Source organism: Rhinopithecus roxellana, chromosome 12, assembly GCF_007565055.1.
Source record: "Rhinopithecus roxellana isolate Shanxi Qingling chromosome 12, ASM756505v1, whole genome shotgun sequence".
NCBI classification, from domain to species: Eukaryota; Metazoa; Chordata; class Mammalia; order Primates; family Cercopithecidae; genus Rhinopithecus; species Rhinopithecus roxellana.
In genome coordinates, this window is record NC_044560.1 from 8,117,083 (window position 1) to 8,358,019 (window position 240,937).

Below are 240,937 nucleotides of genomic sequence, written 5' to 3' on the forward strand. Positions count from 1 at the left end.
CCAGCTCATTGCTATGGGGAAAAGCCGGGGGTGTGGGCAGCAGGGAGATCTTTTTGAATAAAAGAGAACGGGCCGGGCTTGGTGGCTCAAGCCTGTAATCCCAGCACTTTGGGAGGCCGAGACGGGCAGATCATGAGGTCAGGAGATCGAGACCATCCTGGCTAACACGGTGAAACCCCGTCTCTACTAAAAAATACACAAAACTAGCAGGGCGAGGTGGCGGGCGCCTGTAGTCCCAGCTACTCGGGAGGCTGAGGCAGGAGAATGGCGTAAACCCGGGAGGCGGAGCTTGCAGTGAGCTGACATCCGGCCACTGCACTCCAGCCCGGGCGACAGAGCAAGACTCCGTCTCAAAAAAAAAAAAAAAAAGAGAACAAAAAGACAACTAAATGCTGTGTGTGAAGGAAAAAGGACATCAGTGTTTCTCTGGAAACCACTCACTGTGCCCTGCCCTGCAAGGTCCCTCTATGACCCCAACCCTGTTTGCTCCTCTATAAAACGGGGAATGGGCTGCACCATGAAGCCAGAGCAGAGCAGGCAGAACAGGTGGGAAGCTAGAGGGCTCCGGAAGGAGGGAGCTGGAGCCCAGGGTTCAAGGCAAGGGTGGGAGGAGGAAGGGGGTGGGGCTTCATGGTGGAAGGAGGGAGCATGGAGGGGAGTGTGGTTGAGCCAGGCTGGAGGACAGGGACAGGGGTCCGGGATGCGTCCGAGCCAGGCCTTGAAGGAGAGGCGAGTGTAGGTGGCAGGTGCCATGCAGGGTTTCCACGTCCATCCCTGGCGGCTGACAGGGAAAGACTGTGGCATTGACCAGCAAGGAAAGACTGTGACATTGACTGGAGTCATGGCAGCAGCTCCCAAACCCACTCCGAAGCTGGGTAGTGGGGGGTCATGGCGGGACACCCAGGAGAACCATGGGAGCCAGGGCTGCACCCCAAAGCAGCACCCCTGCACCTCCCAGCTCACAGCAGCTTGCAACTCCTAAGGAAGAGTTTTGCTGGGCTGCGGGGCACTCGTCTCACCTGTCACAGTGCACCTCAGTGACCTGTGTGTATATATTGAGCAGATCACTATGGTTTGGGGTTTGGGAAAGTTTTAACATCAGAGCTGTGTCTCCTCCATCACACTGGGGGCTCCTCTATCAGGCTGGGGGAACTGAGGACGGGCTCCTGCTTTCTCATTCCTCACAAGATCCAGGCAAACTCATTCAGGGGACGGTGACATCTGACTAGTGTGGTCACGTTTCTGTGTCAAGGACATTTGTCAAAGCCTTTGGCTCCATGGGTGGCCTTCAACACTAAGCCCAGAACAGACCCAGGCTCCAGACAAACTCAGCTGACCCAGGACTGGGACCACCACGCCCCCCAATCCCACTCGACCAGAGATCCCAGGACCACCATGCCCCCCACCCCCCACTCCACCACAGATCCCAGGACACCATATTCCTCACCCCCCACTCCACCACAGATCCCAGGACCACCATCCCCCACCCCCCACTCCACCACAGATCCCAGGATCACCATTCCCCACCCCCTACTCCACCACAGATCCCAGAATCACCATATCCCTCACCCCCCACTCCACCACAGATCCCAGGATCACCATCCCCCACCCCCCACTCCATCACAGATCCCAGGACCACCATCTTACCACCCCCCACTCCATCACAGATCCCAGGACCACCATATCCCCACCCCCCACTCTACCACAGATCCCCAGACCCCCATGCCCCCGATTCCCCACTCCACCACAGATCCCTGGACCACCAAATCCATCACCCCCCACCACACCACAGATCTCAGGACCACCATATCTCCCACCCCCACTCCACCACAGATCCCAGGACCACCATTCCCCCACTCCTCCACCATGTCCCCCACCCCCCTCCACCACAGATCCCTGGGTAGCAGGTGCCATGCCCTAGCCTTTGGGTGGGTTGTTGGCTGAAGGAGAGCCATTTGCTCCTGTCTCCAGTAGCAGGGACTTGTCCATCCTGGGCAGCCCCCCTCCAAGACAAAGTCGTACCTGTACAGCCTCACTGCTGAGCTGGGCAGGACAGGTGGCTCAGCACCTTTGAGGGATGCTAGGGGCAAGAAAGAGGCTGGGGATCTCTGGGCCAGAACAGGGCAGTGGGTCAGACTCAGAGGCAGGGCTTCTGGGCTCTTTCCTTGTTGTGGAATGAACCATTCAAAAAAAGGGGCCCAAGACTTCAGGCTCTGAAATGAGATAAATCTCTGACATCAGATAAATATCTGAATTAGATTTATCTGATATTGCTGCTCTACTGCTTCCCAGCTTGTGACCTCAGGGAAAATACTTACCGCCTCTGAGTCTCAGCTTCCTCTTCTGTAAAGTGGGAATGACACATCTACTTTGAGGAGCTACTGTAAGAATACAGGTGTCAGATAAGATGAATCACGGAAAGTGAGCCTGGCAGAGTGAGTGCTTGAAATCCCTATCATGACCACCACTACCACCACCATCACCATCATCATCATCACCACCACCACTATCATCAGTACCACCACCATCACCACCACCACTATCATCATCACCACCATCATCACTACCATCATCACCATCACCACCACCACCACCACCACCACCACCACCACCATCACCACCACCACCACCATCACACCATCACCATCACCACCACCACCATCATCACCACTGCCACCACCACCATCACCATCATCATCATCACCACCACTATCATCACCACCACCACTATCATCAGTACCACCACCATCACCACCACCACTATCATCATGACCACCATCATCACCATCACCATCACCACCACCACCACCATCACACCATCACCATCACCACCACCACCATCATCACCACTGCCACCACCACCATCACCATCATCATCATCACCACCACTATCATCACCACCACCACTATCATCAGTACCACCACCATCATCACTACCACCACTATCATCATGACCACCATCATCACCATCACCATCACCATCATCACCACCACCATCACCACCACCACCATCACCACCACCACCATCACCCCATCACCATCACCACCACCACCACCATCATCACCACTACCACCACCACCATCACCATCACCACCACTATCATCACCACCACCACTATCATCAGTACCACCACCATCACCACCACCACTATCATCATGACCACCATCATCACTACCACCACCATCACACCATCACCATCACCACCACCATCATCATCACCACGACACCATCACCATCACCACCACCATCACCACCACCATCATCATCTCCACCACCATCACCACCACCACCATCATCATCTCCACCACCATCATCATTATCATCATCATCCGAAAAGCAGGGAAGGTCCCTGGGGAAAGAAACTGACACGCTGCCTGTCCTGGCTCCACTTAGAGCAGGGGTTAGGTGCTCTGAGACCCACTCACCCTGTCACGGGCAGGGGCAGTACCTTGTCCATCCCAGCACTTGGCACCCAGTCAGTGCTCAGCAAGTGTGTGTTGAGTTGGTTTAATACAAAATACGAACAGAAGGGGCTAATGATCACTAGCGTTGGGGGCAGTTCTCTCAGGGGGCAGGGCTGGGGAAGGCCAAGAATCTGCATCATTGTCTAGCCCCCCAGGTGGCTCTCTTGGAGAAGGAAAGGGAGGCCTCCAAGGGCTTCCAGGAGCACCAAGGGAAGGGCTGGTCTTTTCCAATCCCCTTGTGTTAGAGATAGGCAGGGCCTAGAGAGGGGCAGGTTCACGCGGGGAGCCAGGGCAGCTGTCCACTGCAGCCAGGCCACCTCCTCAAGCCTTCCCTTGTTCTGCTGTCTCCCTCCTCCTGCCTCCCAGCCTCCCCCAGCCACACCCTGCACCTGCAACCCCTCCCAGTTCCCACCACTGGAACACCTGGCACCAGGCCTTTCCCAAGAAATTCCCCTGGTAGCATACACTGGCTGCAAGACACACCTAGGCCCTCAGGGGCTGGCCTCCCTCCAGAACCCTCCACGACAGCCCTCCTCGACCCCTCTGAGATTCAGCTTTCTCCACCTAGGAACCCTTGTCTTGAACACCACCTCCTACAGGAAGTCCTTCCTGATGCCTGCACACCGTCCTCCAACCAGATGTGATTTCTTCTTTCCTTAAAATCCCTTCATCCCAGCCTACTGGAACTCAGACCTACAGCTTCCCTCTGTAGGTTTTCCTCTGACCTCCTCTGGGACACTTGGCTTTGAGTCTCGTGCTGCAGGACTGGGAACAGGTTCAGTGGATGTCTGCTGGTCACGTCCTGTGCCAGGTGCTGTGGGTGGCTCACAGTAACGGTCGTGTGGTGGTTAATGACGGGTCCTGCTGGCTTGTCCAGGTATTGTGCTAAGTGCTTACCAGCCATAATCTCACTCAGTCCTCCTGTATTAGTATCCCCTCTGCAGGGATGAGGAAACTGAGGCCCACAGAGGCTAAGCAATTTGTCCAGGGTACGCAGCATGGCAGATGGCAGAGCCAGTCTGACACCAAAGCTCCCCTGTAAGATCCCATCTCTGTTTTCCAAGCTCATGCCTGGATAAACCAGGTTTCTGCATGGTGGACGGCGGCAACCCAGCCTCTCAAACCACCTCCTGGTCTAGGACCCACCCACCCGCGACTTGCAGAAGGCCACACCCACACGAGCCTCTAGCACTTTCCCAGCCTCCCTTGCAGCTGCATGGTCATGGGACCTAGCTCAGCCAATCAGCTGCACTTGTGCAGATTTGACCCCAGAGCCAGTGATGCAAAGAGGCAGGATCTAGGTAGGGGCAGGTGGCGGTGGTGGCTGTGGGCACAGCCGTGTCCTGTGTTTAGAATACGGCAGCCTGTGTTGACCAGTTCTTTTAACAAGAAGGAAGGGAGGGAGGGACGCTGGGTGGCTGGGGTGGACAGTTGCTGGCATCACTGCCCAGCCACAGGCATTCGCAGGGGCTTCAGGGACGTGCCCTGCCCAACCCCAGGAGGTGAGGTGAGGAGAAGCTCACAGGGGCTTCCGGGAGAGCTGTCCTGAGAAGAGGACTCAGGGACCAGCAAGCCCTGCTTCCTCTGGACCTGCTCGGGACTCTGAGGGACACTGGCCTGGGGACAGAGCCCGCAGACTCCTCAAAGACCCATGCCTCTGCAGGCCTGAGCTGCCTCTAGACTTGCTGACATATGCCCAAGACCACAGTAAGTTCCCCTCACTGTCCAGGCCGCTTTGCACTGGGTCTTCTGCTGCTGTCTGACACATACCTCTCAGCTGCCCCACCCTCTGGCGGTGACACCAATATCTTCTTGTTCCCTGGGACAGAGCCTGAACACTGTCTCAGCGAGGGTACAGTGGGTAAGCTTGGCAGTTAGCCTGCCACCGGCCTGGTGACCTCGGACAAGTCCTTAGAGCTCTCCAGAGCTCAGTTTCCTCACCTGGAGAGTGGGCTCCTGAGGTGACTGTGAAGCCCAGGAGGTCAAATGCGAAGCTCTCAGAGCAGCCCTGCCAGTTCCCGGCTGCTGCTGTTACCAGTAATCGTCTCTATTCTTACAACAATTATTTTTTGTTTTGGTTTGGGTTTTTTTGTTTGTTTTTTTGAGACAGAGTCTCGCTCTGTTGCCCAGGATGGAGTGCAGTGGTACCATCTTGGCTCACTGCAACCTCCACCTACTGGGTTCAATCCTGCCTCAGCCTCCCAAGTAGCTGGGATTACAGGTGAGCACCACCACACCTGGGTAATTTTTATATTTTTAGTAGAGACAGGGTTTTGCCATGTTGGCCAAGCTGGTCTTGAACTCCTGAGCTCAAGTGATCCGTCCACCTTGACCTCCCAAAGTGCTGGGATTACAGGTGTTGAACCAGCACATCTGGCCAACTCTTCGAGGTAGGTATTATGATCTCCATTTTACAGATGAAGAAACTGAGGTTCAGAGATGTGAATTCACGTGCCCAAGGCCACACAATCAGCAAGAGGCAGAACTCCACCTGGAACTCGGTCTGTCTGACTCTCAAAGCCAGTGTCCTCCCACCTAAGCTGCCTCCCTCCTTGGTGTTGGCAAAGAGATGGGCAGGTGGCCTGGAGGATGGACACTGGGGCAGGCGCAGTGGTTCCCAGGCCTGTGTCTCTCTCCTGTAATCCTTCAGAGATCCCTGGGCCAGCCTTTATCTCAGCCAGGGCTTAGCAACTTTTCCTAGAAAGGGCCAAGCAGGAAATGTCTTGGGCTTTGAGGGCCACCTATGGTGTCTGTCGCATAGACACCAGCCCTTTACAAATGTGAAAAACATTCTTCCTTGCTGGCTGTCCAAAAGCAGGCAGGATTTGCCACCCCAGTTTGGTAAGCTCTGCTGGAATTGATCTGCCATTTTCAGGCAGGTCAGCCTCTGGGACACTAAGTTCTTCGTGTCTGTCCCCACAGTCCTGACCAGACATCCCCACAGTCCTGACCATTTCCCAGGTAATGTCCCAGGTAATGTCTGTGTATTTCCCAGGTTGGACTGAGGACCAAGGTGAGGTGGCAAAGGGGATGGTCTTGGATTTGGACTTAAATCCCTGTTTGTCACTTCGGACGGGGTGGCCTCAGTTTCCTTGTCTGGAAGATGCAAATAATAGTGTCGGCCTCATGTGGTGGTTTATAGGATGAAACTCCCTGTAAGCACTTCCCACGGAGCGAGGCACACCTTGGCAGGTAATTGCGGTGTGGGAAGCACCTGGCGGCCCAGCCCTGGTCTGAACAGCACCTACGCCCGCTTCTTGACAAGGCTGTGGGCCTGGTAGTGCCTGATACCATGAGCTTGTGCAAGGCCCTGCCCCTCCTGGGCCTCAGTTTCCCTGTCTGAGGTTGGTTGGACCTGACCGCTGAGGCCCCGCCACCCTTCAGGAGTTAATGGAACGAAAACAGCCATGGGCATGCCAGCTGTTTGTGCTGACAGCTCTCCCAGGCTGGACGCCACCCTGTGTGGTGCTCAGAGCAGCACAACATGGCAGGGAAGGAAGTCCAGCCTGGGCCCATCTGGTTCAAGGCTGCCCTGCCTTCCCTGGCAGGGAGGCAAGCACAGCCCAGGCTCCAAGCCCCACCATCCCAACCCAACGCCAGGCCCCAGGGAGGCAGAGGACTCTCCCCTCTGAGCCGCCGCTGTCCCCAGGTTCCCTTTGGATTCTGAGAAACCTGTCTGTCGTTCTTACCGCAGTCCAGCCCTGCGGCTGGGGTGCCAGCCAGGGTAACCGGGAGCAGGGCAGGGTGGCTCCCGGCCGGGCCCTGGAAGGCTTCTCAGAAGCCTCTGTTCCCACATCAGGGAGATGCGTCTTAGAACCCACAACTCCTTGGCATCTGCTCAGAGCTGGGCACTTTGCAAACACGGTCACATCTATCCTGTGAGGCAAGGCTGCTGACTGCCTTTCACAAGGGGCAGAACTGAGGTTGCTGGGGAAGCAGCTTGCCCAAGGTCGCCCAGCTAGAATTAGAAGCCAGGACTGTCTGACACCAAAGCGCTTGAACTTTCCACCCAGCCCATAGAGTTGGAAATGACCGTTGACATCGTCACCTCCCAAGTGACACATCTGAGGCATGGCCAGTAGACTGGCCTCTGCTTGGATACCTCCAGTGACAGGGGACTCACTACCTCCAAACAGCTCTTGTCACTGTGGGAGTCCTGCTGTCAGCTGTGTTTTCCTTAGATGGAACCAAAGCCACTTCTGTGAAGACCCTTCCTGGGAGTAGGTCCTTCATAACCCCAATGATGCATTTCCAGCACCGCCTCTATGCCAGGCTCTTGGTGAACCCAATGAGGCACATTTGCTTCACACATGAAACCAAAGGCCTGGCCAGGCAAAAGCCTGTTGCACAGCCAGCCCCGAACCCAATCTGGCCCCAGACTCCAACCTCAACCACTTTCATGCCAGCCCTGGCTTCGGGTCCCCATGCAGAGCTGGCAGATGTGGTGGGGCAGAGCAGGGAGCGGCATCAGAGACAGGAGGCAGGAAGGGGCTGGGGAGCCGCCTGGAGCAGCTCCCCTGGGACTCAGCACAGTCCTGTGGAGAGGAAACCCTGCAGAAAGGTGCGGGGCTGAGGCTTCTAGAACCTGCCTTCACTGCTCACAGCACTTCAGGGTCCTCATGGCGCTCGGATTGACCCCTTCACCAGCCCCTCGACGTCCCTGTTCCTGACACTCCAGACCTGTCCTGGCTTCCAGGCGAGGGCCCCTGCTGCTCCGTCGGCCTCTATGTGGGAACCTGTGTCTGGGACTTGTCTCTCCCACTGAAGCAGAGGGGGCTCCCCGAGGTCAGGGCCTGAGCTGGCTTAACTCGGCGCGTCCCATGAGCACCTGTGCCAGGACTGCCAGATTTAGCCAATAAAAATACAGGCTGCCTGGGGAAGCTTGTATTTCAGAGAAATGGTGAGTCGGTTTTTTTTTTAGGATAGTCTGTACTAAAGACTGTAGTCGTTCGGGTCTCTGGCTGAGCCCCCTGTAAACTTGGCACCTGGGCCTAATTCCGGTCCTGTCCCAGCCCACTGGACTCAGGAACCCAGCAAAGCACAGATCCCTCTGCCCGATACCCGCTGTAGGCCCCACCACTGTCAGAGGTTTACATGTATGTGTTGTTTATGTGAAATTCAGATTTAACTTGGCACCTTGAATTTCACCCAGCAGCCCTAACCCAGGCCCCTCCTCTGGGTGAAGCAACCTCATCCTTGAGCCCCGATTCCCTCATTGGAATGGGATTAATAGTACCTGCCTCAGAGAGAGGTGACATGGGACAAGACCGTCGGGTACGGAATCCAGCCCTGCACAGTGGGTTCCAAGTCAGGCCCCCGAGACAGAACCCGGAGCGAGAGAAACGTAAAGGTGGTGGGCCCACGCCCCATGGCCTGGGCCACCCCTGTGATCGCTCTTGAGGTGGCTGGAGCCCTTTTGACTGCCTGGACAGGAGGAGAGGGAGGGACTGGTGGCCCCAGTCACACTGTGCTGTGAAAAGCAGCAGCCCTCCAGCCATCGATTCTGAAGCTGGGCAAGGAAACAGAGTGGCATTGTCCTGTTGTCTGCTGTCACACTCCGCATGTGACCCTGGCCCCTTGAATGAGCAGATTCCCGCCACATGAGGGGGTGGGGGCTGAAGTGCCCATAGCTCCATGCCCAGCATTCAGGCCCCACCAAACAAAAGCCACCTCCTAATTGCCCTGTTTGTCCTGGCACGAGGGCTGACAGGGGTGCCTGCGGAGCTGGTTCCCAGGGCCTTGCACCTTGTCTGCCCAGCCCCGAGTACGGCTCCCAGCCTGCAGCCAGTTAACTCTTGGCTGTGGCTGCCCTGCCTGCCTGCTGGGCACCTGGCCAAACCCTGGCTCCCAGAGCTGTGCCCTCCTGGTGGGAGCTGGGATGATCTAACCCAATCCATGCCCAGGGTCAGGTGAAGAAGCAGGGCTCAGGCTGGCTGGACAGGGAGGCTGCATCTCACTTGCGGGCTGTGCAGCCTTGGATAGGTAAATTTGCTTCTCTGAGCCTAAGGTTCCTCATCTGTAAAACAGGAAGAACAACAGTAACAAGAATTGGAGATCACATGAGGCACGGAGATCCCGCTGGAGTGGGTGCTCAGTAAATACGGCTACGGTGCAGTTCCCAGATCTCTGAAGCCAGGAACAGTCTAACAGGGGGCCCAGCCAGGACCCCTTGTCGGGACCAAGCTGGCTTGTGGACAGAAGGGGTGGATGGGGTGGCATTGGCCAAAGGCGACAGAGGGACCTAAGGAACAGAGTCCAAGGAACAATGAGCCTGAGACCCTGTGCCCTTCACTCCTGCCCATGCCCAGAACACCCCCACCTCCCATCCTGCGTGAGAGTTCGGGGCTCTGGATGACTTCCCCCTGTAAACTTGGCACCTGGGGCTAATTCTGGTCCTGTCCCAGCCCCCTGGACTCAGAAACCCAGCAAAGCACAGATCCCGCTGCCCCGTACCTGCTGTGGGTCCCACCACCATCAGAGGTGGTGACCTTAGATACCTCCCACCATGGCTTCCTCAACCCAGCGCCTCAGAAGCTCATCTCCCTTTTCCTGAGAGGACTGGCCAACCTCTGGCAATGTCCCAGGGGGCTGCCAGAGGGCGGCACCCCATGCCCCTCAGGAGGAAGCCCGCAGCCTGCTGCAGACGCTGGAGGTCATTGGGGCTTGTGGCAGTGGCCAGAGATCGGCACTGACTCAGAGCCCAGAGTAGCCAGAGGAGGTGAGCTGGCGGGATTCTTGTCTTCATAATCCACCTGTCACTTTGACCCTTAAAACAGCACCAGCTCCCCCCGCACTTCAAGCCAGGGACCTCCCGCCCCACGCTTTCCTCCAGGAAGTCATCACACTGCTGGGCGCCCACCTGGAGTGCGGCCAGGCCTCACATGCCCAGGACCCGGTTGGCCTGTGTGCAATGTGGGAAAGTGATGGGGGCCTCATGCAAGTCCGCTCCTGCTCTCCGTGCCCACTGTCCCTAACCCTAGAGTGAAGGGGTCAGAGTTCACCTTCAAGCTCTGATGTCAGGGCAAAGGGGCAGAGCGAAACGCAGTGGATGCCAACCCCGGCCGCCTTGGCCAGGGGCAGCTTCCAAGGCAGATGGCAGCCAGTAGCCCTCCCATCCCAGGCTGGGGCCCTGATGCTCTGGAGGGCGGGTCCCTCTGACACGGCCAGGCGGCAGCGGAAACGGCTCTGCCTCTGCACATGCCTTGCTCAGCTTCTCCAGGCCTGTTAAGGAGGCCAAAGGGGGCAAGTTGGCAACTCACAGAGACCAGGCCAAGCTCCAAGACTGAGCAACAGATAAGGAAGGGGAGGAAGGGAGTAGCCCCCCCAGGGCAGGAAACACGGAGCAGAGAGACAGAAATAAACCACGGAAAGCAAACAGATGTCACCAAAGCAACTGAACTCGTGAGTGCCTGGAAGGCGTGTATACCTGTGTGTGCGTGTCAGGTTGGGCATCTGTCCTGATAAGACAAGGAGAGGGGTGCTGTGGAGCCTAAGGGATCCTCCCCCAGACATTCTGTGATTCCTGGTTTTGTTGGTGGTGCTGCTGTTGTTTTGAGATGGAACCTCGCTCTATCACCCAGGCTGGAGTGCAGTAGCACCATCACGGCTCGCTGCAACCTCTGCCTCCCGGGGTTCAAGCGATTCTCCTGCCTCAGCCTCCCAAGTAGCTGGGATTACAGGCACCCACCCGCCATGCCCAGCTAATTTTTGTATTTTTAGTAAAGATGAGGTTCTGTCACATTGGCCAGGCTGGTCTCAAACTCCTGGCCTCAAGTGATCCGCCCGCCTCGGCCTCCCAAAGTGCTGGGATTAAAAGTGTGAGCCACCATGCCCGGCCATCTGTGATTCCTTGACATACTGATACAGTAACACTGACGGTCACAGCTAAAGCCAGCCGTGCCTGGGCTGTGCCAGGTTCTAGGACTTTCTCCTGTATTTGTTCCTTGAATCCTCACCCGCACAGACGGGTTAGGAAATTTGCTCAAGTCCCATAGCAGGGCTGGTCCCCCTCTGGAGCCCTTGGTCTTGCCTCTACACCATGTGGCCCCTGCCCTCTGAAAGACAGAGGCAGCCCAAATTCAGAGCCCATGCAATGCAACTGTTTAGTTCCAGGACATGTACCTCTCAGCCGCATCCTCAGGTACGGGGCCCTGAGGCTGCCTCCGCTGGCCACGGGGACAGGAGGGAGCAAACTGGGTCACACTCCCTAAGTCAGCCTTCACCCTCTTCCTCCTTCTGGTCCCCGCGCCCCAGCATGAAAAGCAACCAGTCTCCCCAGGCCAGCAACGCTCTCTCTGGAAAGGGGATTTCAGAGCCAAACACATCTGGGTTCTCATCGTGGCTCCACCCTTTGCTGTGTGAGCCTGGGTAGGTCATTAGCCTCTCTGTTTACCTGTGTTTAACTGTGTGGAGAAGGGAATGCCACCTGCTGCCTGGGATGGCTGCAAGGATGGAAGGATGTGCTGCAGGTGAAACACGAGCTTCCTGCAGGCCCGGAGTAAAGGCCGGCCCTCAGCTCCCTTCCTGTTCAGAGGCTACTCTGTTCCCCCTGTTGCATCTGAGCCACCAGCCAGGCTGGGGTCAGCAAGAGGGCCAAGGGCACCAAGAGAAGGTGGGGGATTCGTCCAGGCCTCGCCCCAGGTAAGCATCAGCAGCCAGCTCCAGGAAGCTCAGCCTGGGGATTTACCTTGTCCCTCTCTGCCATTCTCTTGGTGCTGCTGGGAACCACTCAAGCTTGAAAAGGACTTGCGTTCTGGGAGACCAAAGCTAGCTCCAGGCAAAGAAATGGCCCTGCCCTGAGGTGATCTATGACAGGAGGAGGAAGGGGTATGACCCGGAGCAGGAGCCTGGCTGGAGCCCTGACTTGGGCACTCCAGCCTGGGTCTGAGCCAGCTCTGCCTCCAGCATATTCTAGGGCTTCAGTCCAGCCTTGCTGGAGAACAGCGAAGGGCAGGAAATGGTGGGGAAGGGCCCTCATGGGCCCACCTGCTCCAGCCTGTTACTGGAATCAGGTTTGGATTTACTGCCCATCATCCCAGAGTTAGGCATAGCGTTGTGGAGATAGCTGACTATTTCTTGGGAGATCCTGACATAGACCCATCATTCAGCCAACAAATACTCCCCGAGTGTCCTCCATGCACCGAGCACTGTTCCAGGCACTGCAGATGCAGCAGGAAATAAAGGAAAGCTACTAGCAGGACGCAGCTGAGGGAGATGAACAGGCGAGCTGACCACAGCTGCATGAGGCCGGCAGAAAGCACCGAACAGGGCAGGTAGGGGGCAGAGAGGGCCCCGGAGCGCACTGCTCTCCCACACTGGGGCTCAGGGGCATCTCTGAGACCTGAGGAGGGAGGAGAGGAGCCATGCAAACATCTGGGCTAACGGGACAAAGAAAGCCTGTGAGGTGGATGTGTGCCCTGTGCGAGGGACAGCAGGGAGCAAGTGTGTGGAGTGGGGGATGAGAGGGAGTAGGGAGGAGGGAGGCTGGAGAGGATCTGGGAGCCTGGGAGGTAGTTTAGCTGGCCTTCAAAATGTGAAAGTGAAAAGAGAGTTTCAGAGGCAACTGCCTGCAGCGTTTTTTAAGTGACAGTTCTGGGTGCTTGGAGAACGGACTGCAGAGCGGGAGGAAGTGGGAGATCCAGGAGCTGGGTCTGGGTGCAAAGGTGGTGGGAAGTGGCCAGCTCTGGGCTATATTCTGCAGCCTAGAGAGCAGAGTGAGTCTCTTCTGGCTCCTCCCAGCCCCCTAAAGGGACCCAATGCTGACAGCCAAGCACAGACTAAGTGCCCAGCTGAGGTTTGCTAAGTGACCAAAGAGGATGCCCGTTGCAACCAGACACGAGAATCTGGCCATGGGCAGGTTGGAGCCGGGGGTGGACCAACCCAGCCACCCAAGGAGCATGTCAGCCACAGCCTGTCCCCCACGCTGATCTGTCTACACTCCACACTGCCACCTCACACCTGTCCTGGAAGCCCTCATTTCTGACTCTCTCCTCTCCATGAGGACAGAGCCTGTTTGATGCACGCTGTGCCCTCCGCCTCTGTTAAGTCCCTGGCACCGAGGAGACACTTGCTACATCCTGGAAGGAACAAATGAAGTCGCATGACCCAGAGTAATCTTTGGAGTCCCACAGACCCCTCAGCTCCTGACTCCCTTTAGCAGGCGAGTTACCTCCTCTGGAGGCCGCCTCCCCAACGGTAAGGCGGAAATTCCAGCACCTAATGTACAGGGTTGATGCAGGAGTGAAATGCAGAGAACAGAGCACAGCCCCTGGTGTCCCAACAAACACCCCCGGGGAGGGGAGGTGCAGGCAGGGGGCCTCCCTTTTCACCTCTAAGAGCAACAAACTTGGACAGCTGGGCGCCAGGGCGGCTGCTGACTGAGGAATTCCAGAGGCTTCAGCCGTTCTACAAGGAAGGTGTTGACGCTGCCTTCCCAACTTTATAGCTGAACTTGAACTTTATAGGATTAAAAGCGCAGCAATCATTAGGCGTAGGCAGTCCAGAATTAACTCCTCAACAGGGGCTGCCTATTGAGAAAGACAGGGACCCAAGAAACAATGGGCCCAGATGCTGGTGTGGGACAGGAGAGGCTACGTGGCTTTTTCTTCAGTGTCCTTTGATGCTCCTTTCGTGAGACCTGGGCCTGGAGAGGTGTGGCTGTCTCCCCAGACCAGCCCCCACTCCTGCTGGAGCCCAGACCAGCCCCCACTCCTGCTGGAGCCCAGACCAGCCCCACTCCTGCTGGAGCCCAGACCAGCCCCCACTCCTGCTGGAGCCCAGACCAGCCTCCACTCCTGCTGGAGCCCAGACCAGCCTCCACTCCTGCTGGAGCGGGCCAAAAGCACCCCCTGGAACCTGTCGCAGACCTCATGGCTGCTGTGTCAGCAGCCTGTCTGGGGTTATGGCAGAGCCACTAGAAGCATTCCTGTGCAGACATCAGGAAAAGCTCTACCAGTGAAAACAAGATATGTTTGGGCTGGGGCCAACATCCTCTGAGGCCTTTGCAAGAAATAAAAAAATGCAGGGCAGAGAAAAATAAGCAAACACCTTGTAATGAGCCTTAGTGACTCTACCTTTGCAGGCCAGAGCAGCAGGCCTCGGGACGGCTTCTGAAGGCATCAGGTTCACTCTCACTGCCCTGAAGTGTGATGATGGACGTGCTGAGCCTCCCTGAGCCACATGAAGCAGCGAGGCCAGTCTCTGCGCAGCCGACCCCATGCCACCAGCTCACCTGGCTGCTCCCCACGCTCCCTCCTCGCTTCGCTGTCCGGATGAGGCTGCTCCACTTTATTCCTCACAAGGGGGTTATGTAACAGTGAACACAGACTCCTGAACACCTGAATCGGTCTCTCGGAGACCAACAGAAAGTGGGCAGCACAGACACAGAGCGGGAGCCAGCCTGGGGCATTCCCAGTGTGAGGCGGAAGTGTGCCGAGACCAGGGTCTCCATCGTCCTCACCCGGGGCATGGGGGCCTTCCTTCAGACTAAAACAAGTTCACTAACAGTAAGAGGAGCTACTAGTTTCTACATGGCAGGCAGATTAGCTCGTGGAAACCTCAGCACCCTCCCGCCACAAAGATATTCCCATTTGACAGGTGAGGAGACTGTGGACACAGCAGGCAGTGGAGCTGGGATCTGAACAAAGGAGTGAGTGCCTGGCCACGCTTCAACCAGGCTGCTCCCCTCCCTGGAGCCATGCCAGTCCCTCAGAAGCCCGGTGTCCCCAACACAAACACCAAAGTGTGCTCGTGCAAGCCAGCACATGCATGCTCTGGTCTGCCAGGGCTTCCAGCTGGGCCCTTGCCACAAACGCCTTTGTCTCTCCAGCTTAGTCCAGGCACGACACTCATGCCCGCTTGTGGCTGTTCGGTCAGAGGCTCTGGGGAGGGATGTGAAATCCTGGCTGTGGAAGTCTACAGGAGCCCAGAGGCCACCCCCAGTCCCAGATAATCTGGCCTGAGGATTGAGCCACAGAAACTGGACATCCAGACAGAGGAGGCCGACGTCAGTTGGCTGAGTGGCCCACAAAGAAAAAAGGAGACAGGCATGAGCGAGCCCTCCCTCCCACGAGGGGAGCCTTTTCCCGAAGTCTGGGGAGAGGCCCTCGGGAGTCCTGCTACCCACGTGTATAGGGGAGCAGGTCTGAGGTCTCCAGGAGCGGCAGCCACACTGGTCAGGACACAGCTTCGGAGGCACAAACCTGACAACTCCACAGCCCCGGGCTGGGAGCCCTTGGGTGAGCGGCTCTGGCTCATGGGCCCTTTCTTGAAGAGATCAGAAATAAGATACACTGGGTGCCTGGCATGTCGATAGCAGCCACTCTCTTTATCCTGATCCTAAGTCTGCCCCAGGCCCTCTCTTAACATGACAACCCTGGAGAGAAGTCACCAAGGGATTCCGGATTCACAGCAGCATGAGAACGTCAAATGCTCCCCAGGCCTCTGTGGTCCAACAAGACCGTGCCCTACTCCACAAGCCTTCCTTCAGCCGAGGGCTAGGAAAACTCTGGGCTCTACCAGCCTTCCTTCAGCCGAGGGCAAGGAAAGTTCTGGGTTCCACATATCTTTGGGTTCCAGCTCTTAAGGCCAAAAAATTAAGAGCAAGGCATGGGCTTTGTTTTGGGAAAAATCAGAGCCATCAAATGTGGTGCCCCAACTTGCTGGCCAAGAATAGACAGGTTCCACTTAGCACTGACAACAGGCCTGGAGACAGCGATTCTGACATGAGTCTTCCCGGAAATGGCTGTGCATTCAAGGGAAACCATTTGGCCTGCACCACTGAGGAGGAGCTGAAGCAGCAAGCTACACCTTCATTTTCAATGTGTATTAAGTCATTTGTTTATTTCTCAAGATGTGCACACTCAAGTATGAAGTTGGCCGGGACAACTCATGGCTCCTAGGTATGTACAGGCCCTTTGATGGCTTGGGTTACAGACAACTTCATAGCTAGTGCACCACACACACGAGATAAAACAGGAAGCCTAAAAACCCCAAGCCACACCAAGAAAAATGAGAGAAGGGAGGGCGGGGTAACAATGCAGCATCCGCGGAGGGAACTCAACGCACAAGGAGGGAGAACAGAGGGTGGAAGGCAAGCCAGCTTCATCTTCGCTGCTGCAGCTGCTGTGTGGTTCAGGGGACTGAGTTCAACAGGTCCTTCAGGAAGCTCTCTGGATCGGTGATTTCTGATAAAAGACCTGCAAAGCACAGCGGGCAGAGGTGTGTCAGGAGTGGGCATGCAGCCCCCATTCCCCCTGAGTCACGGCTGCTGCATCGAGCAGAGAACACACTGCGGCCGACAAGCTCTGGCCTGGCTGCTCACTGGACAGCAGCATGACCGAGGAGGCAGTCATTGAGCAAAACCCTGTTCCGCAGCAGGAGTCCTGTTCCAGAAGCAGGCACTGCTGCTGGAGGTGAAGTGGAAGAGGCCACACCTGGCTCAGGGACACCCAGGGATGTGCAAATCCACTGACCCCCAGTGTAAAATGGAAGGTGGGTTCTGAAAGGAGAGGGCCTGCAGTCTACCATCTTCTCAAAGGGATCTGGGACCAAAGAAAGCCCTGCCCCTGAGGGCTGGGAGGAGCAGCGCAGGCTGGCAGGACCCCAGCTTCTTCTGAGCTCTCATCTGATGATGGGTCCTGGGCTCCTGAGCAGGTTGTCAAAGCTCAGGAGCTCCATTTCCTCAGCCATCACACGGAGACCGGGAGAAGCCCTGCGGGCCCACCGTGGGGGCTCAATGAGGCCCTTCATGTGCAAGCGCCTCACTCACAGAAAGTGCTCAAGCTGCATGGAGGCCTTGGTGGCCCCACCCCTCTGTCACTGAGCAGGGGACAGGAGACGCCGGAGCCACACGTAAAACAGCCATGGAGCTGCTAGCCCTAAAGGCCCGGCGGCATCCGAACTGAAGTCATCACCCAAGCATCTGGGCTAATGGAAGAGAGAGCGGCTCAGACTATCCCCGTTTGGCTTTGGAAGGTGTTTTTGTTCTCACATTTGAATAGGGTGTGTCTGATGTTCTGAAATTTTCTAACAGCTTAAACAAAGTAATAAAGTGGTGCTGTCAAAACGTGGCCTTGGAGTGGAAGGCACGGAGGCTCGCTGCCCGGCAAGGGCTCTGGCTCTTTCCGGCCGCAGGCCAGGGGTGCTGCCAGCAGCTCAGGGCTGGTGTGGAGCCCGAGCCCAGGGGACCCTCCTTCCCCCACCCACCTCCTCCTCCTCTCACTAGCTCCAAGTTCCACAGTCACAGTGACACAGGCTCATGCAACAGGCACAGGGCCCAGCACTGAGGACTTTAGCAGCCCACCTGGTCCCAGGGCTGCCTTTCTGGGAAGAATACGAGGCATGTGCTAAGGTATGATGCTGGTGAAATGTCTAGGCTGAAACAGAGCCAGTGGGAGCTGTAAAGAGGTGGTGGAGTTCACACACACAGGGAGGTGAGCAGTGCTAGCACAGGCCCACCCAGACGCAGAGGCAGGCACCAAGCCGAAGAAGGCCATCCCAGCACAGAGCTTCCACTGAGACCACTGCAAGGGGCAGCCAATGTGGAGGTACAGAGCTTTTTGGGAAAATCTGTCAGCTGGCTCTGAGCTGGGAAGAAAGAGGAATTCACACTGAGCAACGCTCTGGCCCTTTCGTGGGTCTCATTTCCAGAGGATAACAAGATAGAGAGAGCGTCAGCAGAGGCATTCTCCTACGAGTGGGGTCTGGGGGATTGTTATCCAGGATAACAAGATCGAGAGAGCGTCAGCAGAGGCAATTCTCCTACGAGTGGGGTCTGGGGCATTGTTCTCCAGGATAACAAGACAGAGAGAGCGTCAGCAGAGGCGTTCTCCTACGAGTGGGGTCTGGGGGATTGTTCTCCAGGATAACAAGACAGAGAGAGCGTCAGCAGAGGCGTTCTCCTACGAGTGGGGTCTGGGGGATTGTTCTCCAGGATAACAAGACAGAGAGAGCGTCAGCAGAGGCGTTCTCCTACGAGTGGGGTCTGGGGGATTGTTCTCCAGGATAACAAGACAGAGAGAGCGTCAGCAGAGGCGTTCTCCTACGAGTGGGGTCTGGGGCATTGTTCTCCAGGATAACAAGATAGAGAGAGCGTCAGCAGAGGCATTCTCCTACGAGTGGGGTCTGGGGGATTGTTCTCCAGGATAACAAGACAGAGAGGGCGTCAGCAGAGGCGTTCTCCTACGAGTGGGGTCTGGGGCATTGTTCTCCAGGATAACAAGATAGAGAGAGCGTCAGCAGAGGCAATTCTCCTACGAGTGGGGTCTGGGGCATTGTTCTCCAGGATAACAAGATAGAGAGAGCGTCAGCAGAGGCATTCTCCTATGAGTGGGGTCTGGGGGATTGTTCTCCAGGATAACAAGACAGAGAGAGCATCAGAAGAGGCGTTCTCCTACGAGTGGGGTCTGGGGGATTGTTCTCCAGGATAACAAGACAGAGAGAGCATCAGCAGAGGCGTTCTCCTACGAGTGGGGTCTGGGGGATTGTTCTCCAGGATAACAAGACAGAGAGAGCGTCAGCAGAGGCGTTCTCCCACGAGTGGGGTCTGGGGGATTGTTCTCCAGGATAACAAGACAGAGAGGGCGTCAGCAGAGGCGTTCTCCTACGAGTGGGGTCTGGGGCATTGTTCTCCGGGGATTGTTCTCCAGGATAACAAGACAGAGAGGGCGTCAGCAGAGGCGTTCTCCTACAAGTGGGGTCTGGGGCATTGTTCTCCAGGATAACAAGACAGAGAGAGCGTCAGCAGAGGCGTTCTCCTACGAGTGGGGTCTGGGGGACTGTTCTCCAGGATAACAAGACAGAGAGAGCGTCAGCAGAGGCGTTCTCCTACGAGTGGGGTCTGGGGGACTGTTCTCCAGGATAACAAGACAGAGAGAGCGTCAGCAGAGGCGTTCTCCTACGAGTGGGGTCTGGGGGACTGTTCTCCAGGATAACAAGACAGAGAGAGCGTCAGCAGAGGCGTTCTCCTACGAGTGGGGTCTGGGGGACTGTTCTCCAGGATAACAAGACAGAGAGAGCGTCAGCAGAGGCGTTCTCCTACGAGTGGGGTCTGGGGGACTGTTCTCCAGGATAACAAGACAGAGAGGGCGTCAGCAGAGGCGTTCTCCTACGAGTGGGGTCTGGGGGACTGTTCTCCAGGATAACAAGACAGAGAGGGCGTCAGCAGAGGCGTTCTCCTACGAGTGGGGTCTGGGGGACTGTTCTCCAGGATAACAAGACAGAGAGGGCGTCAGCAGAGGCGTTCTCCTACGAGTGGGGTCTGGGGGACTGTTCTCCAGGATAACAAGACAGAGAGGGCGTCAGCAGAGGCGTTCTCCTACGAGTGGGGTCTGGGGGACTGTTCTCCAGGATAACAAGACAGAGAGAGCGTCAGCAGAGGCGTTCTCCTACGAGTGGGGTCTGGGGGACTGTTCTCCAGGATAACAAGACAGAGAGGGCGTCAGCAGAGGCGTTCTCCTACGAGTGGGGTCTGGGGGACTGTTCTCCAGGATAACAAGACAGAGAGAGCGTCAGCAGAGGCGTTCTCCTACGAGTGGGGTCTGGGGGACTGTTCTCCAGGATAACAAGACAGAGAGAGCGTCAGCAGAGGCGTTCTCCTACGAGTGGGGTCTGGGGATTGTTCTCCAGGATAACAAGACAGAGAGAGCGTCAGCAGAGGCGTTCTCCTACGAGTGGGGTCTGGGGGATTGTTCTCCAGGATAACAAGACAGAGAGAGCGTCAGCAGAGGCGTTCTCCTACGAGTGGGGTCTGGGGGACTGTTCTCCAGGATAACAAGACAGAGAGAGCGTCAGCAGAGGCGTTCTCCTACGAGTGGGGTCTGGGGGACTGTTCTCCAGGATAACAAGACAGAGAGAGCGTCAGCAGAGGCGTTCTCCTACGAGTGGGGTCTGGGGATTGTTCTCCAGGATAACAAGACAGAGAGAGCGTCAGCAGAGGCGTTCTCCTACGAGTGGGGTCTGGGGGATTGTTCTCCAGGATAACAAGACAGAGAGAGCGTCAGCAGAGGCGTTCTCCTACGAGTGGGGTCTGGGGGATTGTTCTCCAGGATAACAAGACAGAGAGAGCGTCAGCAGAGGCGTTCTCCTACGAGTGGGGTTTGGGGATTGTTCTCCAGGATAACAAGACAGAGAGAGCGTCAGCAGAGGCGTTCTCCTACGAGTGGGGTCTGGGGGATTGTTCTCCAGGATAACAAGATAGAGAGGGCGTCAGCAGAGGCGTTCTCCTACGAGTGGGGTCTGGGGGATTGTTCTCCAGGATAACAAGATAGAGAGGGCGTCAGCAGAGGCGTTCTCCTACAAGTGGGGTCTGGGGGATTGTTCTCCAGGATAATAAGATAGAGAGGGCGTCAGCAGAGGCATTTCTCCTACGAGTGGGGTCTGGGGATTGTTCTCCTTTACACTTCACAAAACCCCCACGATGAACACCGGAACAAAGTGAAACAAGTTCACAAAAGAGTTGGCAGGTTTGGTGACCTGTGCTTTGGCTCTGGGGAGCTGACCTTTGTAGGGAGAGTGTTCTGATGGGGGCTGTAATGCCACGGCGCCCACAACCTGACAGGCACTGTCTCTTAACCCTAGGTGGATTTCCCAGGCACGGGCCAAGTCACCTCCCTCTGCTGTCACTTGGTGTTTGGTTATGAAATCCAAAACAATTCTAATGTGCTTGTTTGCAATTAGAATGATAAATTTGTTATACAAAGAATTTCATTTTTACTAGCAGTGGGATAAGGAATTGTCTGACCACAACTCCCACACCCACAGTTCAGAGTGGCCCTGCTCGGTCGCCCATGTCTCCCTCAACTGTGACTTAAGACGCGGGAGGAAGACGAGGCATTGCAATTTGCGTGTTAATTCTCTGAACTGCCGTTAAAAAACAGACTCAAACAGGGACCCTACCACTTTCTAGCTATGTTCCCTTGGCCACTTATTTGATCTTCAGAGCCTCATTTACCCCATCTATAAAATGGGGATAACCAAAGCTCCTGCTTCATATAGGGCTGCCGCGAGGGCTGAGATCATGTACGGTGAACAGACCATGCCTGGGCAAGAGGGAGTGCTCAGTACATGTTAGAGCTGCTGTTCTTATTATTGGTGACTTGCTATGTAGGCATCTTTCCCAGGGCTTTTGTGGCAGCTGACAGGCTGGCTCATACTGCGTTTCCTCTGGTTGTGAAGATAAAGCTACGGCTGGCCCCACTGAGGAAGACACGGGGCTTTGCTGTGGAGGATCTTTCAAAGAGAAAACCTTGACACTAACCGGCCGCATCGAGGAACTCTGAGAAGGTCTCCACTGGCATGAACTCCTCCTGGAAGGTTTTCAGGGCTTTGTCGGCAGCTTCGTAGATGGGCATGTCGTTGTGGCGGATGTACTCAGCGAGAGAGCAGGACCAGCCTCCCTCTGTGTTACTGGTAGGCACCTTCTACGAGAATCAACAGGAGACAGAAAGGTGGGTGACTTACTGCTGCCTCATCTTCCATCTCAAGTCAGTCAGGCCATTTCAACTCCTCAAAGGACGGCCCTCCCAACCTACACCAAAGCATACCAACATACACCCTAGAGCGCGCGTTTTGTCTCCAGGAATAACAAAATTTTACTTCATTCCTCTTAGGGCCCCCTTATCAGGCACTGAACCTACAGGTTCCAAGTGGCTGCATTCCTTCCCCATACACTTCCCATCCACATTCCCTAGAGCAAAGGGACTTGTCGACGTGCTTCCATGAGCTGTTTCATTCCAATGACAAAAGGAACCAACTCAAAAACTCAGATTCCCTCCGGAGAGGACTGTCCTGTTATAAGCTGGCTGCGGTTAAGTCAGACTCACTCAGGGCAACAGAGCTTATCCCAATAGCGTGGCAAGAGCAGCAAAGAGAGACCCAGGAGGGAAGGTCTTCCTGCACAGTCAAGCCTGGAGCAGGCTCAGGAGCAGGTGACAGGAGTGATCTCAGCTACAAATGTGGGCCGGGTGCGGTGGCTCATGCCTGTAATAGCAGCACTTTGTGAGGCCAAGGCAGGTGGATCACTTGAAGTCAGGAGTTTGAGACCAGCCTGACCAACATGGAGAAACCCTGTCTCTACTAAAAATACAAAATTAGCCAGGCATGGTGGCACATGCCTGTAGTCCCAGTTACTTGGAAGGCTGAGGCAGAAGAATCACTTGAACCTGGGAGGCAGAGATTGCAGTGAGCTGAGATCACACCACTGCACTCCAGCCTGGGCAACAAGAGCAAAACTCCGTCTCACAAAACAAAACAAATGTACCTCACAGACACAAGGCTCCAGGCTGCCAGTGTTAATCCCTCCCACAGCTGGGGTTGTTTGTTCTAGGAACAAAGCGCCCCCAGGCCAGCGGAGGAGCAGCCATGTGGATGCTGAGGCAGGGTCAGTGACAGGAGTGCAGACATTTTACATTCTTGCCAAAACCCACTGGGCCTCTGACAGCCTCCTTACCTTAAACATGTTGTAAATGAGATCGACGAGGGCCCAAAAGAGAAGGGAAGAACGGTAAGCGGAATAGTCCTTCACTGCCTTATCTGTCAGCCTGCAAAAGAAAATCCAGTTCCATCACATGAAGTCCCTAGGAGGATACTCACAAGGACAGAGCAAGGCATTCTGGGAGCAAGGAAGAGTCACAGTGGTCTATGCATCTTGGAGTTCCAGGGACTTGCCTTCTGCTTGGAAAAAAGCAGCTGTGGGCAAGAACCTCTGGAGCCCTGGGACCCAGAAGTTTATTGGTTATAAAAATGCTCCATGAAATTCATCTGATTCTCTCAGTGCTCATCTTCCAGATCAGGGTAAAATGGAACCGGGGGAGACATCACCAGGGCAGATGTGGCAAACACAAGGCTACTGACTTAAAGAAAGGCAAAGGATTCCTATGTATCCCTTGTGTTTGGGCCCCCACAAACTCTTGGAATTTGATGGAACCTAATAAATGAGGTAGGAAACAAGGTTCTAATTCAGTCTTTATGCTCCCACTAGGAGAAATTTCTTAAAAGCCAGCAGACCTAAACCAGTCAGACATAGTAACTTGTCAAACATGTGCTGTGTTAAACGGCAGCAAGGTGCTAGGAAGTTGGTGTTAAGCAATGGTAATGTCTAAGATGGAGCATGCAGCCACCCTGACATCACCTAAATCCTGGGATAATCCAAGTTGCTCACCACACCCCGTTGTTTCTAACCAGTATCGTTGCTACTGAATCCAATGATTCAGTTCAGGATTAAAGACCAGCCAGTTCCTTGGAATATGGGGGGTGGCGGCGGGGGCGGGGAATGCCTCTAACAACGTCCACTGCATTCTCAGCAGGCAGTCTTGGTTTGAGGGATGATTACACCAGGTAGAGCCAGTACGAAATACAGAGAGACCAGGCTCCCCTCGGCTGGAACACATCCCATGACTAAAAGGACATATATTAAATGTTTAGTATTAAAATGCATGGGTATATATAAGAATCATAAAAATAAGACAACATAGATGGTATTTATTATAAAAGCTAAAACTATATGGGCCTCAAGTGAAGGGCTGCCTAGCATGAGACAGGCCATCCACACCTGCATTCAATAAATAACTCACAAAAAACTAATAATAATAAATGAGGACAATTCCCTCTCTACTAAAATATGCTTCCTGTGGCCTCCCTCTGCCCCAGTACCTTCCCGAGCCCCCACTTTCTCTCCTGCATACGTGTGACGATGCTGCAGCCTAAAGTCCTAGAAGGTGGACCTGTGGACGAGGACAAGAATCCATTTCTCTGCAGTTCTTTACCCTGGCAGATAAGGTAACAGATCAAGTTCTGACAGATGCCTGAGAACGTCCCAGGTTTCTGCACTTGCAAGTTCCTGGCAGAGGCACTTTTTTTCTGAATGTCAAATGTGCAGAAGAGGCCAGCTTCTGCTGAACTACATTTCTGTGTCTCTGCTACTACTCCTTACCCCATGACTTACAGGACTTAGGACAAAGACTGCCGCCAGTGAGGCTGCCCCAATGCCAGGATGATACCTCTAAATGCCCTTCCAGCCGTGGTCTCTCCCCAATGGGTCTCCTCCCAGTATCGGGCAAACTCACAGTGCCTTTGCTAGTCTGCTTGATGAGTGCCGGGTTCACAGTCCCAGACCATGGCCATGTTTGGCCCTTTGCTGTGGCTGTTCTGCTTTGGTAAGCAGAAATCTTGAGTGACCCTGCCCAACTTAATTATTTAAGGCCAATTAGTAAAGGTGACTAAACTGCTACAGAGAAAACAGCAACTCATGAATGTAGCTCACACTGGATTTCCTAATTAAGCTGTGACCAAATCAGCTTTTCCTTAACTGCCTGGGACAATAATGAATGCTAGTCTCCTAACTGAGAGCAAAACAGCTCCTGTGGGTTCCGATTTCACACCCGCCATGGAGAGACTGTGCCCAATAAATGGCAGCTCTTTTGCATGGATGCAGCATATGGATGCAGGCCAGCCAAGCCTGACTTCTCAACTTAGTATTCTCAAGATCTAACTTTTGATTTCCAGCAGCTAGTTAACTATTAATTCAGGCTCTTGGGAAATACTGGAAAGTGGTATGTTAGGAATGGGGGCAGGGGTTACCTAGGAATCTAACAAGACTTGCCCCTTCCCACTCTCCAGTGACAATTTGGTACAGGCCAGATTCAACAGTACAGCTCCAACCTAGTCTCTCTGGGGGCATGAAGTGCCCACAGAGCAGAAATGCTTGATCAATTAGGGCTAATGGACATAAAGACACTGGGTGTGTCAATGAGGGCACACGCTATTTCCACTTGGCTTGTCTTTATCATGGCCCTAAAAGTTTCCCTCTGTTCCCTGGCTGGCCTACAAATGTGGACATGATCCCATGAATCCTGGGCTAAAGCAGTATCACAAAAATCACAAAACCGATCTTCCAGAAATGAAGCAGAGACACATTTCACTCGAGGGACAGAAGCAAACTGCCAAACCCAAAGCCTGCTCTGTAGCTCCCCACGACAGGCAGAGACTGTGTGGGGCCACTGGCAGCCTGAATGGTACCCATAGAGTCTCCCCTGCGCATAGCAATCCATGTGGGTCCTCAAAGAGATGCTGTGGTGGTTGTTTACAACTGTTTCTCTCGAGACCATTAGACCCAAATCACAGCCCAAGGTCATAAATCAAAGACCACTTCCTTTCTGACATGCTCTTTCTTGGGGAGGTGTCCACATGTATAGGAGAGTGGTCTAGAAGAAGAAAGGTTCACGGACTGTGGGACGCATAGGATAGGAATGTAACCAAGAAGGGAGAGTGAAGACGAGTTTTTAATTATTAGAAAATACCCCATGTGGCCACACTGAAACTTTCCTGGCTTATGCCAATGCCAGCAAGATTTGGAAAACCTGATTACTGTTCTTAGCCCTGGCAGCTCCGATCGTCTCATTGGTTGTATCACCCTGTGCCTGGCTGCCTTCCTCTCTAACATTTTCTACAGTAGGTAAGCCTGCCTCTACCTTTGTAGCAGCTGAACACAAAACCCAGAAATGACCAGGCAACCTCCAGCTACCAGCTTTGACTCCTGACATGACAGACTGAGAAGGGAGAAGGGCTGGTGTCCACTGCCGCAGTCACAAAGCATGCCTCCACCTAGCACATGCGTACCGCTAAGCAGTTTTTCAAAACTGATTATGGGAAATAGTGAGCAGCAGCTTCCTGAAGCAGGTACTGACCTGGTGGCTCCACCTGGAGCCACTGCCCGGGCCTGCGAGGTCACCAGCAGCCTCCGCAAGATTTCCACACGCGTGGCTCTCCACTGCTCAGGGGACAGGATGTGAAGGGCCAGGACTGTGAAATAGTGGGGCCCGTCCACTTCAAAGGCACTCTCCACCCACTTCTCCTTGGGCTGTTCCAGAAAGCCTTGGAGGTTCTTCTCTTCTCGGGAAGTTGCTCGGGTTCTAGAAGAAAACGGGCACGATAAAATAAAAGCAGGGTGGAAGCAGGACCCGGCAGCAAGAGCAGGAAGAATTTGCTCAATTTGTCATTGCCTTGTGACATTTGCTGAACGTTTGGATGACTGAACACTCCTCACCCATCCTTGACTACTCCTCCCACTCCCTCTGACAATCCATGATCCATGCCCTTCTTCCCCTTCCAGGCCCTTCTTTGTAGCATCTTCCCTTCTTCCCTGGCCCCCGCTTCTAGCTCCCACCCCAGCTCTGACACAATTCCAATCAACTACTGGTTTCTGAGCACCATGTATCAGGGACATTCATAATCCCCCCAACATGGAACTGTGCTAGTAACTCCAGAGGCCCAGAAAAGTGAAGTGACTTGCCCAGTCACCAAGCTAGTGAGTAATGGGGCCAAAACATGAATCAAGATTCCCTAGTGGGTCCACAGCCTGACTCCCCCTTGCTCCACATAGTCTTGTTATGTTATGTTTACATGGTTTGCACTAAATTTGCATGTGGTTCCTTTCCTAGGCTCCCTCTTCCGGTTTGTCTTATGATCTAGGTCCTCCCGCCTTTGTGAGAACAGTCTCTCCCAGATGAGCGCGGCTTCTTGTCCTCATGTGTCCTAAGTTGCAATGATGATGATCATGATGACCACAGCAAACTCAGTGCCAGGCACTGCTCGAAGTGCTTTACAGGGATTATTTCACTGGGTATTCACGAGAACGCTATGGGACAGGTGCCACCACTATCCCAATTTTAAAGAAACAGAAAACTGCAGTACGCAGGAGGTAAGGATTCTGCCAAAGTCTCACACCGTGGAAAGAACGGGGCTCTGAAGCCAGGAAGCCTGTCCATCTTAACCCTACCTCCTTCTCCACGCTGAAGCTTTGACATTTGACGGAATCAGCACTGAGAGGTGACTTAGGTCCTTCCTGATGACATGCTTCTGGGTACACTCTCTCCTTGGAATCAGAATGGTGCTCTCATGCCATGAATGCTTGATGCCCTATCCTAACTCCATGGGGCACTGGTGGGGAGAGGTGGGGACAAACACAACACTAGAACCCAAGTTACCAGGTCTATAGTTGGCACTGGCACAGATGCTGGACTCTGGGAAAGCAGGAGGAGAGGGTGCAAGGACACCCTGCCTGCTTCTGCCGCCTGCAGATGGGCATGGATGGGTACACTCAACTTGATCTTCCAGCCCTGTAAGGAATCTGAGGCTTTCGGCTGCTGCAGGACCTGCTCAGGCCTGGTCTGGCTTACACTGGCCATGCTGTGACATACTTGCCTCCATACACATATATTCCACCAAAGGCACTCAGCCCCCCGTGACCAAGCGCCCACCAATGTCAATTGGATAGCTGTCAATTGGGAAGCAGTCTGTGGCCAAGAAGCAAGGCCTCTCTGTGAAGCTTCTGGGTCAGCCTCGGGCTGACCAAAGTAACTGTGAGAGAGCCAATTCCCTTTCCAATGAAGGGGCTTGAGAATTACAAACGTCTGGCTTTTCAGAAATATACTGACACCTAGTTACCCAGGGCTCTGTCCAGGGCCCCAGGAACACTGAGAAGGAGCGACATCTGGACAGTGGGAAGGTCTGTGCTATCAGTGCTGCCGGGTACTGCTCCCGCCAGTCGAAGCAGTTCAGCAGATGATGTAATGCACTGATGTCAACCTGCCCCTGTGTGTTTTAACAATGAAGCCTGTGGTCTCGAGGTCAGCCTTTTATCTCACAAGGAAACGGGAGGGAAGGAAAAAATAACATTGTTGAAGAGAAAGTACCAGAAAAGACAAGAGACGGACTGTCCTGTTGCCTAAACTGTGCTGCAGCTACCCAGGGTGGGCTGTACACAACCTTTCAACAGGGAACTGTAAGCCTCTTGCTAGGAGATGGGGCCTACAAGCATGAAACAGTGAATTAAATGGAAGAACTAAAGGATAGTCAATCTCCTAATTTTTTTTTCTTTGAGACATGGTCTTGCTCTGTCGCACAGGCTGGAGTGCAGTGGTGTGATCACGACTCACTTCAGCCTCAACCTACTTGGCTCAAGCCATCCTCTCACCTCAGCCTCCCGAATAGCTGGAACTACAGGTGTGTGTCTGGCTAATTTAAAACAATTTGTTTTTTAACAAGACAGAGTCTTACTATGTTGCCTAGGCTGGGCTCAGCACCTCGGCCTCCCAAAGTGCTGGAATGACAGGCGTGAGCCACTGTGCCTGACCTAAGTGCTTTTTTAAAATTATATTTCCAGGTACCAACCTAACTGTCCCATAATGTGCATATGGATAAAACTACCAATCTCTTTTTTTTCTGGCTGCCTTCCTTGTCGGTTGACTTTCCCAGACAATCTTGAACATTCCCTTTCCCTTCACACTTGCCAGAAGCATTACCCAGTGTAGAGAAAACAGGGATAACAAATCCAGTTTTCCATTTATGAACTGGGTCTTTAGCTTTGCTGCATCCCCTTGATGGGAAACCCATCACCTGTAACAAACCATATGCCCTTGACTAATGATGTGGGCGCAGCTCTGACCTGTGGCCTCCCCCTATTCAAGAGAACAGTCTGGAAAGAAGAAGTAGCAGTTGCATTGAAGTAGAGGCTTCAGTGGCCTGACTTTTCCCATTTTCTGCTCCCCTATGAGCTGTAGGTCGGTCCAAGGATGTGGTCTTTGGGCTGCCCATAGTGGAAGACAGGGCAGTTTGGGGGAAGGAAGTTCCCTTTATTGCTTTTTCTGTGTGGCCCTAAAAGAACGCAGATGAGGATCCCCACCTCGGCAAAAAGGCTGCCTCAGGCCAGACACTTGCTCTGGAACTAGCAAGAAAGGCTATGAAAAAGCTGAGGGATCTTGGGCAGAGGGATGCAGGGTAGGTGTGCAAGATGCCGCCCCTGGGACACAGGGTACTGACGTGTTCAGGACGTAAAGCACAGTGTGAATGATGTACGGGATCAGGTGGATGTTGCTCTCCCGGCCGCCCCCGCCAGTGTCTGCGCTGAACGACTGCTCCATGGCAAAGCGCAGGAAGAGTAGTTTGATGTCGTGGATGTTGAGCTGGTACGTGGGCTCCCGCTGGCCTGTGCATTCCTGGAGGTAAGTGTTGTGTCTAGAGGGGAAGCAGAACAAACAATGAAATGGAAGTGAGTTCCTGGTGAAAACGCAGTTTGGGAGACAGAGCCTCCTTCCAATACTCCCGGGCCTGACAGCTGCAAAGGTTTGGAAATGGAGACAGGAACAGAAGGGAAAGCTGAGGCCAAGGCTGGGGCCCGCAGGATGACAAGGCCACAGGACATTTTCATTTCTGCAGTGACTGAATGTGACACTCTCCAAGTTTTGATGAGAGCCCACCACTCCTGGGGGCCCATTTCTTAATGGACCAATGTTGTAGGACATACCGTGGCTGCAAGTGAAGTACACTTTGGAGGAAGAAATGTAGAACTCATCCATTCTGACTGACAAAGTGATCTGTCCAGAAGAATGAGCTCTTCAATCTCCAAACAAAGGCATTTTTTTTTCCCCTAGTCAATACACGTTCCCATCCATCTGGGCTGTGCCTCTTAGTAATTGGGTGACCTTGAGCAAGTTGCTCAAACTCTGCATCTCATCTGTACAATGTATACAAGAATACATGCCTGGCCGGGCGCGGGGGCTCATACTTGTAATCACAGCACTTTGAGAGGCCAAGGCAGGTGGATCACCTGAGGTCAGGAGTTCGAGACCAGCCTGGCCAACATGGTAACACCCTGTCTCTACTAAAAACACAAAAATTAGCTGGGTGTGGTGCCAGGCACCTGTAATTCCAGCTACTTGGGAGGCTGAGGCAGGAGAATCATTTTAACCTGGGAGGCGGAGGCTGCAGTGAGCCGAGATCACGCCATTGCACTCCAGCCTCGGTGATAAGAGCAAAACTCTGTCTCAAAACAAAAGAATACAGGTTAAGCATTTCAACATGCTGCCCGCTATCACTGTCAGCTGCCTGTTTTTTTGACAGGCATGGTTTTATCCCTGAGCTTTAAAACAGGACTTGGGGTGGGGCACCACTCCACAAGGCATCAGCAAGACATGAGGACCTCACAGATGCTTTAGCTATTCTTATCTGAGTTTTCAGGACCAGGGAGGCCTCCTAAGGAGCCCAACATCCCCTCTGCCACTAAGCCTCTTTCATTATTTAAACCTCAGAGCCACATGCTGTAGAAGTGAACTCAGAAATTCTGGCCTCAAGGACCAAGTCAGGGTCCCACATCTTATGTCGTAAGATCAGCAAAGGCGTAGTGAAGACCCAGAAATTTCATCTGGTGCCCAGTAAGCTGAGGGTGCTGGTTCCTCCCACCCTGTGGCAGGCTATGTCAGGTCACCCCTTGAGTAAGCTTCCATCCCCCACCCTGTCTGCTCTGGACAGTTCCCCAGTCACCAGACAGACATACATGGATTCCCAAGGAAGTTAACAGGAAATGGTGTCACCAAGGATTGGGTTGATAGCAGGTCTTGTCCCATCCCCTGCAAATCCCCTCCATCCCACCATGAAACATACTCAATACTCACCTTGCCAAGCAAGTGGCAAAAGCTGATTCAGGGACGTGAGGCCCCCAGACTGGAAGGAGCCCATTGCACTTGGTGTTGGCATTCTGCAGGGCGGCACTTTCCCACTCTTCTCGGCCTCGAGCCAACCTGGATAGGGAGGACAGCAGGGACAAGCGACTGCTAGAATTAAGGTGGCAACCAGGCACCTGGGCAGGGGTGGGGGTGGGGGCGTGCCAACACTAAGAAGTCAGTCAGCCCAGGCTCCTGACCCTGCGAAGAGAATTTGCCATTTGTAGCCTCAATGCGGTACATGCTGGCTTTGCTGACTCAGGTAGGCAGGGCTGCTCTCACCAGCCTTTGGCCCAGGCCAAAGCATATTTTCCTATCATTCAAGTAACTGCTTGGGGACCTATATGGTGTCAGGCAGAACACCCTACTCCCCAGACCCTAAGGAGCAGATTTAAAACCACGAGGATGGCAGTCCCACCCACTCCAGGCCCATAGGCAGGCCTACTGAAGGAGCCTTCCCGCAAGAGCCAGGGCCTACCTGACAGCAGCCAGGTGGCAGTCGTAGTGCACAATGTTGAAGTGGGACACGGTGCTGTAGCCCTGCTGTTTCCGGGGCTTATTCTCCATCTCCTCCAAGGCTACCCGCTTCGTGAAGGTATAAATGCCCAGGACCTTCGTGGGCTGCAAAGATGGCAACATAAGGAGAGGAGAGGAGAAACTCCAAGTCAGGCTCAGGGGAAGCAGAGCAGAGGGGAACTGTCGCCCTTCTTGGACAATGCCTTGGGGTTCATGTTGCTCTCACTAGGGAAGTTCAGAAGAGCAGATGAGGCCAGTTCCTCAGTCTGTTGGTGAAGCACTTGGCTGGGCGCAGCCCTAGTGAAATGAGGATTATGGGAGCAACCAGTAAGAAGGGGATGCGGTGCAGATGTAGAGGCAGACACATTAGCAAGCCTCGGCCATCTTTCTTTACTTTGTGCTTCATCTGTCTGAAAATGCAGAAGTGACTTCTCGATATTCCCTTGCTTTTCAAAACCTGCCAGGTAGCTCTGAGGAACCTGCATTATACAGAACTAACAAGCCCTGTGGCTCAGGCACCTGCCCTTCCACAGCCTGTGTTCTGAGCAGTAAGTTCAAGCTGGAGAGAAGAGGCCACCTTTGAGCCTTCAGGAGAGCCAGCAGGTCACTGGCTGCTCTGCTCCTTTCAGGTGGAATCTAGTTTGGATAAGCCAAGAAAGTTCTGATTTTCTCCCCAGTTATTCTGAATGGAGGCAGCATGGTGTGTTTTAAAAAGCCCAGGTCTGGAGTCTGAGAAGCCTAGGCTGGAATTCTGGCTCTGCCATGTGACCTTTGTTTGCTTAACCACAAGTTGAGACTTTTTACAGGTTTAAGTAAAATTATCCAGTTTACACAAAGCTCTGAGCATGAGGCCTCACATACAGGAAGAATCGGATCAGTAGCATTTGTCATGATGACGATGATAAAGATAACAAAGTCTAAAGTTCGGATGAGTTTGCCTTCCTGCCTCTAAAGAGGACAGCTGGTCCTTTTGTTAATCTCCTAAGATGCAGGCCTTGACCTTGCCTAGCTCAGAACAAAATGGCCTGGAGAGGAGGGGGACGCTACCTAGAACAAGGGGCCAGGCTGGGCCCTCAGGACCGACCGCAGCCCAGCAGCTGTACCTGGAACTTATATCCCTCCCTGCAGATGCAGCACGTGAGGCCGGGCTCCTCGATCAGCTCTTCCATCTGCTTCAGGAGTGCCGTCTTGGTCACGACCTGGCCCTTTTCATTTGTCTGTAGGGGAACCCCAGCGGCATGTCAAGGGGGATTTCCATACACCCTCCCCCACCCTAGCTTGGGGATGCTCAGGAACAGAGCTAACCTTCTACCTCCACTAAAAGGACAGGTGCATGAGAAGAAAGCCCTTGAGCTCTCTTCCAAGGAGGATAAAGACCCAGGCCCTTCTGCTATTCTCTCTTCCTACAGGAGCCACTGGTGCAAAGGAAATCACCCAGCTGGAGCCCTGGCAAGGTCCCACCTGCCATCAGAAAAGCCCCCTTTCTTCATGCCAGCATATTTGTGCCAGCAATGCCAAGTCTCAGTTTTCAAGGGCTGTCGCACTGATTCAGTCACTGCTCCCACGTGAGCTTTTCAACTGCTGACCCTCAAGTCTGTGCTTTGGAGAAGGAGCTTGTAGGACTCTGCTTCCTCCAAGGTGGGACAGTTAGAAGAGCACAGAGCCCTTTGTGTCAACCACTTATTAGTGATGTGCCTTGGCCTATTTACTTCACTCTCAGTTTCAGTTACTTTATCTGGAAAATGGGTATAACAATATCTACCTCCTAGAACAACTTGAGGGCTTAAATAAGTCCTCAATAAACAATGGCTCTTATCACCGGTTTACTGTTTTGGTAAACTTCGTAAGTCACTTACTCCGAGTCTCATCTGTATGATAGAACAATAGTAGTCTCACCTCTGAGAGGGCCGACCACACCTAGTTCCTTCCTCCTCCTCTGTCCAGCCTTCTCTTTCCCCATGGCCAACCCCAGGGCTGTCCCATGGCCACCTCCTCACCAAAGTGTGGGCAGAAACATGGGGACTCTGGGAGGTAGCTTTACCGTCATGCCCAGGGTGCCCAGGGCCTTCTGCCTCATCGCCATGGCCATGCGCTTCTTCTCTGCCCGGGTCTCCCTGCGGGCTGCGTCAATCTTCTTGTTTACATCAGGGTGTTCCCGCAGGGCTTCCAGCAGGTTCTCTGCCAGGGTCCCAATGCCCTCATCACTGGACACCTGCTCCAGCTTATGTAGGTTCGGGATGGAGTCAGTTCCAATCAGAACCTGCCAATAAGAGACCAGAGAGACTCATGCCTCCAATTACGTAGACAAACCTTCTTCCCGGGAGCTTAAAGGTTTAGAAACTCAACCACTGTGCACGATCTCATGTCACCTGCTCAACTACAATCAGGTCCTTTGATTCCACACTTTGACAGACAGACAAATGGAAGAGGGTTTGGCTCTGCCACTGCCTCTGACCAGTTCCTATGCTCTAAGCTCAGTATTTCCATCTATAAAATGGGGATAATGCAAGAGTTGCTGTGATGACTGAAAACTAGATAACATATGCAAAGCATCCATCACAGAGGATGTGGAAAGGGGTCAGGAGAAGATTCCCTTATTCTGGTAAGACAAGCAGCAGCACCTGACGAGTCCTAAGTGGTGAACTCACCAGCCAGAGCAGGCGCTGGACGTTCTCATAAGGACCTGCCTAAGTTCTCCACCTGGGAGCCCCTGGGTCCACCAAACCTAGGAGCACAGTTTTCTCAGGCTAGGGATACTAGAGGTGCAATGACTACAAGCAGGTATGGACATTAAAAACTTAAACCACAAAAAAGATATTAACAAGAAACCTCTGTGCCTGAAAAAGCTGGAAGTCACTACATACAGGGCCACGTAATAAACAGGCGTGGAGAACATCAGAAGGCTCAAGGCAGGTGTAGTTGGAAAAAGCGCTCCAGGTGAGCTCACTGAGAAATGTCACCACATCCCTGAAATCCTCACCACCCTGTCACAAGCGACTTGACAGCAATTACTACATATCAGACAATAGGCTGAAAACAACACAGCCAGTAGATCACTCAGCAGCTCATAAATCGGTTCTCACAGTAAGTCTGCTTCCAATTTGTGTCTCAGCAAAATTACCTATTCCCTCATGTCTCATGCTCCTAAATGCTAAGCCCATATTTCATCTCGTACTGAGCTTTTCCAGATTTCCCAAACTCAACATTCTGGCTGTTTACTGTGTGTGCATGCTTACACATGTGTTTTTGGTGCTGGGAAAACAAAGACCTTGCCCTCATTTAACTTACATTCTAGTTATTAATAGGACAGACCATACATTCATAGCATAGTCTAATGAACTCTCCTCCACCTTACTTGCAAACCTCTGATCTTCTCCATCTCAGTGGCACCACCATTCACCTCATCACTCAGTCCAGAAACTGAGCAGGGTTCTTTTTTTTTTTGAGACGGAGTCTCACTCTGTCACCCAGGCTGGAGTGCAGTGGCACAATCTCGGCTCACCGCAAGCTCCGCCTCCCGGGTTCACGCCATTCTCCTGCCTCAGCCTCCTGAGTAGCTGGGACTACAGGCACCACCAACACGCCCAGCTAATCTTTGTATTTTTAATAGAGATGGGGTTTCACCATGTTAGGCAGGATGGTCTCGATCTCCGAGCAGGGTTCTTGATTCATCCAGCTTCTTCACTTCTCATGTTCAGTCACTCTCCAAATCCCATTTATTCTTCCTCCCAGCTCAATCTCTGTTGAATCTATCCATGAGCTAGTTCAGGCCACCATTTCTTTCACTTCAATTACAATACAAGCCTGTCAACTGTTCTTCCTACCTCCAATCTGACCGCCTTTGAATTCAGTCTCTAAAATACGGCCGGGGCACTGCCCTCAAGAGAAAACCCATACTCCTCTTCCGGGAGAAAGAACACACCTTGCCCCTGCTCGGGTCTCCATCCGCAGCTCTCACCATGCCTCACCTCCCACTGCAGCTGCTTTCAATTCTTGGAAGGCTTTAAGCTCTCTTTGGCCTCTGAGCCTTTGTAGGTGCCATGCCCTCTACTTAACACTCCTCTTTCCTTAGGCCCCAGCCCCTTCCACACTGCATCTATCTCACTGTTTAGTTATTACTCTGTATTTGGCTGTATCTTCCACCAGACAGTAAGCTCCCAACAGGCACAGACGGTGACTGTCTCCTCAGTCTAACACAGGACCAGCTACACAATATGTGTTGAAAGAAAAATGAATGGCCATAGCATAAATGCCAAGTATCTAACTAGATAAAGCCTTACTCTAAAGAAAGTAATTTAATTTGGTAACTAAGAATAAGCCTGGAAGGCCAGGTACAATGGCTCGCGCCTGTAATCCCAGCACTTTGGGAGGCTGAGGCGAGTGGATCACCTGAGGTCAGGAGTTGGAGACTAGCCTGGCCAACATGGTGAAACCCCATCTCTACTAAAAATACAAAAAATTGGCCAGGTATGGTGGCAGGTGCCTGTAGTCCTAGCTACTGGGGAGGCTGAGACAGGAGAATCGCTTGAACCCGGGAGGCAGAGGTTGCAGTGAGCCAAGATCGTGCCACTGCACTCCAGCCTGGGTGACAACAGCAAAACTCCATCTCAAGAAAAAAAAAAAAGAAGAAGAAGAAGAAGAATAAGCCTGGAAATCTGCTGACTTTGAGTTCCAAACTCATTGTGTTGCCTTTGGCAAAATCACAACTGTGTTCCTCGATTTATCCATATACAAAATAGAGATGTTACAAGGATATGGAAAACAATACATGTGGAATTCCTATGCAGGAAAAAGTATCTCCACAAATATATACTAATTATGACTCCACTGAGTCGAACAAAAGTTTAGAAAAGGAATTTCAGTGAGACACAGTGAAGAAACTTTCCTGTACTCAAGTTGCCATGTTTTTGGAATGAGTTACCAGAACAGATTACCAAATGAGACAGTGGAACTATTTTCAATGCAGAACACCACAAATAGAAAAAAATGCAATGCTGAGGACTCTCAAAAGTCAACATTAAAAAACAAACAATCCAGTTAGAAATTGGGCAGAAGACATGAACAGACATCTCACTGAAGATAAACAGGGCACATGAAAAGACATTCAACATCATGAACCACTAGGAAAACATGGAACCAGACAGAATCACTGCACATCTACCAAACAGCTCAAACTAAAAATAGTCACCAAATGCTGGCTAAGATGCAGAGAAACTGGAGCAGCCATACATTTTCAGGGAAATGTAAAATGCTGTAGCTACTCTAGAGAACAGTTTGGCAGCTTCTTATAAACAAAATACTTAACTACTATACAACCCAGTAACTGCACTCTTCGGCATTTATCCTAGAAAAATGAAAACTTATATTCACACAAAAACCTGCACACAAGTGTTCATGGCAGCTTTATAAATAACAGCCAAAAACTGGCAACAATTCAGGTGTCCTTTAATGGGTGAACAGTTAAACAAACCTGGATGAACCTCCAGAAAATCATGCTGAGAAAAAAAAGAAGACAATCCTAAAAGGTTACATACTGTACAACTGCATTTCTACAACATTCTTGAAATTACAAAGTTACAGAAATGAAGAACAGATTGGTGGGTGCCAGGGACTTGTGGCAGGGGAGTCGGGGAAGACGGATGTGGCTACGAAAGGCCAGCAAGAGGGACCCTTGTGCTGATGAACTGCCCTGCGTCCTGACGGCACTGATGTCTACATCCTGATTGTGGTGTGTGTTCCGGTTCCACATGTTACCACTGGGGGAGAGTGGGAAAAGGACCCATACAATTTCTCTGTATTGTTTCTTAACAACTGCATGTGAATTTATAATAATCTCCAAATTAAAACTTCAATTTAAAAAAAAACCCAGCCCTGGCCATCTATCCAGGGCATCAGGATAGGATTTGTGAAAGGTTAACGCTCAGCCCTGTGGGGAGAAATCAGGAATGATCTGCGGAGTGGAATGGGTGGGCCTAAGAACAAGGTGTTCAGCTGCTTGAGGCAGAGAAAATAGAGGTGATGGTAATATAAGTGTCCTAGTGACTGTGGCCAGACACTCAAGTGTTTTACTGTCTGGTCAGCCAATCCCTCACAGTTCAACAGCTGCACAGCTGACCCATTGGACAGTGAAGCCCCACTTAAGAATGAGTAAATCACAAATACAACTTACTTGTCTCAGCACACAGAGAGATAAAGCAGATGACTTCTGAGGCTCACTTCTACTCTAGAAGTTTCATATATTAGTGTAAGTCATGTCTCAAGGTGAACTAGGGTGGTTATACTTGCACACCTGTACCCTCACACTGCCTGTCCTGGCTACCCACCTGGGTGGCAGGGTGCTGCATGGCCAGGCCCCGAAGCAGCCTCAGGATAAACGGCAAGGCTGGGCGAGACAAAAACTTTTTCCAGATGTCAGCATCCAAACTGCAAAGCAAAGGAAGCCTTATCAGCAGGTCAGGGAAGCAAAGGCTACCTAGAAACCAGTTGACGACTCTGGCTTGTTTAAACCCCCAGAGAGTGTTTAATCGTGACCCTCTCCGAGTGTCATGAAGAATCACACAGAACCACCCAGCTCAGCTGAAGAGCCAGAAAGAAGTGAGTACTCTAAGTAGAAACCAAAAAGTTGCCATCCTTTTCCCGTTAGCCCCAAGGACTCTGCAGTGGTTGAATGGTCACCCACATAGTTTCCAGAAGGGGTTGGTAGGCCTCAAGGAGGGCAAGGAGCATACGTGAAGCTTTACACCAAGATGCTGATGGAGAAGGAAAAGGAAAGGGCAAAGGGGAGGCAAAGCAGCCCTGCTGCAGGAGGGCTTCATACTTCTTGGCGCTAGGGATGTGCTTTTTCATGTAGTCAAGTGCATTCTGGGTGATCCCCTTCTGGAGAATCAGATCCTTCAGCTGGTGCCCATTGCTATTGTTCTTGATGCCAGCAGCTATTTTACAGAAGCAGTCCAGGAAGACTTTATCATCGCCACTGTGATCTTCATCATACCTAGGAGAAAAGAACAAAGAGTTTGAGGGTATGAAAGGCAGGACAAAACCCAATCATGTCACCCTCTTGGTTAACAACTGTCAACAGCCTAGAGAAGATCAAGGCTACGTTCCCTAATGTGACACAAAGACCTATCTGCCCTGGCTCCTGCGACTCTCCCTGTTACCTGCTATATCTCCCACACTCACAGCTTTCTCTTGCACTCACATAGACGCACACGTGGCTCCATCTCATCATATTCCTATCTCACCAACCACTTTGCCTTCTCTGCCTAGCCAATTGCTACTCTAATATAGTATTAACTATTCACTTCCCAACTAGACTGAGCTCCTTAAAAGCCAGAACAAGGACACAAAAATCTAATAGAAATTCAGGGGATTCTTCCTCATCTCACAGACCTAGTTCAGGGTTTTAGTGGAGACTCTCACTTCACTATATGAAATCCAAGTAACATACTTATCGAAGTTGCAGTACGGTTTGAATCGCTCCACCAAGATCTGCATTTTCTCCACCTCTCCAAAGGAAAGGTACGGGATGATGCGAAGCAGGCCCTGGAGCACACTGGGGTTGGAGCGAACAAAGGTGCTGTTGATCTGGTCCAAGAGCATCACCAGCTGATCCTTGTCACCTGTCAGGAGGAGGTTGCCCTGCAACAGAAAAGAGGGTGGACATGCCATTAATCCAGTCAGGACTGTGGCTGCAGCCAACATCTGAGCCCTAAAAGTCAGCATTTCCATCAGAGTCATCAGGAATACCCCTAGAAGAACTGTGTCTCGGCACTTCTTGGGGAATAACAAACAGTTTCACTTGAGAAATTCGTTCCTAAATTTCCGAGACAGGCCTGTTAATAGTCTCAGGTGGTCAAAATATACCAATACAATTTTCCCTTCCTATAAGAGAATGCAGGCTGCTGGACATTCACATTTAGCTCTAGCCAAATCATTAGCACCAATAAGAATGGAGGAAAATACAGGTATAATAGGTGGAGAGAAATTCTGGGAGTTGGAAACCCGGGTTCTAGGCCTGATTCCACCAGTAACCAACTATGTACCACAGCTGAGGAAATGCCAAGTCCAGGGAAATGAAGTGGGCTGTTCAATTCCTCAATTATGAAATGAAAGGTTGGACTAAAGCCCCTGCCTATCAACGGGGACATGCCACGATTCCATTAATGAGCAGCTTTCGAGTAAAAGACTATCCTTAGCAATTGTGCTTGCTCTGAATCCAAAGATTTCACATTTTAATACAATTATGTCATCATTAGTTGAGTCCTGACATTCCAAAGCTTAAGCAGGATCCGCCATCCTCAAGTAGGCTAAGCCAGACACTAACAGGCCTGTTGTGGGCAATGAGACAGTGCAGGCTCTCAGTGCCTGCAGATGGAGGGGCTGGGCCTCACTCACCTTGTCCTCACTCAGGGGCTCAGCATTGGACTCATCTAGAATGATCTCCATGATGCTAAGCACCTGCTCAGCCACAGCTGCGCCCCCACTGTCCTTGCTTTCTTGTTCAGCTACAAGGGCCTGTAGGAGAAGGAGACCCAGTCACTCCCAGAATAAGACCACAGCCACTTACCACTGATAACTGCTCTCAAGGATGCCCTCATGGCCTTATTCCCCAGAAACCATGTGTGTATGACCATGTATATGAATGTGCGTGTATATGCATCTTCTGAGAGGGAGACAAGCATGTGAGCTTTTGATGGCAGGGAAAACAGGAAGTTCCAGATCTCTTTCTTTGTTGCCCCAAGGAGAGGGGCACTTCTTTCCCATTGGTGTGTAGTCCAGACTGCTTAAGGGACTGCCTTCCTCTTATCTCTGATCTGAACTCAGGAAAGGAGCGAGGCAGCTCTTGGGTGCCATGGCAGCAGCATGGGGGCAGGGGGTGAGCCAGCCAGAGGAGAAGGGCAGCTGAATGACCCAAGCCTCTGCACCAGTCAGTCAGAGAGATGAAGGGCTTGAAGAGGCCGTGAGTCCATTTCATCTGAGCCCAGAACTGAGATGTCTTTCGCACCCAGACTTCCAAGGCCCACACTTCTTCACCTGCAGCCCATGCTCCTTACCAGGTTTAGGGTCCCCAGCATGACGTTCAAGGTGTTCATTTCCAGTTTGACCAGTTGCTGCCGGTTGACTTTCACCTTCACACAGTAACTGAACAATTTCAGTAGCACCTGACAAGAAAAGCCAGTCAAAACCCATGAGGCCACATGAGAGTGTAGGACGTGGGGGCCAGTAGGAAAGGGATGTCTAAGCAGGGTCTACACCATCAGCAGGGGCTTCTCCTGAAATGAAGAGGACAGGAGGGAGAAGTGGCCCCTCAGGGGACACAGTGAGATGGCTGCGCTCTCACATTAGGCTGGTATTCTAAATAGCAGCTGTTTCCAAAGATAGCTCCATTGGCTGGATATATCTCTACCATCTCTAATACAACAGCAGTGACACCAGTTCCTAATGGAAGAGGTGATGTTCTGTTTGTTGTCTTGGGGGAAATCCCAGCAACAATCCAGACCCTAAATTAAGAGTAAAGAGAATGATCCCAAAGCTCATGGCCTGTGAGAGCTCAGAACCACACAGGTCATTTAAAACAAAGGCACAATAATAACAATACTATATATTCTCATAAACCCTGGGGGAGTGGGGGGGTTAGTGAAAATAACAGTATAATATTTGTGGTGCCTCTCTGGAATGCTCTAATCCTTGCTAAGGAGATTAGTTGGATGAATACCCAAATAAAACCCTATAATGCAAGAAAGAAATGAGTTACATTATAAAATCCATTTTAAAAACAACCACTATGATAATGGTTAACACAAGTGCAGTTATTTGGGGAAAGACGGTCAGATGCTGGCTCTATAAAGAGGTATCGGAGAAGGGAAGTGGGCCAGCAGGACGGGAAGAGGCATGCCTAAGAATGTAGTGCTAACTGCCAAGTCCTTCACTGGCTCGCACTGCTCCATGGCACCACGCTGCCCTCTAGGGTAAAATGACACAGTGGCCATAGCTTCTTTCCACAGGGGCCTCTCCCAGTGCAGAAAGGCTGGCCCCCACACCTTGCTGCTCCCAACTCACTGTTAGAAGGTGGCGTCCCTGCTTGAAATCTCTGATCCCTGCGAGTCTGTTAAGCATGCATTCCAGGCCCCCACACTGGGCCATCACACCAGCCATTTTATACACTTCTTCTTCATCTTCTTCTTCATCTAGGGGAGAACGGAAGCCAAGCAACAATGGAGGGTAAGGTGATGATGGGAATAAAATAGGCCAGGATAAAACAGCCCTCTTCCTGGCTGATGGCTGCCAGACCTTTTCCGTATCTCCAATAAAGATACAGCCAATAAAAGGGGTCAATGATGGATGATATTGAACTATCCCACTCTCAGTAGGAGCTTTTTCAAAGTTTCAAGTCAATTAAAATTGCTTACTCAAATGTCAAAGTATGAGCACCAATACCATCAATGGAGTGAGGGGGGAAGAGGGAGTTAAAAATCAATCTGAACTCCAGTTCACTGTTAATTGCATTTTCCTCTAGAAGTTTGCTGGTGTTTTTTTTTTTTTTTTTTTTTTTTGAACCCTCAGTGGTACCTGCATCATGCCACAGACACCTCTATTTTTCCTCAATTGAAGAAACAATCTCCCCACAGTTCTGATGTAGAGGTACAAGAGAGAAGCTCCTGAGAATGCCCCTAAGTCCCAGGGCATGAGCCGCTCATGAGTCCCGAGCCTCAGATCCCATGTGCAGCGCCGTCTGTGATCTACCTGTGGTAGAGTCCAGGGACTCAATGAACTCCTCCGTGGCATCGCCCAGCAGCCCCCGCATACGATAAACAATCCTCATGGGCTCTCCCTGAGCAGAGAAAGTGGAGAAAGGTACTTAGAAACAGGCCCAGACAAATGCAAAGGACTCCATACTTGGTCCTGCTTAAAGCCCCAGCAATGTGGAGAGCCTCTATTTTTCTACAAGGTCTCAACCACAGCATCTAGAATCCAAATGCACAGCAATTCACTTAGGGGAAAGAATGCTAATTTTATTTTGTGTCTACTAGAAGCTAGGCATTGTATGAAACATTTTAAAGACACTATCTCCTTCCACTTCATTAGAACACTATGTAATAATTTAACAAATATTTATTGAATGTTTTACTCTGTTCCAGGTCCTATGCTAATTAAGTACTTTATATGATCCTTTTACAAAAGGTTACACAGCTCGTTCAAGGTTACCAAGCTATAAGCGGAGGTCTAATTCTAAGCTTGGACCTTCCTCAGGAGTAGAAACTCTCTCCTATCAATAGGGACTACTACCCAGGACAAGAAAGGCCATTTAAATCAAAGAGCTTTGACTCAAGCCTCGGGAATCAAAACAGGAAAAGAGAGTACATCAATCTTTGCCTATAGAGATTCGGACGTCTTCATATAACCATACAAGGAGGGGGTTCATCCACAATTCTTTAAGCTAAACCCACAATCTGATAGGAATAAGAATCAAGTCTTTTATAAATGACAAAATTACAGCAACTTCACTAAATTGGAGGATCAGGAAAGTTCACTATATTTCTGGCACTGAGCACATATATTAATATTATTCTCATCTTGCAGACTAGAAATTGGAGCTCAAAGTGACCCTCGATGAAATCCATTGGGGGATTTGGCAGCACACTGATTCAAGCAGCCTGCCTCCAAGTCTATGCTTAGCTTCAGGACAGGAAACCCTGGAGGAAGACAACCTGCCAGAAAGGCCAGTTGCAGAAGTGTTTCTGGCTACGGAAGCCCGAGAATTCCTCAGAGAGAGAACCACCACAGACACTGAACACAGAGCAGGTTCTAGTCAGTAGCTAAAGAGGTAGGCTGCTTCTCAGGGAAATGGAGGGAAGATAGAGAAGGGAAGCTGAAGTCCCAGAACAAAGGCTCTCACAAACTCTGGACTTTGCCAGAAAACGACTTCTAACTGGATTAAGCACATCAATGAGAGCCGCAAATGATTCTCAACTTCTATCTTGCTTCGCCATTCAAGGGAGATACCCTTGTGTAGTCTGTGGGTTCACTACCACCATTTACAAGAGTGCCCACAGAAGCTTGGTCTTAATTTTTTATGTGCATCAGGGATTAAATCCGTATTGTTCTGTTTTGAAGCTAAAATGTCTGTGACAAGATGTATTGGCTGGGACAGTTCTCTGCCTGTCCCTCGGCCAACAGTGCAACACCGACCCAACTGGCAGTAGACCAACAGTCAACAGTGACCAGGATTCCCAGCCCAGTGGGACAAAAGAAAGGAGAGAGGCGGAAATATGTAACAAATTAAAGACCAAAATGTACAAATAGTATACTACCCATTTAGTTTCTCAAACTCTACAGAAGTATTTGGGACCAAGTCTAGAAAAGTTTGCTGTGCATCTCAGCTACACTAGTTTGCTGTAATTAAGTTACTTACCTGATTCATGTACTAAAGACCTCTCCTCCCAATAGAAATAAGAGAAGGAAGAAATGGCAGTGGGAGAGAGAAATGGAGGGGAAGAAAAAGAAACAGGAAGACAGGAAAGGAAGGAATGGAGACTAAGAAAGGAGAGAAAGGTGAAGGGGACCATCTAATACGTCCGTAAGTGGACAAATAGCATCACTCATGATGACCAAAAGGCCCAGAGCGCTGGACTTCCTTCATTTCCCTTTTCTCCTCCTCAAGAACAACTGCCTGTTTGAGCCTCCATTCCCCAATTAGTAAAAGAGAAATGATGCTCCTTGACACAGCTACTGGAAAAATGTTCTACTAAGTGAGCAGGCCCATAAAAGCTGAGAACTAATCTCAGTTGAAAGGTGTCCATATTGAAGGGAACAAGACAGCAAGCATTTCCAGCACAGAGCCTCCTTCAACACCCCCTGGCTTTCAGTCCTTGGGGTTTGACAACTTGCAGAGCCCAGCAAAATGCTTTTGCTTTCCTGAAGATTCATGAAGGTCATTAAATGTCCTTCCATTAGTCAGATGCCTCCAAAGGAAAACAAGATGATTGGTTTTTCTCCACACAACCCCAAACAGGGAAAGTAAAGCCTTAGAGAGCTGCTACAAGCCAGGTAATTGATGACGAACAATGGCTCCTGCTGGTTCAAGTCTGCATAAGTCAAAAAAGTTAAACCACACCTCCAAACAAGAAAGCAGGCACATACCTCATTCGTGGTACACCAGACTTTCTTGTAAACTTCAGCCACAGGAAGGTCCAAACTAATGATTTTATTGTTCACTAGAAGCTGAACAGAAAAGCAGGTGAAACTGTTATTCCAAATAATTGTAAGACAAGTAAAATCTAAGAGCAAAGGGCATCTTATGGCAATGGTTCATAATTTATAACTTTTATACGTCGTGGACCTATCAACTCTCCCACTCTTAAAATATCCACATGTATGTAAAACACACAGAATTTTGTGCAAATTTCAGGGGCTGCAAACATCCCTAACCCACACATGGGCTCCAGCTTAGACACACCCACTGGGGACCTTCTCCTGCAAGTTCAGCACCAGAAAAGGCTTTTCACTATGTAAAAATGTCAGACCCTCAAGGGTCTGCCAGAAAGTAACTGACACAGGGATATAAACCTGCACAGCGGGTAAAACGCCAGTATTTAGGGGTTCAGTAACTCAGACTCACCAAGAAGGCTCTGCCAGAGGCAACAATAATAATAAATACCCACCACCACTACAACCAATAGTCACTAACAATATGCTTACTTCCTGCCAGGCACTGGGCAGAGCCCTTTACAGGTTGTTAACCTTAGCACTAGGTGAGGTAGAAAGGTGGGAATCATTAACCCCAACTTATAGAGCGGGGAAACTGAAGGCCACCTGCCCCAAGTTAATCAGCTACTAGGAAGAAGTACCTGGATTTGGTTAGACTAGGAAGAAGCCCCTAATCTTAAATGTGGGCAGCACTGTCCTATGGTCATTACCTCCATGCCACTGTCATCTTCCAGGAGAGCCACTAAGTCACAGTCCTGGCAAATCTTGTTCTTTATATCCCTCATCAGCGGCCCGATGCCTGGCTCATTGCTGCTATACGGGTTCCCAGGCATCCTGCCCTGTAAGAAGTCTTCTTGTTGGGGATCCTTCTCCAGGGTCACAAAGAACTCAGTGACTTCATTCTCCTCCTGGAGGACAGAGAGAAGGGTGGGTGCATCAGAATGGATGGCAGAGGTGGAGATTTATACTATGCTACCTTGTTCTATGGATGCTCAAAGTAAACACACCAAACTCAGCAAGCCCCCTAAACATTTAAAGATATAAAGGACAGGAAACTCAGAGGTACTTCCAAAATTCTAAACTAACTCAAGTAGTCTAAAATATCAAGCATCTCCCCTGAAACCCTAGGGTGAATTAGGAGATAAAGCCTAACAAAACAAGCAGACAAAGAGTGACATATGAGAGATATATTAATGAAATGGGGGAAGGGGTGCGAGGAGGGACTTTCCTTCCTCCTCCTGCCAGTCTCATGTGATGCTAACCAATTTGGGGCCAGAGGACTTTGTCACTGATGACCCTGAAGTCAAGAAAGGGGCTTCTCTATGGGACATGACACTCAGGTACACACCCCCAATGAGCTCTCATTGCTAGCTCTCATTTCATGATACTAGTGTTCATCCTTCTTCAATAGCAGGCAGGGTTCTCTGTATAATACTGGGCTTCCACACAGCTCAGGCTAGAGAAAAAAACACACGCTGCACATGTGCACAAAATACAGGGCAGCTAAAGAAGGAAGAGAGTAAAAATACCTTTATATTCTAGCTCAATACTGCTTCTTCCACAGCATGTTGGATTGATAAGCTATGGGATTTTGGTAATGGAGGTTAGACCTAGTTTTTAAAAAAAACATGATTCTTTACTTGAATCTAAGAAATAAGACCAAGGAAGGTCATTAAATGCCCCATCGTTAGCAAGAGGAAAATTATGAGGTTGCTTTTCTTTTATGCAGTGGATCTTCTTTCACTAAAGACTAAATGGCCCACAGCTGGTACAATTCCCCATAACTTTAATGAATCACCGACAGGCTTCATGGCAAAGTGGCCCGTGCTGACACTCAAGAGCCATGGGAAGCACCGCACTGCTTACAGGATAAATGATGCTGCAGAGCCTCTCGAAGATGAACACCGGGGTCCGGTAGTCATCCAGATTGTAGCGCTTGGCTGTCTCAATGCACACAGCCATGAAGGCCTTGGTTTCTGATTCTGTACCTGCCAGAAATCAAAGTGGCCAAGTTAGGAAAGAGCCTCTCCCATGGAAGCTGAAATGAGACTTCTACCTGAAGTACCATCACTGACAAATTATTTCTGCCTGGTCAGTCTTTAAATGCCCTACACGGCAATATCAATAGTTCAAATTGGAAATTTGATGCTGATTGATTTTATCCTCAGACCACATTCAGTTTGAAACCCATAACACCCAAGTCCACACACTTCATCATGGTTGGCTGTGTACATGTCTTGCTCTCTCTCAGGATATAACCTCCTCAAGGGGAGGGACTATGCCTTATTTAACTAGCATCTCCTTGCCCAAAACAGGCACTCAGAAAATGTCAAATAATCCTGTGTTCCAGTCAAATCAAAAGGAAGTTATAGTTTTTAGCTTCATTCTAAAAGATTAGGTAGAATGTCCCCTATAAGCAAAAAAAGACACCTTAAAGTAACATGAACATGAGAAAATACGGTCTTTAAAAAATAAGGTCTTGTGAGCACTTCGAGCTCACAAGTTGAAGACCAGCCTAGGCAATGTGGCAAAATGCCATCTCTACAAAAAATACAAAAATTAACTGGGCGTGGTGGCACATGCCTATAATCCCAGCTACTTAGGAGGCTGAGGTGGGAGGATGGTTTGAGCCCAGAAGGCAGAGGTTACAGTGAGCCACGATCACACCACTGTACCCCAGCCTGGGCGACAGAGTGAGACTTCAGCGGAGGGGAAAAAAAAAAAAAAAAAAAAAAGTCCCACTGTTGCATTCCTGGGTGGGTCTGAATTAAAAAAAAAAAAAAAAAACCACGGTAAAGGTCCCTGACAAAGTCACAAACCAGTTCAGTATGGCAGGATGAAAATGGCATCAGAAAGAGTTCCATTTCGGGCAATAAAGCAAACGAGGTTCCCTGACCTACTCCTCACTCTCCACCACTCAAAAACAATCTAAAGTGTTGAATAAAAATGTATCAGTGAACTGCCACACTAACACAGAACAGCCAAAAGCCAAAAACTAAGAGAAATCGGGAAGCCAGGGAGATAAGCAAAACATGAGTCAGTTTTTGCATTGAGCTTTGGTTTCCATTCCCTGCCCAGATTTGAGAGGTGGATAAAGCCCGGAATCCACTGAGGCAAAGAGTCTAGCAGAAAACCCCAACCCCATGCCCCACAAATACAAACATGATACCCCAAAAAGCTACACCCTTGGTGCAGAGATCAGCTATATACTTCCCCCAACCAAATAACTGAGGAAATTGACTTTTCTTAAACATCACCATCAAGTGGCAGGGAAAAATCTCCTCTGAAGACTTGTAATGAGCTGTCCCTTCATAGGGGTTTGTGGCTCAAACCTCTTACTACCTAGGAGGTCTGAAAATCCTGAGGCTCAGAACTGGGACAGCAGTGCCCTGCACTGCCTCAAAGAAGCAGTGCTTTATCTTCTCTGGAGAAACCCATCTTTGGCCCAGTCCTAAAGAATTTCCATAGATAAAGCTAAAAAATATGAGGTCACAGTCAAAACTCATAAAACACAACAAGACTTTAAGGTATCATGAGTAAGAGCCAAAATAACAAACTGCAGAATCAGGCCTGTAAATATCTCAAATTTTAGAATTATCAGACACAAATGTTTAATACGCTTATAGATCATATAAAGGAGGGAAATATGAATTTTTAAAAAAGAGACCTCAGACCTGTAATCCCAGTATTTTGGGAAGTCAAGGCGGGTGGATCATCTGAGACTGGGAGTTTGAGACCAGCCTGACCAACATAGAGAAACCCCATCTGTACTAAAAATACAAAATTAGCTGGGCATGGTGGCACATGCCTGTAATCCCAGCTACTCAGGGAGGCTGAGGCAGGAGAATCGCTTGAACCCGGGAGGCAGAGGTTACAGTGAGCCGTGATCACACCACTGCACTCCAGCCTGGGCAACAAGAACGAAACTCGATCTCAAAAAATAAACAAATAAATAAAAAAGAGACGATAAAATCTAGAACTACAAGAATTCAACAGGTTGATTAAACATTCATACCTAGTGAAGAAAAACTGAATTGAACAAACTGTCAAAAATGCAGCATAAATACACGATGAGATGAACATTATGAAAGAGAGGAGAGATACAGATGACAGAGTGAACATGGAGTTTCACAAGGAAAAGAAAGAGAACACAGCAGAGGGGATTAAAGAGACAATGGCTGAGAATTTCCAGACTGATAAAAAACACCGATCAGAGAGCCTTTGACCCTGTACCACTCTATAAGCTCAACATGAAAAATCCAAAGTGAGCCCAGCTCTAGAATTTAAAATTCCAAGAGCCAACACTTCGTCAAGAAATGAGCCTCTCCTTGAATGCAGGGAAATGTTTGCCAGTCCTCCTCTGGCTCTGTAGAACTGGAGGAAATTGGTCGAATGCACCTCGCCAGCCCCAGAAGGGACAGTGTCTCAGGCTCCAGGCCGCTGGGCAGTGCTACCTGTGGTCATGTCCTCCAGCATCTCCAGCAGCATGTCCTGCGTCTCATCGATCAGCTTGGTCCTCTGAACCACCAGCTTCCGCAAGCACAGGTATCCATTCAGCACAGTACCCACCAAGCGACTTTTAAAGTGTCTTTTGATAGATTCCACCTCAACAAAGGAGGAGAGAAGGCCTGTGGAAACAGGAAAATGTTGCTGTGAGAGCTCTGGATGAGAACATAAGGAAGGTCTGTGTCTCAAAAGATTATGAGCAACTCAAAAAGCAGGGAAAATCTGCCTTTGTGCACGGCAAGTGTTCAACGAGCAGAAACAGTCAATAGCAAACAGGGTATCAAAATCATAAACGTATCAATACAGAAAAAAAATGCAGAGCTTAAATCTGCACTAAGGTCAGTACAAGACAGAAGAGAGTCAACCCCAGTACCCAAGGAACTAAGGGTTGTCCCTAAAACACTAGGATGCCCTAAAGGAAGGTCCAGGAGGCTCTCTTTACCTGTGAGACTTTTAAGGGCATAGCCCTGCTGCAGATCGGTACTCAGGGTAGCCTCCTCCAGGGCCAGCAGACGGGCTATTTCCTAAACAGGATGACAAGTGTAGTCAGTGTGACAGCACTGCCAAGGATACCAGTTACCTCCACCACTGTCCCAGGAGCTTGCAGCACTAGACACTCAGGAGTTATATCTTCTTAATCGAATCCTTGCAGAACTCCTTTCCAGGAGGCCAAGAACAGTTGCAGCGCTGGTAAGGGATTGCTTAAAAACTGTAAACAGTCTAAATGCCCCCAAGAATTTGCTATAGCCATATAATAAATATAATAAAGTCAAAAAAAATTTCCAAACCCTTTCAACAAATATTTCTTCTCAGCAAAAATAAACCAACAAAACACCATGGTAGAGTTTATATCCAGGTACAATGAAGGGGGAATTAGGGAAGGGGCTCTCTTGGGCAATAGGGTAAGATACCTTGGTGATGAGGTTGCCCACATAGGGTAGGACTCCCCGAGCTGCCAAGTAGACTTTCCAGTGCGCGGAAGTGATGAGCTTCTGGTAGAGAGCCAGGTACTCGGCCGCACACTCCCCAGCTATGCTCAGCTCATCCAGGTAACTGCCACCAGGAGGGACAGGGCACTCTAGTCAAGAACTCTAACATTTCAAACGGCTCCAAGGCTCCCCTTTCTCCTCCCAATCTTTCCTATCTTCTGCTGTCTGTCTCTCCTGCTTCCTAGAGGGAGGAACAGCATCCAAGAAAGCTCCAATTCCCACATGGGAATTTCCCACACCTAGGAAGCACTCAGAGCACACCACAGGGAGTGAATGCCACAGAATCTAAGCATTCACATTGTGGCACTGATTGCTATGAGAGAATTAAAGAAGATAATGCATGCCAAGCATTTATGCACTCAATCTCGATAAATATTAGCTGCATGAGATCTCAAATATTAGCTGCTGCTGCTAACACCTTCACCACCACCACCACTACTACTATCACTAATAGTCAGCTTCTTAACACTTTGTTGTTTCTGGGGTCTTCCACAGGGAATGAGGTGTGCCTTTCATTACCCTGATCCATGGATTCCCCTGGGAAAGATGAAAAGGCTCTAGAGGAAGTCTAACCACCCTCCCCATCCCACTCCCAAACAGTACCTGGTAAGTAGGTCCAGGACCTGCTGCTTGCGGCTGGGAATGGTGGCTAGAGCTTCCACAATGGTACAGGCTGCCTGCCGTGCAGCCTGCGTTGCTGGAGTGAAAAGCACCTGCAGGACAGGGGAGAGAAGAGGCCATAGGCTCAGGGGATGCCCTGCCTCACCAGGCCTCCAGCAGGGCAGTCAACTGCCACCCATCTAGGAGAGGTCTTCTGGGCAGCTCTCTAGGAAAATATTAGAGGTAAAAATCACCAGCTAACACAAGACTCCAGTGTTTTAGATGGGGAAGGGGGCTGTGAAAGAGCCCTGCTTCTGCATGGAGACTTCTCCATCAGGAGTTGTGAAGAACACACCTACAATAAGTGAAGTAGGAAAAAGGGATCTTCCTTAGCAAAGATCATTCTTTTTTGGGGACACTTATATGCTGAATACTTTGATTTAATGTAAACCAAATATTTCTTATTTTATATATCAATGGACAAATGCATTACCTAACATAGAATTACTTTAGCTAGAAAGAAGAGGGAGGGGAAGGACAGCAGAAGATATGAGAAGTGGAAGGAGAAAAGGGACTATGGTCAGGGAGGAAAGCAGAAAAGCACAAGGAGCTTGTTGAGATAAGCAGAGGAAATTCTGTTTCGGCCAGCCCACCATGCTAGCCCAACAGCTACAACCAAGAACCTGTACTCACTCCCTATTTGAAAGGAAGCAAGAACAGCAAAGAGAAAGAAGGGATGGCAGCACAGACACATGGTGAAGGGGCAGAAACACACTGCTCAGAGTCTGGGGTCAGGGGCGCAGGGGGTGAAGAGTCCAGAAGTGGTCACTCACTTGTCGCAGCCAGTTGTTATGCCCCAGTTTGAGATCCAAGGGGGAGGTCCTCTTCCCCCGACGGCTCAGGAACTGTTTCCACCTCCACACATACTTCTCAGTCAAATACAGATGGCGGAGCTCGGATTTGCTGGGGGCTTTCCCATTGCCATCTATCCCTGCAAGGCCAAGGTTGCAGGGGTAGGTAAGTAAACAAGAGTGACAGAAGGCAGGGCTGTCAGAGCACAGGCAGGACTTCCCGGCAGCTTGAAGAGAAAGACATACCTCTGATAGGAAGACACTTCTTCCAGGCATCATAGGATGCCTTGGGGTCTCTCTTGAGCCACAGTTGAGCCTGGGCATGGATCTCATTGCAGTATGGCTTCACCGTGGTAAGGGCCTCGACGGGGACATCCTGGAGGAGGCAAGTGGAGCAAGGTGAGGGCGCTCAAGGGCACGCCTGAGCCATAGCCCCAACAGCATGGCACTGGTGCCCCAGGAGGTGACGTGCAAAGGCAAGAAGATCAGGAGGATCAACATGTGTATCTTTTATGCCCAAATATGTGTTCCTGTTAACCATTTTGATCCAATTTAGCAGCAGTATCTCTACACTGAGCTTAAGGTCAATGATTTTTATTGTGCAGCAGAAGCTGTGGCTGGCTTCCTACAGACAATCCTATAGCACATACAGTAATTCCTATCCCATGGCTGATTTGCAGTTTCCCAAGCATAAATCTTCCAAGGGTCACGAGCAGCCTCCAGCATGCAAACTGTCGCTAACTAGAAGCAGCCTGTAGAGAGAGAGAGCGCCACAGACAGACACTCCAGGCCAGTGCATCTCAAGCTGTTTGGCCTCAGAACCCTGTTGTACTCTTGGAAAATTATTAAGGATTCCAGACGGCCGGGCGCGGTGGCTCAAGCCTGTAATCCCAGCACTTTGGGAGGCCGAGACGGGCGGATCGCGAGGTCAGGAGATCGAGACCATCCTGGCTAATACGGTGAAACCCTGTCTCTACTTAAAAATACAAAAAAATAGCCGGGCGACGAGGCGGGCGCCTGTAGTCCCAGCTACTCGGGAGGCTGAGACAGGAGAATGGTGTAAACCCGGGAGGCGGAGCTTGCAGTGAGCTGAGATCCGGCCACTGCACTCCAGCCTGGGCGGCAGAGCAAGACTCCGTCTCAAAAAAAAAAAAAAAAAAAAAAAAAAAAAAAAAAAAGGATTCCAGAGAGTTTTGCTTTACATGGTTGTATCTATTGACATTTCTCATGTTAAAAATTAAAACTGGCTGGGCGTGGTGACTCACGCCTATAATCCCAGCACTTTGGGAGGCCAAGGCAGACAGATGATGCTTTAGTCCAGGAGTTCAAGACCAGCCTGGCTAATATGGTGAAACTCCATTTCGATACAAAACACAAAAAAATTAGCTGGGTATGGTAGTATACACCTGTAGTCCCAGCTACTCAGGGGGCTGAGGCAGGAGGATTGCTTGCAACAGGGAGGAGGCAGGGGTTGCAGTGAGCTGAGATCGTGCCACTGCACTCCAGCCAGGGTGACAGAGTGGGACCCTGTCTCAAAAATAAATACATACATAAATAAAAACAAAAAACTGAGAAATTCTTAAGATATTTGTTAATTCATTTAAAAAGAAGAGTAAATCTATTATTTGTCAACCTAAATTTTATGTTTTCCAAAGCAAAAATAACCTACAGAAAGACGTGGCACTGTTTTACATTTTTGGTAATTGTTTAATGACTGCTTTATAAGACATCTGGATTCTCATATCTGCTTCTATGGTCAAAGTGTCATGACAGGTTGTTTTGGTTGAAGTATATGAAAAACACTTGGCCTCATACAGATATACAGTTGGAAAAGGAAAGAATATTTTAACAGCTTTTTCAACTAGTTATGGATTTTTTTCATTGAGACTATACCAAAACTCAACAAATTCTAGGGTCTGAAAGATTTGCTGTAGTATGGACTCTGAAATCACATCAATAAACTTTTCATAGTTCATTACACTAACCTTCATCTTTTACCTGGCAGGATACTATAACATGCATTGGTCATTTAGAAAACACTGGTTTACACAGTTATGTCGGTTCTTCTTAAAGCCCACTTCATTCATTTTGAGGAAAATATGTGCCAAATACCTAAGCCTGAACAACCACAATTTGCCCATCAGCCATTTTTTTTCAAGCACAAGCGGAGATCCATGGAAAGGCAGCTGGTTTGGCTTGCATCTCACACAAGTGCCTTTTCTCAGCACAACTGCTGTACTTGGGGTGCAGCAGAGGCACTTTCTGTGTACTCATTTTGTCACACTGAGCATTACACAGATTAGTAACCAAGAGTGGAGATTTAATAAAATTAGTTTGTACTGCTTCATCAAGGATATTCTTGATGAAGCCGGGTGGCAGTGAAGAACTGCACGGGGCCACCGCCTTGTCAACCTAAGGCACTGGCCATCTCCCCAGCAGCAAAGATTTTGTACAGTCAGCACAAACATCACAAGATGACAGGGGCAAATAGTGTCTTAGGACAATCATGAAAATAACTTTGTCCTCACAGATCTCTGAAAGTCTTAAGAACACCTCGGAGTCTGTGAGCCAGATTTTAGGAACTGCTGCTCTCACTAAGTTACATGGAGCAACATGTGAACATCCACACCAGGCCTCAGTCCTTACAGGGCAAGTAATTCTGTGAAAAATCTCCCTTTGCCTCACACTGTGGAAACAATGACGGTCATGTAGGGATGGGTGTCCTCTTCTCAACCAAGGGCCGATTTTACTTGCTGGGAATCTGGGGGAAAATAATCCCTCCATCAAAGGGAAGGAAGCAGAGTGCCCAGTGCTGCCTTTTCTGAAGGCAGCTTCAATGTCCACCCTCCCCACATCATAATCCTAGTGCTTAAGCAATCTTCCTGCCATGAGGACTCTGTTGCCCATAAGGGATGGCCCATCAGACAGAACAGGAGTCAGAAGGACCCAAGGCCCAATCCAGGGCAAGTTGGTGGCAGAGCCTTAGGCATGGCCCAAAGAAAGAACTATGGCTGAACAATTCAAAAGCTGATACAAGCAAGTCAATCTCTGGCTCAGCTATAGTTATTTTAGGATAAAAACAAACTTGGTTTCATTTATTCACTTAACAATAATTTACTAAGCAGCTATTACAGATGTTATACCACCCTATATACTAGACATAAAAAGTATTACTAAGATGGTCCAGGCCCTGGATTCAAGGAGCTTACTGCTAGCCTAGTAGAGAACTGACCCTCTAAGGAGCAGCTAACAAAGCAAAGGAAAACATTCTAGGCAAACAAAGCAGGAGACAGCCACAGCTAACATTTGTTAAGGATTAACTTAGGCAGACACTGTTTTGATCTCTTAGTCTGCATTATGTCATTTATTTTTCACAACACTTCAAGATGGGGACTATATTCCCATTTTATAGATGGGGAAACTAAGGAACGACTTGCGCAAGGTCACAATGCTAATAAATGGAAGCGCTGGGATTTGAACTCAGAAAGTCTGCTTCAGAGCCTGGGATTTCTATCACTGCACAGCACTGCATGTGCAAAGGCACAGGGGTAGGAAGGACACAATGCTTTCTGGGGGCTGCAAGTTATCTAACATGACTGGAAAGAGCTCAACCTTCACAGCTAGCCACTTTGCTCTCTGCTTTGCAGTTTCATGTTTATTTTACTTCAACCATCCTTCTCAAAATCCCAACCCATGTCTGCTGAACTCAGGCAAAGGCTGCACGGGAGCCACTCAGGTGAGGTGGGCTCAAGGCAAAGCAGAGACCATGAGGAGGCAGGGCACACTGCCAGGGAATGAGGAGGGCGGCCGCCCTGCCCTTCCCTGTTAGACCCCTGCTTGGCCCAGTACCTTGTTCTTCTTGCTAGTGGGAGCAGGTGGTTTTATCAGCTTCTGCAAGATCCTCAGGCACATGAGGGTAATGTTCTCAACCACCACGGGAGTCTTAATGTTCACAGCCATGAGGAAAAGGCTGAGAGCTAGGGATGGTCAGGAAAGGCAGAGTCACAATCAGGAACACTACACACCTGCTCTGCAGAGGCCACCCAAGCATGTTTCCCTCCTCCCCTCCCATTCCAGCCAGGACTGCACCTTGGAGCCTCCTTTCCTTTCTCTGAAAAGCCCCTAACTCACCACAGCGTAACCGGAGCTCCCAGCAGCTGTCCTCCTTGGAGATAGAATCTGTCAGCAGCAGCATTTCATACTGTAGGCTACTTGCCTAGAAGGCAATGGGAAGAAACATGAGTCAAGAGGGTCAGCTCCGGTCCAGCGACTCTTAACTATTAATACAATTTCTGGTTCTAGGTGGCTCCAACAGAGACAAAGGATAGACGGAGACCCTTGTGCTCCAGGCTCTTCCCTGGGAAAACCATTCTGGAATAATGTTCTGCCCCTTCCCTCCTCCGTCACCGCAGGACCTGGGAGGGGGATGCTGAGGAACACAAGGCGTGTGAGGGGGAGTCAGCGAGGACAGCTGGGCCTGCTAGGCCGGCTCACCAGATCGGGGTTGGCCCAGTGGCCCTTCAGGGCTGTGGAGACCTTGCCAATAATCAGGTCATTCATCTGCTGAGTGGCTTCTGGGTTGTCTCTGTGGAAGCAAAGAGAAATGGAGTCCTGTAATTCACAATCAGCTGTGACACTCCTTTCCACCTGAAGGGGCCCAGAGAAAATGAAATCAATGTCTAAAGCTACCTGGCCCCAAATTTTCTACTTCCTTCCCAGGGGCAAGACTACGGCTTTAGCTTCACAAAACCGTGGTTGGTAATAATAACGGGCCCATCACAGCCGCCTTACCTATGAACAGATGCTAACTGAGGGAAGAGCACCACCTTATGGGACCCATGTCCCAGGCGACAGAGCCCTGTTGTCTGGTGTGACACATCTCCAAAACCTAGATGTCAACTCTTAGTCTTGGTCACAGCTCTTTCCCCGACCTCTCTATCTGCCTGCATGTATGTCATTTTCCAGGAGGCTCTCACATCCTAGTTTATGTCTCTTTGTAGCAATGTTCCCATTATTAATAACAAAAAACAAACCTATCACCTCACTCTTGCTTCCCAAAATACTGAATAAGCCCCAAAGTCCTTACACAGGCCCACAAGACCCTACAGGATCTGGCCCTCGCACCCTCTGACCTGATCCTCCTCCCGAGTCTTCCCTACTGTATCCCTGTCTCCAGCTACATAGGTTCCCTGTGATGCCCTAGCATTCCTGGCACACGCCTGCTCTCAGCTCCCCACTTGCTACTTCCTAGGCATGCAGCCCACTGCTGAGACATTGCTATGGCTGGCTGCCTGCCTTCACACAGGTCTTTGCTCAAGTATCACACCCTCGGGAAAGTCCTCCTTGACTACCTTATCCAAAACAGCACGCCTTCCTGTATTCGGGGTCACCATCCCTGCTTTATTTTTCACACAATCTTATTTCCTGACATTATATTGTGTAATTATTTGTTTATTGCAGTTCTCCCCACCTAGAATATAAGTCACACAAGGATGGAACTTTATTCCATTTACCACTGTATCCCCAGAGTCTAGAACAGTGCCTGGCATTCAGCAGCTGCTCAATAAATAATTGTTAAGTTAGTGAATAAATAATATAGCAAGTACCATTTATCAAGCACCTAACATGTTCCAGAATTTATGCCACACAAAGTAATCCACATAGCTCTGGCTGTAGGATCTGGGACATACTAAGCACTGGACATGCATGAGTTATTTACTGAACTACCTCATCTATCCTCAACCACATGCTTTTAAGGTGGCTATTATTGTCAGGTTTTTGTTTTTGAGACAGAGTCTCACTGTCGCCCAGGCTGGAGTGCAGTGGTGTGATGTCGGCTCACCGCAACCTCCGCCTCCTGGGTTCAAGCAAGTCTCCTGCCTCAGCCTCCCAAGTAGCTGGGGGTACAGATGTGAGCCACCATGCCCAAGCAATTTTTTTTTTTTTTTTGAGATGGTGTCTCACCCTGTCGCCCAGGCTGGAGTGCAATGGCGCAATCTTGGCTCACTGCAACCTCTGCCTTCTGGGTTCAAGCAATTCTTCTGCCTTAGCCTCCTGAGTAGCTGGATTACAGGCATGTGCCACCACATCCAGCTAATTTTTTGTATCTTTAGTAGAGATAGGGATTTTACCATGCTGGCCAGGCTGGTCTCAAACTCCTGACCTGCCTGCCTTGGCCTCCCAAAGTGCTGGGATTACAGGTGTGAGCCATCACATTTGGCCCTATTTTTGTATTTTTCTTTCTTTCTTTTTGAGATGGAGTTTCGCTTGTTGCCCAGGCTGGAGTGCAATGGCGCGATCTTGGCTCACCGCAACCTCCGCCTCCTGGGTTCAAGAGATTCTCCTGTCTCAACCTCCTGAGTAGCTGGGATTATAGGCATGCACCACCACACCCAGCTACTTTTGTATTTTTTGGTAGAGACGGGGGTTTCTCCATGTTGGTCAGGCTGGTCTTGAACTCCCGACCTCAGCTGATCCGCCTGCCTCGGCCTCCTAAAGTGCTGGGATTACAGGTGTGAGCCACAGCACCTGGCCCTATTTTTGTATTTTTAATGGAGACGGGGTTTTACCATGTTGGTCAGGCTGGTCTTGAACTCCTGATCTCAAGTGATCCACCAGCCTCTGCCTGCCAAAGTGCTGGGATTACAGGCAAGAGCCACTGCGCCCAGCCTACTGTCAGTATTTTTCAGATGAGGAAAACACAGGCTCAGAGAAATTAAGGAAACTGTCCAAGGCATATAGTACAAGTTATCAGATACTGAAATTGAGTCTTTCCAGTCCAGAGTCCAAGCTCTTAATCCCCAGGCCCCACTGCTCTGCTCCACTATCTTCTTTCATGTGAGTCTTTCTTGAATTCAAGTGTCTCTCTTCCCTTCCCTCACAAGGACTCAGGGATAGTTTCCTCAAGACACTGTACTGGAACCAAAAAAGCAATTCACTCACCTACACCCTGTGTCTCTTTCCATCTTTCCTGTTATAAGCTATCTAACCTGCTGGGTGGTCAGAAGCACTATTCTGTGCACCCTCTAACGCTCCTGGCATGGCTGCTGCCACCATCCCGAGTGTCAGTAGGAATCACTAGGCCCATAACCATGGTGTGGGTGCTAACCGAGTTAGGAGGCACATGAGCTGGCGGACCTCCTCCCGCATGGCTGCAGCCCCTCGGCGAAGATTATAATCAAAGAGCTCCCGGATAAGGCCCTGGGAGACAAGGATGTGCCTCAAGGCCGGGTTGGTGGCCAGGGCCCGAAGTAGTGTGATACAATGTTCTGTGACAGCCGAGGCGCAGCCGTAGCACTTGGTGGAGGATGTATGGCCACAGCCCAGGACGGATAAGGCACGGTACTGGCTGGCAGTGAATGTGGGCTGCACAGAGGTCCGGGATGATTTAGTGGCTGCTTCCCTCTGCTGTAGGTCATATTCCAACAACTCTTTACGCGAAGCAAAGACTTTCTAAGAACAAAAAGGTAACAATAATGGGAATTAGCAATTAAAATAAGAAGAGGATGTTAATTGGAAAATTAGTTTTGCTTTAGAAAAAACTTTACATGCATTATATAATTTAATCTTCTCAATAACCCAACCGGTTAGATGCTTTATCTCCATTTTACAGAGTAGGAAACTGAAGCATGGAGGCACTCGCTTGACCAAGATAAGTGGCAGGGTCCGAACTTAGACTCAGATGGTAGGCTCATGCTCTTAACTCCCATGTAACAAAGACAAAGGTCAGAAGCTAATACACGTGTAGCAAAGATGGCACTCCAGCAATTTGGGGTTGAGGGGGGAGGTAACTGGATGCTCTCCTTATCTGAGGTACCTCTGTCTATGGCTAGCCTCCCATCTCATGGAGATTAGGTCTGTGACACTGCAACTGACACATGGCCCACCCTGGTTGATTGCAGTTGGTGTGCCCTTACCCTACAGCCCGCAAACATCGCATATCAGAAAAAGAGGGAACAGAATCTTGGCACCAAATTTTTTAAGACCAGTAACCCCTCTACTAAGAGATAGGTTGTTAATGGCTTAAAAAAAAAAAAAAAAAACACCCATATCTATGCTACCTTCCCATCACCAGTATGCTCAGTTATCTAGCATGAACTCAGCATTCTGACCAGCGCCATAAATCACGGTGGGGGAGATGCCGTTTGGTGCAGCTGCCTGCCTGCCTTTTCAGCTGGATTGGGCAGGAACAACACCAAGACTTGGACTGCTGGATAAGAGAGCAGCAGGACTGCTTTGAAAACAATGCCAGTAACACTTGGACAAAATACACCCCAAAGCTGCTCCCCGCTCTCTACCTGGATGATTTTGGAGAGTTCATCAAAAGAGTTCTTGCAGTCTCCACAATACTCCTGAGCCAACTGCAGGATGTACCGATTCACACTGGCGGAAGTGGAGCTGATGCCCCCTGCTGTTCCTGAGTCATCCTGCAACCCCAAGAGGTAAGCTGTCAGGCTTCTCACCTAAGGTGATCTCACCTAGGAGGCAGTCTTCTCATCATGACCCAAGGCCTTCTCCAAATGCCCTTTGCAGCATGGGATTACCTGTGGCTTTTCTGGAGCTGCCTCATTCACTTTGCAGAGCAGGTTTTCCAGCTGTGGCCGATGTCCCATCAGCTGATGATACACTCGATCAGCTTTATCCAAAAGTGTATTGATGTTGGATACAGCCTAGACAAGAAAAGACAGGGACCTGAGTGAAGGCTTTTTAGCTGATGACTTTCCCTGAGTGATCCTCATTGCTAACCATTTACCAGAACATTTCCTATGGGTCAGGCACTGTGTTTCATATACATTATCTCTGTTCTTCACAATAATCCTTCCAGTGAGGTGGGTATATTATTTCTAATAAAAATACAATGCACATCTGTGATACATAATAATACAATGCTGAGAGAAGTAACTTACACTAGGTTACACAAGTATTAAAAGTATGGCTGGAATTAGAATTTCTGTCCTTCTGACTCCAAAGCGAAATGTTCTTCTGTTATCCCTATAGGTGCCCCCTTTCCACTGTTCTTTAATATCTAGAACCTCACCCCTACCCATATCATGCAGGCTGGGAACTAGCACTGGACAAGTTAATATTGAGGGAGGACCAACAGCCTCAATATGAAGCAGTCTGTGGAACAAACGCAGGGCAAAGCATCCAAATCCAAAGTTATTTGTACCTGGAGATACTCTAGTTTCATTACCAATCAACACTTTTCTAAAATCCTATGCAAACCATGTCTTCCAATATAATACATCTAACGCCATTCTTCGCTCCCACCCAAAAGCTGGGTCCTGAAACATGTTGAGTCAAAGAAGGCTTGGACTAGAAAGTAAAGTGCACTGCACTGCACCAGCTCTGCCCAAAGTCCAGATCAAGGCCACAGCCCTGAGTCTAGGCCAAATCTGGCCTCACCTTCTTCCGGTCTTCTTCATTCTCAATGGGATCCACTGCACAGCAAGGTTTGGCATAGAGCATGAAGTCGAAGCGGGCATATTTACAGAAGCCACAGGCATTGCAGAGGAAGGGATCCTTTTCATCATAGTTGATGGATCTAAGTAGCCAAAGCGTTTGGGTCAGTGAGGTGACAAGGTTGGGTGGGGTAGGGGTCACTCTGAGGAGATGGATTGAGCCACACGCCCATACTCTGGTAGCCACTGCAGGGGCTACTGAAGGGGCAATAACAAATGAATGACTTAAGCAGCCAGGTAACAAGAAAGCAAGGCCCAGGGCTAACCTTCTGGGCCTCCCTCCGCCTTAACCCTCCACCCCGCCTCAGGACAGGCACACTCGTGCGCACATGCACATACACACACTCACTCTCTCTTCTTCCTCCTCCCTTTCTACCCTTGAACCCGCTCTATAAACCCGTAATTCTCTAAATGTTCTGAGGGAATCAGACACTGCAATCGCTCACACTGACACCATTATAGGAAAACAACAAGGAATGTGCACGGCCCTGGCCCAGGGGACGACCACTGACTTACCTGCATTTGTGACACTGGTACACATTCTCTCCACAGTTGCCACAGACCCCTGGGTTGGCAGGGACTGAGGCACTACAGCGTGGGCACTGCAGGGTCTCTGTGGAGGCCTGGTAGTTTTCATAGAAGTCTGCAAACTCAATCATCAGATTGGAGGCCACAATGGGCAACGGCAGGTCAATCTTCACCTCTGTCTGCCCAGGGGTCAGCTGAACCTTCTTGGCTTTGTGCCAGCGAGCTGGCCTAGGAAAGACAGACAGCCTTGAGATTTTCTCATCTAACCTTCAGTGGTAACACTCTGATGAGACAAAGAGGAAGACTGTCCCATGTATTTTTCTAAGGCAATTAAGTGGTTACTCTAAGGAAAAGAAATCTGGCATATAACAGGAAGCCAGTTTAAAAAAAGTTTTCCACTACCTTTTCTCTATAAAAAAAGAAAAGAACATACAAGTGCTTTAAGCTGTTATATATGATACCTTTTGAAATTCCAGGAAAACAACAGAAGTATATAACAAGGGAAACCATGACTCCAAAAGCATGCCACACTGAAGCCTGTAAGAGGTGCAATGATGATGCATGCCGCCAAGTTCCCATCCTGACAGCAACCATGGAAAGATAAAGCTAGGCTGTTTTAGAGAGGCAGAGGAAGAAAATCAGGGTCTGAACCAAGTGGTAAGTCGAGTCATAAAGAGGAAGGTATGTAATAATTTTGGGGTGATTATATTCACACAATGAGAGCTAATATTTACTGAGTACTTACTATGTGCTAGGCTCTGTTCTCAGCACCTGACACATACTAACTCATATAATCCTTAAAATAAAACCCTGGAAGTGGGGCCCTACCTCCATTTTATAGTTACAGAAACTGAGGTTAAGCAGCTTCTCCAAGGTCACAGAGCTACATAGCAGAGCTGGGATCTGAACTCAAACAGTCTACCAGCAGCTCTGCTGACTCCACACAGTGAAAAATCAAACCCACCTCCTCTGGAGGGGAATGGGTCATCCTCATGCACAGCATCTACTTTCAGGTCACCAAGGGGAAACTAGGCTTTTCAAGGCGAGAAGAGAAACCTCCCTAGGCAGCCTTCATGGCCACATGTTGCTGTGGTACATGAGCCTTATTCTGCCTCTTGGAGTAACAGCAATACTTCCATCCTGTGTGCAGAACAGCTCTGTAAGTCTTACTATTCAAATAGCATCGACCTGTGTTCTCCATCCAGTAGCAATGCCTGAGAGTTCAACAAAAGGCGACCTGTCTCTGTGAAAGTCAACACTATAACCCATGGGAGTGCCTCTCTTGGCCTATATACGACATTCAGTCACTGGGATACATGGGCTAGGAAGATCCAGTATCAGCAGATATAGAGGAAAGGCACCATGAAGAAATTGAAGAGTGTGTGTACTAAAGAAGCTTCTTGAGAAATAACTTCCTGCCCTATGAGCAAGAGCATAGCTGTCTTCGTCCAAGAAATGACAATTACTTCCCAATACAGAAGGCTTTATCTAAGACTAGAACTTTACATAAGAATAGTTAAAATGGGCCTGAGAAGCCTGGAGGTCCCCTCACTCAGCTTCCCCTCCCTAGGCGGGCTGTTGAGGAGCTTCCAGAGACCCCTATGGCTCCACTGGACTAATTTAGAAATAATCTTTGTCAACATCCTTAGAACTGTTGTTTCACTTTTGCCCTTCAGTCATGAATGGAGTGGCCAAGAGGATGCACTAGGCCTCTAGGGATGTGCTGCCTTACTCCATTCCAGGAACCAAAGGCAGCAAATGAGCTTGAGCCTTACAGACCTGCTGCCCCTCCCGAGGCCTAAAAAGCCCGTACTTGTTTTTCAACTCCACGATGGCCTGCACGGTTCGGTTATTATAATACAGGTTGATGGTCCGCACCATCTTGGTCCGTTTCAGATCCCCGATTTTCACTGTCACTTTGCTGATGGTGTGACTGCCAATGAGCTTCACAACCTGCTGGGTGGTGGTGTACCGCGTGTCCACTTTAATGGAAGACAGCTTGATATACTAAACACAAGAGTTCACAAAACATGGTATTAGTTCAAGACTCATACTGCCTTTTAAAAAATTCATCAATGTAACCCATTCTTCATCCACAAGATGAAGTTTCTATTTAATTTTTTTAAAAGTATTTTGTAGAGATGGGGTCTCACCATCTTGCCCAGGCTGGTCTCAAACTCCTGGGCTCAGGGGATCCTCCCATCTTAGCCTCCCAAAGTGCTGGGATTATAGGCTTGAGCCACTGCACCGAGCCAAGTTTCTATTGAAGGTAATAAATGTGGCAGATAAAAATTCCTACTATCGGTGACCAACCATTAGGAGAGGAACATCTGTGTGATAACGATCCATCTCTGGAAACAAGAATCCCACTGGGCCTATTATAGGCCTCAGGACTGTCCATGTACAGATGTTACTTACACAGAACGGCACTTCCGGATTATTACACACCAGGCAGGGATCACTCTCCAGGTAATAGCCATCAAACTCCACTAAGCCAGACAAAGTGCTAAAGAAGAAACCAGTCTTAGCATGAATAAATTTTCATCTTAGGAAGCACTGAGCTTCACAAAAAAATCATGAGAAAGCCATGACTCAATGTCCCCCAAAGTGAGCCCCACCCTAAAGAGAACTCAAGGACACGGGAGAAATCCCAATAGGATTACGAAGTCACAGGAAAGAAATTTCAACTAACTGACCTTAGATGCTTTCTAATCTTTGATCTATCCTTCAGAGGAATTCTAAAAAGTAGTAAAATTTGACTGAAGAGTCACAATTAAATTTACTAAAAATCACTGAACTATACATTTAAAACAGGTGAATACATAAATGATCTCAATAAAGTTTTTTTTTTTTTTTAAAGAACAGTCACTACTAAACCACAGAAATAATGCACTGTCAATTTAACCAATATCCTCTTATAAAAGTTTTTTTTAAAAAAGGAAGACATTTTCTTTAGATTTGTTTTATCCTATTTAACTTAAACCCTTGAAACTAAAGACCACTTTTTTTTTTTTTTTGAAACAGGGTCTCACTCTGTCACCCAGGCTGGAGTGCGGTGGCTTGGCTCACAGTTCATTGCACCCTTGAACTTCTGGGCCCAAGCCATCCTCCTGCCTTAGCCTCCCTAGCACCTGGGACCACAGGTACATGCCACCAAGCCTGGCTAATTTTTTAAAAATTTTTTGTAGAGATGAAGTCTCACTATGTTGCTCAGGCTATACAGACCTTTCTACATTACTATTCACCAAACCCTGAACACAGCAATGACATTTTGAGTACCTTCTATGTGCAAGACCCTCGGCTACATGGAGGGGATGGGAATCTCAACTAGGCAGATTGACTCTTCTCTCAGGGGCTTGCCAATTCCTATGTAAGAGCCTATCAACATTCAAATAACTCCTCAGAAAGCTGACTGAGCTTCCCATAGGTAGAAAGCAAAATAAAGCTCACTTATAAATGTTCGAGTTGGGGTGGTTGGTAAGAATATGGTTTTGAGTCCGCAGAATCTCCACAGCCTTCTGCGAATACTCCTTCAACTGAAAGAGAATTCAGTAAAGAAACAAGTTAAAGCCCAAGGGGAAGTCTTATTGGAAAAGACTTCTGTCTTCTGCATTCCAGCTGAATACCGCCCTAGACGTACCAGACTTCTCAAGTCAGAATCATACAAAGCTGGGCCTAATCTCAATCATTTAAATGGATTCTATCTCCTTTAGAAGTTTCCACGAGCTTTAGTGATAGGTGATATGCTTTTCCAACCTGATGAAGGAAGATCATTTTTATTCTTATGGAGAAGCCATAAAGGTTAGCTAATTGCAGAAATATTTTCTGGTATGTAATCAGGGCTACCAGCAAAACCAGGAGCACTTGCTTTTCCAACGAACTGTAATGAGTTCTATCTTTTTTCTTTCCCCACTTGACCTTAACCTACTTCCTATGTTAAGTCAGATTTGCTAGTGTATACTGTCTACATCACAGACATATTACAAGCGCTTAACAAGAAATGCAAAACTAGATATATTTAAAAGAGATTTTGTATATGGACTCCCTGAATCTGGGTTGTTCATAATATTCTTAACTCAAGAGAAAAAAGGCTAAATAGGGCAAGTTGCCTCTCTGACCATAAAGCAACTGTTACCTTCTTCTCCGTTTGTGGCGTTTTCAGGGAGAAATATCCTAGTAGGTCCACAAACTGGGCAGCCTTACGACCATAGGCTGGGAGTTCTGGCCAGATGGACCACATCAGATCTAGCAGGAGCTCCTGTTGAGATTTGCTGGAATTTCTGTAGATATAGGACAGCTCATGTTACCAAGCAGCAGAAAACCCTGAGGCACCTGTGTTTATCGCTGAGACCCTGGTATTATTTTTATGAATGTATCTATTTCCCCACAATTATGGGTTTAATTTTGAACAGTTTTGTTTCTCTTTTGACAATCAATCCTCCCAGATGCAGCATAGTCATTTGCTGCCTCTACCCATCACCCAGTGTACCCCAGAGCAGAAACTGAGCTTTCTTGGCCTACAGAGTCAAGCTCGGTCATGTTACAAACCCAGAAACATAGCCTTGAGTAGAAAACAGATCCTCTCCTGCCTATGACATCAGTTTAATGGCTAAAAAGCAGACAATGATGAAGAAATCTCTAAAGCACAAGAGGATTCAGGCTGGCTAACTACTGATTCTGTGACTGTATGTAACCGAAAACCAAAACGGAACTGCATTACGCACCCTGGCCTCACACCCTTGCAGATCTGCCAAACCCAGCCCTGGCCCTACCTGTAGATGTGCAGCGTCAGACAGTGGGCCTGCCAGCGCACCGAGGAAGAATTGGATTCCAACAGGAAACAACGCAGGAACTGGATCAGGGTTTCCTTATCGGCAAATTTGTTCAGCTGGTTCACCAGAGCTGTGCACAGCTGGTCCTCCTGGCTGCCAGAGCTCTCACCTGCAAGATTAGGACAGGACTGAGGGCTGAAGAGTAGGAAGAAGTCCTCTAGGGTCCTAAGGCCTGGGCTACCAAAAGGGGAATGAAGGAATTCTGTCCATTTCTAAAAGTTTCTACTGAATGCTGATATTCTGCAAAACAATTTTGAGTTGTTCACTGGGGTACGAATAGGCCCGCCCCAAATGAGACATATGTGCAGCATTGGGGATGCAGTGGTGAGCACAACTGCCTTCCAGACGAGACATACAATCATTGACACTGAAAAACCACAGGATAAAGTGCTATGTAAGCTGGCACCGAACAAATACAGTGACACTGGAGGAGGAACTTCCTTTCAAGAGCTTCCAATAGGCCTGCACAGAGATGTCCAATCATTAACTAGGGGAATGTGAACCACCACCACTGCTGTCAACCCTGATCACTGATCTCAGGTCTCCAAGGACCATGGAAAGCAGTGCAGCTGACGGTGAGGACCAGCTAAGAGAGCTAACATTTACTGAGCATTTACCAATGTACTCAGTCACATTTCACTTAACTCTGATGGGAGCTCCACAGAGAAGGTGTTATTGTTTCACAGAATAAGAAATTTGGCCTACTAAAAATGTTCAGTATACTTTGACTTTTCTTATTATTGTCATTTGGTATGAGAAGTCATGCTATTTAAGGTGTCACATCAGTACAATTGAAAATGAGACCGAAAGTAGACACTAGAGAACATTTGGGCCTTAGGTCCCCTGTAAATCAGGATTAAAAGACCTTTTACAACAGAACAAACCAGGTGCTCCAAGAGAGATTTACATACATCACTGTGGTCACAATGACAAGAGGGTGACCCTTACCATCTTTCTCCTTTTCTTTTTCTTCTTTCTTGCTCTTTTTAGTGGAAGACTTGGATTGTGTTGTGGCTTGTCCGGAACTGGCAGCCACAGGGGCTGAGGAGGAAGAAGCACTGGAGGATCCCGCAGAGGCTGCCAGTGCAGCGAGCACTTTGCTGCCACACAGAGCACAGGAGAGCAGTTGCAGCAGCACTGGGGACACGCCCTCGTCCACGAGGAAACTGACTTGGAGGAGGAAGTACAGGACGGCTGCAAGCAGAGGAGACAGTGGCTCAGCTCTGAGATGACCCTGACCAGACTCACGAGAACCAAAGCAACGCCCCCTACAGCCGAGACTGTCCTGTTCTCACCAGCTTTCTTTGCCATGTTCTCTCTGCTGGACATTGTGAAGAAGTTATACTTTCTGTGGAAATCTCTGAAAAGTATTATAACTACACACTGACCAGAGGCCCCTGCTCCTTTGAATAAGGGGTTCTCTAGACTCCACCTACTCCTCTTTGGCTTTACTGCCACTACCTGGAGGTCAGAGACTCCTACTTTGTGCTTCCACAGCACCCCAAACTTTGACTACCAGCCCTCACCACTTTTTTAGATTTTTACTTGTCTTCTTTGCTAGGCAGAGTTCTGTCTAGTCTATGTATCTTGTTCATAGCTATATCTCCAGCATCCAGTTCAGGGCTTGGCATACAGTAGGCCTTAATAGTTCCTGAATGAACGAATAACAGCAATCAAAAGGAGCAGCATTCTTACAGTCGTCTTTGATGCAGAATTTCTGCCAGTTGATGGTTCGCTGGGCGGCAATCTCTGCACAGGCTTTCAGGTGCTCCATCTGAAACAGGAACCAACCGTGGGAAAGGAGTAACTCCACCATGCTGCCCAGACAAGCACCACACCTGCTGCCTGGAGCCATCTCCCCAGCTTTGGACTACAAGCTGAACATGATCTTCTGAGCAAGGCAGGTGCTTGCTGGGATGTCTGGTGAACCTGGCACCATGGCCCACACACTGCTACAACCACTCCAGCTCTTACTGAACCTGCCTTTGTTCTACCCCCATCCCCGCGCAAGGTGCTGTTTTCAGGAACCTTTAGACCACTCAAAACGGCAACAGCAAAAGATAAGACTATGACCTAAGAAACTACAATCCAGTTTACTTTTCTTGATATAAACACAATAGCAAGGACACGAGCCAGCTAGATTAAAGACGTTCTTTCTAGGTTGTTCACGTACAAAATATTCAGTTTACTTCTCTAAGTCCAAACAGCTTCTCTTTAGGCAGTAATACATTTTTCCTCTCGAACCTTCATCATTTCTTTAGTATTCAAGGGTAAAAACCAGAGGTGCACAAGGAGGTCAGTTCTGGCTAGGATGTAAGCAAATGGCATTGGTAAGAAGCTCAGGCCACTCACCTCACAGTGGAGGAACTGCTGCCAGGTGGGACGAGAGTGCTGAGGGGGACATCCCAGACCCTGAAGCCAACTACACGTGGTACAGCACCCAGACAGGGGTTATGGATTTACCCTCATCTCAGCCCTAACCATGCCATTGTCAACACAGTTAAAAGTCCTGCGTTATTACCTCCAGCCCTATTACCTACTTGGCTAAGCCTTATCACATGCTCCCTCCCTGCCCTACCAGGTCCCAGCCCTCGTACCAGGCTGATGAGTGTGTCATATTGCAAGGCGGAGCCTGAGCTGGCTGTAACCACACTTGCCCGGAGGAATATCCCCTGCTCTTCTAGCAGCTTCTTGATCCCACGCACATGAGAGTCCAGGGTGTGCAAATCCCGGAGCTGGCGGTACTTCTCTTTGGATCCACAAATGAAGAGCAGAAGTTTGCGGACTTGACGGCGCACAAATGGAGTCTGCTGGATCATTAGGTACTTGAGGAGAAAAACACCATAAAGAGTAAATGACTCTGGGACTGTATGTATATCAACTGTGGCTCTCACAACCCGGGTTTTAATAAACTGTTATTAAAAGCTGGGGAGAGGCTGGGCGCGGGGGCTCACACCTGTAACCCCAGCACTTTGGGAGGCCAAGGTGGGCTGATCACTTGAGGTCAGGAATTTGAGACCAGCCTGGCCAACATGGTGAAACTCCGTCTCTACTAACAATATAAAAATTAGCTGGCCATGGTAGCACTGCCTGTAATCCCAGCTACTAGGGAGGCTGAGGCAGGAGAATTTGTTGAACCCAGGGGGCGGAGGTTGCAGTGAGCCGAGATCGTGCCACTGCACTCCAACCTGGGCCAACAGAGCAAGACTCAGTCTGGAAAAAAAAAAAAGCAGGGGGCTGGGGAGAAACACAAACCAAGCTATTTCCTCTTGACCAAACCAGCCTCTCTTGAACTTAAGTATCCTTTAATGAGACCAGGAGAAAGAAAGGGAGAGAAAGAAATCAGAGGAAAATATCAATATTCATGTATACCTTCCTTGTGCCCTTAGGAATCTACAGGGAAGCTGGCCTCCACTTCAGCCCACCCAAATGGAAACTATCAAGAAAAAAAAAATTCCAAATCTCTTTTTCAAGTAAAAGAGCTAAAGAAAAGTTTGGGTTGGTACAACTACGTAACTCGAAATCCTCATCTGAGGTTTGTTAACAGATTATTCTTCCCAGAGTTAATCTATCTCAGGGTTGCTGTGCTGGTTACTAACGTTATTAAGCTATTGTCTCTCAGTTCCCAACCCACCCACCAACACTGCCCAGTGATGCCCAGGCCAGAATTATGCCAAGTGCACTACTTCTTTGCCAGCTGGCTCCCTCTTAGGTTCTGCCAACAGAGAGGGACGCTGGCAGCAGGAGGAAGAAGGGGCTTGCTTCTTCCCATCTCCCTGCAGTCCTAGCAACAGCCCTGAACCCTGGCAGCCACAATGAGTTCTAATCATCAGCTCCTCTCACTGCTCCCAGAATCACTCGCATCACATCCCCGCAGGGCACCCGCTTCCTGATAACTGCTTCCGGCAGTTACTATCCCTGTGTTACCTCAATGTTTCCTTTTTGCCTTTTTTGTTGTCTAAGAGCATTTACCCAATTTCCCATATTAAAATCTCTCTATTAAGATAACTAGTATACTTTGTTTTCCTGACAGAACCTAAATTATTAAACTTGCCCATTATGAGCACATGTGGGGGAGTTTAACACACAGAATCAGAAGGTAAAGTATGGCTTGCTATTGATACACATCTCCCACAGTTCTACCCACAGTACGTTCCAGCAGGGCAAGACCAAGACCTGCAAGGGAGAAAGGAACTCTGCAAGGGGAAATACCGAGTGAGGATGAGGAAGAAAGGGGCCCACAGAGGTGAATGCAGATGTGTCCTCAGCCCAACAAGCATGCAGCTTGGGACTTTCACTTACCTCAGAGAGAAAGTAAAACCACGAATGGTCAAAGACAGGAGGTGGGATGCGGGAATTGGTGTCAGCAATCTTTTTGATTTGGTATGGAAGCCTCAGTACCATTTCTGTCAGAAGCTGAGTATAGGCCTCAAACACATCGGCAGCATGGCCCTGGGAGAAGAAAACTTGCATGAGAACCTGTGACTGTCGATTTTCCATGACCACACTTAGGAAAACCGCTGGCTCACTAGGCATATTACACGTTGGAGGTGGTAAAAGGTGCCTTTCAGAGCTGGAATCAAGACTGACTGACAGTTTATGCTACAAACTCAGAAGGCCCAGGCTTCTGGGGGCAATTTAATTACATGCAAAGGTTACAGTGGAGACAGACCTCACTTCTAAAAGTCCTAATATTTCACTCTGTGGCTTCTGACACTGGGTTGATTGTACTCTGCTTACATAGATGAGTGCTAGAAAGGCCAAAAAATTGGAAAAAAAAAAAAAAAAGGTAGTAAGGATCTCTGACTTCTATGAGATTATTCTATTCCCTAGAACCAAAATTTCCCATGATAACAAGAAATTGTTAAATAAACCGCCGGGCGCGGTGGCTCAAGCCTGTAATCCCAGCACTTTGGGAGGCCGAGACGGGCGGATCACGAGGTCAGGAGATCGAGACCATCCTGGCTAACACAGTGAAACCCCGTCTCTACTAAAAAATACAAAAAATTAGCCGGGCAAGGCGGCGGACGCCTGTAGTCCCAGCTACTCGGGAGGCTGAGGCAGGAGAATGGCGTGAACCTGGGAAGCAGAGCTTGCAGTGAGCTGAGATCCGCCCACTGCACTCCAGCCTGGGCGACAGAGCAAGACTCCGTCTCAAAAAAAAAAAAAAGAAAGAAATTGTTAAATAAACCAAGGCTGTCAAGATCACTAAACTCAGCCAAGATTCCTGGCTTCATGTAACACAAAAAGGCAGAGGTAAATGAGAGATCTGAGGAAAGTGGAAACAACAGCTATCCTGCAAGTTGTGTGGTCCCATAAAAAGAATCTGTAAGAGTTTGAGGGCACAATGTGCCTCACATATTCAACTCCCAGCTATTCATCGGTTCTGTATCAAGCACTGGAGTTGTAAACAGTAATAAAACATGGTTTCTGCTGAGAGTGTGGAGGGGAAGACAGGTGAGTGAGCGCACAGGGTGCTCCGGGAACCCAGGACAAGGCTCTCTTGAGCAGACTTGATGGCAGGGAGTGTGTTAGGGAAGTTTTCCGTAGGATCCAAAGCTTGTGCTGAGTCTTGAAGATGGGTTAGGACTTCACTAGGCAGGGGAAGAAAGGGGAGCAGAGGGAGAGGAAAGAATTCCAGAAGGGACAGCACGAACAAAGGCAACACGCCACATCTTGGGAAATGCACAGGCTGGCAGGCTGCGTGTAAGGTGTAACAGGTGACAAAGCTAGAGAGTCAAGCAGGTGGCTGGGTCCTCCAGAACTTTTTGGCCTATAAGTCACAGAAAACCACCAAAGAGTCATGAAAAAACAGCAAGACACAGTCAGATCCACACTCTATGCCTATTGTATTCCTCCCCTACTCAAAGCTATTCTGGGTGGGCAGTGAGGAAGACAGTGGTGATAGCAGTTAATATGGACTGGGCATTGATACATGCTAGGCACTGTGCTAAGTCCTTTACAAACAGCACCTCATTCAACACTCACAACAGCCCTATAAAGTAGACACCATCTGCATGCTCGTTTTCCAGCAGTAGAAGCTGAAGGTTAGGGAGGTTAGACAGACAGAACTTCTCCATGCTTCAAGACTGGTAAGTAAGAACACAAGACGGGACTTATCCCAGATTCATCTGATCAGAAGGCCCATCTTCTTAATAATATGTTAAAGGGCCTCTCCGTGGTGACAGCACAGGGAATATCTGACACACACGTCATGACCCACAACTGATGACGTTAGCTTGTACCTTCTCATCTTTTTCTAAACTTAATGTGAAATGAGATAACTGTGATTTCATTCAAATCCTCCAATTTACAAAGAGGCAGGAGCCAGAATCCCACAGAAGGTTGGGAGAAGTGGTCATTTATTCAGTCATGCTGAGATTAACCCCCACCAAGGAATACCGGCTCCTTCCTATGGCTCTTCACCCTCAGCCCCTTGAGCACTCTTCTCTTCACTGCAAGGAAAGAGAAGAGTGCTCTGAACAAAGGACGAGTGTTTCTTTGATGAGGGAAATATCTCACCTTCACATACTGGCGGAGAAAGAATGGGCTCATGTCAGGTGGGGAGGAGGTAGTATGTGGTTTTAGCAACTGGCTGGTAGCCACAGGCTCCTCGTCATTCTGTTGGCTCTTCCAATATTCCAGCAGTGATTTCAGCACGTGCAGGCAGTAGTCCACAGCCCCAGAGCTCAGCAGAGCTGCTGCTGTGGCACTGGAGATGAGGGAAGATGACTGGGAGACAGAGAAAACGCAGAGATGGTAAGAATGGCTTGTAAAACAATGCGAAATTCGGGTGGGTGTTGGGATGGGAAACACACTCACAATAGTCCTGGCTTCTATGGCAGGGAGTGAATCAGGCTCTTGCACTGAAACTTCCCTAAGAAAGTTTGTGAGGTTTTTTGGAACTTTTTTGAACAACCACATGGTAAGACAAAGAAACACACCTGTTCTCACCTCTAACCTTGCTACACACACACGCCGGAGGCCAGGGAGGCAAGATTAGATAACCTTTCCCCCTGGAGGGGATGGGTTCCCTCTTCTACCGTGAGCAACTAGAAAAGAAGCCCAATTCAAGAAGGAGAGAGAAAACTTTCCATTTTAGGCACTTCTGAACAACCCCACCCCACCCCCTATAGAGTCTTCCATAGAACCAGCTTCCAAAGGAGATGGGGGTAAGTGATCACATGCATAAAAAAGTAGGAGAAAAGCTACTGTAAATAAGACCATTAGAAGAGCCTTGCAAATCCCAGTAAACCCCACAGCTCCTAAGCTCATTAAGATTGGATGCAGTTCAGCCTCAATTTCTACCTTCTCTGCTTTGTGCTAATCTCCTTTCACCACACACACATTGCTTTCTCTCTGCTTTATTACCACACCTTATAGCAACATACACTAGGGGAATCCTCTTAGCCACTCTGTGCCTTGCAGAAGAGAGCCCTGCTTTTCAATAATGGAACTGCCAAACCCTTTAACCCCTCCATTGGAGGGACTGTTAGCAAACACCAGGGCTTGGAAGGGATTCAGAAAAAGGTGGAGGTTCTGCTCTTGAAAAGGTGATAGCTTAGAATCTTACTCCCCTCAGGGAACAATGGCTTTATTCTTACAGAGGACCAACACTCCTGCGCTGGCCCTAGCACTACCCAGACAATCCTCTTACCTTTCCCCAAACCCATAAACCCAAAGCAAAAATACCTCACATATGGAAGACTTGGATCCAGATTTGGTGCGGGACATGAAGACACTCAGCAGTCTCATTACTACCAGATGGACTTCATTCAGGGCGCTGCGCTCATTCTTCTTGGAGACATCCTGCAGGCCAAAGCATAAGACCAGAAACCTCTACTTACTTGATGCTTGAGGCATCCTCTGAACAAGATCCCTTCAAGTCAAGCCCATCAGCCCTAAAGTGTTCCTTAGATTGAATCAGACACAAAACAACCCCGAGTATATCCATGGACTATACTTGGGGTACCCAGAGCCCGATACACTTAGGAGGCCATATTAAGATATGAACAACTAATTTAATGTTTTCACCTCACTGAGCACAAAAGGTCCATGAGGGTAAGAACTTCATCTTTGCCCTCAACTATGCTCAGAGTCCAAAACTATGCTCGGGCCAAAGCAGGCCCTGAATACACTTTTGTTGACTCAACAGAACTGGAGCCCTCAGTGGATGGTTACCCCTTGAAATGAGGTGAAGTTGCTCTATGAAACAAATGGGAACCTGAGGAAGTATCTCAGCCAATCCTGTTTCTCACACAGATTGCTTCTCAGATTTTACCTTTTTATCCATACCCAACTCAGCAATAAGCTGGGACAGCAGGTTATCTAAGGCCCCCTTATCTTTCTCATCTTCTCCATCCAGATCTGTAGTGAGCATTAGAATGACCTAGAAGTCAAAGAGAGAAAACACAAAACCCAATTTCCTAAAGAAGAAGAACTCGAAATACAGGATGTTTCAGAAGAAACCCTAATCTTCCTGACATCCCTATCAATCATAACTGTAATCCATTACAGCATTCTAAATTCCCAGTATCCAAAGCTTCAGTATTCAGAGTCAGAAAAGTCAAATTCTGATATATGCCACACTTGACATTACAAAAAATGTTTTGTAAAAAGTTTGCAAAATTGATGGACTAACCTATATTATATCCAAGCAAAGCAGCTTGAGAAAGGGTAGTACATTGAACTAAGAATTAAAGAACAGTTTTGAATCTGAGGAAGACAGCTAGTGAGTAGAAGAACAGCTATTAGCCCACTAATATCAACAAAGAAACTAGAGACTCAGAATCTCAGGAGCGGGCTTTGCACCGGCTCTATCAATAACTACCTGGATGAACTTGCGCATTTAAAAAATTCTCTGACCCTTAGCCTTCTCATTTATAAAATGAAGAGCTGTAATTTGTAGCTCAAAAATCAAATTGCATTATTCTGTGACCTAACACCAAACGAAGGCTTCCAGGTCCTCTGCAATAGAGATGCGGGCATGCTTAAGGATGGTCCAATCATGACCTGACAGAGACCCAGGTGAGCTAAGAGATACCTGCATGTACGGGATGGCCCGGACACCCCCAACATTGCGTAACTGAGGCAGGGTCTGAAGTAATCTCTCCAACAGCATTAGACGGACCATGTGCAGCCTAAAAGGGTGAGGAAAAGATAGAAAACATGAGCTGTACTCCAACAGAAACCAGCTGAATATAGTTCCCTCCCCACTCCAACCCTGCTACCAAGGTCAACAAGAAGCCTAATGCTTAGGAACAATCTCCAGCATTAAAAAAAAAGTTAAGAACTGCCTAATTGGTATGCCAGTCAGCAACACAGAAGGAGAGATCTCACTCTGTTAAAAGAAAGCAAAACTATTCTAAAATACAACTGATGGCACTGAAAAAAATCCTACTACAGGAAAGTTCAAAGTATTTCCCAAGCCTCCAGGCCCTGGTAGTTCTCAGCTTCAAAGTCAAAGCTCCAACTGCAAGATTTATGGCTTTTTTCTAATATGTGGCCCTATTGTGCCTCCAGACATTATTTTCTAGAATTCTTCTATATACAAATTCTGTATCACCCAGCTGCACAGTGACTCAGCCCTTTCTTTTTCACGTTTCCCAAATTCTTATAAAGTCCAGTCACTGCTCTATTCTCTCACACTTTGTCCACCATCTTCCTAATACAATATTCTGTTTCAATGTCACACTCTCCTACTGGACCCATGAGTTTTCCCATATAATCAATTGGCCATTACCTAGCCTTCATCTGCAGATATACAGCTGACCTTCTGTACTAAGTATGTGCCCCTGGATCTCTAGCTAATATGCTGATTCAAGAGGATGATGAAAATTAATTAAGGTCCTGCTGACAATTTGGTTGCTAGTCTCCCCTAATACACAATCTCATACAGATTAAGAATATAGTTGCTGAATAAATCAATGGATTCACTTTCATAATTAGTAAATGGTCCTTGTCTCATTTTTATCTTAGAGATTATTTGTAAGAAACCACATGCCTATTTTTTCTTTAATGTGTGATTTTCACGTGTTACATATCTTAGCAGGTATCCAGAATACTTTCTTTTTCTTTTCTTAAAAAGAAAATTTTTTAAAATACAAAAAAAGACCAAAAAAATTGTTTTAAAGAAAACAGCTGGGCATGGTGGTGTGCCTCTAATCCCAGCAACTCAGGAGACTAAGAACGGAGGATTGGTTGAGCCCAGGAATTCAAAGATGCAGTGAGCTATGATCACACCACTGCATTCCAGCCTGGGCAACAGAGCTAAAGTGAGCTACTGTACCTAGCCCAGAATCTTTTCAAAATAATACAAGTCTGGATGAAAGTACAGGGTCTAGGGTTGGGTGTGGTAGCTCATGTCTATAATCCCAACACTTGGAGGCTGAGGCAGGAGTTCAAGACCAGCCAGGGAAACATAACAAGATCTCATCTCTACAAAAAATTAAAAAATTAGCCAGACGTGGTGCCATGTGCCTATAGTCCTGCCTCAGGAAGATCACTTGATCCCAGGAGTTCAAGGTTACAGTGAGCCATGATCATGCCACTGTACTCCAGCCTGAACAACAGAGCAAGACCCTGTCTCTAAAAAAAGAATGAATGAAACAAAGTATGGGGTCTTACATGAATTATAAATTATTATGATTCCAAAAAGAACTCAAAGGAATGAGCTAACTGTTCTTCAGAATACCATGCATGTGTCTGTTAATAATTAGCCAAGCTAGGTGGGGACTACAAATGATTAAGAATTGTTCAAAGATGGACTAGGTACAAGTGAGGAAAGGTGAGATGATAGCAGCAGTTCAACAGTTTGAACATAAAACATAAGACGGATTTGTTTCGAGATGGATTAATATCTTCAGATTTGGAGACCATACACGCGAATATACACACATGAAGAAAAAGTAAACAAAATGAGCAGAATCTAGACTTGGACCAAGACCACAGCAGAATATTTTCAAACATCATTCATTCATTCATTTTGTTTTCTGAGCCTGGGACACCCTGTTGCCCACGCTGGAGTGCAGTGGCACAATCACAGCTCAGTGCAGTCTTGACTTCCTGGACTCAAGAGATCCTCCCACCTCAGGATCCTGAGTAGCTGGTACCACTGGCACATGCCATCATGTCCGGCTAATTTTTATATTTTTTGTAGAGACAGGGTCTCCCTGTGTTGCCCAGGCTGATCTCAAACTCCTGGGCTCAACAGATCGTCCCACTTCAGCCTCCCAAAGTGCTGGGATTACAGGTATAAGCCACCAGACCCAACCTATTTTCAAACTCTTACACAGTACTCCTGAAACTTTAAAAAAAAAAAAAAAAAAAAGTAAACACAGCACCAAAAACTGCAGTTTCCTTTTCTTTAGTGACTTAAAGTAAAATTCTGTTTTATTTAAAATAATTCATATTTCAACTAAGCAAAGGCTGAAAATAAAACCAAAAAAATTTTAAATAATTCATTAACCAATTATTTAATTAACTTATTCATGAAAAAAGGTTAACTTAAAACCACTATAGAGAATTCCATTGTCAATATGGTTAGGTTACCTAAATTCACCCTCTTCCTAAAAACAAATGAAAATCCTAAGAAGATATAACACCATTTTAGAAGCAGTGATGAGTCTCAAGAGATTTAAAAAAAAATCTACAATCCACCTGGTTCATGCCTGTAATCCCAGCACTTTGGGAGGCCGAGGTGGGCGGATCATCTGAGGTCAAAAGTTCAAGACCAACCTAACCAACATGGAGAAACCCCATCTCTACTAAAAATATAAAATTAGCCGGGCATGGTCATACACGCCTGTAATCCTAGCTACTTGGGAGGCTGAGGGAGGAGAATCGCTTGAACCTGGGAGGCAGAGGTTGCAGTGAGCCAAGATCATGCCAATGCACTCCAGCCTGGGCAACAAGAGTGAAACTACGTCTCAAAAAACAAACAAACAAAAAAAATCTACAATCACCCAGCATGTTCCCAACCATGGTAAAATTAAACTATAAACCAATAACAAAAAGACAACTAGAAAATTCCCAAATATTTAGAAATTTAGTAACATACTTTTAAATATCCCATGGGCCAAAGACTAAATTACAACAGGATTTAGAAAATAATTTGAATTGAACAGCACTGAAAATACATTATCAAAACACAACATTATCAAAATATGTGAGCTGCAGCCAAAGCAAGATTAAGATGGAATTTTAGAAAAAACACGTTGCTTCAAATACGGTTGTTTTGTTTGTTTGTTTGTTTGTTTGAGATGGAGTCTCACTCTGTCACCCAGGCTGGAGTACAGTGGCGTGATCTCGGCTCATAGCAACCTCCGCCTCCCACGTTCAAGCAATTCTCCTATCTCAGCCTCCCAAGTAGCTGTGATTACAGGTGCATGCTACCATGCAAGGCTAATTTTTATATCTTTAGTAGAGACAGGGTTTTGCTTTGTTGGCCAGGCTGGTTTTGAACTCCTGGCCTCAAGTGATCAGCCCACCTCGGCCTCCCAAAATGATGGGATTACAGGCGTGAGCCACCGCATCTGGCCGAATATGTATTTTTAAAGTAGGTTTAAAATACATATGATTAAATGATTTAGGTTTGTATCTCATGAGCCAGAAATAGAACAGGAACAATAGAACAACAACAAAAAAAAATAGTAAAAAAAGGTAAATAGCAAAAGAAAGGAAATAGTAAAAAGCAGGAATAAAATAGAAAGCAGACATACAACAGAAAAAAACCAGAACCAAAAGCCAGTTCTTTCAAATAAAGTTGATAACCCCTAGCAAGACTGACAAAAGAATAAGTCACCATTGTCAGAAATGAAAAAAGGCAAATCACTACAGATTGTCAAGACATTAAAAAGATGAGAAAAAAAAAATGAACAGGTTTATGCCAGTAAAACTGACAACTTTAATAAAATCAACAAATTCCTTTTAAAATACAATATACCAAAACTGAAACCAAAATAAATAAAAATAATTCTCTAGCATTTAAAGAATAAACCTAATTTTAAATCTTCCCTTACATAAAGTCCAGACTCAGATGACTTCACTGGTGAATTTCTCTAAGAATTTATGAAAGAAAGAACACTAATCTTATATAAACTCTTCTAGAGTAAGAGAAAAGGGGATCATGCCCTGACTTATTTTATGATGCCAGAATAATGTGAATATCAATCCCTGACAAAGACATCTCGAAGAAAAATGATAAGCCTAACCTAAAAATTAGCAAATCAGGTCACATGATATAAAGGATAACACATCATGACTACATAGGTTTAATAACAGAAAAATCAATTAATGTAATCTATAACCTTTAATAAAATAAAGAAGAAAAATCGTATAAGTCATTCAATACATGAAACACAAGAAACTGGAAATCTTGAAAAACCCATTTAAGATAAAAATCTCCCAGCAAACTAGGAACAAAATTTCCTTAATCTGATAAATATCCATAAAAAACCCTTGCGCTAACATCACACTTAATGAGAAAGTATTAAACCTTTTCACCCTGAGTTTGGGAATGAGATAATGTTCATCATCACCACTTCTTTCAACATTATACAAGAGGTCCTAGTAATGAAATAAGACAAGAAAAGAAAATTAAAAAGTATGAAGATTGGAATGAAAAAAGTTAAACTGTTATTTGCAGGTGATAAGATTGTGGATGTAGAAAATCCAGAATTTCCAGACCAACAAAATCTGAGATATTGTAAACCAGCAAACCTCCCTAAAGGGAAATCTAAATGTTACAGTTCAGGAAAAAAATGATCCTGGATGGGAGGTCTCAGAGGCATAAAGAAATGTTAGGCACAGAAAATGGTAAACATACGAGTAAAACTTTAACAAACACTGACCATATAAACTATAAAATCCTAACGGCTTTAAGAAGACATTAAAAAAGTTAAAACACACAAAAATGATCATTTATATTGATAAGAAGGAGTAAAGTCTTCTAAGATCCTCATATTATTCAGGAAGAAGGTGCAGCTGTTAGTTAAACTTCATTTTGAATAAGGTAAGTATGCAAGTTAAAATGCATAGTATAACCACTGAAAGATTAAAAACAGAGGAAACAACTTCCAAACCTGCAGAGTTGGAGGAGAAAAGGAAAAAAACAGGAACAAAAAATTAGCAAGTCAACTCAAAAGAAAGCCAACAAGGAAAGAAAAGGACACACATAGAACAAATAAGAAGCACAAAGTAATAGCAGACATCCATTCCAAATCTGTTAGCAATCAACATTAATTATAAATGAACTCAACCATATCAACTAGAAGACAAAAGTAGACTGGATTTTAAATTTTTAAAGTAAATTTTAAAAAAATCATAAAGACCAAGTTAACTGAACATAAGGAAATTAACCTAGAAATCACACTAAGAAAAATGTTAGATTTTTTAAAAACTCTATCAAAATATCATCTATTAACAGAACCAGAGAAATTCATCCAGAGAAGTAAACGGCTTACTAGTTCAAGCATAGGATATAGGGAACGTGGAAGGCACTCTTTGATGCCCCCTTTAAATGTCTCTGATGCCTGACTGCATCAGGCACCATAGTTTTTGCCTGATAGAAATCATTTAGTTCAAAATTCTGGGCCAGGCACAGTGGCTCACACCTGTAATCCCAGCACTTCGGGAGGTGATGAGCGGATCACTTGAGCTCAGGAGTTCTAGATTAGCCTGGGCAACACGGCAAAACACCATCTCTACAAAAAATACAAAAATTGGCCAGGCGTGGTGCCGCACACCTGTAGTCCCAGCTACTCGGGAGGCTGAGGTAGGAGGATCACTTGAGCCTGGGAGGTTGAGGCTGCAGTGAGCTGTGTTCACACCACTGCACTCCAGCCAGGGCGACAAGAGGGGATCCTGTCTCAAAAAAAAAAAAAAAAATTCTGACTTACTATTTTTGCACTAATGTAACAACTGCTGGTCTCAACAAATTCAACAAACATTATATCTTGAGTCTTATTTTTCAGGTTTGTCTTCTATTTCTCTAGTTACCTCTGGGTTAAGAACATAGTCACTTCACCAAACCCAACCACAAAAATGGAGTAGGATTTTATAGATCACTTTCAGTTTCAAAACACTTCACCACTGGTATTTCTAGCCATAAGCATGTATTCGCTATGTCTTATTTCTCCTTCACCTTATGAACATGCTGAACAAGGAGCACTTCTAGAACACCTAATACATATACCTAAATGTTGAGCCTCCAGCGGTGCCATTTGTAAAGAGGATGCCATACATTGAGTGTATGGATATTGATGAAACTGGAAAGATGTGGGTAAGGAAGACATGTTTTTATGACAATCACTTTACAGTCACTAAGATATTCAGAGGAGCCTTAAGAGAAAGACCACTTCCTATTCTCTCTGTAATTGATTTAATATAATTCTAAGACAAAGACAGACCTAGAGCACTTCCTAAGATTTTAAACTGTTTCAGAAGTTTACACCTTTATATTTCAAAAGAAATATACTGTTATCACCACTCTACCTCCTGCAACTGATCAGTCCTACTATTCCTGAAATAGTCTCAGATAGGCAAGCCTCCTAACTGTGGAGGACTAGGTTTTTGACCTGTTGCTAGTGTGGACATCTCCTTCAGCTTCTCCTTCTCCTTCTCCCTCGGAGCCATCTCCCTCCTGGTGCCCAGTGGTGGTGCTGATGGCTCCGGTGCTTGAGCTGACACTTCCTGGTCCAGCCGGCTGCCCCTCAGCTGTAGCATCACCATAAGCACTGCTCCGGCCAGACACTAGAGGGAAATAGTTTAAAAAGCACACATCAACTCCCAAAGCATGAAGGAACCCAGTGCATTCTAAAGCAGCAGCCAATAGATAATAACGGGTAGCGTTAGACAGCAACTGGTAGCATTTTTTTCTTATACATAAAGCTAAGTAAGACCCCACAGCACTGTGTTAAATCACTCTCACAGTAGCCATTAACCCTTCCCCAGTACATAAGACCCACCTATATGAATGATCTTAATCTCAGATGCTAATACATCTCTATCTCATACTTCAGAGGAAACATACACTGACATGGGAATCTATAAATTATCAGCTGCTCTTAATCTCTGTAAAAATTGTATCTGATTGCTACCCACGGACTGATATGGAAGGTCAAACCAAAATGGCTGTCATGTTCCCTCATTCTAGAGTCCCACCTCATCAGCTAGTAGACTGTGGGGCTGGTATGCTATGTGAACACAACAGATCATTAACAATAAGATCACGTAAAAAAACCCTCCCCCAAATAAACAAGGAGCAGAAACCACAGGATAACGAGTTTCAAGGTGACACTATAACTGTTTTAGGCTAATCATGACTTAGAATTATGCACATCATCACAGTTTCAGAGAGGAAAAAAAAAAAGAATTACGCATGTCAATGCTTTTTTTCCATTAACAGATAATTAGTAAATATCTGTAAAATATTTCAATACTAACCCCCTGAGCTTCAGCCACTGAACATTTGAAACTCGAAAGTTGAGGCCAAATGAATCCATAAGACTTTCAGAGAGTCCACAAGACTTTCAATGAGTCTCTTTTCTTTGCAAAAACCAACCCCAGGACCCAAGCAGAGATTCCTGTTGTGTCCCCACCCTCTGCCCAAGGAGACAGGACCCCCCTCCATGGCACATTACCACTGTGCTCGCCAGCCACTGAGTCCACTGCACTGCCCCCGCTCTCCGAGCCCACACTACCACCGTGGTCAGCAGGAGAGGTCCGAAGGGTAGAACCATCTGTTGCTGCTGTGCTGCCCTCGTCGTCTGAGGCTGGAGCTGAGAGAGTAACGAGAGCTGTTACAGGTAAAAAAAAAATAAAAAATAAAAAAATAAAAAATAAAAGCCCTCCTTGGGATGAAAGCATCAAACCACATAGTGCATAGGACACAATGCAGTTTATATATCCTGTCGTCAAAGAAAAAAGGGAGAGATCTGCTTTGCTGGTTAATCGCTAACAGAAACAAACACTATACACAGTGCATTGCAAACAGTACTTAAGACAGGAGTGAAGAAAACCCAGTTCACTGGGCATTTCCTTCGCTGTTTACATTACAGTGCAAGTAGAACGGTGCAGAGATTCAGTAAGAATCTGTGACATGGACGCTGAGTTTTCTAGCTAAAATGCTTCATGGTCACCATTGTTTAGGTGTTACTGACACCTGCTGAGAGATCTGAAACTAGTCATTACCATTCAAAGCATAGAACTCTGAATTTTAAGGAGATTTGTTTTGAAATCAGTCAATTTTTGCTTATGTTAGGAAGTCACTTAGCATGAGCTCTTGAATCAACCCAGTTTTGTTTTTTTTAGCAAGTGGTCCAAAGGGGAGCTCATGGGGAAATTTCACACCTCCTAATCATCCTCATCAGATGCTAATAATGAAGCAAGGAAATTCCCCAGAGACAGCCACAGCATCCAGGATCAGGGCTGAGCTGAGACAGGAGGAAAATGCTGGATGAGATACATGGGGGAGGAAAGCCAAGACAGCCACAGAGCACAGCGGGAACACGACTGGCACAACACAACGGCAACCTCAGAGTCTGAAATGGCAGCAACTAAAGAGACCTGAGAAAAGCAACAAGCCATGGCAGCAGGTGGGGCCAGCCGCTCTCTCCCTTTCTTATCTACCCAGGCTAAAACTTTCAAAAGAAAAGGAAAAAAACGAACACAAGGAAGCATCAGTCTCAAAAACTATAAATCAACCCTTAAATTACTCAGGGGGTGACCAGGTATCTCCATTTGGTCCAACTCTCTATTCAGGAAACATTTTTTTTAATCAGATTAGGGAAAAGATTGAAAATAAAGAGCAGATGAGTTCTGGAGATTTCCTATAGATTTCAATTGTCCACAAAAACCCTCTCTTTCAAGCTCATAGATCCCTGATGGTTGGTCACACGGACCAAGAATTCTGAAGCACCATCTAGCTTCTTGTAGCTCTCCTTTCATTTGCAAATGAAGATTAAAAAAAGTAAAAGGTATGAGTTCTATTTCTTGTCTCTCTTTTAATACTATCTGACAAAGAACGCTGGAAGCTGAAGTGGAAGCCCTGTAGCTGATCAGCCTGCATGCTGCTCTCTCGGCTTTTCCGTGGGGAAGTAGCTGAAGCCAGGCAGCATGCAAAGTGTGAGGAAGCGGAGCTGTGCGCAGCGGGGCCGTGCCACAGCACTACACCCTCCACACCCATCTTTCTAAAGCCAAGGCAGAAGCAGGAAGTCCAGAATGGCCTGTCAAAGCAGCTGCCCATTACACTCTCACAGCAGTGGAGACAAGGCCTGAGGGTCCTGGAGCCCTGAGCCGTGCTCCTTGCTGTGGACAGTTACCTGATGCTGTGGTGTCAGAGAGGGTTCCTGCGTCCAGAGAGGAAGAGCTGGGTGCCTGGCCGGACAGTCCCAGGCTCTGCAGGCCCAGGGCACTGCTGCTGCTGCCTGGGAAACAAGTGGAGAGTGAGCACAACATCCCCTCCAGGTCCCATCCACAGTGCTGCTTTGGCCACGTGCTGCCCTCAAGAGTCTCCAAACACCAGCATGTGACCCCCTCTGGCCTACAGGAAGTTAGCCAACAGCCACTGCTGTCCACCCACCAAGTTCAGTTACAGAGATGGTGGAATGCTTCCTTCAGCTCAGGCAGGACACAGGCTGGAGGAATTTAAGATTCGAGAGGAAACAACCCAAACTGGCAGAAACTATGAGACTGGCGCTCAGACTGAAATTCCCGCCACAGCCCTCTCACTCTCCACCTGTATCTCTGAACAGCTCTCACCCAGATCAACCTCTCCCCAAATCTGGGGACAAGCTAAGTCAGCTGGATATCAGTAACTGCCAAACCCTCTTTTCCTGCGCAAGGCCAATGGGCTGCTTTGTTCCTGGCATGGCCTTCTACCTTGTTGGTCCTGCTGCAGGCTCAGGGCAATGGCTAGTTCAACCATGGTCTCGTCATCTGCATCAGGCGGGATGTCCAGCATGGGGGGGAAGCCCTCTGCGCCTGCCAGCAGGGCCTCCAGGGGAGAGGGGTTGCCATTGTTGACATTTTCAGCTGTCTCCAGGACCATCGACTCAGACTGCAGAGAGAAAGCTCTGTCAGTGTCCCATGGTAAATGGTAACTTTTGGAAGTCCACTGAATAAGAGCTAGAGGAGAGTTTTGAAGCTCCTCCTCCCCTTCTCCTGCTGCCAGAGACTCACCACCATCTCAAAATCTCCATGGTCCACCTCACTCTGTTCCTGGCTTTCCTGACGGATGTGACCACCATTCGGGATCCCTGATGACTGCATTTTCTCATCTGCATCATCATCGTCATCATCATCCTTGTCTCCTGAGTCAAAGAAACCCCAGTCACCTGAAGATGTTTGCTTTCCTCCCTTGGCACATGGTGCGATAAGTCACGTGGCAACAAAAAGCCAAGACAAGCTACCAGCTAGCACCCTGGGCTTTAGCGGGAGAACTCCGGGGTGCTATGCCTGGCCTTGTTCTCTTACTTCTTGGACCTACAGCATCTGGGAAGATGGAGGTGGCTGCGACAGCTTGCCCCCCACAAAAATAAAATGTTTTCCAGCTAGTGAAGCAAACAACCTTGGATTCCAAAGGGATTTCCATAAAGCCGAGAGATCTAAAACCAGTAGGCCTCTCAAGTGCCCACTAACTCTCAGGAGACCTTGGATAAGACAGGAAAAATCATATGATTGGGATCTTTACCTTTTGTCTGTCATGGCAGATTAGAATTTATTTCACTACTTTTTTCTAAAACAACTAGGTCAGTGAGATTTTCACACTATGTAAGTATTATGAGAAGAACCAGAATTGAAGTGTAAAACCACTGACTGGAAACCAAGGACACCACTGCAGGTCCTGCCTGTGCCAGCTTTTGTGTGAAGGTGAGAAGGCCTTCAAATAAGGAAGATGTCCAGGTGAGACTCCTAATTGTCAGAAGAGGATAGAGACCTCATCTTCCACTGAATGGATTGCTAAAGCATGTAAATATGTCCCTTAGAAACATAAACTATCTCCACTCTAGGTTCTTGCTAGAGAAAAGAGCCACAAACTTAGACAAGATAAATGATATGCAAGGAAGACTGTCTGAAAGTTACAAAGTTGTGTACATTCCTCTAGACGTGCACTGTCCACCAGCCACATGTGGCTACTGAGTACTTAAAACATGGCTGTCTACAAGGAGATGTGCCACTAGTGTAAAATACATTCTGGATTCCCAAAATGGTACCAAAACAGGCAAAATATTTCACTAATAAATTTTGTATATTGACAATATGTTGAAATAACATATTTGATATACTGGATTAAATAATCAGTAAATCAATTTTACGTTTTACTCTTTATAATATTGCTTTTAGAAAACTTAAAAGTACGGGCTGGGCAGTGGCTCACGCCTATAATCCTAACACTTTGGGAGGCCGAGGCAGGTGGAACACTTGAGGTCAGGAGTTCGAGACCAGCTAAGCCAACATGGTGAAACTCCATCCCTACTAAAAATACAAAAATTAGCTGGGTGTGGTGGCACACGCCTGTAATCCCAGCTACTTGGGAGGCAGAGATTGGAGTGAGCCGAGATTGTACCATTGTACTCTAGCACTCTAGCCTGGATGATACAGTGAGACTCTGTCTCAAAAAAAAAAAAGAAAAGAAAAGAAAATTTAAAGGTACATAGTGACTTTCATTTGAAATTTACTTCTAAATCAAGCCAAGTAACCAGAATTATATAATTCTGTTATTCAGACACCTTTTAGAATTGCTTTTACTGAATCGCAAAATGTTATGCCCTTGACTGTGTCCAAGTGTATCATGAGGGAAACTCCTGTGAAATTTGCTATCCAACTTATTGTAGTTAAGTCCACTAAGGATTCTGCCCCTTTGGCAACAAAACGGACATTTAATGAAGAGTTTCTATCGCAAGAAAAATTACATTTTTGTTTTGTCTTTGGTCACTGTGATTTTATTTTTGCTATGGCTCTTAGGAAACTTTCAGCCACTTCACAAGGTCCTGCCTGGTTGTTAGGTGAGCCATGTCCTCTGATCTTTATTTTTATTCTACTTACCATATACATTTTGATGTGCCACCTTAAATTCTTTATGGGGTGAGGTAGCATTAGAAAAAAGGTAGATACATAAACAAAAGTCTCCAGGACCTTGGTCAACATGCGCAGCACGTCTAATGCTACTGTACCTCCCTCTCTCCCCTCCTCCCAAATACAGGCTTGAGCCTAAACCCAGACCTCACATTACCCATTGGAGTGTTGCTTCGAGGGGAGGAGGGTAAAGTCACATGTCTCCGTTTGTTCCTGGGCCTTAGGACTCGAATTAGAGCTTGTTTACAAGAGAAGCTCACAGCAGGATCCTGAGGTTTAAAAGGAAACTGTCACGCTTTGGTCTCGTATTATTCATGAAACTCTCTAAACACTTTCCTTTCTTGGTCACTCACTCCCACACATGTGGATACCTCTCTACTCTCACCTGCAACCCAGCAGACCAAGTTTAGCAGGTTAAGTTAATCCCCGCTTCCTGACCTGGCACACAGAAGAGCCATTCACTAACTTCCTGTCTCTCAGTCCTGGGGATAGACTGGCAGGTCATTCGCTCCTGAGGCCATTTTGGCCCCTTACAAATGGTTTTGGCTTTTTATCAGATGATCAGGCCCCCAGTGCGCATCTTAGCTCTGTGCTAAAATCAGTAGTTTTAACACTAAGCTTCTGTGAAAGGGTCACTGGAAATAGAAATCTTGATGTACTACTTTCATTCATGCCCTCATTTAAGTCACAATTCACTGAGTTACCTAGCACTTACTATGTAGCAAGCAGCAGGCCAGTCCCTGGTGATTCAGCACTGAACAAGAGAGACTAAGCCCATCCCCTTTCCAAATCTTTCTCTTCCATGGAGTAAGATCTTAAGGCTTTTATTGATATTCGGAACTTCTTTCCCTTCAGCTTCCTTTAAATCTATTTTATTTCATTAGTTTAGCAAGCTAAAAACAATTTTCCAGACATTCCCTGGCTGCTGACAGCTCTCTGGGATTGTAATGCTACGTACAGGACACAAGAGCATCTGCATGTAGATCTTGGATGCTGTGTTAATACAATCCAGCTCACAAGTGCAGTAGCCATGGATGATGTCCACCAGAGCATTGACAGTAGCTTCAATATGAGTTAGGCCTAAAGGAGACACAAACATCAGTTGAAAATCTGGAGCAAAAAGCTCTAACTACTTGAGAGTCTGTGACAAAAGTGTAACTTTTTATCTCCACATAAAAGGTCATGCAAACAAAATGACAAACACTCACACACACACTCACTCACACACAGTAGCCTGTCAGTATTATTTGTGATTTGTTTCATTAACAGTTTCCTAATCTCCCAAATTGTCCTCAAAAGCCTTTCCAGATATCTTGAGTCACAGAAATAAGTAGCTGTCCACTCTCTCTGGATATCAAAAGATAAGGCAAGGAAATACGAAGAGGAAGGAGATACTAAATGTCCCCTAATATCCTCCAACCTCAGGTGATGATAAAACATGACCTCGACATGCCTTTAAGGTTTACCCACCCAAGTGTCCTCCAAACATGAATGAGCACCAGGATCATCCTACTTTTCTATATTGCTATTCAGACCCTTACCCTTCAATCTGAATTTTCAATAGTATAAGAAGTTAGAGACCAAAAGAAATATAATAGTCCTCAAGATACTTTTGCCTTTTGAGCTGGCTTTAAGCCAAGTTGTCAAAGATTTTTTCAAACAATGATAAACCACTGAGGAGACACACACACACACACAGTGCCTCTTTATGTAAAATATTCAACTCCAATGAAAAGATATGGTACAAGAAAATCCCACTCTGCCACACTGCTAAATTCCTCAGGAACATTGCATTTATCTCACAGACTTCTACTTCTCAATTATGAATTCTGGAAGAAACGGATTATGGAGAATGAAGGCTAATGGCTAATAGTCATGGCTGTTCAAAGACAGAACTTACATCAGACTTCATTACCAAGATTCAAATATCCCTTTTAACATACCTGGAAGGCAGGCAGGTGCCAAGAAGGCATTCTTGGGTTTAGATGCATGGAGTTTCCAGAAGTGGTTCACAAGCTGGGTGATGAAACTACAGCAATCTCCTTCCAACTGCTTCTGCGGTTCTTTCCCCTCATCCATTCCTTCTAAGCAGGAGAAAGAAAATTATCAACGATGGTAAATCTGAGGTGGAATTTAATTTGTTTTAAGGTTAACTCAGGTCAAGGAAGCTTGCCTGGGGAGGGAGTTTCAAGTGGGGCCCCAATCAATATGCCAACTATCCCTAGACTCCAGCAGGCACATCTAGGAAAAAAACAGTCTGGGAAAGGAATATCGCAGAAAACATTGTATGTTAGAATTAAGTAGAAGGGGGAGCATTTAGGATGTTTACAGCAGATTCAAAGATCTCAGTTCCAACTGTTCAACTTCTAAAACCTAGAGGAACATATGAACATTCTAGAGACTTCTCTAGAATAATTCTGGGATTCTAGTATTAAAAGGAGGAACAGGATGATGATGGAGCATGTAAATAACAGAGAATTGTAAAGGCAGCATCAACTCAATTTGACAATGACAAAACAGGTTTGCTACCCAGCCAACAGAAAAGGAGATGAGGAAACAGCACTAAGCACTGAGAAAGCGGCTACACATATTAATAATAGCACTGGCAAAAGAACGGCATGAAAGCGAAAGATACGCCACAGTTGCTTCAAAGCAACCAGGGCCCAACCAAGCTTAGCTTTTCCCTGAAGCTCCTAAGAGGTAGTAACTTCAGAGACAGATTATATCTGATGTCTAGAACACTACATAAACTCAAGGATAATCAAATGGATAAGCAGTGGAAAAAGAATGTGTTTAAAATGGTACAATCTCGATGTCAAAAGGCCCTACAAGGTATAAAGACCAAGAAGCAAAATCCCTATCTCTGAGCATGCAGTCAGTCAGAGGCCAGTAAGAGCAGTAAGGATGAGAGGGTAAATAGGCATATGAAGCAGATCTCAGGACCACGGCCATAGGGGCCAAGTTCACCTGTTTCCATCTGGGGCAGCTTTGACTCCGTAAAGTGGACAAGGTTGTTGGGGCGCATGATGGCAATGGAGCGAGCTGTGATCACTAGCCTCTGGAACACCTCGGGGTCCAAATCCTTGCCTTCCTTGCTGGATGTGTTGAGACACTGTACAGCTTTGCTCAGCAAGGCCTGATCCTATAAAACAACAGGGGCACAGAGGGTCAGCCATAAGCAAGAGCTGGGTACAAAAGCAAAGAGCAGAGAAAAGCTGGCAGATCACCAGGATTATTACCTCCTCTCAAGAGAACAGGCCAATGAACACCAATCACCTACAACAAATCTTCAAAGCAGCCCCATATAGTTAAGTTTCTTAGTACATAAAATATTAATGTCATCAAAAAATTAAAAACCCTGCAGTATCAAAGTATGATGGGAAAATTCAAATCTACTCAGTTCTCCAGAACTGCTGGATTTCTTTCTCCTACAACAGAAGAGTCATTTCCTAGCAAATTCATATTACCCAAGGACAGCGTTTCCAAAATCACCTTTCATTGAGAGGCTCAGCAGGTTAAACTCACATTTTTCAGTTCCCTGGGTTGGAGGCACAGAAGCTAACCAAAGCTCTGGGTTGATGGTTCCTCTCAGAGCCCTTCTTCCTCAGGGGTCTGAAATGTCATCTTTTTCATCTACAGAAATTGGCCCTATTTGTCTCCTTTGGCAATGCCTTTCTTTTATAAGTGATACCCTCTTTCCCCAGATTTTCCCATCAGAGGCACTCCAACAACTATGCAACACTTGTCTCACCAACAAGTACAGTGCACCTCTCATGTTGCGCCACAGCCGAGGGAGTGCAAACACTAGCAGTCTATCTCCTGAGGGACTCCCTCACCTCACCCTTTTCCAGTGAGAAGGCTACCCACACTCAATGTCCCTCCCTCTCTTTCTTAAGTCTTGTTGATCCTGTTAGTGTGACAGAAAAATAAGTACAAACCAGGGGCCCAGTCACTGGCTTATCCTCAGTTTTGAGTGGCACTTGAGAATTTCTCAGGACAAACTCTGTAAAATGTAGGTCTAATCTGAATGCTATCCTCTCTCTACCTTACTTTGCTGTGCTGTTGCTTTACAATGAAAAGCTAACTTATTTGATTCCCTGTCAGCACTGCAATTTCCTTTCCTACACAGGCATCCCTGAGAGAGAACGGTTACCTTGTGGCTGTGGTAGGCCGAGCGGCTGGTGTGCAGGCTGGCCAGAAGGCTCTTGGACTGCTGCTGGACACTGGCAGGTGCTGGCAGAGACAATAGCAAAGTGGCCAGCTCCTGAGCGGCATTCTTGTTTCTCTCCTGAGGCAAAAGACAGCAAGGTTATCACTAACCCCACCAACTCAAGGCAGAATGAACTATCTACACTCTGCCTGCCCTTCCTTCCTTCTAGGCCACCAGGGCTAGGTTATGCTCCATGGACTGCAAAGAGAAAAAAAAATTCAGAAATTATAATCCTCCTTCCTACCAGATGAAGAAATGGAATCCAAGCTCATGATTCCCAGAACAGTGTTCTTGTACCAACACGCATCCTATTCTATGACACACGCTCACTATGGGCCCTAAAAGTAGGACATGAGGCCTTAAGCTGAAGACTTCTCTGGAGCTTCTTAGCAAACCAAGATTATGCTACTATAAATGTTCTTTAGCTGCGAGGCCTCAGGGCCTCAGACAACTCCATTGACTTCCTGCCTCTTCAGAAAGCTTCCATGTGCTTTGAAAAAGTGACTTGCCTTCTCGATGATTGGGCCAACGGCAAAGCAGCTTTCCAGGGCTTCTAAAGAACTCACAACCAGCCTGGGGAGACAGAAAACCTGGCTTGAGTACAACACCGTTCTCTCCGCCTTGCGCTTTAGCCTAAGCAAACTATAGTCATGAGGACCTTGGGGACAGCTAATGAATGCCAAATACAAAATCAAAGCACAATAAGACCTGCCACAGGCACCATGCATATCGTTTCCTATGTTACAGGCCAGGAGAAACCTGGCTCCTGCTCGGAGATCAACCTGAGGCCATGTTCATAATCCGTAACTCAAAGACAGGGCTTTTCTTCCTCAAAGAGGATAAATGTGCTTCCTTCTGCTGCCTGTGGCAGGGATCACTGAGATGGGCTTAACAGTCTTGATGCAATGGGACCCGAAGCTCAGGTGCCCAGAGATCAGTGGGCAAAAGGATACAAAAAGGGAAAGGTAAAAATCATCTTCTTATATTGGAAAGTTTAAAGTTATATATGCACAAAGGCATTTCCTATGAGTCCCTAAGTATGGGGGAGAGAACAAACTATTTTTTAGGTGCATGCCAATTGCCAACATTCAAGGGGTAAATACAAAGCATCTTTAGAAAACTGAGGGATTTCCCCTTAGGAAAGAATAGGAAACCCAACTACTACTATTAAAGGGTACCAAGTAACATGCTCCCCAGGGTTTACTCCTTTCAATTTAATGTGGCACAGTAAAAAGAACAACATCCTGACAGCTGAAGCTCTGGACAGAGAAAGAAACGTATTCAGAAGGTAACTGGAAAGAAAGGGGTTAAGGGGTAGAGGAAGGCAATAAAGAACTAGGGAACAGGAACCTGAGGCATAAAACAAATTTGGATAGAAGGAGCTCTCTAGTGGGTTATCAGCTAGTAGGACTTTGCTGTTAATCCCTCTACCCCGAACCCCCTTTTCATCCACTTAGAAAGGGAGCAGAGAGGACTAGGGTAAGGAAGAGAGAGTTGAGAGAGTGCCTGACATGGCCAACACCAAGAGTGCACTTACGATCCTCCATGTACTCCATTTTTACACAGGGACAGCTCTGTAGCCATGCAATGACCAGAACAGAAAGAAGCAGGAGGACTCTTCAACAGAAGCAGAATCAATGCAAAGCCACGCCATTGGTTACACTGCTCTCTGACACACACTCACTCGTGCAGAGAAAAGAAAGAGGGCATACTAACCGGTCCAGCTTGGTTAGGGACTCAGTTTCAGAACTTGGGGGAGAAGCAAAGAAAAAAAAAAGGAAAAAAATGTGAAGCTCAGAGAAACCTGGAAACACATCCTAAGCAACCATGTATGGATAGGGTATCGGGGAAAAAGAAAGAGAAAGGAAGGGAGGGAGGAGGCTGCTGGTGGGAGGCAGTGATTCCAAGCAAGGTTATTCTTGTGACTTACAATGTAAGAAACTCAAAATCTTACATCATGAATTATAGTATTTCATCTACCATGGCAAACCAGCAGCTACCTAGCACAAAGAAGCCAAGCACAATTCTTAAGAATGCCACTGTAGGGAGACTTAAGGAAACTCTGGACTCTGCTACAAGAGGCAGCAGACAGCCTCTTTGCTGGCAATGTTATTACCACAGAAGTAGCTACTGCAGAGAAAGATGATGAAAAGATGATGAGCTCAGAATGGAAGGGAGGATGTTTTCCTATCATTTCAGCAAGCCTGGATCCTAATCTAGAATACTGGCTTAAGCATCATCTAGCCTGTGGCCTCTGGCTACTCTAAAGGGTACCTGAGCATTAAGAGAAGGGACAGAACTTCTGCCCAGGGAGAGACTCTGGTGTCACCTGACTCTAAGCACATTTTTCAGGCTTTGTCTGCACACTAAAGAGACACTGAATGTGGGTGAGTTGTATGAAAACTTGAAAAAATCCCAGGCTAGCCTTGAGATGGTTACTAGAAGCTGGCTCTCTCAAGACACAGCAGTGAGTGGAAGGTTCTGCAGTGAGTGGAAGATGTAAAAACTGAAGCCACCCCCTGCCAGCACTGGTACCTCTCCAGGACAGTTCCACTGGTCGTAGTGGGGGCAGCTGAGTCACCATCTCCAGTGCCGTTGCTCTGGTTCAGATTTGAAGGACAGATGTTGCTGACAGAGGCAGAAGGGAATTCTTCTGGAGGCTCATCAGGCCAGCCAAACTGCTCCTTAGTCTTGCCATAAATTTTTACAGCATCTATCATGGTGACACCTGCTGGATCCACCGAGGCCCCAACTGCAATAAGCAAGAGAGGACTTTAGGAAGCACATTCTCTAAAGAGCCACCCCTCCAAATCAAAGACCAGAACAGCTGGAGCAAAGAAGTAAATCACGTCAATTTTACAGACATAGAGAAACTTTATCTTCTGAGATATTCACAGCACTTTAATCATGTATAGATGCTGAATACATGCGGAAAAAGTTCCAGGGACTGAAAGCCGATTGATTACGTCTCCTACTCAGAAGAGTCCCTAACCATCACTGTAAGGGTCCTCTTCTGCTTCAGAGTATTGTATCCCCTACCCCTCACTCCCAAGTGTCTCTACACACTTTCTTTGTTCAAAGTACAGATCACGACCATTCTCACTAACAGCAACTGTATCTAGGAGAAAGAGTATCAGACCATGGCCAATAATTGACAGAGAAATGCAGTCTTGAGTAAGGCTCAAGGATTTGTATTCTGAGGGTTGTTTTCAGTGGCATAGCAAGCCATTGCTAACCATCTCTCAGCCACGTGGACCTGAGGTCTTCCTCTGTGCTTTAAGAAAGCCTTGCAATTTCATGTCAATCTGCCTCCTCTCATCCTAAACACAGAAGTAGCCCCATTAGTGAGGCAGACACAACACTACAGAAATGAATACTTAACAAAGTGCAGCCCTATCTTTACTGCTACCATGCTCCAGTGTACTCCTTTCCTGCCACCTTGTCTCTTTAATATTTCAAATGAAGCTCAAAGTTTCCTGACAAAGGGACAGAAAAATCAGTGGAGTGGAGAGATCCCAGAATATTGGAGAGTCACAGACCAGTGGCTGCCAATTTCGCAGACACAATGAGGACAGAGTCTGCACCAGGGGTTGGTGACTCACTGAAGAGGTTCAGCTTCTTATCAGCCTGCAGCGCTTCTTCTCTGGTGAAGGGGAAGTCAAACCAGCGTGAACGACTCAGGTTGAGCTGCATAGTTCTGCCGAAGATCTCGATATAAGATGGGGCCCGTTCTATTGCTTGAGTCCCAATCTGGATCCGCATGCCTGTCATCACCATAGTGCTATTGTTGTTACTTATCTCAATGGTGAAGCCTCCAGGCTGTAGGGAGACAAGGCACACATCAAGAAACTAACGGAAGTTCTTAAGTCTGAACTAAGACTCCTTCTTCTCTGACATTGTCTCAACATGGAAGCTCATTAAATCTTATCCTTTTAACTCCCCGGTAATGACTTCCTTGTTTCTAAAAATGGGAAAATAGGAAAAGAGAGCAGATTCTCTTCAATGTCAGGCTTCCTTCACCCCAGCATTAACAACCTCTTTGGTGTCCTCTACACAGTAATCCTGCTGGTACCGGTGGAAACCCAACCCAACCTGTACAAGTCCTTTGCCAAGTGAGTGAGAATATCCATTTTTCTAAGGAACTATTTAACTAGAACCGAGGGTTGTGACTGGGAGTATATACTCCATACTTGCATTCTAAAAGGAGATGTATTCCCAAAGCATATTGTTCATGAATCCTTTTACCCAGGGACTGATCCCAGTTCAGTGCCATTCTCACCTTGGTGTTGGCCACATACATGCCAGTGGAATTCAGCCGGTGTTTTATCTGTTGTGCATTATAGACCTGCAGGAGGTCATTACCACCAAACTCCACATCTGTCAGCTGCTGGTTGTGTTCAAAAAAGTCAATGGGGAAAGTCACCTGGCTAGACGTGCGGGTTGCTGCAGAGAATGATACCAGATCATCAGAGAGTCTCTCCCACCTCTGACCCGACGCCACTGGTAAAGACTCCTCCCAGACAGAGCCCACACTCACACTCTAATCTAAACAAACTCTGGATTATAACATTTGCATCAGCATAATGCCTACACGTGGTTAGCTCTTCAATGGTTGTTATCCCTAACTATGACATGTCCTAGCAATACAAAGAAATCTGGCATTGGTATTGGGTGTACAGTTAGTAACAATAGGTTCTCCTGTAACCGGGTTATTTAAAATAAACAACAGAAACTACTTCTTTATAGGAGAATGTAAATGAATAAACCAAAATTCTTTTGAAATGTACTCTAGAGCAAATTTAAGGTAATGTGATGATCCCTGTAATGGTCTTTGCTTAGCTGGATTCGCTCACTGCTAAACTCAAGCTTTCACTTTCCTGAAGAGTCCTCAGTCAGTCAAGTGCTAGACCACCAGCTCAGAGACCTGTGGTGGGCTCTTCACTACTCAGTGGGAAATTAACCAACTGAAGAGATCTGTACTTCAATCAGTTCCATTCTTCAGGGAAGTCATTCTCCCTAAACCTAGAGAGAACAATCTCTCAAATAAGGTCCAGGACAAAACTCGTTACTAGGCACCAAAGAACCGCTGGCCTGAAACAGGTAGCCAATGGGTGCTTGCCATTTAGAACCGTGACTCTGCTTTTGGGAAATTAGCTAGCACATACCTCTAACTTTACAAAATGTGCAAGTAGGACAGTCACCATTTCTTCACAGATATTTGCAACAGTCTATTCTGAGTCACTGCCTAGAAGACCACCATTCCTACTCCCCCACAAGTCATCCGAGAAGGAGCCTTACTGATTGTAGCTGTTTTGCGTTTTCGAACAGGCTTCATGATGCTGATGACACTACTGGGCTGCAGGGATGGCTGCAGCCAGTAGGAGGTGTTCTCCACGTTGGCCATGTAAATGCGCAGGCTGCCGTCCTCACACAGCAGAATCATTGTTGTCCGCTGCTGCTCATTGCAGGCCATATGCCTAATGGCAACCATGTCTTGGATCTAGGAGGAGAGGACAAAGGAGGGTCGTAGTTCCCACACCTACAGATCAGCATCCACACAGAAAAAGAGGCAGAGATGCAACTGGTTTCACGGTCAGTTAAGGGGCTGTACAGAAGGGTGGCAAAGAAAAGGCATCTAGGAGAAAAAGAACTGAAAATCTTTTATGGGCCTCCACTGAAAGAGCTGGGGAAGTGAAATGAATAAACAAATATAAAAAGAGACCAGGTTCACAGCAAAGTAATGAATGGGAAAATCTGGCACTGACCTTTGCTTTAGCAGGAAGAGTCTTAATCTCCTGGATAAGAAAAGTGTCTGGTTTCACCATAACTACCAGCGGCACCCCTGTAGTTTGCTGGACACAGCACACCAAGCCAGGGTGGTTCATCACCTCAGACCACTGGCAAAGAGCAGGAGAAGTCTTACTGCCACCATTGGAACTGCAGACAACAAAACTGACCACAGTTAAAGTGTCAATCACCATTTAATAGTTCTTTTCTTGACCTAAAAACCATCTTCTAACCGGCTACGTGACTCCAAAGCAATATCCTTGGCCAGGGACTCAGATTATCCACAGGTCAGTTTTATTCCAAGTCATGCACACATGCTCATACACCGCAATGTGTGCTTCCGGCAGGGCAGTCCTCATTTGGAATCTCCACTGTGAGGTTCCATGTCTGAAGAACAGGTGGCCCTATGTGCCTAGAGGCTGTCAACTTTAGTGAGCCATAGAGCTGCCTAAGGCTAATGACCCAATGTCCTGTCAGGATCTCCAAAAACATCGAGTTAGTGTGAACTGGTATCCATTTTATTTCATCCCAAACCAGGTAATTCCCAAAGAAAGGCCTGAGAGAAAGTGCTACAATGGGTCATCAATGGCAGATAAGAAATAAGGGATGATACCTTAAGCCTATTCTTCCTCCTCCCTAAGTGAAACTCTCACTACCTTACACACCCCTCTATTATCTGCAAACTTGGTGAAAGTCTCTTCCTCCCCCAAATCCAACCATGCCCCCATTACTGATACATTCTATTTGCTAACAGAGTAAGTCTCCCCAGGGAGAAAAACTTAAAGGGCATTATGGCAGAATGAGTGTCTAAGAGAAATTTAGGTTCCCTTCTCACACTAAAATCACATTTATTACATTAACTATAGGTTTTCCTTCTGAGTAACAGTGGACCCCTAAACTACCTCTGACGGCTTGGGGTCTCCACAGTGGAGGACAAACCGTGCAGACAACCCAACCTGCCAAACCCAGATGTTCCTTGATTTTAAAGATATCTAGCAGGGAAAAAAAAAAGTTGGCTGGAGAAAATTAAGTTTCACAAAACTCAGAACAGACAGCAGATAGTGGGAGTGGAGATTCATCATTGAATGTGGACACTGTGGAAGCTGAACATTAAATGTTCATTCCCACCTTTTGATGTTGATGGGGAAGAGTTGTAACACCTCCAGTGTTGTCCTGCTGATGGTGGCTGCAAATGATTTGCCTTGACAATAGCTGAAGAACAACATCTGCAACACGTGGGAGTAGTACACAGACACACCGCCGCCCGCCACCTGGCTGTTACTGTCCTGCTGGCACAAAAACACATATTTGCAGTAATTCATGTTGCCTTGGCTACCGACTTCCAGGTTATACTGGTTATTAGTTTTCGATCATGATCAGGTGCTCTCATACTCTCAGCATGAGATCCCTGTGGGTAAATCCTACAAAGACCCTGAGAAAAATGGAACTTGAAGTTGAATTAATTTAGCCCTAAAGGATAAGAGATTTTGCTATTAGGTAGAAAGTTAGAAGGAAAAACAAAGAAAAAGAAAAAAAGACCCAGTTAGATGAAGTCCACAGAAAAATGTTATAAAAGAACAAAGAGAAAAGAATAGAGGAGTTGCTAAATAATTAAATCTGGAACAGAAGGAAATAGCAACATGTGCTCTAACCTTCAGGTCCTCATGATTGATTTCCAATACATTAGTGACATAGAAGGGTCCCTGCTGGGCACTGCTGGCCTCTTCCATAAGCTGAGTATAGATGTACCCAGCTGAAGACATTATAACAATGATGTTCTTTCCCTCCTCGTTAAAAAGAAAGGTAACATCTCTTATCTTTGAGCTTGGCAGGAGAAAGTAGAAGGTTGGACTCAAGGCATCAACAGACAGGTCATAAATCTGCAGGATGGAAGAAAAATTAAATAAGGGAAATCTATCTCAGTACCATCTCCCAAATATCTTAATGAATCCAAATAGCCAGAACTGACCAATAACGGGCATTCATTCTCCATTCAATAAAAAATGGAGTGTCAGGCACTGCTCTTATAAAGATGAACAGAACACCTTTCACTCTCCTTCAAGGAATGAGTAGGGGACAGACATACATAAATAAATTCTGCAACAAGTATGGCAATAAGTGTGCACTTGGTACAGTGAGGGTAGAACCAGAATCAGTTCCCTATTGCCTAAAGACAGAAAGCTCCTACTCAGCAACATAGCAAAAGGCGACAAAATATGGCTATTATTTTTAGAGACAGGGTCTTGCTCTATCACCCAGATTGGAGTGGACTGGCATAATCACAGCTCACTGCAGCCATGAACTAAGTTTCAAGTAATCCTCTACCTCAGCCTTCCAAGCAGCTGGTACTACAAGTGCAACTCATGGCACCCAGTTGATTCTTTTAACTTCTGGGAGAAGCTAGCACATAATGATTCTGGATTTAAAAGTAGAAAAATTCTAGAACCATATCAACAAAGAACTAACTGTACCTTAACAAAGTCCGCAGTGACAATTGCTAACTCGGTCTGTGAACCAGGTAACCACACGGCTTTGATGATGAAGTTCCCCGTTGCCAACTGAGGGTGCAAAACCAAGTGATCCGAAACAGAGCCTGAGCTACTAAAGGTGAGCACATGGCAGTCCTGGATAATGTTTAAGGAACAAAATGGTGAAAAGATGATCTGGAAAGTGGACTAATTCATTTCAGAGTTCTAATGTTCCCTTTTTTCTCTAATATCCCCTGCCTTCAGACAGTATTTAGACTGTCTAGTAACATTCAGGTTTCATGAACACAAACATTACTTTCAATATTGGAGAAATCTGAAAGATCTGGGAGAAATTCAAAGAAAAATTCCTTTTGCATTTCAGTAGGCTTTAAGTTTTAATCTCAACAATGAATAAGAAAAAGTAGTTCTGAGAATAGGGGAGAGAAGATGACTAGAATCCACAGCTCAAGGCAATGAAACCTAGATCAGGATTTTTACCTTTAGCCCACAAACTGCCAAGTAGTCTTCCTTGCAGGGATTTCCTGTGAGGCTCAACACAGTAAAAGGAACTGGGGCAGACGCCAAGCGGGTCAGAGTCAACTTCCTTTTGCTGGAATCCGCTTGCTTCAGGAGTGCAGAGAGCTGCAGAACAGTGATCTGCAAAGGAACAATGACCAATTTATTCTTACTCCTGGTCCTCTCAGAGAAGTCTAAGCAAGTAATAAAAACTCTTTCAATAGGGATAATAGGTTGCACACTTTTTTTTTTTTTTTAACAGATAAGTCTCATAGAAAATTCTAGATCAATATTAATCTCTATTGCTCCCGGCTAAAAGCCATGGAATGTCTTTCCACGGAGGACAGACCAGATAAATAATGAAAACAATTTCCCTTTATAAAGTTAGTTCACAAAATAGTTTAAGAATACCTATGTACCACTGTCCTTTTCTAGTTTTCTATGGAACTGTTTTTAAAATGATTTTAGAGTTGTTTTAAGGAGTATCCATATTTTCACTTAAAAGTGAAAACAACATTAGTGGTGATGGAGAGGCCAGAATACAGAAAAGTGTGAGTTAAGATACCTAGCACTCTTCCAACTTCTACAAGCTCTATAAAACAATACAGATTTACTTATATCCTTAACAGAGCTGGGAAGGCAGGGCAGGACTACATAAGCAACACTGAGTGTTCCTATGAAAACTTTTGTCTCTCGGCTTATGCCTACCAGCGTGACCAAACAGGGCAAGACTGGGAGTCAACCTGTCCTAGGTAACTGCTAGTCATTACTTTTTCCTGAGGGCTTGAAGAATATGTTTTGAGTGGAAATTTACTAATTAGAAACAGTCTATCCTAGTCATACCAGCTCTAGGTCTAATCAAATCAACTAGGGGTCCAAGTATTTGAAAAACTCAACAAGATCTGTCCCTAAAGCATTCTTAGAACCCAACGGACTTTTTCCCACAGAGGGCTAATCCGAATGTGGTCATCAAGTTGTTTTGCTTAGCATTTAAGACAATATGACCTAAAGTAAGTACACAAGAATTGGAGGACCCACCTTGCCCTTCTCATGGCTGACAGCCAAATGTTGGCGGCGCCCATGGGGAGAGGAGAGCACACACATAGCCACCCGCCTGAGCACATGAGCGCTGATCAGCTGCCGGATGGTCTGGCCCTGGTCTCCACTGTAATTCATCCGCACATTCTCAAAGGCACCTTCCTGGGAGCCTAAGGTGGGAACCTGGCAAAGAAAGAAGCAGAGAAAGCGGGCAGTAATGAGGCAAATAAAATCAAGTGGATTCATGCACTGTTCATGAGACTGAGACACTGCACCATGGAGTCATCCAAAAGCAGTGATTTCAGCCTTCAAACCATGGATGGCTGGGTAAATTTGTTAAAGTTATTAATAATCCATTAAGAATAACATAGTAAATGTTTTCATAAAGCTAAACTTAAATACAAAGTACTGGTCTTTTTTAAAAAACGTTAAAATGTCCAATCTCTTACAAATTGTGGTGACAGATGATTTTTTTTTCATTGATCTAACCTGGCAACATAAAAATCAGCAACTTGATGGGTCCCCAACCCAAGTATTTTTTCACTTCATCTTTAATATCTAAAAACCAACGCTGTAACAGTGTGACTGATCTTACGACTTCTTTTAATTCCAAGAATATGAAATACAACTGTGACTAATTTTATTTTTTTCAGACAGTGTTTCACTCTGTCACCCAGGTTGGAGTTCAGTGGTGAGTGCAGTCATGTGATATCAGCTCACTACAGCCTCGAATTCCCAGGTTCAAGCAATCCTCCTGCCTCAGCCTCCCAGGTAGCTGAGACCACAGGCATGAACCACCACATCTGGCTAATTATTTTTGTATATTTTTTATAGAGACAGGGTTCCACCATGTTGCCCAGGATGGTCTCGAACTTCTCTGGTCAAGTGATTTGCCTACCTCAGCCTCCCAGTGTTGGGATTACAGGCATGAGCCACTGCACCTGGCAAAAACTGTGACTGATCTTAATAAAATGCCAGAATATATATGTGTATGTACGTGTATATTTCCAACTGACTATTATTCCCTTAAAAACAGCCAACTTTCGTTGTGCGCAGTGGCTCACACCTGTAATCCCAGCACTTTGGGAGGCTGAAGTGGGCGGCTCATGAGGTCAGGAGTTCAAGACCAGCCTGACCAACATGGTGAAACCCCGTCTCTACTACAATTATAAAAATTAGTCAGGCGTGGTGGCACACGCCTGTAATCCCAGCTACTCCGGAGGCTGAGGCAGGAGAATCACTTGAATCCAGGAGGCAGAAGTTACGGTGAGCTGAGATCCCTCCACTGCACTCCAGCCTGGTGACAGAGCGAGACTCTGCCTCAAAAGAAAAAAACAAAAAACAAGAAACAAACAAACAAAAAAAAACAGCCAACTTTGGCTGGGAATGGTGGCTCACAACTATAATCCCAGCACTTCGGGAGGCCGAGGGGGGCAAATCACTTGAACACAGTTGTTTGAGACAATTCTGAGCAACATGGTGAAATCCTATCTCTACTAAAAATACAAACAATTAGCCAGGCGTGGTGGTGCGCACCTTCAGTCTCAGCCACTTAGGAGGCTGAATGAGGCATAAGAATCGCTGGAACCAGGGAGGCAGAGGTTGCAGTGAGCTGAGATCATGCTACTGCACTCCAGCTTAGGTGACAGAGCAAGACTCCGTCTTCAAAAAAAAAAAAAAAAAACCAGCCAATTTATGAGATCTATTCATGTATCTCATTCACAATATTTGTTCACTTCCTTTTTGGAATTGCCACCACTTTACTTTCTATTACTTAACGCTGCTGCTAAAAAAGGCCAGGAAGGCCACATCAGAAGTCATATATTCAGTGCTGAGCAGCAGATTTTAAAGTCAATAATGACTCATACCTTATAACCAATGTGACATGAGAAACTAAAGTTATCTAAAGGACTATATGCAAAAAAGGACAAACATTATTTTGCAAGTTAGATGAACTTTAGAGAAGATACAATAAAGTTCTATTTTCTAAAAATAAAAACTCTCTACTATTCTAATTGCCCCAAAATGGAGTTCCCCGCCTCTTGGGGATTCATATATTTATATGAACTAAAAAGGAGATTTATTCTCTTCATTGGCCAAAATGACCCTGGATTCCCCAGCCCCACTCCTTTTTTTGAGACAGAGTCTCACTCTGTCACCCAGGCTGGAGTACAGTGCTATGATCTCAGCTCACTGCAACCTCCTGGGCTCAAGTGATCCTCCCACATTAGCCTTCCGAGTAGCTGGGACTGTAGTTGCTGCGCCACCACACCAAGCTAAATTTTTTGTGTGTTTTTTGGGGTAGAGATGAGGTTTCACCATGTTGCCAAGGCTGGTCTTAAACTCCCAGGCTCAAGCAATCCACCTGCTTTGGGCAACCCAAAGTGCTGGGATAACAGGCGCACCCTTGGCCAGTTCTCTTCTTTTGAAGCCACACCTCATATGCTGATTTTTACACTGTTCATAATATGTTCTGGGCATGTCATGATGTCTTAGATTCTAAGTTTTGGATGGCCAAGGATCAACTGCTCTAAGTATACTCCTCAGAGCATCTAGCACACTTTGGGATCTCAACAAATTTGTTGGTTCCCACAGCCACCAAACGTCATGGCCCCAAGACACTCACCATCAGCTGGTCTGTCATCTCCACTGTCTTCTCCACTGTGTGCAGCTCACTGAGGGCTTGCTGAGCACGGCTGCTGCTCCCGACAGCTGAAGCTTGCTGGAAGTTGGTCTGAATGGCATCCATAAGGAAATTAAGCATGTCTAACACGAGAGGAGCGAAGGAGAAATTGGCCTGAGAAAAATAGAAAAAATACACAAGTGAAAAAAAAAAAAAGAAAAACAATGGATAATACTCCTAACAATCATCTTGCCAGTAACTTCCTTCAGAATCCAGCTACTTCTCTTCCAGTTTGATATTCTAGCCATCTTCTCATTCTCACAATCCTGGCATTGATTCCAATCAATATGCATTTGCGCTACTAACTCCAAGCAATCTTTCTAAACCGGGGTCCCGCACAGATATCCTAATGTGCAAAGGCATCCCTCATACGAAATGAGCTAACTTCTCTCCTATGTATCTAGAATAGTTTGGGTTTTGTACCATCCTTGGGAAAATTGAGAATATAAACACTCAAATCATTTTGTATTCTGTTTTCTGTGTTTCAGATAAAGAACCCTGGCCAAGAAAGGGTACTCTAGAGTATGACACAACTAAAATTTATGTTTCCATCACCCCCCATAATACGCCTAATAGTGCTCAGCCATAAATCCTTCCCTCGTGATGACAATACATAGTATTTGTATTCACACTATGAAAATGGGTAAAGGAGAAAATGAGTTGCAAGGGGAGCCATGTGCATTATTTACTCTCACACCAGTTCAGCAGGCTCTGAACTCTGTCTGCTTACTAGGGAGCATCAGTCTGCCCCACCTGGTTCTGTAATTCTTCCCGGCAGCCCTCTACTGTGCGGCAGAGGCTGCTCTTCTTGGGCTTCTCTTCGTCAGCAACCTTTCCGTCACTGATGGTAACCTTGGCTTTGTCAGCTGGTGAGGTGCTGGCATGACGCACTAGACTCTCTGAAATCCTGGGTTCACTCTGAAATGCTGACTCCTTCATGGTAGAGCTCATGCCACTGCTAGGAGTTCTCTTCACCAGTGCCTAGGGACAGAAAACGTCAGAGTCTCTAAGTTCTTGCCTCAAGCACAAAGGAAATACTGCCTGAGATCTCTGAAGAAAATCTGACCCAAAGAAGAAACTGGCTAAGCATTTCAATGTTACCCAAAAGCCTAAATTCTGATCTTCATAATATTCACCTAATATCTAACTTATTTATCCACTCACAGTATCAGGCCTTATTATAACATCTGAAATTGTGGGGAGGTCTTAGGAAAAATGAACTACAAGATCTCTAAGGAATTTGCTGGTTCTGATATTCTAAATGAAATGCTTAGGCCACCAACTGTACAGATCATCAGTGAGTGAGCTGGAACATCTTCCTAGACTCAGGTATCCTAGAGGTGATGGGAATTTTCCAGTTTGGCTTCAGTAATCCCGTGTCACTAACAAGCCACCCTTTACAGCTCAGGGAGGGTCCTCTCACCAAACAGCTGCCATCTTCCTTGGCTCCACAGTCACAGAAGAAGGATCCATACTTGGCATAGGAAATCTCATGATCCTTGTGGCACACCTTAGCACACACTGTGCAGACACCCACCCCATCCACCATTTTGCAGGTGTGACAGTGGTACCTGCAAAGAATAAGAACCAGCAAATAAGCTCAGAAGTCCCAATATTCGGTGCCCAGCAAATCTTCACCTTAAAGGAAGAACTACTCTTACCAATGCTGGTTCATGAATTCTTTCTGTGTGATCGTAAAAGTGCAGAGTTTATTGCAAAGAGAATCTTCATCCTTCAAAAATAAGAAGTCTCTTTAATTCGAAATATACCCCTGTATATAAACACCCACAAAAACACATGTGCCTCAACACTCTATGGGGGGGTGAACAGTTGACTCATTAATGACCAGTGGAAATCTACCACAACTGGAAATAGCTAGCTGGCTGAAAATCTGTTGTTATTTCAGGTGAGTGAGACCTTAGGGGTTTGCAGTTAAGAAAAAAACATCTTATGCTTTCTCTATAGGGGAGCTTCCACTACCCCATAAAGAACTTATCCCTAAAATTCCATTTGGAATTAAAGACTGACAAAGCAGGACAAGGGACTCTGGAAAAAGCTTATGAAAAAGTCCTTTCCACAAGAGATCAGATCCCCATGCCTTGCTCTGAAGGCCTAGAAAATTGGGGTCTAGGCAGCAACAAGGTCTAGGAAGTTTTGAAGCTCACAGGAGGCTGGAGAAAAGAGCCCAAAAGCTTGGTACCATGCCAGTCAGTCATTACCCTGAAAGGTTAACTTCGAGATTACTTAGTACTTACTGAATCCTCAGCCTGGGAATCTTCCTCTTCCACCGCCAACTCCTCCACCCAGTCTGAGTCTACTTCAATGGCCCGCTCTTCCCCATCCACCGAGAGATGACTTGGGCCTTGACCATTACTCTGGCTCAGGGCATTCGTGACATCAGCCAAGTAAGACATGATATGGCATGTGCACTCCAAGATCATCACATGCTGCAAGAGAAGCCCCACAGAAACTTCAGATTCTCCATGTTTTCAAATAAAGCTCAAGATCAGGGAAATGGTATGAAAGCAGAGAAGAAAAACAGTGTGTTTTTATTATCTATTAACCAGCTTTTACCACTCCGTCCCCATGTAGCTGGTCAGTAAATTGTACTGAAGTAACACGTACTCCTTCATTCTTAAGCACAAAGACAGCTCTTTACAAAGTCTTGTAAGATGAAGTAGGATTGAAATTAGAAGAATAGAGTAAAAACAGATTAAAACCACTCAAGAAAAGACCAGATTAGAGTATGAAGCATTCTGCCCCTAACATCAGCATTTTTTAACCATTAAGTGAAAGTCATTTTAATTATCAGGCTTTAAAGTAATGCAGGAGAGGAATAGCTTCAGAAATCAAGAGAAAAAAAATTCTAGCAAATCACTGCAGACAGTTCATGCTTGCCTAGAAAACCCAATGAACTGGCACCAAAGACTCAGATTTCTAAGTCCCTTTGCTCGGCACTCTGACATGTCAGTGCTGAAAGGATAAAGATCAGCAAGTAAGGAGGGAGTAATGAATGGTACCACAGTGGTTCTCAGGCTAGTTATCTGTTCCTAGCCACCTATGCCAGTTCATGGGTTGGGCAGGAGAAGAAAATGCCTGAATGCAGGATTTCTGTCAATTTCAAACCCCTTTTCTCACCAGAGTAACCAGAACCTTCAGCAAATTAAACAAAGCTTAGCATCTGGACTAGAGCCGAGGAGGCCGTATTTGGCCTCTTATAACACTGACTCAGAGTGGCACAGTTCCAAGGCCTGAGCAGGGAGACATTTTCCCATAACATTCCAATATCTTAGGATGACAGGAACTCTACGTTTTAAGAAAGATTCTATCTGCTTATTTACCAGTATATTTCCCTCCCATCACTTCTTGCCAGCCAAAAGATGCCTAAAGGCACACAGTTAGCAATTACACACTTCTAGATCTTCGAGATTATCAGCCTTATCCTTGGTAGGCTAGCCGGGCACAGAACTCAATAGGAACAAGAGACTTCCACCTGACCACAGAGGTGAGAATCATCTTTCCTTTCACCCCCCATTGTCATTCCTCACTTTTCTTACCTTTCCATGCATTACATTGGCATTCAGTTTTTCAACCACATTCTTCTGTGACAGATATTTCTTGCTGTCCCAAAGAAAAAAAGAGGGGAAAGAGGAGACAAAAAATCATCTAAGAAACCAAAGAAATGAAGCATCTTTATTAACTTTGAATCAATCTGAGGACACTGGGAAGCAGAAGCATTCTTAAAAAACTCCGTAAGTACTATATAGTTACATAGCTTGGGGTACTCTGGCCTTAGAATTATCGTTAACACTTGGCATACTTTCCCCAAGAGTTCTCTTGGGAACAATGAACAGGAAACTCTACTAAGAAAATGATGAAGACGAAGTCTAAAGTGAACAGAGCTATTTGCTACCCGTACCCCAAACTCCAATAAAAGGGTAGAGATTCAAATTTCTTCTATACTCACTTTGAGCTTTAAAGAAAGTAACCCACTTCTCCAAGATCAATGTTGTAACCTACAGATACAATTTCATCATCTTACCATCTGCTCAGCCAATCCACAGCAGCATTATGAAGCTGAAGGTGACCAGCACCTTGACCTGCACTGGCCAGAGTGGCCATCACAACCATAAGTTCAGGGAAGCCAGTCCCATCACCGTTGGCCAGCATCTCTGTTGCCATGGGAGTCAGGGTGCCCAGAAGAACAGCACACACACCTTCCCCAACTTGGCTAGGAGAAAAGAAAGAGCAAGCTGGTGAATAATCAACAGGAATCTCATTCTATGTGTTATAAAAGAAGTTTTAAATTAAACATTAAATACATAACTACAATACCAATCCCAGTTTTGGACTTGGGCTAGCAGAGCATAAAATATTTCATTCAGGTTGTAACTGACAGGCCAAGTCATTCCAAGTTTTTCCATGGGAAAAAAATCAAGGAGCTACATACACTAGAATCCTTGAGTCTAGAGAGAGGTAGATATGAAAATGTTGAAAAAGCTAAGAGTGGTGCCTGAAGGAAAAGATAACTGCAAATATCAACGTATTTCTGGGGTTGCTAGGGAAACACGACAGAAATGTCGTTCTACCTGTTTTCCCGAACAATGTATGTGGTCAGTAACTGTAGCAGCTGCCGATTCTCCTGAATTACATCCAGCTGATCAGAATCTTTTGGGGGTGATGTAGTCATGCGGGTGAGCCAGGCCTGCAAGCGCACAGGCTCCACACAGGCCAGCTGTGCCAGGGAGCCGCAGAGATGCAACAGGCTCGGGTTAGGGCTCTTCTCAGCTAGGAGCAGAACAAGAGGCCAGGGTCAATAAAGAAGGGCGAGAGGAAGGGAAAGAAGGGGCAAATTGTGAGCCAGGAAAAGGGGAAATGGCTTCAAAGCAAGTTTTCAACTTCCTTCCAAACTTTCTCTGAGGGATTCTCTCCACTTGTTAGCATTTTCATGCTGTAGTTAAACTCAGGCAGAAGATATGCACAGTATTTGCCGGACATCAAAGTTCCCATAAGAAGATTACTAAAAGCTGTCACTTACTCAGCTGGAAGAGTTTGGTGAAGAATTTCAAAACTCGGTTACAGAATTTAGCAGAGAGGTTCTCATTGGCTGTTGCCATCATGATCTGTACAAGTTCTCCACTGGGAGGCAGGAGGGGAGAAAAATGGAAGAATCACATTAAAGCCTCACATAAAAAGCATCCTTTCTTCACAATCTCATCTTCTCTGGGGAAAATGGCCACTTATGAGTCAATGACACAAGGCATTCATGAAATTAACCCCCTCACCAATAACCCCAAGGAGTCAGCAATTAACTCCCCAAAGTGCAGACACCTAAGTAGGCCTTAAATATTGCTGATAATAAGTACCTAAATCAACATATATAGCTCCTTACTTTCAAGAGGCATTCAAAAAATATTTACGGAATAAAGCAAAACACGGCTCACCTGTCAGAGAAAAACTCCTCCATAGCTTTACGAGCCTGGCTGCTTTCCAGCTGCTTTTCCAAGTACTGGAGACATTCCTCCAGGATGGATTCATCCAGTCCACTGAGGATCAAATGGAAAACTTAACCACCAGTATTAAGACCTGTTTCAATGTCCTCCTCATGGTGATTTATTAAAATCCAAAGTTTGTCTGTTTGACCTTGATGGCAATGTCCAATTTTGTTTTGGCAAAGCTTAACATAAAGCCTGGCACAAAGTAGGTGTTCAGTACATGTTTACTGAATTAATAGCAGCCTCTCAACTTTATTTTTCTATCCTCTTTCCTAGGAAATTAAACAGGAAAGGCATCTAAAACTTGGTCCTAATCCAGATCTGCCAGTGATTTAGGGAAAAAGACTCTTTGGACAAATCATTTCCACACAGCTAAAAGTGTCTGGAATTATTCATCTGTTAAAAAGAAAAAGAAAAGAGGAGAAACGGAATAAAAGGAATCCTTGATGAAAAACTGGATTACTCAACAACAAAGAGACAGGAAATTCCAACATGTGGCACCTTCATTTGAATAATTCTCAGTGGGGTGAAAAGGAAACAGAACTGTTCTTTATAGCTCATCTATAGCAATGTGGCCTAAACTACCAAGGTACAGCTATGCTGTGGGACTGTCCATTCCACACTCATTTCAGCAGCACAATCACCAAAATATTAGAAACGAATTTCAGTGAGCTCCTCTGTACATCTCATCAGAGCCAGAGCAGCACTTGATAATCATTAAAAACAATTTTAAGTCTCCAAATCTAAACATTTAAGTCTTCCATTTTCTTAACGTCTATTCCTAAGAATTAATCACAAAAAGGACTCCAAAATACTCTTCACATATTTCCATATTAATGCAGAATGCACACAAGTACAGAATTTTCTGCTGAAAAACACAAATAACAGTAAGCTGGCCATGTGTGGTGGCTCATGCCTGTAATCCCAGCATTTTGGGAGGCCAAGACAGGAGGATCACTTGAGCCCAGGAGTTCAAGACCAGTCTACACAACATGACAAAACCTATCTCTACCAAAAAAAAAAAAAAAAAAATCAGCTGGGTATGGTGGCATGCACTTGTAGTCCCAGCTGCTCAGGAGGCTGAGGTAGGAGGATTGCTTGAGCCCTGGATGCAGAGGTTGCAGTGAGCCCCACTGCACTCCAGCCTGGGCGACAGAGCGAGACCATATCTCAGAATAAAAAAAACAAACACACACAAAAACAATAAGCTATTAATTAATGACCTAAAGGCAGCAGTGTTGGTACATTTCACTGATAGTAGCAGTAGGTCACAGGAAATCTGACTGTTCTCCATCAGGCTCACCTGTTAGGATCTGCATGATTGGCCAGAATGTTGTAACAACCAGTGATCAGCTTCTCATAAACACGAGCCAAGAACTCATCAGACTCAGCAGGGCCCAAGATACGTTCCAGGGAGTTGCTACTGATCTCGGCAACACTCTCAGTGCTCGATTCCAAAAGAAGTGGTAGCAGGGTCCGAATGACCTGTGGTGGGTTCATCTCATCGGACCAACTTTAGCAAAGAAAATGAAATCGAGTTAGTGAACACACTCCTTCAAAAAGCTGCAAAGCAAGGACAGGGTAATTCAATTATTTGCCAGGGGAGAGGGGAAGGGGAATTGCGCAAGGGCCTTTATTCCAGTCTTTTTCCCATGATAGATGTTTTATACACAGGTATCATAATACAATCTCATATTCTTCTTTTTCATTATTGTATCAGAAACAAAAATCATTTTCACTTGAAAAATCCATTTATTAAAATGTGAAATTAATGAGCTGCATTTTCTAATATTCAACAAAGAAAATTAACTGAAACCAAAGCAAGTATTCCATTCCAGACAAGCCTTCTAGAAGAACTGCCAGGAACCTGGATCACTTTTAGGGCAATATGATATGAGACTTTACCTGTTACCTATGTATAAGAAGACAAAATAGTCCCTCCATTGGCCTGACCTGGTTCCTACAATGGTGGAATTTATCCCACTATGATTCTGGAGAAACATTATCAAATAATCTGTCACTTTCACTTTAAAATTTAAACCCAAGACATCTCCAAATTGTAGTATGTCTTAAAGGCTTCACATATTTCCATATTAATGCAGAATGCACACAAGTACAGAATTTTCTGCTGAAAAACACAAATAAGCCTTTTCTGAAAAATACTATAGAGAAGAGGAAGTACTCTATTGTCTTTTGGATCTAAGTTAAAAAATCATTCTTGGCCGGGCGCGGTGGCTCAAGCCTGTAATCCTAGCACTTTGGGAGGCCGAGACGGGTGGATCACAAGGTCAGAAGATCGAGACCATCCTGGCGAACACGGTGAAACCCCATCTCTACTAAAAAATACAAAAAACTAGCCGGGCGAGATGGCGGGCGCCTGTAGTCCCAGCTACTCGGGAGGCTGAGGCAAGAGAACGGCATAAACCCAGGAGGCAGAGCTTGCAGTGAGCTGAGATCCGGCCACTGCACTCCAGCCTGGGCGACAGAGTGAGACTCCATCTCAAAAAAAAAAAAAAAAAAAAAAAAAAATCATTCTAGATAAGTGCTCATACCTTAAAGCAACAGGTACTCTTTGCTAAAGAAGTATACAAGAAAGCATTACTACATAGTTATAAAACTCTCACTGTCCCTCTTTAACCACAATAGAATACAGACGTAGAGTCCTTGGGGCTACGTAGTAGATACTCACACAATAAGATCTCCAGTCAACCTGACCAGTGAGAGGAGGGTGTGCTTCAGGGAAGCAGCCAGGGGCAGACTTTGGCTACAGAGAGTCCCCAGGTGTGCAGCCTGCACTGCACTGATATAACTCTCTGAAGGGATGGTGTCATTGGCAAAGGCATTGCGCTGAAAGGAAGCAAAGCAGATGTAAATGGATAGACCATCTACCCTGGAAAAAATTCTCATGTGGAAAAAAACTGACATAAACTAAGACCCCACTGACGTCTGTAAACAATAGCCTGTACCTCAGTATACACTGTTATTCATGCTGGGAAGGGAAGTGGGGTACAGAAAAGGAAGCAGTTGAATTTTAATTAGTGCAAAGTTAACAGTTAAATGCAATGAATATCCAATACCACTTTCAAATGATTAGAGTATAATATAATGCACTATATTTAAAGTAAAACTATTGTTTGTCTATAATGACTGAGAAGGAACTGGATTTTGCAATGCATCTGGTCTCTACTAAAGCTCTGGGTGGTGTGAACAGAGGTCACGATCATAAAGCAGGGATAACAAGACTATAATATTTAGCTTTTCAAAAGAACTTCAGTAAGCGAATAATCTGTTAATAGAGGTAGTGTGAGCAGAGGATACACAAAGAGCAAGTCAACTGACAGAAGACTCAGTAGTATCTAAAAGCCCAGAGAAGCTAAAAGTGACCCTGTAAAATTGTTACAAAAGGAACAGGTTCCTGACATATAACCTACAAAGGAAACAGAGTTAACATGTATTGGAAATTCATGTGCCAGGTAATATGCTAGGCACTTAACATTCAATACACTGAATCGTCACAGCCCAACATTCAATTGGTGAAGAAACTGAGGCTCAAATAAATAAAATGGTTTGTCTTCTGATAACACAAACTTATAAGCAAAAAGCCATATGAGAACCAACTAGGTGATTAAATGCATTGATTATTGATTCAGCCATAGCCAATATTACTGTAGTATATGAAGATCTCTTGGTAGCTAGTTTAAGCCTAATTCCTTTAGGCTTAAGAACAAAAGACAGAATGACTAGCACTCAGTAGTTCTACCCCTGGAACAGACAGGGACTCACCCAGGATCCAATATTGGGAAATTCATTGGTATTGATGTTGTTCCAGGACTCACATACAGCCTGCACTGACGATGGCAAATTCTGAACCAGTGTCGGACCTGGAGGCAACAGAAAGGACAAGGAATCATTACAAGAAAGAAGGAATGACACAGAGCATTTTCAAAGCCAAGCCCAAATGCAGAAAGAAACAGCACAGCCCAGGCTGTCAAAATAATTAGTAAGATAGCTTAGATGGATATTTCAATAGCAGTACTATTTCCAAGAACCAGTTAACTGCTTAATAGCTAACACTCTCAATTGTAAGGTTTTCATTTCCCATCATATTCACTTTCTAATCTTGCAAGTAAAGAAGACAACTGAAAATAAGATGCGAAGTGAGGGTGAGTCATTGCAAGTCAGGCTGAAATCACCATTAAACATCTGCTCCCCTTCTATAAATAGGTGTCACTTTTCTCTTGCTCTCTTTTCTCTTTAAGACAAATCTTAAGGGCAGGGATCATAACATACATTAAGAACAGCATTCAATGCAGCAGTACAAAGTGAGACTATCTGAATGTTAAATGAATATTTAAAGCTTGAAATTAAGGAAAATACACAAACGGTTGTAAATTTTAAAGGGTAACTACTGTACTTAACTCCAATCAAGCCCTTTGATTTTTCTACCCTAAATTTCTACCAGATCATTCCTAACCCAGCAAAGAGATTATTTCCGGGCACAAAAGTACTAGCTTGCTAATCCTCCTATCCCCTCTAAATAAAAAGAACACCAGCCTGGGCACCATAGCAAGACCTCATCTCTACAAAAAAATTTAAAAATTATACAGGTATGGTAGTATGTGCCTGGGATCCCAGCTACTTGGGAGGCTGCGGCAGGGGGACTGCTTGAACACAGGAGGTAAAGGCTGCAGTGAACTGTGATAGCACCACTGCACTCCAGCCTGGGCGACAGAGCAAGACTCTGCCGAGAGAAAAGAGAAGAGAGGAGGGGAGAGAAAGAGAGGGGAGGGGAGCAAAGATCTGTGCTAAAGACAAAACAGCCTTATGTTTTGGAACCAACAGATCCTGGTTTGGATCCCAGCTCCATCACCTGCAAGATGCAGGATTCTGGACAAGTAACTTCTCTAGACCTAATTTCTAATGAGTAAAATGGGGATCAAAGTAACACTTCATAAGGTTATTGTGAAGATCAAAACAGACAAACCTACCTAAATGCCTGATACACAAAAAGGCTCCAATAAACAGTAAATGCCAGTAGGCACCAAGGGAGAGAAGTAGTAGTACTAGCAGCAGTAGCTGTTGTAATAACATTATTCAAAAGCACATTCGCTCACTTACCCAGAGTATTTGCCTTGCACCTACTAGAGCCAATAGCCAAAACAGCAGCAAAGCCTTGCAGTTTCTCCTTGGAAGGTTTCTCAGTTGTTCCTTCTTCATTAAAGTTCTGCAGCAAATAGGCTCTGGGGGAATAACAGGGGGAAAGTGAAGCCATAGGAATCTAATTCCACCAGTTAGGAAAAACTAGGCCTAGACTGGCTGAAAATCCTATCTTTCAGTTTCCTATCTATTTAATATAGTTGATAGTGCCTGCTTCTTCCTGGTCTCATGGGTAATCGTTTCCCAAAGAATGTCCCCTCCTCTGAAATGCTCCCCAAAAATCTCCAAACCTTAACTGCCTGACAAATAAGCCTGAGAAACAGTGAATACTATATCTACTCTCCTCCTCCACCTCAGAAGATTGACAAAGTATCTAGTAAAGGCTCTGAATACTTTATTTTTTAAAACAAAACAAAACAAAAAAACTGTTTATCCAACATTTTGCAAGCTTACTTGGCCAGGAACATTAACAGCTCAGTGTGGAAAACACTGGCCTAGTAGGCCAGATTAGAGCCTGTAAATTCCCAGAGGGCAATGACTTGGTCTGCTTTGGCTACTGCCATAACCCTAGCACTTAGAAAAGTATGTGGCACGTAGCAGCCATACATATTTGTTCAAAAACTTTGCCTCAAACAACGGCCCACTATCTTCTGCAAGGCAGTCACACTAAGAGACAAGGTTAGTTAAGTATGACAAAGATCTAGGTCCATTTAAAGCAGCATAAAGCCCATAGAGCCGGGCGAGGTGGCTCACACCTGTAATCTCAGCACTTCGGGAGGCTGAGGCAGGTGGATCACCTGAGGTCAGGAGTTCGAGACCAGCCTGGCCAACATGGAGAAACCCCACATCTACTGAAAATACAAAAAAAAATGGTGGTATGCGCCTGTCATCCCAGCTACTCTGGAAACTTGAGGAGAATCACTTGAACCCAGGTGGCAGAGGTTCCAGTGAGCTGAGATCACACCACTGCACTCCAGCCTGGGCGACAGAGCGAGACTACATCTGAAAAAAAAATAGCCCCATAGAACAGGAGTGAACACTGAGATCCTACAGAGACCAGACAAAGTAAATAAGCTTAAGAGAGCTCTGTGAAAACTGCTGCAAAGGGAACTAATTCTCAGCTCCAGTCTGTTACTGTTGTTTCAGAAGTAAGTCAGGCCCAGTTTTGCCAGTTCTTCCAAATTAAGAAAAGCCAGAAATCTAGACTTGTGAATAATCTCCCAATTTTATATACTGAAATTAACTTTAAAATATTTAAACATCATACACACCAAAGTCTACAGGGCATGCAAGTCTACAGTGTTTGTCATAGAAAGAGTTGAATTTGAAATAAGTTCTAACTCATTCAGAAATGTTTTTCTCCAAGTACATATCATGACATTTAAAGAGCATTTAAAAGGCCAGGCGCGGTGGCTTATGCCTGTAATCCCAGCATTTTGGGAGGTCGAGGCGGATGGATCACCTGAGGTGAGGAATTTGAGACCAGCCTGGCCAACATGGTGAAACCCCCATCTCTACTAAAAATACAAAAATTAGCCAGGTGTGGTGGTCATGCCTGTAATCCCAGCTACTCAGGAGGCTGAGGCAGGAGAATCGCTTGAACCTGGGAGGTGGAGGTTGCAGTGAGCCAACATCGCACCACTGCACTCCAGCCTGGGCGACAGGAGCATGACTTCACTTCAAAAAAAATTTTCTTTAATAATAATAAATAAAGAGCACTTAAGGAGCTTTAACTCAGTTAATAAGAAAAATGACAGTATTTAGAAAAATTACATTACCTTTCTCTGTATCCTGTAAGTAAAATGATACAAAATATTTAAAGAATTATAGACATTAAACTTCCTCCTGACTCCTCCTGCACTATTTGAAAATTCCCTCATCAAGCACCCCTTCATACTAGAGAAGAAAGCATTATACCATGGGGGAAAAACCCTAAGCTGACGAAAAGGAAAAACATCAAATTCTGAGTCACTGGGGGATTTGCACAGAGTGCAGAGCGCATGTGCATCTCTGGGCAGGCAGTTCACCACACCTGGTGAACGATGCATAGGTATCAATGAGTTGCAGCGTGGCTGGAAGTAGGTTCTTGGTAATCTCAGACGACTTATGAGGATCAGTCTCAGCAGCCATCTTAGAAAAATGCTCATCCAAAGAGACCTGAACCTTTGAGATGGCGGCATCAAGGGTGTAGATGGACTGCAGACTGGGAATTTCATGCAGCTGCAAGATGGTGGTACAGTCGATACTACAGAAGGATGAGATCTTTAAAAATATGCAAAATATAATTAGTTGTGGCAAAAGGATATGGTAGAAACCAAGTTCTATCATTTAGGCTCCAATACTACATACCTGCCGAGCGAAGTATTCCTCTACTATTTCAACATCATATTTCACTGAGCTACACTTGGCAGTGGATGCCAGTTCTAGAAGCGAGCTAGCATGCTCAGCCTTCATTCCCTGTTTGATAAGGTGATCCTATTTGGACAGCAAGAAAAAGTGTTTAGGAGATCAATATAGGCAGAGTCCAAAGCTTTCATCGTCTTCAAATTTAAAAGCTCCAGAAAGCACAAAGCACTCTGGCTTTGAATAGTCTTAGCAGCAAGCTCTGTTACCTTTATCCAGCTGACATAGGAGCTGATCCGGAGCCGAGAAGACCATCGCAGAGTGTGCAAGATGTCACATTCACTCATCTCAGGTGAGTTCATGGATAGCTGGTTAATGTAAGTTTTTGATGGTGGTAAAATTCCTAGGATCCTCCATAGTATCAAGAAGTAATATTGAAGGGCACAGGCCTCCTGGAGAAAGGAAAAGGAGCATAGAGGTAGTACTTGGTATTGCCTCAAGATCTCCCTCACAGTACGAACTGCTCCAAATACAACTTTTAAAGAAGAACTGTGTAGAGTCCTGATTTTAAATTGAGATTTGGCCCCCAAGTCCATTCTCCAGATCTTTCTAGAGAGTGCACCTACCAGAAAATGGCAGAACACACATACAAATAATTTGTTTCACATTCTGCACATTTCACAGACCAAAAAGGCTATTCCAAGACAACTTTGGATCCCCAATAATTTAACAATTAGCCAAAAGAGGGCAGGACATTCTGCTTGGCAGACCTGCAATCAGCTGTTCATTTTTGTGGCCTGGAATTGCTTCTAGAAGTATAGAGACACATTAACAGAGCCACAGAAAAATATCAAGCTTGAGGTTTTCAATATCACACATCAACCAGTATTCACAGGAGAGATAGCACTTGGGGGGGGACCACTAATTATTATTATTTCTTTTTGAGACGGAGTCTCGCTCTGTCGCCCAGGCTGGCGTGCAGTGGCCGGATCTCAGCTCACTGCAAGCTCTACCTCCCGGGTTTACGCCATTCTCCTGCCTCAGCCTTCCAAGTAGCTGGGACTACAGATGCCCGCCACCACGCCCGGCTAGTTTTTTGTATTTTTTCAGTAGAGACGTGTTAGCCAGGATGGTCTTGATCTCCTGACCTCGTGATCCACCTATCTCGGCCTCCCAAAGTGCTGGGATTACAGGCTTGAGCCACCATGCCCGGCCATAATTCTTAAATTACAGTTTTCTCAATGGTAACCAAAAAAAATGCAAAAGCTGATTAAATTCTCTTTAAGGTGAACATAGCTACCCAAACTACCTAGAAATACTGAAGAATTAGTCAGTTTTGCAAATCAATATTCAATAAACTGATTACATCTCAGAAGAAAATTTCTGATAGAAATGATCAATGATCCAACACAACCCAAAGACTTCTCAGGGTTCCACCATCTTACCAAGGCTGTTACATTCTTGTTTTCCTTTCTCCTAACTGTATCAAGCTGGGACCCAGCTGCAAGCAGGGCTGTCAGTGCAGCATAAAGCTCATCATACTTGACAAGCTTGGAGAAAAGGACGTCACATGCCTGACATAAAGAAAGAAAGACAATCATTTCTTTATTTTTAAAGTATTTTTTCCTACTGCCTATGCACTATCATTTATCCTCATGATTGACAAAATATCCCATCAAATCATACTCATTAATTTCTCCTTGGAGCAGACGCCCATTCTGGGATGGTACTCACAGTGTGCAAGCTATTGTGAGCACACAACTGCAGGCATTAGAATAAGAGAGTAAGGCAATTATTTTTGTCCATTAAAATACTTGCATGTGAAAAACGCTAACAAAGATTGTCTTCAAAAATCAAGTGCCAGAGGTGCCAATCCAGCAAGGACGACCCCCACAGCAAAAGTGCACCCAACAAATAAATATCCAAGTAACGTTTTCCTATTAGAATGAGCTCAAATCGTAACACAGACCACATTTCTGACTATAAAGTCAGTTATTCCCTTTCCCCCCAGTAGGCTGATTCTGGTGGAAACCATCTGACCCACATATAAAATGCAGTTTTAAAATTCCTAGTACCACAGAATCAAGTCGGTTCAAATCATCCTCTGAGGCTTCCGGGGACAGGACACAGTAGAATCTGGGTTGTGGGACAGCATCTGAAAAGTAATGTGCTGATTAAAAGAATGGTCTCATTCTTAACTCTGTCTAACTAGTATGCAATGTAAAAACTCAGAAAACACTTTACAACAAGATTTCCCAACCTTAACAATATTGACATCTGGAGCCAGATAGGTGTTTGCCATGGGAAGCCATCTTGTGCACTCTAGGTGACTTAACAGCAGCCCTGGCCTCTACCCACTGAATGCCAGTAGCACCCCCAGTTATGACAATCAAAAATATCTCTAGACATTGCCAAATGTCCCAGAGGGGAGGGGACAAAATCACCCATTGAGAACCATTGCTCTAAGAGTTAAGTAGGGTGCTCTAGAATCAAATCAATCAGCAAATCGCGTCATTAGTCTGAACACATTAAACTTACATGCTGTTTCCCTAACATCAAATAGTAAGAGAGAACAGTAAACTCATACTAAGGTTTCAAAAATGTTTCCACAAAATACACTTAACATCTAATAATCCTCAGGATAAGTGCAAACGCACGCTAAAAATAAACACAAGAAATACTTCATCCAAAGAACAGACAATTGCTATATGAAAGAAACACTAGAGATAATCTCATGTTCACATTAGTTTCAGACCAGCATGTCACCAAGACCCAAAATGAAATTTAGCTGTACATTAGAACCACAACTCTAAGGGAAAATGAGGAAAATTAATCACACAGAGTGGCAAGAATCCATATACTGTACCCCATGGCCAGACACCAGGATTCTGATTTCTTGTGTCTCAATTTATTTTTTAGTTTTTATTTTTTTTGAGACAGGGGTCTCACTCTGTCATCCAGGCTGGAGTACAGTGGCGTGATCACAGCTCACTGCAACCTCAACCTCTCAAGCTCAAACGACCCTCCCACCTTAGCCTCTCGAGCAGCTGGGACCACAGGCACGTGCCACCATGCCCAGCTACTTATTAAAATAATTTTTGGTAGATGGGATCGATGTTGCCAAGGATGGTCTCAAACTCCTGGGTTCAAGCGATCCTCCCACTTTGCCCTCCCAAAGTGCTGGGACTACAGGCATAAGCCACCATTCTCAGCCTCAATTTTTTTTTTCCTTGAAATAGAGTCTTGTTCTGCTGCCCAGGCTAGAGTGCAGTGGTGCAATCTCAGCTGACTGCAACCTCTGCTTCCTGGTGCAAGTGATTCTACTGCCTTAGCCACCAGAGTAGCTGAGATTACAGGCAGGCACCACCAAGTCTGCCTAAATGTTTTTTGTATTTTTTCAGTAGAGATAGGGTTTCACCATGTTGGCCAGGCTGGTCTTGAACTCCTGACCTCAAATGATCTGACAGCCTCTGCCTCCCAAAGTGCTGGGATTACAGACATGAGCCACAGTGCCTGGCCTCAATTTAAAAAAAAAAAAAATAGGCCAGGCGCAGTGGCTCAAGCCTGTAATCCCAGCACTTTGGGAGGCCGAGACGGGCGGATCACGAGGTCAGGAGATCGAGACCATCCTGGCTAACACGGTGAAACCCCATCTCTACTAAAAAATACAAAAAGCTAGCCGGGCGTGGTGGCGGGCGCCTGTAGTCACAGCTACTGCGGAGGCTGAGGCAGGAGAATGGTGTGAACCCGGGAGGCGGAGCTTGCAGTGAGCTGAGATCCGGCCACTGCACTCCAGCCTGGGTGACAAAGCGAGACTCCATCTCAAAAAAAAAAAAATTAAAAAAATAAATAAATAAATGCAGGCTATGTGGGAGTCCATTTCTGAAATGTTTTAATCCATAGGTGATTTGCCATCCATAGGGATTACACTAAAGCAAATGACCAAAGATCCTCCAAGAGTCTCCAAGCTTCCAATTCAACCCCGCCAATGAGAACCAGTAAGTTAGTTTCCTACTGACAATCTTCTTTCTGACCTGATGAGAAATGCTTAGACCAGTTTTCTTCTACTTCTTTGAACCCATGATAGAGAGGACTGGTTGCCCGGCGGCTGTTGCTGTCCTGGGATCCACTTGCCCACCCAAAAGGAGGACTTAGCAGGTTATGCTGTACCTTTTAAAACACAAATACTGAAATTAAGAAAGATACACAGTCACCATTCAGCTTTTCACTTAGGCATGATAATAGCTCGGTACACTAAATCTTGGAAGTCTGAATGTGGGTATTCTACATTTAAATACTCTGTTTTGTTGGGCACCATTCAGCTTTTCACTCAGGTATGATAATAGCTTGGTATACCAAAGCCTGGGAAACTCATAAACCAAAATAAAAATTTAAAGATTTTTGGCCAGGCGTGGTGGCTCAAGCCTGTAATCCCAGCACTTTGGGAGGCCGAGACGGGCGGATCAGGAGGTCAGGAGATCGAGACCATCCTGGCTAACACGGTGAAACCCCGTCTCTACTAAAAAATACAAAAAACTAGCCGGGCGAGGTGGCGGGCGCTTGTAGTCCCAGCTACTCGGGAGGCTGAGGCAGGAGAATGGCGGGAACCCGGGAGGCGGAGCTTGCAGTGAGCTGAGATCCGGCCACTGCACTCCAGCCCGGGCCACAGAGCAAGACTCCGTCTCAAAAAAAAAAAAAAAAATTTAAAGATTTTTCTGTGACTACTTTTGGAATGCAATTTTTGGTGGAACATAAAGGGACTAGTGCTCAGTGAAACATTTTAAGAAATGCTGAACACAGCTAAGTTTGAACAGACCTCCTATCCTCATTTTGGATCCTTACAACAAAGGAATTTACCAATCCATAAAAGTTACTACTTGACTGTCATTCAACCACTAACAAATACTCATTGAGGGCCGATGCTCAGGGCACTGCATCAGACACAGGCAGAGCAGGGCAATTCGTGGAAGAATGCCTTTGAACACACCCTACATTCCACTTTTAAAAAATGCATCAAATCAAGTAATCTACACTTATCACTTCAGCTAAACATCAACTACAATGGTGGTTCTCTTGATCAGTGGTTCTCTTAATCCTACCCACCAACCTCCCAACACCTGAAACCTAAAGTGAGCAGGTTATTTAGGTCATTTGGGCTGCAGATCATGGTAACCACTGAGAAGAATTAAATTCTCAATAATGGTGAAGCAAAAAAGAATGTGTTGGTCTGTACCTGCTCAAACAGATACACAGGGGCTTTGGAGTACTGATGAAGCAGATAATCAAAGATGAGAAGGAGGCGAGCCAAGATGAGTGGCACGGAGCGCATCTGAGCATCCATGTTGACGCTCAACTCCTGGATGATTTGGACAAAAAGCGTCAATATGGCCCGCCGGCCTGTCTCAGTGAAGTTGTGGAAAATGAGGAGGAGCAGCTGCAGGTGTTCTACATTCAAATCTTCTGTCTCATTGGGCACCACGCCTTGCAGGGCATTCTGCTTCATTGTAGACAAAAACCTACCAGAGATAAAAGATGACTATGTCTGGTGGGAAAAAGAGCATTCTCCAAGAGTTATAATGTCAAGCATTAGAAGAGTTAAATTTCCTAAACCCAGGCAGTAAGATAACAAATTAAGGAAGAAAAAAAGGCTAAATGGTAAAGAGAAGACAGAAACTAAATTTTGGCTAAAAAAAGTCAGACTTGGCCAGCCAGGCACAATGGCTCAGTCTATAATCCTAACACTTGGGGAGGTCGAGGGGAGGATCGCTTGAGGCAAGCCTTAACACAGGCGTATTAAAGCCCACCCTGTCATTTGTGACCATGAAAAGTACTACAAGCTCCCCCCAAAAATGCTGCTATTGTTCCTTTCTGATTAATAAACTTGGACAGGTAAAACCAATTCAATCACTTTTCCCCATACTTTGATTCTATCATTTAATTCTAGTTTTGAGAGTTTATACTACAGGTTAAAAATCACTGCATGATAATAGTCAAAAATAACTCAACAGACTATAAAGCAATAAAAAATAAAGTATACGATTCAGAGAACTTGTCAGAAGAGCTTTTATGCAAAAAAGGAATGAATATAGCCAAATGTTTCCACTGCCTTTGGCTATTAGGAAAGAGATTTGTGTTTTAATATTAGGAAAGAGATTTGTGTGTTTAACAAGGGTTTCCCTCATTGCACCCCTCTACCCTCTCAGCCTTTTTGCAAGATTCCACCAGGAAAAATATAGTGGGTCTTTGGCATTCAAGGAGGTTTATGATTTCTAAAATCCAGCATTAGAGCTATTTGATCCTAGAATGGGGAAAAGAAAGCAAAGCCTTTTAGGAAAACAAACTGCTTTGAAGACTTCTAACCATGTAAACAAAAATGGCAAATACAGGTCCATCTAAAGCGGATTTAGATGATTAATCTGAGCTTCCCCCAAGGAAAAAAATTCTTTAAAATTTGTCCAAAAAAGACTGCAAGTCCCCCTAAGTGGCTTCATGTTGAAAGCAAAATAACCAAGGACAGAGTTGGCTTCCCTGCTTGTCTTTCAAAAAAAACAGATCAGGATAAAATTGGTTCTGTTCAAGATTGTAGTTCCATCTAATAATTATAACCAAATCCGCCATGTGCTACAGGGAGACTTTATTTCCAGACCAAAGTTGACATACTTGTTTTTTTAACAGCACATCTCCAACTCCATCCCTCTTCTACCCTTTCCCCTCTAAACATTATCATTACAGCAATGTATCAAAGCCACAGATTAACTACAAAGTCAAACAAATAAAAAAGGAAATAACCTTCTCTATAGGCCTTCTCTTGGAGGTATCTTACCTGTCCCAAACTTTAAGGCATTCAGGGACGTCAGGGTCACCTTGAGCACTGGCTTTATGTTGCCAGATGAGCAGGAGGCGTGAAAGCACAGAGAGGCTTTGAGGGTGAATGTACAAGGGCCAAGGGCCCTCAGAAAAAGGAGCCACTCCTAGCTGCTGCAACAGTGTGTTCTGACAAGACAGACATGGAACAGAACATTAGGAAACAGATATAGGATAAAGTCAAAAGGTTACTCATGTTCTCAAATGTTTGTTTGTTTTAGTATTGGACAGAATATTTTAAAGAAAGAAGGACCCAGAAATTCAGATATTGGAATAGTTTGGATAAAGATCATTTAGGTCAACAAATGAGAAAAACATAAATGAAAATTTACTGATCTAACCTCATTAACATTTATAGTTAATGAGTGTCAGATATGGGCTCCTGAAAAAGGAGAAAAGCATTGAGATACCAGAATTGGGATAATTTTGTAAATGGACAAAACATGAAAAGTTGTTGCCTTTGAAAGCAAACTTCTTGAGCAACTATAATAGCTAACAGTTTTTCTTTAATAATCAGTTACATAATACAAATAACACCCAAAAGGGAAAGATCCAATAACTTAAGAGATTCGCAGTATTGGCAGAGAAATTCTGCCTATGAGATCTGACAGCACCCAGAACTCAACAAGGCTGTTCTTTACCTCCAGGTGGAGCATGTCTTTCAAAATGAGCTTCATTTTCAGCTCAAGTTAGCTAAGCTGCAAATTTTCTTCTCAAACACACACACACACTGAGCAGGATGCCAATGGAAAACCAGACAAATGCCTGCTTTCTCATTTGGCTTCAGAAGACACAAAGCATGGCTACTGAGGGATGTAGGATAAATTTCTAAGTCTGCCAAATTAAATTATATTTTTATACTACATCCTCAAGGACCCTTCCTTGAAAATGAATGCTATGCAAAATGTCGCTGGCCTCAAGAGCAGTTACCATAGGTTGAGCTAAGCGCAGAGTGTACTTTATTGTCGCACAGGATGTGCCAGGCAGAGATAGCAAGTATTATGTACTCCATGTCACTGATGAGGGAATGTGAAGAACATGACCAAAGCTTTAAGGTCTCTAAGTGGTAAAGCCAGGTTTATCTCTAAAACCATGTTCTTTTTTGTTTTTGAGACAGAGTCTCACTCCATCACTGAGATCACGGGAGTGCAGCTGCGCGATCTCGGCTCACTGCAGCCTCTGCCTCCTGGATTCAAGCAAGTCTTGTGCCTCAGTCTCCTGAGTACTGGGATTACCAGCTACTGGTACATGGTACCATGTGCCACCATGCCTGGCTAATTTTTCTCATTTTTAGTAGAGACAGGGTTTCACAATGTTGGCCAGGCTGGTCTCAAACTTCTGGCCTCAAGCAATCTACCCGCCTCCCAAAGTGCCACCGCACCTGGCCTCTAAAACCATGTTCTTAACCACCATTCTCAACACCATGTTCTCAACACAGTCATAAACAACTTCTTAATTTCCTAAGTTCAATGAAACAATTAAAAAAAAAAAACCTACCTTAGCTACGTGAAAAATACTAACTGTAGCACAATTCTAATAATGGAAAAATCAGGAAAAAAATCTAAATGTTCAAATCAAGGGGCATACCTAGCCATTCATATGGATAAGTAACACATATTCTTTATAATGCTATTTTTTAACGCTTTTTTTTAGCTCTTGTTTTTCATCTTTGTGTCAGTTTTTCAGGCCTCAGAGCCACAGAAATGAGTTAACATTCCACAGGAACCTGGTCTTTCCCTCCCACCCCAATCCTTCCTTCTGAGCTCTAAATAAAGTAACTGACTCTCTAAGAAGTCAAACTGCACCACAGTCCATCTAGCAGCAGAACTCTGGCTGAGTCCTCCCTTCTTCCACTCCTCTTTCATACTGGCATTTCTGAGGGTTCAGCCTCAGCCTTCAGCTCTCTTGCTAGTCTTATTGTTTCTCATTACTTCAAAAATTGCCCCAATTTAATTCCTGAATTTCAGACTCACATTCCCAACTATTTTCTAGACACTGGCACCCCAAAACTTCATCATAGTTCAACTGAAACCTTAGGCTGAGCACAGTGGCTCATACCTACAGTCCTAGCTATATGGGATACTGAGGTGGTAAGATTACTTGGGCCAGGAGTTCGAGCAGCCTGGGCAACATAGCAAGACCCCATCGGGAAGACAGACAGATAGATGGGGCGGGGGTGGGGGGGGAGGGAGGGAAGGAAGGAAGGAAGGAAGGAAGGAAGGAAGGAAGGAAGGAAGGAAGGGAGGGAGGGAGGGAGGGAGGGAGGGAGGGAGGGAGGAGGGAGGAGGGAGGGAGGCAGGCAAGAAGGCAGGGAGGGAGGGAGGGAGGCAGGCAAGAAGGGAGGGAGGGAGGGAGGCAGGACCAACCAGCTGGGGAGCGGTGGCACACACACATAGTCCCAAAAGGCTGAGGGCAAGAGTACTGCTTGAGCCCAGAGTTCAAGACCAGCCTGGGAGATATAGTAAGATCCCCACCTCTAAAAAAAATAAACAAAATAAAACCCAGTCTCTCTTACCCCTAAACCAACTCTCCTTCCTGACTTTCCTATCTCTATTAATGACAACAGCATCCTTCTAGTTTCATTTGAGTTTTAAACTCAGGTAATATCCAGGACTCCTTCCTTTCCATGCTCTTCACCCCATTCAAATAATGGCCCATGATCTCTGCTAAATGTCCTATGCTGTATCTCCCTCCTTTTTCATGATCCCACACCAATTCAAGTTATCTTTACCTCTTCAGTGTCTATAATAGTACCTGGCACATAGTAGGTGCCCAGTGAATATGTATTGAACAAATGAAACAAGAAACCGCAATAATAATATTAAACAATGATACAATTATAAAGAGAGCTAACATTTAGTAGGTATTAGTACTAGGTACCAAGCACTATTTTTGTTTTACTTTTCTTGTGTGGTAAAGTATCATAAAATTTACCATTTCAACCATTTGTACATGAACAGTTCTGTGGCATTAAGTACATACACATTATTCTGCAGCCCTTACCACCATCCACGTCCAGAACTTTTTCATCTTTCCAAACTGAAACACTGTACGCACTAAACACCAAGTCCCCATTTTCCCATCTCCCTGCCCCAGGCAACCAGCACTCTACTTTCTGTCTCTATGAATTTGACTACCTAAGTACCTCTGAAGTGGAACCATACAGCATTGTACTTATGCTTCTGTGACTGACTTATTCAGTATCATGTCTTTATGGTTCATCCATGCCGTAGCATGGGTCACACTTTCCTTCCTTCTGAAGGCTGTACAACTTTCATTGCAGGGATGGATGTTTTGTTTATCCATTCAAACGTCAATGGACACCTGGGTTGCTTCCACCTTCTGGCTACTGTGAACAATACTGCTATGAACATGGGTGGATAAACACCTGTTCAAGCCCCTGCTTTCATTTCTTCTGGGGTATATAAGTAGAACTGCTGGATCATATGGTAATTCTATTTTTTTTTTTTGGCAGATGGGGATCTTGCTATGTTGCCCAGGCTAAAGTACAGAGGCTATTCACAGGCGCAATCATAGCATACTACAGCCTCAAACTCCCAGGTTCAAGTGATCTCTTGCCTCAGCCTCCTGAGTAGCTGGGACTACCGGCACGTGCCACCATATAGTAATTCTATATGTAATTTTTTGCAGAACTGACATACTATTTTCCACAGATACTGTACCATTTTACATTCCCACCAGCAATGCAACAAGAATTCCACTTTCTCTACATCCTCACCAACACTTACTTTCCATTTAATAATAGCCACCCTAATGGGTGTAAGTGAAGTGGTATCTCATTGTGGTTTTGAGTCACAAACATAATGGAATATCACACATTAGTCCAAACAAGAACTATAGAAATATATAACAACATAGATGAATCTTGGCATTACAGTCCTATATCATACTACATGAAAAAAAGAGAGAGCCTGAAAACATTACATAGAGCATGATGTCATTTGCTATAAAACTACAAGCAAATATTAAAACTTTTTTTAAATTTAAGGAATACAGATTATATATGTACATACACATACATACACATATATGACTAAGGACATAAGGAACTTGAGATGTAGGATTCAAGACATCAGCTATTTCAGTGGGGAGAGAGAACCATAAGATTGGAAGTTCACAATCAATGTCCTAGATTTTGTTTTGGTGGTGGGTTTGCAAGTACAAGTGTATATGACAGTATCTATCTCCTATAATTTGATTGATTCTTTTAAAACACACATTTTGTCTTTCTTCAATTACGAGGGGTGTTGAATACTCTTCCTATGTTTATTGACCACTTATACTTATTTTCATATAAATTGCCTCCTTGTGTATTTGTCCGCTTTTCTGCTAGCATAATCATCAGGAGTTTCTGTTTTTGTGGGTTTTCCTTTTCTTTAAGCTTACTGACTTAAGAAAAAGGACATTTTGTTTTTTTCTGGAAATGATCCTAAATATAAGGCACAGGGACGTATTAGAATCACCTCTCAACGCTCTTTCCAGGGAGGGGATTTAATGACAAACTGCTCCTTAACAATTGGAGCTACAAGCCGGGTGCAGTGGCTCATGCCTGTAATCCCAACACTTTGGGAGGCTGAGGTGGGTGGATCATCTGAGGTCAGGAGTTTGAGACCAGCCTGGCCAACATGGTGAAAACCCATCTCTACTAAAAATATAAACATTAGCCAGGCATGGTGGCACACACCTGTAATCCCAGCTACTCTGGAGGCTGAGGCAGGAGAATCGCTTGAACCTGGGAGGTGGAGGTTGCAGTGAGCCAAGATCGTGTCACTGCACTCCAGCCTGGGCAACAGAGCAAGACTCCATTTCAAACAAACAAACAAACAAACAAACAATTGGAGCTGCAGCCTATGGAAGCTGGTGTCATGAGCCTTATTTAGATAGTCACAGCACACACAAACCTGCAGGTTAGGTGACTGAAGGTCAGAGGTCACCAGCGAGTGGTTGAAGTGATAGAGAGCTGCAGCAAACTCTTCATCTGATGAACCTTGAAGATAAGTAGAAAAGTCAATTATTTAAGCAGCTATTGAATGCACCACACCTCCCTGCCAACAGCCAAACTCCATGAGAAAAAAAATCCACCAGGCACATATCTTGTCTACTGACCCTTGAGTCCATCTTTGTCTACCTCCTTGATGATACTGGCTAGGGTGGCCATATGGTGTTCTGAAAGAGATACACTCAGATAGTTTCGGATAAAATTGTTCCGAGAGTTCAACATGGAAGAGGTGATGAAGTTCAAAATGTTGGAAGCCAGACCTAAGAACTGAAAGGAACACAAAAAATAAGTTCTTATCAGGGTCATAAGCCCAGCGTTCCTATAAACTCTGATTACAAATCAAAAATAAAATATGCTCAGAGGTCTCATGCAATAAACACAATGAATGAAAGAATCAGATTTTAAATCACTTACAGTGGGCCTAAGTTTCATTATGAGAGTCTCTCTTTCCCATGTAATTCTACCTACACAAAATGGTATTCCAGTTTAATTATAACAGATGTTACAGAACAGTGTATGAAAACAGGATTTCCACATAGACTGACCCATTTCTCTTGTTCTCCTAAGGTCCTTTGTCCAGCTCCAATTCATTACTGATATATTCAATCCTGAAGCCTATATTAATGATTATTATACATATATAGAATTCCTAGCTCTTCTCTACTAAAATTAAATTGAATTATTATATAAATGTTTTATGTCCACATCCTTGACTAGACTGTAAGCTATAAATATGAAGGCAAGAATTGTATCTGACTCATATCATCAGAATGGGGACTGACACTTACTAGATAATCAATACTAGTTGAACCAACAGTTCAACCATAGCAAGCACTTATGATGTATCCGACTTATGCTAAGCACTTTACAAACAGTCTCTCTTTAAGATGTCACAACACCTTTAGATGCTGGTATAATCACTCTCATATGATAGGAGACAAAACTAAGGCTGGAAAAACTTCAGATTCTTGCCCCAAGTCACAAAGCCAGTAAGTGATAGAAGTAGGTTTCAAACCTACTTCTGATTAATTCTAAAGGCCAGCAGAGAAACAGTAACAGTCACACAAGATATTTAATGACACATAATGAAGACATATAAGTCCTAAGCAAAAATATCTTTAAACATTACATTATCCAGCCACAAAATGTTTGAGTTCAAATGATCTGCTTCTCATACCCCTAGTTCCCCATGTCCACTTCCCCTAAACCTTACAAACCTACTCTTACCAACTCAGGATCTTTGCGACTCGCCAAAATGTTGCCCTTCTCACCAGGGGCCTGCTTACTGGGGCTTTTAACCCGAGGAGAGCTTTCCAGTGGAGGAGGTGGGGGAGGGGGCGGAGGTGCTGCTTTCTCTTTACTGGGAGAAATAGTCTCCTCAAACCATTGCCCCAAAATAGGCTCACTGTCATCGTCTGAATAGAGAAAGAGAAAGTAATGAAAATAATTTTTTTTTAATGTTTTTAGTGCAACTGCTTCCTGAAAGTGCTTAAGTCAAAAGGAACACAAGGACATCCCGACTGTGATGGTGGTTACAAGGTTGCATTTTTTTTTTTTTATCAAAACTCATCTAAATGCATACATAAAATAAGAGCATCTTATTGCATGTAAATTACACCCCAATAAAACTGATTTTTTTTTCTTTTTTTTTTTTTTTTTTTTGAGAGGGAGTCTCACTCTGTCACCCAGGCTGGAGTGCAGTGGCGCAATCTTGGCTCACTGCAACCTTCACCTCCTGAGTTCAAACAATTCTCCTGCCTCAGCCTCCAGAGTAGCTGGGACTACAGGCACGTGCCACCATGCCCAGCTAATTTTTGTATTTTTAGTAGAGACGGGGTTTCACCATATGGGCCAGGCTGCTCTCGAACTCCTGGCCTTGTAATCCACCTGCCTCAGCCTGCCAAAGTGCTGGGATTACCGGTGTGAGCCACCACGCCCAGCTGATTTATTTTTTCTTTAAGGAGCCCAACAAAGAAAGAGAGACAACTTCACATTATTTAACTGGTAACAAGCCAAACATTTTCAAGAGCAAATTTATACCTGCCTTATCAACCATAAATCAAAGGATGGTAAGAATCACGTCTTCCTCCGTATTTCACATTGTTCCCACAAACTTGATTATGAAAGAATCTGAGGTACTTACCTTATTCACTCTCTCATCAAACTAAGGCAGGAGGGCATGCCAGTGTGTTCACTACAACAGGATTAGGTTTCTCTACTCAAGCTTCCCTAAACTATGACTGTGACAACATCCAAACCGAACACCTCACATGTGACCTTCTGAGTTTCACTGAGAAAGCTTAGAGCAGAGGTCACAAAATGAGACAACACAGGAAGAAATATGGAATAACTGAGATGTTTTCTGATTTTGGAGGGAAAGGAATGAAAAGTAACCCAGGCTTGGCTGAAAGTTGTGTCCATCATTCATTCATCAACAGCTCAACTTGATCTTAAATAACATGTCATCTTTGAGTGCACATAAAACCAAGGTCCAGGCTAAGCAGGTGAAAACAAAATGGAAACTTTTGTTTGTTCAGGAAACTACAGGAATCTGCTGAGAACACTCCTTTTGCACTCTACAGCTTATCTCTGGGAGAGAGAAAAGAGCAGCCCCTACCTTGGCTGCTGTCCTCCTCCGTGCTACTGAAGTCATCCTCATAGTAAGTATTGGAGTCGGTGGAGGCGCTGGCATCACTGCTCATGGAGCCCTTCCTCTGCCGCTGCAGGACACATGCCTAGGATAATGACAATTACACAACCAGAGCCATCCTATTTAATCTCATTCACCACATGAAAACTTTCTCCATATCTCTTTATTTTTTCCTAAATCCAAGAAGTATGCCTCTTAATAGCTCCCTTAAGGACTTTCAGCACTTTATCCTACAAAAACATTACCAACCAGAGACGTGGACAAGAATTGAAAAAAAGGAGTGTTTCCATAGTGTCCTCTATGCTTCTGCTTCAGTAGGCCAATCATCACAAATCACCAAGTAGCTATGTGTATCACAAAACTGATCATCAACAACTGATTCAAATGTTTGGATAGATTCAACCCGTTAAGAATTTCTCACTTCTTCAACACCATTACCACAACTTTGGGTCTATAAAGGTCATGGTGTATAGTCAGTCTTACTCATTTCAAGACGGTTTCATAGATATATATATCTATAAAACAAATATATTTATATATGTTATATATTTTATATATAGTATAAAACATATAATATGTATCATATATAAATTATGAGACATTCTTCTAAATTATCAATGGCTTGACTCCCACCCACCTTTCTGTAGGAAGTTGAAAGTAACGTCAAGAGCAGGTTCATCAGTGGGACAGAGTCAATCAGCCGTTGAATCCTCTGTATGGAAGTGCTCTGGGCCATAATGCTCAAGGCTGCAGGGGGGCCATCTGTCTCCCAACCCTGAAGGCAATGATATCAAAGGGCAATTAATGATACTACTCAGCCAGAAAAAACAACTTGAGTTGGTGGATCAAACTAGTTTGGCCAGAAGTGGATCCCGCAATCAATATGCTGGTTACCATGGGGATAACCTCCTTACCTTGTGAAGCGCCTCCACTTGTAGGTCTTGAAAGAGTGACGTTAGCAGTTTGATGGCATGGTTTGCCAATATTACTGAGAGTACCCCAAATCCCTGATGCCTACACAAAGAAAAAGGAAAACACAATCCTTAAAATAATTAACAATAAATTACTGAAAACTTCTGAAAGAGTGCCATTTTGGGGTCTCAGACCCCTTTCAGACTCTGTGGACCTTTCTTCAGAAAAAAAAAATTGTACATACATACATCTGCATATAATTTCTGAAGTTCACAATCTCCTTGAACCCCATCCACAGATGGCCTAAGGATCTGCAGGTTAAGAATTCCTGGACTAGGCTGGGCACGGTGGCTCACACCTTAAATCCCAACACTTTTGAGAGGCCGAGATGAGAGAATCACTTGTGCCTAGGAATTTGAGACCAGCCTGGGCAACCTAGAGAGGGAGACCCTATCTCTACAAAAAAATTAAATAGCTACCTGGGCATGGTGGCATGTACCTATGGTCCCAGCGATTTGGGAGGCTGAGGTGCGCCACTGCATTCCAGCCTGGGTGACAGAACAAGACCTTGTCTTAAAACAAAAAATAAATAAATAGGCCGGGCGCGGTGGCTCATGCCTGTAATCCCAGCACTTTGGGAGGCCAAAACGGGCGGATCACGAGGTCAGGAGACCGAGACCATCCTGGCTAACACGGCGAAACCCCGTCTCTACTAAAAAATACAAAAAAACTAGCTGGGCGAGGTGGCGGGTGCCTGTGGTCCCAGCTACTCAGGAGGCTAAGGCAGGAGAATGGCGTAAACTCGGGAGACGGAGCTTGCAGTGAGCTGAGATCCGGCCACTGCACTCCAGCCTGGGCAACACAGCGAGACTCCGTCTCAAAATATAAATATATATATATATATATATATATAAATAAATAAATAAATAAATAAATAAATAAATCCTCCTGGAATAGAAGAAACTCCCAAATCGAAAATTTTTTGGAATTTAAACAATCAGTTCAAAGCTAATGGCATACGCAAAGATGCTGACTTTTAAATGTAGATTGAACTTTCAAAGAGTCATTGTTTTGAAAAGAAAAAGGTTAGAATTACCAACTTCTATAAAATATCTGGAAACAAATCTAAGAGAATAAAAGAGAGGCCGGGAGCAGCGATTCATGCCTATAATCCCAGCACTTGGGGAGGCCAAGGTGGGAGGACCGCTTGAGCCCAGAAGTTCAAGACCAACCTGGGCAACATGGCAAGACCCCGTCTCTACAAAATATGAGAAACTTAGCCAGACATGATGGTGCACACCTGTGGTGCCAGCTACCCAATAGGCTGGGGCAGAAGGATCACTTGAGCCCAGGAGGTGGAGGCTGCAGTGAACTGTGTTCATACTACTGCACTCCAACCTGGGCGATACAGTGAGGCTCTGTTTCAAAAAAAAAAAGAAAAAGAAAAAGAAAATAAAATTAATTACATTTGAGTCAAGTATTTCCCTCCTATCCAAAATGTCCACATAACAAAAGGTCAATATATCTGATCTACAAGTTCATATAAATCAAAAAGTGAAAAGAACAAACACAGGCCAGATGCGGGGGCTCACATCTTTATCCCAGCACTTTGGGAGGCTGAGGCAGGAGGATTGCTTGGGGCCAAGAGTGCGAAACCAGCCTGGTCAACGCAGCAAGATCCCATCTCTACAAAAAATTTTAAAAATTAGCTGGGCATGGTGGTGCACACCTGTAGTCCTAGCTACTCAGGAGGCTGAGATGGGAGGATCACCAGAGCCCAGGAGTTCAAGGTTACAGTGAACTATAATCCTACCATTGCTCTATAGCTTGGGAGACAAGGTGAGACTCCATCTTTGTAAAAATAATAATAAAAAAATTAAAAAGAAAATGACAAATACCAAAAAGAAAACCAAGGCAAAGGACATAAGGCAGTTTACAAAACAAATACAAATAACTGGCCAGGCGCGGTGGCTCACGCCTGTAATCTCAGCACTTTGGGAGGCCGAGGCAGGCGGATTACGAGGTCAGGAGATCGAGACCATCCTGGCTAACACAGTGAAACCCCGTCTCTACCAAAAATACAAAAAATTAGCCGGGCGTGGTGGTGTGCACCTGTGGTCCCACCTACTCAGGAGGCTGAGGCAGGAGAAAGGCGTGAAACCCAGGAGGCAGAGCTCGCAGTGAGCTGAGATCGCACCACTGCACTCCAGCCTGGGCGACAGAGCGACACTCCATCTCAAAAAAAAAAAAAAAAAAGAAATACAAATGACCAATAAATACGTGAAATGAAATACAATCACACTAGTAATCAAAGAAATACAAATACATGAAATATCATAGCATTTTCTCCTCTAAGATAAGCAAACATGAAGACATACCATACCCAGTGTCAAAGAGAGCATGGGGAAATGGGCACATAGGCACACAGCTGGTGTCAATGCAAATTAGTGTTACTTTTCTAAAGAGTAGTTTGAGAAAACATTTCCAGTGTTTAAATGTGTGAGCCCTTTGTCCTAACAATGGCACTTTTGGGAATTCATCCCAAGAGGACAATTAAATTCCCAAAAGTTTATATTTCAGGAAGTTATCAAAGCAAAATTTATCAAAACAAGACATTTGGAACAATCTAAATAAGTGCTTAGCAATAGGGGAATTAGGTAACTATGGTATATTTACATAGTGGAATACTGCTGGCCATTAAAAACTTAGACATTTTAATAGTGTCACTGAAAAGATGTTGCACTATTTCATATACTGTGATCCCATTTTTGTAAACTTACATAGTTTTTATATGTGCACAGAAAAATGTCTAAAAGAATGTTTACCAATTTGAGTGGTAGAATTTGGGATCATTTTTACCTTTCCTATTTATGCCCATCTTTATGGCTTGTCACTTATACAACATACATGCATTCTTTTAAAATATAAAGAAACAACAGCCATTTTAAAAGCCTGACTGCGGCCAGGAGGGGTGGCTCACACCTGTAATCCCAGCACTTTGGGAGGCCAAGGCGGATGGATCATGAGGTCAGGAGATCTAGATCATCCTGGTTAACATGGTGAAACCCCGTCTCTACTAGAAACACAAAAAATTAGCTGGGCGTGGTGGCGGGCACCTGTAGTCCCAGCTACTCAGGAGGCTGAGGCAGGAGAATGGCATGAACTCGGGAGGTAGAGCTTGCAGTGAGCAGAGATGGTGCCACTGCACTCCAGCCTGGGCAACAGAGCAAGACCCCATCTCAAAAAAAAAAAAAAAGAAAGAAAGAAAAAAAGCGTGACTGCTACTTCTAAGGATATACTTCTTGGCATTCTTTCCTTTCCCTTTACAACGCCAAGAATGAAAATGGCCACTCATAAAATCACAAACTACCGTTTGCTTTGAAACACTCTCACCTCCTTACTTTGCCTAGTATCTATCACCTTACCATGTCAATACTGGTTTCAGATTTCAGCTTAATTCCTTGAGGAAGCCTGCTCTGATGTCCCTAGCCAGGTCAAATGCCCCTGTTCTAATACTCTCTAGATACAATCTGACATGGCCAGCCAGACTGGCTCATGCCTGTAATCCCAGTACTTTGGTATGCTGAGGTGGGCAGATCACTTGAGGCCAGGAGTTCAATACCAGCCTAGCCAACATGGCAAGACCCCATCTCTATTAAAAATACAAAAACAAAAAAAAATCAGCTGGGCTGGTGGTGCACACCTGTAATCCTAGCTACTTGGTGGCTGAGGCACAAGAATTGCTTGAACCTGGGAGACAGAGGTTGCAATGAGTTGAGATTGCACCACTACACTCCAGCCTAGGCAACAGAGCGAGACTCTGCCTCAAAAACAAAAAAAAAAGAAAGAAAAAGATATATTTGTATGGATATATACTTCATGTCTCTTGAGAATATGTCCATTTTTATGTTCATCACAGCACCCAGAACTAACATAGAGCCTGGGACAGAGAAGATGCTCAGAGGGTAATTTGTTAATGCAGTCCAGGTTGTGACCTCTTCCTGAAACGCCGGACTCACATATCCAACTGCCCACTCAACAACATCTGACATAGAGGTCTGACAGTCATCTTACACTCCGCATGGCCAAGATTACGTTTTTATTTCTTCCCCTTCCTCCCACTCAACCCACTCCTAAACAAGTGTTTCTGGTATCAGTAAATTATACAACCCAGTGGCCTCAAGCCAAAAAATCGTGATGTCATCTTTTTCACATCCAACATGCAAGCCATCAGTAAATCCTGACAGCTGTACCTTCCAAATATATTCCAATTTGACCTCTTTTCTCTGCCTTTGCCACACCACCCTATTCAAGTCACTTTCATATCTCACCTGGAATGATGCATTTGATGTTAACTGTTCTCCCTGCTTCTTATGCCCTGCAGTCTATTCTCAGATCACTAATAAATCAGGTTGCATCTCTCCCTTGTTTAATCTCTCTAACCGTTACTGAGTGCACTTGGCCCTAGATGATCTGGCCACTGGCTACCTGTCTGACTAATTTTCTACCACTCTTCCACCTTGGTTTCTCCATTTTAGCCACACAGACCTAGCTGATCCTCAGCAATGTCAATCATACTTCCATCTCAAACCTGAACAATTCTACCCCAAATACTTATATAGCTCTGTTACCTGACATATGGTCTCTACACCACATCTTTGGAGCCCTTTCTGGATCATCCTAACTAAAATAATAGCCCTGGGCTGGGCACAGTGGCCCACACCTGTAATCCCAGCACTCTAGGAGCCTGAGGTGGGCAAACCACTTGAGGTCAAGAGTTCAAAACCCTGCCTGGCCAACATGGTGAAACCCCATCTCTACTAAAAATACAAAAATTAGCTGGGTGTGGTGGCGTACACCTGTAATCCCAGCTACTTGGGAGGCACGATAATTGCTTGAACCCCTGAATTGGAGGTTACAGTGAGCCACAATCGCGCCACTACACTCCAGCCTGGGCAACAGAGGGAGACTCTGTCTCAAAAAAATAAAATAAAATAAACCCCTATGACTCTCCGGCCCCTCGCTCTGACATCTTTTTCTTCACAACATTTATATATGATTATCTATAATCTACTCATTAGTAGATTTGTTTACTGTTTCTCCAACTATAAAATAAACTCCATAAAGGCAAGGGCATCACTTTGTTTAGTGCTATATCCTCAATGCCTAGAATAGGGCCTAGCATATGATAGGGATTGAATGAAAAAATAAAATCCAGAAACACCTGGGCTTAGAAAACGAAACCTGAACAGCACATTGGTCTTATCTCTTCTTTCAGAGTTCGTTAAAATAATCGCAAATATTACAGGAAGCAAACCAGCAGGCCCTAACAATATTCTCATCTTATGGGTTATACATGCAAGAACTCAACTCCAAGTCAAACAAGCCTGCTTTACAAGACAGAAACATGTTTTTCTGATTTGAACTTCATAAAATTCCTGAAATACACATTGCACAGATATTTTTCCCCTCTGATAGATGAGGAAATTGGATCAAAGAGAATGAGTGACTTATCTAAAAATCACCAAGCTATGTTGTGGAGATAACAGATCATGATCATTATCTTAGTTGTTAAATTCAAACCAGGTAGGAAGACAAATTTTCCTATTGATATGAAGTCATACTAGCTCCCTGTCAATATAAAATGTTAGGTAAATAAAACAAAATATAAGTTACGATCAAGTAGACACATACCCTTTTCCAGGCCCCAGTTTAGGAGAGCCCACTCCCTCTTTAGTACGAGAAAGGATGTCTCTGACTCGGAGGGCGGCCAGCGGGTCCTTCTCTTTCCCCTTATCAGCCAGTGCAGTAGGACTGAGGTTCAATATGAGGAAAAGGCTGTTTAACAAGCACCAAGCACCCAGCAATTGGAAATTCTGATAGTGCTGTTGTAAAAGGCACAAAATAAAAAACATAATCATAGAGATATTCACATCTCACAGAGGACAAGATAGTAAGTATGCAGCAGAGACAGATAAGCTTCTTACCTCACCACCAGCTCGGCGAGAACTGCTGATTGCTTGTCCAATCATGTCATAGATTTCGAGCTGTACAATATCAAATAGATACAAAAATCTAAACAAGCTGACAGATTTCATTATAAATGCTAAATCCTACCCAAATCAGTTTAACTTGAAGAGTTCAATATCCTCTTTTCAATGATACATTCCATCGCACTTTCCTTGACCTTCACATGGAGCTGACTCCCTCTTTTCATGTGGATCATATGTCACCATCTCAGAAGCCATCCCTACTCCCAATCAAAAGCAGCATGCAGAGCTCCACATCAGATCACTTTTTTTTTTTTTTAAAGATGGAGTTTCATTCTTGTTGCCCAGGCTGGAGTGCAATGGTGTGATCTCAGCTCCCTGCAAACTCCACCTCCCAGGCTCAAGCGATTCTCCTGCCTCAGCCTCCAGAGTAGCTGGGATTACAGGCATGCGCCACCACACCTGGCTAATTTTTGTATTTTCAGTAGAGATGGGGTTTCACCATGCTGGCCAGGCTGGTTTTGAACTCCTAACCTCAGGTGATCCACCCACCTCCCAAAGTGCTGGGATTACAGGTGTGAGCCACTGCGCCCGGCCCAGATCACTCTTAATCACAATGTATTGTTTCAGTGCACTTAATTACTATCCCATATTTTCCTGTTTACCGCATTCCCCTAAAAGTACACGGGCACACAGTAAGCCCTCAAACGTATTTGCTGAATTAATGGCTAATCTTTCAAGTGTGTTCTACAGAGATAGGGAAACAGCAATATACCAAATCAACCAATATACCAAATCAACAAGCTGGATGCCTACCTCTTAGACCTACTAGTACCCAGGGAAAGTAGTGTGGAGAATACTTTAAGTTCTTTGTTCTATCATGGAAGAAAGTGGAACTGGCCATACTCCCTCATTTGAACAATCAAGCTTCCCTTATCCCCAGATCTTTGGCTTACACATTTCTGGACAATTGTAGCTGCGTCACTTTCATAGTCATCTTCTTTGGAGCTCGTGGACCCTGTCCGCACTTGCTGGGCACTACCCACATGCAGGATGGCCATGCAGGTTGCCACACTCACACCTGAAAAAGAAGATGCACAGGTCTCAGCCATGGAGTGCACCCAAGAATCCACCAAAGCTGAAACACAAAAGCACAATCCACCCACAAGCAATTCCATGATTCGATTACTTAAAATAAATGCCATTAAGAGCAAGACTAAATAGGTTTACCATACAATTCAGTAACCAGACTGCTAGGTATTTATCCGAATAAGCTAAAAACTTACACACACACACACACACACACACACACACACGAATGTCCTTCAGTAGGAGAATAGATAAACTGTGATATATCCATACAATGGAATATTAATTCAGCAATAAAAAGAAATGGGCTATTAAGCCATGAGAAGACATGGAGGAACCTATATGCATGCTATTAAGAGAAAGAAGCCAATCAGAAAATCCGGCTTATTGTATAGTTCCAACTACATGACATTCTAGAGAAGGTAAAACTAGAGAGAAAGTGGAGATCAGTGGTGTTACCAGGGGTTGAGGGATGGGGTAAGGAATGAATAGGTGGAGCAAAGGGGATTTTTAGGGCAGTGAAACTACTTTGTACAATATGGTAATCATGGATACATGACATTATACATTTGTCAAAACCCATAGACCTGTACAACACAAAAATGAAACCCCAATGTAAACTATGGACTTTAATTAATAATAATATATCAATATTGGTTCATCAATGACAATCTAACATACTAATTAAAAGTATTAATGATAAGAGAAACTAGCTATAAGGGAGAGGGAGTACATGGGAACTCTATAAACCTAAAATTGCTTTAAAAATAAAATCTAAGCCAGGTGAGGTGGCACAAGCCTCTAATTCCAGTTACTTGGGAGGTTGATGTGGGAGGATCATTTTCACCAAGAGGTTTGAGGCTACAGTGAGTTATAATTGGTACACTGCACTCCCACCTGGCTGAAACACTAATATTATGTCTCTAAAAAAAAAAAGGAATAAAAATAAATAATTAAGGCCGGGCATGATGGTTCACACCTGTAATCCTAGCACTTTCAGAGGCCCAGGCAGGTGGATCACCTGAGGTCAGGAGTCCGAGACCAGCCTCACCAACATGGCGAAACCCCATCTCTACTAAAAATACAAAAATTAGCCAGGCGGAGTGGCAGGCGCCTATAATCCCAGCTCCCAGCTACTCGGGAGGCTGAAGCAGGAGAATCACTTGAACCCGGGGGTCGGAGGTTGCAGTGAGCCGAGACTGAGCCACTGCATTCCAGCCTAGGCAAAAGAACGAAACACCATCTCAAAAAAAATTACAATAATTAATTAATTAACTAAATTTAAAATCTAAAGCCAGGCACAGTGGACTCAAGAGGCTGAGGTGAGAAGATCACTTGAGCCTAACAGTTCAAATCTAGCCTGGACAACAGAGCAAGACCATATTTCTTAAATAAATAAATAATAAAATCTAATAATTTCAAAAAATTAAAAATTAAAATAAATTTTAAGATTATGAAAAAAAAATCCTATACCTGGAATTTCTCAAAGACATCATAGCCAAATCCCTTTCCTTAAATCAAATCCCAAGTGATCAAATTTTAACAAACCAGATTTGGGATCTTTAATCCGACTGTGAATTTTTAAAGAATCTCTAGTCCTTACTGACTTGAATCACTTACTGACTGAGTACATTGAGATCCGTGTGAGGGTAATGAAATTCCCCGGAAATCAAAATAAATAAACCCCAAATTTAAAAATGGAAAATCAACAGTAGAGCACGAGGAAGCTCAATACTGGAAACTAGTTACGAGAGAACATGTTCTCACATGTATCCTTAACTTTCTACTCTTAATGCTGCTGCCCTAGCTGAGGCCCTAAATGTGTACTGCCTGAATGACTGCCAATTCCTCCTGAGTAGTTTCCCTGCCTCCAATATTTCCCCACACCAAAATACCTTGTACACTACTGCCTGAATGTTCTTCCTAAAATACAGCTCAGATCCTCTCACAGCTCAGAAGCTTTAACGGTCTCTACTATCTACAGGATATGGTCCAAATGACTTAGTCTGCATTTCTAATTGAGTCTTACTTTCTGTCCAATTATACAACACCCACGAATAGCCATAAAACCTACAGACTTACTTATACACACAAACGCGCACACACACACACACAACTTACGCAGTATATTCCCCCAAACTCTTGGATACTTTTTGTCTGCTTCTGCCTCTGCCTAGAAATAGCCAAGCCGAGATCCTACCTGACTTAAGATTCAACATCAAAACTCCTTCATGATTACTGCCTTTCTCAACTGAAAGCGAGCTCTCCCTCCTCTAAGCTTCCAAAGTACTTTCTCATCTCTTACTCAGTTTCTTTACTTATAAGTTATTTACTAAGATCCTCTAAAAGACAGTAAGGTCCCTGAGGGCACAGATGCCTTTATCTTTATATTCTTATTCACACATAGATGTTCAAATTAAAACTGTTCAGAGAATGTAGTGAGATCAACCTCAGCAATTTCGTGGTGTTCCCAAGGTCAGGTTTCCAAGACTATCTGCTCAAATCTTCACTTGCAAAACCAAGTAAACTTCTAAAATCGCTATAACTTCCAAGACATACCAGAGATAGGATATGTCTTGGAACTTTATGCCAAAGATCAGTGATCTCGGCTAAAAAGTCCTTTTAACAACAACTTAAAAGAGAGTAAACACCAGCTGTCAGGCCCTGCTTCAAAGGCAGTAAGATCAACAGGAAGAAAGGGGATTTTACGAAAGCTTAAAGAATATCATTCTTTGCATTTATCAGTATAAACAGATACCACCTGTTCCATGAAGCCTTCTTCAAACCTGATCCCACTTTGAGCAAGACTCAACCCCTTTCTTCTCTGTGTACCCAAAATATTCTATACTTCTATCATTGCCTTTAATACTGTTTTATATTATACTGTTTAGCCTTATGTGTTCTCTGCTGCTCAGATGTAGCCTCCTTGAGGGCAGAGACTACACGTAGTTCATCTCAATATCCCAACAGTCTTTGGCACTTTGCTTTTTATATAGTAAATATTTAACATCTGCACATACTATAAAATAAAATATGCGTATAACGCAATGGCAGCAGTGAACCAACAGGACCATTTACAAAGATTCCTATTGAGTCCTCATTTCACCTTGATGGGACGTTAGATGATCCTTGAGGGAATGGAGCAAGGGGGATGAGTAGAGTATTCAGAAGGATTTTCATGGTTTCCTGAAAGTATATCTGTACTTGACTGAGAAAATGAGACCAGATATAATAAATTCTCACCTGCATACAGACAACTTAGGCTGAGGACTGTCACATCTTGTAGACGAGAAGGATTGAGAGGTTCCAACACAGGTAGAGAAAGGGTATCCAATGCCATAGTTACATCAATCACCAATGAATGAAAGCTGGAACACGACAGAGATCGACAAGTGTCTCTTAGAATCATTCACTTCTATAATGTGACAGTTAAAGCAATTACCAGCATGGGCCTGGCACAGTGGCTCACACCTAAAATCCCAACACTTTAGGAGGCCAAGGTGGGAGGATTGCTTGAGCCCAGGAGTTCAAGACCAGCCTGGACAACATGGCAAAACCCTGACTCTACAAAAAATACAAAAATTTGCCAGGCATGGTGGTGTGTGCCTGTAGTCCCAGCTACTCAGGAGGTGGGAGAACTGCTTGAGCCCAGCAGACAGAGGTTACAGGGAGCCGAGATTGCACCCCTGCACTCCAGCCTGGGTGATGGAACAAGACCCTGTCCCACAAACAAAACAAAACAAAACGAAAAAAGTAAAGCATGTGCACCGGGAAGCACCTTACCCATTACGAACAGCAGTGGCATCTGCTACTGTTGCAGGCATTATGAAGAAGGAATTAGCTAACACTGCATCTTGGAACCGATTGATATAGCGTAGGAAATATGGCAGGTTCAAACACACACGCAGTAGCTTCTCCGAGCCACCTAAATGAATGAAAACCACGACCTTACGAACAGGCCTTTGTCTGATGCTTGATTCTTATGCACATGACAGAAGCACACTTAAGGAATTTTTAATAGCCCAGAAATCAGCTTTCTGATAATAGTTGAGTCTTACCAAGCTCCTGAAGACTAGCCACGTTCTGAGCTATGAACACATTCTTGGTTTTGATAGCTGAGGCTTGATCTGTAGATGACTGCTCATCACTTTCTCCTTCCACCTGAAAAGGAACATAAGGCCTGTCAAGATACTATTATCTCTTCACCAAACCTACTGTCAAAAGTGAGCAGTGGCTGCATGGATACTCTCCAGACTCCCCAGTTAATGAAGGGAAAATTCCTTACTAATGCTGGAGAAAATACAGGTTACATTTCCAGGAGGAGGAAAAAAACACACAGTTTTAAAAAATATATATGTTCTATAACCAAAATGGAGTGATGCCTTTATATAGAAAACTGTACATATACCTTACATTTGTTAATTTGCATTGAGAGAAGCCTAGAATAGTTGTCAAAACAGTAGTAACTGTGGACAGAAGAAGGAGTTGGGGTGAATTTTACTTGCTTTATTTTGTATTCCTCAATTTCTTTTGTCCCACAGACATGTATATCATTTATATCACAAACATAAAATACATCACTTTTTCTCCCTAGTGTTATCACCTTAACAAATCCCACAAAGAAGAAGACATTTGACTAAAGAAACTTACCAGAGTCTGTGTACTGATAGGTTGTGATGCTACAGTTCTAGGGTTAAAAACTGAGGTCAACTGGTTCAAAAAATTCATCTGTACCTCCTTTTGCCTCAACTCAGGGCTTACTGGTGAGGCCAGCTCTTTCTGATCTTCCACTGTAAAATACAAAAGCAAAAAAAGGGCTGAGGAAAGTGCCACTAGAAGGCAAAGGTGCCATGGAAAAGGTGCCATGAGGGTGGTCATGTGATCAGATCTGTCAAAGGAACACCCACCATCTGAAAGTGTCTTCACTGTTTGGGGCAGCTTGGCGGATTTCATCATTGCTGTAAATGTGATAATTTCAGTTCTATCTAGTCGGCTACAGCCAGTGCACAGGCCCTTGATTAGAAGAATCAAGTGTTTCTGAAAAGAAAACAAATGCAGTGGGGGGAGCGGGGAAGGATAGCATTAGAAGATATACCTAATGTAAATGACGAGTTAATGGGTGCAGCACACCAACATGGCACATGTATACATATGTAACAAACCTGCACGTTGTGCACATGTACCGTAGAACTTAAAGTATAATTTAAAAAAAAAAGAAAGAAAGAAAACAAATGCAAATAGATCTTTCAGAAAATTCTACTCTTTTGGGAATTCTAACTGGCACAGGGTCAAATTTAGGTTCATATAAACACTAAAGCAAAGACTGCAAGCTGATGTCCTTAGACTGTACGTAGCTTGCAGATGTCTTATTGTTCTCACAATATTTTTTTAAAATTTGAAGTGAATAAAAGATTCACATGCAAATCCAAACTGCTCACTCTCAAATAATTCACAGTATAGCAACCTTGCACCTCCATTCCTACATGGTAGTAATAAGCCAGAGCCAAATAGTGGTTGGCCCCTTTAGTTGGGGCCTGCAATCTTCTCAATTAGCACACTTTACTCATTTTCTGTTACCTACGTGGCCAGCCTGGGCAAAATGGCAAAACCCTGACTCCACAAAAAATACAAAAATGTGTAATCCTTGAGAAGACTCTGTAGCCCCATGTACCAGAGGCCGGCAAAATACAGCTCCAATTCAACCACTGCCTGTTTTTGTAAACAAAGTTTACTGGAACACAGCCATGTTCATCATTTACATATTAATCTATGGCTGTTTTCACACTAAAAAGGCAAAGTTAACTAGCTACAACAGATAACATACAGCCTGCAAATGATTTTCCATCTGGCCTATTACAGAAAAAGTTCACTGACCTCTGCTCTTTGCCACTAGTCAGTTATAATACTGCTTCGGAATAGGGCAAGAAATGGGCCCATCACTCTCACCTGGGACACAGCACAAGCCTCATCTGGATTCTCCAGACGTAGGAGAGAAAACTCAATTAGAACTTTACAGGCTGCTGCCACTGACTGAAGTTGGTTCCGGGGAACTGAGAAAGTAATAAACATTACTTAATTTCAGACTGCTCAGCCTTGGTCAATAAATCAAGCAAAGTAAGTATTGAGCTCTATGTCCAACATTTCCAATATCATAACAATTATTCAGAGCCAAAAACCCAAGGGGTGAACAAAGGTATTTTAACATCAATAACTATCAGATCAATTTATCTCATATTTACTAGAAATCAGGATAACTGTAATAGGAAATACTTATATCACACCAGTGCAAAGCACTTCAAATGTACTAACTCATCTAATTCTTAAACCAATTCTATGAGGCAGATATTCATATTATCCCTGTCCATTTTTAACAGCTGAACTAACTAAATGACTAGACAAAAGTCACACAGCTAGATTTAAATTCAGGCAGTCAGCCTCTAGAGTTCACGCTCTTAACCACTAAATCAGGAGTGTGCAACCTTTTGGCTTCCCTGCGCTACACCGGAAGAATTGTCTTGGGCCACACAAAAAATATACTAACAGTAACAATAGCTGATGAGCTTTTTAAAAAAAAAAAAAAAAATCTCATAATGTTTTAGGAAAGTTTATGAATTTGTGTTGGACCAAATTCAGAGCCATCCCGTGGCCCTAAGGCCGTGAGTTGGACAAGCTTGCACTAGACGATACTACTACTCCTTCCCAAGGATTCCAAAATGACGTCCTGGTCAGGCGTAGTGGCTCACACCTATAATCCCAGCACTTCGGGAGGCTGAGGCAGGTGGATCACTTCAGCCCAGCAGTTCGAGACCAGGTTGGGCCGGCATGGTGAAACCCCATCTCTACCAAAAATACAAAAATTAGTCTCATAACTCAATCTCAAAATAAATAAATAAATGGATAAAATGTTTAAGTATAACTTAAAAAAATAAAATGACTTCCTTACACAAAGTTTCTCCAAGCTAAAACTGATTCTTCTGCCAGTAGCCAGAGCCTGTAATAAACAGTATCTGACACTGAAGGATTACTCAGTAACTGGAAGAATTGTCTTGGGCCACACAAAAAATACACTAATTCTTCAGTGTCCTTTTGGTTTACTTGCTTAGCAAACTATTCAAATAAACAAATATGGTGACTCCTGCCTGTAACACCAGCACTTTGGGAGGCCAAGCCAGGAGGATTGCTTGAGCCCAGGACTTCCAGACCAGCCTGGGCAACATAGAGAGACCCTGTCTCTACAAAAAAAATAAAATATTAATTGCACGTATTGGCTTGTGCCTGTAGTCCCAGCTAGGACTGGGGAGGCTAAGGCAGGAGAATCACTAGAGCCCAGGAGTTCAAGGCTGCAGTGAGCTATGATCACACCACTGCACTCCAGCCTGGGTGACAGAGCAAGACCCTGTCTCTAAAAAAAGCAAAATTAAAATAATTAGAATTCTTCAGAACTATTTGAGTCAAGATTTTAGAAAAGTGTAGAAATTCAGAAATTTAAAATAGGACTTAGCCATTTTGGGGGTAGAAAAATGAAGAAAATAGAGAACTGAAGTTGATATCCCTTCATATACCAGAGAACACAAGGGAGAATCCACATCCTCACCAAAACCAAATAGGGAATAGAGCCTTGAGTGGCTGCTAGCTCCAGAGGTCAGTATCCACCACCCTCTTCCCCAGGAAATTAACACACCAGTAATTACATGAGAAAACAAAAAAATCCTTTGGATTAAGAAGGGAAAGGAGGTTGACTTAATACTTATAAAGCAGGTGTCCAAGCCAAGTAGTTTTAAAATTCCACTTGGTTAGCCTAGGTAAGGGAACTTCTGGAGCCTCATCCTAGCTGACAGTTGTCTCCACTCTTGGGTGAGCAGCTTAGGGGTGCTAAAACCTAGACTTCATTAACAACTTGTTCAGATACACTAACAAGAGGATAAACAATTCCCCTATTCACAAGCCCTCAGAAGGCAGGGACAAGAGTGGAATACTTACTGAGACTGCAAACTGTTGTAATATAGTGTGTGGAAAGTGCAACAAAAGATGAGTAGAATGGCTCATATTGCTTCTCATGGTGCAGGATTTCTGATTCACTGCAAAAATAATAATAATTCAGCCAGCATCTACTTAGCGCTTACTATGTGCCAGATACCCCTTTATGGATATTACATTATTTAATCCTCACTACCTGGTAGATAGTATCATCAACCTATTCCCATTCAGGATTGGGAAAGACGGGGCGGGCAGATCACCTGAGGTGAGGAGTTCAAGACTAACTTGGTCAGCATGGTGAAAACCCGTCTCCACTAAAAATGCAAAAATCAGCCAGACGTGGTGGCATGTGCCTATAGTCTCAGCTCCTCAGGAGGCTGAGGCAGGAGAATTGCTTGAACTTGGGAGGCAGAGGTTGCAGTGAGCCAAGATTGCACCACTGCACTCCAGCCTAGGCGATAGAGTGAGACTCCATCCCAAAAAAAGATTGGGAAGGTGAAGCTTCGAGAATTCAAATTAAATATCTCACTCAAGGTCATCAGGCTTAGGAAGAAGCAGAGACTAACAAACAGAAAACATTTTCAAAGTCAAGCAGAACTAACGAAATGCAAGTAAAGACCTAACAGGATACCAATCTGTTCTGTATTACTGGCTGGCAAAGACCGATCACTAATATGCCTTCATTATTGATAGCCAAAAAGGGGCAGACCAGAGTAGTCAATATACTGTTAGTGGGAATACAGATTAAAGTAACCAATTTTAGACCAAATAAGTCTGGCCTGTAATGCAGTAACTTAAAAAGAATCAACAATTCAAGATAAGAAGTCATATGATGAATGCTAAAATCCAAAATTCACTTGATAACAGTCATCCCCTACTCCATCCCCCTGCCTGTAGACTAAAGTGAGATCACAAAAGAGTCAGTGATTTTTTTTTTTTTTTTTTTTTAACCACATCCTTTATCCTTAGCTGGGGAAATGCCCTATTCTGAAAAAATCTAAAGGCCAACTAGGTTTAAAGGCTGGATATATTTAAAGTCATTCTATCAAATCAGGTGCTAATTCACAATTGATGAAACATGGGCTGGGCACGGTGGCCGGCCGGGTATGGTGGCTCATGCCTGCAATCCCAGCACTTTGGGAGGTAGAGGTGGGTGGATGACGAGGTCAGGAGTTCAAGACCAGCCCTCAGCCAAGAAGGTGAAATCCCATCTCTACTAAAGTTACAAAAATTAGCAAGGTGTGGTGGTACGCGCCTGTAATCCCAGCTACTCAGGAGGCTGAGGTAGAGGACTGCTTGAACCAGGGAGGCGGAGGTTGCAGTGAGCCGAGATCGGGCCACTGCATTCCAGCCTGGGCGACAGTGAGACTCCGTCTCAGAAAAAAAAAAGAAACATGAAGGTAAAACAAAGACTAAAATATATTTTATTAAATGGAAAGAACAACAGTGTGGTTGAATAGTTTCCTTAGTGAGTCAATCCCCAGCAAGAAGTATCAACCTATGGCGGGACGCATTGTAGCTGGTGGCTCAAGCCTGTAATCCCAGCACTTTGGGAGACAGAGGCTGGGGGATTATCTGAGGCCAGGAGTTCGAGACCAGCCTGGCCAATATGGTGAAACCCCGTCACTAATAAAAATACAAAAATTAGCCAGGTGTGGTGGCACCCGCCTGGAGTCCCAGCTACTCATGAGGCTGAGGTACAACAATCGCTTAAACCAGGCAGGCAGAGTTGCAGTGAGCTGAAATTGCGTCACTGCACTCCAGCCTGGGCCAAAGAGTGAGACTCCAACTCAAAAAAAAAAAAAGAGTATCAACCTAAGAAGGGAAATGTAAACAGAGTGAATACTCCATTCACTGCCTGCAAGACTATCTACTTGCCAAATGAACACAAGAGCCAAAAGGACAAGTCACTATTTGGAAGGTGCCAATGTCAGTGATGAATCACCTTAAATAACACTTGAGAGTCTGGCATTGCAAGCACTTTGCTATATGTAGAGCAAGGATAAATGGATATGTATCAAAGATTAGTCCCTAACTCAGAGTAACTCCTTCACCAAGAAAAAAAATATTTATGGAGCATCTATGATGTGTGCAAGGATCCTCCTGCTAATTGAGGGTCATTTTCCATTTGTCAGGGTACATAAAAAGGAGAAAATAAAAACCTTTCTACAACAAGCAGCATTCAAAATTTCCTGGTGACTAAACACGGTTTTAAGGCTCACATGTACAGCAGAAAACTCCCTACTAAATCCCCATTTCTACCTCATATACTTAGTTTTTCCTTTACTTCCAGCCTTATACTTTCTTTTTCTGAGACACAGTCTCGCTCTGTCGCCCAGGCTAGAGTGCAGAGGCATGATCTCAGCTCACTGCAACCTATGCCTCCCGGGTTCAAGCGATTCTCCTGCCTCAGTCTACTGAGTAGCTGGGATTACAGGTGCGTGCCACTACGCCCGGCTAATTTTTGTATTTGTTTTAGTAGAGACGGGGTTTCACCATGTTGGTTATGGCTGGTCTTAAACTCCTGACCTCATGATCCACCCGCCTCCGCCTCCCAAATTGCTGGGATTACAGGCCTGAGCCTCCACGCCCGGCCCTACCCTGATACTTTCTTATTCGTTTTTCTAAAGCTTTCCCATTCTGCCATTTGATGTTATTTTACCGGATTTATTTACCTTTCCTGATTTATTTCCAAACTTCAGAGCTGCTTACCCCCCACTTTTTCCAGCTGAACAGGTTTACCAAATCTAAGAGAAATACTGCCCACCCAAAGGATGGACTTAGCCTATTGCTTTCATACCAATTCTGAGAATGAAATATACATTTAAAAATATATATAGGAGTAAACTCATTTAATTGCCTGGTTCAGTATCATCCTATTGTGATCTAATGAACCCAACTTCCTCCCCTAGAAATACATAACATCCTTATTCCAATAAAGAAACAGGAAGAATGCGTTTTGGGGAAAGACAGACACTGGCAGAGGAAAAATGGAACAATCTTCAGCTCTACTTACAATGTGCATTGGACAACTAAGGATAAACCTGGGAAAAAAATTGGTTTTGAAGACTTGAAGGAGGAAATAAGAAGTAATGGACATTGTCATATCTCTTGATTTTAAAGAAACAGTGTGCATGAGCCAGTTAATAGGGATGTGCTGCCATAATTTCCAACCTCACTCTCATTCCCTGAGAAAATGATAGACACCAAGACACCAGAGAATAAGAAATGGAAAAACGGAACAAAGGACAAAAAGTTGAGTAGGAAGGACAAGAATGAAGAAATGGAAGTAAATATAAATTACAGGAAGGAAAATAAAGAGACGTGAAAATATGTCTTTGCTCTAATTGGTCAAGTATCTTCCTGAACCACCTGACGCTCCTAATGAACTGCAACAACAGCACCGCTGAGCCTGAAACACTGTGGATAGACAGAGAATCTGAAGCTTTTATACTCTATACCAAATAAATGTGATGCAGAGTACAAAGGGAAACAGCAGCTAAGCAGAGAGGTCAGAGAAATCCAATTTGATGTGTAAGTGAAAAAAGAACTGGCAGCGTCTGGAAAAATCTAGCTCTTTTTAGGAAGAAACGGGAATCTGAGGAGGGGCATCATAAAAGACTAAAGATTCAACTCCCTTCTCCCTCTTCAATATCATACTATCAATCTTTTTTGTAAATGGTGGAAATTTCACAAGCTCCTTTCTCAAGTATATATACAATCCATTATGCTGATTCCTATCTTTCTATCTATAATCTGCTGCATGTTAACAGAAGAACTGAAAACTGTCTTTCAGATACTTCCCTCATAGTCTTGACAAATCTGTGGTTAATGTGAAACTGAGACACAGAAACAGGAGTCAAAGACTAATCTCACAATCATTATCTATCTTTTGGTGGTGGGCTTTTTTTTTTTTTCCTTTAGGTCAATTATCAATTTACATCCTACTGCTTACAAATTCAAAAGATCACAGCATTAGTGCATCCCTTTCTTCCTTTCAAGATTTTTAGGAAATTACTGTGCATTATCTAGTGGAAATGTTGTAACAGTCTCCCCCTTCCAAAGTAGGTCTCTTTGCCCTTAAATTCTAGCCAATATCTGGAAACAGAAACCTCGAACAGGTTTATCATTTAAAAGGCCAGGTCAGCCCAGAAAGAATTGGCTCAAAGAGAAGGAGCATATTTCTTTTTATCTACAAAGAGTCAAACTGTCCAATGATAACCATGCTCACCAGCCTATCTTGCACAGAGTTAAGAAAGGAATTATCTGTACCTTAACACAGAAGGCTACATTCAGCAATGATTATACTAACTAATCCCAAGGACGGCATGTGCTCCATTGAGCTAGTTCTGCTCCATTTCTGGCTTGGAAAAGTAACAGTGTGTTTAAAATGTTCTTTAAACTATGTATTAAGTAACAGTGTTAGAAAGAGTTTAAACTGGGCCTAGTGGTGGGAGCCGGTAGTCTAGCTAGCTACTGTAGCTACTCAGGAGGCTGAAGTAGGAGCATCCCGTGAGCCCAGGAATTTGAGGCTACAGTAAGCTATAATTGTCCCACTGTACTCCAGTCAACAGAGGGAGATCCCGTATTGTTTTCTTTTGTTTTGTTTTTTAGACGGAGTTTTTATCTTGTTGCCCAAGCTAGAGTGCAATGGTGCGATCTCAGCTGACTGTAACCTCCGCCTCCTGGGTTCAATCAATTCTCCTGCCTCAGCCTCCCGTGTAGCTGGGATTACATGTGTTACAGATGCGTGCCACCACACCTGGCTAATTTTTTGTATTTTTAGTAGAAACAGGGTTCCATCATGTTAGCCAGGCTGGCTCAAACTCCTGACCTCAGGTTATCCTCCCGCCTTGGCCTCCCAAAGTGCTGAGATAACAGGCGTGAGCCACTGTGCCAGGCCAACCTTGTCTCTTAAAAAAGAAAAAATATTTTAGTAGTCTTTTTAAGACATGCTAGCTAGCTACATGCTATGGAGAAAAATCTTCCCTTTAAATAAATTCAGATATCTTTTTCTTTTAAAAAATCTAATGACTTGAGAGTATGCTTTCCAACTTATCCATGTTGATCTATTTCTCCTCTGTTTCAGTTTGGTTGCAAAGTCAAACTTAAGAATTAGGGGTTAGACCTAGGAACGTTTAATCTACCTTTTCTTCAAAAGGTCAATTTCAACTATAAAAAAAGGTAGAATGTGGTGTACTGAGGAGTCTCGAGCACATCATCGTTCTCAACAGTCAAGAGATAAATACAATGGATAAGCAGGCTACCAGGTAGAAAGTAATAGCTGGCATGATGGAGCCAGGATATCAAAAACGGAAGCAGAAAGTAGTAGACTGCAACAGAGAAACAGATGGTCCCCGGTGACAAGGAAGAAAAACCATGGCAGGCTTAACAAGAGAAAGAAACCAGGAAACTGCAGAAGATGGGAGTGGCAAGCACAGAACTAAAGTAGCAGCCTAGATGTCTCAACCTCTGATTAGCTAGAAAACAAGGACCACCTCAGCATCTACAGTGTTGGCTTTGATCTGGTACTATAGCTTCCTAAGCAAGACATACTCCCACAATTCTGAGGCCTTCACTTTTTGGAAAGACAAGTAAATAAAACCTTTGGGCTGGGCGCAGTGGCTGACGCCTGTAATCCCAGCACTTTGGGAGGCCAAGGCAGGTGGATCACCTGAGGTCAGAAGTTCAAGATCAGCCTGGCCAGCATGGTGGAACCTCATCTCTACTACAAATACAAAAATTAGCTAGGTCTGGTGGCGCACATCTATAATCCCAGCTACTGGGGAGGCTGAGGCACAAGAATCACTTGAGCCTGGGAGGCGTAGGTTTCAGTGAGGTAAAATCATGCCACTGCACTCCAGCCTGGGCGACAGAGCAAGACTCTGTCTCTAAATAAATAAATAAATAAATAAATAAATAAATAAATAAATAAATCTATCTTTTGAAACCCGGAATAATGATAGCAGGGTATAATCTGTGTGCTCCAAGCTAGGGGTTGGCAAACTATGGCCTGCAGGCCAAATCCAGAAAGTCAGCCGTTTTTGTATGGCTAACAGCGGTTGAAAAAAAAAAAAATCAAAAGAATAGTTTGTGACATGTAAATATCACATGAAATTCAAATTTCACTGCCCACAGACACAATTTTAAACACAGCCATGCCCATTCATTTATGTATGGTGTGTGGCTGCTTTCACACAATGATGGCAGAGTTGAACAGTCCACACAGAGACCACATGTCCCAAAATTATTTACTATCTGGCCATTTACAGGACGTTTGCCAACTCCTGCTTTATAACAAACTGAACACTTGATACGTTTAGCCGTTCTCACTGTAAAGAACTTGTAAGCCAGGTATTTCTTCCAGAAATTTTTCTTTAGATCATACTCCTCTCACACAGCCTGCAGAGGACACACAGGCTTTCAAAGTTAACTGAGCTCCAAAAACCAGAAGACTTAAAAGATCTTGCCTTCTGGTCAGGCACAGTGGCTCATGCCTGTAATCCTAGCACTTTGGGAGGCTGAAGCGGGTGGATCACAAGGTCAGGAGATAGAGACCATCCTGGCTAACACGGTGAAACCTCGTCTCGACTAAAAATACAACAAATTAGCTGGGCATGGTGGCACGTGCCTGTAGTACCAGCTACTCAGGAGGCTGACACAGAAGAATGGTGTGAACCTGGGAGGTGGAGCTTGCAGTGAGCTGAGATGGCGCCACTGCACTCCAGCCTGGGTGACAGAGCAAGACTCCATCTCAAAAAAAAAAAAAAAGAGAGAGATCTTGCCTTCCAATACATGCATTACCAAAGAGCCATCAGTTTGGACTTGTTTTCTAAACCATAAAGAGAAATCTTATTAATGTCTACAAATACAACTCGTGATTATCTGTACAAACAGACGGTATGGCAGAGACCACTACCACATATATGGCAAAATTCAAACCTAGTGATGTATTTGGTTGGAGGGTGTTCCTTAAGTATTACAGCTTTAAAGGCATGGCCCCCGAATACAGGATTTACGGAGGAGTATCAACAAATTATTAATACTTTATAAGCTATCCAGCTCATGTCCAGAAAAACATAAAAGCAAATGTTCTAAAAAGACTGGAACGTTACTGATTCTACATAACATGAGTATGAGTCAGGAAAAATACTGCCAATCCAAATGTTTAAAACAAAAAGCAGCTACATAATTTGAAAGTAGCATATTTGAAACCTGTTTACATCTTCAGAACATTCCTGGCCTGATGATCAGATAGGAAAACCCATCTGTAAAGCTGACTGTGAGTTACCAAACCCAACCATTATTTTATTATAATTTGTTAAAAACTCTGCATACAGGTCAGGCGCGGTGGCTCACGCCTGTAATCCCAACACTTTGGGAGGCCGAGGTGGGCGGATCACAAGGTCAGGAGATCGAGACCATCCTGGCTAACACGGTGAAACCCCCTCTCTACAAAAAATACAAAACAGTAGCTGGGCGTGGTGGCGGGCGCCTGTAGTCCCAGCTACTCAGGAGGCTGAGGCAGGAGAATGGCCCAGGAGGCAGAGCTTGCAGTGAGCCGAGATCGTGCCACTGCACTCCAGCCTGGGTGACAGAGCAAAACTCTATCTCAAAAAAAAAAAAACAAAAAAACTGCATCCAAAGGATTACAAGCCTAACAACAACAAAAAGCACAAAAACAAGCAATTTGTCAAACCATGGGCCTCCTTTGAGTAACAAATAGCAATTTCTAACCTCTGTAGAGCACCTAGATATACCCTTGCCATCATGAAGCTAAAATGACCCAGTTAACAATTGCAGGGAGTTGCTGAAATGAGGTATGGCTAGAAAAATGAAAGTCAGTCTGGCTTTAAAAGCAAAAGTCTACCATTAAACTAATGAAAGACTGCTCTGAGCACAGTATGTTAGGAAAAGGAAGGCACTCTGAGATCACCATCTGTATACCTATATAATAACTCTCACTAGCTAAGAATCGCTGTGCAAAAAGACAAAAACACACAAAAGGAAACCAACAGATAGTACCGTTTGTAAAAGAATGTGATGATATTTTAATGCAAGGGGGATGGGAGGCAGAGAGAGAACACACACACCACACATCCTCTGGTAAACTGACCTCTCAGACTCACACACTGAAATGTTTTTAATCAAAGACCAATACAGTAGGAATGCACAAGAAGTGCAACGTAAAAAGAGGTCATCAATGGTAGCTAGTGGCTTTAGTCACAGAAATAGCACGTGCCCCCACTGATTACAGCACCGCGGGGAGACCGTTATTAAATTATACCGCACGGCTCCGCTCCGGCCCAGGCTAGGGGGATGAGTGCGAGCGAGAAATGCAAACTCATCTGTGACTTGACCCAAGGGGCAGCCCCGTGAACATTCCCTTAAGAGGGCGAATGCGTCTCAAAGTCACTCTCAACCGTGTCCGGCCACGCCCTCCCGCAAGGGAGGCCGCAAAAGTTTTGCTCGAGAGGGGAAACTGAGGTAGAGGTGATTTACATGGGTTGGCGGAAGGAAACCCGGGCAAGCCCTAGTCTCCCGGGACCCGGGAACCCCGAATCCGTGACTGGGGCGGGGATCCCCCAGGGTCAGGGGGCGGCTCGGGAAGCGGGTCCAAACGATCCGGCTCGAAATCCCCTCCCCCCCAACAGCGTCGCCCGCCGGAGCCGCCGCCCGGTACCTCTCGATGACTGAGGCCACCAGCTGCGGCAACTCCTTCATCTCGAAGGCGGAGTAGGACGCGGAGAGCAGGGGCCGCACCGCCACCTCCCAGCCCGGGGTCGTGTCCGCCCCCGTCGCCGGGGTCCCGGGCGCCGGCGCCGCTGCCGCCGCCTCTTCGCCGCCGCTCGTCGCCATCTTCCGTCGTACTACTGCGGCTCCCTCCGGGGGCTTGCCACCGGCCCAGCGCCGTCTCCCGGGAGGAGGCGGAAGTGACGCAATCTGCGCGTCAGACTGCGCGCCGCCGTCATGGGTCAAAAACGCGACGCGCGGAGCGGCCTTTCCCCTCACCGGGGTCGAGCCGCCGCGAGGGAACGGATCGTAGTCGCTGCGCCTGCTCAGAAGGTAGCGCAGCGGGGAAAGGCGGGAGAGCGTTAACTTCTGAGCCTGCGCGGTGGGAGTTGCTCAAGCAGGTGGTAGCGACTTGGCTTCCGGGCAGCGGGGAAAGGTGAGTTTGGGGCCTGGGTTCAGTGGGCAAGTCTAGGGCAGCGGAATTGACTACGCCTCGGCGAATAGAATGGCCCTGGCCTGGGACGACGAGAAGGGGAGACCGAAGCCTAAAACGCTTTCACCCGCTTCTTGCCCTGCCTAGATCCCCCCCCCCCAATAGTAATACTAAAGCGCGCCACAGCTTACAAAGCTTTCTCCCTCCCACACCACCTTTTAATCGCTGATCCATATTCCCTTCGCGCTCAAATCTCTTCTGTTTGGATTGCCCTCATTAACAATCTTACCAACTCGTACAATGCATCCCACTTGGTAATCTGCCATGTATGGTTTCGTGTTCCCCTTTTTTCTACTGACAAGGAAAGAATGTAAGCTTTTATTCACAGATGTCTGAGACTTGCCGGTAAAATGATCTGGCTACAAGATCTAAGAGGGAAAAGCAGTTTGCTCGAGGAGAGGTATTCGTGCATTAAGAACAGTCCTGTGTGTGAGATCTTGGTGGACAGCTTCAAGTTCTAGACCTGTGGCCTGTGGTCTACAGCCGGCCTAAATAAGACTTCGAAGAACTGTGAAGACGGTTTCAAGTTCCTAAAGCCCTGAAATTCTCCCCCAAGTTTAGGAAGAGCTTTTGTTCTTGGTGTGTAACACTGATAAATGAATTGGTACCTAGTGATTAATCTGCACTTTTATTGAGATATGACATACTTGACCTTTTTTGAGACAGGATCCTGCTCTGTGGCCCAATAGCCCAGGATGGAGTGCAGTGGCAGAGTTGCAGCTCGCTGCAGCCTCCACCTCCCTGGCTCAAGCGATCTTCCAGCCTCAGCCTCCCCAGTAACTGAGACTATACAGGTGCAGGCCACCACTCTTAATTTTTTTTTGTTTGTTTGATTTTAAGAGACAGGTAGGCCAAGCTGGTTTCGAAGTCCTAGGTTCCTCCCACCTTGGACTCCCAGAGTGCTGGGGTTACAGGCTTGACCCACTGCGCCCAGCCTGCATCTTTACATTCGAAATAAAATTCAGTCAAGTTAAAGCCAGTCTTGGAGGAAAATGTGGCTTCTATGACAGCAGTAGGGGTTTTCCTTCAGTGTCTACTTACCAGAGGATAATAATAACAGCAAGTTTCTTGAACATAAAAACATCAGAAATGAAAAAGAACTTTCCATAACACTATAAATATTGCATTATTTCAGGATACTGAACCAGAGCCCTAAAGAAAGGCTGGAGACCCAGAATTTTATGACTTTGGAACATTAATTTTATTTTAACCAAAGGACAAAATTAATCTGCAAAGACTGTCTTGGAGAAATTTCAGGAAATAAAAGATGAAATGTTATTGCTGTCCTCCTTTCCCTCTCCGAGAGAATAAAAGGCAAATGCAAACTATCACAGGGAAATTTTCACCTGTACCTAAATTATTTATTATATACTTTATATTTCTGGTTAATAAATTGGGAAAGAGCACTCCAGATAAAGAAGTTCCTTTATAAATGCCACATTTATTTCAGTACTGGAGGTTCGGTCTTGTGTTGCCACAGATTTGGAATGGCATCTGTGTTATAAATTTAGATGACAGACTAATAAAAGACTTGTAGATGAAACACATGCTTCTAATATTCTGGTCCAGAAAATAAGATAGAAACTAAAGAATAATAAATAACTTTTATGAATTAACTGAAGGACTTAAAATACTAGTTCCATTCTAATAAGTGCCTGCCAAGGAACTGAAATTGAAAATGATCAAAGACATGATACAGTCATGTTACAGGGAATTCAATGAAGTAAAAATGGCAGACATTGATGAATGCTATGGTTTAAAGATTTGTGTAGAGGTAGTGATGAGGAGGCCTGCTGGGAGCCGCAAAAGTTCTATACCTTGACACAGTTATGTTTACATGGATATGCACACACAGTAGTCACCGAGCCATGATTTGTACTTATGATTTGCACACCTTGGTGGTTGTAAATTGTACATCAATCTAAAAACAAATGAGGTCAGGGTGCCTCACTACAGGAGCTTCAAAAGGGAGAGACAGAACATCTTTTTTTTTTTTTTTTTTTTAAGCCATCTAATAGAGTTGCTTGAAATAAATCCTAATAGATACAATGTTTCTAGAAACAAGTAAATGAATAAACCTTAGCTGTTACCCTCTAGGAGCCAAGAGAGGTCAATCTGTTCTCAAGCTTTTACAAAGTAACAAGAACAAGTAATCAGTGCATATTGTGTTGAAACTCCTACTGCAATACTGAAAACTGCACATGGAGAGTAGCTCCTTTTTGGTAATTCACAACGGAGCTAGTTTTCAAATTACCAAGAATATAAGGAATTAGATTAGAAGCCAAATTTAATTTAGAATTATGAGACATTATTTGTAATCCACAGTATTATTTTTCACATGATACTTAACAATTCACCCAGTATGAACTTAAAAGGAAGAAGAAAACACACATTGCAGCCTTCTTGCTTTAAGAGCGAAAAAGAAACAATTTTGGTAACTGGAGGGACTAGAATACAATGTCACTTTAAGAAAGTTTTGACCCATCAGATTGAGAGACAGAGAGACAGAAGGAGAAGGATAAATCAAATGTGGTAAAATGTTAACCTCTGGGGGATCTGGGTGGAGGGGATCTGGGAATTCTTTGTACTATTGCAACTTTTCTGTAACTCTGAAATTGCGTTGTCAAAAGAAAAACAGTTTATAAATACTTTATGACCCATTTGCTTTATAATTAGGAAAACAGAGTATGATGACAGAGAGAGCCTACTGTAGGCCTGATACTTAACAGAAGGAAAGTAGTTTACATGTAAACTCTGGGAAAAGTGGAGCCAAATGATTACACTGTGTGTATCCTTTAGCACTGTCTGGGGGGTGGGGACATGGGGGGTCAGTGCTCAGAGAGGGACTGTTCTGGCCTCCTTGGAAGGTATGTGCCTATAGTAAAAAGCATGAGTAAGATACCACATCTCCTAACTCCGTAACAACCAACCAAACTTATAATAGCATTTTAACTTATATCACCTTTTTTATAGGAGCGGATATATATTCCAGCAGGATGAGTATTTTAGCCCTCTTTGCAATTGCAGTCTTCATTATCATCAATAAACCGACCTCTGGTTGATTGGTCTAGTCTAGTTATTTTATCCCAGCACATGGGATATATACCATCAAAGCCATGATGTGAACAAACCATGAAGTATAATGGAGTTTGTTTGAGTAATTGTGCCTTTTAACTATAGTTTTAGTTTGCTTTCTTGACTTGCATTCATTCAGATTGCACATGAGGGGACAGAGAAGAGTGTGCTTCAATATGAAGCTGGGGCTATTTTACAAACACACCTTCCTAAATGTTCTTAGTCTCTATCCTGGAAAAGTCACCTTCTCAGCATCATGGATCAGAAATACATAAAAGCCTTAGTGCTTGTGGAAAACAGCCTTCTTCGTTGGAGGGCAGTCTCAACTAACTTCACACTCTGATTCCTAAAAAAAAATGGGAAGGTGGGTGTGTACACATCCTTTATGTTATAAATTTCTTACTGGAAAGATGGCCTAAATATTAGACTTTCCCGAAAGAGTATTCAGTCTCATAAAAATCTCTAATGGAATAGCACTTAAGAATTTCAACTGTGTGTCCACTAAAAATGGTGTAGATCCATTACCTCTCACACAGGCACTCTCCACGAGAGATTAAGTGATAAAAACCAAGCTGCAGAAGATTATATTACCTGGAGAGATACCAAATTGTTCAGTTGTGACCTCTGGGAAACAGATGGTGGGAGAGGTTTTGAAGGGGACACTCACCTTAATTTGGGGGCATTGTTAAAAAATTTTTGTAACTTATATAGTCTTTTTAAAATAAAGAACTTAGCCACAAAATCAAAACAGCTGATTGATATGAAGCACCACTATCTCCATTATTGAAAGGTTGCTTCAAGAATGCTGAATAGTTTCAAGTTACATTTTACAAAAAATGAAAGGGCACAGGATGTTGTCTACCTGTTTTAATTATGGAAGGATAATTGTCCATTTTTAAATGGTAAGATAGTTATAAAGAATAATGTTTTCCAAAGCAATACCAAAGAGATACTTTTCCCTTTTAGAATAGAAATTATGGTACCATGCAGCTTATTTCCCCATATTGATCATGTGAACATTTGTTTTAAGGAGTAAAAGGGTTTGTCAGACTTGGTGTCCATGGCATGCCAGAGATACAGATTGAACTATCTCTTGGCATTTCCATAAATATACAAAAATTAGCAGGGCATGGTGGCACACACCTGTAGCCCCAGCTACTCGGGAGGCTGAGGCAGAAGAATCGCTTGAACCGGGGAGGCAGAGGTTGTGGTGAGCTGAGATTGCACCACTGCACTCCAGCCTGGGTGACAGAGCAAGACTCTGTCTCAAAAAAAAAAAAAAAAAGAATTAATGGGGCCAGGCACGGTGGCTCATGCCTGTAATCCCAACACTTTGGGAGGCCAGACAGGCGGATCACCTGAAGTCAGGAGTTCGAGACCAGCCTGGCCAACATGGTGAAACTCTTATCTTTACTAAAAATACAAAAATTAGTCGGGCATGGTGGCACATTCCTGGGGTCCCAGCTACTCAGAAGGCTGAGGCAGGAAGATTTCTTGAACCCGGGAGGTGGAAATTACAGTGAGCTGAGATCAAGCGACTGCACTCCAGCCTGGGAGACAGAGTGAGACTCTGTCTCAAAACAAAAAAGAAAAAAAAAAGGAAAAAAATTCCCTTACTAAGTCACCGAAGTCTTAGAAATTTGGGAAACTGGGGACAAAGTTCCTAAGGGTTCTGTGAGAAGGTACAGCCATTTGGGGAACTATTTGTCGAGGAGCAACTTCATGTCTGGGATAACAGGGAATTCAGAAAACAGTGCAGCAGTCCCTGAGAGACACAATATCTGAAACAAGAAAGGGTGCGGTGTATCACTCAGGAAGTTACGTGGTGAGCAGCCAGGATGGTTGAAGGTCCTGAGTAGCTGAAACCAGTAGCGAAGACTTTATGGAGGAGTTCAGATTTGAGACAAGCCAGATTTTAAGCAGGGAAGAAAACATTCCAAGTAAACAATAGCTTCATGATTTAAAAGCAATTTTTAAATGTTATTGATTTATTTTTGAGACAGGGTCTCACTGTGTCGCCCAGGCTGGAGTGCAGAGGCATGATCTCGGCTTACTGCAACCTTCGCCTCCTGGGTTCAAGTGATTCTCCTGCCTCAGCCTCCCAAGTAGCTGGGATTATAGACATGCACCACCACGCCTGGCTTTTTTTTTTTTTTTTTTTTTTTGGTAGAGATGGGGTTTCAGGTTTCACCATGTTGGCCAGGCTGGTCTCAAACTCCTGATCTCAAATGATCTGCCTGCCTTGGCCTACCAAAGGGCTGGGATTATAGGCATGAGTCACCATGCCTCGCCTACAAGCAAAATTTTAAATAATTAGGAATCAGGAAATGAGTCTTGGGATGATTCTGATGATACCTTGTGTAATAGACTCTTCAAAAGTATAGCAATTTATGTGCCAGGTGCAGTAGCTCATGCCTGTAATCCCAGCATTTTTTGAGGCTGAGGAGGGAGGATCACTTGAGCCCAGGTGTTCAAGGCTGCAGTGAGCTATGACTGTGCCACTGCTCTCCAGCCTGGGTGACAGAGACGCTGCCTCTAAAAAAAAAAAAAAAGCAATTTATAAAGGCAATGAAATTACAATTCTGAAATTTTCAAATTGAAAGATGCCTTACAGAGCACATAACTTGTACCCACACACAAATAATGAAACTAGTTAAGATTAGGTAGCTTACATTAAAGTATCTTAAATTAGGAATTGAGTATTTTTTCTATCAGACTTTGTTCCAGAAAGTATTTCAGTCATCTTTATGAATACATGATATTCAAGATGCATTATTTGAGCCCTTATCAAAACATCTCATGTACCCCGTAAGTATATATGCCATGTACCCACAAAAAATTTAAATAACTTTAAAAGATCCATTAGTTGAAAAAACAAGTAACAGAATTAAACAGCATCATCTCATTTAAGAAAACATTGTATACAAGAACAAACACTAGACTACCAGTGCTCATACACGTAATTAATGAATACTAAAACAAATGTTTTTGTTTTGTTTTTTTGTTTTTTTTTTTTGTTTTTTTGAGACAGGGTCTCACTGTTGCCCAAGCTGAAGTGCAATAGCATGTTCATGGCTCACTGCAGCCTCGACCTCCCAGGCTCAAGCGATCCTCCCACCTCAGCCTCCTGAGTAGCTAGGACCACAGGCACATGCCACCAGGCCTGGCTACTTTTTTTAAAATTTTTTGTAGATAGGGTCTTGCTATGTTGCACAGGCTGGTCTGGAACTCCTGGGCTCAAGAGATCCTCCACTATGGCCTCCCAAAATGCTGGGATTATAGGCATGAGCCATCAAGCCCAGCCAGATCTCTTTAAGTGAAATGTTGTAGGGGGCCCCAAAGTTAACCTAATTAATGAAGACAGAAGAGGTAAGTCAAGGAATACACACACACACACAAAAAACAAGGAATGACAAGAAAGCAAATAGATCAGAGAATTGAGAGAGGAAAGATACAGTCTCAGCAGCCATTGGTGGAGACTGAGCATAGCTGCTCAGAACCGAATGCTGCTTTAAGATTAAGGAAAGTTGAGAACTAAGGAAAGATTTAAATTGGACTGTGGCATTAGCATTAACTATTTTAAGCACTTGGCCAGGCAGGGTGGCTCACACCTGTAATCCCAGCACTTTGGGAGGCCAAGGCCAGTGGATCACTTGAGGCCAGGAGTTCAAGACCAGCTTGGCCAATACAGTGAAACCCCGTCTCTACTAAAAATACAAAAAATTAGCCGAGCGTGGTGGCATGCGCCTATAGTCCCAGCTGCTTGGGAGGTGGAGGTTGCAGTGAGCCGAGATTGTGCCACTGCACTCCAGCCTGGGCAACAAAGTGAGACTCTGTCTCAAAAAAAAAAAAAAAAAAAAAAAAAAAAAAACCACTTCTTTGAGGTAACGTTGATTACAGCTGAAATACAGGGAATTTTACTAAAGGACAAAAGGACAAATAACTTCCCTCCCATTAGCTTGTTTCAGATTCTGGCACACTGGTAAATAAAAACTAGAATCTTGCAGGCTAACCTTGCACATATGTATGAAAGACTGTCAGAATTCCAGCCCGGCTTTCTCAAAACTAGGGCAGCATTTTTTTAACTTGTACCTACTCTCTTCTCCCAGGTTATGTTAAAATATGCCTTGGGTCAGGATGATAGATGCCTGTTTTTTTCTGGAGATTCCTACATGTTCAGTCACTCAATATCAAATTGACGATTAATAAAATGGTTGTCATTTCCTCTTCCTTCTCTACCATCAGCATATGACCACAGAAAGATGACAAATTTTTAGATAACCTGACCAACCCATATATGATTAAACTGACATGTTTCCTTACTAAAATAAAATACCCTTACTTTAGGTCTTCACTGCTTTTATCCCCTCTAATGTGAAAAGAGCCTCAAAGTGATCTTCTAAGACACAAAAGAGGACTTAAACAGTGTCATTCGTCACTTGCTTTATTCAGACCTTCGAGTGCACCTCTTTCGCCACAGGGCTAGAGGTGGTCTACTCTGTACATACATTTCACAGTAAAGAAAAATTCTGTCATTCCCCAACTCTATGACCAAGGAAAACTTTTAGGATTTCTTTAATTTGTAGCAGAGACACAGTGGCCTAGCCAATCGGCAGTGCTATAAACAGTATGCCAGTTTCCCACCCCCACCCTTTTTTTCCTCTTTTTTAAAGCTTCAAAGGTTTAAATAAGACCTTATTTAAACTTAAAATAAGACTTATGTTAAGTCTTATTTAAGATCAATAAGACTTAAAATTTCCTCATTTAAAGAGAAATATGATGCCCCACGTTAATTTATATTAAAAACTAAAAATAAATAATGGGGTTCTTAAACAAGGACATCTTTAAATAGGTTATGATTAGACCAGCCTGTGAGTGAAATGAGAGATTCTCTCTTCTCCCTGGAAATGTCTTCGAGGCTCAGACAATTCAGTAGTTTTTAAAAGGCCCCAACTCACACATCTTAGGTGAAAAGTATAGGCAATGGGCAACAAACAAGACGCTAATGACTTGGCTTCTGATAAATTGAAACAAACATTTGGTGGCTCAGCCTAGTGAATGACAGCATGAAACTAGAGGTTTAACGTAAGTTTTGACATTACATATAGATCCCCAACCGTAAGTTACTTTGGAGGGAAGCCATGAGAGGCTGGATCAGTCCTCGAGCCTCAGCTAAGGATGGATCCTATTTCTTCCCAGTGCAAAACAACAAATGCACCTGTAAGGTGGAGTCAGCAAGGAGAGTTCCCCTCTTACTTTGAAGCAAGAGATGGAAAAAGTCAGAAAGATTTCTAGATAAAATTGGGAAACACAAAAGGCAAAGTAAAACTTTAAACAGGCCTCACAACAATCAGCTGGAATTCTTATTTAAAAAAAAAAAAAAATACAATTCATGGATGGGCAAAGAAAGGAAACCATGCAGAGGCCTTTGGACTTCAAGGGAAAGCCCATCAGGATTCTCTGAGATTCTCAGCTGAGGGTGAGTTCTCTCTCCATGCAGGATTCTGCATCATGTGTATCCCAAAAGGAGTTCTATGTGGAGGTCATCCATCTTCTTCCCTGCAGCTCTTAGCTGAGCACTGAGACACACACACACACACACACACACTCCACCAGCCCACCAAACTGCAGCTGTAGCTTCTTTTCTGACCCACACTCCCCTGGCTCTCCAGTTTTAGGCACAGTCTTTAGTCTTTATCGCCAGGCCCGATTCAGGAGCTTCACCTGTGCTAGTCTCTTAGTGATCATGGTGGCAAAAACCAGGCCAAAGAGGACGCTGCTGATTAACACGTAGTCATAGTCATCCTTCAGAACGTCAAACTGCTTAGATGGGTAGACTCGAGTTTGATAAATGTCCAAACCATAGGCCACAACCTGGAAGGCAGATGGAATAAGAATTAGGGAAGAAACAACCAATGATCCACCAAGGGTGAAACAGGGCAGCTGTGGGCCCTACTCACCAAACAAGTGGACTCCAGGCCCGAGGGAGCTGTGTAGATACCTCGCATTCGAGAAACTGTCTGGTTATAGTTGATGAATCGCTCTGCGTGTATCTGTACATCTGGAGAATATGGGATTAGGTTCTCCTCTCTGCAAAACACCAGCCGGGACAGGCAGTCTGAGCAATGCTGTAAAGGGATCTCTTGGCTGCCCTTCCTGAGTCCTGGAAGGTTTCCAGGCTACATATCTAGCCTCAAATCTCCTAGGAGGTCTGCTTGCATTAGGTAGTTAAAAATTTAGCAGCTGAATGTTAGGAAGGACTACAAGAAAGGAAGCTCTCTGGAGAGTAAGAATGAGATCTAGATTCCTACTTTGTTCTAAATCTGAAAAGAAAGGACATACAGATGACTGGCATTTCACACCACAAGAGGAAAGCCGACCATTTTAAAACCAACACACTGAACCACTAAGCTAATTCCTGTTCGCCACTCCAGGGTGCCTCTTGGTCCCCATTTCTCTGAAACCTGATTATCATCCTGTGTCTTCCTAGTTTTAACCTCCTGTCTCTCATATACTTCTCTCCATTCCTCATGCCCCTAGATAAAGAAATTGAGGATGAAGGTAAGAAAACCCGACAGGATGGTGGCTGTTAATACAACAATACCAACAGTGAACAAGTTACTGGCTTGCCCACATGATCTGGCCCGAATTACCTCAGTGATCTCATTTCCTAGCGTTGCCCTCTGCGAACTCACCAGACATGATCTCGGGATTTGCATTGCCTGTTCCCTCTGCCTAGAAAGTTCTTCCTCAGGTATCTACACAGCTAGCTCCTTCACCTTCTTCAGGCCTTCACTCAAAATGCACCTTCTCAAAGGGGCTTTCCCAGGCCACCTCTCAAATTATACCCATGCACATCCCCATCCCCACTTCCTAGCTCATTCCTGTTTTACTCTCCTTAGCATCTGAGTACCTAACAAAGTATATATTTTACTTGTTTATCTTATTTATTTATTTATTGCCCATTTCCCAGCAGACTGTAAGCTCCATGACGGCAGGTAACTTTTTCAGACTTGCCCCCTGCTACATCCCCAGCCCCTAGCATAGCATGAAGGCACACGGAGACTGAGAACCAAGCTTAATCAGTGAGGTTAAGTTCCATAAGGTCAGAGTCTTCAGCACCACCCACGAGGGTCTCACCTGCTTTGTTCTGTTGGGATCTCGGGGCGACGGGGATCCAGCAAAGCCTTAGGAAGGGAAAGAATTGCTCCAGAAGGTAGTCCAACTACACAGGAAGAAGTGAATGTTCACACCGATCCAGTGTCCAGCAAGGGCCAGTTACAAAAATGTCATTATTGCAGAAATTTAAACAAGAGTTTAAAACAAAAAAGTGGGTCAATGAGGCTCCCTTACATAGCCAAAAATAATAATCCAATAATATGCATAGGTCTGAATGAAGGTTCTCACTTTTGAAGACACTAGCTTCTTAACATTCTGAGATACCAGAAAATAAAGTTCTAGAATCAAGATATGGATAATGATGAAAGAGAAAAATGTAGAAGGCGACCTGGATTTCCTCATGCCCCCTCCCTCCAATACCCCCCCAGCAGGGAGTCTCCTTCCCGTTGAGCAAACGCAGCTGTTTATGCAGCTGCGGTACAGTGGCCAGGGAAGACTAGAGGACCAAGCATGATCGATCATAGCACCAGTTTCAGTAATGGTGATTAAAGCTGATAAACTGCCTATAGGGCTGGCTTCTTCATATTTAAGAATACAATAGGCCAGGTGTGGTGGCTCATGCCTGTAATCCCAGCACTTTGGGCGGCCGAGGCGGGCAGATCATGGGGTCAGGAAATCGAGACCATCCTGGCTAACACGGTGAAACGCCATCTCTACTAAAAATACAAAAAATTAGCAGGTCATAGTGGCGTGCGCCTGTAGTCCCAGCTACTCAGCAGACTGAGGCAGGAGAATCGCTTGAACCGGGGAGGTGGAAGTTAACAGTGAGCTGAGATCGTGCTACTACGCTCCAGCCTGGGTGACAGAGCGAGACTCCATCTCAAAAAAAAAAAAAGCAACAGTAATGCCAAGTGCCCATCAGATCTGAGTCCCAAACATCTTTGGTAAAATCAACTAAACACAGGAACCTGTTAACCACTGTGTCCTAAGTCCTGGGCTTACGTTACATAAGGATGAGATTTTTAGAGCTGGCACGGTGGTTCACACCTATAATCCCAACACTTTGGGAGGCCGAGGCAGGTGGATCACTTGAGGTCAGGAGTTCAAGACCAGCCTGGCCAACATGGCAAAACCCTATCTCTAGTAAAAATACAAAAAGTAGCCAGGTGTGGTGGTGGGTGCCTGTAATGCCAGCTACTTGGGAGGCTGAGGCAGGAGGATCACTTGAACCCAGGAGGCGGAGGTTGCAGTGAGCCAAGATCGTGCCACTGCACTCCAGCCTGGGCAACAGACCCTGCCAGTTTCTGTAACCTGTCAGCACAGGCAGCTATGTTAAGAATGCTATCAGGAACTGACTTTTTGAGCTAGGTGAAAATGCCAAATAGAGAGGTGGTATATCAGAAATGAGGACTAAACGCCAGGCACAATGGCTCACATCTGTAATCCCAACACTTCAGGAGGCCAAGGCAAGAGAATCATCAGAGCCCAGGAGTTCTAGACCAGCCTCGGCAACATGGCAAAACCCCGTCTCTACAAAAAAAAAAAAAAAAATTGTTTTAATTAGCCAGGTGAGCTCAGGAGGTTGAGGCTGCAGTGAGCCATGATCACACCACTGTACTCCAGCCTGGGTGACAGAGTGAGACTCTCTCAAAAAAAAAAAAAAAAGATGAGGACTGAGAGAGAGGTGGTCACCTTCATAGGTGGCAAAGATGAACTAATAAACTTCTTCCACTGATATATAGCCCTCCTCACCACCCTTCCCTTACAGGTGGTTCAACGGGGCTCTGCCAGCAATGTGTCCCTTACTCTGTCCTTCAGTGTGGTTGCCCAAGGGAACCCAGCCATCCCAGAGGCTCCCCATGCACTCACTCAGCAGGTGTCGGCTGGTGATGCCCCGCTCGGTGATGGTGGCCTCCATGGCACTGATGGAGGATGGGAAGATATAGGACTGCTGGAGGACCTGGGGCAGCTGGGGGCGGTCCAGGGAGCTGAAGGCGGTGGCGTTGTATTGCTCGGTGCCCTCATAGAGCTCCAGTACGGTAAACTCGTTGCGCCGAGCCTTGGTGTTCCAATACTGGTACTGCAGGGATAGGAGGAGGCAGCTCAGGGCTTCCCAGCTGCTTCAACTGGAAAGGGAAATTGCACTGGAAGGCACCTTTCTAATTAGCTACAGATCGACAAAGGAAAACCATCAACTAGCACCTCACTTTTCTTCCTTACTACCAAGTTTACTAACTTTCAAAGTATTTTTATCTAGGCTATCCAAAGTTCACCACAAGACAAAGGAAATTCTCAAGATTCTTAGAAGCCATAATAGTAACTAACCTTTGAATCATTACTAAGTGCCAGGCATTGTTCTTTGCTAGACTGAAGGTGACTGTTATTATCCCTATTTTACCAATGATGCAACACAGAGTGCATACATAACTAGTTCGAGGTTATGCAGTCAGGAAATGGAGGAGGTAGGATCACACCTAGGCCGTCTGATTCCTGAGCCTAGCGCCCCTAACCAGCACGCTTTGCTGCCATCCAGGGAATTTGAGATCCTAAGAAAACCAAAGCAGCAACTGGGTTTCTGGAAAGGACTTACGAAGCAGGGAGACCTCTGGAGCTACCTTGTGTCCCTGGTAGTGACTGCTTACCACCACCCAGTTCTCTGAATGCACGATATGGACAGGGCCCTTGGCTTTCTTCTGCACAGAGGAGTGGATGATACGCCCAGTGACGCCATCAATAAGGAAGATGCCAATAAAGGTGCGCTCATGGTGTGTGTCTGTGCTCTCTGTCACCACGGCCAGCAGGTTGGGGTTCAGGCTCTGGAGATAGAGAGAAAACTCCCTTAGAACCACAATGACTCATCACACACTCCATTCCTGTGCTGTGAGACCAACCTGGAGCTCTCCAGCCTGGCAGAGGAATCAGGGTTTCTGGTGAAAAGAGCTTCCTGTTTGGAGTTTCTCATCACTGCACTTGTTTTATGTGCATTGGGTACTGGGTGCCATGCCAGGTACCTTGTATTTTATCTAATCCCTTAAACAATCTTGCAGAGTAGCTATTATGGTCCACATTTTGCAGAAAAGTCTCAAAGTAGTTAAGCAGCTTCTCAAGTCTCAGATAGCATATAGTAATCTTAGATAAAATCCAGGTCTGCCCACTCATTGACCTAGGGACAAATGCTGCAGTGATATTTTTCTTCTCTGGGTCACCACCGCCCTCCCCATCGCTAAATCCATTGACTAAGTCTTGGCCCTCACCTTACTTGACCCACTAGTACCACGTGACGCAGGTGATCACTACCTCCCTGTGACATTTTCTCACCTAGATTCCAGAACATCCCTGCCCAGCACTCCTTCTACCTTACTGGCCTCCCCTCAGACTCTTGGAGGTTCTTCCACATCTCCCCAGTTTCTTCATGGTGGAACACACCAGGAAGCTCTCAAGCCTTGAGCATTTCCATCACGCTTACCCTCGTGGTGGTCTATCTCAAGCCAATCTCATGGCTTGAACACCATTTATGGATGTTGGCAATGCCCAGTGTATGTATCCAAACCAGAGACTCCTTTGAACTCCAGACTTCACTAAGAAACTATCTCAGTATCTTTTCTCAGATGTCTCATCTGAAACGTAACATGGCCCAAACTGAACTGTTCTAACCCCTGCCTAAAATCTGGTCCTGTCTCCTCCCCAGCCAGTGGTGACTCCATACATCAGTGGTTCAGTCCTAAAGCCTCGAGTCATCCTTGACTCCTTTCTCTATAACACATATATACCCGCTCTTGGCTCTACCTTCAAAAGTACCCAGAACCCGATCCCTTCTTCCCACCTCCGTGCTACCAGCCCAGCTCCAGCCACCATCAGCACCTGGATGATCCCACAGCCTAAATGGTCTGCTTTCCTCCTCACCCCTCTACAGTCTAATCTAGGTCAAATGAACCTGTGGAATCTCAAGTCACTGATGTCACTCCTCTGCTGAAAACTTCCCAGTGGCTCTTCACTGTGCTCCAAAGTGAAGGCCACGGTGGTGGCCTGTGATCTGGCCCTGTTGCCCTCTGCCTTCAGCAGGCCTGACATGTCTCCTCACTCATCATCTTCTAGTCACCTGGTCTTCCTTGCTGTTTCTCACACACACCAGGAGTGCCCTGACTTTTCTCTCTGGAAGGCTCTCCCCCAAGCTATCCACACGACTCACTTCCTCACTCAAGTCTACTCACTCCATGCCACCTTCTCACTAAGCCCCTCCTTAGCCACCCAATTTACACTGTACTTGCCTTCCCTCTTCCCGGCTTTATTTTTCTCTATAGAACTGGTCACTTTCTAATACACTATCTAATTTACCTATTTATTTTCTTTATTATTAGCCTCACCCAACTATGATGAAAGCCTCGCAAGGTCAGGAAGTTTTGTCTATTTTGCCCATTTTATATCCCAGTGTGTAAATGAGTGCCTGCATCCAACTAGCACTCAAAAAATACTTGCTGTTGGCCGGGTGTGGTGGCTCACGCCTGTAATCCCAACACTTTGGGAGGCCAGGATGGGAGGATTACTTGAACCCAGGAGTTCAAGACCAATCTGGACAACACAGCAAGACCTCATCTCTAAAGAAAATAAAATAACTGCCTGGGCACAGTGGCTCACGCCTGTAATCTCAGCACTTCAGGAGGCTGAGGCGGGCAGATCATGAGGTCAAGAGATCAAGAACATCCTGGCCAACATGGTGAAACCCCATCTCTAAAAATACAAGATTTAGCTGGGCATGGTGGCACACGCTTGTAGTCCCAGCTACTCGGGAGGCTGAGGCAGGAGAATCGCTTGAACCTGGGACGTGGAGGCTGCAGTGAACCGAGATCGTGCTACTGCACTCCAGCCTGGTGACAGAGTGAGACTCCATCTCAAAAAAAAAAAGAAAAAAGAAAAGAAAAGAAAATAAGCCATAGTGACATGCACCTGTTGTCCCAGCTACTTAGGAGGCTGAGATGGGAGAACTGCTTCAGCCTGGGAGGTCAAAGCTTCAGTGAACTGTGATCGCACCACTGCACGCCATTATACTGGGGAAAATGGAACCTCAGACAGCCTAAGAGAAAAACAGCTAGGCCATGGCAGAGCCACGTCTTAACTTGACAGTCAAACTAGAGGCTTGCACTGTGTTGCACTGGATCATGCTTAGTGATCCAGCTTTACCATCAAGTTCCGTGATCTCGCTACTCTAGTCTATGACACTCCCTCCAACTCAGTCTCTACTCAGTCTCTGCTATACCAGAGGGTGTAATTAATGTGCATTACTACTGTGATTACATTCTCTCCCACAACAGTTTTGCAGCCCACTAGTCACCTCAATCTCCCTCTCTTTAACACTAACTAGAGTGTTGGATCACAGAGATGGAGTTTCTGATGGCTCGACTATGGTTTAACCCCAGAATGCTCTGTCAGTACTACCACTAGTAATAAGAGCTGGGCTAGGCACAGTGGCTCAAGTCTCTAATCCCAACACTTTGGGAGGCTGAGGTAAGAGAACTGCTTGAGGCCAGGAGATAGAGACCAGCCTAGGCAACATAGTGAGACCCTGTCAATACAAAAATAAGAAATTTTAAAAAAGCTTTTTTTTTTTGAAGACAGGGTTTCACTATGTTCCCTAGGTTGATCTCTATCTTCTACAAAAAATAAAAAGTTAAAAAAAAAATTGTTTTGTGTTTGTTTGGAGACAGGGTCTCACTCTGTCATCCAGGCTGGAGTGCAGTGGCACAACTGCAGCTCACTGTAGCCTTGACCTCCCCAGGTTCAGGTGATCCTCCTACCTCAGCCTCCCGAGTAGCTGAGACTACAGGCATGCACCACCATGCCCAGCTAATTGTATTTTTTTTTACTTTTTTTGCGGGGGTAAAGACAAGGTTTCAGCCATGTTGCCCAAGCTGGTCTCAAACTCTTGGACTCAAGTAATCCACCCGCCTTGACCTCTCAAAATGCTGGGATTACTGGCATGAGCCACCAAGCCCAGCCTTTTTTAAAAAATTAACATGGCATGTGCCTATGGTCCCGACTACTTGGGAGACCGAGGTGAAAGGATCGTGTAAGCCCAGGAGGACAACGGAGCTGCAGTGAGCCATGGCTGCATCACTGCCCTCCAGCCTGGGCAACAAGCAAGACACTGTCTCAGGAAACAAAACAAAAAGGTCCAAAAAATAAGAGCTAACATCTGTTGCTTACTTACCATATGCTAGGCACTGGGCTAGGCATGAATATCTCATGTGATCATCACAACAAGCCTAGGAAGAGGGTATATTATTATCCCCACTTCACAAACAAAAATTAAGGCTCAAAGGGATTAAATGACTTACTCAAAGTCATACATCTACCAAGTCCTACAGCCAGACTTGAAGCCCTTGTTTTCCTAATTCAAAAGCCCTTGCTGTATACCAGACAGCTGGCTGTATGTACCTTGTAGAGCACACTGCGGTCCCCCATCACACGGCCCTGGGAATGAACGTGCTCACTGCTGCGTTTCCCCTTCACCTTGACAATCCGCTGTACTTCCGGGGGAATGGTCAGCTCCCAACTCAGCTCAGTGGTGAGATCCTAGGGCAGGGACAAAAAAGCCTGTAATCAGGAGGGTACACAAAGAACTGAAACAGCTGAAGTTAGACCCATCCTACAGTTCATTATTTGAGGCCTTTGTGCAGGAAGGAACAGAGATCAGAACTAGAAAAATGAGCCAGGAGCAGTGGCTCATACTTGTAATCCCAACACTTAGGAGGCCAAGGCGGGCGGATCACTTGAGGTCAGGAGTTCAAGACCAGCCTGGCCAACATAGCCAAACCCCATCTCGGCTAAACTTACAAAAAATTAGCCGGATGTGGTGGCGGGCACCTATAATCCTGGCCACTCAGGAGGCTGAGGCAGAGGCTGCAGTGAGCTGAGATCACGCCACTGCACTCCAGCCTGGATGATAGAGCAAGACTCAAAAATAAAACAAACTAGAAAAATGGCAATAGAGATCTAGTTTATGAAGAAATTTCAGAACTCTCGGTTTGATTAAGATAGATACTAGACCAGGTACAGTGGGTCACACCTGAAATCCCAGCACTTTGGGAGGCCGAGGCGGGTGGATCACCTGAGGTCGGGAGTTTGAGACCAGCCTGACCAACATGGAGAAACCCCATCTCCACTAAAAATAAAAAATTAGCCAGGCATGGTGGCGCATGCCTGTAATCCCAGCTACTCAGGAGGCTGAGGCAGGAGAATTAATTGCTTGAACCCAGCAGGCAGAGGTTGCAGTGAGCCAAGACTACGCCATTGCACTGCAGCCTGGGCAACTCCGGCTCAAAAAAAAAAAAAAAAGATAGATAATAAAGCCAGTAGGAAAGGAGGCAAATGCTCAGTAGTATCCCGTTGTTTATCTGAGTAGGAAATATGCAAGGAAATTTACCATTTATTACTAAACTCCAAGATGCTCGTATACTAGGGCCAGCAGTGAATGTCTAAGCTAACAGGGACCTCAAAACATTTCGTGTATGATTCTTGATGGTCACAGGAAACCAACCAATAAACACTCATGGTTAAATATATTATTATACATCTATCCTATGGAATTATGCGGAGCCCTTGGGCGTGGAGACAGGAGGTAGTTACTGGCAAAGGGCAAAAGGGCCTTCTAGGAGCTGGTGCTGTTCTGTTTCCTGATATTACCAGGCACACAAGTGTATTCCCTTGGTGAGGGTTCACTGAGCCATACCTCATGATTTTGCACTTTTGTCAATATTTTTCTGTAATAAAAAACTGAAGTTGACAAAACAATGAGGTAGAAAACCCATTAAATGGCCGGGCGCGGTGGCTCAAGCCTGTAATCCCAGCACTTTGGAAGGCCGAGACGGGCGGATCACGAGGTCAGGAGATCGAGACCATCCTGGCTAACATGGTGAAACCCCGTCTCTATTAAAAAATACAAAAAAAAAAAAAACTAGCCGGGCGAGGTGGGGGGCGCCTGTAGTCCCAGCTACTCGGGAGGCTGAGGCAGGAGAATGGCGTAAACCTGGGAGGCGGAGCTTGCAGTGAGCTGAGATCCGGCCACTGCACTCCAGCCTGGGCGACAGAGTGAGACTCCATCTCAAAAAAAAAAAAAAAAAAGAAAACCCATTAAATAAAAAAAGCAAATTTCATAAGAATAAATATAGGTCAATTCCATGTGAGTAACAAAAAAAAAAAAAAATGGGCCAGGTACAGTGGCTCACACCTGTAATCCCAGCACTTTCGGAGGCCAAGGCAGGAGGATCATTTGAGGTCAGGAGTTTGAGACCTGGCCAACATGGTGAAACCCCGTCTCTACTGAAAATACAAAAATTAGCCGGGCGTGGTGGTGTGCACCTGTAGTCTTGGGAAGCTGAAACAGGAGAATCGCTTGAACCCAGGAGGCAGAGGTTGCAGTGAGCTGAGATCACGCCCCTGCACTGTAGCCTGGGTGACAGAGCGATACTCTGTCTCAAAAAAAAAAAAAAAAAGTATGAGCCACACATGTGTGTCCACACAGCTGTTGATATGGAATCAAAAATACACAAGGACAGTGGAAAGAGGCACAGCAAACTGCTGACAGGCTTTCCACCTGGGGAGGGGAAGACCGCTGGAAAGGGGGCTACAAAGGTCTGTTCACATTTTGCTTGTTCACCTCTCTCTATCAATGGACTCTTTTACAATGAGAATATACTCATGTATTACCTAAATTTTTAAAATAATAAAAGTTATTAATAATAAGACTTCATTGCCACAACCTTCTTTGAAAACATGAGAACTCACTAAAACATCCCGAGAAGAAGGTCACCAAGTGAGGGCAAAGGCAGTACACTCCCTTGTGGTCCAGGACTCGCGCGCGCACACCTGGCTCACTTCCCACAGACAGCTCTGCCTCCTTTGTCTTCCTTTGTCATTGTTCACTCAGATGATGTCCTCAAGACTCCAGATTCATAACACCCACACTCCAGTTCACTCCCCTGAATCTACAAAACTGTCTCTTTCAAGGTCCTCATTTTATTAACTCAGAAGGACAATTTTTTTTTTTTCATTCACAAGGGTAAAGGACGTGTCTTCTGGGCAGACCATTTCCAGTGCCGTTTATGCTACGGTTAGCTGTTACAAATGTCACCAAAGGGCACTGCATTTTCAAAACAACAGCATCTCCAACTCAGATGGCATTTACCATGTGCCAGGCAGTTTTATGTGATTTATGTGTTGAATTCTCACAACAACCGTTTGAGACAGGTACTTATCACCTTATTTTACAGCTAAGAAAACAGAAGGCCAGAGTCCAAGGTCACAAAGTTAGTAAGTGACAAACCTAGGCTTCAAATCCAGCCAATTGGGTCTAAGCTCTTAAATTCTACGCCTCTCAAAAGGCCTTACAGGACAGGATGGGAGAGCTGTTTGTGAGGGCACACCACAGAGTACTTCTCCAAACAGTCCTGCTAACAAGGCCATGCCAGCCCCTTGTGAACTTCAGAGGTGGACTTCAGAGCCAGCTTGTATCACTGTTTACAAGAGTTGGTCTCAAGTATGTGAGGATTAAAGCAAACTGACCCCCTTTCTAGAAATAAAATTCAAAGCACACATTCTATCATGAGGTGGTCAACATCATCTTCATATAAAAGTACAACTTATTACTCAACCCACATTCCTACCTTCTACTCTCCCAAGAATGGAAAAAAAGTCCCATCTCTCTGCTATAGAAAAAGAATGTGGCCGGGTGCAGTGGCTCACGCCTGTAATCCCAGCACTTTAGGAGGCCGAGGCAGGTGGATCACAAGGTCAAGAGTTTGAGACCATCCTGGCCAACACAGTGAAGCCCCGTCTCTACTAAAAATAGAAAAAATTAGCCGGGCGTGGTGGCACATGCCTGCAATCCCACCTACTTGGGTGGCTGAGGCAGGAAAATCGCTTGAACCCAGGAGGTGGAGGTTGCAGTGAGCTGAGATCGCGCCACTGCACTCCAGCCCGGGCGACAGTGCGAGACGCCATCTCAAAAAAAAAGAAAAAGAATGTGGAATGAAAGCTCCATAAGGGCAGAGATTAGGTCTACTGTGCACTACTCTGTCCACAGCACCTAGAACCATACCTGCCATGTAGTAGCTGCCCAACAAACATGAACAAATGACTGACTTTGTAGCAGACATCAGGATTACGCTAATCTAAGTTTACAGTAGAATGAGTAGCATAATTCACTTCTTAGCCAAATGGCCAGGAAACACGCGCATCTCATCCACAAAGGGTCATGCCAGGACACGCCTTCCCACCTTTCGAAGCCGATATCCACATAGCCGTCCCTGCTCCGCATCCACCAAATAGAAGAAAATGGAAGGGGCAAGCTCATGTAGCTGTCGCAAGACATTCCGAGTGGCTGGAAAAGCTGTGACCTTGAAAAACCCAGAGAGCCCAAGAAAAGAGTTAGGAAATTTCCCCATCAAAGAGAGCCTTAAGAATAAAACAGCAAATCTTAAAAGAATTCGAGTCTAGTGAACTCAGTTTAGGGTTTACATTCAGTTCCGTTAAGAACCTGAGTTTTCACAAATGTAGACACAGCCATCATTTCTCTTCAGGATGGCCTCAGAGCCCAAACATGTGCTGGGTGCAGAGAGCACTCCATCTCTGGGCTGCTGTGTTTGACCACGTGGCCCCAAACCCGACTCCACTAGCATGTTCTCCATCCCCTCTGAACACAGTACCTTGTATTCATCATCGATCAACAGCAACACCTTGGCGTAGTCTTGATCCATGACTGGGAGAAGCAAGGACTGCAAGATGGGGCGCTTCAGCACTGGGGGAGCCACCTGACTCCACTTCCCAAAAATGGGATTGAAGACATACAGAGAACTCATTCCCGACTCCTAAAATGAGCAAACTGTCAGGCTCCATCAACAAGAAAAGACTGCAAATCCTAGGGATAGACCTGAAGAGCTGGGACTCCAGCTTAGCAACTGTGGGGGTTCCCTAGTCTTTGCCCTCTTTGTGGAAAATAAGTTCTTGGCTGTAGGTGAATAGTCCCCTAGGCTAACGTCACAAAGGAAAACGTCAAACTGTCTCTGCCAGTTCTTTTTTGTTTGAGACAGGGTCTCACTCTATCACCCATGCTGGAAGTGCAGTGGCATGATCAAGGTTCACTGCAACCTCTACCTCCTAGGTTCAAGCGATCCTCCCACCTCAGCCTCCCAAGTAGCTGGGACTACAGGCACAAACCACCACACGTGGCTAATTCTGTTTTTATTTTTTGTAGAGATGGGGTTTCACCATGTTGCCCAGGCTGGTCTCGAACTCCTGGACTTAAGCAATCCGCCCTCCTTGGCCTCCCAAAGTGCTAAGATTATAGGTATGAGCCACTGCCTGGCTGCTCTGCCAGTTCTAACCGGGAACCAATAAAAAAACCAAGTAACAATTCAGCAACCTGGCCAGGCGTGGTGGTTCTCACCTGTAATCCCAGCACTTTGGGAGGCTGAGGCGGGTGGATCACCTGAGGTCAGGAGTTTGAGACCAGCCTGGCCAACATGGTGAGACCCCGTCTCTACTAAACATACAAAAATCAGCCAGGCATGATGGTATGCGCCTGTAATCCCAGCTACTTGGGAGGCTGAGGCACAAGAATCGCTTGAAACTGGGAGGTGGAGGCTGCAGTGAGCCAAAATCGCACCAGGCAGCCATTCCAAGAAAGTGTCTACCAAGCCCACCTTCTATGCTAGAATGAATACACAAAAATCCATTCTAATTCTGGGAAGACACAAAAATATCTTTGTGTCCTGCTCTTCCTCAAAGAGAGAAGAGAAAATAGCCACTCAGCTACTAACAGCCAATGTTTAGAAAAGAGGAGAGCTGGCTCCCTATGTAGCTGGTGAAGTCACACCCACTTTCTAAACAATTCCACATCAGTGCTGGCTGGTTCCTTCACCCAGGCATGAAACTAGAAGAAACAAGAGTTCTAACCCCTGAATGTGCCTCATTAACTCACATAATTCCAAGGGCCTAGGAGCAATTTAAGTTACAAAATAGCAAAAAAAGCCACTCTGAGTCTGGCTCAAGTTAGAGCTGGATGCCTCACCTTGTCCTTCACCAGCAGAGTACACTGTGGGGGGTGGGGAAAATGAGCAGTAGTTCTCTGGACCATCAGTTTAAAGGAGGAGTCTGGCTTGACATTGGGTAGATACTGTTTCCACAGGATGGTGCCAGAGCTGCTCTCAATGCCAAAAAGCTGCAAGATAAACAAATACTTGGCTCACTACTAGAAAGAGAAACCAAAGAACTGAGTCTGTCCTTGAAAACTAGAACCAGTGTCATCCCCCACCAAAGGCTTTTTGTTCCTCACTCTCAGAACTTGAAAAGGTTCAGTAACTGGAGACTAAACCACACTCACCTTGCCTGAGGCTGTTACCATCACCATCATCTTCTGGAGGTTGAATTCATCTCTGGCCAGGGTGTCAATGTTGATCTCATTCTTAATCTGACTTCGGGGCTTCCGAGCATCGTAAAACATTTTCCAGAGGTGGGAAGTCCATGCTTGCAGCAGGATAAGCTGAGACGAGAGGCGTTTCAGGAACATCCCCAGCAAGCCATCTTGTGTAAAGGAAAAGTAACACACTCTACATCAGACTAGGGGTCCAGAAGGAGGTACATGCTTTTCCTAATGAGGAATCTCTGCCTCTCCTATGGAGTGGTAAAGTCCACACTCTAGGCCACAAGCCCAAAGGGCAGTCCTATATCTGATGCCAATAGTCTCACACTCAGGTAAGGCTCATGCAGGAGCTTCCAAAAACTACTTAACTGGCTCTTACAACTAAACCCAGCTGGAATCCTGGAATAGACTAGGAGGTCAGGGATTAGACATGCAGGAGGCAGCCATGCTGTGAATGTCTCCACCATAGCCCCACATCCAAGATGCCAGAAGAAGGTTTCTGGGTGCCATGACAAAGCCAGAAGAGGTATGAGTGTGGGGGTGGAGGGTGCAGGTCAATGAATGTGTATCATGAGCAGGTACTTCCATCTCCCACTGCTTCATTCCTACTTTGTCAACTGTTTAACCTGCACCCAACAGACATACTTGCAACGAGTTCCCAGGACCATCATTCACTCTTTCCCTGATTCCATCAGTGAAGCCACTGCCCTCCAGATCTCCTCATTGGAGACCAAAGATTTGGAAACAGATGCAAGGAAGCAAGGTAAAGAGCATGATCTCTGGAATCTGCCAGGCCCAAATTAAGATCCCAGCTTCACCACTCACTATGGGGCAACCTTGAGAAAGGTACTTCACCTTTTTGCTTCCGGTTCCTCATCTGTAAAGTGGCATGTAACCCACTGGATTGTTGGAAAATTATATCATACGATGTACATCAAGGATTTAGCATGGTGCCTGGTACATGGTAATAAGCACTTACTAAAAAAGGAGCAGAACCTCTGCTGATCTTATTTTCCACCCACCTCTGCTCAAGGAAGAGAAGTGAGAAGCAACAGGACAAGTCACAAGCATGGCAGTCAACACACACACACACACACACACACACACACACACCCCCAAGGATGTACCTCATTGGTCCCAGCTAGGAAGAAAAACAATTAACCAAAAGCTAGCCATGTGAGCAGGCAACGAGCAACAAGGCAGCAAGAAGCAGGTTTTACCTTGAATCGCTGGATCCAGGCAGCAGAAATAAACAGTAAAGTCAAATTAATCCTCAGCTTAAGAAAATGTGCATTGCCTAGCAGAGTGCCTGATCCACAGCAGGCCCTCAATAGCTATCCGTTGGAGAGCTGGATGAATGGACAGAAGAGAGAGGGTGGGGGGCAGGACTGAATCAGAGCAGAGTGAATCAAGTTCATCCAGGCAGTTGGGACCATGGCCAGCTTTAGAGGGCACTGGGCTATTTCCGCACTACCCAGATCAACCCAATCGTGTCTCCAGACAGATGAGGCTGCTGCTTTAGGGACAATGAGTATACAGTGCCTGGTAAATTTTTAGTACACAGGCAATGGTAGCTATTTCTATACCAAGTTAAGACTTTATTCCCCACCAGGCGCAGTGGCTCACGCCTGTAATCCCAACACTTTGGGAGGCCAAGGTAGGCAGATCATGAGGTCAGGAGTTCAAGACCAGCCTGACCAACATGGTGAAACCCTGTCTCTACTAAAAATACAAAAATTAACTGGGCGTGGTGGCGCACACCTGTAAACCCAGCTACTCGGGAGGCTGTGGCAGGAGAACTGCTTAAACCCGGGAGACGGAGATGACAGTGAGCCAAGACTGCGGCACTACACTCCAGCCTGGGTGACAGAGCAAGACTCTGTCTCAAAAAAAGAAAAAAAAAAAGACTTTTTTCCCTCAGCTTTCCCTAGAGGGATTTTCCCCTAGCTTTCCCTAGAAGGATTCACAGTTCATTCTTTCACAGAAAAGAACGGTTTCATAAACCATATGGCCACAAATGCACTGGAACATCATCACAGAGCTCGTTCAGAAAAGACTAGCAATCTGCCAAGCCCAGGAAGCCGGAGATGCATGACACGGTGTCTCTTGTGGTCATTTCCAGACTGACCCCTCCAGCAACTCTGCAGCTCCAACCTCTTAGGTTCATACCTGCCTTTTTGCCAAATTCTCCTTCCAGCTCGGCCTGTGCCCCAGTCAGGGGGAGGTCCACCATCTCTAGGCACACCACTTCTGCCAGGGACTCCTCACGGCTCCAAAGCACCACCTTCCCTGCTACAGGAAACATTTTTACAAAGCTAAGCCTGGAGCTGGGCACAGTGGCTCATGCCTGTAATCCCAGCACTCTGGGAGGCCAAGGTGGGCGAATCTCTTGAGCCCAGGAATTTGAGATCAGCCTGGACAACAGGACAAAACCTTATCTCAACAAAAAATAAATATCAGGGCCAGACGAGGTGGCTCACGCCTATAATCCCAGCACTTTGGGAGGCCAAGGGAGGCAGATCACAAGGTCAGGAGATCGAGACCATCCTGGCTAACATGGTGAAGCCCCATCTCTACTAAAAATATAAAAAGTTAGCTGAGCGTGGTGGTGGGCACCTGTAGTCCCACCTACTCGGGAGGCTGAGGCAGGAGAATGGCGTGAACCCAGAAAGTGGAGCTTGCAGTGAGCTGAGATCACGCCAGTGCACTCCAGCCTAGGCAACAGAGCGAGACTCTATCTCAAAAAATAAATAAATAAATAAAAATAAATATCAAAAAATTAGCCAGGCATGGTGGCAAGTGCCTGTAGTCACAGCTACTTGGGAGACTGAGGTGGGAAGATCACTCGATCTCGGGAGATTGAGGCTACAGTGAGGCCATGATCGTGCCACTGCACTCCAGACTGGGCAACAGTGAGACCCTGTGTCAAAAAAAAAAAAGCTAAGGCTGCCTCCCAGATGTTCTAAAGAGATTCTTCTCGCTGACTCAGGGATTACTACAAGCTCTTGCATAAAAGGAGAAATGGCAGAGCAAGGGGCTGGAATCAATAGGTCAAGGGAGGAAAGTTATATATCCCACCAAGAAGGCCAAGTTATTCTTCAAAAGCAGGTAACAAGGGCTGGGAGTGGTGGCTCACACCTGTAATCCCAGCACTTTGGGAGGCCAAGGCAGGCAGATCACCTGAGGTTAGGAGCTCGAGATCAGCCTGGACCAACGTGGTGAAACCCTGTCTCTTACTAAAAATACAAAATTAGCCAGGTGTGGTGGCACGCGCCTGTAATCCCAGTTACTCGGGAGACTGAGGCAGAAGAATCACTTGAACCAGGACACAGAAGTTGCACAGAGCTAAGATTACACCATTCCACTCCAGTCTGGGCAACAAGAGCAAAACTGTCTCAAAAAAGAAAAAAAGAGCCGAGCACAGTGGCTCATGCCTATAATCCCAGCACTTTGGGAGGCCGAGGCAGGTGGGTCACCTGAGGTCAGGAGTTTGAGACCAGCCTGACAAACATGGTGAAACCCCATCTCTACTAAAAATACAAAATTAGCCAGGCATGGTGGTGCATGCCTGTAATCCCAGCTACTTGGGAGGCTCAGGCAGGAGAATCACTCAAACCTGGAAGCCAGAGGTTGCAGTGAGCTGAGATCACGCCACTGTACTCGAGCCTGAGCCACAAGAGCAAAACTCCGTCTCAAAAAAAAAAAAAAAAAAGCAGGTGACAGGCCAGGCACGGTGGCTCACACCTGTAATCCCAGCACTTTGGGAGGCTGAGGTAGGCGGATCACTTGAGGTCAGGAATTCGAGACCAGCCTGGCCAACATGGCGAAATCCTGTCTCTACTGAAAATACAAAAATTAGCTGGTCATGATGGCGCGTGCCTGTAATCCCAGCTACTCGGGAGGCTGAGGCAGGAGAACTGCTTGAATCCGAAAGGTGGAGAATGCAGTGGGCCAAGATCATGCCACTGCACTCCAGCCTGGGCAAGAGAGCAAGACTCTATCTCAAATTTTAAAAATTTAAAAAATTTGAAAAAAAAATCAGGTGACATTTGGCTGTGAACAAAACACTCGGGGCACACTCCACTTGAATCTCTTCCAGAAACCTGCAGCCTCCCAAAAAACAGTCTGACTGGAACACATCGGAAGGCCTGGGGAAATAAATAAAATGGGTTGAATGAGGTCTACTTACCCAACTGCTGCAGGAAAAGTAGCAGATGATCCTCCGTCTGCACCAAAGCCCGGTAGCCCACTGAGTCATCCTTCTTCAAGAACACCTGGATATACAGCTATAAGCCACACAGTCAAGACCAGTGTAGTCAGTGAGGATCCAAATGCCTCTGAGAGCACCAGACCCCAGGAGTCAAAGCATTAGGACTTAACAGAGGCACAAGCCATGGCATTATTTGATACCTAAACAATGTAGCTATCATCTGGATGCCAGTAAGTGATACATATTCTTAGGTGCCAACACAATGATGCTGGGGTCTCCCAGATCTTTCTATGGAGGAACATGAATACTGCACGGGTACCATGCCATTCATCCATGTTCTAATCACACCCCACAAAGTGAGCAGGAGGCCAGGATTAGACTTTCTGCTTTAGAAACAAAGAAGCCACAGCCCAAGCAGCTGAGGAAAATAACCAAATGTACACAGAGGCAATACTGGGTAGTGATGAGTTCAGGCTGTGGGAGGTTAGACCTGAATCTGAACCCCAGCAACACCTCTTACTGGCTCCGTGACTCTGGCTATGGTACTCGATCCCAGCAGGCCACAGAATCATTTTAAAACCAGGTCAGGAACAATCGCTTCACGGGAGTGTCCAGAGGATTAAATTAATTAATATGTAAGTTAAAAGCTTAGAACAGTGCCTGGTACACAATGACAAGCTGGCATAAATAATACCTGCCTTTACTGTGATTTCCAACAAGTCAGTGGCTCAGAGAGCATTAGAACACATGTTCAGAGAGCCTAATCCAAGCCCCATGCTAAAACCTGGCCCTGAGGAAAGGAAGGCACGTGCTGAGAAGCCCACAGGACAGTCTGCAGAGAAAGGCTCTGCCTCACCCGCTCAGGCCGAGTGCCGCTCTGTTCCAGGCTAAATGTAATTGTGGTATCCAGCAGCCGCCGACCTGTCTCCACGAGATACAGGTTAATGGTGTAGGTCTGATTGAAGCAAGCCAGAGAGTCCTAGGGGTACAGACAGCACAGGTCAACTAGAGGTATCCCCCGAAAGCAAAGCCCACCAAAGGAAGTCCAAGGATTGGGGGCAAATACCCTAGAGAAGGAGCCAGGCCAGAAGGGGAAATATATGCAAAGGAAAATAAAAGAGAAAAGCAAGCCAAATCCTAAGGCAGAAATAAGGTGCCTGAGTAAATAAATGAAATTACAACTACCATACTTGTCTTGGAAGCCAATACAGAGTAGCAGACTTCTGAAAGAGAGGTAGGGCTGAGCAAGGTAGACTGAGCAAGACAGGAGGCAGGGAAACGCTGAGATGGAAGCCACAGCAGGAACCTATGTATGCCTCCAGCCAGGGGCTGACGCCTCCGCTTCAGGGTCACTGCACAGATTACTACTCAACTGTGCCAGCCAAGATCCCCAGAAAAATGGGGACGCAGAGGCCCAGAAGAGAAAATGGCTAGGAACAGACTCTAGGCATTCTACCTCCTAATCTCCCGGTAAAATGAGATTAAGGGAAACATCATTTAATTTACAGTACTTAGGAAACCCCATTTGAAGCTGGGAACTCTCAGACCTGCTCCTAACCAAAGCTGTGCCCCCAACTCTCTTTGGTGGCCTCCTGCGTCTCTCGGTCTGGCATACTGCCCAATGCCACACCCTACCTTTGAACTAGACTTCTCCGGAAAGCTCCCCATTGACCCATCTTCAGAATTGCTAGGTTTCTGCTATGAGAAAGAGAAGGACAGGAGAAAATTCAGCCAAAGGGTCACTTCCCAGTCACTGAAATGAAGCTTTTGTTTTTGTCTTCTTAGCACTTGGGAGAAGGCAAAGCTCATTTCTCACCCCTGCCCACAAAGCCTATTCAACCCTTAATAGCCCCATATGAAAGTAAGGTCGTCACATTAGGGTCTCGTTCCTGGGGAGAAATGGGGTGTACAGAAAGTTCTATAGGTGAGGCAAGACCTCACTTCTCAACAGCCTCCCGCCCCCTAGGTTCAAACTGACCAGGCCAATGTGCCCAGACTTCTGATTTTCAGGGTTCCTGGCAGAGACCAGGAAGGAAAATCCCAAGTGCTGACTGTTGTTCTCAATACTCACCACTTCATTCCGACAGGCCATGACTGCAGCCACCGTCTTCTCCCCAGTGGTGGCAAAGCTCACTAGGGCAGTCTGGGGGAAAAGCAAGGCATCAGCTCCTAAATGGGACCAGTACTAGCCAGCTACCTTACAGAGGGTCACCTCTCCAGGGAAGGCCCTTGGCCTTAGAGTTGAAAGTGCTCCCGGCCGGGCACGGTGGCTCAAGCCTGTAATCCCAGCACTTTGGGAGGCCGAGACGGGCGGATCACGAGGTCAAGAGATCAAGACCATCCTGGCTAACACAGTGAAACCCCGTCTCTACTAAAAAATACAAAAAAACTAGCCGGGCGAGGTGGCGGGCGCTTGTAGTCCCAGCTACTCGGGAGGCTGAGGCAGGAGAATGGCGTGAACCCAGGAGGCGGAGCTTGCAGTGAGCTGAGATCCGGCCACTGCACTCCAGCCTGGGTGACAGAGCAAGACTCCGTCTCAAAAAAAAAAAAAAAAAAAAAAAAAAGTGCTCCCCACTTTGGAGCAGAATGGTCAGGCATTTAAGAGCAGAGCGAGGCCCCAGTTGCATCTACAGCTGAAAACAGAACTCTCCCCTACCTCCAATGCAGGCACATGTCAACCTTAAGTCCCATGCTGCTTGCTCTTGCTATCTACGGGGAAGCTCTCATTTATGTCCCCATATTTCCTTTGGACTAAGGCAGGCACTGGTTTTGCTCTAAAGATCCTTTGTAATACTCAGGAGGAAATATACCATTTCTACTGCAAGGCTACCTACCCCCTCTCAAACCATTTAAGAGAAGATGTCATCAGTTTTGGGCCTAAGAGCAAATGTTTCCAGATTCAAAAGCACTGCCTTCTAACATCCATGCCTTGGAGAGATGTCCTGAATCCTAGCAAACCATGTTGCCTGCAGTTACCTGTGGGAAGTTTTTAAGCAAACTCAGGGTGCCGTAATGGTGCTGCAGCAGAGCATAGTGGCTTGGGGACAAGTGCAGGAAGAACTGGGCCCGGGAAGCGTCCACTGGGTTGGGCTGGGTGGGCAGGACCCGGGGTTGGAATCCACTTCCAAATTCTAAGTCGAGAGACTGGAAGGCAAGGAGGAGGAGGATTACAGCTGACAGCTGACAAGTCCCTGACCCATCCGAGGCTCACACCCTCTGCCCTACTTTACCAGGGGAAGTAACTGGGCCACGACAGGTGGCTCCAAATGCTCCAGTTCAAATTCCCCAAAGAAGAAAATGGCCGATTTCCCCTTATGCCAGTTCAGCCAGAGGCCTGAATGGCTTCCACTGCTCAGGAAGAGTCTGGGAGAAAGACCCTCTGGGGGAATCATGCCAAACTTTCTACTCCCCACAGGAAATGCCTCAGGCCAGAAGCAGCAGTGGCAGCCTCTCACCTGCAGCGGGATCTGTCTCAACTCCCATTCCGTCTCCAGAGCCAAAGTTTGGAGGGAACGTGAGCTCGGGTCAGGACACACCAGGACAGCCTCATCCACCACGCCACAGGCTCCGGACAGGTGCTGCAGCCATGGAGTTGAAACCCTGACCTACAGAAAAGTCATCGTTAACAGGAAGCTTGTGAAAGATTTTTACATTTCCCTCTCAGCCCAACAGCAGCATTGCTGCCAGCATCCCACTGGGGGTCCTAAGTTCAAAGGTTCTTCATGGTTGGTTCCATAGGAATTCTTCCTGTCCCCTGAAACCCCACCCTCCAACCTCCTGAGAGCCTCCAAAGGTGGAAAAAATATCAGGATTTTCTGGTCACTGGAAAAATAAACCCAATAATTTTAAATACCTGACACTTCAGATCTGCACTTCTCTACCGTATTTGTCATATGTGGTGTCCTACTGTGATTTCACAGCACTGTTAAGATACTTACAGCCAGGGACTAGATCTATGTAATTTTTTAGTCACCCCAGAAGATAACACATGCAAATATGAGTACTTTAAATAGAGGCCTAATGGGAAGGCAGCTGGTAAGTGACGACAATGAGGGAGCATAAGTAGCTTTTGCATCTGCCCAGCCACGTTCCCTGTTCCCCAGTACAAAGAAATCTATTGAGTCCCCCGCCAACCCCACCTTATTCACAGGCTCCTGTCACCCTCCCGTACCTGCTGAACAATCTCTCCATCTTCCACATTAAACTTGACAATGTTCACATGGCTGAAAGGAACAACTCCGAGGGCCCACACCACCCCAGAGCCGTAAGAATACACCATCTGGTAGTGGATGCTGTCACTAAAAGAGGGAAGAAGAAACGGGAGCGTCAGCTTTAAACCCAGGACAGGATTATTCTCAGGGGCTGCCAGGCCTCAGCCAGATGTCACAAACTAGTAATTCCCAAATAGGTTTTGTTTGGCTCATACAGTCTGGGGGTTTTTGTTGTTGTTCTTAATTTGAATTAGTTGTCAACATTTAGAAGAGATTATACTTCACAGTCAGATTTCTAAATTTTCCTACAGTTAGAAGACGTGGCAACGCTAAGCCTAAATACAGAGTGCCAATCGGGTGGGTAAGGCTGCCCCCTCCAGGCAGGCCAGGCGCTCTGCAGCTCCCATCCAGCCAGTGTTGCTCATGGATATTTCATAACCCGCCTCATAGCATTTTTTTTGTTGTGTTTTTTCAGACAGTGTCTCACTCTGTCATCCAGGCTGGAGTACAGTGATGCGATCACGGCTCACTGCAGCCTCTACCTCCCGAGGCTCAGGTGATCCTCCCACTTCAGCCTCCCAAGTAGCTGGGATCACAAGCATGCACCACCATGCCTGGCTAATTTTTTATATTTTTTGTAGAGATGGGGTTGCCCAGGCTGGTCTCGAACTCCCGAGCTCAAGTGATCCACCCAGCTCAGACTCCCAAAGTGCTGGGATTACAGGTGTGAGACACCGTGCCAGGCAAGAATTTCAAGTTTTGAGTCCTGCTCTAAACTTTGAAAATGGCCACAGGGTGTCTAAGTAGATCCTTTTCTCTTGTTCCCTCCCTCCTGTTCCTTCCCAATTTCAATGCTTTCTACCAGCAGGAGCTCGAGAAACCATTTCATACTCACTCAGCCTACCCTGGGCTCTTCTTGAGTTGTTCTAACTCTTAATATGAATGAAAGGCTCAGTCAGAACTAGTACTTGAACTGGAAGTCAGAAGGCACAAAGTACCATAAAACCATGAGCGAGTGAGTGGGTCCCATAGCACGGCTCGCCCTAGTGCCCCAGTTTGAGAGTGTTCTCCTCAGTGCAAAGGAAACTCCAGGCATACTCTGGAGTCTCACCCATGCTCACAGCCTTCAAGATCTTGTGAGTGCAACACGCTCCATGCAATACCAACAAGAGACAGGCCTGGGTTAAAGCAAATGCTTTGGGTCCCTCAAGGAGAAAGAGGAGCTCATAGAGAGTAGGACAAGGCAGCTGTTGCCTGTAAACAGGCGGCCTTACCTTTCTGGGAGATGTTCCACCCACTTGAGGTGCCCACTGGAGAGGTGATGGAGGGCAAGCGTAGTCTTCTTCAGGACTGCGATGTACCTCACAGACTCCTGCAGGCCAACCAGCCCAAGTGCCTGGAAACTGAGCACAAGTACAGGTTGAGAGCAGCCCACACCTGCAGAGCCTCAGGCTGGGGGGACAGTCCAGAACAGTACTCACTGTTGCTTGGTGGGTAAGAAAACAGGCTTTGGGGTCAAACACAGCCGAATCCTAATCCTGGCTCTGCCTCTTGTTAGCCAACTTGAGATTCTGCACTCGCAACCATGTGGTCCCACTGCTTGCTTCCCTGAAACCATCTACATCTCCTAAGGGCTGTTCCCTCCTTCCCTTGGGACTTCACAGCAACTGGACCTACCCTCTGCCACATACCCATCAGACAGTGCTGTCATTACTGTGCTACCTGCCTGCCTCCCAATGGACAGCGGAATCCTCGATGACAGCAGCTGTCTCACAGTCCCGTGTGTTCCCATCGCCTGGGGCTCACCACGTGTTTACCAAATGAATTACTATCAGAAGATATATAAGCTAATACAAATGACCCTATCATTTGAACAACTTTAGAGGCCGGGCGCGGTGGCTCACGCCTGTAATCCCAACACTTTGAGAGGCTGAGGCGGGAGGATCACGAGGTCAGGAGTTCGAGACCAGCCTGGCCAACATGGTGAAACCCTGTCTCTACTAATAATACAAAAATTAGCCAGGCATGGTCCACATGCCTGTAATCCCAGCTACTGGAGAGGCTAAGGCATGAGAATTGCTTGAACCTGGGAGGCGACGGTTGCAGTGAGCCAAGATCGCACCACTGCACTCCAGCCTGGGCGACAGAGTGAAACTATGTCTCAAAAAACTTAATAAATAAAAATAAATAACTTCAGCAAAGATGTAACAATAGGTCAAGTTATTCTTTAAACAAAACTAAACATTGGAAGTTTTATATTACGTTCTTTTATCTGGAACACTGCAAAACTCACAAATCACAGTGAAATTAGGAACAGCATTCAAGCACAAGCGCAAACACTGCACCTGGAAACTCTGCATCTAACAGGTGCTCAATACATGTTGGCTGAGCAAGCATATCCACAACGGGCACTCAATGGCAATACACGTTGGCCGAGCAAGCATATCCACAATGGGCACTCAATGGCTGGCTCTCCAGTGGTCCCCAGGAAAAAGCCACAAGCCCAGACTTGCTGTCTATGCAGATCTGTGTTCCGGTAAATCCTTTAACTCAGTCAAGATAGAATCCAGTTTCTCCCCTACCTGCCACTGTCCAGGGTTATCTCCCAGTTCAGGCCCCCAATGTTCGTCTCCCAGGAACGCATGATTCGGCCTCCATTGGACACAGTGATTGCATCTGGAAAAGAAAAGATCATGGTGAAGTCATTTCCCACCTGTTCTGTCGCCTCCTAGGGTCCCACTGTGAGCAATGGCCTCACCTCTGATTTCTGGATACAAATACATGTTAAACAGGTACCTGTCCTTCACTGTCAGGAGTCCCCCATCTCCTTTCCCTACCAGATCCTGTACAGATGACGGAGCCAAGGAATGGGACAGGGAGCCGGCCACACAATGGAGACACGGGAGGACTCTGCTTACCCTGTCCGTGAAGCAGCATGGCATCCACAGTCCCTTCTGCCGTGCCCTTGTCAACATGGCGCCACACTGAGAGACATGAAAGTTAGACGTTACTATGAACAGAAGGAGGCAACCCAGAAGACTAAGAGATAAATGAAGAGCTCTTCATTTGCACAGCAATGTCCAATTTTATTTCGAGGGAGTGAAGGAGTACAGCTAACTGGCAGTGATCCAGTACCATTCACGGGGTAATGAGGGTAGAAGGGGTTAAGGGGAGCCACTACTGTCCAGGCCCCACTACCACCCCATCAAACATAAGCAAACAACAATAAGATTAATAAAATCCATCCAAGTCACAAGAAAAATAGTGATCATAAATTCTATTTCCATTATTTTAGTGCCTAAAAACATCCAGCCAATGTAGGTAATTGAGGGTATGTGAGAGTTTACTGCAAAGTAGAATAATGTGTTTTCTGCAGCAGCATCTTTTTTTGAGACAAGGTCTTGCTCTACTGCGCAGGTTGGAGTGCACTGGCGTGATCACAGCTCACTGTAGCCTCAACCTGCTGGGCTCAAGCAAGAATCCCACCTCAGTCTCCCAAGTAGCTGGGACTCTAGGCACACGCCACCATGCCTGACTAATTTTTTTAATTTTAGACATAGGGCCTCACTGTGATCCCCAGGCTGGTCTCGAACTCCTGAGCTCAAGTGATCCTCCCACCTGGGCTTGCAGCAATATCCTATTTAAGGGCACTCAGGATTCAGGCTAAGAGAATAAACTGCAAAGGTCAGTTATAGGAATATACAAATATTCAAAGATGATAAGACTGAAAAAAGTATCAGAATCCACTAGGAGAGGCGTCTTTTGGCCAACATGTCCCTTATTCAGGAATCAGCCAGGCAGAGTTGGCAATGGTAAGCCTTACATCCCTTAGGCAGCCAGTAGACACAGTTCCCAGTTCACTCACAGATCTCCCCAGTTCTGGAAGTTAATGCTGCAATCACATTCTTCTCTGTGGCTACAACCAACTTCTTAGATCCAGGGGAAAATTCCAAGGAGGCAAACTTGAGCTTCCCAACGTATTGCTGTCTCCTGAGGAAAAGAAAAGAGTACAGGGGAACGTAAGGAGCTAAAATCACCATTCCACAAAATGCTCCAGAAAAGAACAAATCACAGGGCTATCACCATCACACTCATTTTAGGACATATAAGAAGGGTTTGTGGCAGGGCGCGGTGGCTCATGCCTGTAATCCCAGCACTTCAGGAGGCCGAGGCGGGCAGATCACAAGGTCAGGAAATCGAGACCATCCTGACTAACACAGTGAAATCCCATCTCTACTAAAAATACAAAAAATCAGTCGGGTGTGGTGGCAGACGCCTGTAGTCCCAGCTACTCGGGAGGCTGAGGCAGGAAAATGGCATGAACCTGGGAGGCGGAGCTTGCAGTGAGTCCAGATCACGCCACTACACTCCAGCCTGGAGGATAGAGCGAGACTCCGCCTCAAAAAAAAAAAACCGGAAGTGTTTATTAGCCAGGCTCTGTGGCTCACACCTGTAATCCCAACACTTTGGGAGGCCGATGTGGGTGGATCACCTGAGGTCAGGAGTTCGAGGCCAGCCTGACCAACATGGAGAAACCCCCGTCTCTACGAAAAATACAAAATTGGCTGGGCATGGTGGCTCATGCCTGTAATCCCAGCTACTCGGGAGGCTGAGGCAGGAGAATGGCTTGAACCCAGGAGGTGGAGGTTGCAGTGAGCCGAGATCGCGCCACTGCACTCCAGCCTGGGCAACAAGAGGGAAACTCCGTCTCAAAAAAAAAAAAGAAAAGAAAAGAAAGAAAGAAAAGTCTTAAACAGAGTCCTTTCCCCCCTCATCAGCCTAGCCTGGCCCTGGGCTCAGAGCAGAGTTGCCCAAAACACTAAGCAGTTCGGAAATGCCATTCATTCATTCATTCATTCATTCACAAAAAGAAAATTAAGAAAATTGCATATACCTAGTATTCTGCAACATTAGATACATATATCATCTGCTATATATGTGTAATATACACATATGACATTCTGAACAGTTGTGCACATCATTAAAAATGTAACTTATGTTGTATTTGTCCCACTGTCTGGCATAACAGGTACTCAACATATATGTGAATCAACTTTTCCAAGACAGAAAATATTTCAGAGGAGGAGAAATCTGAGCTGGGCCCTGAAGAATAAAGTGTAAAGAGCAATAATAACAGGTAACATTTAATGACTGCATTCAATGAGCCAGGCATTGTTCTAAGTAATTTAATTGGACTGTCTCATTCATTCTCACAAGTACTGTAGTAGATAACAGACTGTTAGTAAACCCATTCTATAGACAAAGAAACCAAGGCACAGAGTGGTTAAGCCACTTTCCCCAAGATCACACAACTCTTAATTGGTAAAATTTAAACAAAAGCAAGCTACTCCAGGGCCTTAAGGAAGATGTGAGTGGGTGAATGAAGGAATGAATGGCATATTCTAGCTGCTTAGAGTTTTGGGCAATCCTGCACTGAGCCCAGGGCCAGACTAGGTTGATGAGAGGGGGAAAAGGGTTCAGTTTAGGACTTTTAAGACGAAAGCTCCTGTTCAAATGCCTACAAGACACCAATACGAGTAGGAATTAAAGTTCACTGACGGCTTGGTGACCTCTGACACCTGTTAGACCAGAAACCTGACAGTCAAAGAAATGGAACCTGACGAGGGAGGACAGGATTAGTGACCTCTGACCAGCACCCCAAGCATGCCTGGATGGCAGGGCCGGCTTACACACAAGGATCAGCTTAGAAGGACCCCTAACACTTGGTTTAAAGCTCTGCTTCGAACGACTTTAAATCCTTAATTTTTGAACAAGGCGCCCCACGTTTTCATTTTGTACTGGGTCCTGCAAATTATGCGGCCAATCCTGTTACATGACAACCCCCTTCCCTTTAGCAGACAGGAGACAGGTACCGTGGAAACAGCACTTATCTCTCGAATATGTTCCACACGTACGCACCAATCAAACTTGCCCACTTGGTCTTCGTAGACCGCGGCCACAGGAATCAGCAGCGCAGCCCAAATCCAGAAACGAGAAGCCCACTCAGCCGCCATGATGCGAGCGCAGGCACCGCCCACAGCCGTCCCGGCATGCACCGGGCCGCGGGCTCCGCCTCCGCGGGACCAGAGAGTTGGGACCGTGCGCGAGGCCCACGGTCGGACGCTCGAGATTCGGGGATTTCCTCGGAACGCGGGAAGTCGCCCTACAGGCGCGGGAGAAAGCGCAGGTGGTGGCTCGGCAGGAAAAGGCAGGTTGCAGTGCACACTGGGTCAGGCACACGCGAGGGGCAGCCCCCGAGAGCCGTCCCAGAGGCCCCCGCGCCGCCGGGGTCCTAACGGGGTGCACCGTCTTCCGCCGCACGTGGATTCAGCGCAATGCCCAAATCCAAGCGGGACAAGAAAGGTGGGCGAAGGGGGCGTTGGGCCCCGGGAGGGACCTCCGTGGGTTGGCTGCCCAGCCTGCGGTGAGAGCTTCGGGGCGGCGGGGGCGCAGAATGGAACGCCAGGCCATCCTCGAGGTGTTCCGCTGCCTCGCTGCTAGCTGGAATGGGGGCTTCGAGGCTGTAAAACTGCCAGAGGGGGCTGACGCCTGGTCGGGTCCGGGGAGCGGAGACTCTTTTGCCTAGTTTCAAGTGCTCTTACAAGGCCTACTGTGCCGGGAGGCAGCTCCTGAACACCGCCCCCGGCTGTGCCTGGTGCCGTTTCTGCCCACTTTTCCCAACCTCGGCCCTTTCTCATCTTCCTGCGCTCCCGCCACCCTGGCTGCCTTTCCCCGTTCCCTTCTTTCAGCACAGGCTTGTTCCCGTGTCCGGCGTTGTGTGTCTGCAGTTGTTTCTGTCTGGTATGCTTACCTCTTCGTATGACTTGCTCCTTTTCCGTTGTCAGTTAATAGGACTCCTCTGAGACAGGGTCTCGCTCTGTTGCCCAGGCTGGAGTGCAGTGGCGCCACAGGCCGGGTGCGGTAGCTCACGCCTGTAATCCCAGCACTTTGGGAGGCCAAGGCGGGTGGATCATCTGAGGTCGGGAGTTCCAGACCAGCCTGGCCAATATGGTGAAACCCCTTCTCTACTAAAAATACTAAAAATTAGATGGGCGTGGTGGCGGGTGCCTGTAATGCCAGCTACTTGGGAGACTGAGGCGGGAGAATCGCTTGAGCCCGGGAGGGAGAGGTTGCAATGAGCCGAGATCGCGCCACTGCACTCCATCGTGGGCGCGACAGAGCGAGACTCCGTCTCAAAAATAAGTCACTGCAGCCTCGACCTCCTTGGCTTAAACGATCCTCCCACCTCAGCCTCCCGAGCAGCTGAGACTACAGGCGCACACCACCACACCCAGCTAGGTTTTGTTGTTCTTGTTGTTTTATAGAGACGACTTTCAGTGTGTTGCCAAAGCTGGTCTCGAACGCCTGGGCTCCAACGACCCTCCCGCCTCACCCTCCCAAAGTACTGGGATTACAGGAGTGAGCCACTACGCCCGACTTGAGCACCTCTTAAGAGACCATTTTTGACCACCTTTGCTGTGGTGGCATCTCTTTTAACCCGACTCCCTGGCATATTCAAAAATATTCAGGGGTCTGGCACTTTCTAGGCGTTGAAGGATACAGCAGTTACAAAGAAGGCCTATTTCTTATCGAGCCTAACGTTTCAGGGGAAACACATTCCACAAAATGCTAAAAATCAGATTGAGTAAAAGTGGGGTGAAGAGACGGCGATATTTTGTATAATGTGGTCAGGAAAGGTCTCACTGATGAGGTGACAGATGAACAGAAAATTAAAGGAAGCGAGCAACCTGTGGAATTGTGCACCTGTGGAATTATCTGGGCGAGTGCTGTTGCAAGTAGAGGGAACATAAACTGAAAAGGCTCTGAAGTGGGAGCAGATTTGACATGTTTGGGACAAGAGGCCAGTGGGGCTGGAGCAGAAGGAGCCAAATACAGTTGGGGGAGGGGGTTAGGCAGAGAGGGCAGGACTTCCTCGGCCTTAGTAAGGCATTGGCTTTCCTGCCCAGGTGAAGTGGGTAGCAGAGGACCCATGTGATTGACCTTTGCTTATAAAGGGTCACTCTGGTTGCCTTGGTGAGAATAGTTGGGAAAGACAGGGCAGAGGGCAGGGATGGAAGCACTGAGGCCAGCATTAATCCAAGAGGGTGATGCTGACTTGAGCCAAAGGTGTAACAGTGGAAATGATGGGAAGTGGCCCTCTATATTTCGTTTGTCTCCCTCTGCTCCACTTACCATTGACTGATGTCAGTGTCTTTGTCCATGTGGTACCTTGTTAAGAGGGGCTGAGTGCTGGGCAGGTTAAAGAAGAGAGGCCCGGGTTCTTTGTGAAGGCGCCCGGGGCTTTGCAGTTGGAGTTCTGTTAAGTGTTTCTGGAACGATTTGATTCTGTGGAGGGGGTCCAGGTCAGGTCCGGCAAATGCAAACTCTCTGGGTAGAGGGCAAATTGGGCCCCAGCCATTTTTACAGTAGAGGTACATGTTCCTCCCCAGAGAGGTGTTGCTGCATCTGTGGGTCCAAATTGTAAAACTGGAGTGCAGATACGTAACAGGAGATTCAGTCCCCAGTCTCATGGTTGCACAGGATAGGCCAGCTAGACCGGCCTCTGCATCATGGTCAAGAGCAGCAAGGGGCCAGGTGTGGTGGCTCACACCTGTGATTCCAACACTTTCGGAGGCTGAGGTAGGCAGATCTCTTGAGCCCAGGCATTCAAGACCAACCTGGGCAACATGGCAAAACCCATCTCTGCAAAAATACAAAACTTACCTGGGCATGGTGGTGCATTTCTATGGTCCCAGCCAAAAATAGCAGGCCATGGTGGTGTGTGCCTGTAGTCCTGTGGGAGGATTGCCTGAGCCCAGGAGCTCAAGGTTGCAGTGAGCCAAGATCGTGCCACTGCATGCCAGTCTGGGTGACAGAGTGAGATCCCATCTCAAAAAAGAAATAAAAAACAGGGGCCTGCCTCAGCCAGCAGGTGAGGTCTGCCACCGAGAGCACTCCCAGCAGCAGGAACACTCTCCACCCCCACACCGCAATCAAGGTTTTTGGGTCAGCCTTAGGGTCTAAGAAAGGCCTAGTTTGTCTAAATAGCAGGAGTTATATCCAGAGAGCTTCAGGGCCAGGAATGCTAATGAGTAGGCATTCCCTGGGCCCTGGGAATGGCTTTGTGCGCCAGAAATGATGGCCACGAAGGCCTTGCTGCCTTTTTTCAGAATGGCTGCATCCAACTGAGCTCTCTGCCAAAGGGGAGAAAAAAATAAGTCTCCAGTGCATCTAGATTGGTCTCTCATCATCTCTCTCCTTTTTGTTTTTATTAGTCTCCTTAACCAAAGCTGCCAAGAAAGGCTTGGAATTGAAACAAAACCTGATAGAAGAGGTAAGAGGTTGTTCTTTTTCTAGAGCTTGCAATTGTTTGTTTTATAAAGGCAGGTATAGGACTGTTGGCCAGGGGAGCATACTATTGGAAAAAAAAATCTCCAAGCTGCTAATCCAGCCCTTTTTCCTCCAGCAGCAGCGCCAGCAAAAACTTCCATAGTGATGATTTCCAGCTTTGACTAGCTCATACTCTGTGCCCTGCCCTGCACTAAGTGTTTCATATGTGTCATTCCACTCCATCCTCATAACATCCCTGAGATGTGGGTACTAGCTGATGATGTTGCTGTTTTGCATTTGGGGCCACTGAAGCTTATAGAGGTTTGTTAGCCTGCCCGATGACAAAAAACAGGAGGAGGCCAGGAACGGTGGGCCATGCCTGTAATCCCAGCACTCTGGGAGCCCAAGTGGTCAGATGGCTTGAGTCTGAGGGTTCAAGAGCAGCCTGGACAACATGACAAACCCTCATCTCTACAAAAAGAAAAGAAAAAAAAAAACTAGCTGGACATGGCGGTATGCAGCCTGGGCAACAGAGTGAGACCCTGTCTTTAAAAAAAAAAAAAAAAAGCTGGAAGATTTACCAGGTGTAGGTGACTGCACCAACCCACTATCTGAACAGCTTCTGACTTGCCAGCCTGGGCTGCAGGCTGGATGAAACAGTCTCCTCCTGCACAGTGACTCCACTCCTGGAGGCTGCCTCCTGGTGGCTTTGGCCAGCACCATGTGCAGAGCAGTGCCAGTCAGCTGCCTCCCCTTATAACAGTGAGGCTTCGTGTGTTTCCACGTTGCGGGACCCTTCCTAGTGTGGGTGAATGTTTCTAGGTTAACCGTTGATGGTCGGTTCCACTGTTGGTCATAGATAAGTGAGAAACCTGGAAAAGGCCGTGGGGTGTAGATCCGTGGCTCAGCCTCCCCTGTAGTTAGGGATCCTAATTTCGGTAATAGAGGTAGGAGACAACCCAATTAGAGGCCTCCAGTTCTTCCAGTTTCCATAGTTGTCAGGGGCCCAGAGCAGATTCATTCTCATCTGAGGCCAGGGTAGTGCCCATTGTATGCTGCTGCTTGAACTCAGAGCCTGGTGAATTGTCCCACAGCTTCGGAAATGTGTGGACACCTACAAGTACCTTTTCATCTTCTCTGTGGCCAACATGAGGAACAGCAAGCTGAAGGACATCCGGAACGCCTGGAAGCACAGCCGGTGAGCGGGCAGGGGGAAGAAGGCCCTTCTGAGTGGGGACCCGGCCAGGCTGCTCTCAGTCAAAGTATAGGAGCAATTTCTGACCCTTTAGGTGCCTGGGTCATGCCACTGACACCTTAGTAACGACGAAGTGCTACCTGCCACTGAAGAGCACTTCCTTTTCACTGTTACAGCTGGTCTTGGGCCGGGTGCGGTGGCTCATGCCTGTAATCCTAGCACTTCGGGAGGCTGAGGCAGGCAGATCACCTGAGGTAGGAGTTCGAGACCAGCCTGGCCAACATAGCAAAACCCCTTCTCTACTGAAAATACAAAAATTAGCCGGGCATGATGGCGGACACCTATAATATAATCTCAGCTACTTGGGAGGATGAGGCAGAAGAATTGCTTGAACCCGTGAGGTTCAAGTGAGCTGAGATCGCACCATTGCACTCCAGCCTGGGTGACAGAGTGAAATTCCATCTCAAAAAGAAAAAAAGCAGATTTTGCACTGAGCTTCTGTGACTTGGCAATTGAGGAGACGTTTGAGAGGTGGTCCTTTCCGGAGAAGTGGCCCTTTAACCCTGGACTTTGGGCCATTTAGGAGCGTCACACCAGTTTTAGAATGTCAGCATGGGCACTGGGACACAGACAGTGACCTGGGAGCAGGATGCAGGAGCCACATGGCCAGTTTCTGTCCTGGAGCAGGTGGCTCTGGTGTTGGTCTCCTGCCGCCCCAGCTCTGGTTCAGGCTGTTAACGTGCGTCCTGCATACATCCAGACGGAGAACCCGTACATGATGCTCGTGATGGGCTGGGAGACAAAATGTTACCATGTCAGGGGTCTGTGGGTGGGAACATAATGAGAGGACCCCGAGGTGGGGACAGTGTGGCCAGGCAGCATGGAGAAGTGAGTGCCACTGGCTCAGCCTGGGCCTGAGCTCACTGGGGCCAGAGCTGCTTTGCATGTTGCTGAGGGGCGGGGAGGGCAGGGCACTTCCTTCACAGAACGCTCCTTCTCTTGCTTGGTAGGATGTTCTTTGGCAAAAACAAGGTTATGATGGTGGCCTTGGGTCGGAGCCCATCTGATGAGTACAAAGACAACCTGCACCAGGTAAGTCTCTGGTTTTTCACGGGGTGGGGCTGAGGCAGAGCCGCCTTCTCTCCCACTACTCCCACGTGATAGCCTCCCCCAGCCATCGGCTGGCCCGTGGCTCAGGGAGAGCAGGGCCTGGCTTAAAGCTCTGGGTTCTCCCTTCACCTCCGGACCCAGGGAATAGCACCCTTCCTGCCTCCCACTCCTTCGTGCTATGACGACCAGAAACGTCTTTAAACATTGCCAAATGTCCCCTGGTGAGCAAAAACGTGCCTAGTAGAGAACCACTGCTCTAATGTGACCAAGCTGGCCTCACTCTTGATTTGTAGGTCAGCAAAAGGTTGAGGGGTGAAGTGGGTCTCCTGTTCACCAACCGCGCAAAGGAGGAGGTGAATGAGTAAGTACTGCTGAGGAACGGAGAGAAAGAGGCGGGTGAGGGGGATTTCAGGGAGGGGATGATGCAGGGACTTCATTCCATATGCGGCATCAAGTTGGAACTGCTCCTGGAAGCCTGTCACTGAGCTAGTGACCTGGGACTACAGCCCTCTGCCCTCTCCAGCATGGTGCGGTGGGCTGGCTGCTGGCCAGCAGCCAAGGTCAGTGAAGGCCCAGGGCCACGGGACACTTGGGGGAGCCTGACTCATGGGCTGGTGGTATGGCCAGGAGCATCCCCTCCTACCACTTCTCTTTCCCTTAGGTGGTTCACAAAATACACAGAAATGGACTACGCCCGCGCTGGTAACAAAGCAGCTTTCACTGTGAGCCTGGACCCGGGGCCGCTGGAGCAGTTCCCCCACTCCATGGAGCCACAGCTCAGGCAGCTGGGCCTGCCCACCACCCTCAAGAGAGGTATGGGCAGCCCTGGAGCCAAAAGGTCACAGCCTAGAGTCCAAGAGCACAAGCCTGCAAGCTCATCCCTTTCTGGCTGAGCAAGTTATTTCTACAAGCCTCCATTTTCTCATGTGAAAATGGGGCTAAGAGTGCACGCCTCACAGTTGGGGTGAAAGCAGACAGTAACTTATAGTCTTGCAGCTGTTGAGGGACAGGGACATCAGGGGCCTGGCGCCTGTTTAAAAAAAAAAAAAAAAGTCAAAAAATTAGACAGCCATGGTGGTGTGTGCCTGTGGTCCTAGCTACATGGGAGGCCGAAGCAAGAGGATCACTTGAACCCAGGAGGTCAAGGCTGTGGCGAATCAAAGGGACCTCAGGGAGACAGCCACTGCCCAGTGTGTGATGGACCTGTGGGGAGGGCGGTGGCTGACTGGATTCCTCCTAACGTGGCAGGGACAGAGAGGGCTCTGCAGGCCTCTGGGCCAGAGGTAACTGAGAGCCACCCTCTTCTGCAGGTGTGGTGACTCTGCTATCCGACTATGAGGTGTGCAAGGAGGGCGACGTGCTGACCCCAGAGCAGGCTCGCGTCCTGGTGAGTCTTGCGCCTTGAGGGCTATTGCAGGAGGGGCCGCTGGCTGGCTTCTGCCTGCTGAAAACGACCCCCTGCACTTTGAATACCTTCATTCTTCCTGATTCTTTGTTCCCTTTGTCTCTTGCAGAAACTTTTTGGGTATGAGATGGCTGAATTCAAGGTAACCATCAAATACATGTGGGATTCACAGTCGGGAAGGTTCCAGCAGATGGGAGATGACTTGCCAGAGAGCGCATCCGAGTCCACAGAAGAGTCAGACTCAGAAGACGATGACTGAAAGGGACTCAGGACTGACCTAGAACCTTCTGGGTCTCACTGGACCATGCAGGACTGCTGCCGCCGCTCTGGAGAGAGCAGCTGTTTATTTGTCTGTAGACAGGGAACGTGATGGGCACTGACCTCCTGTAAATAATAAAACTCTGGGTCAGGTGCGGTGGCTCACGCCAGTAATCCCGGCACATTGGGAGGCCGAGGCAGGCAGACCATAAAGGTCAGGAGATTAAGACCATCCTGGCTAACACGGTGAAACCCCGTCTCTACTAAAAATAGAAAAAAAAAAAACTAACTGGGCATAGTGGTGTGCGCCTGTAGTCCCAGCTACTCAGGAGGCTGAGGCTGGAGAATCGCTTCAACCCGGGAGGCGGAGGTTGCTGTGAGCCAAGATCGGGCCGCTGCACTCCAGCCTGGTCAACAGAGCAAAACTCCGTCCAAAAAAAAAATACAACTTTGCAGGATGTCTGCCCTGCAGACAACAAGAGGGAGAAGAAGACTCTTAGAAAAGAGGCCTTTGGTGAGCCCAGAAGTTTGAAACCAGCCTGGGCAATTCGGCAAGATCCCATCTCTACAAAAAAATTTTTAAAAAGTAGGCGTGGTGCCACGTGCCTGTGGTCCCCACCACTTGGGAGGCTGACGTGGGAGAATTGCTTAAGCCTGAGAGTTGGAGGCTCAGTGATGCCACTGCACTCCAGCCTGGGTGGCCATTGGATTTGTTCTGCTTGGATTGCCTTAGTTTGCCTTGTCAGCCAGCTTCCACTGGCTGCCGTGACAGCGCAGCTCCACACCAGAGTTGGGGTTTCTCTTCAGCCCTGGGTACCCCTTGGCAGAGGGATTTGCTGAGGAAAATTAGGTATCCACACACTTCCAAACCAGGGCTGCGGATCTGACAGATGCCAGGAAGACAGGCTTGGGCTGAGGGTGACATCACTGCAAGAGTCGAGAGCCAGCGTCTAAAGTTTCCACGGCATCCTGGGAGGTTTTATTCTTGATGACTCTAATGGTAGATTTTTGTCCACCTTGTATTTGTTTTTGTTTGTTTTTGTTTTTTCTGTTTTAAAATTTTTAAGAGAGATAGGGTTTCACCATGTTGCCCAGGCTGGTCTCAAACTCCTGAGCTCAAGAGATCTACCCACCTTGGCCTCCCAAAGTGCTGGGATTATAGGTGTGAACCACCGCATCCAGTCCATATTGTTCTATTTGTATTTCATGAAAGCAGTTCTGAATGAGAGTAAATCAGCTTCAGGGTGCACAGTGGCCCTCTTTTTTCTGCTGTGCATGGAAGAGAGGGCCACCTCCAGCCCCACTGTTGGGAGGTCAGGCTGGATCCCACAGTGTGGGGCGACATTCACAAGGGCATTGTGCCCAATACCTTCTCACTGCCTCTGCTCTTTGACGACTTCCTACTCCCTCCCACTTCTCACCACGCCCTTGGGAAGGACAGCAGGAAGCAGGCTGCGGGCAGAAGAAGAAATGAATACCAGGCTCACCCAGGCCTGGGCCAGGTCAGGTGCCAGCCTCAGTAGGAAGTGCTGAAGGAGAGCTCAGTCCCGGCCCTCTTGCCTCCCAAGGGTGACCAGAAAGACTGCAGGAGTGTAGAGGACGATCTGCAAACTGGGCAGAGAGGGGAAAGCAGCCTACAACCGTTTAAGGCCAAAACTGACTGGGGGGAGAGGATGAAGGGTGGCAGGTGGTGCCTTTTGCACCTGAGCCAGGTCTAGCCAGACCTAGAGAAAGTAGTGGGACGTTCAGGTGCCAGGCTTGGTTAGCGACCTCCATGACAGCCAACTTCAAGGACCCTTCCTCTGCTGCTGACAATTTCTCCAACTGCTCCACCCAGGATGATCACGTCCCTCCCAGTCACGGCCCCGCTGCTGACTGGGCTGTGGTTATTCATGTATGCCTTGTATTACTGCTTGCAAACAGCCGTGGCCATTGAGCTCTAAAGCCCTGCTTCCAGACTGTCTCAGCTGCAGACAGCTGACTTCAGAGCCACTCATCTGCTCAGCAGCTGGGTAAACCCGGGTCAGTGACCCAGCCTTTCAGCTTCAAACTTACTTTGCTTTTCAGGCCGCTTGTCTGAATTAGAAATTGTGTGAAGCACTTTGCCTGCAGACCTGGCATTTAACAGGTGCTCACTAAAGGGGAGCCGGAACCATATAAAGCCAAGCTGGAGAAGGGGGTTAGGGACAGCAGGGAGAGGGAAGCCCCACCACTACACACAGGGTTGGACTGTCTCCAGGGTGGGCAGCCAGGGGCCCAGTAAAGGCTAATGGTTAAAAATGTAGATTTCAGATCATATGCAGTGGCTCACACCTATAATCCCAGCAATTTGGGATGCCAAGGTGGGAGGATTACTTGAGCCCAGGGACTCAAGATCAGCCCAGGCAATGTAGTGAGACCTCTGTCTCCAAAAAATACAAAAGTTAGTCACGTGGTGGTATATTCCTGTGGTTCCAGTTACATGAGAGACTGAACCGGAGGATTGCCTGAGCCCTGGAGGTAAGGCTGCAGTGAACCATGATCAAGCCACTGCACTCCAGCCTGGGTGACAGAGGAAGACCCTGTCCCCCCAAAAAGAAAAACGTAAAGTTTCCGTCAAACCCACATTCATTCCCTACCACATGAAGACCCTACTCAAGTGAAATTGCCTCTTTGAGCCAGTTTCCTCACGTGAAATTGAGATGGCCATACCTAACAGGGCCATCCCAATAACTAGTGTTGGTAACCTGGCCACTTAAGTAATTTGTCTAAGAACAGGTTTATCACCCAAAAGAACTGGGTCATGGAGAGCCTTCATAGGAAGAAAACGACTTATCTCAAAAATCACCTAACGACTGTATACCCCTTGCAGCTTCCCCAGTCTCCCCACCCCTACAGAATTTGAGAGAAACTGCTGAGCATCTAGAGACAGCTGGGTTACCTGCAGCTTGCGAGTGGTCCATCCCAGGGCAGCCGAGGCCATGCCAGGGGCACTGGTGCTAATACACAATGTGCAAGACCTGCTCCACCAGGGCAATGGCCTGGAAGTGGTGCTCCTTCCAGAAGCCGGGTGCGAGGAGGGGATTGCGCAGGGGTCAGTACTAGGGGTCTTCTCAGGGCGGATACCCGCACCCAGGTCCCTGAAGTACTGAGGGGCTAATGGCTTCTAAGTAGACGTCTTATATTTTTGAGCATCAGAATGCATGCAGGTTCCTGGGCCCCTTATCCATGTTCTTGGTTGGTTAGAGGGGAGGCAGTGGGCAAGAATCCTTGGATTTGGCCAGGCGTGTAATCAAGGCCACACCTGTAATCAAGCATTTTGGGAGGCCAAGGAGGGAGGATCGCTTGATGTCAGAAGTTAGAAGTCAGCCAAGATAACATAGGGAGACCTCCTGTCTCTACAAAAAAACAAAAATTAGCCGGGCGTAGTGATGTGCGCCTCTAGTCTCAGCTGCTCTGGAGGCTGAGGCAGGAAGATCACTTGAGCCTGGGAGGTCGAGGCTGCAGGGAGAGGTGATCGGGTCCCCACGCTCCATCCTGGACAAGAGAGAGAGACCCCATTTCGAAGAAAAAACCTTAGCAGTTAACCTCACCAGTTGTTAACACAAACACCCGCCACCTTAGGGCCCCTCAGCACCACACCTGTGTGCCCTGGAGGACACGGGGACCCAGGACAAGTCCTGACCTCCATTCCTGGCTCTGTGGACTTGGCTGAGCCACCTGCCCTCACCTTCTCGGTGAGGAAAGGAAATGTCCCGTGCCAGCCCCATGCGCTAAATGCCAGGTATAAAGGTGGTAAGGGGCCTGGCCAGCTTTGCACACTGGAAAGAACAGACGGGATGAAACCCAGCAGGCCTCAATTCTCCAGGGCTGTAGCCTGGGCCCTGCAGTGTGAAAAGCTTGAGAAAACCTCCACTTAGGACAGTGGTTCCTGAACATGGCCAGAATTATCAGAAACCCTTGGTGTTTCTGATTAGCCTTATCATCCATATAAGGATGTAAATCGGCCGGGCGCGGTGGCTCAAGCCTGTAATCCCAGCACTTTGGGAGGCCGAGACGGGCGGATCACGAGGTCAGGAGATTGAGACCATCCTGGCTAACACGGTGAAACCTCGTCTCTACTAAAAATACAAAAACTAGCCGGGCGAGGTGGCGGGCGCCTGTAGTCCCAGCTACTCGGGAGGCTGAGGCAGGAGAATGGCGTGAACCCGGGAGGCGGAGCTTGCAGTGAGCTGAGATCCGGCCACTGCACTCCAGTCCGGGCGACAGAGCGAGACTCCGCCTCAAAAAAAAAAAAAAAAAAAAAAAAAAAGCCATGGTAAAAACAGGCTTACTAAACTAAAAATCCATGCAGCAGAAATGTACTTGTTCATACACAATTGTGGAGCCTGGCGCTCTTACTTTCCTGTTGCTTCTGCAATGTATTCAGAATGGCCAAATTTGAGACACTGGTGATGCCAACCAACCCAGTCACTGGGAACAACCAGGTCAGAAATGAAGCAAGTAGGGCAGCCCATGGCCCTCTCTGCAGCCTGAAGTTTCAGGAATTTCCCTCCTTGTGAATTCCTATGGGCAAAATCTATGTCACCTCCTTCTCCAGTTTTTTTTTTTTTTTTTTTTTTTTTTTGAAACGGAGTCTCGCTCTGTCACCCAGGCTGGAGTGCAGTGGCATGATCTCGGCTCACTGAAAGCTCCACCTCCCAGGTTCACGCCATTCTCCTGCCTCAGTGTCCCGAGTAGTGGAACTATAGGTGCCCGCCACCACGCCCAGCTAATTTTTTGCATTTTTAGTAGAGACGGGGTTTCACCATATAAGCTAGGATGGTCTCGATCTCCTGACCTTGTGATCCGCCCGCCTCGGCCTCCCAAAGTGCTGGGATTACAGGGGTAAGCCACCGCGCCCGACCCTTCTCCATTCTTTTATACAGCACAGAGCAGTTTCCTCAGTTTGAGGATGAAGAAATATATTAGACACTCTCCAGATCCAGCTCTGCTCCTTTAGGTCTTTTTGTTCCTTCTCATTTGTTTTTAAATTAACAAATACAAATTGTATCTATATTTAAGGTGCTGTTTGGGAACTGTCTCTTGAAGAAGCTCTTTAGATAGAAAATGGCTGAGGGAGGAGGTGGAGTGGGAAAAAAGAAGAGAAAAAAGATATGAAATGGCTGAATTCAAGTGGCCATCAGCTGTGTTTGACATATAGTATCCAGAAGATTCTAACAGGTGGGATGTGGCATAGTAGAGAATGCATCCCTGATGGGGATACTCGGGAGTCTCAGCAGCTCCTGCGGCTCATCTCGACTTGACCACTCAGGACCGTTGCTCCCAATGTTGAGAGTTTATTTTCCTAAGATAACCACCCATGTTCTCAGATGTTCTTTGCACAGGTATCTTTGACTCCCCTCCCAGGACACGAGAGTGATGCTATGGACTTCTGAGGCTGGGACATAAAAGGCCACATGGCTTCTGCCTAGTTTGCTTGAGATGGGCACCCTTGGAAGTCACATGCAGAAGGATGTGTGTGCCGGGTGATGACAGCAGCTGATAAGTGAATGTCTTCAGGCGACCCTAGCCTACAGCTGCTAAATCACGTCTCAGACACTGGAGAGCAGATGAGGCTTCCCCGCTGAGTTCTGCCCAAACAGTGGGTTTGCCACCACCCAGCTAATTTTTTGTATATTTTGTCAAGATGGGATTTCACCGCGTTGCCCAGGCTGCTCTTGAACTCCTGGGTTCAAGCAATTCCTTTGCCTAGGCCTCTCAAAGTTCTGGGATTTCAGGCATGAGACACTGTGCTCGGCCTGTTGTGTTTTTTAAAAACAACTATATTGAGACATAATTCAGACACTATACAGTTGATCTACTCAGAGTGATGATTTAATGCTGTTTCAGGTATTCGGAGTTGTACAACCATCACAGTCAATTTCAGAGCATCTTCATAAACACCCCCAAAAGAAACCCTGCACTCATTAGCAGTGAATCTCCATTTCCTCGCAAACCTCCTCCCAGTCCTGGGCAAGCACTCATCTACTTTCTGTCTCCAATAGATTTGTCTATTCTGGACATTTCATATAAACGAAACCATACAATAGGAAACCTTTTGTAACTGGCTTCTTTAACTTAACATGTCTTCAAGGTGCGCTTACATTGTAGATGTTTCACTACTTCTGTTTGTTTGTTTGTTTGTTTGTTTGGAAACAGGGTTTGGTCTGTCACTCAGGCTGGAGTGCAGTGGCACAATCATAGCTCACTCCAGACTTGCATACCTGAGCTCAAGCAATCCGCCCGCCTCAACTTCCCGAGCAGCTGGGACTACAGGCGTGTGCCACGGGGCCCCACCAACTTTCCTTTTGTGTTTAGTAGAGACAGGGTCTCGCTTTGTTGCTCACACGGGTCTGGAACTCCTGTCTTCAATCAGTCCTCCTGCCTTGGCCTCTCAAAGTGCTGAGATTAAAGGTGTGAGCCACTTTTTTTTTTTTTAATGGCCAAATAATAGTCTTTTCTATGAATATACCACATTTTCCTTATCCATTCATTCATTGATGGACATTTGGGTTGTTTTTAATTATCAGCTATTATGAGTAATGACACTGTGAAAACTCATGCCCAAGTTTTTTGTGGGGAGATATGTTTTCACTTCTCTTGGCTATATACCCACAAGTGGAACTGCTGAATCCTATGGTAATTTTATGTTTAATCCTTTGAGAAATTGCCAAACTATTTTCCAAAGTGGTTGTACCATTTTACATTCCCTCCATCAGTGTGTGAATTTTCTCCCGTCTGTCTCTTGCTCACTCTCTTGCCATGTGACACGCTGGCGCCGCTTCCCCTTCTGCCATGATTGTAAGCTTCCTGAGGCCCTCCCCAGGAGCAGATGCCGGCACCACACCTTCTTGTACAGACTGCAGAACCGTGAGCCAAAGAAACCTCTTTTCTTTGTAAATGACCCAGTCTCAGGTATTCTTTTATAGCAATGGAAACAGACTAACACACAGCATCCTGGGAGGCTTTATTCTTCAGTTTGGTGGTGACTCTACTGTTAAGTTTTTATCCAAATACTTCCATCCCTAACAATTTACTGAGGCAGTTCTAAATTAGAAAAAGCATGAGAGAGCAAAAGAGGTGACAGAAGAGCCTTGGGCAGCCTGAACCACGATGGGCCTAGATGAAGTAGTTGGGACATTCGTGGGCAAACAAATGCCAGGCTTGATTAAAGGCATCCACGACAGCTGGCTCCAGGGGCCCTTCCTCTGCCGCTGCCAAGTTCTGCTCCAGCTGCTCCAGGCTGGACATGCCCAGGATGACCGCGTCCCCGTGGGCACCCTGAAAGGGAGACAGCCAGACTTCAACCCTCTTCTGCTGCATAGCGACTCCACTCACAGCCCTCCCAATCACGCCCCTACCGAGATTTGGGCTCTCTTATATCCCATATGTCCAGAAAGAACTTAAGGTGCCTTGGATAGCTGTACCCATGTGACTCGAAACCTGTATTATTTCCCCTACTGCCACATGATGCTTCCAGACAGACCTACATTCACAGCCCAGTTCTGCCCCCCAGCAGCTGTGTAAACGTGGCTAAGTTATTAAAACCTCTCTGAGACTCAATCCTCTTCTCTATTTCAACATAATTATGTGTATGAAAAAGTAATGTAGAGCACTTAGCTCCCATTTATTGAGCACCTACTGTATATGTGCCAGACACTATTGCAACATCTAAGGCTGGAGTTGGAGAAAAATTTGAAAGAGGAAGACATGAGGCACTGAGAGAGGGAAATTCCAGCTCCCACCAAAAGGATGAGACTAGTGGGCTTTACAGTTAAACCTGTGTTAAAATGCATTCCCCTTTCATAGCTGGGTGAAACTCAGTTTCCTCATCAATAACACTGGGACAGTCATTTCATAAAGCCGAAGGAATAATGAAATCCCTGCAGCAAAACCCTCATTACAAAGCCTGGTACTCAAATACCATCAGAGACCAATGGCAAGGCGGAGCACAGTGGCTCACAGCTGTAATCCCAGCACTTTCAGAGGCTGAGGAGGGTGAATTGTCTGAGCTCAGGAGTTTGAGACCAGACTAGGCAGCTTGACGAAACTCAGTCTCTACTATAAATACAAACAATTAGCTGGGCACGGTGGTGCATATCTGTGATCCCAGCTACTCGGGAGGCTGGGGGAGGAGAATTGCTTGAGTCTGGGAGGCAGAAGTTGCAGTGACCTGAGATCACGCCACTGCACTCCAGCTGGGGTAACAGAGCCAGACTCGGTATCAAAAATTAAAAAAAAAAAAAAAGAAAAACAAAAACAAAAAAAACAGTGGGAAGAGTGTTTATGAGAGTTAGAAGAAAGACATTTCAGAGGAATCGAGAAAACAAATGCTTTGGGCTTCACCTTAATGCTGGTCCCCTGGCAGGGAAGAAGCTGAGCGCCCAGGGTCACTGGTTACCTGCAGCTGTGAGTGGTGGTACATCCACCGGAGGGCGGCGGAGGTCGTGCTGGGGGTGCTGGCACCATATGCAGCCTGCAGGGCCTTCTCTACCAGGGCAATGCCCTCGAAGTGGTTCTCCTTCCAGAAGCTGGAAAGGGGGGACGGTGGCACAGGGGTCAGTACCATGGGGGTCATACTGGGAGCCACAACCAAAGGGTCATCCAGGGCCACTGCCCCACCCCACACCCGGTAGCCCTGAGGGGAGGGTGTCCTTTCTGGTCACAGGTCTCCCACTCTGTTGGGCATCAGAACCACCCGAGATGCCGGCCCTCTCAACAGAGACCTCGACGAATCTTTATTCCTGAGAACTCATCACCCTGCTCTTATTTTCCCCTAGGGACACAAAGGCCACTGGGATGGAACAGGACTCGGCCCCAGGCCTCCTGGACCTTCCTCCAGGGCTCCTTCTTTCCTTCCTAGCAGGTGATTGCTCAGGAAAGAGCTATGACTTCAAGACCCTGAGGTCCAGGGAGCCTCATTTCCTCCTGGAGGTCCCCAGACAACAAGAAAACACACAGAGGGTTTGGAAATTCCTGAAGGAATGCAGGGGAGTAGGTGCAGCAGCGAGGAAAGGCCTTACCCCAGGAGCAGCCAGGACTTCATTCCACATAAAGCTGACCCCACCCCAGCCATCCACACCAAGCACCCCCAGCTCACCAATTCCTATAGAACTCTGCCCATTGAGTCCCAAAGAAGCGGCCCACGGGCTGTTTCCCGTCCTTGTCCTCATACTTGTACCTGCCAGTCAGCAGGCCCCCTGCGGGAAGGCAGCAATCAGCCCCCGGGCCCAGAGTGCCCCAGAAGCTGCTACATCCCTCAGGGCTCTGGACTAGGGGAGGGGCAGGGACCCAGGAGGGCTGAAGGACACAGCCCAGCCCCTTGTCAAACTCTCCCTGCTTCCCAGGTCCTGGGCTGGGCATCTGTGGGTCGGGAATAGGCTGAGACAGGGTCAGGAATGCTCCATGTACCAGCCAGAGGGTTGTAGGCATAGAACCTCAGTCCAAAGTGCCTGAGGCAGGGGAGGAGCTCCGTTTCCACTTGCCGGGTGGTGGCGCTGTACATGCCCTGCAGGGAGAGAGACCCCCGGAGAGAAAGTGGATGTGTCAAAAGAAGGGACCTCAAATGTACCCTTATAGAGTCCTTATTTCAGACCTTATCAATTCTAGGACTTTAACCATCTGGGCATGTACTTATTCTTACTGGTGCTGGTGAAAGGGGCTTATGCTCGAGGAAAATTCATTCATTCAGCCAACTTTCATGAGTACCAACTACGGGCTGGTTGTCAGATTTAGATTCTTAAGCCAAAAGGACAGGGTCCCTTCCCTCAAGGTTTTATAATAAGGTCAAGTATAACAGTTATAATCGAGTAATGAGGCAATCTTAATAGACTAGAAAGTTCTGTGACCAGTGCCTGGCACCAAGCCGGTGTACAAATATTTGTGCAATGAATCATGAGGAGGTAAACAAGGACCTGAGGTCTCAGGGTCTTCTGGGCCCATCTAGAAAGGCTTCCAGAGGATGAGACATGTATATGAGACCTGAACCCTTCTCCCAGGGAAGGGGCAGTGGCAGGGAAGGGGCAGTGGCAGGGAAGGGACAGTGGCAGGGAAGGGGCAGTGGCGGGGAAGGGCATGTTCCAGGCTGAGTGCAGGGCCAGGTGGGGAAGGAAGGGTCCAAGGTGTACAGATAGGCAGGAAGGAAGCAGATGCCTAGTGGCCAGCCTGAGGAGCTTGAATGTTATTCTCAGAGTACCTGGGAGCCATCTGCAGGCTTTCAGCCGGGGGTGGCTGCTATGCAGAGGGCACAGGGGGCAGTCAGGGTGGCAAAGAGAGCCCAGGATGAGCAGGAGTCCTGGAGACCTTGGCCTCTGCAGCCCCGGCCCTCACCTGGTACACAGTGGGCACGATCCAGCCATTGCTCTTGCAGAGGGTACAGATCTCAGCCACTTCCCAGGCGGCATAGTTGGAGAGGCCAAGCTCCACGAACTTGCCCTGCATGGGTGAGGCTCCAGTCAGAACGCAGTGCAGCCCAGACCAGGAAGGGGAGGCCCGGGTGGGGCCCCTGGGAGTGGGGCTATTCCCTGCTCCACCCTGGGACCGCCCTGGTACCTCTGCTCTCACCAGTAGGAACAGGATAAGGAGAGCAGCAGCGGGCCACCTCCCAGAGCTCAGGGGTCCCCTCACCTCCTGGTGCAGCTGGTGGCAGGCGCGCAGCGTCTCTTCCACCGGGGTGCTGCGGTCAGGTGCATGTAAGTAGAAGAGATCCACTCGGGGACACTGCAGCCGCTTCAGTGACGTCTCCAGCTGGAACCGGAGACTGTCAGGCTTCAGGGAGTTCCCAAACCATGGATTGGCCTTGGTAGCAATTTTCACTGAGAGGAGAGAGAAATGAAAATTCAGGGCTGGACGTGGTGGCTCATGCCTGTAATCCCAGCACTCTGGGAGGCCGAGGCAGGTAAATCACCTGAGGTCAGGAATTTGAGACCATCCTGGCCAACATGGTGAAACCCCGTCTCTACTAAAAATACAGAACTTAGCTAGGGGTGGTTGTGCACGCCTGTAATCCCTGCTAGGGAGGCTAGGCACAAGAATTTCATGGGCCGGGCGCGGTGGCTCAAGCCTGTAATCCCAGCACTTTGGGAGGCCGAGGCGGGCGGATCACAAGGTCAGGAGATCGAGACCATCCTGGCTAACACGGTGAAACCCCGTCTCTACTAAAAAATACAAAAAACTAGCCGGGCGAGGTGGTGGGCGCCTGTAGTCCCAGCTACTCGGGAGGCTGAGGCAGGAGAATGGCGTGAACCTGGGAGGTGGAGCTTGCAGTGAGCTGAGATCTGGCCAGTGCACTCCAGCTTGGGTGACAGAGCGAGACTCCGTCTCAAAAAAAAAAAAAAAAAAAAAAAAGAATTTCATGAACCGGCCGGGTGTGGTGGCTCACACCTGTAATCCCAGCACTTTGGGAGGCTGAGGCAGGCGGATCACAAAGTCAGGAGTTCGAGACCATCCTAGCTAACATGGTGAAACCCTGTCTCTACTAAAAATACAAAAAATTAGCTGGGCATGGTGGTGGGCACCTGTAGTCCCAGCTACTCGGGAGGCTGAGGCAGGAGAATGGCATGAACCTGGGAGGCGGAGCTTGCAGTGAGCTGAGATCGTACCACTGCACTCCAGCTTGAGCAACAAGGCGAGAGTCTGTCTCAAAAAAAAAGAAAGAAAGAAACAATTGCATGAATCTGGGAGGTAGAGGTTGCAGCGAGCCTAGATCATTCCATTGCAGTAAAGCCTGGGCAACAGAGCAAGACTGTCAAAAAAAAAAAAAAAAAAAAGTAAGCTTAACACTCTTCTCCCTGCCCCCTATTAAGAATCCTAGTTGGAGGCCGGGTTCAGTGGCTCAAACCTGTAATCCCAGCTATTTGGGAGGCTGAGGCACAAGAATCGCATGAACCCAGGAGGCAGAGGTTGCAGTGAGCCGAGATCTTGTCACTACATTCCAGCCTGTGGGCCAGAACCAGACTCTGTGTCAAAAAAAAAAAAAAAAATCCTAGTTGGAGATTAGGCACAGTGGCTCACCCCCATAAGGCCAACACTTAGGCCCAGGAGGGTGGATTTCTTGAGCCCAGGGGTTTGAGACCAGCCTGGGCAAAATGGTGAAACCCCGTTTCTACAAAAATTACAAAATTTGGCCGGGCATGGTGGCACATGCCTGTTAATCTCAGCTACTTGGGAGACTGAGTTAGAGGATCACATGAGCCTAGGAGGTCAAGGCTGTAGTGAGCAAACATTGTGCCATTGCACTCCAGCCTGGATGACAGAATGAGACCCTGTTTCAAAAGAAAAATTAAAAAAAGAATCCTAGATCCTAGTGGGCTGGAATAACAGGGGAGTGGAGAGTCCTCTTTCCACTTTTCACACTTAGAAAGTCACTTAGGCTGGCAGGAGGGCAGTCACTGGAGCCCTTGAGACCTGGGAGAGGGCAGGTTTGTGGAACTATTCATTTGGGATTTTTCCATGCCACCTCCACCCCTCTGCTTCTCAATTGAAATTAACTTCAGATCTGAGATCTGAGGACTTTCACCAGCCAACCTGGGACTCAAAGACAGAAGACAAAGCAGGTTTGAAAAAGAAAATTAAAAAGTCAGAAATAAGGGCCAGGCAGAGGGTACAGATCTGTGTTGGCTCACACCTGTAATCTCAGCACTTTGGGAAGCCAGGGCAGGAGGATTACTCGAGCCCAGGAGTTGGAGACCAGCCTGGGCAACAAAGTGCGACTCTGGTTTCGATGAATAATACAAAAAATTAGCCAGGTGTGGTGGCACAGGTCTGTGTTAGTCCCAGCTACTCAGGAGGCGGAGGTGGGAGGATGGCTTGAGCCCTGAGAGGTCAAAGCTGCAATGAGCCATGATCGCACCACTCCACTCCAGCCTGGGTAAAAGAGCAAGGCCCTGTATCAAAAAAAAAAAAAAAAAACCCGGAAATAAGATCAGAGCTCTCACCAAGTGGCAGTCAGGTGATCTAGAAAGAGCGTGGCACTGAGATGCGGGCACAGGCTTCTTTTGTTTGGAATGTACCATTTGGTGAATCAAAGAAGAAATGGACAAGACTCCACTCAGACACTCAGAGTGGAAGGAGGAAATGGTGCTAATATTAAGAACAAAGAAACAGCTAACATTTCCCAGCCCTCACTATGTGCCTGCCAGGCATCGGCCTAAGCACCGCACGTGGCATCAGACTGAGGGTGGCTCCTCCTGCCCCTTTACACACATCCTCCCCTAGGGCTACACCTGCACCCTCAGCGTTGCCAAATCACATTTGCCTTTCCACACCCATGCCCACTGCCCTGACGCCCTTGCCCCTCTTACTCCTCCTGGCAAACTCCTATCCATTCTTTCTTCACGGGGTCCCTCCCAAAAAGGGTTCACTTGGCTCCCCAGCCATCTCTAGAATTCGAACTTCCTGGAGTGGGTTAGTGCCCATTTCCCTCCAATAGCCTCAGACAGAGCCTCCCACAGAGAGGGCAGTGAGACCCTGTACCACACCCAATTCCCCATCATGCTAAGGGAGCTGGCAAGGTTTCCGGACGTTGCCACCCTGGTGAGGTACCATTGTGAGTACCACAAGGTACTCAGAGCAAAGTCCAGGTCCCTGAGCAGGCTGGCGTGAGCGTAGGAGCAAGCAGATAGTGTGCTGGGTCTAAACTCTGATTTCGGACTGTGCCAGGGAGTGCCAGGCGATAAGCACAGAATTTCTGCAGATCAGGCCCGTCAAGGGCACCTGCAGGGCACAGGTTGGGACAGGAGCTGCACAGTGCCAGATTCCAATGTTTTTCGTGCTCCAGAGATGGGCTAGCCAAGTTATTCCAGGCGAGACCAAGTCATCCAGGCGTCAGTGAGGGTGGTGGCTACCTCTCGGAAGACGAGAGAAACGGAGTCCAGACAAAGTACTGTCCAGTTGTCCAGAGCTAGATGTGCCTGAGGAGCCTGGGGTTCCCAGGGCTGAGAGGTGGACGGGGGTTGGGGGTGGGGAACAAAGCCGTGGGTGCTGCCTGGGGCCAGGGAGAGCTGGGCGGTGCACGGCTGTGGACAGGCTCAGCTGTGCACGGTGCAGGGGGAGGATCAGGGGCCAGTGTTACCTCTGCAGTCACTGCCCCCCAGCCCGAGTCCCAGGCCACCCAGGATGGTCTCGGACTGGCCGTCGCTGTACAGGAAGGCCGTGTCTATCTCGGTATGGCCTCGCTCCAGGAAGGCGCGCGTGACTGCGGCGCTTGTGGGCGCGTCCATGCGGCGCCCCATCTCCATGGCGCCCAGCACTGTGGCGGGCCGGGCCCGCGATAGCTGCCGGGACATGACGGCGGCAACGGGATTCTGCGACAGCCCGGGCGCAGCGCGCAGCGGTCGGAAGCACCAGCCCCGGAGCTGGCGGCCGCGTGGCTTTAGGGACTGGCTCGGGCCCCGCCCACCGCGGAGTGGGGTTGAGGGCGCGGCAGAAGGTGCCCAACACCGCCCACGCGCTGGTCTCCGCGCTCAACCACGAGGACCGTCTGCACTTGCACCAAGCAAGAGGCGAAATGGCTGTGGCTTCCTACCGGTGACTCACGTCTTGGCGATTTTAACACTCCTCAACGTCCGCAAGGGTGAGGGGGTCCAAGGGTGGCGACGATCCCCAAGGGCGGGGACTCCTCCCTGCCCTGTCGCCCCCCATCCCTGGGCCTCGCCCGCCCGGGAGCTGTCCCAGGTCTCTGTCTCCTCCAGGAGGGAGCTTAAGGGGTGAGGTGGACCTAAGGGCTGTTCCACCTGCCTGCCCTGCGGTTCAGGAGGACGAGGCTTACCAAAGGCTTAAGACAGAGTCCCCGTGGAGTGACATGGTTAAAGTCTTGAAAGAAAAGAACTGTTGGCATTGAATTCTGTACCTAAGTGGAAAAAATAAAAAAATAAAAATAAAAAAACTGACTGACTGTGGTGACTTACACCTGTAATCTCAACACTTTGGGAGATCAAGGGAGGAGAATAGACTGAGCCCAGGAGTTTGAATCCAGCCTGGCAACATAGGGAGGCCCTGTCTCAAAAGAAAAAAAGAAAAAAGAAGATAGAAAAATGGACCAATGCCCAGCTGCAGTGTGCTGTGATAGCTCCATTGCACTCTGCCCTGGGTGACAGAGGGCAAATCTGTCTCCAAATACAAAAGAAAAAAAAAAAAGACAAATAGACAGATGGAACAAATGAAAAACCAACAGCAAGATTAATTTAAACCTAATCATATCAATAATTACATTAAATATAAATGAAAAAATACTTACAAGTAAAAGGCAGAGATTGTTAGAATGGATAAAAAAGCAAAACCCAACTATATAGTAAATATTAGAAAACTATTGAAATATATAAACAGAGTGAGTGAACAGTAAAAAAGATGGACCAGGCATGGTGGCTCACGCCTGTAATGCCAGCACTTTGGGAGGCCAAGGGGGACGGATCACCGAGGTCAAGAGTTGGAGACCAGCCTAACTAAAATGGAGAAACCCCGTCTCTACTAAAAATACAAAATTAGCCGGGCGTGGTGGTGCATGCCTGTAATCCCAGCTACCTGGGAGGCTGAGGTAGGAGAATCGCTTGAACCTGGAAGGTGGAGGTTGCCGTGAGCCAAGATCGCACTCCACTCCAGCCTAGGTAACAAGAGCAAAATTCTGTCTCAAAAAAAAAAAAGAAAAGAAAAGAAAAGAAAAAGGTAAAAAGATGGGAAAAGACATACCTTGACAAAACTAAATTTTAAAAAGTTGGAATGGCTACGTCAATATCAGACAAAGTAGATTTCAAAACAAAAAATACTGGCCCACACAGTGGTTGACACCTGTAATCTCAGCACTTTGGGAGGCTGAAAAGGGAGGATTGCTTGAGCCCAGGAGTTTGAGACCAGCCTGGGCAACACAGAGAGATCTTATTTCTACAAAAAAAATTTTTTAAAGATTATCACAATGTGGTGGCATGTGCCTGTGGTCCCAGTTATTCAGGAGGCTGAGGTGGGAGGATCAGCTAAGCCTGGGAAGTCAAGGCTACAGTGAGCTGTGTTCATGCCACTGCACTCCAACCTGGGCAGCAGATTGAGACCCTGTCTCAAAACAACAACAATAGCAACAACAACAACAACAAAAACCTACCAAAGACAAAGAGGGACATGTCATGACAAAGAGGTCAATTAACAAAGAAAATATAATCCTCAATGTATATGCAAATAAAAGTAGAGCATCAAAATGCATGAAAAGCAATAATAGAACTTAAGAAGAAATAGACAAATACAAAATTATAGTTGGAGGTTTCAACACACCACTCTCAACAGTTGTAGAACAGTTATCAGTCATAATTTACAGAAACTCAGTAAAGTTATACGAGACTTGAACACGCCAGGCGCCGTGGCTTGCACCTGTAATCCCAGCACTTTGGGAGGCTGAGGTGGGTGGATCACGAGGTCAGGAGTTCAAGACCAGCCTGGCCAAGATGGTGAAACCCCGTCTCTACTAAAAATGCAAAAAGTTAGCCAGACGTGGTGGCGCGGTAATCTCAGCTACTTGGGAGGCTGAAGCAAAGAATTGCTTGAACCCAGGAGGCAGAGGTTGCAGTGAGCCGAGATCGTGCCACTGTACTCCAGCCTGGGTGACAGAGCAAGACTCCATCTCAAAAAAAAAAGAAGACTTGAATAACGTTATTTAACCAATTCCACATAAACAACATGAATGAAATACCCAGCAACAGCAGAATGTGCATTCAAGTGCACATCCACCAAGATATACCGTCTTTGGAGGCATAAAACAAGTCTTAATACATGCAAAAGAGGCCGGGCGTGGTGGCTCACATCTGTAATCCCAGCACTTTGAGAGACAGAGGCAGGGAGATCACTTGAGGTCGGGCGTTCCAGATCAGCCTGGTCAACATGGTGAGAATCCATCTCTACTAAAAATATAAAAAATAGACAGGCATGGTGGCATGCACCTGTAATCTCAGCTACTCGAGAGGCTGAGGCAGGAAAATCACTTGAACCTGGGAGACAGAGGTTGCAATGAGCCAAGATCATGCCACTGCACTCCAGCCTGGGCAACAGAGTGAGATTCCATCTAAAAAAGAAAATAACAAAAATAAATTAACAGGCCGGGTGTGGTATCTCACGCCTGTAATCCAAACACGTTTGGAGGTCGAGGCAGGCAGATTACCTGAGGTCAGGGGTTCTCTAGACCAGCCTGGCCAGTATGGTGAAACTCCATCTCTACTAAAAATACAAAAATTAGCCGGGGGTGGTGGCTTATGCCTATAATCCCAGTTACTCTGGAGGCTGAGGCAGGAAAATTGCTTGACCCCAGCAGGTGGAGGTTACAGTGAACCGAGATCGCACCACTGCACTCTAGCCTGGGCAACAGAGTGAGACTCCGACTCAAAAAAAAAAAAGAAAGAAAAGAAAAGGGGAAAAAAAGAAAAGAAATAAATGAACACATAAATTTCAAAGGATTTACATAATACAAAGTACATCTCTGAACACAAGGGAATTAAACTAGAAAATAATAACAGAACTTAGAGCCTGAGAGGGAACTGAAAATAAGTAAATAGGTAAATAAATAAATAGAATAAAAAGGAAAAATAGAAAATAATAACAGAATGATATCTGGAAAATCCCTACATATTTGGATTTTAAATTACCCATGGATCGAAGATGTAATCTCAAGGAAAATTAGATCATATTTTGAACTGAATGAAAGTAAAAGCATGACATGTCAAATTTTCTGAGATGCAGCCACAGTAGTGCTAAGAGGGAAATTTATAGCATCACTTTGACATTTAAAAGAAGAAATATCTCAAATCAATAATGTAAGCATTCACTTTTTTTTTTTTTTTTGAGACGAACTCTCCCTCTGTTGTACAGACTGGAGTGCAGTGGTGTGATCTCTGCTCACTGCAACCTTGGCCTCCCAGGTTCAAGCAATTCTCCTGCCTCAGCTCCTGAATAGCTGGAATTACAGGCATGTGCCACCACACCTGGCTAATTTTTGTATTTTTAGTAGAGACAGCATCTCGCCTTGTTGGCCAGGCTAGTCTCGAACTCCTGGCCTCAAAGGATCCTCCCTCCTCAGCCTCCCAAAGTGTTGGGATTACAGGCGTGAGCCACTGCACCTGAGTGGGTCTTTTCTTTTATTAAGTTGTAAGAGTCCTGTCTCTTTTCTAGCTACAAGTTCCTTAACAGATACGTGATTTGCAAAATACTATCCCATTCTATGGGTTGTCTTTTCACTTTCTTGATAGTGTTCTCTGAAGCACGAACATTCTAAACTTTGATGGTGTTGACTTTACTTTTTCTTTTGTCACGTGTACTTTAGGTGTCAATATCTAAGAAACCACTGCCTAATCCAAAGTCACACTTACTCCAGTATTTTCTTCTAAGAGTTTTACAGTTTTACCTTATACATTGAGGTGGCTGATTCGTTTGGGTTAATATTTTGTGTATGGTATGGGGAAAGGCTCTCAAACTCCTGCAGTCAACGCCCGCCACCACCCCCGGCTAATTTTTTTGTGTTTTTAGTAGAGACGGGGTTTCACGTGTTTAGCCAGGATGGTCTCGATTTCCTGACCTAGTGATCCGCCCGCCTCGGCCTCCCAAAGTGCTGGGATTACAGGCGTGAGCCACCACGCCCAGCCTCACTTTCTTTATGCAGTCTTTAAAGCAAAAGAGTTCTAAACTTTGATGATGTGTAATTTAATTTCTCTTTTGTTGTGTGTGCTTCTGAGGAACAATTGCCCAATCCAAGGCCACAAGATTTATCCCTATATTTTCTTTTTCTTTCTTTGAGACACAGTCTCACTCTGTCACCAAGACTGGAGTGGAGTGGCACAATTTTGGCTCGTTGCAACCTCTGCCTCTTGGGCTCACATGATTCTGGTGCCTCAGCCACCTGAGTAGCTGGGATTACAGGAGTGTGCCACCATCGTGGCCCTGTATTTTTTTCTAAGTTTTTATAATTTTAGCCCATAGATTTAGGTCTATGACTCATGCTGTGTTTATTTTCTTATGTATGGTATGAGAAAGGGGTCCGACTTCATTCTCTTACTTGCAAATATCTAGATGTTGTTGAAGATGGTTATTTTCTTCTTCTTCTTTTATTTATTTATTTATTTATTTATTTATTTATTTATTTTTGAGACAGAATCTCGCTCTGTTGCCCAGGCTGGAGTGCAGTGGCACGATCTGGGCTCACTGCAAGCTCTGCCTCCCAGGTTAACACCACTCTCCTGCCTCAGCCTCCCGAGTAGCTGGGACTACAGGTGCCCACCACCACGCCGGGCTAATTTTTTGTATTTTCAGTAGAGATGGGGTTTCACTGTGTTAGCCAGGATGGTCGCGATCTCCTGACCTCGTGATCTGCCCACCTCGGCCTCCCAAAGTGCTGGGATTACAGGCGTGAGTCACCGCACCCGGCCTGAAGATGGTTATTTTCCTTGTTGAATTGTCTTGACACTTTTTAAAATTAATTGACAATATATGAAAGGGTTTACTGCTGGAGTCTAAATTCTAATCCATTGATTTATGTCTAGCCTTATGCCAGGACCACCCTGTCTTTAGCACTGTAGTTGTTTTTTTTTTTTGTTTATTTGCTTGTTTTTGGTTTTGTTTTGTTTGGAGATGCAGTCTCACTGTGTCACCCAGGCTGGAGTGTAGTGGCCTGATCTCGGCTCACTGCAACCTTCCTCTCCCAGATTCAAGCAATTCTCCCTGCCTCAGCCTTGCGAGTAGTTGGGATTACAGGCGCCTGCCACCACGCCCGGCTATGTAGTTTTGTAGTAAGTTCTGAAATCAGAAAGTGTCAGTCCTCCAACTGTGTTCTTTGTCAAGCATATTTTGGGTATCCTGGGTGCCCTGAATTTCCCTGTGAATTTTAGAACCAGTTTTCCAATGGCTGTGGTCTCAAAAAAAAAAAAAAAAAAAAAAAAAGCTGGCTGAGCGTGGTGGCTCGTGCCTGTAATCCCAGCATTCGAGGCACCAAGAGGGGCATATCAACTGAGGTCAGGAGTTCAAGACCAGCCTGGACAACATGGCAAAACCCAGTCTCTACAAAAATACACAAATTAACCAGGTGGGTGGCTCACACCTGTAATCCCAGCTTCTCAGGAAGCTGTGCAGGAAAAATCACTTGAACCCAGGAGATGGAGGTTGCAATGAGCCGAGATTGCGCCACAGCGCTCTAGCCTGGGAGACAGAGTGAGACTCCATCTTGAAGAAAAAAAAAAAAAAGCCAGTTGGGATTTGGACAAGGATTATGTTGAATTTTCTCACCATCTTGGGGGATTTTGTCATTTTAAGCAATTGAATTTTGGTGTGCTTTATTGTCCAAAGATAACTGACAGACCACCGCACATCAGGGAGAATCTATGTTGTATGGATAAAAAGAATCAGGGGTTGACTTCTTTTTATAAAGAATAAATTTTGTCTGTAGGGTGTCTCCCTCTGGCCAGCAAATGGGACTTTTCTTGGGGTCAGGCTTTTGGATGAGTAGTGTTATCTAAATTTCCAAGTTGGGCCCCTTTTATCATTTTAAGGGGCTCCTCCAAGTATTGCCTGCTGCCCTGCCCACGGCTGGAGGGATTTTGCTGCAATGGTCAAACAGTAACCACCACACCTGGGATTTTCCTTTCCCAGCCTTGAGTGCCTCCTGTTTGGAGTAGGGGTGTAGGGGTGTTCTGAGGAAAATGTGGACCCCGCTGCCCTTGCCCCCAAGCCCAATAAAAAGAAGCCCAGAACCACCACTGAGAAAGTTGTGGATGAAAAGACAGGAGGCTTTAGCTAAGACAAGAGGAAAGCCATTGCCGAGATTATAGAATATTAAAAATGTTCCACATTAATACAGTTTGAATGTTTCCTCTGCTTCAAATCCCATGTTGAAATGTGACCTCCAGGCCAGGTGCTATGGCTCACGCCTGTAATCCCAGCACTTTGGGAGGCTGAGGCGGGCAGATCACGAGGTCAGGAGTTCGAGACCAGCCTGGTCAACACAGTGAAACCCCATCTCTACTAAAAATACAAAAATTAGCCGGGGTAGTGGCGGGCGCCTGTAGTCCCAGCTACTCGGGAGGCTGAGGCAGGAGAATCTCTTGAACCCGGGAGGCAGAGGTTGCAGTGAGCCAAGATCGTGCCACTGCATTCCATGTGGGTGACAGAACTAGACTCTGTCAAAAAAGAAAGGGAAGGGAAGGGGAGGGGAGGGAGGAGGAGGGGAGGGGAGGGGAGGGGAACCTCTAGTGTTGGAAGAGGGCCTCGTGGGAGGTGTTTGGGTCATTGGGGCGGATCCCTCATGAATGGCTTGGTGCTATCCTCATGATAATAAATTCTTCCTCCATTACTTCACATGGGACCTGGTTGTTTAAAAGAGCCTGGCACCATCTCCCTCTTGCTCCCTCTCTTGTCATGTGATATGCCCACTCCCTTTTTTCCCCTTCCACCGTGATTGTAAACTTCCTGACGCCCTCACTAGAAGCAGGAACTGGTGTCATGCTCTTCTGACAGCCAGCAGAACTGTGAGCCAAATAAGTCTCTTTTCTTTAAAACGTGCCCAGCCTCAGGTGTTCCTTTTTAGCAATGTAAATGGACTAACATAGAAACTGGGTATTGAGGAGTGCAGCATTACTATAACAATACCTGAAAATGGATGCAGAAGCAGCTTTGGACCTGGGTAATGGACAGGAGTTGGAGGAGTTTGGAGGGCTCAGAAGATGACAGGAGGATAAGGGAAAGTCTGGAACTTCTTTTTTTTTTTTTTTTTTTGAGGCGGAGTCTCGCTCTGTCGCCCAGACTGGAGTGCAGTGGCCGGATCTCAGCTCACTGCAAGCTCCGCCTCCCGGGTTTATGCCATTCTCCTGCCTCAGCCTCCCGAGTAGCTGGGACTACAGGCGCCCGCCACCTCGCCCAGCTAGTTTTTGTATATTTAGTAGAGACGGGGTTTCACTGTGTTAGCCAGGATGGTCTCGATCTCCTGACCTTGTGATCCGCCCGTCTCGGCCTCCCAAAGTGCTGGGATTACAGGCTTGAGCCTGGAACTTCTTAAAGACTTGTTAAGTAGTTGTGACCAAAATGTACTAGAAATACAGACAATGAAGGACAGGCCGAGGAGATCTCAAATGGAAATGGGGAATTTATTGGGAGCCAGACCAAAGGTCACCCATGTTATCCCTTAGCAAAGAGCTTGGCTGCATTGTGTTCTTGTTCAAGGGATTTGTGGAAGGTTCAACTGAAGAATGATGACCGAGAGCATCTGGTGGGAGACATTTCAAAGCTGCAAAGCATTCAGGATGTGGCATTCTTGTTTCTAAAAACCTACAGTCAGATACAGGAGCCAAGGAATGAATTACAGTTGGAATTCATAATTAAAAGGGAACTGGAATGTAATAGCTTGAGAATTGGCAGCCTGGCCATGTGATGAAGAAGGAAAGAGCATTTCAGCAGAGGAATTCACGTCGGCTGTAAAACAACCACTTGCTAGAGAGATGAGAATGACTAAAAGGGAGTCAAGTGCTAATGGCCAAGATGATGGGAAAAGGGCTCAAAGCCATTTCAGAAGACTTCAAGACAAACTTCACAGACGCTGCTAGGGCAACGCCGGGGGGAATGTGAGGCTGGAGCCCCCACACACAGTCTCCACTAGGGCACTGCCCAGTGGAGCTGTGGGAAAGAGGCTACTACTCTCCAGACCCCAGGATTGTGGAGCCACCAGCAGCTTGTGCCCAGAGCCTGGAAAAGCCACAGGCACTTACTCCAACCAGTGAGAGCAGCCATGGGGCTGCATCCTGCAAAGCCACATAAGTGGAGCTGCCCAAGGCCTTGGAAGCCCACCCCTTGCACCAGTGTGGACAGGATGTGGGAAATGGAGTCCAAGATTATCTTGGAGCTTTACATTTATGACGCCTGCCCTACTGGGTTTCAGACTTGCGTGGGCCCGTTGCCCCTTTCTTTTGGCCGATTTCTCCCTTTTGCAATGGGAATGTTACCCAAAGCCGGCACCACCATTGTATCATGGAAGTAAATGACTTGGTTTTGATTATACAGGTTCATAGGTGGATAAACTTACCTTGAGTCTCGGGTGAGACTTTGGACTTAGATTGAGTTGATGCTGGAACAAGTTAAGACTTTGGGTGACTATTGGGAAATGATGACTGTATTTTGCAATGTGAGAAGAACATGACATTGGGGGGGGGGTAGTGCTACAATGATATCATTAGGGTTTTTTTCCCCCTCCAAATCTCATGTTGCAATGTGATCAATGTTAGAGGTGGGCCTGGTGGGGGGTGTTAGGGTTTGGGGACAAATCCCTTCTGAATGGCTTGCTGCCATGCGTACAGTAATGAGCGAGTTCCGGCTTTATGAGTTCATACAGGATCTGGTTGTTTAAAAGAGCCTGGAATTTCCTCCCCTGTCTCTTGCTCCCTCTCTTGCCATGTGACACGCTGGCTCCGCTTCCCCTTCTGCCATGATTGTAAGCTTCCTGAGGCCCTCGCCAGGAGTAGATGCCGGCACCACACCCCCTTGTACACACTGCAGAACCGTGAGCCAAAGAAACTTCTTTTCTTTATTAATGACCCAGTCTCAGGTATTCTTTTATAGCAACGCAAACAGACGAACACACAGCATCCTGGGAGGCTTTATTCTTCATCTGGTGGTGACTCTACTGTTAGGTTTTTGTTCAAATAGTTCCGTTCCTAAGAATTTACTGAGGCAGTTCTAAATTAAAGAAAGCGTGAGAGACAAAAGAGGTTACAGAAGAGCCTTGGGCAGCCTGAGAAACGATGGGCCTAGCGGAAGTAGTTGGGACATTCGTAAGCAACCAAATTCCAGGCTTGATTAAAGGCGTCCACCACAGCCGGCTTCAGGGGCCCTTCCTCTGCCGCTGCCAAATTTTGCTCCAACTGCTCCAGGCTGGACATGCCCAGGATGACCGCGTCCCCGTGGGTACCCTGCAAGGGAGATGGCCAGACTTCAACCTTCTGCTGCACAGCAACTCCACTCACAGCCCTCCCAGCCACCTCCCTGCTGAGATTTGGGCACTCTTGTATCCCAGACGTCCAGAAATAAGATGCCTTGGATAGCTGTACCCATGTGACTCGAAACCTGTATTCTTTCCCCTACTGCCACATGATACTTCCAGACAGACCTACATTCACAGCCCAGTTCTGCCCCCCAGCAGCTGTGTAAACGTGGCTAAGTTATTAAACCTCTCTGAGACTCAATCCTCTTCTCTATTTTCAACATGGTTATGGGTGTGAAAAATCATGTAGAGTGCTTAGCTCCCGTTTATTGAGCACCTACTGTATATATGCCAGACACTATTGCAACATCTGAGGCTGAAGCTGGATATAAATTTGAATGAGGAAGACATGGTGTACCAAGAGAGGGAAACTCCAGCTCCCACCAAAGGATGAGACTAGTGGGTTTTACAGTTAAACCTGTGTTAAAATGTTAAAACGTCTGCCCCTTTCATAGCTGGGCGAAACTCAGGTTCCTCATCAATAACACCGGGACAGTCATTTCATAAAGCTGAAGGAATAATGAAATCCCTGCAGCAAAGCCCTTATTACAAAGCCTGGTACGCAGATACCATCAAGGCCAATGGGAAGGCTGAGCGCAGTGGCTCATACCTGTAATCCCCACACTTTCAGAGGCTGAGGAGAATGAATTATCTGAGCTCCGGAGTTTGAGACCAGCCTGAGCAGCATGGTGAAACCCCATCTCTACTACAAATACAAACAATTAGCTGGGCATGGTGGCACATGCCTGTAACCCAGCTACTCGGGAGGCAGAGACAAAAGAATTGCTTCAGCCCAGGTAGCAGAAGTTGTAATGACCTGAGATCATGCCACCACACTCCCACCTGGGCGACAGAGTGAGACTCTGTCTCCAAAAAAAAAAAAAACATAGAAAAACACCAGTGGGAAGAATGTTTGTGAGAGTTGAAAGAAAGAGAAATTTTAGAGGAATCAATAAACAAATGTTTTAGCCCTCATCCAAAGATATTGCTGGTCCCCGGGGAAGGGAAGGAGCTGAGCGCCCAGGGTCACTGGTTACCTGGAGCTGTGAATGGTGGTACATCCACCGGAGGGTGGCCGAGGTCATGCTGGGGGCGCTGGCGCCATACGCAGCCTGCAGGGCCTTCTCCACCAGGGCAATGCCCTCGAAGTGGTTCTCCTTCCAGTAGCTGGGAAGGGGGGACAGTGGCACAGGGCACAGGGGTCAGTACCATGGGGGTCACACTGGGAGCCACAACCAAAGAGCCAACTGAGAACCACTGCCCCATCCCAAACCCTGCAGCCCTAAGGGACAGGTGCGCTCTCCAGCCATGCGTCTCCCACTTTGCTGGGCGTCAGAACCACCCAGGATGCTGGGCCCCTCAGCAGAGAACTCAAAGAGTCTTTATTCCTGATGACTCAGCAGCCTGCTCTTATTTTCCCCTAGGGACACGAAGGCCACTGGGATGGAACAGGACTCGGCCCCAGGCCTCCTGGACCTCCCTCCAGGGCTCCTTCTTTCCTTCCTAGCAGGTGATTGCTCAGGAAAGAGCTATGACTTCAAGACCCTGAGGTCCAGGGAGCCTCATTTCCTCCTGGAGGTCCCAAGACAACAAGAAAACACACAGAGGGTTTGGAAATTCCTGAAGAAATTCAGGGTGCAGCAGCGAGGAAAGGCCTTACCCCAGGAGCAGCCAGGACTTCATTCCACATAAAGCTGACCCCACCCCAGCCATCCACACCAAGCACCCCCAGCTCACCGATTCCTGTACATCTCGGCCCACTGATTCCCAAAGAAGCGGCCCACGGGCTGTTTCCCGTCCTTGTCCTCATACTTGTACCTGCCAGTCAGCAGGCCCCCTGCGGGAAGGCAGCAATCAGCCCCCGGGCCCAGAGTGCCCCAGAACCTGCTATATCCCTCAGGGCTCTGGACTAGGGGAGGGGCAGGGACCCAGGAGGGCTGAAGGATGCAGCCTTGACCTCTTTGACCTGAGAGGGCAAAGTTTGTCAAACCCTCCCTGCTTCCCAGGTCCTGGGCTGGGCATCTGTGGGTCGGGAATAGGCTGAGTCAGGGCCAGGAATGCTCCACGTACCAGCCAGAGGGTTGAAGGCATAGAACCTCAGTCCAAAGTGCCTGAGGCAGGGGAAGAGCTCCGTTTCCACCTGCCGAGTGATGGCGTTGTACATGCCCTGCAAGGAGAGGGCCCCAGGGGAGAGGGTGGATGTGTCAAAAGAAGGGACCTCAAATGTACCCTTATAGAGCCCTTATTTCAGACCTTAACAATTCTAGGACATTAACCATCTGGGCATATACTTATTCTTACTGGTGCTGGTGAAAGGGGCTTATGCCCGAGGAAAATTCATTCATTCAGCCAACTTTCATGAGTACCAGCTACGAGCTGGTTGTCAGATTTAGATTCATAAGCTAAAAGGACAGGGTCCCTTCCCTCAAGGTTTTATAATAAGGTCAAGTATAAACAGTTATAATCGAGTAAAGAGGCATTCACAATAGACTAGAAAGTTCCGTGACCAGTGCCTGGCACCAAGTAGGTGTAGAAACATTTGTGGAATGAATGATGAAGAGGTAAATGAGGACCTGAGGTCTCAGGGTCTTCTGGGCCCATGTAGAAAGGCTTTCAGAGGAAGACACCCGTATGTGAGACCTGAACCGTTCTCCCGGGGAAGGGGCAGTGCAGGGCAGGGCGTGTTCCAGGCTGAGTGCAGGGCCAGGTGGGGAAGGAAGGGTCCAAGATACACAGATAGGCAGGAAGGAAACAGATGCCCAGTGGCCAGCCTGAGGAGCTTGCATGGCATCCTGAGGAGCTTGAATGGCATCCTGAGGGTATGTGGGAGCCATCTGCAGGGTTTGAACAGGGGGTGCCTGCTATGTAGAGGGTACCGGGGGAGTCAGAGGGGAATAGTGAGCCCAGGATGAGCAGGAGTCCTGGAGACCTTGGCCTCTGCAGCCCCGGCCCTCACCTGGTACACAGTGGGCACGATCCAGCCATTGCTCTTGCAGAGGGTACAGATCTCAGCCACTTCCCAGGCGGCATAGTTGGAGAGGCCAAGCTCCACGAACTTGCCCTGCATGGGTGAGGCTCCAGTCAGAACGCAGTGCAGCCCAGACCAGGAAGGGGAGGCCCGGGTGGGGCCCCTGGGAGTGGGCTGTTCCCTGCTCCACCCTGGGACCGCCCTGGTGCTTCTGATCTCACTAGTGGGATCAGGATGAGAGCAGCAGCGGGCCACCTCCCAGAGCTCAGGGGTCCCCTCACCTCCTGGTGCAGCTGGTGGCAGGCGCGCAGCGTCTCTTCCACTGGGGTGCTGTGGTCTGGCAAGTGCAGGTAGAAGAGGTCCACTCGGGGACACTGCAGCCGCTTCAGTGACGTCTCCAGCTGGAACCGGAGACTGTCAGGCTTCAGGGAGTTCCCAAACAGTGGATTGGCCTTGGTATCAATTTTCACTGAGAGGAGAGAGAAATGAAATTCAGGGCCTGGCACCATGGCTCACACCTGTAATCCCAGCACTTTGGGAGACCGAGGCGGGCAGATCAGGAGGTCAGGAGTTCGAGACCAGCCAGACTAACATGATGAAACCCCGTCTCTAATAAAAACACAAAAATTAGCCGGGCGTGGTGGGACCTGCCTGTAGTCCCCAGCTGGCCAGGAGTCTGAGGCAGGAGAATTGTTTGAACCCAGGAGGCAGAGGTTGCAGTGAGTCGAGATTATGCCATAGCACTCCTGCCTGGCGACAGAGTGAGACTCCTTCTAAAAAAAAAAAAAAAAAAAGAATCTTAGTTCTCAGTGAGTCAGTGAGCTGGACTAACAGGGGAGTGGAGAGTCCTCTTCCCACTTTTCACACTTAGAAAGTCACTTAGGCTGGCAAGAGGGCAGTCATTGGAGCCCTTGAGGCCTGGCAGGGAGCAGGTTTGAGGAACTACTCATTTGGAATTTTTCCATGCCACCTCTGCTTCTCAACTGAACTTCACTTCAGATCTGAGATCTGAGGACTTTCACCAGCCAACCTTGGACTCAAAGACAGAAGACAAAAAAGGATTTAAAAAAACAAAACAAAACAAAACAGAAATAAGGCCCAGGCAGAGGGTGCAGATCTGTGTTGGCTTACACCTGTAATCTCGGCACTATGGGAGGCCAAGGCTGGAGGATCACTTGAGCCCAGGAGTTTGAGACCAGCCTGGACAACAAAGTGAGACTCCCATCTCGATGAATAATACAAAACATTAGCTGGGTGTGGTGGCACAGGCCTGTGTTAGTCCCAGCTCCTCAGGAGGCTGAGGTGGGAGGATGGCTTGAGCCCTGAGAGGTCAAAGCTGCAATGAGCCATGATCGCACCACTCCACTCCAGCCTGGGTAAAAAGAGCAAGATCCTGTCTCAAAAAAAAAAAAAATTTCAGAAATATGGTTAGAGCTCTCAACGAGTGGCAGCCGGGTGATCTAGAAAGCGTGTGGCACTGAGATGCACGCACAGGCTGGGTTCGTTCGGGATCTACCATGTGGTGAATCAGAGGAGAAATGACTCCACTCAGACACTCAGAGTGGAAGGAGGAAATGGTGCTAATACTAAGAAGAAAGAAACAGCTAGCATTTCCCAGCCCTCACTATATGCTTGCCAGGCACTGGCCTAAGCACTGCACATGGCATCAGACTGAGGGCGGCTCCTCCTGCCCCTATACACACATCCTCCCCTCAGGCTACACCTGCTTCCTCCAGCACCCACAGCATTGCCAAATCACATTTACTTTTCCACACCCGTGCCCACTGCCCTCACACCCTTGCCCCTCGTACTCTTCCTGGCAAACTCCTCTCTGTTCTTTCTTCATGGGGTCCCTCCCAGGAAGGGCTCACTCTGGGCTCCCCAGCCATCTCTAGAATGGGAGCTTCCTGGAGTGGCTTAGTGTCCATTTCTCTCCAATAGCTTCAGACAGAGCCTCCCACAGACAGGGCAGTGAGAACCTGTCCCACCCCAATCCCCCATCCCCCTGAGGGAGCTGCCAAGGCTCCCGGGCACTGCCACCCTGGTGAGGTGCCCTTGAACCTGGTGAGGTGCCCTTGTGAGTACCACAAGGTACTCAGAGCAAAGTCCAGGTCGCGAGCAGGCTGGCATGTGTGAAGGACGAAGCAGATGGTGTGCTGGGTCCAAACTCTGATTTCGGACTGTGCCAGGGAGTGCCAGGCGATAAGCACAGAATTTCTGCAGATCAGGCCCGTCAAAGGCACCTGCAGGGCACAGGTGAGGACAGGAGCTGCACAATGCCAGATTCCAATGTTTTTCGTGCTCCAGAGAGGGGCTACCCAAGTCATTCCAGGCAAGACCAAGTCATCCAGACGTCAGTGAGGGTGGTGGCTACCTCCCGGAAGAGAAGAGAGACGAAGAAAAGAGAAGACGAGAGAAAAGTTGTCCGGAGCTAGATGTGCCTGAGAAGCCTGGGGTTCCCAAGGCTGAGAGGTGGACGGGGGTTGGAGGAGAGGGGAACAAAGCCGTGGGTGCTGCCTGGGGCCAGGGAGAGCTGGGCGGTGCACGGCTGTGGACAGGCTCAGCTGTGCACGGTGCAGGGGGAAGATCAGGGGCCAGTGTTACCTCTGCAGTCACTGCCCCCCAGCCCGAGTCCCAGGCCACCCAGGATGGTCTCGGACTGGCCGTCGCCGTACAGGAAGGCCGTGTCTATCTCGGTGTGGCCGCGCTCCAGGAAGGCTCGTGTGACTGCGGCGCTGGTGGGTGCGTCCATGCGGCGCCCCATCTCCATGGCGCCCAGCACCGTGGCTGGCCGGGCCAGTGATAGTTGCCGGGACATGACGGCGGCAACGTGATACTGCGACAGCCCGGGGTCAGCGCGCAGCGGTCGATAGTACCTGCTCCGGAATCGGCAGCTACTTGCCTTTAGGGACTGGCTCGGGCCCCGCCCACCGGGGGGTGGAGCTGACGGCGCCCCCGAAGGTCCTCAACGCCGCCCACGCGCTCGACTCCGCGCTCGACTAGGACCGTCTGCATTTGCACCGAGCAAACTGCGAAATGGCTGTGGCTTCCTACCGGTGACTCTCGTCTTGGAGATTTTAACACTCCTCGACGTCCCCAAGGGTGAGGGGGTCCAAGGGTGGCGACGATCCCAAAGGGCGGGGGCTCCTCGGGCCTCCCTGCCCGGTCGTCCCTCCTTCCTCGGCCTTGCGCCGGAGCTGTCCTGGGTCTCTGTCTCCTCCAGGAGGGAGCTTACGGGGTGGGGTGGACCTAGGGCTGTCGCGCCTGCCGTGTGGTCCTGGAGAACGAGGCTTACCAAAAGCTCAAGACAGCGTCCTCATGGAGTGACATGGTTAGAGTGTTGAAAGAAAAGAACTGTTGGCATTGAATTCTATACCTAAGTGAAAAAAAACTGACTGACTCTGGTGACTTACGCCTGTAATGCCAACACTTTGAGAGATCAAGGCAGGAGGATCACTTGAGCCCAGGTGTTTGAATCTAGCCTGGGCAACATAGGGAGGCCCTATCTCAACAGGAAAAAAAAAAAAAAAAGATAGAAAAATGGACCAGTGCCCAGCTGCAGTGAGCTGTGATAGCTCTACTGCACTCCACCCTGGGTGACAGAGGGCATATCTGTCTGCAAATACGAAAGAAAAAAAGATCAATAGACAGATGGAACAAATGAAAAAACAATAGCAAAACTGATTTAAACCCAATCATATCAATAATTACATAAATATAAATGATGTAAATGCTCAAGGTAAAGGGCAGTGATTGTTAGAATGGATAAAAAAGCAAAACCGAACTATATGGTAAATACCAGAAAGGTATTCAAATATAAAAACAGAGGTAGTTTAAGAGCAAAAAGATGGGAAAAGGCATATACTGACAAAACCAAATTTTAAAAAGTTGGAATGGCTAAATGAATATCAGAGAAAGTAGATTTCAAAACAAAGACTGCCCCCACAGTGGGCGACATACTGGCCCACACCTGTAATCTCAGCGCTTTGGGAGGCTGAGAAGGAAGGATTGCTTGAGCCCAGGAGTTTGAGACTAGCCTGGGCAACACAGGGAGATCTTATCGCTACAAGAAAAAATTAAAAATTATCAAAATGTGGTAGCATGCACCTGTGGTCTCAGTTACTTGGGAGGCTGAGATGGGAGAATCATCTAAGCCTGGGAGGTCGAGGCTGCAGTGAGCTGTGACCACACCACTGCACTCCACCCTGGGCAACAGATTGAGACTCTGTCTCAAAGCAACAACAGCAACAACAAAAACCACCAAAGACAAAGAGGGACATATCATAATGACAAATAGGTCAATTAATAAAGAAGATATAATTCTAAATATATATGCACCTAAGCATAGATCAGCAAAATACACGAAAAACAATAATAGAACTAAGGAAGAAGTAGACAAATACAACATTATAATTGGAGATTTCAACACACCATGCTCAATAGTTGTAGAACAGTTATCAGTCATAATTTATAGAAACTCAGTAAAGGTATACGAGACTCAATGCTATTAACCAATTCCACATAAACAACATGAATGGAATATTCAACAGCAGAATACTCATTCTTTTCAAGTGCATATCCACCAACATATACCATATTTGGAGGCATAAAACAAGTCTTAATAAATGTAAAAGAGGCCCAGAGCGGTGGCTCACACCCGTAATCCCAGCACTTTGGGAGGCCAAGGCAGGTGGATTAACTGAGTTCAGGAGTCTGAGACCAGCCTGGCCAACACAGTGAAACCCTATCTCTACTAAAAATACAAAAATTAGGCAGGCGTGGTGGCATGCCCCTGTAATCTCAGCTACTCAGGAGGCTGAGGCAGGAGAATCACTTAAACCCGCTTGGTGGAGAGTGCAGTGAGCCGAGATCAGGCCACTGCACTCCAGCCTGGGCAACAGAATGAGACTCCATATTTAAAAAATAAATAAATAAATAAATAAATAAATTTTAAAGGATTCCAATCATACAAAGTACATCTCTGAACACAATGGAATTAAACTAGAAAATAATAACAGAGGCTGGGCACAGTGGCTCACGCCTGTAATCCCAGCACTTTGGAAGGCTGAGGTGGGCGGATCACTTGAGGTCAGAAGTTCAAGACCAGCCCGGCCAATATGGTGAAACCCCATCTCTACTAAAAATACAAAAAAAAATTAGCTGGGAATTGTGGCGTGTGCCTGTAATCCCAGCTACTCAGGAGGCTGAGGCAGGAGAATTGCTTCAACCTGGGAGGTGGAGGTTGCAGTGAGCTGAGATCATACCACTGCACTCCAGCCTGGGCAACAGAGAAAGACTCCATCAAACTCCGTCTCAAAAAAAAAAAAAAAGAAAAAGAAAAAGAAAAGGAAAATAACAGAATGTAGAGCCTGAGAGGGAACTGAAAGTAAGTAAATAAGTTAATAAATAGAAGAAAAAGGAAAAATAGAAAATAATAATGGAATGATATCTGGACAATCCCCAGATATTTAGAAATTAAATAACCCATGGGTCAAATGTGTAATCGCAAGGAAAATTAGATCATATTTTGAATTGAATGAAAGTAAAAACAGGACATATCAAATTTTCTGAGATGCAGCCACAGTAATGCTATGAGGGAAATTTATAGCACCACTTTGACATATTATAAAAGGAGAAATATTTCAAATCAATAATGTAAGCATTTACTTTTTTGTTTGTTTGTTTTTGAGACAAAGTCTCACTCTGTTGCACAGGCTGGAGTGCAGTGGTGCAATCTCAGCTCACTGCAACCTCGGCCTCCTGGGTTCAAGCAATTCTCATGCCTCAGCTTCCTGCGTAGCTGGAATTACAGGCGTGCACCACCGTGCCTGGCTAATTTTTTTATTTTTAGTAGAGAAGGGGTCTCACCATGTTTGCCAGGCTGGTGAACTCCTGGCCTCAAGGGATCCTCTCGCCTCGGCCTCCCAAAGTGCTGGGATTATAGGTGTGAGCCACTGCACTGGCCGAGGCTTTTACTTCAAGAAACCATGAAAGGAAGAGTCAAGTAAAACCAAAATTAGCAGAAGAAAGGAAATAATAAAAATTATAGCCAAAATAGGCTGATGTGGGAGAATTGCTTGAACCCGACAGGCAGAAGCTGCAGTGAGCCAAGGTCACTCCTCTGCGTGCTAGCCTGGGAAACAGAGCAAGACACCATCTCAAAGAAAAAAAAAGCCAAAATAAATGAAATAGAAAACAGAAACATTAGCAGAGGTCAGTAAAACCAGAAGTAGGTTCTATAAACAGATCACTAAAGTTGATAAACCTCTGACTAGACTGATCAGGAATAACAGAGAGAATACACAGATTAACCACACCAGAAACAGCAGAAGAGATACCACTACAGATTGTACACAAATTGAAATGACAATAGGGTAGATGATTAAAACCTTTATGTGAATACATTTAATAAGTTAGATGAAATGGACAATTTCCTTGAAAAACACAAACTACCGAAGCCCACTAAGGAAAAATGAGACAGCCGGGCACAGTGGCTCACGCCTGTAATCCCAGCACTTTGGGAGTCCGAGGCAGGCAGATCACTTGAGGTCAGGAATTGGAGACCCGCCTGGTCAACATGGTGAGACCCCATCTCCACTAAAAATCCAAAAATTAACTGGGTGTGGTGGTGTGCGCCTGTAATCAGTTACTTGGAAGGCTGAGGCAGGAGAAATGTTTGAACCAGGGAGGCAGAGGTTCCGGTGAGCCAAGATCATACCACTGCACTCCAACTTGGGTGACAGAGCCAGACCCTGTCTAAAAAAAAAAAGAAAAAAACCCCAACAACCTGAATATTTTTTTTTTTTTCTTGAGACAGGATCTTGCTCTGTCTTCTAAGTTTGAGTGCAATAGTGCAAGCATAGCTCACTGCAGCCTCAACCTCCTGGGCTCAAGCGATCCTTCTGCCCAAGCCTCCCAAGTAGCTGGGACTACAGGTGCACTTCATTACACCTGGATAATTTTGTAAAAATATTTTTGTAGGGACAAGGTCTGGCTATATTGCTCAGGCTGGTTTCAAACTCCTGGGCTCAAGTATTCCTCCTGCCTCAGCCTCCCAAAGCGCTGGAATTACAGGTGTGAACCATCTCGTCTAGCCCAGATATTGAATTCTTTTTTTTTTTTTTTTTTTTTTTTTGAGACGGAGTCTCGCTGTGTCACCCAGGCTGGAGTGCAGTGGCCGGATCTCGGCTCACTGCCAGCTCCGCCTCCCGGGTTTACGCCATTCTCCTGCCTCAGTCTCCCGAGTAGCTGGGACTACAGGCGCCCGCCAGCTCGCCCGGCTAGTTTTTTGTATTTTTTTTTTAGTAGAGACGGGGTTTCACCTTGTTAGCCAGGATGGTCTCGATCTCCTGACCTCGTGATCTGCCTGTCTCGGCCTCTCAAAGTGCTGAGATTACAGGCTTGAGCCACCGTGCCCAGCCCCAGATATTGAATTCTTAATAAAAAAAATATTTCCGGCCGGGCGCGGTGGCTCAAGCCTGTAATCCCAGCACTTTGGGAGGCCGAGACGGGCGGATCACGAGGTCAGGAGATCAAGACCATCCTGGCTAACCCGGTGAAACCCCGTCTCTACTAAAAAAAAATACAAAAAACTAGCCGGGCGAGGTGGCGGGCGCCTGTAGTCCCAGCTACTCGGGAGGCTGAGGCAGGAGAATGGCGTAAACCCGGGAGGTGGAGCTTGCAGTGAGCTGAGATCCGGCCACTGCACTCAGCCCGGGAGACAGAGCGAGACTCCGTCTCAAAAAAAAAAAAAAAAAAAATATTTCCACAAAGAAAACTCCAGGTCTACATGGCTTCATTGGACACTTAAGGAAGAAACAACATCAATTCTGCACAATGTTTCTGGTATATAGAAGAGGAGAGATCATTTACCAGCTCCTCTTGAGGCTAGCATTACCACATAACAAATGATACAAAGATGTTACAAGAAAGAAACTACACACATATCCTTCATGGATCTAGACACAAAATCCTTTTTATTTTTTTCAAAAATCCTTTTAAAACTTAGCAAAATGAATACAGTAGTATATACAAACAATAATGCATCATGACCAAGTTAGTTTCATCCCAGGAATATAAGGTTGGCTTAATATTTTAAAATCAATCAATATAATTTACTATACTAACAGGCTATAAGATAAAACCCATACGACCATCTCAATAGATTCAGAAAAAGCATTTGACAACATTTAATACCTATTCAAAAAAAACCTCTCAGCCAACTAGGAATAGAAGGGAAGTCCTGAAACTGATACGAGGCATCCATAGGCCAGGCGCGGTGGCTGATGCGTGTAATCCCAGACTTTGGGAGGACAAGATGGGCGGATTGCTTGAGCCCAGGAGTTCAATATCAATGTGGGCAACATAGCAAGACTGTTCTCTATAAAAAATAAAATAATTAATAACTGGAGTGCAGTAGAGTGATATCAGCTCACTGCAAGCTCTGCCTCCTGGGTTCACGCCATTCTCTTGCCTAAGCCTCCCGAGTAGCTGGGGCTACAGGCGCCCACCACCATGCCCGGCTAATTTTTTTGTATTTTTAGCAGAGACGGGGTTTCACTGTGTTAGCCAGGGTGGTCTCGATCTCCTGACCTTGTGATCCACCCGCCTCAGCCTCCCAAAGTGCTGGGATTACAGGCATGAGCCATTGCGCCCGGCCAAAATAAAATAACTCCTAAAGGGCATACACAAACACCTACAGCTAATATATTTAATGATGAAATCAGACAGTTTTGCCCCTAAGATTGGGAACCAATGATGTCCACTCTTATTCAACATTGTATTGAAGATGCTAGTTATTTCAACGTATTTCTTTTTGTTTGTTTGTTTGCTGTTTGAGACAGAATCTTGCTCTGTCACCCGTGCTGGAGTGCAGTGGCATGGTCTTGGCTCACTGCAGCCTTGACCTCCTCCTGAGTTCAAGAGATCCTCCTACTTCAGCCTCTGGAGTAGCTGGGACTACAGGTGCACACCACCAACCTGGAAAATTTTGGGGGTATTTTTTTTGTAGAGATAAGGTTTCACTATGTTGCCCAGGCTGGTCTCCAATTCCTAGGCTTGAGTGATCCTCTTGCTTTAGCCTCCCAAAACGTTGGGATTACAAGGGAGCCACTGTGCCTGACTATGAACATATTTCAGTACATGAGTAATAATAGACAATTTCTTACATGACTGTAATACCTTTGTCATGCTAACAAAATTAACGACTCTTTGGTGTCACCTAATACTAGGTCCATATTCTTTCTTTTCTTTTTTTTTTTTTTTTTTTCTTTTTTATGGAGTCTTGCTCTGTCGCCTGGTTGGAGTGCAGTGGTGTGATCTCAGCTCACTGCAACCTCCACCTTCCGGGTTCAAGTGATTCCCCTGCCTCAGCCTCCCGAGTAGCTGAGACTACAGGTGTGCACCAACACGCCCAGCTAATTTTTTGTGTGTGTTTCAGTAGAGACAGGGTTTCACCATGTTGGCCAGGATGGTCTCGATCTCCTGACCTCGTGATCCGCCCACCTTGGCCCCCTGAAGTGCTGGGATTACAGGTGCAAGCCACCGTGCCTGGCCCACCAGGTCCATATTCAAATATCCCTGAGTGTTGAAAGAAATGTATGTTTCAGTTGGTTCCAGTTAGGATTAAAATGTGATTTACATACTGCATTTGGTTGGTATATTGTATTTCTGTGTCTATTTTAAGTATCAGCCGTCCCACCCATCTCTCCACCCTTTTCATACATTGGCTTGTTGCAGAAACGCATCATTTGGGCTACTGAATGTCTTGTGTTCTGTTTGCATAAGTCATGTTTTTCTCTAACTTGTTCCTGTCTTCCCTCATAATTCTTGTCAAATGGAAGTTAGTGCTAAAGGCTAGATCATCTTCTGGTTCAGCTTGTTTTTCTGTTTTGTTTTGTTTTGTTTAGTGTTAGTTGTTTTATTATTATTATTATTTTGGTAAGAATACTTCTTCAGTGGTGTGTGTACTTCCTAATACATCACATAAGGCAAGCACACACAGCAGTAATGCTGAGACGATTTCTTACCTGCAGGTGTAAGAAACAATACAGAGAGATTCTTATAAACTTTCCCCAGTGATAGGGTTTGGCTGTGTCCCCACCTAAATCTTATGCTGAGATCGAACAGTGGGTTCATGTGGGGTTAGCCTGCTTCCTCCACTGAAGAGCTCCTCATTAAACCTTTCATCCTATGGTTTCTTTGTTTTTGAGGCAAAGTCTCAATATGGCTCAAACTCCTGGCTTCAAACAATCTACCCACCTTGGTCTCTCAAAATGCTGGGACTACAGGTGTGAGCCAACACACCTAACCTCATCTTATGGTTTCATCTATTGATGATCTTTTCCTGAATCGCTCAAAATAGAGTTTTAAACTCTGGGACTATGTTTTGTACATCCTCGATATATTTTGTACATCCTCAAAACAGATCTTAGGACTGTAAGATTTATAGGTACAACCTGTTATTTTTATTTTTTTATTTCATTTTTATTTATTTATTTTTTTGAGATGGTGTCTTGCTCTGTCGCCCAGGCTGGAGTGCAGTGGCGCGATCTCGGCTCACTGCAAGCTCTGCCTCCTAGTTTCACGCCATTCTCCTGCCTCAGCCTCCTGAGTAGCTGGGATTACAGGCGCCCGCCACCATGCCTGGCTAATTTTTTGTATTTTTAGTAGAGACAGGGTTTCACTGTGTTATCCAGGATGGTCTCGACCTCCTGACGTTGTGATCTACCCGCCTCAGCCTTCCAAAGTGCTGGGATTACAGGCGTGAGCCACTGTGCCCAGCCTATTATTTTTATTTTTTATTTTGTTTTTTTCTTGAGACAGTGTCTTGCTGTGTTACCCAGGCTGGAGTGCAGTGGCACAAACATGGCTCAGTGCAGCCTCCACTTCCCAGGCTCAGGGATCCTCCCCCCTCAGCCCCTCAGGTAGCTGGGATCACAGTCATGTGGCACCACACCCAGCTAGAATTTTTAATTAAAAGTTTCTTTAATAAGAAAAAAAATTGGCCGGGCACAGTGGCTCACGCCTGTAATCCCACCATTTTGAGAGGCCAAGGCAGAAGGATCACTTGAGGTCACTTGAGGTCTGGTGCTCGAGACCAGCCAGGCCAACATGGTGAAACACTGTGTCTACTAAAAATACAAAACAATCAGGTGTGGTGGTGCGCGCGTGTAGTCCCAGACACTCGCAAAGCAGAGGCAGGAGAATCACTTGAACCCAGGAGACGGAAGTTGCAGTGAGCCAAGATTGTGCCACTGCACTCCAGCCTAGGTGACGGAGCAAGACTCAATCTCATAAAATAAAATAAAATAAAATAAATAAAATAAAATAAAATATTTAAGAGATAAGTTCTTCTCTGTTGTCCAGGCAGGAGTTCAGTGGCAGGAATATAGATCACTGCAGCCTCAGACTCCTGGACTCAAGCAATCCTTCCAAGTCAGCCTTCTGAATCACTAGGACTGCAGTCAGCCTACATTTAAATGGAAAGTACAGTTGTTTGGTTTTTAAAATAAGCTTTAAAATGTTTGAGATAATGTTGGAGTCACGTGCAGGTGCAAGAAATAATACAGAGAGATCCTTGTACCCTTTCCCCAGTAATACAGTTTGGCTTTGTCCCCACTCAAATCTCATCTTGAATTTCCACGTGTTGTGAGAGGGACCCGGTAGGAGGTAATTGAATCATGGGGGTAGGTGTTTCCCGTGCTGTTCTCGTGATAGTGAGTCTCATGAGATTTGATGGTTATTATAAAGGGGAGTTTTCCTGCACAAGCTCTTTTTGCCTGCTGCCATCCATGTAAGACGTGACTTGCTCCTCCTTGCCTTCTGCCATGGATTGTGAGGCTTCCCCAGCTGTGTGGAACCATAAGTCCAATTAAACCTCTTTCTTTTGTAGATTGCCCAGTCTTGGGTACGTCTTTATCAGCAGTGTGAAAACGGACTAATACACCCACTTTTCCCCAGTAGTAACATCTTTCAGAACTATACTACATCACAACCTGGTTGCATTGATACAGTCAAGATACTGTTGTTGTTGGGCCGTGTGTCCTATAAATGTTGTTGATGGCTTGAGTTCTTCTATGTCACTGCTAATTCCGGGCAGTTGTTAGAGTCTATCAGTTGTTAAGAGGGGGGTGTTGAAGTTCAACTATAATATGAACTTTTCTTTTTCTGCTTTCCAGTCCACCAGTTTTTGCCTGACATATTTTGGGAGCTCTGTTTGGTGCTTACACATTTAAGATTGCTATGCCTTCTTAGTGGATTGACTTTTTTTTCCTCATTATATAATGTCCTTCTCTGTTTCTGATAATTTTCTTTGTTCTGAAGTCTACTTTATTCTAATATCACATTATAGTATCTCTTTTTGGGACCTCATTCATGTGGTATTGATTCAGAAAGAACTTATTAAGGATGGGAATGCTGGATCAGAAAGTCAGAACTTCTTAAATGAGACAATCTCTCTCTACTAGTATCTAGTAATAAATTAGCCAGAAGGACATGCACTGCTTAGCAGCAAGAATTTCAAGTTCAAAGTTTAGGGAACAGTAAATGCCACCACTGTCAAAATGTCATAGCCTCCAATTAGTTAAGTGATTATTACAGATATCTGTAAGACTTTAGGGGTTTGAATGAGACAGAGGACCTGAAAGCAGACTTGGATTTACTACCACCTGGACAACTTACGAAGCTTT

General features: G+C 46.5%; 5 protein-coding genes and 1 long non-coding RNA gene across 12 annotated transcripts; 2 read left to right on the forward strand and 4 right to left on the reverse strand.

Annotated features, from left to right (window-relative positions):
* Nucleotides 1-16,277: 16,277 nt before the first annotated feature.
* Nucleotides 16,278-157,310, reverse strand: UBR4 (ubiquitin protein ligase E3 component n-recognin 4). 5 transcript variants are annotated; one of them, XM_030912638.1, is made up of 108 exons: nucleotides 156,406-157,310; nucleotides 147,726-147,823; nucleotides 145,692-145,795; nucleotides 144,653-144,782; nucleotides 144,396-144,535; nucleotides 143,804-143,906; nucleotides 143,529-143,670; nucleotides 142,989-143,113; nucleotides 139,613-139,737; nucleotides 138,654-138,713; nucleotides 138,361-138,551; nucleotides 132,669-132,768; nucleotides 132,392-132,529; nucleotides 131,722-131,839; nucleotides 130,332-130,519; nucleotides 129,212-129,371; nucleotides 129,007-129,092; nucleotides 124,044-124,213; nucleotides 122,454-122,736; nucleotides 121,255-121,390; nucleotides 119,296-119,375; nucleotides 118,666-118,794; nucleotides 117,490-117,672; nucleotides 117,227-117,352; nucleotides 116,910-117,139; nucleotides 114,839-114,960; nucleotides 113,504-113,601; nucleotides 112,410-112,567; nucleotides 111,024-111,233; nucleotides 109,670-109,771; nucleotides 109,264-109,364; nucleotides 108,815-109,013; nucleotides 108,268-108,456; nucleotides 107,783-107,846; nucleotides 106,481-106,672; nucleotides 105,887-105,957; nucleotides 105,649-105,796; nucleotides 104,979-105,206; nucleotides 104,169-104,339; nucleotides 101,543-101,725; nucleotides 100,487-100,645; nucleotides 99,992-100,144; nucleotides 99,173-99,400; nucleotides 98,649-98,806; nucleotides 97,499-97,670; nucleotides 97,032-97,233; nucleotides 96,013-96,176; nucleotides 95,336-95,552; nucleotides 94,269-94,485; nucleotides 93,450-93,482; nucleotides 92,243-92,306; nucleotides 91,677-91,811; nucleotides 90,491-90,665; nucleotides 89,697-89,780; nucleotides 89,467-89,607; nucleotides 88,482-88,603; nucleotides 87,681-87,792; nucleotides 85,628-85,758; nucleotides 85,328-85,505; nucleotides 84,769-84,873; nucleotides 83,089-83,226; nucleotides 82,024-82,198; nucleotides 75,492-75,588; nucleotides 74,730-74,837; nucleotides 74,141-74,257; nucleotides 72,971-73,180; nucleotides 70,751-70,900; nucleotides 69,046-69,273; nucleotides 68,144-68,222; nucleotides 67,397-67,642; nucleotides 66,389-66,557; nucleotides 65,752-65,896; nucleotides 65,067-65,152; nucleotides 64,035-64,122; nucleotides 63,430-63,623; nucleotides 61,605-61,844; nucleotides 61,033-61,171; nucleotides 60,171-60,296; nucleotides 59,925-60,053; nucleotides 58,736-59,079; nucleotides 56,122-56,212; nucleotides 55,759-55,843; nucleotides 55,477-55,604; nucleotides 51,874-52,003; nucleotides 51,610-51,767; nucleotides 50,780-50,889; nucleotides 50,099-50,240; nucleotides 49,630-49,711; nucleotides 49,136-49,309; nucleotides 46,548-46,669; nucleotides 45,392-45,589; nucleotides 44,616-44,696; nucleotides 42,219-42,306; nucleotides 41,535-41,662; nucleotides 40,529-40,636; nucleotides 39,870-39,989; nucleotides 38,923-39,113; nucleotides 38,293-38,466; nucleotides 37,799-37,898; nucleotides 33,517-33,735; nucleotides 32,579-32,692; nucleotides 31,438-31,580; nucleotides 30,912-31,037; nucleotides 29,281-29,475; nucleotides 26,148-26,372; nucleotides 22,913-23,003; nucleotides 21,722-21,884; nucleotides 16,278-16,661 (listed from the first exon to the last, which is right to left on the reverse strand). In XM_030912638.1, the coding sequence occupies exons 1-108, from the start codon at nucleotides 156,579-156,581 to the stop codon at nucleotides 16,597-16,599; spliced, it is 15,666 nt and encodes a 5,221-aa protein (XP_030768498.1). In that variant the 5' UTR covers nucleotides 156,582-157,310; the 3' UTR covers nucleotides 16,278-16,596. The 5 variants fall into 5 exon arrangements, with proteins under 5 accessions (XP_030768498.1, XP_030768499.1, XP_030768501.1 ...); XM_030912639.1 differs by lacking the exon at nucleotides 93,450-93,482 and having other exon boundaries at nucleotides 97,499-97,685; XM_030912641.1 differs by lacking the exon at nucleotides 89,697-89,780 and having other exon boundaries at nucleotides 89,467-89,604; nucleotides 97,499-97,685.
* On the forward strand, nucleotides 156,691-161,305 carry LOC115892079. Of its 2 annotated transcripts, XR_004051970.1 has the most exons (3): nucleotides 156,691-156,891; nucleotides 157,277-159,736; nucleotides 160,163-161,305. It is a non-coding gene; the product is annotated as an uncharacterized LOC115892079 (long non-coding RNA). The 2 variants fall into 2 exon arrangements; XR_004051969.1 differs by lacking the exon at nucleotides 160,163-161,305 and having other exon boundaries at nucleotides 157,277-160,011.
* A 3,791-nt stretch (nucleotides 161,306-165,096) lies between these two features.
* EMC1 (ER membrane protein complex subunit 1) lies at nucleotides 165,097-194,048 on the reverse strand. Of its 2 annotated transcripts, none has more exons than XM_010385559.2 (23): nucleotides 193,898-194,048; nucleotides 191,844-191,968; nucleotides 190,897-190,962; nucleotides 190,561-190,654; nucleotides 189,253-189,381; nucleotides 187,939-188,065; nucleotides 187,223-187,372; nucleotides 186,744-186,911; nucleotides 185,839-185,910; nucleotides 185,403-185,462; nucleotides 184,624-184,746; nucleotides 183,747-183,843; nucleotides 181,727-181,849; nucleotides 179,519-179,718; nucleotides 179,207-179,356; nucleotides 177,843-178,004; nucleotides 177,414-177,533; nucleotides 173,575-173,712; nucleotides 169,785-169,958; nucleotides 169,012-169,222; nucleotides 167,164-167,248; nucleotides 165,984-166,113; nucleotides 165,097-165,897 (listed from the first exon to the last, which is right to left on the reverse strand). In XM_010385559.2, exons 1-23 carry the CDS (start codon nucleotides 193,990-193,992, stop codon nucleotides 165,718-165,720), a joined length of 2,979 nt encoding a protein of 992 aa, XP_010383861.1. In that variant the 5' UTR covers nucleotides 193,993-194,048; the 3' UTR covers nucleotides 165,097-165,717. The 2 variants fall into 2 exon arrangements, with proteins under 2 accessions (XP_010383861.1, XP_010383860.1); XM_010385558.2 differs by having other exon boundaries at nucleotides 185,403-185,465.
* On the forward strand, nucleotides 194,022-202,523 carry MRTO4 (MRT4 homolog, ribosome maturation factor). Its single transcript, XM_010385562.2, has 8 exons — nucleotides 194,022-194,341; nucleotides 197,254-197,312; nucleotides 198,403-198,506; nucleotides 199,514-199,595; nucleotides 199,907-199,974; nucleotides 200,275-200,426; nucleotides 200,924-201,000; nucleotides 201,128-202,523. The coding sequence occupies exons 1-8, from the start codon at nucleotides 194,314-194,316 to the stop codon at nucleotides 201,275-201,277; spliced, it is 720 nt and encodes a 239-aa protein (XP_010383864.1). The 5' UTR covers nucleotides 194,022-194,313; the 3' UTR covers nucleotides 201,278-202,523.
* Nucleotides 202,524-207,116: 4,593 nt separating this feature from the next.
* On the reverse strand, nucleotides 207,117-215,697 carry LOC104679834 (aflatoxin B1 aldehyde reductase member 4). The gene is made up of 7 exons (XM_010385557.2): nucleotides 215,369-215,697; nucleotides 211,924-212,111; nucleotides 211,627-211,731; nucleotides 210,709-210,805; nucleotides 210,398-210,497; nucleotides 209,699-209,828; nucleotides 207,117-208,578 (listed from the first exon to the last, which is right to left on the reverse strand). The coding sequence occupies exons 1-7, from the start codon at nucleotides 215,580-215,582 to the stop codon at nucleotides 208,417-208,419; spliced, it is 996 nt and encodes a 331-aa protein (XP_010383859.1). The 5' UTR covers nucleotides 215,583-215,697; the 3' UTR covers nucleotides 207,117-208,416.
* A 9,107-nt stretch (nucleotides 215,698-224,804) lies between these two features.
* LOC104679832 (aflatoxin B1 aldehyde reductase member 3) lies at nucleotides 224,805-231,142 on the reverse strand. The gene is made up of 7 exons (XM_010385556.2): nucleotides 230,853-231,142; nucleotides 228,530-228,717; nucleotides 228,237-228,341; nucleotides 227,351-227,447; nucleotides 227,018-227,117; nucleotides 226,318-226,447; nucleotides 224,805-225,209 (listed from the first exon to the last, which is right to left on the reverse strand). Exons 1-7 carry the CDS (start codon nucleotides 231,064-231,066, stop codon nucleotides 225,048-225,050), a joined length of 996 nt encoding a protein of 331 aa, XP_010383858.1. The 5' UTR covers nucleotides 231,067-231,142; the 3' UTR covers nucleotides 224,805-225,047.
* Between the last annotated feature and the right edge of the window lie 9,795 nt (nucleotides 231,143-240,937).

Excerpts from the sequence above, each read along its gene's own strand:
- MRTO4 (XM_010385562.2), top strand. The coding sequence starts at position 194,314 with ATGCCCAAATCCAAGCGGGACAAGAAAG. Across the intron at positions 199,596-199,906 it reads ACAAAGACAACCTGCACCAG|GTCAGCAAAAGGTTGAGGGG; the intron begins GTAAGTCTCTGG and ends CTTGATTTGTAG. Across the intron at positions 199,975-200,274 it reads GCAAAGGAGGAGGTGAATGA|GTGGTTCACAAAATACACAG; the intron begins GTAAGTACTGCT and ends TCTTTCCCTTAG.
- EMC1 (XM_010385558.2), bottom strand. The coding sequence starts at position 193,992 with ATGGCGGCTGAGTGGGCTTCTCGTTTCTGGATTTGGGCTGCGCTGCTG. Across the intron at positions 179,357-179,518 it reads TGGTAACAGCCTCAGGCAAG|CTTTTTGGCATTGAGAGCAG; the intron begins GTGAGTGTGGTT and ends TTTATCTTGCAG. Across the intron at positions 167,249-169,011 it reads CACCAGCCGACACCTGCTGA|TTGGACTACCTTCTGGAGCA; the intron begins GTGAGTGCATGG and ends CTTCCTGTGTAG.
- LOC104679832 (XM_010385556.2), bottom strand. The coding sequence starts at position 231,066 with ATGTCCCGGCAACTATCACTGGCCCGGCCAGCCACGGTGCTGGGCGCC. Across the intron at positions 228,718-230,852 it reads GGGGGGCAGTGACTGCAGAG|TGAAAATTGATACCAAGGCC; the intron begins GTAACACTGGCC and ends CTCTCCTCTCAG. Across the intron at positions 225,210-226,317 it reads ACCACCATTCACAGCTCCAG|GGTACCCACGGGGACGCGGT; the intron begins GTAACCAGTGAC and ends TCTCCCTTGCAG.
- UBR4 (XM_030912638.1), bottom strand. The coding sequence starts at position 156,581 with ATGGCGACGAGCGGCGGCGAAGAGGCGGCGGCAGCGGCGCCGGCGCCC. Across the intron at positions 92,307-93,449 it reads TCCCTAACCAAGCTGGACCG|GCTGGTTGTGAGTTCTTTAG; the intron begins GTTAGTATGCCC and ends CTGTCTCCCCAG. Across the intron at positions 61,172-61,604 it reads TACCAGTGTCACAAATGCAG|ATCCATCAACTATGATGAAA; the intron begins GTAAGTCAGTGG and ends TTGGCTACTTAG.
- LOC104679834 (XM_010385557.2), bottom strand. The coding sequence starts at position 215,582 with ATGTCCCGGCAGCTATCGCGGGCCCGGCCCGCCACAGTGCTGGGCGCC. Across the intron at positions 210,806-211,626 it reads TCGTGCCCACTGTGTACCAG|GGCATGTACAGCGCCACCAC; the intron begins GTGAGGGCCGGG and ends CTCTCCCTGCAG. Across the intron at positions 208,579-209,698 it reads ACCACCACTCACAGCTGCAG|GGTGCCCACGGGGACGCGGT; the intron begins GTAACCAGTGAC and ends TCTCCCTTTCAG.